Source organism: Zootoca vivipara, chromosome 2 (genome assembly GCF_965207765.1).
Source record: "Zootoca vivipara chromosome 2, rZooViv2.hap1.1, whole genome shotgun sequence".
Classification (NCBI taxonomy): domain Eukaryota; kingdom Metazoa; phylum Chordata; class Lepidosauria; order Squamata; family Lacertidae; genus Zootoca; species Zootoca vivipara.
The window spans coordinates 19451283-19673950 of NC_142584.1; the positions used below are offsets into that span (position 1 = coordinate 19451283).

Sequence of the window (222668 nt, forward strand, 5' to 3'; positions counted from 1 at the left end):
CATTCTCTGGGGACAAGTGAGTCGTCTAAGAACAGAAACTTAGCACAAGGTTGAGTCTGTGCCTCAAATATCAAACCACATCAGTGCAAGATCTGCAAATTTTTGCCCCAGGTTTGTGTGAGCACTTCCTTCCCTCTGCTGCCAACAAGAGAAGAAAAGCCTGTACAGGCAACCTTCTCTTGACAGAGATGGAGGAGTCCTCCAATCAATAGGACCACCAGAAACAAGTCAGGGGCTTGAGCCAGAGCTTAACTCAAAATGTATTATTCAGTAAACAGAAGCATGTACAGAGTTCCCAAAACCAGCTGGAATTAGGTGGGAAGGGTTTGCACATGACAGGACATTGCAACTGTTATAGGAAAAAAATTGAGGTAGGCTTTTCAGCCCAAGTCTCCATCAATAGGGACTCTGTGTGTCCTTATTGGTCAGAGAAGAATGGCGGCAGAATCCAGTGAAAGACAACTGAACAGAGTGCTTAGGTGCCCTATGAATAAACAGAGGAAGGTGACCACCCCAGGCAGCAGATATATGGGGGGGGGCAGATATGTTGCTCCTCCTCAGCCCCCTAAATTAGCCTGCTGCATCTGGTGTGTTGGAGGATGCTGTCGAGTTGTCAGTGTTGCATTAAGATTCAACTACCAGTCCTGTTGGCTTCTGTTCATGGGGATATGGTGTCGTCCTTTTATGTCTCACCTAGCAAAATATATTGGGCTGGCCCTGAGAGTGCTGCAGTTGGGCCTGGGAGACCTTGATTCAAATCCCTGTTTACTCATGGCTATGACACTGGTTGGCCTCAAACAAGTTCCCCATCTGTATAACATAAAATCTGTAAAATTCTGTACAGTATGGTGTAAATCATTATACTGTACATATTTTAAGAAGTGCTGTTGCTGTATGAAGTCACTTATAAAGGAAATAATGAATTTGGGTCAGCTTGGCCTGGTGACCTTCACTCCCTCCATCGAGGCTTGTGGAGAAATTAACGGATCAAATGTAGTTAATTATTGTACTGTCTGAGTCAACCTTGTGGGAAACTGTGATGATCCTGGAACATGAGAAATGAGGACAGTGTGCCTGCCTCTTAAAAGAGGGAAAGACCTTTACGGCTATTAAAGCCACATTGAGGATACAATCCTATGCATGTTTTCTTAGCTATAAACCCCTGAATACACTTACAGATTGAGGTTGAATCCTGACAAGACAGAAGTACTGTTTTGGGGGGACAGGAAGCGGGCGGGTGTGGAGGACCCCCGGGTCCTGAATGGGGTAACCGTGCCCCTGAAGGACCAGGTGTGCAGCCTGGGAGTCATTTTGGACTCGCAGCTGTCCATGGAGGCGCAGGTTAATTCTGTGCCCAGGGCAGCTGTCTATCAGCTCCATCTGGTACGCAGGCTGAGACCCTATCTGCCCGCAGACTGTCTTGCCAGAGTGGTGCATGCTCTGGTTCTCTCTCGCTTGGACTACTGTAATGCGCTCTATGTGGGGCTACCTTTGAAGGCTGGAAACTATAACTAATCCAGAATGCGGCAGCTAGGCTGGCGACTGGGAGCGGCCACCGAGACCACATAACACCCATCTTGAAAGACCTGCATTGGCTCCCGGTACGTTTCCAAGCACGATTCAAAGTGTTGGTGCTGACCTTTAAAGCCCTAAACGGCCTCAGTCCAGTATACCTGAAGAAGCGTTTCCACCCCATCATTCTACCTGGACACTGAGGTCCAGCGCCAAGGGCCTTCTGACAGTTAAGACACATATCTTGACTACATTACAGTCATTTTTGAATGCACCCTGACACTTCGAAAGTATTAACGACCACTCGGTTCAGCTGTAGCAATGCCTTAGCTAAAGTATTGTATTAGATTACAGGCATCTAATTCTGTCAGGTTTAGAACTCATTGAAATCATATTTCGGGAAAAGTTTAAGGGGCAGGGTATTTTAAGACTTTCAGAGAAAACAAGGCATGACAAAGAGTGAACGTTCAAACAGAATGAAGTACGTAGGAGTGGAGACAACAGTTTACACTGAGGACAAAATAAAAAAATTCCTTCCAAAATAAAAAAAGGCTTTCGATCATGTGAGTTGGGAGTATATGAAAGAGGTAGTAAAAGAAATAGGTATAGAAGGAAGCTTTTTCAGAGGTATAAACACAATCTACAAAAAACAGAAAGGAGTATTAATAATAAACGGAGAGCTTACAGAGGAAATCGAAATATCAAGGGGCACCCGGCAGGGCTGTCCGCTTTCACCACTCCTCTTTATCCTAACAATTGAAAGTTTTTTAAAAGAAATAAAAGAGAATAAGATGATTAAAGGAGTGAAGGTGGGGAGAAGCATCTACAAAGCACGCGCCTTTGCAGACGATGTCATTATAATATTAGAAGATCCTGTGGAAACAATTGGACATTTGAAATTGGCCCTAAATAATTATGGAGAAGTATCAGGCTTTAAAATAAATATGAACAAAACAAAAATTATTACAAAAAATTTAAGGGAAAATAAAATAGCAAAATTGAGAGAAAAAGTAGGATGGGAAATTGCAAAAAAAGTAACATATCTAGGAATCGAAATCACAGCCAAAAACGTAAATCTGTTTGAAAATAATTATGGGAAAAAGTGGAAAGAAATAAAGGGAGACTTAGAAAGATGGAGTAATTTACAAATGGCATTGTCTGCAAGGATAGCTGCGATTAAGATGGTAGTATTACCAAAACTGTTATTTTTATTCCAGATGCTTCCGATTATTGGGAAAAAAGAGATATTTGAAAAATGGAGGAAAGATCTGAGCAAGTTCATATGGGAGGGGGAAAAACCAAGGATACAATACAGATTGTTGACAGATGCCAGGGAGAGAGGAGGCTGGGGGAGTCCCAGATTTAAAATTATATTATGCTGCGGCGAGCATATGCTGGCTAAAAGAGTGGATTGAATTAGACAACAATGAAATTCTAGATTTGGAAGGTTTCAATAACACTCAGGGATGGCATAAATATTTATTAGACGAAAAAGGAGGAGGATATAAAGAATTCACGAATCACGTCTTTAAAAAGACTTTATTACAAATTTGGCTAGAACATAAAGACATATTAGAACCAAAAACGCCCTGGTGGGCCTCCCCGATAGAAATGACCACACTGTTTAGTAAATTCAGACTACTCGAACATCCTAGAAAAAGAAGGAGAACAAATAAGATTAAAATCATACGGATGTTAAAACATGAGTGTATGAGCTGGCTTCACTATTCCCAAATCCAGAGCCTCTTTAATAAACACAAAAAAATGGGTTTCTAGAAAACAAATCAAAATTACAAGAAATCTTATTAGAGAACAAAGAAAAACCAATGTCAAAATTATATACATACCTTCTCGAATGGGAGCTGAAGGATGAAATGGTAAAGACCACGATGACACGTTGGGCTCAAGATATAGGGAGACCTATATGCAGTGATAAATGGGAGGGGCTCTGGAAGGAAGGAATAAGATTCACAGCGTGTTCGGGGATTAAGGAGAATATTTTAAAATTAGTGTACAGATGGCACCTAACGCCTGCTAAGATTGCAAAAATGTACAAGAACAGCTCCAACAAATGTTGAAAATGCAAAGAAAAGACTGGCAATTATTACCATTGCTGGTGGCAGTGTGGGAAAATCCAAGAATTCTGGAATGGGGTATATGAGAAACTGAAAAAAATGTTGAAAATGACATTTGGGAAGGCCCCCGAATTATTTTTATTGAGTATGATCCCTCAAAACATCCCTGAAGGAAAAAGAAAGATAATATTATATGCCAGCGCAGCAGCTAGGATGTTGATAGCGAGAAACTGGAAAGGAGAAAATGTGCCAACAATTTACGAATGGCAGGAAAAACTGGTCGAATTCATGAATCTAGACAAAATGACCGCAGCAATTAGAAATATTCCAAAACAAAAATGTATAAATGAGTGGAAACAGGTGGAAGATTATCTATTAAAAGAGAATTTTAACATCAATTTGGTGATATGCTTACATTGAAAATAAAAAAGGGAAAAAGTGAGAAAAACAAAATGAAATAAAGTAAAATAAAATAATAAAAAGGGGGAAATAAGAGAGAGAGAGAAAGCATAATTGGTACTGAGATAGAAGCAAGAACTTAGGGGCAGTGGGGAGTCAATTTTTAACTATAATTTTTAGCTGACAGATTGCAAAACCTGAATATAAAAGCTGATATATTTTAATTGTTATATTATGATGGGTTGAGGTTTGAGTTACATTAATTTGCGTTATTTGTTATACTGTGTATTTAGATATGATTTGGTTGAATATCATTTCAGATTTATGTTTTTGCTTTTGCCTTTTTGTCTTTTTTCTTTTCTAGCTCTTCAATATGGTTTTGTATTATTTTGATTGTGTATATAATCATTGATTAATGTCTTTTGTTCCTTTTTTCTTTCTTTTTTCTTCTTCCTTTTCGTTACTAATACTTTTATTTCTTCTGTATTTGTCTGTATTTGTGTTATGAAATTGAAATAAAGGCTATTTTACTATTTTAAAAAAATTCCTTCCAGCAGCACCTTAGAGACCAACTAAGTTTGTCATTGGTATGAGCTTTCGTGTGTATCTGAAGTGTGCATGCACACGAAAGCTCATACCAATGACAAACTTACCGTAGTTGGTCTTTAAGGTGCTGCTGGAAGGAATTTTTTTATTTTGTTTCGACTACGTCAGACCAACAGGGCTACCTACCTGTAACTCTGAGGACAGTGTGAGAACCAAAAAAGTTTAATCTCAACGACCCAAGGACGGTTCGGATATGCAGCAAAACTGGCTACACGTGCACACCCAAACTACAACTTCCAGGCGGCACTAATACAGTATATGAACAGGAAGACGACCGATAGAACGAACGTCACCTCATGAGCGGCGGGCGAAGGCGCAACAAGCTGCCCGCAATTCCCCCTCTGGCCATTAGGTGACGCCACTTAAAAGATGGGCGCGCGGGGTTCAGCTTTCCCGTCGTACCTCACGCTGCGCCCGAAGCCTGGCTGGGCCTGGACCCTGACGGGAGTTGTAGTCCTCGGAAGCGGACTCGCTTCCCAGCGTGCCGCGCGCAAAGCCCGCGCGCTCGCTCTCTCCCTCTCCTCTTCCAGCCTCTCTCGCAGTCGGTCTTCTTACTGAGGAGGAGGCGGCGGCGGTGGCTTGAACGACAACGACCTGGGCACGCGGCAGCAGGGGGCAGCGGCAGGAAGGGCTCGAGGCCGGGCGGTGTCGTCGTCGGCTGTGAGGAGAAGAAGAAGGCGCGCCGCGGCGGCGGCGACGGCTCAGTCCGACCATGTCGGGCGAGGAGGAGGCGGCCGAGCTGACGATCGCGGAAGATGTGGTCGTGAACAAGTACAAGATGGGGGGAGAAATAGCCAACCGTGAGTATGGCCCGGCGGCGGGAGCCGTGGGGTTGGGTGGGCGGGCCTGGGGCCTGGGCGTCGGGCGCCCGCCAGCCTGTGGAGCCCTCAGGGCGGGGGGTGAGGAGGCGAGCTGTCAGGCAGGGCAGGTTTGCTGGGGCGGCCCTGCTTGGGGGGGGGGGTTGTTGTTATCTGCTATTAGCTCCCGGGTGTAGAGTGTGTGTAATATTGCCTAGTAAAATGAGTGCGTGTGTGTGTGGCTGGTCGGTCGTCAAGGCTTGGGGTGAAATATGACCTGGGGGTGGGGGTGGGTTTTTTTTGTTTTTTGTTTGCTCCCGGCTCGTCTGGGTTGAAGTTGAACTCTTGTTAATGGAGGGAGAGTGGAGGACGGGGGGGGGAGAGAAAAAAACTTGGAGCGACTTGTCTCCCCCTCGCCGCCAAAAAAAAGAGCGATTTTGGGGGACGTGGGATACTTCCACTCCCTCCCCCGAGAGCCGTTGCCCTTGATAGGTAAGCTGGGAGAGCCGCCCGGCACATGGTGTACTTTCCTTTCTCCTTTCTTGCCTCGGTCAACTCGGAATCTCTAGAAAGCGTTTTAAGGGCTAATTTTAGTCCACTGCCCGCCATTGGGGTGTGTGTTTTTCCCCTCGAAGGGGAAAAGCTCGTTAAGAATAAAAGAAAGCATGTGCATTTAAAAAAATAAATAAAGTTATGTGTTTTGGTTATTTTGAGAGAGGGGCAGGGGAAGAATTGGTTGATCCACGATCCCCTGGGGGAATGGAGCCGCCGTCCTCCAGGAACTGTAAGGCACATGGTCTGCGACTTGCCATGTGCTGCTGGCGCTCTCTCCCGTTCACTATCTTCCGACATCCTGGCTTCCTCCCAGGTTTCCCCTTTTGTTTAAGGGAGGTTTTCTGCTTCGGATCGGATCACCTTCTTCGGGGAACTCTAGGAAGTGGATTGTTAGGATTACAACGAACTAGGGAAAAGGGGAAACAGCTTTTGCAACTCAGCTCTCAACTGCCTGTGTTGGAGGGAGTCATTCCCTGTAGCAAACCGCATATATCTGTACCTCACAGTTGACTTTTGTAGGCCTGAGCATTTACAAAGTGTGAGCACGCACACACTCTCATATTGGGTAGAGAAATACCTTTGCCTGCTCCATTAAATTTTAAAATGCTGCGTCAGGCTTCCAGTTTTTTCAATTTATTTTTTGTGCTGTGAAGGAAGAAAGCAGTTTGTTCAAAGATAAGCTTGCCCTATTGACTGCTTAATTGATGGTACGAGTGCATACTGTAATGTGAAGCTTTTGAACTCAGGAATCCCAGTGGTCTATCCTACATTTGGGATTTACCAAAATCTGGAATGGGATACTTTTTCTTAATGTCATTTACAAACTTCTGCAAACTTTCTAGCTAAATTTGAAGGTTAAAAATACTGGCGACTTAACACCAGATCTCAGCTTTACCATAGAGTTGCAGAATGCACATGGGACAAAACTGTCTCAGCTCTTCTTATGAATGGAGTTAACATTCTTTTCCTTGTTCTCTTCAGCCGATAGGTTAAGATAACATGAAGCAGTTCTTGAAACTTCTGTATTAAAAGGATGAGGATTAAATATTTATGCAAACTTAACTTGAAGAATTAAAACACAGTTTTTTGCCAGTTGTTCCGTAACCTCAGTCCATTGGTTTTATAAAGCTCAACACAAAATATGTTGCAGATACAACAACATGGGTAAAAGCAATTATCACAAGAACAAACTATGATATGGCATTTGAAGACTTATAAAATATACATTAAATTAAATTGTTTTAGACCAGTTTAACCATTGCCCACCAAAGCTAGCTCAGGCAAAAATGTATTGTATTGTTTCTGGAATATTTTCTGGCTTTAGAGAAAACATTACCGGTACCATTTTTCTGATGAGGACACCTTAATTAGATGAGACAGAATCCTCAGCCAATGTTTTTCTCTTTGGCTCACATGCTTTCCATAAATGAAACCATGAAAGACTAGGTGTGCTTTAATCTTAGATTCTCATTAAATGTGAGCATTCTATAGTATTTAAAATTCAAAGTTTCTATAGAGGTAAGGTTGATTAGATTAGAATACGTACTTGGATGGAAAGTTTCTTGGGGACAGAAAGATGCAGGTTTGGAAAAACTACTGCAACCTGTTGTGACCTCATGAGGTAGAGTAGACTTTAGGAATCAGAAGACATTATTAGAGATTCTCAGTTCCCTAAATGGTATAGGTAAGAGTATTCTAATTCAATAGGCATGCAACAATGAAATTTAAAGTACATTTTGTAGGCAGTTGATGTGGGAATAGAACCTGGATGCCTTGGAATCTAGCAGTGCAGTGTTAAGAAACTGGAATAGAAATGCTGGGAGCCAAATGGCTTCTGGGACCTTTATTGTTAAACTCCTTAGCATTAAGTCTATCCTTAACATGTATTTGCTTTGAAGCCTCAAAGTATATTTCAGTAATACTTGAGTGTCAGCCAGGTACAAAAAAATGGCACCTTGACTTTTTCAGGCGCTTCAAATGGAGAATCTTTAGGCGCAAAATGTGCCTGGCACCCTGCTAATTTTGAACCCTGCTTCAGTGTGAAAAGTTGAGCTATCAATGTTAAATACACTTTCTGAGCTGCGTAGTGTGGCATAGCTTTATGCAACTGTAAAGTGTATTAAAATATTCAGTATGGAGTTTTATCTTTAATTACAGGAGTCCTGCGGACTGTGGTAGAAGCAGCTAAGCCTGGAGTGTCGGTCCTCAGCTTATGTGAGAGAGGGGATGCCATGATTATGGAAGAGACTGGCAAAATCTTTAAGAAAGAGAAAGATATGAAGAAAGGTAACACAATTTTCCAGCTTTATTTTTGACATACACATCATACTGCCTCATTTAAATTACATTCATCATTGAATAGAATTAATTGTAGAGTGATGTGGATTGTGGAGCGTGAGATGCAGCAGAAGGACCAACTGCCACCGGCAGACCCAGCCCAGATTTCCAGTGTGACTTGCTGCAGGTTGTTCCAGTGCTTATAGGCTTTTAGGCTTCTGTTAGTTTGTATTCCAGATCTGAATTATTTGTTCCCTTTTGGGCAGATAAATTATACTTCTGAACATCAGGCATTCCATTTTTGTCTAGCTGGAAGCAGTGTAAAAATGCTGCTCACATTTCTGGCAGCTCATGAAATCCAGTTAACTGGAAGGGGAGGATTTGAAATTACTTTTGTTCTGCCCCTAATGGGGTTGATTCAATACTTCGACACCCAGCACATAATTTTCTTTCCCTCTTCTTTGTGTACTTTGAAGTCTGGCAAAAAAAACCCACAAATTTTAAATTGATATGAAACCAACCCATGCTAGATTGCTTTGGGATTTCAGAGTGGCAAAAAAGTATAAAATAAATATTAGCCTTGAGGATATAGGGTCAATGCCGTTTTGAGGACTGTAGCATTATATGAATGGGGGTGGCACTGTGGGTTAAACCACAGAGCCTAGGGCTTGCCGATCAGAAGGTCGGCGGTTTGAATCCCTGCAATAGGGTGAGCTCCCGTTGCTTGGTCCCAGCTCCTGCCAACCTAGCAGTTCGAAAGCACATCAAAGTGCAAGTAGATAAATAGGTACCACTCCAGCAGGAAGGTAAACGGCGTAAGCAGCTTTGTCATGCTGACCACATGACCTGGAAGCTGTACGCCGGCTCCCTCGGCCAATAACGCAAGATGAGCGCTGCAACCCCAGAGTCGGTCACGACTGGACCTAATGGTCGGGGGTCCCTTTACCTTTACGAACTGTTTACTTAAAAGTACATTGGCATGAGTTTAAGACATGTTGACTCAGTAGACAAAACCATGAATGGATTTGCCTTGTCATGCATGGTAGTTGGCTAATCTGGATCCATATTGATACCTTGACAAGAAAAATCTGTCTTAATCATGCATAACATCATAAATCTTGGATAACAACATAAATATTAAGCACTATATTGGTGCATATTTCACAAAAGTAAGGGCTGGTAGCAAAGACAAGTGGTCAGGCAGCTTTGCATAGTTGTGGAATTACAGAATTGCAGTATGTCTGAAGTCCCATGAAGCTTTATGCTGGAGGAAGATTTTTCATCTCTTTTCTCCCTCCCCCCCTCCATTTCCTCCCACACAGTTCTTGAGGGTCCAGAGCAGCTTTTTAGGGTCAGTGGGCTGCAAAGGAAAATGGAACTGGTGAAAATCACTCCATCCTACCTCCCTAGGGAGCAAAGTTCCATGCATGGGATCTCTGAATCCAAGCCATTGAATTACTGGCTCTGCAGTAGCATTATGATCTGTTGGAAAAGTAGCACATTACTGTCTGAAAAGGTGTTTCATAAATTATTCCAGGTCACACCTTAAGCCTCTCCCTCTAAGCACTGACCAAGCCCAGCTCATTTTATACTGAGGAAGCTGCCAAAGTTACAAGACAGGTTGGTGCAGCTGCAGCAGCTCTAGTACCACTCACAGTGTCAGCAGAAAAAGGATAACAATCCAACCTAGTCATTATGGGATTGATGTAGTCTTTGAATTACATAGGGCAACTTGTGTCCCAAATCCAAATGTCTGGTTTAGGGACCCATGTTGTGATACTTATTTCTGTCCTGCTTTTTAAAAAAGTTGTCAGAACAATGTCTGATACACAATCTAATCACATTAAAACACTAACACTTATACATACCAGTAACTATTATATTTGTGAGATGGAAAACTGTTACAGGGCTTGTGTAGATTGTATGATCTCATCACTGCTCCCTTTTTTGTGTAGGTATTGCCTTCCCCACAAGTATATCGGTAAATAACTGTGTCTGTCACTTCTCCCCCTTGAAGAGTGACCAGGATTACATTCTCAAAGATGGTGATTTGGTCAAAATGTAAGCAACTCCATTCACTTTCTTGGGTTATCTATTGGCTCACTAACTTTTACCCTCAGCTGTATGTTTTAAGCTGGTCTGCTCAGAATGCAGTATGCTGTATATGGTACCTCTGAGCCAGATCTTTGAGGACCAAAGTTATTGTTGGTGCAGGTATGTGTCTGTTTTTTAGTTTAGTGTGGATTTCCCTTGACAAATGAGACACATTTTAATGGTTCTGCCCTGCTTCCTAAGCAGAGATTGTCACTTTAACGGCTATGGTGCCAACTATTGCATGTACCATAATGGTTTAATAGGGTCAGAATGTGGAAGTAAAGTGCCATGTAAGCAGATTTTTAAAGCCTTTAGTGTTGCAGAAGTTTTCTTATTGTTAACTGTGGTTTAAATCTTTTTCCCTTTTCATGTTGCAGTGACCTGGGAGTCCATGTTGATGGCTTCATAGCAAATGTAGCTCACAGTTTTGTCATTGATGCATCAAAGGTAAATCTCCTGCATGTGGCTTTGAGTAGCATGTGCACGTGCTACTTTCAAGACAGGCTTGGCCCCAGTAGGGGGAAATAATATGAGCAGCATCCTTAAGTAGAACTGGCTTGCTAGTTATTCATTTGCAGCTATAGCTACTAAGAAGTAGGATGGGTCAATGTTCTGAAAGTATGTAATACAAATATCATACTTGTATAAAGTGTTCCATATGTTCTGGGCACAAACAGAATGTGTTTCCTATTTGGGTTTGCTGGATTTTCATATCACTTTTAAGGACATTTCTTTTATGCAACACTTAGTGCTGAGAATGTTTGTCCTGGGTAACTTTGCTCATTGCATTATCTGCAAGGGGTTGCGTTTCTTGATGTATAGTGGCAATCCATCCCATTGCCAAGAATGTGGGACAGCTGTATTGATCAGTCACTCCATCGGGTGCTGTACATTAATGTGTAACTTCTTAAATGGCATGTCCTGTTCAACTTGGCCAAAGTTGCAAGCTAAGTAAAATTCTAAATTATCATAACTGCAGCTCTTCAAAGTATGCAAGGCAAAATAAATTAATAATAATATACTATATTCCTGGAAAGGCTGCATTAAAATAAACTTTTGAATTTCTACACAATTGCTGGAAACGTAGCCAGATTTTTTGGGTCACTTTGGTGTCTCAAGCATTCTGGTGTGGATTGAGAACTCTTGTCAGTTTGGTTTATTTAACTATAGCTCATGCTGATTTAGCATCTAAGGCAAAAGAAAAGAGTGACTTGTAGGGCTGGATAATATTTGAATCCCATTTGTGAATTAAGGGAGTGGCAAAATACTTTCAGCAGCCTTCCAAACACAGGTGCTCTCCATATCTTTAGGACTTCCAACTCCTTTGTTTCCTTGTAAGCATGGCCAGTGTTCAGAGACTGTAGGAGCTGTAGTCCAAAACATGTGCAAGTTATCTGATTGAGAAGGGCACAATTCAATCAGTTAAACACTTTTAAAAGCCCTATTGAATCCAACAGGATGGGATTCAGATAAGACTTAAACCCTTTCACTGGAATCAATGGGACAAGAGTGCTTAATTTTAGCTCGTTTACTCCATTCATATTTTGTGCAGCTGTACTGTGTCTTTAGGATTTGTCAATGAGAAAACTCTTGGCACTTTTCACCCCTTAGGAGTAAATGCTTATATGAATATTAGTTTTCTCCTACCATTTCAGGAAACTCCAGTGTCAGGTCGCAAAGCTGATGTCATCAAAGCTGCTCACCTCTGTGCTGAAGCTGCTCTGCGTTTGGTTAAGCCTGGAAACCAGGTGACAATGGGTGGCTACTTTTTACATGAATTGGTTTCATGTTTCAGGATGGGTGACCAGAGGTTATGACCACAGATCCAAACCTCAACTTACTCTGAACATACAAATAAAAAATCATTGGCTTACTCTGGGAAGAGTTATTAAACTGTTCTAAGGGCAGCTGGCCATAGATAACAGAAATGCTCTCTGGAGTGAGGAGGTCTTTGCTTGTGAAAAGGTAGTAGTTACTGAAGAGTTTGTATTTTCATTAGTCTTTCTGCAAATGGCTGAAGGTTCTTGGGTATTTCCTCCCCCCCCCCCGAACATGATAAGAAGTATTTGGCAGCTGAGCATTTGTTTAGTCTAATGACAATTTTAGGACAGGATGTAGAAAGTTCTGCTTTTCCCTTCCAGTAATGCCCTCCTAGTCTCAGGCAGTATGTTTATGCTGCAGCATTGAAAACAAGAAATTTTAGATTTTATTACATTATTATTGACGATTAATCTCTGCCTCAATTATATAGCATATATAACCATTTCAGTGGTAATTCTATTCAGCTTCTCACCATTAAAAGTTCTGTATGAAAAGATCATTGTCATTTACAGTGCCTTGTACAGTATACTGGAATGTTTAGGCCGCTTCTAATGCTGAACAACTTTCTGTTGAAGGCTTGGAATTTATAGGGTTTTTTTTACTGTGCGGGGAGGGGGGAATACATTTATGATCTGCTTCTCCAAAATAATAGCCAGTGTTGGAGCCATTAAACTGAGTTGATCACAGGTTTCACTGCAGAATATGATCCAATTCAGCTTTAAATGCCAATATTGATCCTTTTCCAATAGAATTCACAAGTGACAGATGCCTGGAACAAGATAGCTCATTCATTTAACTGCACACCCATTGAAGGTAAGGATTAGCTAACTGAACAATGAAATGAGACAGCAGAAATAGAAGAGCATTTAACATAGCAATGATCCTTCTTTAGAGTTTGAAAGTATTGGAAGTGTTAGTAGTTGTTGTGAGGATAGCACATCTGCTTTTGATGTTTGGATTACTTTGGTATAACATGCTTGTAAATAAATATTCTCTTTAGAGCTCCTGGGATGCTTCACTGTACAAATTACTCCTGTGCTTCTAGCCTGCCCATCTGGCTAAAAGAACTGACTGCTTAAATTTGGGGTCACAGTTTAGGGCACAGGGTAATATGCTTTGAGGAACTTTGTTAGAAACTGAAATAGATGATCAGGGTATTAAGCTGAACTATTCATATTGCTTTTATTTTGTTGATTGCACCAAAGTCAAATAAGTCACCTTTGGGAGCAGTTTACAAAATAAGCTCACTGTAGGCAATAGCAAGAGAAAAGAAATGTGCTGTTTTAGTGATGTGTTATGGAAGTGTTCTCGGCCACCAGTCTGTTAAGGTATTAGGCCACCCTGCAAAAAAATGTGGTTCTAAGGTTAGATTTTTTTCACATACAATGTCTTGTAGATCTGTGGTGTGCCTATGTAGGAAAAAAAATGTCAGCACAGTGAGGAGGAGGCTGCTCAAGCTGTCAAGGGAATCTAAGCTACTGTTTTGGAAACATTCAAGTGTTATAATCATCCAGTCACTGGCAGCACTTTATGAAACTAAACAGAGCTCCTTTCTCTCAAGGTCAAGCCTTATTTCTCTCTCCACCAGCCCCCTGCCAATAGAAAGGTGTTATTTCCTTGCTCAAAGCTTGTGGTGTGGAGGGCAGATAAGACATGGCTTTCCCTAGATTGAATCTTAAATATTGAAGATGTGCATCAAAGCAGGAAGGAATGCTTTGGTGTACTGATCCAGATTGTGTCAGAGGGTGGTATGGGGAAGAGAATAAATAGAATGGACAAATTGCTCTGGGCACATCATTTGTCTTTGGATGAGCAGGAACGCTTTGTTTGGTGACCCTGGATGTTAGAAGTCCCTGTAGTACTCTCTGACACAGTGTTTCAGGCTTGAAATGGAAAGGTCTTTTTAAAAGTCCCAGGTTAAATATGTCACCTTTTTTAAGGGCCCATTTAACACTTCTAAGCTTTCTTCCTGCATAGTACAAAATCCATGGGCTTCTAAGTAGTCTTTCCCTTACTAATTGTGCCCCCTGAAGCAATTTCAAACCCCTGTTGTTTGTGACCTGTTCCCACTCCTGAAGAAATCAGTGGGGACTGGGGCAAGAGGATGCTTTTATTGTGTTGTGTGCTGCCTCTCTCCCTGGATTCAGATGCATACAATAGAGTTGGTAGTTTTTGCAGTGTTGCAACTATCCAGCTGTGCCACAGTCTGCTTGTGAATGAGACCGAAATGGAGATAAACATACAATATTTCAGACCTGCATCTAAAGATTTATTTAGATTTTAAACATGCATTATGAATGAGAGAGTTTAGAAACAGACACGTCATACTTGTGAAATTACCAGTGTCAGAATTGGGTGCAGCTGTCTGTCAAGTGCAAACTCGTCTGCAAATCAGACTCTTAGTGTGCGAGGTACTGGGAGAGTGCTGTTAAGTTCAGCAAGGAGCAAGGAAAGATTGAGGAGCACAGAACTGGAGCATAAAAAGATAAATTGGAGGAAAGGGTAAAGAGATTGTGATGCAGAAAATAGAGATGAAGTTCAGTGTGCATGCTATGCAGTAGAAGGCAAAAGAGAGGGTTAAAATAGTACCGTAAGTTGCAGAAAGAGAAAAGAATATGTTGGTGGGCAGAGGGGAGGAGAAGGTTAACAGAGTAGCCTACGGAGTTGACTCTTAGTTATTTTAAAATCTTTAACTCCTTACTGTAAATAGCTTTGAATTTTTTTATATAAATTAAGCCATTTATAAGTTGACTAAATAAAATAATAATAATGTGGCAAAAAGGCTTTTATTTAGTAGAAATGGTGATGTAACTGTCTTATTAATAAAGCAGCCATCAGCTATTGGAATTGTGAATACCTATCCCAGGCTACACTTAGTGTAAATTTGAAACTGTTTTTTAACAAGCACACGCAGACCTTTGGGCATATGACAAGATGTGTCTCTGATCTTTGTTTTAAAAAAAGAAAGAAAGTGCAGTGCCTTGGATTATCAGCAGTGATTCACTGGCTGCTTTGCAACTCCAGTGCTAATAGATACCCTCTCTTGACAGGGATGCTATCACACCAGCTGAAGCAGCATGTGATAGATGGAGAGAAGACTATCATCCAGAACCCCTCAGACCAGCAAAGGTACATGTCTCTTGTCTGGAATTGTTGCCAAGCCATTTTGTGTTTGTGCCTTTTGGGCAGTAGGAGTGCAGATGTGTTGTAAGATGAAACATGACTTAGAATTAGTATCTTGCTTCATATTGACTCCCAAACAATGTTCAAATGGTGGTGGTCTTCTATTTTCATGTGTGTGTGTGCTTCTTTAAATCTAGAAAGGACCATGAAAAAGCAGAATTTGAGGTCCATGAAGTTTATGCCATTGATGTTCTCATCAGCACTGGAGAAGGAAAGGTAAGTGTCCTTGCTTAACACATGTTCTATAATCAGGTGCCATACAAGTTCGGCAACTTTATCTAAAGTGACAAGGATGTTAACTTCCTGGTTTAGATTGTTTGGTGTAGTGTCTTAAAAGCCAGTTAAGTTGGGAAATGCTCTACATAACCACAATCGTACCCCAAAAAACATCCTTTATCCCCTTTTACTCTTTTGCTACCTTCCTTTTCATCATATAAGTAAATATGCTGCTAAAACTGTCTTTAATGACTTGAATGTCTTTAGGCAAAGGATGCTGGGCAGAGAACTACAATTTACAAAAGGGACCCTTCCAAGCAATATGGTTTGAAAATGAAAACTTCCCGTGCCTTTTTCAGTGAGGTGGAAAGACGCTTTGATGCTATGCCATTCACACTCAGGTACTCTTTGTTTTCTGGTGCATAGATTCCACTTGATAGTTCAATGGTTGAATGGTTCCTACCATTGTAGTCATGTCTCTTGCATGTAAAGTGAAGGGGATGTTTTCTGAGTTATATTGCTTTTCCTAGTTTAAGCTGTGTGTAGAATGCTAGCCTCGTACTACAGGTAATAAGCAGAATTGTTAAGTGCTAAAGAAATCAAAATGTTGTACTAAGAGAAATTGAATTCCACAGCCTATATAAGCTGCGCAAGTGTCTTGCTTATTTTGTAACTGTGGTAACTGCTAACTGGGAAGGGGGCATTGAAACCCTGGGCGCAAGATTTTACTCTGCTATCCCTTGTGAGATTGTTCCAGCATCTCCGTACTCTCTCCAAGTTAAGTGGGGTGGGAAGTTGAGATTAGTAGGGACTTGAATTCTGTGTCCAGTAACATGTTCTATATTTTGTGTGCATCTGCACAATATATAAGCATTCTTTGGTACTAGGACACTGCAGTTCTTATAGTAACCAAAGGATACAGAAAAGCCTACACAAACCGTTTTTTGTTTTTATGTTTGTTCCATACAGGGCATTTGAGGATGAAAAGAAGGCAAGGATGGGAGTAGTAGAATGTGCTAAACATGAGCTGCTACAGCCTTTTAATGTCCTCTATGATAAAGAAGGTAAGCACTTGTGTCTGAATGTCAGAGCAATTTTTGTCTTGCTTTGGGGCTAGGTGGTTGGCTGCTCTGACTAATTATTATGCACTATTTTACCTTTAGAAAGATATGCTGAATTGATGCACTCTTTTGTTGCCCCAATATTTTTCTTGTTGAAAGAACTCTTCTGAGAGCACTTAAATTATAGAACGGAATGTACGTTTTGAATACAGATACATGCTTCATAACAGAGATCTTTGCTTTTTGGTTAAATTTGGGGGATCACAGTTAGAGACTAGGACACATATTTTGTGTCATTTGCAAGAGTGCGCAAATATGCTTGCAAGTGGTAAGCACATCTCTTCACCTAGTAAATACATTTGTGATGAAGGCAGACTGAAGGATGGGCAGGGGCTTGTCTCTGGTTTTGGAAACAGAAGCAGTGATACTTTTTTTTTTTTTTGCTTTGGAGTACTTCTGAAGCCCAGTGCAACTGCAGGGGTGAACACTTCAAGCCTAGAAGAAAGGCTTCATTCCTGCAGTTGTTGTGTTTTAGCAGGTGCTCCAAAGCAGCAAAACAACTCAGTGCTCCTGAGCAACTACTTATCCAGTTAGTTACACTCAATTTTAGAGTGTCTTTCAAAGGAGAGGGGCAGGATTGTTGACAACTACACATTTTGGTTGGACCCCTGGACACTTGCAGTAATATCTTAGACCATTGAGAGATGAGTGTGTGGTTTGCTGCTGCTTGAATAAGAACCTCAACAGTAGTGCTTTTAAAAGTTCAGGTGGGCTAAGGTTAGGTAAAAAGGGAAGGAAACCTGCTCTAATTTGGATACTTGAAATGAACATCTCATGGCAAGTTCTCATACCTGTTTTTCCACTATTGTAGCAGATCTGTCTGAACCAAACCAATCTTACCTCTTGGTTCTTTTTTCCCCCTTGTATGCTTGTCAAACCCTTGATGTAGGCAGTTGTCTAATATGGTGCATGGCTCATCTTTCTCTTCTTTCCCCCACTCAGGAGAGTTTGTTGCCCAGTTTAAGTTCACGGTGCTTTTAATGCCCAATGGCCCCATGAGGATAACTAGCGGTCCTTTTGAGCCTGAACTCTACAAATCAGAATTTGAGGTGCAAGATGCAGATCTGAAGGTCAGTGGAATTACAGTGTTCTTTGTATAAGTGGCCAGAGTTCCAGGAACAAATGTTGTCACAGTAGAGAGAACTGCTTGAGTTTCCTTTTCCCAGTGTAAATGTGATGAGATAAAAATTGATAGTTCTTGTTATTCCCAGTACCTATTCATTACTAAAGCTGGGGAAGGCGTTCCAAGAAAGCAGGGACAAATTTGGGGTCCAAAGTAGGTTTTAACATGTTGAGGGTAGCCCATTAGAGAAGAAGGAAAGCATTTAAAAATAAAGTAAGCTTGCAACTTACACATTTAACTTGCATGCATTCAGCTTTACATGCTTGGAAAAAAGGGAGTGGGCAGGGGGGTGGCAATTCCGCATGCCACTACACCCAATCTGTTTTGACTACAGTGGTAACTCAGGTTACAGACGCTTCAGGTTACAGACTCCGCTAACCCAGAAAAAGTACCTCGGGTTAAGAACTTTGCTTCAGGATGAGAACAGAAATTGTGTGGCAGCAGAGGGGAGGCACCATTAGCTAAAGTGGTACCTCAGGTTAAGAACGGACCTCTGGAACGAATTAAGTTCTTAACCTGAGGTACCACTGTATATGCGATTTTGGCTTTGGGGACAATCCCTGGAACATAATACCCACATAAGTTGCAGGCTTACTGTAGTGTTTCTTTAGAACAGAAGTGGAGAACATTTTTTGGTCAAAAGACCATGTTTCCTCTTGGCCAACCTTCTAGGGGTTGCATGCCAGTGGTGAGTCTTGCCCAAACAAAAGTAGATATGGCAAGCCAAGGTATGCCCCCCCCAAAAAAACCCACAGAGATACTACATATACAGCCCATGCTTCTGTTTCCCACTTCCCAAAATCTGCCTTGAAAGAAGCAATTCTATTTGAGCCAATGAAAAGCTTAATTGTGGTGCCACAATGTTCTTCATGGGATCACAGCAGTGAGCATGCACACGAAAGCTCATACCAATGACAAACTTAGTTGGTCTCTAAGGTGCTACCGGAAGAATTTTTTTTGGGGGGGGGAAGGTGAGAGTTAACTCTTCTATCTCCAGCTATGACACCACCACCCTACAATTAGACTTTGGAAGGGAGGAAATATTCTGTTTGCTTCTACCATGCTTTTTCAAGGCTGTGGCAGGGGAATGAGGTGAGGAGAGGACTCTGTGGGCTGGATGTAGAGGCCCCAGGGACTGTTTCGGGTCCATAGTTCCTCACCCTTCTGGGATTACTGTGTGTCACAAATATCGCCCTGTCGTGCACTGAATGGGTACTTGTATTAACTTTCCATTGACCAGGCAAGATAAGTGCTAAGAAGAAAAAGCCTCCCCTCCCCTAGCTTTTGTGCCTTTTTTTAAGTACAAAAATGTTTCAGGTATGTGAGATATCGTGTTTAAGCCATTTGCTTCTTCTTTCTAAAGAGCTAGTAAAGTTTTTTTGTTGTGAATTGTAATGAGGTGTAAGAACAAGATGAGTGAGTTCATAGAAAGCTGTTTTGAATTAAAACCAAAATGATTTTGAAGGCTGTTTTACACAAAGGAAACATGCAACTCCCCTGCCCCTTGCAATTCTTCTTTCCTCTTCTTAGGAAAATTTAAATGACAATTTTATAAGCTTGTAATTTCTAAAGAGGCACTGTGAGGCTCCCAGACTCACTACTGTTGAGTAATTCTCTGCAAGCAGGTGAAACTAGAAGTTGCTGGCTCCAAAGGATGCATAGCTCAGCTTTATGTGAGGCTAATTGTTAGTCCCAATATGTGCCAAGCATTCTAGGACTGGCTGCATTCCTTTATGGCTGGCAGTGATTTTCCCTTCCTTGTTGTCTTAGAAGTAATCGCACTCTAGGTATCTCCTTTTGCTTCTGACATTTTTCCCTCTTCCAGGCACTCCTACAAAGCTCAGCAAGCCGTAAGGCCCAAAAAAAGAAGAAAAAGAAGGTACTTGGTTGTGTTTGTGTGCTAATCTCATTACATTTTTAAAATATTGTAACCTGCTCTGAGGTTTAAAAATCTGTGGACAGATTTTTAAAATATTATTATTATTATTATTATTATTATTATTATTATTATTATTATTATTATTTGTTACTATAAATTGTGTTGTTGCCATCATATGGCTCTTGAAGACGATGAGACCTCAGATTACTATGTTGATGCCTCAGCTCAGAGGTGGGGAACTTCTGGCCTGTTGGCCTATTTAGGCCTGGCCATATGGTCTGCGAAGGTATTTTGGCCAAGCCACACCCACCTACCCAACACCTGGTGTCATGTATGATGTCAGATGAGGGGCAGGTACAGGCAGGACTTGGACAAAAGGGCCTTTGCAGGCACCACTGTTGGTGGTGCCTGCAAACCCCCTCGCTCAGTACTTCCCAAGCACTTGACAATCAGCTGATGAGAAATTTCATGCAAACCTTACAAAGAAAAATCCAACTTCATATGGTTTTGGGCAGACATTCCTTTGAAAGCTGAAGTGTCCTCTTTAAAACTGTTAATAACTGAACTATTTAATGCTGTGTCTGGTTTTTTTTGCAAACTGTTCCTTTCCCCCCTAAGTATTAGCTTCAGTTTCAGTTAATATCTCCCCCTTTGTTCCTCTAGGCCTCCAAGAATGCCGAGAACGCCACAACAGGGGAAACAGCAGAAGAGAATGAGACTGGTGACTGAACAGCTCTGACCGCCTCTGCGTAGCACCTGATTCTTTCTCTCACATGCCCCAACTCAAAACAAGAGAAACAAATATCCATTTACGGCTGTTTGTCTCATAGGACCAAATGACAAATAGCCTGGACTTCCCACAGAGTGTAACCAGTTGTGACTGACTTTGCCACTGAGGGAGGAGTCTCTTGGCCACTTCAGAATACTTTTAAAAGTATGAAATAATAAAATCAGGAGTAAAAACTAGCCTACATCCAGTCTTTATAGCCTTTGATACTACTTATGCTCATTAGAGGTGAACAAATACAGTTCTGAGTTTTCCTCTAGTTCTCCTCTCCCCCGCCCATTCCTTTTTACAAGTACTCTTGATTCCTCTGAAAAATCCTCAAGTTTCTTTTCACAACTGAAGTTAAAAATGCAAAAGCTCTTGGGTTTAGAATTTCATTACATGCAGTTAATGTAACTTGCATGCCTTCTTGCTATAATAATCTTCAGTCATTTTTTTTCTGGCTTAAACCATGTAGGACATTCTTAGGGTTCTTTTGTGTGTGTGTTTCTTTTTAAACTATCAACCTTGTATTTTTAAAGTTGACAGGAAGCTGGTTTAAAGATCATTCTCCGAGTAGATAGCTTGTCTTCGTAAAGATTCTACATTTCTTTTAATTTGTGTGATTTTTTTTAAAAAAAAATAATTACCCCAGTGCAAAAATGTGGTAACTCTCTTACAAATCCTTTGAGACAAAACTAATACCTGCAGCTTCCTCCCTCTAGTTTTCATTTGACATTTTATTCATCTGCACTTGTCTGTTGCTTTTTGTGGACTAAAGATGGTTATCCAGTGGTTATCCATCTGCTAACAGGAAGAACCTGTCAGTGGAATAGAGAAGGCAGGCAATTTTTTCGCTATTTCCCCTCTCCTTTGCAGCCCTCTGTGCTCCTCAGATCTGCTCTGGAAGGTCGCCCAGCCTTCTGGAGCAGATTTAAGGGGTTGCAGGGGTTGTGTGGAAAGAGGGAATAGCCAAAAATTGCCTGTCTTCCCTATTCCACCGACAGATTGCTTCAGTCAGTGCATGGACACTTGGATATTTCCATTCAACTTGCCACTGCTCAGGTTGATAAGTCGTATAAAGTAGGATTTTTCAGAAGAATTCCCTCCAAACATCTTTTTTACATGAATGAATGCAATGCTACGTAAGTGGTTGGACCTGGTATAAGCTCTTTGTGGGAATCACTTTTCTATAGTATGTCTTTTTAAATTGTCCAATTGAATTGTATATGATTGTGGGATTTTTTTTCTATTGTATTCCTAACCAGGTCCCTGTCTAAGACACTTACTGTAGCTGAATTGAAGACCTGTCTTGTTAGGAGGGGGAGCTCTTATGCTCTCTGGCAGGCAAAGTCCTTCTTGACCAATACATCTGGATTTCAAATATATAAAAATTTTTTTTAAAAAATTACAGTTACTACCAAAGTTTTAAGTCCATAAAAGGAAATAAACACATGTCTTTTTTCCCCTGAAAAACCTTTTCCATCACTCTTTGTAAACTTTCTACTTTTGATTTCTACTCTGTTCTCTTGCTCTTTTGTAAGGGTTGCTTTCAGTGCTGCATTTGGGAGGTAAAATTGGGAACATGTTGAGCGGAGGCTGAATCGTATGAAAGTGAGCCTGGAGGATCATGCACAAGACTTGCAATTAACTGCCATTTTAGTTTTGAACTGCTCCCATTTTGTTAACCATGAACAAGGGAGGGGGGAGAACTTGTTCAAACGAGGAATATTTTAGCATTTATAAGTAAATATGTTTTCGTACCGCCTTTCCATAAAGGAAAGGCTTGAGTTCAGCCACATTACCAGTTTATAAACCACTAAGACTTGCTGGCGGTTAATTTAATTTTCTATCTTTATTTTGAAACTTCAAGGCAATTGTATCTCTTGATTTGAAAAAAAAATGCATTTGGAAATTTTGGAAGAAAATTCCCACAAACTGTTCTGTAACTTGATTTTTTTCCAAATAAAATTGATTAGTGACACCTCTGGATAGATGAATGGGTCTACTATGTTGAGGGGGTGGAGGGATCTGGAGTCTTTCGGACCTAAATGTGGAATGCATGAAGAAATGTTCCATCTTTTATACATTTATTAGCCATGATGACAGAGGATGTTAAAATGTTGAATTCTCTTGATGATTCTAAACTGCTGTAGTCTCCAAAGTTCTAAATATCCAGAACATGCTGAAAATCTTTAGGAGTGCAGCTCTCCTGGTTAGTGTGTGTGTAGTGGTTAAGAGCGGTAGACTCGTAATCTGGGGAACCAGGTTCGCGTCTCCGCTCCTCCACATGCCGCTGCTGGGTGACCTTGGGCTAGTCACACTTCTCTGAAGTCTCTCAGCCCCACCCATCTCACAGGGTGTCTGTTGTGGGGGAGGAAGGGAAAGGAGAGCCGCTTTGAGACTCCTTCGGGTAGTGATAAAGCGGGATATCAAATCCAAACTCCTCCGCCTCTTCTTATATCACCTTACTGATTAGCAGCTTTTGGGAGGGTAGATGGTAGTATTATTACATTATCTCTTCATTTTAATGTCCATGAAGGAGACGTAAGCATTATTTAAGTCTCTATTGCAGGAAGCAGGAGTGGGGAACCTGTACCTCTCCAGGTGTGTTTGAGCCCAAACTCCCATCATTCCTAGCCACCATAACCAGTGGCCCCTGATGATGGGATTTGTGGTCCAACCCAATCTGGTGAGCCACAGTTCCCACATTCCTGGCATAGTGAAACTTGCTCTCTCTGCTACCATTTTAGAAGGGTAAAATAATGAGATTCTTAATGCTTGGCCTATGATATGTTATATTTATTCTTTGCTGTTAAGCCAGAGAGAAAGCTCCTTACATTCTGGCATTAATGGGATATGGTTCAGTGTCCTGGTTATTCTAACACAGGCATCGCCAACCTGTGGCTCTCCAGATGTTTTGGCCTACAACTCCCATGATCCCTAGCTAAAAGGACCAGTGGTCAGGGATGATGGGAATTGTAGACCAAAACATCTGGAGGGCCGCAGGTTGAGGATGCCTCTTCTAACAAATCTCATTATCCTGATCCCATGGTGTGCCAGGCCATACAGCAGTAGTTGACTAGGCATGCAGTACATATGCAGCGCAGGTGGAAAACTGCCTCCTGAGTATTCTACATTGGCATTGCAGTAGCTGTTGATAAAGCTGTACCTTGCAAGAGAATGCCATGTGATGACTTGTTCAACCTGACATCTTGTAACATTCTCCAAAGTGTTGAGAAAAAGGTCCTTACAACACAGTTGAGTTGCCCTTTACCACACATTGAATGAAGTGCAAGAACTGCTGTGTTATGATGGATATGTGTAACTGAGAAGGCATAGATCATTGTTAAGGGGGCTTTAACAGGATGCCATTTAGTGAGATGCCTTGTCTTTGGCGACCACTTGTAGCCGAGCAAGATTGTCTTCCATGAACACATTCTTAACAGTGTGTCCATAAGTGACTGTGGAGGCCAATTCTGGATCTGCACATCCACAGTGGGGACATATGTTTCCTGGCGTGATCACAGTGAGGATTTGCCAAACATGCCTTCCTCTTGGGTTCGTGCTTCTTCAAAGTCCAGGACGCCTTTGGTCAAGGCTGTTCTCCAACTGGAGCGATCGCAGGCCCACGATTCCCACTTGTCTGTGTTTATACTACATGAACAGGGAAGTTTTTAATGTGTGACATTTTAATGTATTTTTAATCTTTGTTGGAAGCCGCCCAGATGGGCGGGGTACAAATAATAATAATAATAATAATAATTATTATTATTATTTAAGATTTGCCTTGAGAGCATCATTAAACCACTTTTGTTGTCCACTAGCATTACGGTTACCTTTCTAACATTGGGAATAGTTGCTTTGGAGGACGATAATCAGGCATCTGAACAACGTGACCAGTTAAACGAATTTGATGTTGAATCATTGCTTCGACACTGGTCTTTGCTTTTTCCAGTACACTGACATTTCTTTGCCTCTTTCCCCAAGTGATAGTAGGTAAGACTACTGCAACTTGGGATGGAAGTGCCTTTGAAATATTCCAAAATTAGTTCTGTTCTGAGGTCTCCCATCAACCTTGTCTCCTTTATGTTAGAATTGTGACCATTATAATTGCATAAAGAAAGCTTATACTTAGTTGGTCTTTAAGGTGCTACTGGAATTATTTTTTAAAAAAAATTGAAAGATTATTTTAAAGACTGTCTTAAGACAAAACACTTGATTCTCTTAAGGGAGTTCTTTTTGGATCATCTTTTAATAATAATCTTTCATCTTGTTAATTATTATAATTGTATGTTCTTAATTCTGTGGACTAGAAGTGCACATTGTACAGGCTGGATTAAACACAATAGCTGTGCTAGCAGTAGCCAGTGCATCAAATCCTGCTACTTCAATGGGGGGAGGCTTCCCCCTGTCCTCACCCCACACCCTCCATTGGCTTTGAGGGATGAGAAGAACCCTCAGATCAGCACACAGATGAAGGACAGGGGAGATAGTTCCATCCAACAAACAGAAAGGCCTGTGCTGATGGAAAAGTCTCTTTAACCAGTACCCACCTTGGATTTCTATAAAAACACAATTTTAAATTAAGATAGGCCTGAAGCAGAGTTGCTAATGTAGATTTTTAAAAATACAGAAGACTGGTGATGTGATTTCCTGGCTTGCTTCCATTTTTACAATCTATTGAAGAATAGGTGCAGTAATTTCATTGTGGACATTTTCAGATGGCTCCAAATTTGTAAGACTGCTTTTTATTAGGTATGATTATGCAAAGAGCAGAACTCAGCTTTTTGTTGGTATTGCATACTGCCTGAAACACATCATGTCTTCGTTCTGATGCCTTGAACTAATCTCCATTGCTAATGAATTCCTTGAAGCTGTGTGTTTGCAGAGACGTAAAAGGGTGGGATATATATTTAATAAATAAATCATAGAATCATAAGTTGGAAGACACCACAAGGGCCATCCAGTCCAGCCCCTTGCCAAGCAGGAAACACCATCAAAGCATTCCTGACATGGCCGTCAAGCCTCCGCTTAAAGACCTCCAAAGAAGGAGACTCCACCACACTCCTTGGCAGCAAATTCCACTGTCGAACAGCCCTTACTGTCAGGAAATTCTTCCTAATGTTTAGGTGGAATCTTCTTTCTTGTAGTTTGAATCCATTGCTCTGTGTCCGCTTCTCAAACAACCTTTGTCCCTCCTCTATATGGCATCCTTTTATATATTTGAACATGGCTATCGTATCACCCCCTCAACCTCTTCTCCAGGCTAAACATACCCAGCTCCCTAAGCCGTTCCTCATAAGGCATTGTTTCCAGGCCTTTGACCATTTTGGTTGCCGCCCTCTGGACACGTTCCAGCTTGTCAGTATCCTTCTTGAACTATGGTGCCCAGAACTGGACACAGTACTCAGGTGAGCTCTGACCAGAGCAGAATACAGTGGTACTATTACTTCCCTTGATCTAGATGCTATACTCCTATTGATGCAGCCCAGAATTGCATTGGCTTTTTAAGCTGCTGCATCACACTTGACTCATGTCAAGTTTGTGGTCTAACAAGACTCCTCGATCCTTTTCACATGTACTGCTCTCAAGCCAGGTGTCACCCATCCTGTATTTGTGCCTTTTATTTTTATTTTTGCCCAAGTGTAGTACTTTACATTTCTCCCTGTTAAAATTCATCTTGTTTGCTTTGGCCCAGTTCTCTAATCTGTTAAAGTCATTTTGAAGTGTGTCCCTGTCCTCTGGGGTATTAGCCACCCCTCCCAATTTGGTGTCATTTGCAAACCTGATCAGGATGCCCTCAAGCCCACCATCCAAGTCACTGATAAAGATGTTGAATAAGATGTTGAATAAATGAAATCATTAAAGTGGGCAAAGCAAATGCTCAGACAATAAGCTCCTCAGAATAAAGTAGTCACTTAAATATCAGCAGGTTTACAAATAACCATGGTTTTCATTTGACGAGGGCTGGGTTTGACTTGAAAAGTGCATGTAACTTCACAAAGATATAAACCTGAGGTTTTGAGAAGCCTGCAGTCCTGAAATGTAGTATTTTTCTATGTAGGAGCTGCATGATGGGAGTGCTCTTTCCCTGCCCTCTTCCATTTTAAGGTCTTTTTAAAAAAAGACTTAAACCTTTGTGGGGTGGGCTGGGGGTATATATTAAAATGGCTGTTTGGCTTAACAATTTTTATTTTCTTTTGCAAAGCTAGGCAAGGGGCCATTTACATTAAATATGTTCGCATTAGCATAGAAAAAGCAGGTCACATTGTACTTCACATTGCACCCTTAGTATATCAGGTACAGCGAGTCCAGGTGACAATTGTAGGCAATGAATTTATACATGGGAAAGCCTGCAAATAGCATTTTCACAACATCTTATATACTGTATAGCTAGATCCTAGGAGGGATTGCCGACCTGACCCATGGACACCAGGTTGTTGACCCTCATGTATTTTTGTGGGGGTTTGTTTTGCAAGGAAGATTTATGTGTAATTATGGTCTATGTGCAGTGTATTTGGGGGGGGGGTTAGGGAGTGAGTGGTGTGGGCACTGGACCCTTTATTTAAAGGTAAAGGCGCCCCTGACCATCAGGTCCAGTCGTGTCCGACTCTGGGGTTGCGGCGCTCATCTCGCTCTATAGGCCGAGGGAGCTGGCATTTGTCTGCAGACAGCTTCCGGGTCATGTGGCCAGCATGACAAAGCTGCTTCTGGCGAACCAGAGCAGCGCACGGAAACGCTGTTTACCTTCCCGCCGGAGCGGTCCCTATTTATCTACTTGCACTGTGATGTGCTTTCGAACTGCTAGGTGGGCAGGAGCTGGGACCGAGCAACGGGAGCTCATCCTGTTGCAGGGATTCGAACCGCCGACCTTCTGATCAGCAAGCCCTGATTGCTATAGTCCGTAGGGAAGAGCTGCAGCTTAAAACTACACTTTTGGTAGTCTCCCAGATGCGCAGGCGGACTCCATTTGCGGGTTATTTTGCAAAATGCTCTCTGCACATGGTTAAAGACGGTCTTGACGGCATGTTTCAGCGCTTGAGATTTAATTCCACCGAATAGTTGGGTGTGTTTGTAGCTGTGGGGAAATGTAACTGCTCCTCCGCCGGATTGTCCGGCTAACAGTGCAGTCTATGCCCCGGTGAACTCAGTGGGTCTTATTTCCAGGTGTTAGGAAGGATGGCTGAGGCTCCTACATTCACGCCCAAAATGGCGGCGGAGCAGCCAACTACTGTGTACACTGCGAGAAATGTGTCCCCTCTCCCATGCGCAAACTACAACTCCCACCATGCAATGCGAAGACCGCCGTTCGTGACGCGCCCCTGCAGCCTGCCGCGTGACGTATAAATAGCAACCGACCGCCTCCGTCTGCCTTTCCTCTGCTGCCGTCACCGCCATCTTGTGCCGGACCTGTCTGTGGTGCCCGGCGAGGTCTATCCGTCGCCATCCGGCCACAGCCTTGCTGCCTGTTCTCAGGGACTGAGCCCGGGGGACCCACCCCGACATGAGAGCTAAGGTGAGTGGGGTATCGGGCTTGGATAGCGAGCTGACCCGTCAACGTAGCTGGGCTCGAGGCCTGCGTTGCCGTCTTTTGCTACGGGGCGGGCTATTGTTTCGTTTGGCCGGGTGCGAAATGGGGAAGGTTATTATGACGAGCGGTGAAATGGAAGAGTTGCCAAGAACGCCTCGTGCTCCTCTTCCAGGCGAGCCCTCTTGATATTTTGGGCCTACACGGTGATGGGAGACCCTGCTGGAGGCCTAGGGTGCGCGATGGTGTGTGAATATAGAGAGTTGGGCCTCCCAGCTAGGAGAGGGTGGAGGAATAGCTGGTAAAGCGAGAGTCATGGGGCGATTCTGCATGAGAAGTGAGTCTGTAAACCTGATACTTGATGAAGGCATTTATCGGGGCAGAGCTGAGTTTTGTTAGTGACTATTGTACATGCGCATTTAGCCGTCAATCCCATTGAACTTTGTGGGGCTTGCTGCTAAGTAAGCAGTGCACAAGATCGCACTATCCGTGTTTTTTCTGCGCCCCAGGTTTGTAGAGCTGTTGTTTGAATTTTTAAATTGACATCAGGTTTATACATTTTTCTGCCAGGCTCCAGAGTAGCAATTTTAGGAAATAACACTAATGGATAAAATGCTGTTGGTGCTGGGCCCATTTAAAAAAAACAATGCACCTACAAGTTGAGATCTTGCACCTCTCAAATGTTTAAATACCAGTGTTTTGTTTGTGTTACTCTTAGGGGTTTTGATGCAATCAAAAATGCTGACTTGTGTCTTTCCTTTCTCTCCCCTTTCTCTAGTGGCGAAAGAAGCGAATGCGCAGGTATGTGAGCACATGTTTTTATTTTACTGTGCAACCCACTTGTTTGCTTTGCTTTTAAAGATTCTTGATTAGAGTTATCGAAAGTGCTTTGACTCAAATATAACGACATGGCCATCTAAAATTTTAAATAGTGGCTGTTTAAAATTAAAATCTGAGGACCCCAGTTGTTTCTAAGTTCAAATTTGGTCTGCTGGCTATGCAGACTTCATGCACTCCCAGTATGCTTGCTTAATAAATTGCATTGAGCTCAACGAGGCTTAATGTTAATGTTGCTAGGTTTCTTAACATTGGTGCAACCAAAAGTCCACACCAGTCACTGATGCAAAGAATGTAGGCAAAACAGATGCAGATGAGCCATCCCAGGTGGATGAAGAGATGCTAGCAGTGTGATGGAGCAGTAGCTGTTCTGCAAGACAGTGTTTTAGAAAAATGAGTGGTAATTCAAAGTAGAAGACTGCCCCGTAATATAATGGAAAACATACAGTCAGTATGAATACAGACTGCCACATGTTGCATCCAGAGAGACAGGCCTTCTCTCAATCCCGTTCATCACAAATTCAACCAGTGTGAGACTGCAAGTGAACCTCACTGGGGATGCACAGAAAATAAGCTGAACACAGGTCAATCACTAATGCATGAGGCCAGTGTACAGAGGCAATTTCCTTGCATAGCTGCATGCCTGAATCCAATGATACCTATACTAACCAAAGCAGAATTAGCCTTCTCTTGGACCACAACCCCCTTTTTTGTTTTTGAGGCACTTATTCTTCAGTGCTTCCCATTCGTTCTTCTTTCCTACATAAGCAAGCTTTGCACCCACTAGGGATCATAAATACAGAAACATTAGAATTGTTGCCATATGAAACGCCCCTCCAACTGTTGTATATAGTTATCTGAGACGTTCAGTTTTTACTTTGGAACACCTACTAGCAGATAAACAATTTAGCACAGTGGGGCTTGGATGAAACAAGCCTAGGATTGTATTGCATATATGATAAAAGAGAATTTCATTGAGGGCAGGATCTCAACTTTTGGTAATAAGCTACTGTTACTGTTTGAGATTGTAGATCTTTCATTTTCCCTTCACCTTTGCATACCTTAAGCCAAGGGTCAGCAACCTTTTTCAGCTGTGGGGCCGGTCCACCGTCCCTCAGACCATGTGGTGGGCCGGACTATATTTTGAAAATAATAATAATAAAAATGAACGAATTCCTATGCCCCACAAATAACCCATAGATGCATATTAAAAAAAGCACACATTCTACTAATGTAAAAACACCAGGCAGGCCCCACAAATAACCCAGAGATGCATTTTAAATAAAAGGACACATTCTACTCATGTAAAAACACGCTGATTCCCGAACGGTCCATGGGCCGGATTGAGAAGGTATTTGGGCCGCATCCAGCCCACAGAGAACTTAAGTGTGAATTAAATTCTTTTGCTTTTTTTTTTTTACATAATCCTTTTCTCCCATCCCCCAGTGCCCTCCTCCCCAAAGTAGGTATCAGTACTTCTCCACTGGTGATCATGATCAGTCACCAGTGCTCCTTTCCCTGCTCAGAAAAGTGCAGAGGGAGGCTTCTACGGTGGCTCTTCCACTAATCAGGGCAGGTTGCAATAATGCAGGCAGTAGTGGTGCTTTACTGCAAGAAAAGTGGAAAAGTACCACTGCATGCTTTATAGGCATCTGTTCTCAGTTGACTGGGCAAGACAGCTACAGGCTCTGCCACCATCATTCTCTCCAGTGCCTTTGGGCTCTGTCTGTAACATACATGTTGGTAGTAGGAAATTGTGATGCCAAAGAAATTAAGTATTTATACTGACAACTGCAAAGTTGTTGGCTGCCTGTTTAGTGCTGGGGTTCGCAGTTGGTGGCCCTCTTTAACCTGATTTTTTTTTAACCTCTCACCTGCTTAACAGGAATGGATAGGAGGTAGGAAGAAGAGCTGCTTGAACTGCATCTTCTTTTGCTTTTCTCAATTGCCTTTAGATTTTGCAAGTAAATGGTGGGGGAATGATGAACTAGTGTGGTAGGAAGGACATTGGAGGAAATGACTTACTTTAGGAAAAGTGGACTAAACATTTATTTCTAAAAGTATTTCTGTACTGCCATATCCTAAAGTATTAGGGTGGGGTACAGCATCGAAACCTTAAATGCTATTGAGAACAATACAGATAATCATTAAAGTAGCTGCCTAATCTAAAAATTAAGTGGCTTCAAAGACCTGTTGGCATAAAAGTCTTCAAGAGAAACCAGAAAGGAAAAAACAGCACCTATTGAATCTCTGCTGAAATAGTTTTTCGCTTCATGCGACTGGAAACACTACATTGCCTTATGGTAGAATGTTTCGTTAGTATTGACAATTAAAAGAATGTTATCCCTTACAGGCTGAAGCGCAAAAGGAGAAAGATGAGACAGAGGTCCAAGTAGATGTCTCAAAAGTGCTACTGAAGCTGCAGAACCAGAGCATGGAAGGGCGGAGCTTGAAAAGCTGATTTCCAGATAACACCTTCTATTTGCTGCTGCTAGAAGACTCCTTGCCAGTCTTCAGGAGATTCCATCTTAAACCTTAGGAGCGGTGATCTTTCAAGGGGTCTGTGGGCCCCTGAGCTTTACTCTTCTGGACTGATCTTGTTCTTTGTGGCTTGATGTAGTGACTTGTATACAATAAAATTCCTTTTTGGGGGGAATTCAGCACATTTTTTTCGCGTACCAAATGTTGACATTGTCAGTAAAAAGTTTGAAACAGTTACCCAAAGGTTGTTTATGGGGAACTTTGAGAAATTGGGGAGGGTGTATGTGTCAAGCATCCAGTACACACCTACCTTATTGCAAATCAATTCATGGGTGGGGTAGGATTAAGTCCTCTGGTCTTCAGGCTAAAATGGGTGTTGATATTTTGTAAAGGTTTCTTTAAGTGAAAGCAATCTGGGTTATATCCAGTTTTAATCCCTACTCTGAGTAAAACAGTTTGGTACAACCCTCTGCTTCTAACTTGGTTAACACCTAGCTACTTTGCTCCTTTCTTTGGGCCAGAATCAACAGGTGCATAGCTTTGAACCATACAAGTGTCTCTGCTTGTGAGCTCATTAGGAGGTATTGTATATTGTGCCATCTTCAGATGTGGCAGAGATAAGACTTGCTGGTCTACTTCTTGAAGCAACATGATGCCCATGAATGTGAACTTGGCCAGTGTAAGATGAAGCGAAATGTGTGGTTGGAAAATACATTGGGGTTGTCAGCACCCTGATTAATTTTAGCTAGGTTGGGCTGCTTTGGAAACACAAGACTGGAGTTTTAGTTCAATTACATGAACCTGGCTTGTTTTTTCATCACAAATAAGTTCTAGAAATCAACTGTCTTATCTCACTTCCCATAACAGTTCTGTTCTAATGCAGATGCTATATCCATCCAACCATCCATGGTTCCTTAAACAGTAATCTGGTGCTAGCAAACAAGGACTGCATAAAAAAGAAAGGTATAAGGAGCAATACAAATGGATTGTCAATCACACCACCTATCTAGTGAATCTCTTCTGGCTCATGGTGAGACTTGAGCTTTTGTTAATGTTGAATTCAGAACTCTCTTCATGGTCCAGAAGTGCTTACAAGGCAAATGCTTGACAGACTTCCAGATTTGTAGGTTAGGCACCCAGGCAGGATAGTTTCTGCTCTTGTATGAGAGCAGTACAGTACTGTGTACACTTGAGATCCACACTCTTCTACAGCAGGGGCCCCAAACTAAGGGCTGTGGGCCGGATGCGGCCCAATCGCCTTCTGAATCAGGCCCGCGGACGGTCCGGGAATCAGCATGTTTTCACCTAAGTAGAATGTGTCCTTTTATTAGGAATTTGTTCATTATTATTTTTCAAAATCTAGTCTGGCCCCCCACAAGGTCTGAGGGACAGTGGGCCAGCCCCCTGCTGAAAAGGTTTGCTGACCCCTGCAGTTGGAGACCCTTTATCAAGTTAGCAGCCCAGTGGATATACTCCATGGACCACTTGAAAATTGATGAGTGGGTCACCTGATTATTTTTCTGCCTCTTGTGGCTGCTGTGCTTTACTAGATGCTACCGTATATGATTCTTGAGTTACTGTGGTATAAATGACAGCCTCTTGGGGTTGCCGATCGGGCGAGCTTCCATTGCTCCTTCCCAGCTTCCGCCAACCTAGCAGTTCAAAAGCACACCAGTGCAAGTAGATAAATTGGTACTGCTGCAGAGGGAAGGTAAACTTTTTTCAGTGTGCTTTTGCTTCTGTCACAGTGTCCCTTTGCAATGGAAGCAGTTTATCATGCTGGCCACATGACACGGAAAGCTGTCTTTGGACAAACACTGGCCTGAAAAGAGATGAGCGCTGCACCCCATAGTCTCCTTAGTGTCCCTTACCTTAATTCTTAATTGTATTTTTACGCACTGCATATTGCCTAAAAGTTCGTCGACCATTTCTACCAACCAGTTCAGTAACTCGTAATTTTTGTATACAAGCCACAGAACAAGTTGATTCCTGACCTAGACTATAGAGATTATTTAAAGTGATGAGAGTTGGGAAAGGGCAAGGGTTGCGTAAAAACTCGTTCTAAAGGGCTGGGCTGGCGCGTGTAAGAGTTAGGTTTTTACAATAACTAAATTGTGCCAATTGAAAAGGTACCCTTCCCCCCCCCCCAAGCGATTTATCTCTTGGTTACACGATTTGGTCTCTTGGAAATCGGAACAGGTGAAAAAACGCTTCATAGGTTAAAAGCTGGCCTGTATGAAACGCGGGGCTCCGGGAGACCGCCTTGACTAAGCAGCGGGCACAATGCAGGGGGCCGTGTAACAGTTGTGGGGCAGTGGCGAGAAATCCTATCGGAAAAGGCTTCACGGTGAGGTTATGGCAGCGTGAATGCATCGCACGCCACGTTTCGTTACAAAGCCCAGCAGCGTAAAACGTGTGTGTGTGTGGGGGGGGGGTAATAAAGCGCCTCGTCCCCTCCGATACATGCAGGGAGGCGGGAGAGAATTAGAAAAGGGAGTCCTGTTGCCACGGCAACCGCCGCTGCCGACATCCCTCCCTAGCAGCCCCGCGCGGAGGAAGAACCATAGAGTACTTCCGGTGGCGGCGGCAGTACGGGTGGCGGGGGGGAGGGGGCGTCACGCCGGAAGGGGCTGCGCTTTGTTTGGACCAGAGGAGGTCGGAGTGAGGGTGAGTGGCTGGGAGATTGGAGGGGGGGTGGGGTGACATGCATGGCCTTGCCTTCGCTCCGGCTCGGGGTTCCAGAGTCCCCACCATTTTCCCAAGGGGCGAATGCCTTGAGATCCTGACTTGGCCTCTCGCCGCGGGGTCTCCTTCCTTTTTCAACCGAGCGGACCCTCGCCGAGTGTGAGTTGAGGCCCTGCTTCGGCCCTTTCCGACTCTCGGGAAGTTTTCACTCCGTTTTAGGGTTGCTCTTTCAGGCCGGGCGATGCTGCGATCCTGCGAAGTTCCAGGTGAGCTGTGGATTTCTGGGGCAGAGCTTCGTCACGTTGTCACTGCTCTTGAGCCGAAGACATCCTCGATCCACACCGAGGGCAAAGAGATTTGCTCTTAGTTTTTTGTTTTTTGTTTTTAAAAAAGCAAAACCACACACACACACACACACACACATATGATCAACGTTGCCTGTCATCAAAAGTACCACAGGATGGTACCCAGTTCATGGAAAGCAGCAACTTTTGAAGAAAGATTTGGGGCGGGGGGGGGCATCATATCTAACCTGTCTAATACTTTCCTAATAAAGTTTGCGTCTCCATCTTTGTAACACAACAGCTAAAAGCAGATCATGGTTGTGTCTTAAGAACACATCCTGCATGGAAGCAGCACATAATGATCAGAAGTACAGTAAGGATGTAAGGTTCATTTCAAAGACAAGTGGAATCCCTAGGGTTTCTGAGGAGCTTTTGGGGGGATGCCTCACCAATAAGTTGTGGAGGGGTAGCTATATATAGTCTATGTTAACAAAACAACAAAGTGTTTTGTAGTGCCTTAAAAACTAACAGATTTGTTACAGAATGATAGTAATGGTGACTAAGCCTTCCTCAAAGGCTGTTTTTGCTCTTTGCATTGTGCAGCCATAGGGGGAGAAGCATTTGGCATGCTCTTAAATGCATTATTCTTTTATGTGGTATAATTTACAGCAGACCTGGACAGGACGCCGTATGAACTAAGTGCATTCTGCAATTCTCTTTAGAATTATTGGCATATCAGAAGTGGGTCTATGGCAGATGCATAGGTGCACTTTATAAATTAATGTGAAAAGGTAAAAGCTTGAAGTCCATAGAATAGACAGTTAATATCTATGTTAAAATCCTGGTACTACAATAGGATAGAAAATATTTTTGATCTATTAAGACAAATGCATGTAATTGAAGATTTTAATCATGGCTTTTTATCTTTCTATAGCTCTTGTGGGACAAATCAAGTCTGAATCTTTGCCATAACCCACCCTGGCATGACTTTGGAAATTTTGTGTCATGAAGGTAAAGTTAAGCTTCCTAACAACTAATAGTTTATCTATATGATGATCTGCTGAGGGTCAGAAGTTAAATATTCTTGGCATTTGGAGCTTTAGCTGGCGATCATTTAGAAATGGCATGGTTGTAAATTAATGCAGAGAGTAATATTGTATAGGTCTACCCATAAGAAAATCTCACTGAATTCAGTGGGACTCACTCCCAGGTAAGTGTGCATAGAATTGCAAATGTAGATTTTAAAAAGACCCCATAGGAGTTTCATTAAGCTCTTACTTTGGAGTTTTAAAGCAAAATCAGAAGTATGAGAATGACAAAGTGTGCTATTCTTGTGTGGGGTTTTGTTCACCCTTTCCCTGTTTTAAATTTTGTCACCTCTGCAGACTCCATACACCCCCCCCCACCCCCACTTGCTTGCAAATTGGGTGCCCTCCCATTTCTACAAATCTTTGAGTCCAGCTTTTTAACCATGCTTTTTCTGTGACAGAAGATGGGTAGGAGCTTCTTTTATCTGATGTAGAATTTCACATTTGTGAACTCTTTGAAAGGTCAAGCTGCTAGTTTCAGGGTGATCTGAGTCTTCAAACAATTATTTCTAAGCATTGCTAGGAATAGTCCTCTATACGAAAAAAATCCATCGGTATAGATATCTGTTCTATTCTATGAGTGCATAGAACTCAATCTGGCACATGAATTCAGTGGGTCTGCTTTGATTATGCCTTAATTGGATATCACCCAGTGGTTACTAGGAACAGAGTGTAGCTCCTATTCATATGGCATCATTGAGTGTATCTCTTTATTTACTGTAAGTGAATGGCTGACGTTCATTACTATGGTTAAAAATAAAGCTTTGTGAAGTCGTTAGTGTTTTGCATAGTGAAGTCCTAAGTAGTAGTGCATAACTACAAAATTATGCAAAAACAAAACAAAACCCTCAGTCACTAGATTTAACCCTCTGTTTATTATTTACCTTAATGGCACATTCTGTTTTCATACTTGCTAAACCCTTATTTTACTTCTCAAAGTGTGAACCCTTCGTGGGTAAGATTGTTAAGAGAGAGAAAACTATTATGAGCTGCTTTGAGTCCATGGAATAGAGTAGGTGCTCTGTCCCAGCTTCTGCCAACCTAGCAGTTCAAAAGCATGCCATTGCAAGTAGATAAATAGGTACTGCTGCAGTGGGAAGGTACACGGCATTTCTGTGTGCTCTGGTTTCCGTCATGGTGTCCCGTTGCACCAGAACCGGTTTAGTCATGCTGGTCACATGACCCGGAAAGCTGTCTGGACAAACGCCGGCTCCCTCGGCCTGAAAGTGAAATGAGCGTCGCAACCCCATAGTCTCCTTTGACTGGACTTAACCATCCAGGGGTCTTTTACCTTTACCTTTTTTTACCTTACTTTCAAAAGTTAAAGGGGTATGCAATTCATCTGAGGTTATGTTGCATTTGCATTCTAAACTACCTTGAAATTTAATTGGATCCTATGCAGGCAGCCGCAGACTTAATAAAATCTTTGCTTGATCATCCAACACAGTAAATAGCAGCATCTTTTTCAATTGTTGGATCATATTGCCTTTGTGGTCTTGGGTAAGCGTTTAGAACTCTCATTCAGTTTTGTTCCCCTTCTCTGCAGCAAAAATGTAATGCCCTTATATAGGAAAGTAATATAGTTCCACCCTGAGTTGAGTGCAGTGTTTAGTTCTATTCATCTGTTCTCAAAAGATAGAACTAGGGGAAAGTATGAGAAGGAACTAAAAGGTGTATTGAAGCCCTTCAGTCCAAGCAAATAATTCATTTCTTTCTGATAGTTGAGAGGATATACATGCACATATAGACTATAAAATACTTGGATCTGATACCAAGTGTTGTTTGATGTATCATGCGTTCTCTTCCCAGTCAGAAGTAATAAATTATTATTATTATCATCATCATCATCATTGTCATCTAACTGGACAGGTTTCCCTCTTGCGTTTCTTACTTGTTCTCTTGTACTTGCACAGTAACCTGATTTTGGGCCCCCAGCCTGCACAGGGCCACGAAAAAATGCCTGACCGTGACAACACCTATAACGGCAGTGGGAGCGGCAGCGATGAGGCAAGTGCCAACTCCGATGACATCTGCCGGGATTTCCTACGCAATGTCTGCAAACGGGGCAAGCGCTGCCGTTTCCGACACCCTGACATGACTGAGGTGACCAACCTGGGAGTGAGCAAGAACGAGTTCATCTTCTGCCACGACTTCCAGAACAAGGAGTGCGTCCGCATCAACTGCCGCTTCATCCATGGCACCAAGGAAGACGAAGATTGCTACAAAAAGACAGGGGAGCTACCCCCACGCCTTCGCCAGAAAGTGGCAGCTGGGCTTGGCCTTTCCGCAGCCGACCTCCCCAACAGCAAGGAGGAAGTACCCATTTGTAGGGATTTTCTCAAGGGGGATTGCCAGCGCGGGGCCAAATGTAAATTCCAGCACCTTCAGCGGGATTATGAGTACGATGCCCGGGGGTTGGCCACCCGGGAGCAGGGCATCACCACTCCCGTGCGCCGATATGACCCCTACGACCCCATGTACGACTCAGACCGATGCTTTGATGACCATGACCCTGTGCTGAAGCGGCGGCGGGTAGACGGGCTCCACTTTGAGACTTATGAGTACAACTTCACCAGCCCTCGCACGGTGGAATACCGGCTCCTGGAAGAGGAGAACATCATGCTCCGCAAGCGTGTGGAGGATCTCAAGAAGCAGGTCAACAACCTCCTAGCCACCAACGAGGTCCTGCTGGAACAGAACGCCCAGTTCCGCAACCAAGCCAAGGTGATGACTCTCAGCTCCACGGCCCCGGTTACCGAGCAGACTCTGGCGCCCACCGTGGGCACCGTCACCAACTATAACCACAGCATTGCCCAGACTCACACCACCCTGAGCAGCCAAGCTCTGCAGCCACGGCCTGTGTCCCAGCAGGATTTGGTGGCTCCAGCTGGAGCTCAGGCAGCTCCCCCTACCAACGCAGCGCCTCCCATGAACCCAGAAATCACCCCGCTGTCAGCAGCGCTGGCTCAGACCATTGCCCAGGGGATGGCTCCACCAGTCTCCATGGCTCCTGTGGCCGTATCCGTAGCGCCTGTGGCCGTGTCCATGGCTCAGCCACTGGGGGGCATCACCATGAGCCACGCCACCACCCCCATGGTGACATACCCCATAGCCTCCCAGAGCATGAGGATAACAGCCATGCCCCACTAGCCCACTTCCAAGGGAAGTGTCTTTGCTCGGTCTGTCCTTTCCCTTACCGGGATCTGTTTCTCTCTCGTTGGAGGTGGTGAACGTGCAGAAGAGAGAATGAAACTGATTTCAGGTGCAGATCTGAAAAGTCACCGGAAACCTCATCTCGACACAGAGGCGAGGACCATAGCTTGGGTTCACAATTGTCCTCACACAGGAATATGTGGCGCTTGCCCCCCCCCCCCACCTCGGACGACAGCAGGGCTCAGGGATGCTAACAAAGCAATTTGGAGAGTATTGTAATCTCATAGCCTTTGTGTGTATGTTGTATCTAATTTGCAGCTTGTCCACCCTCATGTAGCCACCCACCAGTCCCTTGTGAGTTTTGCAGCTGAGCAGATTTCCCCACCTTGGAAGCGCTGCTTTTGCATAGCCACACAGAATTCATCCTGTGGTGGTTGGTCCAGAGAGGAAAAAACAGCTAAGCTCCCAGGTGCTTGCCGGTGAAATGAAGAGTGGCTTTGCTTTGCTCAAAGAAAGGGTCAAAGACTAAAACTGTACTAGCTCCACAAAGAGCAGAGACTGTTGTCAGCCTGCATCATGTATCTTTGTACACTGTTTCTTGCTGTAGGAAGCCAGAAATCCAGGCTCCTAGGTGGTTTTATCTGAGCTCTGTTGCTGTAATAAACAGCAAGCTGGAAATGGTTCCAGAGCACAAAATTAAATATTGCCTTTTCTTCTGAGTTGATTAGGAATGGACAGTTGAAATTGTAGCCCTGGAAAGAGGAGGTTCAACATACGTGACTTACTAAAGTTTGAGTTTGCAGGCTAGCGGTGATTGTGGACATATATAAAGATGGCATCTTTTATATGGATTTATGGGTTTCTCAAATGCAGTGGCAGAATAACCCATAGGCTTGAAGCAGCCTAACTTGCCATTGGCACTTGCAGGATTACTTGATGCCTTGCAAGCCCAGAATAGCTCCCACTGTTTTGTTCATTCTTCTGAGCTGTTTCACTGCTTTCTGCCCGCATTTCATGTCTGAATTGCTCCCATGTGCAAGGACTTAGTTGTTGTAGGGACTTACCTGCTCTGCATCACTTCACGTTTTGCTATATGGCATACTTAAACTTCCCTCATTCAGTGTTTCTCTTTCCTTTTTGGAATTTTGTTGTTAATGATAACAACCCTCAGCTCCTCCTTGGCTCCATATTAGCTTTCGTGTTTTTCATGTTCCATTTGGATCGGGTTTTATTTGAATGTTTTTAACAAAAATGAGGAAAATGCTTCATGAACCTGCTGTTTCTACAGTTAACCGTGTAAATGTTTTCAGCTATTAAAACAAATGTACAGTCCTCACAAATATCCAGTGCTGATGTGATTTGTGTGTGTGTGTGTGTGTGTGTGTGTGTGTGTACACACGTATATTCTCCCCTTCTTCAAATATTTATGTGTTTGCAGTTAAGAATCTGTATAGATCTCTGGAACAGAACACAGCAGCTTTCCAAAACACTGGCAGGATTCCAAGAAAGGGTGGGATGGAGGGGGTGAGAGGCAGGAGGGAAACACTCTAGGTGACTTTTTATTGTAGGCAAAATCTGCTGAGCCTGCAAGCTTTTTTCTGCCTTGCGAGCAACTGGGCTGCTGTAAGATAAACTACAAGTAGGTGTGATGATCCATTAACTACTGTAGCTTGCTATCATGAGGTCTGCTGATAAGCAATGGATATAGGGAGATTTGGGAAGAATATTCTCCTATAGGTTAACTTGGGCATTGAAGGTATGCCTTTTCATGATCAGGGTGCCTCTAAAACTTTAGTCTTCTCAAAGCCTGATAGTAGATCTTTCTTTGCTGCCACCTGGGGATCACAGGAGAGAAATCTTAAACCTCTTTGTGGCACATCCGAGCTACACGGATTGTAAATAAAAAAAAGGATGAATTGATGATTGTGACCGAAGCAACATGCTGGGTGGTTTTAGGTATCTGCCAGCCCTTGTTATAGGAATTGACTATATTAATTGTATGCAACATATCTGTGCAATCTGATTTAAATGGATTTTCCATAAGTATGAGCCCTTGAGCATTTTACCTTTCTAGGGACAAAAGTGACTCGACTTTTTGACAAGCAGCAAGGGCCTTAAAGGGCAAAGATGGGAGGCAGTTGCAAAAATTGTACAGCACCTCCTTGCTATAACTCAAGTATACCCATCAAATATGATATAAACTATATATTTCACAAAAGGGACGCGGGTGGCGCTGTGGTCTAAAGCACAAAGCCTAGGGCTTGCCAATCGGAAGGTTGATGGTTCGAATCCCCGCGACGGGGTGAGCTCCCATTGCTCGGTCCCTGCTCCTGCCAACCTAGCAGTTCAAAAACACGTCAAAGTGCAAGTAGATAAATAGGTACCGCTCCAGCGGGAAGGTAAATGGCATTTCTGTGTGCTGCTCTGGTTTCGCCAGAAGCAGCTTAGTCATGCTGGCCACATGACCTGGAAAAACTCTATGGACAAACGTCGGCTCCCTTGGGCAGTAAAGCGAGATGAGCGCCACAACCCCAGAGTCGTTTGTGACTGGACATAACTGTCAGGGGTCCTTTACCTATATATTTCACAGGAAAGTACATGCAAATTACAGCTTCTAGACAAGGGACTTTGTTATCAACTTACAGGCCTCATTCCATTGGAGAACCCACATTTTCTGCAGTGAAGCTAATAGTGGAACCACTGGCCTCTTGGAGGTGACTGCCCAGCTGATGGGGAATGTCAGGCCTAGGGGCAAATGACTCCCCCAGGCCTCTTATCTGACTATTGTAACCTTTTCCTAGGCTGCACCCTTCACTGGTCCATCTTTGGACTCCAGGTGTTTTTCCCCTGACAGGACCATATATTTCAATTATGAATAATGTCTCTTGCTTCTCTAGATAGAGAGGCCTGTATTGTACAATGGCAAAATTTATGTTTATTTCTCCGCCCCACTCTGTCATATAGCCCTTGAAAGGTTGCGTAGTACACAGTACTGCCCTCAAGCTAGTTCCCACCTGTGTTCCACCCCTTACATAGAGCAGAACCATTTGCACTGGAGAACATGTGACTTTATTAATAAAAGCATTGGAGGTTTATGGCTTAATGAAAATGGACAGCCTGAAACTGAAGAGAGAAGTCCATGGATGATCAGAGAGAAATGAAGATGAGGTGGGCAAAGGTTAACTGGCAGAAAAAGGCTGAATAAAATCTAGCCAAATATGGATTGAATTTATACATCAAGAAGGGTGTGGGGCTACCCTTATATCAAAAGTACACTAGGCGTAGGAACAAAACTCTCTTTATTGGGGTCTGCTGCTTTAAGTTGTTTTATCCTAACTACTCCAGTGATTAGAGGGGAATGACAAAAAAGATGTTATGAGCAGCGAAGGAAGGTTATGGGGTATGTTCCCCACCCCCAACAGCATTTTATATATGCACACCAAGTCTGGCCCTATAAATATGAAATGCTGTTAACCATGGCAAAACTGACTGCTGCAAGCATATGGAGCAGAATGGTAAAAGGCCGAAGCAGAACTACATTTCTAGGAAGACGAGAGACACTTCTCTTTTTTAAAAGAAAGCTCAGTTTGGGGCCTCTGTACCTGCCTCTTAGTGGTCCTGAAGTAAGAAGAATGACTGGAAAGATGCGTTGAAAAAGGTAAGGAAGCTAAATCCAGGAAGCCTGGGCAGGTGCCTGATAGAAAAATGTAGAGTTGGCAATTGATCAATAAACGGGGGTCTGTGGGTGTAGGTTGCAGTTGGGCAGGTGGAGAAGAAAGGCAAAGGAGTCAGCAGGTTGAGGAGGGAATATTTGGAGGAGATGGCTTTTGGAAACCCACAAGACAGCAAGGAGTATGTTGATCGGAAGGACAACAGAGAGGCTGGGCCTGTCAGGGTGGTTGAAGGAAGAAAGGAACAGCAGGCAAATGTATCATGCACCTAAAATAAGAGGCCTGAGGAAACAAGGCTGCAAAGTCTCGAAGTTAGGGGAGGAGAAACTAAAGTTTTAACAGGCTTGGGCAAAATCTCGCATAGGAACCAAGGTCACGAGGAGCCCTGAGCTGATGACCAGAAGGAAGTGGGGGAAGCTGAAGGACGCTGAACCAGGAGCTCATAGGCTGGCCAAACCTGAGGTATGTCTGTATCTTTAAGCATTGCCTGAAAATGAAATTCTCCCAGGTGTAGCATATAGAACTTAAATGTGGGAGGAAGCAGGTGACATTCCCCTTTGTAGTCTAGCATTAGGAATGCCGAGGCCTCCTCAAGGACATGAAGGTATGGATGTGGAGAGATTAATTTTGCAGGTTGATTTACGCTATGCAGGTGGGTTTGTTCCAGGCAGAACAGCTACACACACACACACACACACACACACACACACACACACACACACACACACACACACAACAGCATATGGCCAGGGTTGGTGGATAAAGGCTTGTCAGTTATGGTATTATTATTTTTTCCTATACTTCCTCTTGTGTCTAATAGCAGGCCGACACACCAGGAAATGTTCAAGGTGAATCTTCCCTATGCGCCCTTTACGTGTGTCTATGGTGGGGTCTGGTTAAACGTCACAATTCCTTAAAGACGTGAGACAGTGGCAACAACAGCCAGCAAAGCAAAGAATGGCTGGGGAAGGGTTTAGAGCAGGCACCCCAACCTTTGGCCCTCCAGGTGTTTTGGACTACAATTCCCATCATCCCTGACCACTGGTCCTCCTAGCTAGGGATCATGGGAGTTGTAGGCTAAACCATCTGGAGGGCCGCAGGTTGGGGATGCCTGGTTTAGAGCTTTAAAAAAGGAAGGCCAATGAACAACTAGAGCTGGGGCAAAACCTCACATAACAGCCTACAGGCAGGAGGGGCTGTGTGAGCTATTAGTATAGCAGTGGACAGGAAGGGAAGATGGAGATCTGGTGGGTCCAAGATCCAGGTTTTCCACAAGCCAGCTTTACAGGCTCCGGTGGTTTAAGTTAAATAGAAAGGAAATTCTGCCAGAAGTGGCTTCACCTGCCACTATAGCCCTGCACTAGAAAAGGAGCTGAAATGATGAGCATGTAAAATTGAGACGATGAGCAGCTGTTAATGGCTCTGGGCTTCTAGCACAGCAATGGCAGATTTGTCTTTGGAGAGACACAGCTGAAGATGGTGTGGGTGGGTTAGGCAATGCAACAGACCAGGCCTGTTTACAGTAGTCTGTATTTTAATAAGATAAAGAGGTGGGTTTTTTTTGGGGGGGTGGTGGTGGTGGTGGTAGCAATATAGTTTATGGCTCATGTCAGTTGAATGGAGGCGGCATCTCAAATGAGTTCAAACCCCACTGAAGCAGTTTAGGAAGTAGCTCCCTTTGGTCTGAGGCGCTTTGTAGGCCATCAAATTTGGCTCCAGGTTTATCCGAGCCTGCTTCATCGTCACCCCCATTCATGATTGAGAAACAAAAAACAGGTACTGTACAACTTTCCCCCCCCTTTTGTCAGAAGCTGATGAAACATTCAGGCCTTATTAGTCTCTTCGGAGTTGCTAAAGTGTGCCACATTGCAGGCAAATAGGTCCAGGGGCTTTTGTAATAGATACCTTTTTAAAGTTTGGGGGGTTTTATTGTTTTTTTAAAGAAATATAATTATTTTGAGGCAGGTTTGGATGCATTTTGCAAGCAATGCTGCCCCTTGTCATGAACCGTGCCAAATTTCAGAAGGATTTGCTTTCCTGAATCTTCAGCTGTTAAAAGTTTTGGGATGGGTAAACAAAGAATTGGTTAAAGTCCCCATGTGTTTCGTGGACAAATGGATGGAAAACTGCAAACATGAGGAAAGTGCTCCTGGGTAAGGAAGCTGCCAAATTGCAGACAAATACATCTAGGAGTTTTTGTGATGGGCCCTTTCAAAGTTGATTGCACACTCCGCCATCTTCCTACATCTCTGGTGTTTGCTTTCCCCAGTTCCCACCTCACCCTATGCTGGCATTATTGTATGGTAAACTCAGAGACATTTCTCTTGCATTTAGTAGACCTTTCTCTGCAGCATTGTTTTTGATGTTTGGATCACTGAGGTACTAACTAGACAGTACTTCAGGAGTTGGGGTTACCTAACCTACCAACATGTGTCTTCCAGTCTTGTCTCTTTTGTTAGGAAGCAGAGCTGAAAAGCAAAATTAAAAATGTGAGATATATACCAGATTTTTCTCCTGTTATACATTATTATTATTATTATTCACATTTATATACCACCTTTATCTTCTTAGAATCTCAACGTGGTGTACGTGGTTCTCCTCCCCATTTCATCCTCGCAACAGCCCTGTGGGGTAGGTTAGGCTAAGAGATTGCGACTGGCTCGAGGTGACTCAGTGAGCTTCATGGCTGAGTGGGGATTATGAACTCTGCTCTCCCAGGTTTTAGTCCAATATACATTATGCCAGACTGGTTGGGATAGATTTAAAATTTAATAATAATAATAATAATAATAATTTTTATTATTTATACCCAGCCCATCTGGCTGGGTGTCCCCAACCATTCTGGGCAGCTTCCAGCAAAATATTAAAATACAATAATTCATCAAATATCAAAAGCTTCCCTAAACAGAGCTGCCTTCAGATATCTTCTAAAAGTCAGATAGTTGTTTATTTCTTTGACATCTGGTGGGAGGGCATTCCACAGGGCGGGCGCCACTACCAAGAAGGCCCTTTACACTATAGTGTAAAAAAAGCATAATACCACCAACACGCAAATCAACTGTACTGATTTTTTTATATATTATAGAAAATAGTAACGATAGTAAATTTAGCTTGAAACACACTTTTCTGGCTGCTGCTCTTCTCTTAGCACTCTCCAAGGCTCATTCCGATGTGAGGAGGGACGTAGCAGAACCCCCACAACCAAGCTCTCCACATATGCTTTGCTTGGTCTCTGGCACAATGCTGCGCCTCCACTAGGAAGCAAGGTTTGTGGTTCTGTATGGTGGGCTTCCAAAAGTAAAAAGATAACCCACTTTCTAATAAGCTAGCGTGTTGGTCTGTAGAGATGATCTTAGTATTTTGGGCTATACTTTGTGGCTTGCTTCTGAGAAAGAAATGGGCAAGTGTTCTATTGATTGTGTACTCCTCGTGTCTTGTGTAATGTGTCAGATATAAGCTTTTTCCGCCAGAAGTCTTGAAGTACTCTTAGCTGAGTTTGGTAGTGATGTGGAATTCAACCACATGCTGAAACTCAAGGTTTGCACATTTAATTCCCCCCCCCTCACCTGAGAGCATTTTATTTTATTTTATTTTTCAAAATATATTTTTTATTAATTTTCCATTTCTAACAATATTGTAACATATCACCTTTTAGAAATGTTTAGCTCTGTCGAGCTTTTGACTTCCCTCCATTCTGTCATCTGGTTTTTCTAGGAAACATTTTAATTCACACATTTATACCGTCAGAATTCTACATTAAACTTGAATTATTTAAAACTTAAAGCACAAGTAGAAAATTTCTTCTATTAAATGTTGCAAAGTTTATCTCAGTCCAGCTAGTGTCTTTATATGTTTACAGTGATTGTCTATATATTGAATGAATTTATTCCACTCTCTCTGGAACTTTTGGTCACTCTGGTTTCAGACTTCCCCCCCGTCAGCATAGCCAATTCCGCATAGTCCATCATCTTCGTCTGCCGTTGATCTACTGCCAGTAATTCTTGCTGTTTCCACTTTTGGGCTAATAAAGTTCTAACTGCTGTTGTAGCATGCATAAACAGTTTCTGGTCAGTTTTTAATATCTTCACTCCTGTCATCCCCAACAGGAACGCACATTTAAAAGTGAAAGACTTTATTTTGCCCTAACGTAACAATTCCACTTTTAAAACAATGTGGTTTTTTTGTTGTTTAGAAAGTGATGGGAAAATGCATTGGAAAGTTTGGGTAGGTAAATTATTAACAGGAAAACAGACACCCTGCAAGCAAATTGGGATGAATGTTTACTGCCCCCAAACAAATTAGAAATCGGAGAAAGAGAGAGAAAGCCATCTTTTCCCTAATCTCTTTTCAAAAATCCTAAGCTTTTAACTGTACGTGATGAGTAGTCCAGAAGGGGGCAGCAAAGTACAGCGTTTGCAACCCGTAGATCTCATTTGCTGTTAGCAGGATGCTGCAAGATGAGAACAGAATGACTGGTTGGAAGAAAAAAATGTCTTTTGTCCAAACTGTCTAAATAAAACAGCCATAAAGACAGCCTCGTATAACATTCTGCATTTTTGTTTCCCTTGTGAAATCAGATATTGGTCTGCAGCTCTTTCCCCTTTAGCTAGACCCATAGGACTTATTTGCAACAGACATTTTGCTTTCATGTCACAACCTCCCTGGTTCTATACATGTTTAGTTAGAGGCAAAGCCTGCTGTCTTCTAGAGGAATTGGAGGGCTTGATAATAGCAAGCCACAGTCTCTCTTTTGCATGGCTAAATTTACTCAGAAGCAGGGCCGGATTTAGGTTTGATGAGGCCCTAAGCTACTGAAGATAATGGTGCTCTTTGTATGTCCACCTGTCCTTTGTCAACAACAAATTGTCGCTGTTTTTTGTGTTGAATCAATGCTATATGGTAATTTATGGACCTAAGAGGTATCTAAAGCCATTTGCACATAACAAAATATGTATTTTATCAAAGTACATCCAGTTTTGTTTCCTTTAATTTTTGGCCCCCCCCCCCAAGAGAGTGGGGCCCTAAGCTATAGCTTGTTTAGCTTATACGTAAATCCGGCACTGCTCAGAAGTATATGTGGGCAATGAAATAACAGGCTGCCAACAAAGGTTGGAGCACATATTGAAGAGCACACCACCACCTCCTCCTTTGGCGATCACCTGTAGCCAAGTAAGATTGTCTTCCATAAATACGGTCTTAACAGTGAGTCCATAAGTGAATGTGGAGGCCAATTCTGGATCCACGTGTCCTTGCACAGTGGGGACATAGGTTTCCAGGCAGGAATTGATCGTGGTGAGGGTTTGCCAAGCATGCCTTCCTCTTAGCACATTTCTCTCTTTCATCCCAAGTTTGAGCATCTTCAAAGCCCATGACACCTTTGGTAAAGGCCATGGCACGTTTTTTGCTGCCGGGGGATTGGGGGGGGGGGAGATTGAAAGGAGATGAAGTCTCTCCACCTACCAACCTCAAATGGCAGGAAAAGGAAGAGAAATGGTTACTGTTAACATATTTGATGGGTTTTGGAATATGCAGAATATGCCCTCCTCTGCCTGTCTCTCTGTTTTCCAGCAAAAGTTAGAGGAAACGGATTTATTTATATGGAGTTGGGTGTGTGTGTGGGGGGGGAAATAAAGTTTGAATTGTCTGCAACTTGTGCAGAATTTTGTTTCATCTGAAAAGGAGGGGTGAAAAGCAGCGGCGGAGGAAGCTGCTCGGGCACCTGGGGCAGCGTGCCCAGGGGCAGGACGAGCTGCCCATAGCGATGGGGCGCACCGTGGGGTCTCCGGAGTCTGCCTGCCTCCTCCCACTCAGCTGCCCTACAGCTGGGGGGGAGGCAGTGGGCGAACCGTTTGGGCAGTGTGGAGCCTGCGCACGCCCAAGCCACCGTGTCTCTCCCAGGAGAGACGCGTGGCTTGAGTGCGCTGCACGCCCCGCGTTGAGTCACCCGGCATCAGTGGTGACACCCGGGGTGGACTGCACCCACTGCACCCCCTTCCTCTGCCCATGGTGAAAAGGCATCAATTTGGACTATCAGCAAGTGCAAAATGATACAGTCTCAGAACTAGGGGCAGTTTTCTTACCTAAACTTATAAATACAATTCAGTGTAACTGACCTAGCTGTGTCCACACCATACATTTAAAGCACATTATCTCCCCCCCCACCCCGGAACTGTAGTTTGTTAAGGGTGCTGGGAGTTGGACCTCTGTGAGGCTAAACTATAGTTCCCAATATTGTGGGTGGGTGTTGTAAATGTAGGGTGTGTACACAGGGATCAATAGGTTGTATATTCTAGTTTTCTTTTTGTGAGGTAATTGATCTCGTTAACTTGTTGATAACAGTTAGGTCTATAATGTAGTCATTTTGTTTTGTTATGATTGATGGCATTTCTGAGAGCGAGCATCATTTTCCCGTAAGCTTTTTATCAACAGGGTGGGAATGGCTATTTGATGAATGAGTAATTGCTAGGCCTGTTTCAGCCAGTCGTTGAATGGCAGAAGGGAAGGGCTGTGGCTCACAGGCAGGGCACATATTTGGCACATGGAAGGTATGAAGCAAATTGGGGAATTTCCATGTTATCTTAGAGGGCTGTTCTTCTATTTTTATTTTTATTTTCCCCAAAAAATCATATTTATTCATTTTATAAGAATGAAAAAGATATACAAAATACAAAAATACACAAAAAAGAAAATAAAACACAGACAAAAAAGAGAGGAAAAAACCCACAATTCATCTTACTTTCATCTTCTAACTTTCTAAACATAATTAACTGGGCTTCCTCAAATCCCCCCTATCTGATTTTCATTTAAATTCATCTTTGGCAGTTTTCATACATCATACCTTTAACTCATTATTTAAACCTCTCTTTAACATATTATTCTCAAACCTTACCCTATTTGAGGGCTGTTCTTCTACTTGTGCTTTGTCAATGTGCAGTGGCTGAAGCAATCCAGTCAGATGGGGCGAGGTAATAATAATAATAATAATAATAATAATAATAATAATAATAATAATAAATTAATATGTTGGAGGGCATGCATGCTGGGTTTCTGCAAGCCCCTGGGTAACTGATTAATTGGTTTATGGTAGGAAATGCTGCTATTAAGGAGCATGAGGTCATTGGTCCCCCCCCCAAAAAAATCATCTTTATTGAGTTAAAATACAAATATACATACATACATACATAAAAATAAGAAAAAAATGATTAGAACAATAAAAGAAGAAAAGAAAAAGAAGCAAAACATACAAAACCATAAATTACAATCTTATAGAATCGTTCATTAAATTTCTAAATAAAAAGCTTCCAATTCTTCTCATCGTACCTATGTTTTTATTTACGTTTAGCACACAGCCTTCTGTTACCCTAAGTAATTTTCGTGTACTCTTATAAATTAACATTTACAAATTGTATTTTACAAGGATCAGTTTAGTTCCACAAGGAGATTGTTATTTGGACAATATGTTTTTGAATAATCATTGAATATTTTCCATTCTTTATATACTGGTTTATAAAGCCCTCTTACTTTCCCTGACATCTTTGCTGATTCGATATATTTGGTCATAAGTCTCTGCCGTTCTATTATCGTAGGTGCTGTTTCATTTTTCCAATTTCTTGCCACTAACATTCTGGCTGCTGTTGTTCCATACATAAACAATGGTCTTATATCTTTCATGATTTCCACCGACATTATTCCTAGGAGGAAATCTTCTGGTCTTTTTCTGAATGTAAATCTAAATAGCTTTTAAAATTCATTGTATAATTTGTCCCAAAATTCCGGGATGACTGTGCAATTCCACCACATATGTAAGTATGACCCTATCTCTTTTTTGCACCTCCAGCAAGTTGGTGATCTACCTTTATACATTTTTGCAAGTTTTGCTGGAGTATGGTGCCATCTGTAAAGCACTAGGTTTGTAGCATGTCGTGAATTTTATTTCCTTCCTCCATAATCTTTCCCATTGTTCCATATAAATATTATATCCAAGTTCTTGTGCCCATCTCACCATTACAGCTTTAACTTGCTCTTCTTTCACTTCCCATTCTAATAAGTAGTTGTATATTATTGAAATATGTTTTCCTTTATTGTGAGTTCGCTCTTTTTCAAACTTGGATGTTTCTTTTGCCAGACCCTCTCTCTATCTAAGCTTAATCTTTGGCTTATTTGAAAATACTGGAGCCAGTCTGTCAAGTGGCTTTTAATTCCATCATATTTCTTCAGCATTGGCTTATCTTTAACAAATTCTAGCAGTACTCGATAGGTGGGCCATTCCTTCTTCATATTCCTTTTTTTTGACTGCAGGAGAGGTACATAAGGGTATCTTTGGCTCTACCAACCTTTTGTATTTCTCCCAGATCTTGTACAGGGATTTTCTTATCACATGATTCAAGAAACCCTTATGGACCCTCACTTTATTATATATCAAATAGGCATTTTACCCATATGGATTATCGCGGCCTTCAAGATGTAGCACATTGGTGTCCTCTAATGTAATCCATTCATTAAGCCAAACCAGCCCTGTAGAGGTAGAGCTCTAAGTCGGGGAGTGAAAAACCTCATCTCTTCTTTCTATCTATTAACAGTTGATGTTTGATTCATGGTTTCCCCCCATTCCATATAAATATTGCAATTTATTTTTCCCAGGCCATTGATTCAGTTCGCCTTTGTTTTCTAGCTGAGTCTAGCTCCAATTCAATATGGCGGCCCGCTTAATAAACAGCAGTACTGTGGGTACTGAAATGCTAGAAGGTTCTGGCCAGCTGAGCTTCTGATTGACGAAGTTTGGTTGCTATGCTACTTCTTCCAAGTTTGGTTATTTATTTCTTTTGGGGCCGAGGGCCAACTTTCTAACAAGAACTTGACTGTTTTATTCTGTTTGACATTTTAAAACGGGAGCTTCTGATAGCATGTTTTTAGTGCTGTTGCGTATTGCTGTTTAGTGCTATTGTCCATATGGTTTTATGGTTGTTATTGATGATAATGTTTTAAACAGCAGTTTGCTTATTTTTATTTGTTGTTGCTGTTGCAGTTTTTGGGAGGAATTCAATGTATTGAATCTCACTGATTGTTCAGTCGGAGCAGGCATTTTGGTTTGCCAGATGCAACAATCCCCCTCCTCTCTCTCTTCCTCCCAATAAATGTGCTGGGGGTTCTCTCCAATTGCCCTGAGGATTCACTGTGAACCACCACCCTGACACCTGTGGGTATAGGGCTGTATACAAATTTAATAAATAATAATGGACCTTGTGCCACTGAGTGCATGTTTTCAACAGGAAATGGAATGTGCAGCATCCATTGCTTAGAACTGGCCATTGTTGGAGACACAGTACTAGGCTAGATAGACCCTTCATATGTCCCATGTTGTATAGTCTTATATATATATAATGTCTTGGTTTAGCAGAGAGGAAGATAAAAGCAGAGTCATGGCTGTCATAACAGCTTTTCATAACACCTGAATACAGGACTTGATAAAAAAACAGCTGTGCTTCCACTAGCTCCACCCTGACCCGATATCCTTCTCAGTTATGACTCATTGTAGTTTCATATGCAGTTACATAGCAACAGAAACTGCTCCCCAGAGAGCAGAGTAGGGAGTAGCAGAGGGATGAAAAAGGCATGCACTCATCCTTCACTTACGGTACTAGTCTCCCCCATGATTTGGTGAGATGGGGCCTTATCTAAAGCTGCTTGCCCACTGCCAACTGTATGTGCGTGCGTGCCTTCTAAAAAGCCAGCTTTGGTTACTGGGCTCCAGGCAAAGTTTCACAAAGTTTACACAGTGGTAATTGAGCATTCATTCTGACTCATTTGTGGGGACAGATATTGTCGCATGCCACCCAATTCCTGAGTGGTGCCAGATTTCAGGGGTTCCAGACGCTTACCCAGGGTTCCTGTTTCCTTTTGGAAATGAGGCACTGCGGAGACTGTGGTGTCTTCATGATATATGGCTTATTTACACATATATACAACCTGAACCTATGATGGAACTGTTCACAGCATGAACACCCCAAAAGGGTTGTCTTTCTCCCATAGCTGCAGCCTTGGATTCAAACAGAAATCAAACATTTTGCTCTCTGTCCCCCGTCCCCCCCCCCAAGCTTGCTGCATTTCCTGTCTACTCTCTACTCTGGCTTGTATCATTTGCCATGAGCCCCCCCTTACCTCATCAGGAAGCTAGCCCGGCTTAATAGTTTAACACTTGCTGGATCCAGGGGTTCAGGAAGCTAGCCTGTCCTAACACTCGCTGCATCCAGGTTTTAAAGAGGCCTGGCACCCAGCTTAACACTTCAAACTCATAACAATATTCATTTGCATCGGCCACTAGGCTTTGCAGTTTGAATACTTTGAGTTGAAGTGGAGTAACAGTTCTGCTAGAAGCACTTCCCTCTTCTTCCTGCCCTATCCAATGCCTTTATTTCTATTGAAACCATTTATAGTTCTAATTTGAAGTAGAAAAGAACTGTAGATCTGTATTTTGTCAGGCTGTCCCTTGTTACTGCCTCCTTGTGGATGGTAGGGCATTCTGCCTCATGTATAAAGAACTCTTGTGCCATTAACATCGAGACAGCAGTTTCCCATACTGGTTGCGTACATAGGGGACTTTTGAAGCACATACACTGCCAAGAGACCTGGGGATTGTAGCTTACGAAGGGTGCTAGGACTTGTAGGTCTGTGAACTACAGTTCCCAGAATTATTGGGGGAGCAGATATGCTTTGAAAGTCTGGTTGTGTACACAGACAAAGTCGGAGAATACAGTACAGTGAAACTTTTATTTCGGTCCTTCTTTGAACCTGCACTAACACTCTAAAACTGGCCTGCACAGACATATTATGGTCTATCAGCTGCTACACAGACCAGGGGGTGGGGGCTGATGCAGGCTAAAGTTCCCCTGTCCATCTGTACCACGGGGAACGGATACACTGTCATATCTATTCTTCTTGCAGGTTTTTTTTATATATAATGTCCTGATCTCATGGGTCACAGACGATTCTGGCAGCCCTAGGACTTCATCTCAACTCTCCAATGTCCCAGCAACGCACCAGAAAATCATCTGCAGTTATTCTACTTGAACATAAATCAAGCAAAGGTAAGGCCTGCTACATTCCCTGTGTTTGGCCATCTTCATGTGACAAGCAGGGGGTGTTCATAGAATCATAGAGTTGGAAGAGACCACAAGGGCCATCCAGTCCAACCCCCTGCCAAGCAGGAAACACCATCAAAGCATTCCTGACAGATGGCTGTCAAGCCTCTGCTTAAAGACCTGCAAAGAAAGAGACTCCACCACACTCCTTGGCAGCAAATTCCACTGTCGAACAGCTCTTACTGTCAGGACGTTCTTCCTAAGTGTTGTATGTATGCACACGCCAGCATTTATTTTTCATTTAGTTCTGCTTATATTTAAAATGAAGTTAATTAGGGGGAGAAATTTAAAGCTGTAATTGCAGAGTTATATAATCGTAACACTCCACAGAAGGGTAATCAATTGGCACTCTCACCTTCCTGGTGTGTTCTTGCCATAGAACTGTTGTGTGGAACAGTAAGCTGGCACACTTCCGGTTTTCTCTTCAAGCCAGAATCAGACCAGTATCCTGGTTCTTGTAGTGGCCTGGGTGGAAACAAGCGAGCCAGAATCCAAGCACTCTGCTCTCCTGCAGGTTCCAGCCACTGGTATTTAGAGGCATTACTGCCCATAGCTGCCAAGCACCCCATTTCCCCTGGGAAACCTCGGTATTTTCTTACCGTTTTCTGCTGGTCTCCTGAATTGATTTATATCCCGTAAATCCTCCGGAAAGCAGCTCCTGCCGACGGCCATGTTTCTGGTGCTGCTCTGCCCACGCATGGGCACCGGAAATCGCTTCTACGCACTTCCAGACATGCGTAGAAGCGACTTCTGGCGCCACGGACATTTTGGAAATGGGCAGAGCGGCACCAGAAGTTAGTTGCTTCTACGTATGTCCAGAAGTCAATCCGGAACTTGGCAGCTATGTTACTGCCTCTGGTCATAGTCATTGATAGCCTTATTTTCCATGAATTTGCTCAATCCCTATGCACACCATTTTAAAATGAAAGGACACCATACAACTGTTTCAAAATCTGCTTTTAATTTTTGTGTAAATTTCTTATTTAGAAGAAATATAAAAGTACTGTACAGTAGAGCTACAAAAATAGGAAATATGATTTTTCAATTAAGTTAGGTTAAGACTACCATCATTTTCAAGCTTTCACAGCCTGTAACGTCCTTATTTGCATATCTTACCTTAATATCTGCTGCTGCATTATAAAACTAGGAAAAAACCCCATTTCCCTGTAATGTAAGGCCCAAAAATGATGAGGACAAAAGACAAAGCAAAAAAACCAAATACCCATATACAAATGCCCAATCATACAATTAACCATTAATAACTTATTCATTTTAAGACACACAGAGAGTACAGCCACACAGATTAAAAACTTCCTTATGTGAGAGAACATTTTATCCTGATCTAATGAATATGCTTGGTTGAAAAGATGCAGTATACCTTTTCCTTGTCAACCTAATTTTTTAGATTACTTCACCAAAGCTGATTTTACTTTTTTTGTTTATTCACTTACTATTTTTATTATTTTAAAAAAGATTTGGCATGCTTTACACTTGTACCATTTCAAAGTGGTACCACTTTGTAAGTAAAAATTAAATAAATATAAATATGTAAAATAAATATTTTTGGTAAAAGAATACTACAAATATGACATTGAAGCACATCAGTGGGGATTCTTAATGCTTTCTGCACATGCCATGTGCACCACCGTTTTAGGGACACCGAAAAGGGAAACTGCATCCTTTGAGATGGGAAGCAGATGCCTCTCTCTCTCTTTTAGCTTCCCAAGAGACTGAGTTTCTAAAATTTTTAAAAACACTCAGGTTTTCCTGTACCTTTTTAAACTGCCATCTGTTTTCTTAAGGTTTACAAATAAAATTAAGGAGCATTTCTAGCTGTGTCAACTGTTGCATCTAAATCACACTATTAAAGCTAGTCACATTCTTGGAAAGAAACCAGAAATGACATCTGAATGGATTTCTCCAAAGGAATTAGGGATTTACAGCACTATAGCCAAAGCCAAACCTTGGTCCAGAGGTTTCCAGATTTGTCTGCTTTTGCAATACCGTAGCATGCCAATCCTTCTGTATCTGTCAGCTATTAGTATTTGGACTGATGCTTCCAGTTGATTTCAAGGATAATTTTATGTCTACACAAAACTATTTTAAAACTAGTATTTGGAGGGCTAGCCTCTTCGCTGAACCACTGCGTTTGTTTTGCTGAATCTGCCACTTCCCTTTAAAAATCAACGTCCCTGGTTGCTTCAAGTGCACAACATGGCAGTGGAACAACAGTGGCTGGAAATGGTGTGCTACACTTAAAAGGCTCCTTCCTGAGATCCATAGAGGCTTGGCAATGTTACGGTTTCAGTCTGTCTTTTTTTACTGTTCTGTGCAGTAAAGTGGCTTGAATGCCAATATGTAAAGAGCAAACAGTGTAGGCATTGAGAATAATGTTGCTTGTGCCAAGCTGAGCTGTTTTAGATACTCCCCTTCATTTTTCTTCTTAGGAGTTTCCTTCCGACTGCTCCTGACTTCTGTAGGATAAAGCTTTCTGCAAGTTTTGCATCTTCTTTGGAGTCCTACCTGGAGCTCCTTTTTCCTGAGTCAGAGCAGGCAGAGAGTTCAAGGCACGTTTGATAAGTCCGGGTCTCTCAAAGAGGATTTTCAACTCTCTGACGATCCCTCGAGTCACCCTGCTAAGGACGGGCCTGTTTCACAGCCCTGTTTTGTGCAAAGAACAAAGAGTCTCCGGCTCTCAAACACCATCTGCAGAAAGAACGTGGCTGCTTGAGTCCTGCATATAGTAAGGCTGGAACAGTCTTTCCTGGTGGCAGATTTGCATAGCATGGTAGGTGTGCAGAAGGAGGTGAGGGAACCGCAAGGTGAAGTAACGTACAAAGTCATCTGGGACAGAACCAAGGGTTTCCTGCACCTCGGGTGGAAGTTCTCTATAGTGGTGTTTCTGGAAGGAAAAGAGGACTGAATCACAAGGTATTCCATTTTTCAGAGGGGTTGGAGAGGCATGGCCCCAGGCACATTTTTTTTTGAGGGGATGCCACCAGGCACCCTCGAGGCTGGAGCCACAGGACCAGTGTCAGGTTTTCAACATCACAATGTATATCACCAGCCCAAACACTGCAATCTGGCGATATACAGTGGTGCCTTGCTTTACGAATGCCTCACACAACGAAAAACTCGCTAGACGAAAGAGTTTTGCGTTGCGCGAGGCATTCGTAAGACGACAAAATTTTCTATGACCGCCGCTTTGTCTTATGAAGCACGGCCTTAGAAGGCGGCAAAGGAAGATCAGCTGTCAGCGCGGGAAGCTGACAGCTGATCTTCCTTTGTCAGGGGGGGGCGGAGCCAAAATGCAGCGGTGCGGTGGCTGCCACCGCACCATCGGGGAAGACAGGCGGGAGGTGGTGGGGGGAGAAGTGCTTCTCTCCCCCGCCGCCTCGCCGTGCACCAGCGGCATGAGACGGCGCTTCGGAGAAGGTCTCCGAAGCCGTCTCATGTCGGAGAAGGCAGGCGGCGGCGGGAGAAGCTTCCCGCCGCGGAAAGCTGGCATGGGGTGCAGTTTCGGAGGCTTCCAAAGCTGCACCCCACACCGGAGGCGGGAGGCGGCGGCGGGGGAAGCTCTTCCCCCGCCGCCTCTCACCGCACTCAGCCAGCATGGAGCACAACTTTGGAGGTCTCCGAAGCTGCGCTCCATGTCGGGGGAGTCAGGCAAGGTGGTGGCTGGGGGAGAAGAGAGCTTCTCCCCCAGCCGCCTTGCACACAGCCGGCATTGGACAGGGCTTCGGAGACCCTCTCCGAAGCCCCGTCGCCAGTCCCCCAGAGCCTATAGGAACGTATTGATTAAGTTTCAATGCATTCCTATGGGAAACTGGGACTCGCTAGACGAAAAATTAGTTACACGAATTGACCTGTGGAACGAATTAATTTCGTCTAGCGAGGCACCACTGTACCCTGATGTTGAAACGGAGGAAGGAACAAGCTGCATTGGCCCCAGGCCAATGAGGTGCCAGGAATAGGCTGCCTCAAACCGCAGGGACGGTGCAGCTTGTTCCCAGCTGAATGAGCCCCAATTTCCTTCTGGCTCGAGGCATCTGGGCTCACAAGAGCAGGTTAATGAAGTCCCTACCCTGGGCTTCTTTAAACTGCTCTTCTGGGGAACGTGTGGGTGCCTCAGCAGAGCAGTTTGAAGAAGCCTAGGGAGGATCAGCCCGGAGATGCACCTCCCTCTGCAGTATGAGGGACAGAGCACAAAGGCAGCTTCACCCGGTAACATATCACAGGTGAAACCGATGCTGCTCCTAGCAGCCCTGGTAGCAGAGCGACGAAGCAGCAGCATTGGTTTCACCTGCGATATGTTACCGGGTGAAGCCGCCATTGTGTTCTGCCCCTCATACCAGGCCTGGGTCATGTATCCATACATTGCCCAGGCCTAATGGCTGGCAAAGCAGTGGAGACACTGTGGCCAGCTCTTTCCTTCACCGAGCTCCAGCAGATTCCTCACATGATGGCCCAATGCCTTCAGCCAGCCACAGCCTCCACATGAGTGTGCCCAGCATGCTGCTTTGCGAGGCTGGGATCGTTCGGTCCAACCCCCAGCCTCACAGAGCTGCCAGGGCAGTGTGACTGTGCCCTGCAGCAGTGGTGTTGGGGATGAGGGCTGGGCAATGTTAGGTTTTCAACATCACGGTTCGGCAATAATCCACGGGGTAAAACTGCGTCGGCTCCCACCGCAGGAGCTGAAGCGCTTTTGCCCCCCAGCCTGCTGCTCAGCTGGGTGGCAAAAATGCTCCTGCCCCCTAGCTGAGTGAGCACCAATGGCCCTGCTGTTTGAGCAGCAGGGATATTAGGGCTCCTTTGTGAGGCTGCCAGCGCGCTACCTCACCCCCTGAAGACAGACTAGGCACCAGTGGTTTTAAAGCACACAGAGCCTGTTAGGCTCCATGTGTCTGCGTGCTTTCCATGCCTCCCAGGCGAAGGGTGCAAAGCCACTCTGTCCGTGCCACGTGGAGCAGGGCTGCTGGCAAGCGCTGGGCCCGCCAGCAGCACCAGCCCCGCCTGGCTGAGCCCACCCAATCCCTGTGCCAAGGCAAGCATGTGCTGGCCTGCCTTGGGAGGGGGAGTCCAATGGAGGCCGCATTGCCGGGGGCTCCAGAAAACTGTTTAGCTGAGGCAAGGGCATGCTCTTCAACCAAGCAGTTTAAAGAAGCAGAGGGACTCAGGAGGTGGCAATTTCACTTGCGATACACGGCTGAGTGAAGCCATCATTGCAGTCAGCCTCTGATACTGGTCCTGGTCCTGGTCCATCACCCAGGCCTACATCTAGTGGGGGATTCAGCCTTCCCAATGCTTTCAAGGAAGGAACCCTGTGGAGGGCAGAACCTGGCAAGTGGGATTAAGACTACCCTGGTGGGGGGGGGGTGGCACATTCCTCACGACGCTCTGCGAGCCTCTCACCCACCCAGTGGCGTCTCAGCGGCACATCTCCAGGGGTGACAAGGTGGCGCGAGCAGCCACATGTAGAGAGGATCCTCCGTTCGCGGCTGCAGCCGCGAGCAGGGGATCCCGCCCCTCCCAGCCTCCCCAGCTCACCGTAAGCAGCTCCTGCTTTGCTGCTTGCCAGGGAGGGGCAGATGGGAGCTCCCCAGTTTGCTGTAAAGCGGCAGCCGCTTATGGCGAGCCGGGGACCCCCCTCCCAGCCTCCCTGGCTCTCTGTAAGCTACCCCCGCTTTACAGCGAGCCAGGGAGGGAGGGGGGAATGGCTGGGAGCCGTGGCTCCCAAGAGGATGCAGCTTTGCCAGCCCCCGGTTAGCCCTGCAGGATGGTGGGAGGTGGCAGCTCCAGTGGTACAGCGTGCCACCAGCCAACAAGGGCTTCACCTCAGGCACCAAGCCTCCTTGGTCCACCCCGTGGATGCATGAGGAGGTCAAGCAACATGATGGCATGACCCACTTCCTCCACTCCTAAAAAAACATGCTTTCAGTTGGCTTCTCAGAACTTGCGTACCTTGTTTCTCATTGCCCGCAGAAGATCTCTTACTGAGCCACCTTTATAGGATCGGAATCTTCGAAGATCTGCAAGAAGTAAAACTTGGAATGATTAAAAACTCAAGCCAAGCAGCCCATTTCTTTCCTCTTTGTAGCTGGATACCACAAAAGAAAAAGAAATAAAAGAAGTGGGTTTGCTTTTTGCAAGTGCTTTTTTACTCTATAGTGGAAGAGTGACCAGTAAGTCTTAAGAAGCCCCAACAAGTTTTAAATGAAGCTCACCTGTCTGCAAAGGGACCGTGATGTGCTCCCGCCAGTCCATGTTCACCACTGCTCTGCCTCCTTTCTCTAGCTCCTTTACTATTGGACCATCCAAGGATTCTTTTTCTATTCGATCACTCACATCCTGCAATTGATAACACACATTTATGGCCTGTTGACGTTCAGCTCCAGAATTATGTGCCCCCCCCCCTATCTGAAACCCTGGAGAGCTGCCGCCCTAGATGGGCAAATAGGCTGACTTGGTATAAGGCAGATTCCTGTGTTGAGTAAAAGGTGCCAGTAAATGGCAGAAGCCTAGTTCTCCAGCAGCCCCAAGCTTAGTGACTGCAGCTCCCTCAGCACAATCATCACTCCTTAGGCCCACATTTACCTATAAATGCAGTACAGTATAGGGTTCTGAAATCCTATATAATAAAGTCCCTGTGTCTCTGTGTCCAGATTCCCTGTGTCCCTTTGTCCGCGCTAATGCGCATGTGCCCCACGGACACAGGGACTGGACAGAGGCGGGACGTACACACACGTGCGTTCTCCCCCCCCCAACCCTCTGCCTCCCGTTCCCCTGCAGCGGCGGACCAAGATGGCGGCATTGGGCTCGGGGGCCGCGGCGGCGGGAGCCCGGTGCGGCTCCCGCCACGGGCCACGGCCCCGGAACCCGATGCCGCCATCTTGGTCCGCCGCCTCCGCCTCCTGACAACCCTACCTGGCCCATGGGAGGAGTGGCGGGGCCGCGGCCTTCCCTCCCTCTCTGCGCTTGGCTGCGGGACACGACGGGAGAGCGCTTTGTTTAATTGCGTTCCTGGCGCGCCCCGCGGCGGAGCGCAGAAAGGGAGGGAAGGCTGCGGCCCCGCCGCACCTCTAGCGCCCGTTTTCTTAACAGGCTGAATGAGACTAGTGTGTATATAATCCAGATTTAAGCTTGTGAAATTAAAATAGCAGACCACAGGGTTGCGACTCACCTGGAAAAACTGGAGTTGCTTTTCCAAACTCCAGAAAAATGGATGCTTTAGTACACAGTTAGCCGAAGGACGCTTCTGAGCATCTGTACTTATCATTTGCTCTATCAAGTCATGAGCAACTATGTCCTCTGTTGAAAAAAAGAGAAAGACATATGTATACACAAGAGTCTCTGCAACTTTGTGAAGTTCCACAAGCAAAGTTCAGTTTCCATTTGAACTCTGACTCTCCTACTATATCTATCTAACATGACTGTATTTTCTCCAAGTATAAATATACATTTATTTATTTTTTGGAAGCAACAGAAGTACAGAGCTCCACTTCACAATAATGGAAAACTTCTCTGTTTGCTTACCATGCTTCTCTAGATTGAGGAAGTCTAGGCTGTAGGCACCCAGCAAAATGTTGGCTTGCCGCTGCAGGGATTTGCCAAATGGATGGTTGCCTTCAGAGATCACGTAGTAGAAGACACATCCAGCTGAAAAAATATCCACTGTGTGTGTCTGTAAAAAGTATTTTAAAAGAGAGATTGCAAAGTATCAGCAAATGAAAAGTATGCAAGTTATTGGCAGCAACATAAGGGACTTTCTTGCACCCTTGGATGAGACCTGCAGGTATGAGATACATTCCAGACATCGTGATATTGATCAGCATATCACAGTATTTAGCTGCTGATATATTGCCATGTTGAAAACCAGATATGGCCCAGGCTCAAGTCCTAAGACGAAGTCCAGCCAACTTACCGGGTTCTCTTTGCAGTCCTCACTCAGTATCTCTGGAGCAATCCAGCCTTCAGTGCCTGGGACCCCGGACCGACGGCTGAAACTGTGCCTGCCCACTGCAAGCTTCTTGCAGAGGCCGAAGTCGGAAATCATGGCTTTGACCTTTCCGTGGGCATTCGGCATGGAGATGAGGATATTGTGAGGCTTCAGGTCTCTGTGCACTAATATAAAGAAAGTGGAGAGAGAGAGAGATTCTAAATAGTAAAAAGAGCCATTTAATTGCTTAAATACATTTCTCTTAATTAAATAGGCTTATGTTACATACTTTATTAGCACAGATCTTTCCCAGTTTTCCTTTAAATTTGCGTGGGCTGGAGGGCATTACTACCATACTTTGCACCAGAGGGAAACTCAGGTTCCTTACCTGCACTTTCAGATGCTGACCCCAGACCTCATGTGCTTCTAGCGAAGTATGTGATGTCACAACGGGACATAGTAAGGAAAGGTAAAAAGGTAAAGGACCCCTGGATGGTTAAGTCCAGTCAAAGGTGACTATGGGATTGCGGCACTCGATCTCGCTTTCAGGCCGAGGAAGCTGGCATTTGTCCACAGACAGACAGCATGACTAAACCGCTTCTGGCACAACGGGACACCGTGACGGAAACCAGAGCGCACAAAAATGTCATTTACCTTCCTGCTGCAGCAGTACCTATTTATCTACAGTGGAACCTCGGTTTATGAACACCTCGGTTTACGAATTTTTGGTTTACGAACGCCGCGGACCCATCTGGAACGGATTAATTCACTTTCCATTACTTTCAATGGGAAAGTTCGCTTCAGTTTATGAACGCTTCAGTTTATGAACAGACTTCCGGAACCAATTATACCCATGCTTCAGGTTAAGTACGCTTCAGGCTGAGTACTCTGCAGACCCGTCTGGAACGGATTAATCCACTTTCCATTACTTTCAATGGGAAAGTTCGCTTCAGTTTATGAACGTTTCAGTTTATGAACAGACTTCCGGAACCAATTGTGTTCATAAACCGAGGTACCACTGTACTCTCTTTTGAACTACTAGGTTGGCAGGAGCTGGGACAGAGAAACGGGAGCTCACTCCGTCGCCGGGATTTGAACTGCCGACCTTCCGATCGGCAAGCCCAAGTGGCTCAGTGGTTTTAGACCACAGCGCCACCCACGTTCCCAACAGGACTGGGGCCAGCAAACTTTTTCAGCACGGGGCCAGTCCTGTTAGAGATTCATTCCCCGTGTTTGCATTCATGGGATTGTTGTCTATCACATGACTGTATATGTTTTACATTCCACAGAGTGGGAAGTGACAGAAACTGGATGTTCGTGTTACTGTGTTTCCTGAAGTGGGACTATTGTCCTTTGTTCATTCTCTTTGCTGTCTGATGCTAGAGAGAGAGGAAGCCATGTTGCAATGCTCCGAGTATATTATATGCAAATAAAGTAGATTAGCCAAAATGCTGCGCTACTGAGTTCTGTTACGCAATTGCGCAAACTCTGTGGATCAGTAAGTGTGCTGATGTCGGTTTGCATCAGTTGCTGTGATGTTCGGGCTGGAGAAAGCTTTTGAAGCTCCCGAACGATCGCCCAGGAAGGAGAGAACAAGCCAGTCGGGCATGTGTCTCTGCCAGGGTCCTACTTGTGAGTCAGAGATCCTAACAGGATCTCTGTCCCTCAGACCTTGTGGGGGGCCGGACTATATTTTGGGGGAAAAACTGAACGAATTCCTATGTCCCACAAACAATCCAGAAATGCATTTTAAATAAAAGGACACATTCTACTCATGTAAAAACACACTGATTCCCGGACTGTCCACGGGCCGGATTTAGAAGGCAACTGGGCTGGATCTGGCCCCCGGGCCTTAGTTTGCCTACCCATGCAATAGGACATAGTATTTGCTGCTTTCCCTATCAAATTTGTTCTTGCCTTCCAAAACTGTTGAGGCTTCACTGGGGAGCACACACACACACTGTACTGGAGTGAGTTGTCATCTTTCCAAACCCTATTATAACTGAGCCCTTAACTAAGGCCTACTCTACAAAGGGGCACTGATGGCCTTATATCTAGCAATAATACTACTACTGTTGCTCCTTTCCAGCTCTAAGTATCTTAATTTTCTCTGAGAGAAAAAACTGAGCCACTGCAGTGGTTGGATATTAAAATAAAACTGTTCCTTACCAATATGGAGAGAGTGGAGATACGCAAGACCAGACATTGTCTGTTGCAAGAGGGTGATCGGCTGCAAACCATGCTGACTGAAGTCCTTCTGTTCCACATACTAGAATTGCATATAAACAAAGTCAAAATGAGTTTAAGGCTGCAGTCCTGCGCATACTTCCTTGGGAGTAAGCCTCACTCAGCACAGTGGAACTTGCTTCTGAGTGAACATGCAGAAGATTTAGCTGCACAGCTTGGTATTCCCTGTGCTCTGTGTATCATCTTGTATGCTTAGATTAGTGCTAATGGGAGAGAATTAGAAAAGAAGCAGTCCATTCGCCTCTAGTAACTTCCCTGGGTGTGATTCACTGCCATATTATGTACTGAAAATGTAGAATAGAAAAAAAATCTATTCAGATGCAAAGCAATCACCCCATCACACAGAAATAGATACAGTAAGCTTGCAACTTATGCACATTTAACGTGCGCTTGGCAATATGCTTAGGCATCCAGGAAAAGACTGAAAATCCCACCACCATTGAACCCAATATGTTTTGACTATATGCAATTTTGGCCTTAGGCAGGATCCCTGGAATGTAGCCCCTATGTAAGTTGTGGCCTTACTGTAACTTAAAATTTGTAGCTGCAGACGCATTAGGGAAGCTTTTAATGTTTAATAGATTATTGCATTTTAATGTTCTGTTCTGTTGGAAGCCGCCCAGACTGGCTGGGAAACTCAGCTAGATGGGCGGGTTAGAAATAACAATTAATAATAATAATAAATTGTTGTTGCTATTATTTATCATCATCATCATCATCATCATCATCCATAGTTTACCTCTTGTAAAGTCGCGGCACAGAGCTCAAGGGCTATGTATTGGAACTGACGGTCCTTTTCTGTGCAGAAATAGCGGATCACGTTTGGATGCTCATCAGATTCCCGCAACAGCTGCACCTCCCGGTCAGCGAAGCTGAAGCATTCAGGGAGAATTCTCTTCACGGCAACATCTCGATTGTCAAATGTCCCCCTGTAGATAACCAAGATACAGTAGAGAAGCTCCTTAGCATTGAACTGTGCCAGTGCATTTGCCTTACTGCAAAGGGTAAAAGCTAGCTTTGCAAGAACACCAAGTCTACTCTAATGGTGCAACAACCTGAATTTGTCAGTATGCCATCGAGTCCCTCCCACAATATAGCAACAGTCTGGAAGAAGCCTTTGCCTCTGGTGCTTTACCTGTAAACAATGGTTCCCTCAGCTCCGTGTCCAAGCACATCCTTTGGGTTGAACGAAATCTTTCCAACTGCTATAGTGGCCATGTTTTCATCTGGAGAAGGGCGGAGAGGAAAGGGGTGTGTGTGTGAATGAACATACCCATGGCACCTTTTAAGCACATATTCTCACATGGCACTTAAAAGGCTCACCATGAAAGGAAGGGAAGACATTTACGGTACTTTAAGGACTTAACAGGTTTCTTTCAAAACAAAGAAGGATTCAGATTTAGCAACACCAGTTGCAATAATAGAATGGTAGAGCTGGAAGTGACCCCAATCTAGTCCAGCCCCCTGTTAACGCAGGAATCTTTCACCCCATGTGGGTCTCAAACCTACAAACCTGGGATTAAGAATCTCACACTCTACCAACTGAGCTATCCGGCCTCATTTATGTTGTACGCTATTATAACCAAGCTGTGTAATCAGTCTGGAGGAGTAATAGCAAAGACCAACAATTGCATTGCCATAACCATGTTTTTATCCTTCACCCGACCTTCACCTGGCGGGAAGGATGAGCATTGCCTGTGTCTTTCTCCTTGACATTCTGCTGAAATCTCTAACGCCAACTGACGGTACAACTTGTGCACCGCTCTCCGCAATGGAGGCACACGGAGAAAGGTGCTCGGTGTCTGCCCCATCACTCCGGAGTTCTCTTCCAGCTGGTTGCTTGCCAAAAACTAAACCGGGAATGTGCTGTCTGTCCTAGCTTTTGGGCATTGGGATACAATACAAGGATTCCCAAGACTGACACCGCAATTAGGTAAGTCCTCGGTGTCATACAAGGTGAACTGAAACAACTTTATTGAAGAAGGAATAGATGTGTGCCAATTCATGTGTGTCTAACTTTCAAAAGATTCATTGAAAATAATAATCTCTGCACCTGATCCTGAAACAGACTGGAGACAGGGGGCTGTTGACATCTCTCCACCTAGGCTTGCTTAGACCTTGGGAGAAGTGCTGTCTTATAGTCTTAGGCTGTGTACACCCTCCCCATTTAGTTTGGATCCAAACTGCTGGTTTGGGCATTGGTCCACTTGCAGCATTAGCCACAATCCGTATCTATCCTAGGGCTGATTATAAAATACTGTGCCTTGATCCATTTTTTCTATCTGAATTTGGGGTGGGGGGACCGACAACCTAGCTGCGCTTTAAGCTGGCAATGTGCACACAGCCTGAATCTACAAGAAAAGGTTACGTTCGGTTTTATCACCTTCTTCTTGCTCAGTGGAAAGGCAGCTCCCGACATCAGAAGCAGAGACGTTGGAATAGGCAGAGTGGTTTGATGCTTTTGGAGACATGTTTGGTGAGCTGGTGGCCGAGCTCTCTGGCCTGGCGCAGGAGCCATCCAGGAATTCTGCCTCGGGTGGCAAGTCAAGGGGAGGATTGAAAGGTTGCTGCTGCAACAGCTGTATCTTCTCCTCCAGCTGTTTCTGGAATTGCTGATGTTGTCGCTGTTGCTGATTATGCACACTCTTAAGATGGGGGGGGGAGGAATATGGATGGAAATTAAACTTTATTTTGTGAATCTCCAACTGCTGCTTTTCTTGCCTTTAATGTTTACTTGTTTCATGGCTTTTGCCTCCATTCATGGTAGGATTTTCAATCAAGCTGAGGTTTCCATGAACAGAACCTTTGCTGATTCCTCCATCTCTGCGCAGCCCCCCCCCCACTTCCCCAAATCTCCAGAGAATTGGAACAGTGTGGGAGGCTGCAGGAGAAAGGAGAATTTGCAAAAATTGCCCAATCCCCTCCTGCAGAGCAAGGAGCACAGGGACACTTTGGATACAAATCCGCTATCAGGGTTAGCTTCAACATTAACAGCTTTAATTTTCACAGCTTCCAACCATGGAACGCTGGTTTCATACAGTGTCAATAAACGGGAAATTCATAGTGCAATTAATTTTAAATGCATTTCCCAATTTAAAAAAATGCACATTATAATTGTTTTACTTTGAGATCAAAACATGCACTTTTGTGGGAAGCAGCTGACATGGAGCTTCAAGCATTTTCCCAACCCCACACTTAGATGTAGCTACTTATCTTTGTCCCTCCTAATAGCGTGGGGCACTCCCAAACAATCAACTACAGTGGTATCCTCGGTTTTCTAACATTTCGGTTTTTGAATGCGCCTTGGAAGTCAAACAGCTTCTGCTGAGGTTCCCCCCCCCCCAATTTTCTCTACTGAATTTGCAGACTGCCCTTTGCGCCTCGGTTTTCGAAAGTTTCAGAAGTTGAATGGTCTTCTGGAATGGATTACGTTCAAAAACCCATTTCCACTGTATTTGATACAGAACAAAGATATCCCTGACTTAACTAAGGACCAGTTCTTGGAGTGCAGACTTTTAAGAAAGCTGTTTAGAAAATTAATATATAAACGTGCATTACTCTCTTGTACCTCATGGGTTATTTTAAAGATTACTTTGCTAGCTGCCATCAGGACTTGTCAAGGTCATGTTTGGGAGGGCATAAATTTAATAAAAACAACCCCAAAATGTCCATGCTCTTGCTGTTAGTCTGCACCAACAACGCCGGTCCTTCTTATCGATTCACAAGACTACCGTGCTGCAAACTATACTATCATGCTGCAAATTGGCCAATTACCATTGGATATGTGATGACAAAGGCTATCCAGCCAACAAGCAGGAAAGTGCTCAGGATGACGGTAGCCGTGTCCTTGAGAATGGAATCGACCGGAGCCTCTGGTCGAGGTGGCGTCTGGCCGGGGGTCTCTCCAGCATTCTCCGAAATGGGAGGAGGCAAGTCTTTGCTGGAACTGCCACCCATTTTGATTGCCTGAGAGAACCAAAGACGGCATTAGTTCAAGGGGCTTCCATGGAAGGAACGAATTCTATTATGGCTGCCCAGCTGCTTACGAAAAGGGCACTTGTCAACAAGGATAATGCAAAGTTAACAACGTACAATTAGGCAAAGGTCTGTTTTTAATGTTTCCTATGCCACCTTTCAGGGCAAAGCCCTCCCCCCCCAGGCAGCTTACATACCAAAATGAAACACGAAAATGAATACGAAACAAAATTGTCAATGCTTAAAAGATTGGGGGGGGGGGAGAGTGAAAAAAGTGGCTCAAAATTGCAAAGTGGTCAGTGTTTCTAAGCAAATATATCAAGAACTGATTCATGCTTTTCAAAGACATGATTCCGACCCAAGATAGTGAAAATCTTATTTGCGTGGCTATTAAGCAGATAGAAATAAAACAAGGGAACAAGCCTGCCATCCTTTAGAGCAGGCATCCCAAAACTTCGGCCCTCCAGATGTTTCGGACTACAATTCCCATCTTCCCCGACCACTGGTCCTGTTAGCTAGGGATCATGGGAGTTGTAGGCCAAAACATCTGGAGGGCCGCAGTTTGGGGATGCCTGCTTTAGAGCTTATTTCCTATGGACTTCCCTGGTCTTGCCAAACTGCTTTTGAAGCAGTTTGGCCATGTTTCTCAATAAACTCACTGTTGCATTTATTTAAATATAAAAAAATTACATATATATTAATACTCCTTTCTTAAATGGGGCTCCCTGTGTTCTCCCATTTAAGGGGCCGAGATCTTCCACGCCTGCTTAACTTTAGCAATACTGCTGCATCAGATGTTCCTGTTCACAAAGCCCACGAACTCACACTAATGAGTTTGTACCGAGTGGCTTTGGACGTTACCAACCTAGGCAGGAACAGGGTGTACAAGTTCCCCCGCTGCCTCTGAAAGAACATCGCATCTAAAATACAGCCTTCACACTGCTCACCAGCTGGGAGACCCACAAACTTCCTGGTTTGGGGAGAACGTAAAAGTCGTCTTTTGAATGAGATATTGTTGCAGAGCAACAGAAACAGAGGCCGATGTGTGCCTTTGCAGCATGGCAAACATCTCAATCGACTAAGCGAGAAACACACCTGACTGGAAAAATTAATGGATGATCTCCCTCTCCCCCCCCCCGGCCAATCTGTTTAAAAGCATGCACAACAAAAAAGTGCATCGTGTAATTCGCACGCATATGACTGAGGAATCCCATGCAAATCCTGTCTCCACCACCTCATTCACATGCATACATTTTACACAACGTGGAATATATTCTGTGATTACATTATCCTAATAACTCTGTTAAACGAGACCTTGTTTATTCACCAACCTGTTCAAAAGCAGCTTTGTCCGAATCCGCCGGGATCACATTTTCGTGCCTCTTTGGCAAATTGCTTGGGAATTTCTCCAGGATCTTTGTCGGGGCCGATAACGGTGTTTCGTGGTGCCCTGGAAACAAGAACATGCTTTCTGTTATTCCCAAGGGGAAAAGGAGGCCAAGAAAACAAAGATCAGATTGGGGATACATGCAGATGTCTTCTGAGTATGGCAACATGTGGCAACTCCACTGCATTGCAGCCAAGGTCCAACCAGCTCTTTCCAACAGTGTCCAACTTTGGGGAAGTTTGCAAGTACAAAGGCAACAACAGCTCCCCGACCCTTGCTTGTTCCCAGCACCTGTTATTTAGCAATAACTGGAACTGAACTGGCTCTGAACTTATGGAGAAGGGGTGGGGAACCTCAGGTCTAGGGGGTGGGTGGTCAAATGTGGCCCTCCACACCTCTTTCCCTGGCCCTTAGAACTCAGGGCATACCCCCTCATTGGCCCTGCTACACCCCCCCCCCAGCCTGACTTGAATGCATCCCTGCCTCTTGCCAATCTGGGTGGAGGGCAGAGGCAGGCATAAGTATGGCAACTTGGCCCTAGTCAAATGCAGAAACTAGTTCTATGAAATTTTGCCTCTGGCCCTGCCCACTATTGGTATGTGGCCCTTGGGAGGTTTCCCAGAAGGGAAGGTGGTCCTTAGGCTGCAAAAGGTTTCCCAGCTCTGATAGGGGCCCATTTAGCTATCACTAGCCTGCTAGTTGGATAGACACACCCTCTATGAATTTAATAGCTTTTTAAAGCTAATGGCCACCAATCCATAGAATTGTAGGGCTGGAAGCGTCGTCTAGTCCAACCCCCTGCAATGAAGGAATCTTTCCCCCAACACGTGTCTCGAACCCACATCCCTGAGATTAAGACGCTCTGTCGACTGAGCTGCATATTTGTGCGTAATTCATGATGTAGTTGAGAATTTCCTACAGTTAATTATGTACCAGTACATATTAAACTTTGGCATGTATTTTACCTTTACCTAATCCACAAGCATGTCTTGTAGCGATGGGCCTATAAATAAACAACCGCAAGCTTCAAACATCCAAAAACCCTTCCTGTAAAATGGTGTGTTAACTTGTAAATTAAATGATTTGCAAATGCCTGCTCATTAATTTTTTTAGTTCTTAAGTTCTTACTCGTGATATCTTATGAGCAAGGCAGGACTGAATATTTAAAATCATGAATTTGCATTTTGCATATCCCCTGGTAAACTCATGCATACCCTTAAATAATCTGAGGATATAATCTGCATTTTAAAATTTGAATTCTGTCCACCAGAGGGCAGTGCAATAAAGGAAAAAAAAATCCTGATGTTTACTTCCTGATACCTATTAAAAGCCAGTGATTCCTCAAATAGCGTAAACTGTTCTTCCGTTTAAATCCGGATGAAAACTTCAGATCTGTACTGGGGGTGATAACACACTCTTCAATTGTTACGCCGTGTGTTTTGGGACCCTCAATCAGTGGTATGGAACTTCCCCGGGGCTAGAAAGAGAGAGGGAGGGAAATTGTGCAATTACTTACTGTTCTTTGAATACAGTAATGCCACACTTAGAAAGATAACAATTTTTAAATTTTATTGGGTGTTCATTTTATACCACGGATGTTCAAGCCGACTTCTAACATATTAACAGATGTTTCAGGCAAACAATGAGCTCAAAGAACACGGGCCATAAAAAGCGCCTCTGTTGTTGACATACAGTAAGCTGCTCAGAATGCATTTTCTTTGGGTCATTAATTCAAGGGTGGACGTTGCAAAGAAGTACTTTAGCCCTGCTAATTATGGGATAAGACAAAGACAGTTTCTGAGTCTTGTACGGGAAGGGCTTCACTGATGAGATTGCTAAAATACTTTTAATAGATTAAGGTTTGGAGAGCAATTATCAAAGGAAAACGATGCAAATCCATTTACTTTTTTTCATTAAAGTGACACCATGGTTGCCACAGCTACTGCATCTAGAACAAGCTTGTGGAACTCGCTCCCGAATGAGATCTGAACATGACAAAATACTACCTTATTCCAGCAGGCATTTTAAGTCAACGTTTGAGGTTTGAGGATGACTTTGTATTGTTTTATTCTCTGTATGGTTCAATTTTATGTACGCTGCTTAGAATTGCTAATGATTAAACAGTTTATAAATGCCTTAAAATAAATAAGCAATTTCCCAGAGTCTTTTTCTGCTCCCCTTTCCCTATTTAAAATGGCCAGAATTACTATTATCTGCATGCTGAACTCATGTAGCTTGCGTTTTCTTTGGACAAAATAAGCCTTTGATTCTTATTTTCCCACAATTGGGACAAAAGATAAAATAAATAAATAAATAAAATTCACCCTAAGGCATTTATTCATTCATTTCATTTTTTTTAATCACTTCCAATGAAGCACCCCTATGGGACTGATAAATTAAAAACCATTTCACACCCAAGACAGATACCGACAGGCACACTATAGAAATTGAATTATGAATTCATATTGTGAAGAAATGCAGGAAAAGAGCTCAGGTTCCTTCCCCTGTTTTTTGCATCTGAATTCCAGATTCTGGAAATTGTCCTTCCTAAAGATGAGGCCTCTGCCCAGCTTACCATAATAGCCACTCCTTCATGAACCATCGATGGCGATGCATACAAGCCCGTAGAGTATTTCCCTACGTAGAGTGTTGGCCTAGAAGGGAGTCAGGAATAAAATATTACAATGCCTGCTGTTTACTTCTTTATTTAAGACACAGTTGTACTTTGGATCTCGAGCGCCTTGGCTCCCGAAAAAATTGGCTCCCAAACTATCAAAACCTGGAAGTGAGTATTCTGGTTTTCGAATGTTCTTTTGGAAGTCGAACGTCCAATGGAGCTTCCACGGCTTCTGATTGGCTGCAGGAGCTTCCTACAGCCAATCAGAAGCCGTGCTTTGGTTTTCGAATGTTTTGGAAGTTGGACTTCCGGAACGGATTCCATTTGACTTCCAAGGTATGACTGTACTTCTATACTTATTTTCAGGTGAACCCGAAACGGTTGAGAGACAAAGGTGTCGCCATACATATACAACACAACCTCTGGCAATTATCATTATATATTTCGTATGATAACGTCAAGGTGAGCAACTGGAAATATATGTACGAGAAAGACCAGGTCTGTTTTGGATAAGTGAAGCATGAAGTACCGTGTTTCTCCTAAAATAAGACGTGCCTCTAAAATAAGCCATGGCACGATCTTTTAAAGGCAAAAATATATAAGACATCCCCCCAAAATAAGACATGTTGGGGGTGCCGGTACCTACCCGACCCAGCGGGAGCCGGCAAACGCAGCAGCGCGCGCCAAGCCCCAGCCCAGCGGGAGCCCCAGCACAGAGACGCGCCGAGCTCCGACTGAACGGGCCCCAGGACCCGGCAGCGGGCGGCGCACGAAGCCGCAGGACCCGGCAGGAGCCGGCAGCAGCCCCAGCCGCGCCGCGCCGCCCGAAGCCCAGGGACCCGGCAGCGGGCTCAGCGGGCGGTGCGCGAAGTGGCAGGAGCCGGCAGGAGCCGGCAGCAGCCCCAGCCACGACGCGCCGCACCGCCCGAAGCCCAGGGACCCGGCAGCGGGCTCAGCGGGCGGCGTGCGAAGTGGCAGTAGCCGGCAGGAGCCGGCAGCAGCCCCAGCCACGACGCGCCGTACCGCCCGAAGCCCAGGGACCCGGCAGCGGGCTCAGCGGGTAGCACACGAAGTGGCAGGAGCCGGCAGGAGCCAGCAGCAGCCCCAGCCACGACGCGCCGCACCGCCCGAAGCCCAGGGACCCGGCAGCGGGCGGCGCGCGAAGTGGCAGGAGCCGGCAGGAGCCAGCAGCAGCCCCAGCCACGACGCGCCGCACCGCCCGAAGCCCAGGGACCCGGCAGCGGGCTCAGCGGGCGGCGCGCGAAGTGGCAGTAACCGGCAGAAGCCGGCAGCAGCCCCAGCCACGACGCGCCGCACCGCCCGAAGTCCAGGGACCCGGCAGCGGGCTCAGCGAGCGGCGGGCGAAGTGGCAGTAGCCGGCAGGAGCCGGCAGCAGCCCCAGCCACGACGCGCCGCACCGCCCGAAGCCCAGGGACCCGGCAGCGGGCTCAGCGGGCGGCGCGTGAAGTGGCAGGAGCCGGCAGGAGCCGGCAGCAGCCCCAGCCACGACGCGCCGCACCGCCCGAAGCCCAGGGACCCGGCAGCGGGCTCAGCGTGCGGCGTGCGAAGTGGCAGTAGCCGGCAGGAGCCAGCAGCAGCCCCAGCCACGACGCGCCGCACCGCACGAAGCCCAGGGACCCAGCAGCGGGCTCAGCGGGCGGCGCAAGAAAGCCCCGTACCATGCTCAATAAAAAAATAAGACATCCCCCGAAAATAAGCCGCAATGTGTTTTTTTAGAGAAAAAATAAATATAAGACGTGTCTTATTTTGGGAGAAACACGGTATCACAAACAGCTGTAACTAGGCCCAAATGTTCCAAAGGCTAAGTCTATAGCGACAGTCACAAAACCCCTGCTTCCATGCTAGTGCCATTCATCTCAATGGGCTACAACAGCTTCCTGTTTGCACGTCTGCATTCAAATCTGTATCTCCATTTTAAGCATTATGAATTATATATGGAAATACAGTTGCTATTTAAAAAATGTTTATAATGCTAATTACTTGACTTGGAAGGGCTGAACCCAAACTTTGCCTTATTAAATCCCATGGTGTCCTTGTATTTTGAAAATGCATTACAGTCATACCTTGGGAGTCAAACAGAATCTGTTCTGGAAGTCTGTTCAACTTCCAAAACAGTTTAGAAACCAAGGCGTGGCTTCCGAATGGCTGCAGGAAGTTCCTGCAGCCAATCGGAAGCTGCGGAAGTCGCGGCGGATGTTCGGGTTGCAAAGAACGTTCGCAAACCAAAACAATCACTTCAGGGTTTGCGGCGTTCAGGGCCCAAAATGTCCGAGTTCCAAGGTGTTCGACTTCCAAGGTACAACTGTACTTTCACAGAAATATCTTGAAATATCAAGTAAAATCTTTGAGCACGACTGCAGGATAGTAAACTGAATTGTGTAAGTGTTGTGTGTGTTTTTTATGGCGTATTGTAAAAACAAACATACAACTCCAGTCCTCTTAATTTCTTTACTTAAACATTTGTACATCCTCATCTCCTGTCACTCCAGGCCTTCCCAGATGACAAAAAGCCAAACAAACCTATAGCAGTGCTAGTTCCAATCCAAGAATAATAGTGAAATATATTACTTGCTACAGGGGGGGGAAATAGCTATGCTATCGCTAAGTAAGGTCATTGGCTGATTTTAAAAAATTGACCTGGATTCCTGTGGATCTGCCTATCTCATTTCAGCACCCCCAACACCTCCTAGTCACCATGAGATGTTGCACCTGGATGAATGTGGTGAAAATTGGGGGGCCCTCTTGTACAAACGTTAAGTGTCTCCCATGTATGGAAGCATTTTTTGGGGTCACAGTCATTATTGTAAGAACAGGGAAGAAATACACTATGGGCAAAGGAGAACCAAGCGTCTACCAATATATTTAAAGGGCAGGGGAGGGGGAACATTCACAAAAAGCAGGACAGGGTTATGGAGCAGGGATTTTGCTAGAAGATTTTAACATTTTAAGAGGCTACTGATATATGAGATATTCCTCAAACAGAAATCGAATAAATGATTTCAGTTTTAGGAATATCCCATTACATCTATCACATCTTGGATTTCTGTTTGGGTTATATTTTTGGGTTGGTGGGAATTGAGGCTGTCTGGCACTACACACACACACACACACACACACAGTAAAACAATCATTTGGAAAATCCCTCCGTGAACATGTGAATTAATATAGGGTGATTTCGTTACATAATCTGCAGAAGAAGCGAAGTGTACAATAATTATTCTTAAAAAATCATAGGTTACTTGTAGGCAATGGGAGACCAGAGTGAAAGCACATTTTAATTCCATGCTAGATAATAACCAAGTTGACCCGACACAATAAACACCTTTTTTTAATAATACCATTTAGAAGGGGCAGAGATTATACTCACATCAATTTGCTTTTGGCCTCTGTTTCTTTGGGAAAGGGATACTTCCACTTAGTGATGCGTCCAACTTCACCAGACATGAAGGTGAGGTAGCGCAGGGTCTCTATGCCCACATTTGTATGCATCACTTTCCACAACCCTTCCCGCTGCCAGATATAAAAGGCTACAACAGGGGAGCCGTAATTCTGGATCCACAAGACATCGCCGGACTCGCTGTCCACAGTTACCACCAGTCCATCTCCATTAGATGCAAAGTGGGACATTTCTGCAAGGTAAAGAGATGCAAGCAATCGCACGAAGCCTTTGTGAACCCATAGTTACATGAAATGTACAGTATTAGCATTTCAGCCTGAAATTAGAACCCCAGTTCTTACTATATTGGACGTCTTCATCAGGCAAGGTGGCTGCGTAGTCAAAGTAAGTGGCGTTCCATCGTAGCTCCTTACTCTTGGTATCATACATGGTGATGGTGTACTCTGTTAAAAAAAAAACCCCAAAATTTCAATTCATAAGCACCCACCACTCTTGCGGCACCTCCTGTAACCTTCAAAGTGTATTTCCCAGTTTCTGAGACTGCAAGTTGAGGAGTTCCTGGCTTCTGCGCTATGACTAATGATATGGTTACAAGACAGGATCTTGCACTACTGAAAAATGCTATCGAGTTAAAAGACCAAAGGCCACATTCAGACAGGAACGTGCAGGCGTTTTGGTTCCCATGGGTCCTTGGAACACAGGAAGTTGGCTTTACATCAAGTCAGACTATCAGTCCTTCTACTGTCTACTCTGACTGGCAGCAGTTCCCCTGAGATCTCAGGCAGGGACAGAGAATCATAGAATCATAGAGTTGGAAGAGACCACAAGGGCCATCCAGTCCAACCCCCTGCCAAGCAGGAAACACCATCAAAGCATTCTTGACATATGGCTGTCAAGCCTCTGCTTAAAGACCTCCAAAGAAGGAGACTCTACCACACTCCTTGGTAGCAAATTCCACTGCCGAACAGTTCTTACTGTCAGGAAGTTCTTCCTAATGTTTAGGTGGAATCTTCTTTCTTGAAGTTTGAATCCATTGCTCCGTGTCCGCTTCTCTGGAGCAGCAGAAAACAATCTTTCTCCCTCTTCCATATGACATCCTTTCATATATTTGAACATGGCTATCATATCACCCCTTAACCTTCTATTCTCCAGGCTAAACATACCCAGCTCCCTAAGCCGTTCCTCATAAGGCATCGTTTCCAGGCCTTTGACCATTTTGGTTGCCCTCTTCTGGACACGTTCCAGCTTGTCAGTATCCTTCTTGAACTGTGGTGCCCAGAACTGGACACAGTACTCCAGGTGAGGTCTGACCAGAGCAGAATACAGTGGTACTATTACTTCCCTAGATCTAGATGTTATACTCCTATTGATGCAGCCCAGAATTGCATTGGCTTTTTTAGCTGCTGCATCACACTGCTGACTCATGTCAAGTCTGTGGTCTACCAAGACTCCTAGGTCCTTTTCACATGTACTGCTCTCAAGCCAGGTGTCACCCATCCTGTATTTGTGCCTTTCATTTTTTTTGCCCAAGTGTAGTACCTTACATTTATCCTTGTTAAAATTCATCTTGTTTGCTTTGGCCCAGTTGTCTAATCTGTTAAGGTCATTTTGAAGTGTGATCCTGTCCTCTGGGGTATTAGCCACCCCTCCCAATTTGGTGTCGTCTGCAAACTTGCTCAGGATGCCCTCAAGCCCATCATCCAAGTCATTGATAAAGATGTTGAATAAGATGTTGAATAAATGAAATCATTAAAGTGGAATAAGACTGGGCCCAAGACAGAACCCTGTGGCACCCCACTAGTCACTACTCTCCAGGATGAGGAGGAGCCATTGATGAGCACCCTTTGGGTTCGGTCTTGTTTGCTTTGGCCCAGAAGTCTTTGCTATCAAGTCTTTGCTATCATCTGTTACCTGTTTTTTCTTTTTTAAAAAACAGGTGATGCCTGTAGGGATTGAACCTGCAACCAGCATGCAAAATACGTGCCGTTAAGACTAAGCTATGAGCCCGTCTTCCTAGCTCACTCCATTCTTAGCAGATTTCCTGGTAAGTACAAGCCACCAACATTCAGGTGCTCAAGAAAAATTATTGCTGCTCCCTCCCATCCCACACCCCTCGTGGCCAGCCAGACTTGCCTCTTTACTTTTTAGAAATGAAGTGGTGACAAGCTACATGGGACCTGCAGGCTCAGAGGCAGCCCATTAATAAGGTAAAAAAGGTAAAGGTAAAGGACCCCTGGGTGGTTAAGTCCAGTCCAAGGCGACTATGGGGTTGCAGTGCTCATCTTGCTTTTCAGGCTAAGGGAGCCGCCGTTTGTCCGCAGACAGCTTTCCGGGTCATGTGACCAGCATGACTAAACAACTCCTGGTGCAACAGGACACCGGGACGGAAATCAGAGCATGCAGAAATGCCGTTTACCTTCCCGCTGCAGCGGGACCTATTTATCTACTTGCACTGGCGTGCTTTCGAACTGCTAGGTTGGCAGGAGCTGGGACAGAGCAATGGGAGCTCAGCCCGTCATGGGGATTCGAACCGCCGACCTACCGATCAGCAAGCCCAAGAGGCTCAGTGGTTTAGACCACAGCGTCACCTGCATCCCTGCCCATGAACAACACCAGATACAGGTGGAGAGGGGGCCACCACTGCCTTCACAGGTTCCCAGCAGCAGGGGGTGGGCCACTGTGGCCATGAGGAAGCCTCATGGATCCTCCTTGCCCTTGTTCAACAGCCATTTCGACAAGACCCAAATAGTTTCTGGATGACGTGGTATAACTCGTTTCTGCCTGAACAAAATAAAACAACAAACAATCCACCAAAGGGCGAGCAGCCATTGTAAACTCCGTCGAATGCATGCAAACGGCACAGTCCCATTGTTAGGTGAAAGTTAATGATTTTTTAGCATGAAGCCTTCATCTAGATACGTTAAATAAACTTCATTACTATGAGCTTATTCCTTTCAGGTCTGGCTGGCTTGGCTTTCAAAAGTTACCTTTGAAGCAGGGGAGAGGTTTTGTGTGTGTGTGTGTGTTTGTGTGTGTGTTACCTGTTCGACCAAGATACAGGAGAGATGTAGACGGACACAGGCTTTCAGCAAATGAAGAAGTTAAGGTCTGCTGTTTTTCCCCTGTCATGAGGTCTACCACATACCAGCTGTCTTGCTTCTTTCCTAAATGGGAAACACCAGAATTTTAGCACTGCTATAATCAATTCTGAAAACACCCCGTTCCTCAGTTTCTTGCCAACCAGCAACTGGCTACTCAAAACATTGCTTTTACAGCACAGTGTGCTTTATGGTAGAGCTGGAGGTCACGTTCCTTTCTAGGCAACCTTCTAGGGGCAACATCGCTGGTGGTGGGCGGGGCCAGAAGCAAAAGTAGACAGAGCACATATCGCTCTGTAATTCCACCTGGGCAAGCAAGGAGCCCTATCGGAGCTCAATGATGCATGCTAGCCATGCAAAACCACTCAAGGATCTGGCAAGTCTGTGACTCCAGTCAACGTGTCGTCTGCAGAATGTAAAATTAAACCCAGCTATCCGAAACCTACATGGAGGTAGCTCTGGGTGGTGGTCTGGCTAAGACAGGTCTATTTTGAACATGAAAGAGATTATATACACACAAACACAAACACGTTTAAAAAGATCAGGGACAAAACAGTGCGCCACAAAATAGGTCATTTAACTAAAGGCAGGTGGTTTTGTTTGGTCATAAGGAATTAAAAGCTAGGCGTAAATACCAGAAAATGCCGATGGGGATAGAAGAGCTGGAAGAGGGGAAGTATTTCCATGCAACAACTTCTGTGACAGTGTACTAAAACGCACTCAAGTTAACTTTTAGGAAGCAAAAGCAAGCCTTACCCATGTACAGAATTCCATCTGAACTGCGGCACGGAGATGCTTGAACTAGCTCGGGAATGGTGAATGGCAGTTTCTGGAAGAGAAAGATTCACTTTAGCCATCTCAATTTCATATTCAGCATTCACCGAGATGACAAGAAATCAGCAGCAAACGCCATTTCTAAGCGTGCTGTCGTTTTAGGGTTGAAGGAGTTTAGGGGTTTGCCTGCTCCGGCAGATTTAATGGACGTCAGGGCAATTTGGGCTTATCTGCAATCTGCATGTACCCTGCGTCATATGACACGGCAAAAGGCTTGCATCGGTGAGGCTGTGACCTGGATACATTTCCACTGCTACAACAACATATCATCGCTTAAAGTTCAAGGATAAAAATTCAGAGATGGCAATTGCTTCTGAAGGAAGAGCCTGATGATGTTCTTTATTCCCCTTTTGCTCTTCCACTCCCGGTTATTGAAAATGGAAGGTCTGCTCTTTTCTCCCCACACCAGACGTTATTACATATTGCAACACGGCTCACATGCCCTAGATAGAATCTTGGGTCTCCATTTTGAGAAATACCACAGGAAAGAGAAGCAGATGTTATCTCCCCCCCTCTCTCTCCCTCCTAAACGTTCAAATGTGCATTTTTCGCAAGAAGGGGGCAGGGTAACGGTGACAATTTAGGCGCCACTTGCTCCCACGAAGCCCCAACGCATAGTATACTAATATGGAACAATGAGCAGAAAACAGACAGATATAAATGCATTTTAGTACCAAACAGAAACACAGACTGACTTTTAAGTATTTTTTTTTAAAGGATCACGTTCTTCCTCCTCACCATTTTATCCTCACAGTGTATGTTAGACTAAGACCTCCACCTCCATCGTTCTGCCCTGACACTGAGGTCCAGTACCGAGGGCCTTCTGGCGGTTCCCTCGTTGCGAGAAGCCAAGTTACAGAGAACCAGGCAGAGGGCCTTCTCGGTAGTGGCACCCGCCCTGTGGAACGCCCTCCCACCAGATGTCAAAGAGAAAAACAACTACAGTACCAGACTTTTAGAGGACATCTGAAGGCAGCCCTGTTTAGGGAAGCTATTAATGTTTAATAAATTATTGTATTTTAATATTTCTGTTGGAAGCCGCCCAGAGTGGCTGGGGAAACCCAGCCAGGTGGGCAGGGTATAAATTTATTATTATTATTATTATTATTATTATTATTATTATTAATTGGCAGGCTGGCCCAAAGAACCTTGATCTCCTCAGTCCACGTCTGGTGCTTCCTCTACCAAACCGGCCAACCAAATCTGACAGCCTTCTGCGTTGATTTTGATATACTTATTTCATTGCAGAAGTTCACGTCCGACGTGCAGCAAGATCTTGAGAGCACTGATGCTGCACTCACAGAAGGCGTCCTGAGGGTCATCTAGAGCAACCCCCTGCCAAGGCTCCAGCAGATACTCTTAGGATAGGTTTCATGTATCTAGGTGCCTAGGACACATGGCCATCGCTCAAGTCTGTGCAGCACTAAACTGGGCCATATGCAGAGGAATGCCATGTGTTGGGCTCCATGCATGTAAGCCACTATGGAAACATGAAGCCCAACAAAGAGGTGCCAGTCTGTTTGGCACCTCTGCCACAGGCAGTAAGGGCAGAGTAGCACGATCCTGATCAATGTGGGATCTGAATGCCTGCACTGAGCTAAAAAAGAAGAAGAGTTTGGATCTGATATCCCGCTTTATCACTACCTGAAGGAGTCTCAAAGCGGCTAACATTCTCATTTCCCTTCCTCCCCCACAACAAACACTCTGTGAGGTGAGTGAGGCTGAGAGACCTGCAGCTGCATGTGGAGGAGCGGAGACATGAACCTGGTTCCCCAGATTACGAGTCTACCGCTCTTAACCACTACACCACACTGGCTCCTCCAACATTTCGCAGGTGAAAATGAGGTGTTTTGTGGCATCCTTATTCTCACACCAGCCTCACCTCTCCCCAATTTTTAGATGATAATCTTTATTGTCATTGTCCCATACAGAACAACGAAACTGAAAAAACTCTACAGTCAAAACCAACAAGCCTGCTATCCCATCCTGATTCCCCCTCCCCACAGACTCTGATACCCCATAATTAAATAAAATATACTCCCATAAAGAATACCTTACTCAAGAGATTTTATTTCTAATTATAATTGTTGGGGGGGGGAACTAGGGTTGCCATTATTTCAAAAAGTGAAAAATCCAGACAGAAAAGTTGTTAAGCGTTTTGCCCAAAGTTATTGAGTTGAGTTGTGTGTGTGTTTGTTTTGCAAAATCTCAAGAGAGGGAAAATGAACGACACTGCCGACATGGGTTGTCGTTTTCTTGGATGTTTCAGTGATTTCCATCCAGACACTTGTTTCCGATGGCTGATTGCCGGCTGTTTCCGGAAAATTCCGGACGTATGGCAACACTATGAAAACTCAAGAATTTGCAACTCCAACATCTCTGTGTGCGTGCTCACGCACACATACTTTAAAAAAAATGCATCCTCAAAGCATTAAAGGTGCATAGCCACTTCAGTCAACTCCCATGCTTGTGAGAAGGGTAAGAATTCCTTCTTGTGCCTAGCAGTACACATTAACAGCAGATTGCGTATCCTCCTGAAGAAATTGGGGAAAGCTCTAAGATCACAGGTGCATTTTACAGCAGATGGTAGGCAATTTTCCTTTCTTTGTGGGTAGATGTAAAAAAATGTAGCGTAGCAGCTACCCCCAGGACCTTAATGTACTTTCCAAAGTCTAGAAGGGTGTCCTTCCACTATGTAATTTTTATCAACGTTCAAAAGGGCAGAAGAGATCAAAAGACAGAATATTCAGGAAAAGTCTGCCACCTACACAAAAAACAAAGGGTGCACCAGGAACACAAGCCACTGCCATATGCCAGCTCCATTGTTCATGTGTAGCCCATGCAGAGACTCTTGGACAGAGAGAGGTCTTTCTACCTGGTTCTTAAAAACAACAAGCCCTTGAGATACCAGGGATTTGCCTTGTGCATGCAAGGCATTTTGCTCACCCGCTGTGTCTTTTGGGGCGAGAGAAAATATTTATTTGCTGCTGTTATATTGAGGAAGTTGTAACAGATTGAGGAAAAGAAACTCACCCGAAGCCATTATTTATCTCTTTAATTCATCACAAAAAAACTGCAGCTCTGAAGCAACTATGCAACGAGCATCTGTAAGGATGTCTGATCATGGCTGTTTAACACTCCATCTATTTGGAAAGAACTACAGAGGCAGCATGTACTGAAATTAATACTGGAAGCAATACAAAAAAAAGGGACCCAGGTATTCCTGGAATAAGTTGTAGTTCTTGACAAGGTTGCTGAATAGTGTGATTCCTTAAGGCTATAATTAAGTGCCCAAGAACTGGTTAATCTCTTGCAAATTGCTGCATGTGTAGTACAATTGAAAAATTATCCAAAGTGTCTGATAAGACTCCCGTACATTAGACATATTATAAAGTGCCAGAAACATGTTCATGAAGCTCACAATGAACTTCGTAAACGGTTCGTTTCCTTCCTGCTCTTGCAGCAAGTGTCTGGGAAACCAGAAAAGCTGGCACCATGATGTGGGTGTATCCATTCCTGGAAATGGGTTCCCAAAGTTGGCGCCAAAACTTGACAATCTCATTGCCAAAGTAGGACATGATTCTGGTAAGTGCAAGAACTGCCTAAATCTCTGCACAACGTAACTATCGATGGATACGTCTGCTACCTAGAGGAATAGTAAGTAGATTTGTCTGTGGGTCTGTTCCTTATTTGAACGAAGAGCGCCACAATCCCTGGTTATGTTTGCATATGATGCATCTTTCCCCCTTTTGCTACATTGGCTGATTCTCACGTAACATCAAAGGTCAACTAGGCTCACACTCCTTCCTGCCCTTTCTTACCCCCACCCCTGCCTGTTCCAATTTTCCCGTCCAGCTTCCGAGTTCAGGCAAATCTTAAGTTTGCAGTTATGTATGAATTGGTGAACTATGACATCCTTGCCCCCTGAACCAGAACGGGAAAACTTTGGCCACAAGACCAGATTTGTTCACATGCACTGGAATAAAGATAGGATGCTCTTTGAAGGATGGGCATGCTTCTTTCTGCAGACTTACTTTTTTTAAAAAAAAACCAAAGCTGGCAGAAAAGACATGCTCTGAGCAGCAGGGATAACCTTTAGGTGTGCTAAAAGAAAGCATGGCTTGTGTCGCCGTGTGTCTTATTCTATTGAAACAATGCAGCTATTGTCTGATTAGGGTATATACGTACGGTCAAGCCTTCATTATTCTTGCCACCAAGCGTGTACAGACTTCCATCATTCGGATCGGGAAGAAAGGCCGGTCTAGGACTTAAGAAGTTATTAAAACAGCAATTAACGTTGCGCACTGGGGGTGAGCACAACAGTATTCAGTTTTTGCTTCCTGGTGAAGGCAGCTACTTCTCTCTCTCTTTAGGGGGAAAAAGTGAAATGTGATTTATTTATTTATTTTAACTTGGCACAGCACATGAAACCACCAGAGACCCAGTCCCACATGGGATGGGATAAACACAGTCATTTTGCAAGTAACGTGCCACCTTTCCATTGAAGTTAGTTTGATGACTTTGTTCCAGTCTTCAGTGCTCCTTCCTAAAAACATTCCTTTATCTTAAGTACATTGCTGTTTCCATAAATCTTTAGATCTGGTACCATAGAGGGCTGAAATCGGTTAGCTGATAGAAAAATACAAATCAAAATGCACTAATGGCTAAGGATCTTTATTCTCACCCGAATAATTAGAATAGTAGAATTCTAACTACTGATTTAAAAGGGGAGAAAAAGAAAAAGAAAGCCCTAATATCCGCATACAACTAGAGAAAATGATAAAGAGTTCTGGGGTGCAGAGCAGGGCTGCACAACTTCAGACCGAAGGGTGCCATTTTGAATGCTCTCCTGTATGAAAAACACCACCCAAGCAGAACAAAAAGCAAAAATGCTAGAACTTCAGAAGGAAAGGGTGTAGCCCAGCTAGGGGCAGCCCAAGGTGTTTCAGTACCTGCCACACTGCCAGGGCAGAGCGGGGGGAGCTCCACCACTCCCGGCACCAAAGCTGAGAAGCGGGATGCCCCCCCCCCCCCGTAGCTGACCTGGCAGGATGGCCGGCATTCCACAGAGCTTTGCTGCCAGTCCCTCTCTGCGCCTAAAGGCCAGGGGAAACCAGCGACAAAGCTGGCTGGCAAACAAGGGCTGCTGCCCCTTGCAGCTAGTGCCTGATCCTACCTAATGGGCGGGCCGGCTCCAAGTGCATCCCACAATGCTATTGTGCTCGTTTTGTTAATGCACGCAGGCATGAAAAATGGCACCTCTTGCCGTGCACCCTGACGAAGCACAGTCCATTCTATCAGCTACCTATGCTAGACAGGACTCAACTTTGTGCTTCAAAAATAAATATCTTGGACATTCTGTAAAAGACTGCAGTCATACTCCTGAATGCCTTGCGAGTCCAATGTTTTGGCTCCCAAACGCTGCAAACCCGGAAGTGAGTGTTCCAGTTTGCAAACGTTCTTTGGAGCCCGAACAGGAGCTTTTTGCAGCCAATCGGAAGCCACACCTTGGTTTCCAAACGTTTCGGAAGTCAAGTGTACTCCTGGAACGGATTCAGTTTGACTTCCGAGGTACCACTGTATAGGAAGCGGTAACCAAAAGGAAGGGGGGAATTATATCTGCCTCGCCCACTGTGAAAATGTTAAAGGTGCATTCGTTCATTCTGGCTTTGGGGAGAAGGTAATCTGGTGTTTAACCGAATTCGTATTGTCTGCTGTGCTATGTAAATGGTTTAATTATTGCTGCGATGATTAATACAATCAATTTGACGATGCTGTAAGTCACCCTTCTTAAATTGTGGTTTGGGCAATCCCTGCAAACCAGGATATGAAACCAGAATTTGATCCTGTTTCCAGCTGGGTAAAGCCATGGTTTATCGTTCTGAAATTTGTTATATGTGAATAGCTCCATCGACTTCAATTACCAAGTCATGTTACATGAAATAACTTGATGGTGACAGCTTAGTTACGATCACAATTTGGAATTGGTACACACGTTGCTGTGTGCAAAAACCCGATCTTTAAAATGTTAAGTATGTTTGGAAACTAGTTTGTAGGAGGTTGTGCAATTTTGAAAATTAAATCTTAGAATATTTTCCATGGCAATATGGAGCCCTGGTCTTGAGAGACCATATTGCTCTCCACCACAATATTCTTATAAGGGTGACTACATTTTGGACAAGCCAGGTTATATTTTAGTTCTCGGGAATGTTTGCAATAATGCTACTCCTTGCTGACATCAAAACAACCCACACTTACTGTAAGTTAACATGTTTTACTTGTCTTGCGCTTTTGGCTTTAACAGCAGCCTGACGTGCAGAAATTTAACAGGTGAATTTTCTTCCAGCATAGAGTTAAGTCACTAAAAAAACTTCCCGTGTGTTAATTTCTGATTTAGTTAAAAGTATGGCCACAGGCCAAGTAAAAAGCTGGCGAGATCAGCTAGCTATAGGGCATTCATTAAAATAAAATAATATTCTGGAAAGCACAATGTCAGCATAAGGCTTCCTGGCATCTCTGTAATGAAATGTAATTCAAAAATCACTTTTACAGCACAATAACTAAGTGTGCTCACTTAAAAGACAATGAAACTTGCTTCCAAATTAATATGCTCGGAACAAGCTGCCAAACAGGCCCAGGTAACCTACTTAAAATGGAAATATGGCCAAGGATTTTTAGAAGCCTAGGGGTAAGGACTATGAAAGTGCTTGCAGAATGAGGCTTCCCCACATCTCTCTTCTACTTCGGTCTTTTGCCCCTTTTCCCACAAAGCCTGTCCTGGGGGTCAGTGGATCCTCAGAAACAGTGTGGGAAGTATTATAGGGCTGCATCTGCAAAGAGGAGATAAATGGAAATCAGAGACAACTGTGACCCCTTGAAAATCACTCTGCAAGAAGAAACATTTTCTACTTTCTATTGGGAAGACAAAGTAAGTTTTGTTTGGGGGCTAAGTGAGCCGCAGAACTGCACAAGGGCTGAATTTGTCTCCCTTTCCTAGTGTAGATATTCAGCTGGTAATCCAAAAATACCAGATTATGGCAAAAGCAGCCTTCTTCGCCCTTCTAGAGTTCTGGAGTTTCCCCACTTCCTCTGTGGAGTTTGGCATACAGTCATACCTTGGTTTGAGAACGCTGCAGTTTGAGTACTTTCGGTTTAAGTACTCTGCGGACCCGGAAGTGTTTACTTCTGGGTTCCGCGGCGCGCGCATGCACAGAAGCAATCTGCGCTGCGCGCGCATGCATAAAAATGATCCGCTGCGCGTGCATGTGCAGAAGCGCTCCGCGCACGTGCGAAAATGGCACTTGGTTTAAATACTTTTCGGGGAGCGAATGGCTCCCCAGAACGAATTGAATACTTAAACCGAGGTACGACTGTAGAGAGATTTTGAGGATGGAATGGACTGGAGACTTCTTCGCCTGATGCATTCATATACTATCGTTTGCAAGCACGAGATTCATCTTACTGAATTGTGACCTTTGCATCAGCTACCTGGGCTAATTCACTGACTACCCTGTAACTTTAAAGCGCTTGCATGGACGACTTGTCCAGGTTTGTATCTGCAGGAGTCAGGGGAGGGGGGGAGAAAGAAAGAGAGCAGACTTACTCTTCCACATGTAGAGGCACCTGAAGCACAGGATCTGCAGAAACAAAAACAACAGAAAGTCGAGGTGAAAGCAATTCAGCAACCTGACCTGACATCAAGCCTGTACTCTATGCTTCACCTGTTGAGGAGATTACAGGTTTGCAGGAACCAAGTCCCAATAATAACAAGACCCAGGAAGCAAAGGCTGGGCAGCGGCCTGGGTACTAGGGTGGGTCATAAAAAACTTTCTTTGGAAAATGTTTCCTCCCTTGATCTTATATCAGGCGTATGGTATAAACATAGTCAAATTTCAAATTTGGGACAAATCGGTTAATATTTAGACCCTGCTCCTACAGATTGAAATTTTGCCTCACTACGAGTGATGAAAACATAGGAATTTGACTCATTTATTCTCTGTATGTTAAATTGTGAACTAATAAACATAAATTTTAGGTTTTATGTAGAGCAATAATAGTTGCATACTATTATTTTCTGCAATATTTATTTATTTAAGATAAAACATGTTAATAATTTACATGAAAAACCAATGGTTTTGAACAAATTATATGGAACAATTAAGCATCATTATGTTTATTAGTTCACAATTTAACATACAGAGAATAAATGAGTCAAATTCCTATGTTTTCATCACTCGTAGTGAGGCAAAATTTCAATCTGTAGGAGCAGGGTCTAAATATTAACCGATTTGTCCCAAATTTGAAATTTGACTATGTTTATACCATATGCCTGATATAAGATCAAGGGAGGAAACATTTTCCAAAAAAAGTTTTTTATGACCCACCCTACTGGGTACTGTATAATGTGGGCCTTGATATACCACTTGAAGGTTTCTGAGTTTGGAAAGTCCTGTCCAGCTCACTGTTCACACAAATCATTTGTTAGCTTGCCTCATTTCGTCCCACCTACTCAACTATTTTATCACTTTTGCCCCTTCCCCTATTATGTACCATTAAAAAACAGTTGGAAGTTATTTGCAGCAGGAACCTGTCTTTGCTTATCTTATTCTTGCACATTATAATTTATACCAATTGCACTGTATGGCCCTTGACTCCACTAAACTTCCCAGAAACTTAAGGATCTGTTCCCTTGTCACGGAGTAATTGATGCACTGTAATATTCAAGAAGACAGAAAGCTGATGGAAACCTGATAAGTGGGGGGGGGGCAGAATATCGCCTGCATTGAAGATCATTTCAAGAGATAAGACATGGAGAGAGGGATGCTTTGTGAATAGCGCTCAGTTCCTCTCTCTAACGGTAGTGGTTTCCTCCAGAATGGGCAACAGTTTACCTCATCATTGCCAATCTACTTTTTTTTTAATTTTTTAGTGTTTTCCCATGTTTCTCCTCAGCTAAGGGACATAAGCCACTTTAAAAGAAAGTTGCAGGAAGGAAACCACTAATTAAAGAGCCAAGAGCAGAAAGAAGCTGGGTCTTTGCTGAAAAATGAACTTGCTACACATATATTAGGCATAGCTGCCAAGTTATCCCTTTTTTAAAGGGATTTTCCCTTATGCTGAATAGGCTTCCTCGCGAGAAAAGGGAAAACTTGGCAGCTATGATATTAGGATCCTGCCCATGGGGAATGGAATGGGGAATATGGTGTTGTTTTAATTCCGCTATCAGCTGCTCTCAGGAGAGCAACGCCACAGGAACAGTGCAGGATCGGGCCAGAGGCCCATCTAAACCACCATCCGGATCTCTCAATGGCCAACCAAACTGCCTACAAGAAAGCCCACGAGGCAGGATCTGAGCGCGATAGCACTGTCCCCTTCTGTGGTTTCCAGCAACTGCTCCTCAGAAACATTATCGCCTCTGACCTGTGCTTCTGAAAAAGCTCAGGGTGCTAAAAAATTTATTGGTTACGTAAGCTTGAGGGGTAAGGGAAATAAAAGTGTGTGTGTGTGTGTGCGCACACGCGTGCACACACACACAAATTGTTTAAGGATTACATCTAATGCACACTTAATTGGAGTAAGTCCCACTGAAAAGAGAGGACTTACTTCCTTGTAAACAGCCATACATTTCATTCAATAGCTGTACAAGCCTGAACTGTTCTCTCTCTCCTTCTATTGCTTGTTAAGTGGAAAACACACAGGCACACTGCTGCATCCTCACCTGTCTGGAATAATTTTAAGTGTATGGAAAAATTTAGAAATAAGAGATTTTTAACAGACCCCCCCCCCTGGCCTTAGCAGATTAAAGCAGTAAGTACAGTGAATTAAAAAGCAAAACAAAAGCAGGTCTACAAGCAAACAATATCTACTGCTACAAACGTTTTTAGATCAGCTTCCTCCTCAAGCAAACAAAATGATGCAAGAGCAAAGAAATAAGAACAGGCAGGCCTCTTACAAACAGGCTCCTGACTGCTTTGTGCCAGGCAATCCCTTCTGCAAAAACAGGGCTGCCACCTTTTGCTGGCAAAGCTTAGCTGTTCATGTTTCCTCCCATTACTGGATCTCCACACCAGTAGCTAATGCCACCCCTGTTGAATTCCTGCTTGCCAAACAACTTTTATAAAGGCGCATTTAATCTCGGTAGGATACCACAAACATCTGTTTTGCCATGTGCCCAAACAGCAGCAACCTTTAACCTACTGTGTTTGTTTGTTTTTTCCACCATGTGTACACAAGGCAGAACAGGCAACCAGGTCATTGCCAGGCATTATTGTACAGGCACCGTTCTTACATACATGGAAGTGTAGGATATCGCCTTATGCATTAGTGTGTGTGTGTGTTTTACCATTTTCAGATGATGCCAATAAAGGTTTTGATTGATTGATTGATTGATACCATTTTCAGACCCAGCACCTATCTGGACCCCCAATCTGAGGATCCATTTAATTTTTAGCTAGTCACATGCCCGCCTCTTTCTGCAAGCCTTTTTCTTTGCCCCCACCTTTCCTCTTTTTTCTTTTCTTTTTTTAAACACACATCTCAAATGGTGATGGTGTCACTACCCATCCTAAATCAGAGCACAACCCAGCCCAGGGCCCACACATTCAAGCTGACAGTTGTTCCAAAATAGTGTGATAGAGGGACAGTACTTTGTTTTTCGTTGCTGCCTTTAAGGCTCTTCAAATCTCAAGCACGTCCATGGCAGTACAAATTTCACTGATGCATGACAATGAGGAAGGATTACCAAATATTTTTGCTTGTATTATGTTACATCCCCACCGTTCCTTAATAGTGGAACTGAAGATGCAAGTATTGGGACTTGTTTTCAACTGGTAGGATCCAAAAGGCTCAGTCTAGACCAGGGGTCAGCAAACGTTTTCAGCAGGGGGTCGGTTCACTGTCCCTCAGACCTTGTGGGGGGCCGGACTATATTTTGGAAAAATATATGAACGAATTCCTATGCCCCACAAATAACCCCAGAGGTGCATTTTAAATAAAAGGACACATTCTACTCATGTAAAAACACCAGGCAGGCCCCACAAATAATCCAGAGATGCATTTTAAAAGGACACATTCTTCTCATGTAAAAACATGCTGATTCCTGGACCGTCCGCGGGCCGGATTTAGAAGGCGATTGGGCCACATCCAGTCCCCGGGCCTTAGTTTGGGGACCCTTGGTCTAGACAGCAATCTTCCTAAAGAGACCCTGAACACCCTCAACACATCAACTTCCAAAGTACTCATCCTTAGGCAAAACCATTAACTCTTAAAATTCTGAAGATGTCCCCCCTCCTACAAATTGAGGGGTTCTTTTATTTCGTAAGTTATATAAGTCTTGATTGTAACAAACAAACAAGCCTCACAGCAGTTTACAATCAGCCATTTGAATTCTGAACATTTAGGACACATACCGTACTTTTCTGTGTATAAGACGAGCTTTTTTTACTCTAAAATACACGGATAGAGCATAGGGGAGACAGGTGATTGGTTGCAGCCGTGAGCTGCAGCTTGTCAGTGGTGATTTGGTGGGTGATTGGTTGCTGTGGCAAGGGCTGATGTGGATTGGCTGCTGCTGCAGCAATTGGGTGCGCACCCCCACCAAAAAAGCTCAACAACCTTGGGCAAAGCTCAACAACTCTGGGCCATCTCTCTCCCCCCCCCCCCCGTTTTCTTAGAGTCCCCTAAAATAGGGGGCGTGTTATACACGGAAAAATAGGGTAAGTATCCCATGTTTTTGAGTTGCTGTGAGCAAAAATAAGGGTGAGAGAGATGTTTTAGGCTAGAAATAAAGGGGATCTGCAACAGCATGCTGTTGTGTGGAATTCAGGTTCGAACCAGCCAGCCATGCCCTTTCCAGGGTACTCCATTCCACACCCCACCTCCAGAGGAAACTTACCAGGGAGTTTCTCACCTCCCAAGCTTTAAAAAAAACTAAACTTCTGAAACTGTGGGTATTCCCAAGCCTTCCCTCTAGTAGCATTTTGGCCACATAAAGAACAACTTTCAGAGAATTGATATTATTGAACTTACTGGTAGCTAGAAGAGCCAAGCAAAATTCAGCTAGATGTTCTGCACACAGGCCATACATTGCCTGGCATATCATATAATGAAGATTAATCTGAATGTTCAAACAAAGGTGACTGTATGGAACAAGAGAAAGAACCATGGCCTAAAGTATTTGTTTGAAACCAGCTGGTTTAAATAAAAAATTAAGGAAGGAGAGAGAACATGGTGGCTACTCATCAAGTGTTTAAAAGAAGAAGAAAATGGATAGTGGCTTTGTGGAATTCAAGAGCTCAAATAATACTCAAGGCATTGCTCAAGGCAAGTAACCAACTGACTTTGCAAGTTGCCTTGGTGAACAGATTAGGGACAGAAACATCTCATCTGGGAAGGAAAAAGCTGTTCAAGTTAGAAAGACAGCTCAAAACTGAACTTGAGCAATGGCCAGGGCAGTTTTTTCCAGTTTCTTTTCCTGAAAGGGTCACAAAAACTACTTTAACTTGATTTTTTAAAAACAAATAAAATAAAAAATACCCAAAGTTGATTTAAACATCTGCTTTTGAAGCCTCATGGCCATGGCCTGCTTGAATGTGGCAGGTTAGTTTTTGACTGCAACGTTTTAAAAAGGTTTTTGCTCCTTCAATGGCAGCATTCACATGTCACCATAGCTAACCAATTGCACCTACCTTGCACCTCCCTGCTAGCATGCACAGAAAACAAACTCCAAACCCTGGCATAACTATTATGTCCAAACCAGGGATCACCGTTTCACTCAAACAAGCCACAACTGCTAAGCCAAGAACAAACCTTGCCTTATCATCAAGGTTTGTATGAAGCAAAGCAAATAATGTTATCTGGTTCAAATATAATGCCAAGGTTGCTATAGTAGTTTGTATTCTCCATATGCTAGTGGGGGGGCAGCAAAGCAGCCCAGGTCAGTACACACACAGGAACCATAAACTATGGTTTGCTGTGACATGCAAACTGGGCCAACGGATTGAAGCAAAGTTGATTTCCTTTCCAGAGGACATCCAAACCTTTAGCCAGTAAATATTTTAACTGGGAATGTTTGTTAAGTTATTGTTGATAAGTATGGTTCATATGTTCAGGCATGATGGACAGCTTCAAATGCAGAAACTCTCCCTTACAAGTGCTGGATTTTGTTTGTCAAATGCAAGCTGGAAATGAGGCAGAAGTCAGGCAGGAGGGGCTGAGCACACAGCCTCATCTCATGTATGTTGATAAGGAAGCAAGTCCCGCAATGCCCAGTGGGATTTATTTCCAGCTAAGTGTGCATAGGGTTGCAGCCTTTAATCTTCTCTATGAAAATGTCTTATAATCTATCAAGCTTGTTTGTCTGCCAGGTACAACACTGTCTGTCCAAGGTTGTGGGCAAAGACATTTCACAAGCCTGTTACCAAAGATCCTTTTCAGCAGAGATATCAGGTATTGAACCAGGGACCTTATTATGCAGGCCCCTGTTAAATGTCTGCTCCCCATTATAGATAACCTGGCAAATAAATTCCCTTTTGCCTTGTTCATAGTCTAGGTAACCCATTTTTAACAGGAAAAGGCTGTTGTTTTAGCAGCACAGATCCCTAGGATCCCTAGCAGTCTGTATTTAAAACAGGACTCTGCCTGCAAGGTTATGAACATATTCCTGTACTAGGCCCTCTACCAACCTGTTTATTACATGCCTGCTCTACAATTCCCAACATATTGTTGGCGTTGTCTAGACTAACATGTGTGCCCGTCAGAAACTTTCAATTAAGTGTTCTCAGGAAACTATAGCCTCTAAGAGGATATACAAAAACTGCTCGTTTTCAGTTAATAGGACACATATCATAATAGCATAATACTTCTCTGAGCAAGGTCTGAAGCCGGCCTCTTTCTCTATTGATTAGCATTATTTAGGGTAGACTTATATAGCACAATGTTTGCAAGAAGCGATTGCTTTTTAAGTTGCTAGGTAGATGGATCCCAGCTGAACTACATCATTTAAAAAAGCGGATCAATCAACACACAGCAAAGACTGCATAGACCATGTTCTTGTCAAACTACTGGTGTTTGTGACCGGCCTAAAGCAGAGGTGAGGAATCCGTGACTCTTCAGGTGTTGCTAGACTACAGCTCCAATCAGCCCCGGCCAGCATGACCAATGGTCAGGGAGGGTGAGGGATATGCAGCCTAGCCACAATTGGAGGGCCACAGGATTCCCATCATTGGCCTAAAGCATACACAAGTATCTCATTGAGTAGGGGGGAAACTGAGTTGTCCAATTCACACTGCAAAACCTGTTCGACAGTTATTTTTACTGTATAGGCAAATAACTATCACGTTGTGCCCAAAAAGCTTTGCAGGAAAGCTGTTTCGCAGTTTCATATTCTCTAAAGCAGGGAGAAGTGCGTTTTCTTGAGTGATTGCTGCATTTCAGGTTTTTCAAAGGATACCTGAGGGGGAAAACCTTAACGGCTTTGCATTGCTGCAGAAAATGTCAAAAGGCCAGAGCATATTTTTCTTCTACCTGATTTGAGTTAATCAATTGCCAATTACCAAGACCAATTTTTTATTTTAAATGTCTGTGAAGTAAAGAATACTCCTACCAGGGCCATTTCTCTTCCCCACATCCTTCCTGGCTCTGTAAAAATCCTGGATAATATCAATATTTTACATGTCAACAGTCAGGATAAACATTTTGTGACAAAGGCAATGTCTCCTCACCCAACTAAAGCAAAACCCCAAACCCATATCCTGTGTTGTCTTCCCTTTACTCAGCATATAGCTAGGCACTGCAGATTAATACTGTATATTAAAAACAAAATAATGTAAGGAGAAACCTATGATATGAGAGAAATTATTCATCTAGTCCAGGCATCCCCAAACTGCGGCCCTCCAGATGTTTTGGCCTACAACTCCTGATCTAGTCCAGCATGTGCTTTTTCCAACATGTGGAGTGCTAACCTCTGGGAAATCAGTATTTAAAACAAACTGAGAAGTAGGATGAAAACTCAGGTAGGACATCATTTGATACCAGAATAGTCACCGTCTAAGACAGGCATCCCCAAACTGCGGCCCTCCAGATGTTTTGGCCTACAACTCCCATGATCCCTAGCTAAGAGGACAAGTGGTCAGGGATGATGGGAATTGTAGTCCAAAACATCTGGAGGGCCAAAGTTTGGGGATGCCTGGTCTACGATGTCTCAAATGCCACAGCTCTGCATTGAAGAGTTTAACTGGCAAACTCAATTCCCATAGCGTCCCAATCCAAGATATTTCGTAACAGGGTACACAGGAAAGCTTTCCAAAGAGGTCCTGAATGTTACTGATTCTTAATGTTCCTTTCAGCATACAAAACATTTTTTAATTTGTATATGGAACCAAACCAATGAGTATTAAGCACTTTACAATGCATCCACAGATAAGGATCCAAATGAACAGTACAAATGCAGTGAAACTTCCTATAGAACTGGATTATCCAGTCTGACTGTTCTAATGTAGCCGTGGTATTTCGCAATACATTTGCTTTAAAACTAAGGACAGCAACGAAAGTAAATGGAGCGTTTTCCCTATCCCGGCTAGTTAAAAGTTCAGCGGCTCCTTGGAATCTCTTGCCCCTTATTGTTGGTCAGTGCCTAAGTCAAAGTCATATGCAAGCTATATCCTTCCATGTATCGTATAGTATTTAAACAAGAAAGTAAACAACCTGATGTTATATTCTCAAGCCAATTACATTATTTCCAAAACAAAATCAGATTACACAATTATTAATGTGGGCCTTCGAAAGAGAAGAGCTCCAATAAGAGTTAGGTAATCGGCTTGGAAGCTAGTCACGAACGCTCATCCTAACATGTGTCTGTCTTGGATTATCAACATAGACGACTGGTGGCAGCAGTTAAGAGATGGCCCTTGCAAGCATCATTATATTCCCCACTACAGATACAGATCATCAGGCAGCCCTAATAGCAAAGTCAAAGCTTAGCAGGCCCCTAGATACAGAGCCTTTATTGTAGGTTTCTGCTGACAAAGCCTTCACAAATCATGACTGCTGGTCCTAAAGAGGCCAAACATGGATGTATATTTTTGCAACACAAGTGGTTCAACTTTGTGCTGCCATTAACCCATCCCCCATATAGATATAATATCTTAGAAGCTACACCCACAATGGCAATACTTTGCTTAATGTTTCAAGGAGTTAAAGGCAGACGTTAAAAACCGCAGAGCTTCCTACGATTCTTGCAGATGAGCCGCCACGATAAGGAGATAGTCTTGAGCTGCCATCCTTAAAGCACACTTGCTTGGTAATGAATCCCATTGAACTCATTAGGACTTGCAATCCCCTCCAAACTCACTTGGAGGTCAGCCATCTGAAGCCAGGACTTTCCTCCAGGTAAACATGCAGAAGGGGTCAGGCTGTTCAGAATGCGGCCAGGTTTCTCCAACGTCTGGAACCATTTCCAACATTATGTTGACTTTGCCCTTATCAAAGTTAGTGAAATGAAGGCAAGATGACATCTTTCATACCCACCTTCTTTTAAAGTCCACTTGATTGACCCCGTCCTTTTGCTAACGGCATGCAAACTCCCATCCAGAGTTGAAACAAACAGCAATGTTTCTGGCAGGGTCACTGAATTGGCGTTACTACAGTTCTGGGGGAGGGAAAAATAAGAAAGCATAAACGTTATTTACTCGGGGAAATTTAAGAATTGTAGGAAAGACAATTATTGTAACCACCAGCATCCCCCATGCAGCTACTCGTCCGCATTCCCCCAAATATGTTTTGGCTAACACAAAGCCACTTGGACACATTGACCGGGACCTTTGTCCTGCAAGCCACCAGCCCTGATTTGAACTGTCTCTCTAAATCATGGGTAGGCAAACTAAGGCCCAGGGGCTGGATCTGGCCCAATCACCTTCTAAATCCGGCCTGTAGACGGTCCAGGAATCAGCGTGTTTTTACATGAGTAGAATGTGTGCTTTTATTTAAAATGCATCTCTCGGTTATTTGTGGGGCATAGGAATTCATTCATATATATTTTTCAAAATATAGTCCGGCCCCCCCACAAGGTCTGAGGGACATTGGACCGGCCCCCTGCTGAAAAAGTTTGCTGACCCCTGCTCTAAATGCTACAACCATATTCTGGTTTTCCCCAAAGGCTCTCAGTTTCTTTTTCTTTTTTTAAAATTGTGGCAATCGTGTAATGTATTGTAGGGTTGCTGACGAGGCTCCACGATTCTTCCACTTCTCTCCAATAAAGGAAAGGTAGAAAAGAGGTTTGTTTGGAGATAGGCACCATGAAAACGAGGGCACCCAGCATAGCAGTGAGATGAGGAGAGCAAAGTGAATTACAAGGTTCAATAGTCAAGGCTGGATAACAATTCCAGCACTGATCCTCCTGCTAGTACAGGTCCCCTAGCCTAAGATGGGAGAGGTGCCATTACATTTCTACCATCTATAACAGGGGTCAGCAACTTATTCAACCGTGGGCTGGTCCACTGTCCCTCAGGCCATGTGGTGGGCCGAACTATATTTTGAAAACAAAATATGAACAAATTTCTATGCCCCACAAATAACCCAGAGATGCATTTAAATAAAAGCACACATTCTACTCATGTAAAAACACCAGGCAGGCCCCACAAATTACTCAGACATGCACTTTAAATAAAATGACACATTCTACTCATGAAAAAACACGCTGATTCCCGGACCGTCTGTGGGCCGGATTGAGAAGACGATTGGGCTGCATCCGGCCCATGGGCCTTAGGTTGCCTACCCCTTATCTGTAACCACACACACACACACAACGCAGAATAAGACAGGTTAAATCCTTAGGGAGTCACATATAAGTGAGGAATAAATATTATTCAGGGAAAGAATGCAAACCAAATGACAAGATTCAAGTAGGTAGCCGTGTTGGTCTGCCGTAGTCAAAATAAATTAAAACAATTCTTTAAAAAGATAGTTAAAAAGACTCTTCTTAAAAAGAAGAAGAGTCTTTTTAACTATCTTTTTAAAGAATTGTTTTAATTTATTTCAAATGACAAGATGAAAGGACACGGCCAGAAAGGAAACTCAATGGAATGGTGATGCCAATTGTTGAAAGGAATAACCAAATCTGGAACAACTAAGCTCGGAACAAAAGTAAAAAAGCCCCACTGGGCATTTCAACTTCCTGCGACTCAAGCCTGTCAAGTATTTTGAAAACCATGGGCTCCTTGCCCTCATGTCACGCTGAGCACCAACTACAGAAAAAAGAGGGAAATGAGCAATGAGAGGCACGTGCATCAGGCTGGTTTCAAGGTGCCATTAAGGGTGGCAGAAATAGGCAGATCTGGTGAACAGAGCACAATCCAAAGGCAAGTTCTCCTGCACAGGAGTTGTAAAAGAGTAGTGCAATGTACCCAATTAGTGGAAGGGAGAGGGCAAGGTTTTCTCAGGCATCGAAATGGTTTTGGACTACTGTATTCACTGCTCCAAGTGGCAATGCCAGTCAACACCATGTAAATTATGTTTTCAGCAGCAGCTCCAACTATGGAATTTCTTTTTACTCTAAGCATACCAAGTTTCCTCACACACCCCAATTCCACCAGAAAAAGACGTGCAAAGCAAAAACATTTTGCAATGTGCCTTTAGCTACCTTTAAAACAACTGTTTAATAACTGTGCCTTGTTGCTTAGCCACCTGTCATATCTGGGAACTTTCAGAAGTCTATTTAAAACTGAAGTTACTATTGCAGGCAACGTGAAACTAGTTGCCTCTCTCAGAATCTCTAAAGACTGCAGCACGGCCAAAGACTGAAATTCTGGCTGTATCTTCTGTGCCACCACAACAGAATTTGTTTCAGGACAACCTATAAGGTCACCTCAATCAACAAGCACCTCCTCACTGCATTCTGTTATTGAAAAGCTTCATATTTTCAACTCTGTTAGTATTGCAGAACAATGCTTTAAAACAAAATCAAGCAGCAAATGTTAGAACATTCTAACCAAACAACATACACGGTACACATTCCATTATTTTGGAATGAAGCAATCCGATTTCATATTATGCCTTGAATTCATGATTTATATAAATAAAGTCAAGTTAACAAGTTTAGGAAACCGACCATAAAAAAGCCTTAAGATGGCTTGCTGACTACAATTAGCAGAATCAATTTGGTGATTTCATTGCTCAGGTCAGAAGGCCACATTTCACATCTGAACACCTAAGCATTTTATATGAATCTGCGGCTTGTTGACTACCATTTAAAACCCATGTACAGTGGTACCTTGGTTCTCGAATGGCTTAGTTGTTGAACAAATCGGTTCCCGAATGCCGCAAACCAGAAGTAAGTGTTCTGGTTTGTGAACACTTTTTGGAAGCTGAACATCCAACGAGGCTTCCGATTGAGTGCAGAAAGCTTCTGCAGCCCATCGGAAGCCGCGCCTTGGTTTTCAAACAGTTTCGGGAGCCAAACAGACTCCTGGAACAGATTAAGTTTGAGAACCAAGGTACCACTGTATACTTTTTATGACATTAGGGCCTTAGACTTACTATCATTTGTAATTAAGCTATTTTTAGTACAACCCCGCCACCCACCTCAAATTATGTAGGCATATTCTGGACAATGAAACCATCAGCACAGCATCAGCATACAGCAATAAGTATATCCCAGCAGAGAACAGGACTCAACAGCATAAAGATCTGGGACCAGTGGCGATTATGAAATAAGTTAAAAAGAAGAGGGGCTAAATTACATCCCTGTCTTGACACCCTAAATCACGCATCCCCAAACTGCGGCCCTCCAGATGTTTTGGCCTACAACTCCCATGATCCCTAGCTAAGAGGACAAGTGGTCAGGGATGATGGGAATTGTAGCCCAAAACATCTGGAGGGCCGAAGTTTGGGGATGCCTGCCCTAAATGGTAAAAATAGGGTTTGAAAGCTACCCCTGCTGCAAGGAAACAGAACTCGAATGAGTAAATTATATCAGAATCCTACAATGTGTATACGAATGACATCAGCAATGAAACAGTGCAGGAGAATGATAAATTTACTCCGGTACAGTAAGAAAATTTGGAAGAATCTAAATTTTTTTTTAAAAACCAACAGGACACCAGTAAGAAATCTGTGCTGAAAATTGGCTTCCCACTTAAGTATGGAAAAAAGAAGGTCTTTCTCCTGCCTGCTTTCCAACTTTCACCGTTCTAATCTCTCTTCTCTTTCCCCGGACACTGAAGCATCACCTCAGAGCCTCCTTTTGTACCTCTCACTCCCCCTCCAGCTTCCCTTCTCAGGGACAATCTTCAGTAGGTAACCTGTAAATTGCCTTTTGTTTTGCTTCCTCAATAAGACCCCTGTTGATCCCTTCCAAGTGCCTTCCAAGGACACTGCAACCTGGATGGTATCCCAAGCTACGCATATTGTGCTTTCATGCACCTTTGCAAGCCAGTTCCACAACAGTCTGTACTTTGGCAGAATTTGGCCAAGGCCACAGCAGAGAGGGAGAGAGAGAGAGAGGAGAGAGGTTCTCCTCAGGCACTTAAACTAAATTTCCCCCAGGTCATTCACGTTCGGGAGAGCTTATTCCCTGAACATGGAGAAATAGTTTTCGGACATGTATAGGAAGGTGTCCCGAAAGCAAGGATGGGACTAAGTGTGTTAAACCTTATCTTTCCTGTAATGTTTGATGGGATGACAGGTGCATTTAACCACACGGGAAAGAAGCATTCGGTAGCCTTGGCCAACCCAGTGGAGGAGTCCAAAACAATAAAGGCTCTGTTATCAATACTATGCATCTGTAAAGCTAAATGATTTAAAACGATGGGGAGCCTGATCCTATGAAAGTGGGAGCAAATCCCACTGAGCTGAATGGGACTTCCCCTTAGTAAGTGTGACCAAGACTGCAGCCTTAAACGTAAGCCCAACTATTCTCAAGGTGAAAATAATTGTTTTTTAGCCTAACATGGCTTAGATGGCATATATACAGTGGTACCTCGGTGTAAGAACAGTCCGGTTTAAGAACGATTTGGTTTACAAACTCCGCAAAAACGGAAATAGTGTCCTGGTTTGAGAACTTTACCGTGGTCCAAGAATGGAATCTGAGCGGTGGAAGGGCACTGGTGGCCTCATCAGGGAAAGTGTGCCTTTGTTTAAGAACGGTTTCGGTTTAAGAACAGACTTCCGGAACGGATTAAGTTCGTAAACCGAGGTACCACTGTATCTGGAAGAAGCATTCAGAACGAGATTCAATATATGGTTGTTGTTTTTTTTGGCAAATGACAGCATCAATGGTATCAGCAATGTGACTTCCTTCAAACACAAGCTCTTTGGGATCAGCAATGCATGTGAATGTTCAGCTGAAAATTCAATAATAATGGGATTAAGTAGAGAGGAGGGCTTCCCTGCTCTGCAGCTTTTAGAGTTTTTGCCTCTCCATTTGTTGTACATGTTTTGAATAATGGCTCCCTCCTTGTTGTTCTTCTGTTCCAACAGGCTTTTGGGAATTGACTGCTTTTAATGAAAGGACTGGTGCAGTTTTTATTGTACTTATTTGTATGTTTTAAATAGATTTTGTATATGTATATAGCTTTAATTCAATTAAGATTTAATTGTTTTAATGATTCCCCCCCCTATGCATTTAGCTATTCTTGTTTTTAATCCAAAGGCCACTTTTAGTCTTGTCAGGAGAAAAGGCATGGTATAAATAAATATATTATCATAACAGCACAGGACAGGGGAGTTCACACTACCTCCAACTAATAAAATAGATAAATAAAATAATCTACCAGAGGAATGGAGTTGTGGGATGAGCTTTACCCAAATGATGCAGTATGTTGAAACGCTTTGAACACTTGCATCGTATCATATAAACTCCAAAGGGAAGAGCCAAAATTCAAAATTTGTTTCTCTACTTTTATAACACCACACCATGCCTTCCACGGTAACGTGTTATGTTATATATATATATATATATATATATATATATATATATATATATATCACCAGAACCCTGCCTCCCCAAGGAGATTATGATCAAGTAGGGAAGACAAGAGAGAGAAAATGAAACAGCAATAAATATTTAACTGCTTGTAGACTTATGCAATTCTCTCACACATTCTTCTCCAGCTAAAAGTTAGGAAATCTGACATGCACACCAAATATAGGGGAGTAGCAGTGGTGCAATAAGAACTGAACTCCATGTGACACTTTCAAAAGATGAACGTTGTAGATTTGTTTAGTGTGTGATCCTTGAGTTCTATCCAATGTTAGTCATATTCAGAGTAGACCCATTTAAGATAATGCACACAACTAACTTCAGTCTGGTAGTATCAATGCATTAACCATGAGCAAAATGTAGTTGAAACCAAACCCTTTCTATTGATCTTTGAGAACAGTTTGCTCAGATGGTATATTTTATTGGGTCAGCATTTTCTTGGCAGAATGCGGTTTACAGATCAAAACATTTGTGATGTTGACATAAAACACAAACACACACACACACCATACCATGAAATTAAATAGTGCATGAGTCTGAAAGTTTGGAGAAAATATCAAAACATTTAATCAACCACACTATATGCTTTAAATTAGTCACGTTGAAGATCCCGTACAACACCATTGCCAGGTATCACCACAAAGACAACTTATTTGTCACAGAATCGATTTATCCACGTGTCTGATCCTGTTTTTCAAAGAGATACAAAGTGATGGCACAGCTTTTCATCCTCCATGCAATGTTTCCTGTTTCAAATGAAAAATACACTACATAAACAGGACAACTCTAAAGCACAACTCTTTTGTTGTTGTTGTTGTTCAGTTTGAATTCTCATTCATTCTCAAGACTAAAGGATCCAGTCTACCTTTGCTAACAAAGTTTTGCCACACTCTACTCTCTCTCCTGTTGGAAGATGGGAACAGGATTTTTACATGCTGGTAAATGAAATGAGCAAACCAAGACACAGACTTGCACCTGAGTTTGAAAGAGTGAAACTAAGTCAGGAACAGGATGCACAGATCCTGGTTATTAACTGTTCATCTACTAGAACAGACTAACGTTTGTTTGTATAGGTTACATCTGCCAATCCCAAGGTAACATCTAAAAGGCATTATTAAATGCGAGCAGGTCCTCATAATAGCTATAGCAAATATTCTCTTCATTTGGTTAACCATTGCTTCTCAATACTGTACTGAATGCTATTCTGCACCAACTGCTTTCATTTTGAGCTTCAAACATATTCTTGGAGCATTAAAACCTAAATGGAAGTCCTCTCTTGATCTATAGTAACTTTGAAACTACTGTAACTACCGGTAGTAATTTTAGACACAAAACGTCCTCCTTGGTACGGACTATCAGTAAATAAACAAACAATGAACCATATGGGTAGTTCACACTCCTATGAAATGTCACCCCTTCACCCAAGAAATTAAAACTTCGCTTATCCAACGGTGTTTGTTTTGGATAGTTGCCTCTGCCTGAGATCTAGCCGACAATATTTGCTGCCAGAACACAAGAACAGAAGTGGATTATTTTCCAAGAAATAGCCTTGAAATCAAGCAGCCGCTTAACTGTTCCAATGCTGGTTAATAACACATGAAATCTCACACATGTTGTGCACCTGCTACATCACTAAGAAAATAGGGTTTCGTTTCTTTTAACAAGAGTTTCTATTTGACAAGGGAAGTTTATTAAACGGAGTTCAGAAAATGTAAACACGGTATTTAGAATAGGTGTTAACTGTTGCATAAATGTATCCCACTTTGGAGTTTTTAAAAAAGGAAGCAAGCAGAAAAGAATTGACAGGCTTCCTCAATATTCTGTAGCAAAATATTCTCCCACTATTTTATGTTCAGCGACCCAAACAGGCCTTTGCATGGCTGGATTCCCTTCTGAGTTTTAATAAGATTATCCTGGGTGATATTTTAAATATAACTTCAACATATGCCTTTTTTCTCTTTTTGAAGTTAAATGTTTTGTGTTTTAAAAGGGATTGGGGTTGTAGGGTTTTGAGCAAGACAATGCCAAAAATTATTTGTTCACTTCACTAGAACCAAACCACATACCTCTTGCTCAAGAAATGAGGTGCAATTGTGATTATCCTCAATTTTTAAAACACCAAAAGGATGTGAGTGGTTTTGCGTTCCTTGTTTTTTCTTCTCTAAAAACTAAATGAGTGACAAGATCTGGCCAGCAGAGAACTGTCTCCACAGAGCCGAAGAAAAAAAATGGTCTTCCGTGTTCTGGGCTGACAACAGCTTATCCCAACTATGAACAAGATAATTTCCTCTTTTAAAAAATAAAAATAAAATGCTATTTTCCCATTACAAAATTTCACATTCCATTCAATTTACTCATACAATCATAGTCGTCGGCTCCCCCCCCCTCCATGGTTCTGTATATTACCAATTATAAAGCCTTCAACAGCTATATATATATATATATATATATATATATATATATATATATATATATATTCTTAAACTGCACAGTGCATTGCAGGTATTTTGAAGCAATCCAATTTTGCCCAGGAATGCTTCAAAATGAATCCCTGCCCTTCTACTGGTAATTATATTCAGAAGTGAACATTCTTCTTTTAAACTACTCCTTCAAGTCTCCATAAGCAATGTCACCCAGTATCGTATCGGCAACCTGAATTCTTTGAAGAAGAGACTTCAGAATGAAAAAGCTTTTCGTAGGAGGGAAGGGAGAGGGCAAACCCTTCATGCGCAAGAACGAAGACCCTGTATTGCTCAAACCTTGCCCTTCCTCCTACATAACTGATTTTAGAGTTACAACATTTTTAGAGGACGGGCAGAAAGGAGAACCTGAAATTTGATCCTTAACAAGAAGCACAACTTCTGTTATCAAGAGAAAGAATATGAAAGGTTTGTCTTTTAGCACATGTCTTGAGATGGAGACAGAAATCATAGAATTCTAGAATCCCTGAGGAGCATCTAGTCCAACCCTCTGCAATGCAGGAATACACAGCTATCCCATGCAGGCATAGCCAAACTTGGCCCTCCTGCTGTTTTGGGACTACAACTCCCACCATCCCTAGCTAACAGGACCAGTGGGCAGGGATGATGGGAACTGTAGTCCCAAAACAGCTGGAGGGTCAAGTTTGGCCATGCCTGCACGGGAATCAAAGTCGCAACCTTGGCATTATCAGCACCCTGCTCTAACCAAATGAGCTTATCCAGGCTGATATGAAAGTGCTTTCAGCCTTGGCCAAGACCTGCAGAGCTACAAAGCAACAGAGGCAGTCAGTTTTTACTTCTCATATCTCACAGGGTCTTCTCGTGCCTCAGAGAAGGCATTAAGAGTTAATTGAAGGGACATTGGGAAGTGGGCTGCTGGCAGAAGGGAAACTAAAAGGCCCTTGTCCCAGAGCGCAGAACCCCTGATCTGCTCATGTGGCTCTGGGATTGAGGGACAGGCAGGAACTATGTTATATATGTAAACCCCCAAATGATCCTTATGTAGCAAGGAGGCTTCAGAGTGAATGGAGGCCTGATGGCAGGACAGGGAGGAGAGAATAGTATTTTCTTATATTGTATTTTATTTTACTACAAGGAATACAGGTTGCTGCAGTGACCAGAAGTGACATTCACCAATTCCATCTCATTAAAAAATAACACCTTAAAGACCAACTTAGTTGGTCTTTAAGGTGCTGCTGGAAGGAATATTTTTATTTTGTTTCAACTGAAAACAGGCCTTTTCCAGCAACAAGGCCCAACATTGCCAAGTGGAGGTAGGGGCCTGCCTGGGGGGGGATGGGGGGCCGAATAGGGAGCAGGGATACGTAATGGGTCAGAACAGGGTGGGGGGAGACACAGGGATGAAACCTGCCCTCTCCACAGTATCTCGCCTCGACTCAGGGGGACTCTGAGGCTCAGGGGGATCTGAAGGGGGGCTATTACCCTCCATTTCACAGACTAAAGCACAGCAACGCGTGCAGGGCCAGCTAGTTAAAAAATAAAAAAGAATTCCAACCTTTAACATAAGAAACCTACCTAGCAGCACATCGTTCATGTGTTGAAACACTAAGCTGAGACTAATGTATTATTACACATCGGCATGAGGCTGCCTATGACAGCTGTTTGCAAGCTACACTTTAGCAATGCTGTTTTGTGGGCATCAAAGCCGGTTCTGGGCTTCAAAACTTGAACCCGTTGCCTTTACATCCGTTCATGATGTCTCAGATAACAATAGGATGCCCTCAAAGATCGTCGGTGGCCTAGGTTATAACATCACACTCACATGGAGAGCTGTTCTTGGGGACAGCACCAAAACCCTTAGACTTAACTAAACCCCAAATGTATTTCAGAAGCGTTCTGAGACCTTCTTGGTGGGCTGACATTTGGCGACAAGGGTTAGTGCTGGTGAGAACTGCAGTTTTAACGTTTTATAAGCCCGAAATCCTATGCTCACTTACTTGGGGGCCAGCGCCACTGAAGGTAGTGGACCTTACTTCGGAGTAAACAGGCATGGGGTTCACAGCTAAAAAACAAACAAGTGTAGATCACAGATTGCAATTTTAACACACACACATCCTGAAGTGTCATTGAATTCAATGAGACTTACTACAAACATCTCAGTCACAATGCCATCCTATCCCTGCTTACCCAAGAGTAAGCACCAGTCATTTAGGCTGCAATTCCATGGACGCTTATGTGAGCGGAAGCCCCATTGGACCCTTACTCCTTCTGAGTAAGAATGCATAGGATTGTACTGTAAAAATACTTACTGGTAAGTATTCTGAATAATGTCATGTATTTTCCGACAAACACAACCACAGCACCTGGGATTGAGTAGGATAAACACTGAAATGAATATAAGAAATAATCAAAGAGGCTTGCCAAATGCTGGCACTTAAGTAAGGATGTAATGAGCTAACCTTTGCCTAATGAGAGTTCATAGTGCTCCTTTTCTACAACATTACTAAAGACCCTGGAAGCAAATGTTCCATCTGTTCTGCAACTTGGCCATGCCACAGCCACTGTTCTACTGGGAATAAAGAGTCCTATTTGACATTTAGATAAAGTAGGGTCTAATTTTTATAGTAGCACGTTGAGGAAGTTATTTATCGAAGGGGCATTCATAACCTTTAAATGAAACCCAAGGGTAGGTGGTTTTTCAGAACTTTACCAAGTTTCATCATGTTCCTTGGAACATTTTTTTGTTTGTTTAAAATGTAAAACTTTGCATTTCCTTATTCCTTCCATCTGCAAATAAGCTACAAATCTGCGGACATCCATAGCTTCTTCTATATACATATTTTCCAACTAATATCATGAGCTCAGTCTTCAAGTCATGGGCTTTTAGTGAGACAATTCACTGGTGATGAAAGCCTAAAACCCAGATTTTAGAAACCTAGAAGCCTCCATCCAGTGACCAAACTTTCACTTTTACAGGCGTCACATAATACAGTCATACCATGGAAGTCGAATGGAATCCATTCCAGGAGTCCGTTCGACTTCCAAAAAGTTCAGAATCCAAAGTGCGACTTCTGATTGGCTGCAGGAAGGTCGTGCAACCAATCAGAAGCCGCAGAAGCCCTGTCAGACGTTTCGGCTTCCAAAAATAGTTCACAAACTGGAACTGTCACTTCTGTGTTTGCGGTGTTCGGGAGCCAAAACATTGGAGAACTAAGCTGTTCGATGACCAAGGTACAGCTGTACTTGCTTGGCAGTTTTAAGAAATCAATCTTTTAGTGCTGCCGCAGCATCTACACATTGACTGATGTCCCTGCCCGTTGACATCAATGGAATTAAAACCTGGTTGTTGCAGCTGTTCCATTTAGCTTACTGTTGATTTTTATTAGATTTTTTTAAAAAAAAATACAAGTGCAACAAGACGGGACCATAGAGTATCCCCAAAACAAAACAACCCCATAGATGTCTACAAGTAAAGTTTTGGCTAGGAAATTCCTATGGGGCTTATTATTATTATTTCCTATTCTACTTGGCATTGCTGGGGATCGTACCTGGAATCTTTTACATGCATAGCAAGTGCTCTAATCATTGAGCTACAGCTATTATTCTCCCCTATTTTGAGGACCAGAGGAGGAGATTGGAAGCATCTGCTTGTGATTCTAAAGTACCAATGGGTCCCTGACATGTCTGAATTCAGGAAACTGTGGTTTATTAAAACACTGGTTTGAGAACAAGACAGGATCTGAAACGATGGTTTGATCTTGGCTTCATCTCACTAACCAAAGTCTCCTGAATTCTGACATCATGAAGAACTGTGGTTAGTTCTACTTCAGAAGCATTCTATGGGGTGCGAAAGAAGTTTGGGAGTGGGGTAACCTACAAACCCAAGACTTATCTGCCCGGACACTGAGGTCCAGCTCCGAGGGCCTTCTGGCGGTTCCCTCACTACGAGAAGCCAAGTTACAGGGAACCAGGCAGAGGGCCTTCTCGGTAGTGGCACCCACCCTGTGGAATGCCCTCCCACTAGAGGTCAAAGAGAACAACAATTACCAGACCTTTAGAAGGCATCTCAAGGCAGCCCTGTTTAGGGAAGCTTTTAATGTGTGATGGATTTCTGTATTTTAATGTTTGATGGATTTCTGTATTTTAGAATTTCTGTTTTGTTGGAAGCCGCCCAGATGGGCGGGGTATAAATAATAAATTATTATTATTATTATTATTATTATTATTATTATTATTATTATTATTATCATGGCTCATTCACACAGTAGAAAACCATCTGGTCCATGTCTATACAGTGGTACCTTCATCCCCTCCAGGAGTCCGTTCAACTCCCGAAACCTTTCGAAAACCAAGGTGCGGCTTCTGATTGGCTGCAGGAGCTTCCTGCACTCAATCGGAAGCTGCATCGGACATTCAACTTCCGAAAAACGTTCGCAAACCAGAACACTCACTTCCAGGTTTGCGGCATTTGGGAACCGATTTGTTCAGAAACCAAGGTACCACCGTATATCTATTTTATCATTTCACTAAATTGTAATGCTTAGATCTTGAACATTTAAAAGTTTACATTTTGTTAAAGCATGAAAATGATAGGATTTTATGAAGACTTCTAAACAGTTCTCATCAGTTTTAATAATGATGTCGAAATGCAGAAATGAAGCTTAGCATACCAGGCTTCCTCTTATGCTAGCCACAAACATAGCAAGAGGCGCAGAAAACCAAACCCTAACCAATTTCCTGGGATTGAAATAAAGCAAACTGTGTAAAGCATGTCAGGCATGTGCTGGCATAGGTTTTTTTTTTTACTTCCCTGTGTTGGTTACAAGATCACATGCCATAGTTCTACTTCCAACACGTCTATGATATGAGAAATAAAGTGTAAAGCAACATACATGACTTGCAACATACCAAGTAGAATGCATCTGATCAATTCTACATGATGGCTTATTGAGGGATCAATACACCTCTTGTTTTTGCTAACTGCCTCCCTATTTTTTTATTTATTAATGTGTGTCATGGCCTTCATACAGAAATCAAGGCAATTTACACTCATACAATACAAAAACAACTAAAGCTACACTAAAAGCAATACCAATAAAAATCCAAAGAACCATGGAGTGCTTGGAGAGCTACATTTATCACAATGTGCAGTTGTTGTGGTGCAGAACACTTGTGGGGAACCTTTATCCCTCCAGATGTTGCTGAACTACTACTCCCAACATGCCTGGGCATTGGCCATGCTCGCTGAGGCTGATGGGAATTGTAGTTCAGCCGCATCTGGAGAAACAAAGGTTCCGCATTGCAGTATAGAATAATTTGAAGACAAGGTTCTCATAAGATGCGGTAACTTAGCATTCTTTGAAGATTGATACGGCATTGCTTTCAGAGATAAATGGTACAGTACAATCTCATCTTGCATGGTAGTTACTTTTTGCGGGTGGCACGTATATGCAAAAATGTTCATACTTGAACCGCCCCCTTGGAACCACCCCTATGCAAATATCCTTAGCTTCTGGAGCTTGTGCACTGAGTGGGCCTTGCCTGGTAAGCAAGGTGGAGAGCTTAAAAGTGCTTTCTGCGCTGGAAAAACACAGTGCAAAAAAAGGAGCTGTTAAGCTCTCCACCTTGTGCACAATTCATCTGCACAATTTTAACTGGCCAGCTTTCAACTGCGCAAGGTTGAAATCACGCAAATTAACTGCACATCAGATGCGACCGTCCTGTACTTGTTTGTTCCTAAGTTTATTGTTCTAGCCAAAGGCCATGACAAACCAGCAGAAAAAGTATCGACAAAATAACACGGAACATGCAACCATAATACAAGCCAACATCCACGATCCAAGAACGAGAAGACACCAGAGACACTAACGAGCTCAAATCCAGCTTGATTTCAGATTCACCAAAATAATTTACTGCAATTTCATCCAACTCCTTTTTCCTGATTGATTGATTGATTGATTTGGCAGCCACTGCATCGAGGGGCCACTCTGTGTGTTCTGAAGCTATTATTGTATCGCAGAAGAAACTGAACCATTTCTGGCCAGGGTGAAACCTGCTTTGATGTGCAAACAAGGGTTCAGAAAGTGATCTCTTGGGTCTCTATATAAGGGGCAGGCTAACAGATAACAAGTGGTCTTCCACCTGAGGTTGACCACAAGTATCAAATCTGTGTGTGTATGGGATCTTGTTATAGCAGCCATCCATTCTGTACTTGATAGTCCCTAATCAAGAGGCCATTAACCTTGATCTACACATGCAGTAGGAGGTGAAAGAACTCATAGGTGATAGAGTGGACTGTACCACTACAGACAGTTTATGCAAGGGTGCATTCAAAAATGTTATTTTCCCCACTTGGAGTGGTACAGTCCATTCTAGCTCTTCAGAACTCTACCATCTTACTTTGCTGAACGTTTACAAAAGGCCTAAGTCTTACCTGAATCCTCTTAAAACCAACGACAAATCATGACTAACGTACCATATTGGTTTCAACAGGTGTAACTAGCTTGCTGTTGGTCACTGAAACAAGTTCTACTAGCACAAGTGAAAGCAGAAGCTTTAAAGGTTATTTTTAAAGGCTATAGCAAATTTGAGGCAGCTTTGGTACCTGTTCTGCAATTTAGAATACACTGGCAGCTGTAATGAACTATTCAACAATGCACTGCTTACTACACAACAGCCATCTCAAAATCTGGCATGTTAAAAAAATTTTTTTTGAAATAGTTCCTACCTCTTATCCTTCAGAATACAATGCTTACAAACCAGAAGGCAATATATAAAAAGTAGTATTTCAGACTACGATTTCAATACAAGAATTGACAGATATTCTATCAGCTTGTCTACTTAATGTGACCTCCTATTAATGAGATGAAAATGTTGTTAATTACATGCAGAATCAAGTTTCCCCACTTCCCAGAGAGAACTGAATGACCAAACCGAGAGATCCAGGATTTATTTTCGCATGGGATCTCCCTGACCCTGAGTGATGAAATCTGTTTTCTTAGTGCCTCCTTCCAGCAACTCCTGCAGTCAAGTTGGTGCCAAATGTATTGCTCCAATTTCCTTTGGACCACATCAGCGAGGCCAGGGGTGGGGTGGGGTCTTGTCATCTGGGCAACCCAGGACCTCCATACACACTGCCCAGGCTTGCGCCCCAGGGAGATCACTGCGACGCTAACACAGCAGTTTGGCTACATCCCCGTAGGCTCACTCCATTGTCTCTTGAGACAGACGGAGACCTACAACATATTAATCTAACAAAATCCGTGGAAGCCTATGTTCGAATCCACTTTGGACATCCAAATTCACTTCTCCAGTGAGCAAGCGAAGAAGAAAAAAGGATGGGCAGACGAGGGAGGCATAACAGCACAAGACCCCCTCCCAGGGTGCTGTTCTGAGGAGGAAATATTGCCTGAATCAGTCCTGTAATTAAATGCAATGAAGAAAGTAAAATGCTAAATGTATTAACTCCTAATCTAAATCTTCATCTGGCTTTCTTTGTGTGCCCCGACGTCTTATTATCTGGAACAGAATGTAGGGTCAGACTGTACAAGTCACATTTTACTGCCTCCTGCCTCTTTTAACTTTGATGAGACCAGAGCAATACATGTTTCAATGGGCAGATGAAACATAAATCATGTTCCTGGCAACTGATCGCAGGACATATGGGCAAGGCAAAAACATTTGAGAGAGCTTCCGCACAATAACACTAGCATGATCATCATATATGCCCTATGATTCATTGAGCTTATTTTGTCAGCAAGTGCTCTAATTACATTGCTAGGTTACAGCCGGATAGCATGCATAGGTTTTAAAAAACAAGTCACTAAAGCATGTTTAATGGAGTACAGGGAGCTGTTATTTCTGCATTATTATTTCTATTTAAAAGGAAGCAGGGCGGGAAAGGACACTTTTCAAGTAGAAGCAAAAATAAAGCTGAAGTTACTTTTAGTCTACAATAAATCTAACAATTCTAATACATTACCTGTATTTTCAGCCCCATTGAATATTAGTTGCACTTATTTATTCCATTTGTATTCTGCTATTTTACATGGAGTTCAGCATGGGGTTTGCCCCATTTATCCTTGTGCTAAGAAACAGTTTGCACTCAGTGAGCTTCCAGGTTGGACAAGGATTTGAAGTCAGGTCTTCCCAGTTCAGACCCACTACACCAGGAACCATTTTTTAACCCAAACATCCATATAGGGTCAAATAAATACCATATATCTGTAGAGTGGTAGCACTTCTGCGGAGCCTACCTTAGATCGGGCCATGACCTGGTAGTGCGCCCATTCCAACCCACCGGTTGAAGACCAGCGCACAACACCACCTGCCTTAACCATGCTGGCTGCCTGCGCGTGAATTTCATCCTTTAATAATGTATACTTTTTTTACCTTAAGCTTTATCCCCCAAATTAATATTTTTTATTATGCATACCGGTACTGCGAAAGTGAACCAGGTGGGTTCTAGAATATCTCAAGTTTGGCCCTTTCAGAGGGTGCACACTGCACATTCTGGCATTATTCACTGCACAAATTCAGTGAAAATATAGAAGATAAATAGCACCCTGGGCAAAGAGTGTATTTGGCATAATACATTGCTGGGTGCTGTAGCAAAGCATAGCACTCTAACATACTCTACTGCTCCTAGGCCTTCTCAACATGAAAAGGGCCCAGGGCTAACTCTCAATAATTCCTGTCTCAAGAGACAACAGTATGATTTTTAAGACAAGATAGGATAATCTGATTCTGCTACTTACTTTTTTTTACTTCAAGAAAGCACAACTAGCTCTTATTTTTCCTCTCTGTAGTGCTAAAAATGCATCAAGTTTGATCAATGTTTATTTAATTCATTGTCCGCAATACACAAAAAAATCCCTTATATTTGGGATTTAATAGTTGGTTTTAATATTGTGTTTTTAATGCTGTAGCTCTTCGGGTTAAGGGTAGGTGATTATTTTACAACAACAATTCAATGCAAGGCTTTTAATAAGGAGAAAAGGTGAAACGCAAATATGATTTTAAATATTTTTTCCCCATTTGAAGTCCTTGTTTTGAAAATGCTTGGTATTACAAATATTATGGCAACACTTTATTAAGCATGATTATTTTGAAAGAGGAAGGGGGTGAATAAGAAATATAATAATTTAGCCTCTGTTACCTCACTGCATGTATACCTTATCATGCATGTATACCAGTACAAAAGAATGCTGCATTTTTTTTAAAAAAAGAAACTAACCTTAAAAGTTCCTCTCCTGGATGTGAATATAACCCACATTCCAAGACTGGGTTTCCTAATTATGTTGTCATTATGAGCAGGAAGACTGAAAACGAGAATCTGATACAACTAGTTGCTACCATACCAGCCTGAAAAAGATGCACATACTGTAACTTCTTTTTAGTACACTTCTGTATTTAAAAAATGGTCTAATGAAATACACCACTATGCTTCTTAGTTTGAATATCATAAAACAGTGTCATTTTATTAACATACTTTAAATATATGAACGTGCTATCTCTAGACATGTGCAGAGCAGTAATGGAGGGGGGGAACCCCTATAATAATTTGAAATAATCTTACACTAGGTATACATTAGCGGCTTAAAAGGCAGCAAGGTCATTTCTCTCCCCCACAGACCACTGCCTTGCAAGTCGCATTCATATGCTGTTATAAGGTAAAGAACCCCTGGACAGTTAATTCCAGTCAAAGGCAACTATGGGGTTGCAGCTCTGATCTCGCTTTCAGGCCAAGTGAGCCGGCGTTTGTCCACAGGCAGTTTTCTGGGACATGTGGACCGCATGACTAAACCGCTACTGGCGCACAGAGGACCGTGACGAGTGCCAGAGCGCACAGAAATGCCGTTTACCTTCCCGCTGCAGAGGTACCTATTTATCTACTTGCACTGGTGTGCTTTCGAACTGCTAGGTTGGCAGGAGCTGGGACAGAGCAACGAGATCTCACCCTGTCGTGGGGATTCGAAACGCCGACCTTCCGATCAGCAAGCCCAAGAGGCTCAGTGGTTTGACCACAGCACCACCTACGTCCCCATGCTGCTATACACACTAGAGAGGGATGCAGCGAGGTCTTCACTCAATGCATGTTACCTGTTTGGATTCCCCACCACTGTAAAAGGTAAAGGGACCCCTGACCATTAGGTCAAGTCGTGGACGACTCTGGGGTTGTGGCGCTCATCTCACTCTATAGGCCGAGGGAGCCGGCGTACAGCTTCCAGGTCATGTGGCCAGCATGACTAAGCCGCTTCTAGCGAACCAAAGCAGCGCACGGAAATGCAGTTTACCTTCCCGCTGGAGCGGTACCTATTTATCTACTTGCACTTTGACGTGCTTTCGAACTGCTAGGTTTGCAGGAGCAGGGACCGAGCAACAGGAGCTCACCCCGTTGCAGGGATTAAAACCCCAACCTTCTGATTGGTAAGCCCTAGGCTCTGTGGTTTAGACCACAGCGCCACCCGCGTCCCTTCCCCACCACTGTAACTCCCCCCAAAACTCCTAATTTAGCTGCCACCCACACATGTGCAATGGCTGTCTCCAAAGTACACACTTCCACTTCCAGCTTCATTGCGAAGTGATCGTGGCTTAAATTTTCCTTTTGGATTGAAGCGGAGTTAAAGGGGAAATGCATCAAACGGCAGTATTTCTCAAGAAACTACAGGATAGTTCGGCATTGTTGTGAGGAATGTTGCGTCACGTATAAACGGATTCAAAAGCCAGCGGTGGGAGCACGCTGGAGCTGGATTAAGAGTTGGCATAGTGGTTAAAGTGTCAGACTAGAACCTGGGAGACCCAGGTTCAAATTCCCACTCAGCCATACAGCTCACTGGGGGCAACCTTAAGCCAGTCACTGTCTTCTCTCAGTGCAACAGAGATGTTGTGTGGATTAAGTGAGGAAGAGAACCACGTACACTACCTTGAGCTCCTTGGAGGAAAAAAGGTGGAACATAAATGCAGTAAATAAATAAAAAACGGTAATTTGAATGCACAGCCTTAGTCTGCATTACTAGTCAACAAAACCAAGCTCAACTGGAAACCAGATCCTCTTTCCAACTTCCCACATCATCTTCTATAGAATATCCTCAGCTATATAAAACAACCCTGGAGTAAGCCAGATAGTTCAAGGAGAGGTTATTGAGTAATAACCCTTTCACTGCAACATGTGCTGGCTACAGTGCAATAATGGCTGAATACACACGTGAGGACGAAGGCCTAACAAGCTTCAAGAGAGACTTTGGAAACAGTTTCAGTGTTAGTTCCCCCCCCCCCCCCGACTGCAGTATGGACAGTTAGGTGGGACAACCCCACAAGGGAGGAATGTTGCATGCTTGTTGATTCTATGGAGCAGTAAAGACCAAGTGGAAATTAGCAAACAGCTGTATTTAAAAAAAAAAAGATAATGGAAAAATAGCCACTTAATAACTTGTCACCTTTTTTGACAGTTCTTTGATCAGAACCAGTCATTTCTGTTACTATTCTGTCACTACAGATGAAAAAGATGTGTCCTTATTACAGTACTTCTATGCCTAAATATTCATATAGTGCTGGAGTTATTGTTCACACAGCCGGTACTCCAGTTAAGACTGAAAAGCAACTTATGCTGGAAAAAATATTATACTTCGGTTCAGTTATTGGTCAACCAAAAATAGTTTGTAACCGTAGAAAATAAAATGCAGAAAAAATATGTAACATCTCTACAGTCAGAGGTGTGTGACAACTACTGAAACCAGCAATTACTCGAGTGCATTCGACTGAGCAGTCTTCTACAACAATGAAAACACTGGTAGTGTTTTCTGTTTTGATGCAAATATGCACCTTCATCTGAATTCACCAAAAGGAGTTTTGCCCACATGTTTCTAGAATTGAGAAAAACAGCAGCACAAGTCACTCATAAGTTTTCAGTTTCCTATGTTAATTTGAGAAGTTGGGCTTCAGAAGCGTGGCAAAATCCAGTTCCCCATGTCAAATAATCCAACAAGCAACTTTCTACGGAGCTCAGTCACTACTGCACAGCAAATCCAGAGAGCGCCAGGTGAAAGTTATCTGACTTCACCTCTAAACAGAGACAGACCCCCTAGGCTTGAAAGGAACCCCTACAAAAAGCATACCAGCATACCGTGAGCAGGGCAACACTCCCAAGCAATCACAGTCTTCCAGCAATACTGCCTCCAATGCCAAAAGTGGCGAGATGTCTGGGGCATCTCTTACACACCTGAGACCTCAGATCCTCCGTGTGGAGCGGCAGGTAGAGGAGTTCGGCCTCCTGAGCAGGCCTTGGGATGTAAGGGGTCCCTCATGCCCCCCCCTGGGGAGGCTCTGGAGAAAGGGAGTTCCATGTGGCATACAGGTGCTCACTAGAAAAGGCAGAGGAACAGGCCACAGGATGCCACCATATTTCAAAGCCAAACGCCCAGGTGCTGCTCTGCTTCCAACAGGTGCCCACCCTTAAAGAATTGGTTCCGAGGCAATCGATCACACCCCCTCCCCACGACCTCTCTCACCTCCCAGGAAACATAACAAGCGGATAGAAAGAGGACCTATCCAAGTGACGCCAACACAAAAACCCCACACATATACTAAGTAAAAGTACATCAGCTTTGCCACACACACCCGTCTCCCCCCCCCCCCCAATTCTTTTCTTCCCAACCCGATAACACCAATGTCTCACGGAACTGATCTGCAAAAAAAACGCTAGCCGGAGAAAGAGGCAAATTTGCCTGTGCTTTTGTTAAACGAGGAAAATATCCAATCGTCATCATCATAATAATAAAGAGTCGGTTTCAAAACAGTAACCCCGAAGGGCAATTCCCACATCCTCTGCCCACCTGTAACGAGGGCGAACTCTGGGAGCGCAGGTGGGGCAAATATCCCCATAATTTGCCCTCCCTTCTGCGCGCCAGGGGGTGCCAGCAGCGGCAAGGGGGTCTGAGCGCCCGAGTTTCCCCGAATCTCTCCCCGACGGAGAAAGTGCCCGAACCCCAAATCCCGCTTTGCGCCCCCCTGGAACATGTTTGTGTCCCGTTCTCCCCCTTGCCCGGAAAAGGGCGAGAAGAAGCTAGGAAGCCTTTTCGGAACGCCCCTCTCTGCCTCCCCCCCCCAACCCAACCCACCACCGCGCAGCTTCGCCCCCTCGCCTCCGGGAAAGCGGAGAGCCCCAGCCATGCGCCCTTACCCGGGGCCCCAGCCAGAGCAGCAGCCACAGAGCGCCCAGGCGGAGGAGAAGCCCACTGGACGCCGCCACACGCTCCCGACGCGCCATGGCTCTCGACGCCGCTCCCGGGCCCCGGCGCAGCGCCCGCCCGGCTCGGCAGCCTCTCGGGCCGCCCCTGACTGCGGCGTGTCCGGCCTTCCTCCTCCGGAGGCGGAGTCTCGCCTCGCTCTGCCTTCCGCGTCAAAGGAGGAAGGGATGGAGAGGCGCACGGAGGGCCGGGCCGAGGCCGTCGGGGGTTGCCGGGGGACTGGAACCGGCTGGCACTCAGGAGGCGCCTCCAATCCAAAGCCGCGTGGATCTGCCCTGCGTGAGGAAACCCTCGGCTTTATGAAACGGGAGAGACCAGGAAAAGGAGGGCTGTCCTTCATTGGATTCCCCGCCTTTTCCCTGCTGGCAACATGCCTGGCAGGGTTGGAGACACACAGTGCGCGTGTGTGTTTCGCATAGATCATGCCCTTCGACTTGTTTCCCCGAGGGAAGTAAGAACGTCCCTAAGAACGTCCCATTCCATAATGTAATTTGGCTGTTTATACACCGATCAGCGGACTGGGTGGACCCTCCGGGAGCTTCCAACATATATAAAAAACATAATCAAAGATTAAACATGAACTTCCGTATACAGGATTGCCTTCAGACGGCTCCGGGGTCGGATAACTCCAGATTGGAAAGAGAAGTTGCTGAATTGCAACTCATTACCAAGCTTAAAACCATGGAGAGACCTGGTCTGAATAAAGACATTGGATTCTTATCTCATTATACATGATAAAGCTTTCTTTAGCCATCTCACCCCTTGCTTTTTCCTGCAAGACCAATTGCAGTCATTAACAGTCGTCAACAGGGTTACCACTCCTATCAGCCAATCACCCATTCCCACCACCCTTCTGAGTAGTACCCCTCCCCACCCTCTGACTATACATAAGGGTCTGGTGACTTCTGTTTCAGTGTATCTGAAGAAGTGTGCATGCACACGAAAGCTCATACCTATGACAAACTTAGTTGGTCTCTAAGGTGCTATTGGAAGGATTTTTAAATATTTTTTTAATCTGACATTTCTCCCATGAATATAGGGACGTCCTAAGGAAAAGCGAGACATTCCAGGATCAAATCAGAAACCGGGACGGCTTCTCTAAATCAGTGGCATCCCTGGAAAATAGGGACACTTGGAGGGTCTGATATATGTTTGAATGTGTGTAGATGTAGACCCGGGGTAAGCAACCTAAGGCCCTGGGGCTGGATGCAGCCCAATCGCTTTCTCAATTTGGCCTGCAGACGGCTGGGAATCAGCATGTTTTTACATGGGTAGAATGTGTGCTTTTATTCAAAATGCATCTGGGTTATTTGTGGAGCACAGGAATTAGTTCATTATATTTTTTTTTCAAAATGTAGCCTGGCCCACCACATGGTCTGAGGGATGGTGGACCAGTCCACGGCTGAAAAAGGTTGCTGACCCCTGATGTAGACATTTACACCTATTTTAATATGGTTTTCCCATTCTGGAACCAAATGATTTTCAAGGTCTCGTGCCATAGGCAGCCTTGCCATTTAGATGTGTTGCAGGGATGCCAACTTAAATATTAGGGACCCCCCCCCCCCAGGTAAGCCCTGCCCTGTATCATCAATCACATGATGCACGCACACCATTTGAATGGCAATATCTATTAACTTGGGGGGTCCGCCCCCTCAAATATTTTATTGGGGTGCCAAATGAGACCTTGGCCCATAGGAGTTGGCTCCCATGGATGTGTGCAAGAAATCCAAGCCACAAAGCGCCACCCCTCTAGTCCCACATACTGGATGTACCACCAGCCAGGTCCTCATTGCACACATTTCTTGGGTACCTGGGCAGGTTTGGAGTCACAAGATTTTTAGGCCTTCCTGAAATCAAAAGAAGTGGTGACGGATATAAACTGAACAAATAAGTAAATAAACCTGTGTCAGAGCTGTTCTACTTCAGCTTGCTGGGTTCCTACAAAACTAGGTTTTGGTTAAGTGTTCTGCAGCCTAGGCTTTTTCCTGACCACCTCATTTTCAGGAGACAGACCTGTCAAAAGTGGTTGGGTCAAGACATGTTAACCATCTCAGTGAGAAATAGGCCACAGGTTGGCAGGGCTGTTGTGCAGGACAAAATATCTACGTACAGTATTGTGGAATATGTTGGGGGGGGGGGGTATTTGACGTTATTGATGTCTCAGGGCTGCCAAAAATCTTGAATACAGTGTCAAAGACCCCTTAAGCATTTGATGATAATGATGCCTAATGGGAAATAATGGTACCCTAGCACATGCTGTTTGTGAATATGCAGGGACAGAGTAGGCTAAAAAGACCACCAGCTTTCCTGCTTGGAATATTTATGTTGGAACTGTTAATCACTTACCATATGGATCTTTCAGACTTTATATGATTTTACAGAAAGGTAAATGAACAGCAATAGAAGCAAAAGTGTGTAGCATTAAAACTCAACAGGACAGCAATCCTGCAAGTTCCAGAAAGAACCGTGCTTGACAAAATGGAAGGCCCAGTCCATGCTGCTAAAATGTCTAAAGGTCAGTGAGAGCAGGACAAAAGCTTGTCTTACTTCCCTGGCAATTTTAACCTGCAGACAAGTTAGTCCAATGAGAGATGTGTTTGTTTTGCATCTTGGCAGGCGGGTTTAGAGAGAAAAAGTCATCATGACCCCTCCGGTCCCTGGGTGAATTTCAGTTGTAATAAGAGGGAGAAACCATGGATTTCGATTAACTCTCCATCAGTTCTAAAGGTTCTTGTACAAACATAATGGAGATTAAAGGAGAGATTTGAGCTCTGTGAATGAATGAATGAATGAATGAATGCTGCTCAGCAAATGATTTTCCTGAGGGCTCCTAACTTGTATCTATATTTTTATGCTGTACTCATTAGCTCTTGTTAGATATTATTTGCTGATGTTATAATTAATAGGAGTTGCAGGGCAAATGGTGCTCTGTTCAAAATCAAATCTAATTCTGATTCAATTTTATGAGTGCCATGCCATCGCTTATATAGCCAGAAGAGAGACATCAACAGATGCGGATGCGGGGTCTTGGGATAACCCTCAGGTTTGCAGAAACACCAAAAATTTCTAGAAGAAAATGCCAAAGGGTGGAAGAGGAGCCCCTAAAATCCCCTCAACTCCCACCAGCCAACTTAGGGCCCCGTAAGTCTCTTTGTTCATTTTGGGCCCCTCAAGTCCCCTCAGCCCCTCCAGGCCCTTCAAGTCCTTTCAAAACTCCTCAACCCACCTTGTCCAATTTCAGTTCCTTTAGCCCACTTTAGCACAAAACGAGCACTAAACTTTGACACCTGTTTGAAGTCAATTGGACAAGGTTGGATTTGGGGGGGCATTTGTTGTGTCAGTTGGTTGGGGGGCAGCACAAAATGCAGGGTTCACAGCACAAAACAGCACTAAAACTTTGGCATCAGTTTTGGGGGGATCCAGAATTTTGGGGCCAGATGATAATGAAGCTTAAACAATCTGCAGTTGGGAGACTAGCACTGTGATTGCGATGGAAATCAAGTGAGGGAAGAACAGTGGTACATTGGTTTAAGAACAGCTTAGTTTATGAACAACTTGGGTTAAGAACGCTGCAAACCCGTAAGTAGGTGTTTTGGTTTGTGAACTTTGCCTTGGAAGCAGAATATGTTCCGCTTCCTGATGAGTGGTAAATTGAGTCCCCTGCTGCTATGGGAAAGCACGCCTTAGTTTAAGAACACTTTGGCTTAAGAACGGACTTCCGGAACAGATGAAGTTCGTAAACCAAGGTAGCACTGTAACCACAAACCAGGTTTTAAAGGAGGAAACCACTGGAAAGCAAGGGTTTGAATGTGACATTAGCAAATTGCTTGCTGTGGAACCACTCCAAGTCATTACAGCAAGTGAAAGCAATTGCTCCGGTTCCACTGAAATTTAGCAAAACTGCCTAAAATGTGATCAGGACAAAAACATGTTGAGGGTTGTGTCCAAGGGCCAGTAAACAATAAAAATGAAACTGCACAAGCAGAGCCAAACAGAGTTCCTGAAGCAATCTCAGCCTCTTATTTCCTTGCCATTATTTTTTATATTTTAAATGTTAATGGAACTCTTGATTTAGCAAGTTCCCTGTACCTTGATGGAATACTACTTTGGTGTTGTCTTCCCAAAAGGATCTGCAATAAAGATTAAATAAATAAAGCATCTTGTACTCGTTTGATTATTATTTTTCTAGTGGACTTAAACATACAGTACTTATTTCCCTTAGAAGCTCAACTCCCGCAAGGGATGTTTTTTTAGGTGGAAACGAGGAATACTCTCTTCCTAACTCCACCTACCCGTTTTTAAAACGAGCAATTAGTGTCCTCTAGCGGGTAGAAGCATTTGCTGGAGGCAAGTGAAATAAAATAAAACTGGAGCCGCGATCAAAAAGCAGCCATGGCAACAACGCCTTTCAAAACTTGCGCAAATTACCCCAACTCCACTCCATGTTTAGTTAACGGCTTCGGAGAACCACAGCAATGTAGTTTCTCTATTAAAAACAACAACAAAACAAATGGGGTGCAAATAAATAAAAAGCCATTTAAAAAAATTTAAAAAACCAAGCAGGAAATGACGGACGTGGGAAAACGGAAAGATATACTGCTTATTTCTTTGGGTCGTGCGCCTAACTCGGCAGCGTCCTGATCCATTACTCAAGAGTAAATTACAGGGTTTACAGGTAAGCGTGCACAGCACCGCCTGCAGTCGATCTGTTTTAGGCTGCAAGGCTTCAAGCGGCCGTAAGCAATAAGCGGCCCCAATCCCGGCGCCCCCAAGAGGCAGAACAAAACGCTTTGCGCATTAGCGATGTACTTCAACCTCGCCACATCCTAGTACATCCCACGCGGCTTCTGACGGAAAGGGGCGGGTTTCGATACGTCACAATGGGCATAAATAGAGCTGGAGAAAGCGGCTCCGGCCTTTTCGCTGCAAGGACGGGAAGCTGGTGAAGGTGAGTGCGGCTTATCCTTATTCTGAGAAGGGGTTAACGCGGGGAGGGGAAAGAAACGAGAACCCTGCGTGGTTGGAGGAAGCAAAGAGCGGTCTCGGGAAGCCTCATTTCCTCTGGGCCGGTTGCTGCTTTATGGCGATCCGCGGGGCTTTACTCCCCGGTAAAATGAAAATGAAAAATTGCGGAGCATCAGCACCGCGCGTCACCCGCAGGACCACGAAAGCAGGACGGAATAATGTCCGATACAGTGCGGATTACAGGGTTTTAGCGCACGCAAAAAGTCCGTATATTTAATTGGGAATAACGATTGCTGTGGATTTTCTCCTGCTCGCAGCCGCCAGTGCGTTTTGGAACTTTGTTCCAAAAGAGCACGTGGTATCACGGCGAAAAAGGGCAGGGAAATGTTTTGCGTACGTTTGAGCAGGGCCTAGTGGCTAAAAGTGGAAGGACATCCAACGTGCAGGGGGACCTTAAGAATATATGATACCGAGTTATACAACTCTGCGCCCCCGTTTGGCTGGTGTATAGACCACGTTAGTGTACATTTTGCAAAATGATTCCACACTTTAACCAAGTGCTTAACATGGTGGCTTAAAAGTATATCTCCCCCCATGCTCTCAGTTTCCTTTATATAGTCGATGCTCAGCTCAGACTGGCCGAGTATAGCTGGAGGGGGTTATACTCATAGCAGAACATCTACTGTCAAGGGTGGAACTGGTAGTGGACTTTTGACTTTTCCAAAAATAAACGTGTGTGTGCTTTTGGAGTCTAGGCCAGGCACCCCCAAACTTCGGCCCTCCAGATGTTTTGGACTACAATTCCCATCATCCCTGACCACTGGTTCTCTTAGCTAGGGATCATGGGAGTTGTAGGCCAAAAATCTGGAGGGCCGCAGCTTGGGGATGCCTGCTCTAGGCAGTCCTAAATCCTCTGAAATGCAGCTGGGTTTCTTCTTCTTATCTTTAACTGGAGCAAGTAGCCATTTAGAAAGGGAACACTCCTGACTGGCTAATGCTGGCTGCTGTGATGATTCATTTTTGGCGTGTTAGACTGCTGATGCAGATGACGAGATGTAGAATCTGAGCCTCCAGCATAAAATTACAGAAGGCACCTGGCCCCATTAAGATGCATTCACAAGTGGGGGACAGAACAATGCTCCACAGCTTTATTATTTTTGCTTATTCCCACAAGCAAATATATTCATTAGTGCTTACCAGTTGTAACTGCTAAGAGAATGGCAATGGCAGTGACTGGACTTTTATCTTTGCTCTTGTTTGTTTATGCTTGCAGTATTACGAAAAACCATTCTTGTTTTAAAAGAAGTTATGATCAAAGATTAAATCTCCTTTCAGCCATAGTTAAGAGAAATACATTCCTTACGGAATGACTGGCTTGGCTGTGATAATTATCTTGCAGCAATCTGGCTGGTACTATTTGCTCCATACCTGTGCGCTGTTGCAAAAGGAGAGCAGGCATGCAAGCTGTGTGTGCTGCACAGGAACAAAATTGCTCCCTGTTGTCATTCCTCGGTTTAAACTCTGTGCCTTTCTTCTTTGCAGGCTAGTGTCTTCCTAACCACATGAAGAAGCCGTTGCTCTTCGACTAAAGCTGCTGTGGGGATGCACTATATTAAAATAAAATAATAAAATAAAAAACTATTGTGTGCCTTTTTTGTCTGTTGACTTTGAAGCACTGCCTTTGAACTGGTGCATGGCCCATTCCATGGCCTCACTGGCTACGCTACAGTGCAAAAGTAAAGGACTTGCTTATAACTGGTGCTGCTCAGCTGAAATCTGAGTGATTCTTTTAAGGGCAAGTTACATTTCATCTGATGATTAAATGCTACAATCCGGAACTGCATCAAGGGTTGCAAATACCGTAGACGGTTGGCATTGTACACCAGAACTTACCGGGTTTCAGCTTGCCTTTGGTTTATTTGACCTGAATATTATACCCCTGGAGTCCACTGCTGCCTCTTTTGAATAGTGTCATTTTTGTTTTATGTGACACAAACCCCAACAAAAATGTTTCTGGGAAGGTTAGAGGCTTCCGTTTGGGCAGAGGCTTAGGACAATACCTGTCCAGACTAACAACACATAATTTGTGTAATAAGTTCTCATACTATCGCTTTCAGGAGCCTACAGCGGAGGTTTAAAAATTAACTACGTTTCCTGAAAGATGCAGTTTGTTTGGCATGAATAACATTTTTTTTAAAATGCCTAAAGCTAGCTGAAAGTACCCAAAGGCCAAGTTTGCCTACTGGATTTTTACTAGATCTGCCAACCACGCAAACGGAGGCTGTACTTTGTATAGTGCAGTGGTGGCAAACCTTTTAGAGCCCAAACTGCAACCCAAAAGTTGCAACACTGGAATTTAACCCATGTATCTCATATTTTCCTGTGTGCTTCACATTTCTTCTTTATGACTGCTGTTGTAATAAATAATCCTTCATGAAAGTTATTGTGTTACAATCTTCATTAAATTATGTTTCCATTGATATATAATTTTAGGGTATAACTCGGTGCTTTTTTCCTTAGAAAATGTTTAGGGGTACTCGTTTTGACTTGAGAAAATCACCGGGGGGGGGGGGGAATAAATAAATACAGTTAAAATTGGGGAAATTGCAGTCATATCTCAGTTTTTGAACAGCTTAGTTCTTGAATTACTTGGAACCTCAACACTTCAAACCCAGAAATGAGTGTTCTGGTTTTGGAACACTTTTTGGAAGCCAAATTTCTGAGTATAACTTCCGTTTTGAGTGCCACACTTCCCTTTTCCTAGTGAGGAAATGCAGGCCAGACAGCACAACAGTAACCACCCCCTCCTCCAGCACTGAGTGAGGGAAGGCTGGGCCAGGGCAGCAAGCAAGCAGGCAAGACTGCTCCTGCTTGCAGGCAAGTAGTAAGATCAGGCTGCTCTGCTAGGCAAAGTTTCTGCTTGCACAGGAACAGGAGCTAGATCAAGGCCGCTCAGCTGGGGAGGTACAGGCTCCGTCACACTTTCCATTGGGGTTCCATTGCAATCCCCTCAAGGGAGAGGTTTAAAGCAGCCCCCACCACTGCATCAGATCCCCTGCAACCCCGTGAAGGCAGCCAGGCTGCATAGTTGCTGAGGTCCTGGAAGGCGGAGGCAGCCCGGAAGCTGCATCTGAGAGCCCCTGCACCAACTAACTGAAGGCAGCCAGGCGCTCCTCAGTTGAGCTGCCCGCTCCTACTTGCGTGCGGGGTCTCTCAGCCCGAAGCCTCCACTCCACTTCTGAGAGATCCCTGCCTCCATTCCTGCTTGGCATGCAAGCCCTCCACCCCCAGCACGGAAGCAGGCTGACTGTACGCATGCTCTGAGCCTCTGGCACGCGTGCCATAGGTTTGCCACCACTGGTATAGTATGTCAACTGTGTTGAGTCACAGGTGACAGTGCTGCTACAGAACAAATATCCATGAGGATTCCTCACTGCCCTACAGTAGTAGGCTGTAACTATTACTGCTATGTCAAGGGTTGGCAGTGCTATTCGAAGTGATCCTTCAGCAAGCATCTTTGATCCCCAGGCCTCTGGGCTGAGTTGCTCAGGGGGCACCTACTGCTATAGTGCAATGCCAGACACATCTTACTAGAACTGCCAAACTAACTGTTGCTTCCTGGGGAAAATGCCATTGCAAATATATTACATTTGGAGGCTGTTAAGTGCCTGCACTGCTGCCAACAATAGTAGCACTGATCAGTAGATTCTAGGGACAACCAACCGCTTGGCATGAAGCTTTTTTTTTCCTTTTTCTTTTTTACTTCCAAAGTACACATACCTCTGTACACACTGCAGGTTGGAGAGTGCTCTGTACGTAGGGGAGTATGGCATATAAATACAAAAAATCTGGAAAAATCCCTGGATGCAGCTCTTCCATAATATGCTAGGACCGAGGACTGTAGACTAGAACGCAGGACTGAACGGGATGGTATCCTAGAAGAGGGTAAGAACAAGGGCACGTATTCTCAGAATGAATTAAGTATTAAGGAATTACATAGGCATACACGGGGGGACGCGGGTGGCGCTGTGGTCTAAACCACAGAGCCTAGGGCTTGCCGATCAGGAGGTCGGTGGTTCAAATCCCTGCGACAGGGTGAGCTCCTGTTGCTCAGTCCCGGCTCCTGCCCACCTAGCAGTTTGAAAGCACATCAAGTGCAAGTAGATAAATAGGTACCGCTCTGGTGGGAAGGTAAACGGCGTTTCCGTGCACTGCTCTGGTTCGCCAGAAGCAGCTTAGTCATGCTGGCCACATGACCCGGAAGCTGTCTGCGGACAAATGCTGGCTCCCTTGGCCTGTAGAGCGAGATGAGCGGCGCAACCCCAGAGTCGTCCGCAACTGGACCTAACGGTTACCTTTACACATGCGTAAATACGCTATTGAAAAATCTAAGCAAATGACATTTTAAAATATCTCCAGAGATTGAAGACTGCCAGTAGAAACCTATGGAGGTATCCAGGAGATAAATGCCAAGGACTGCTGACAAACCGGGGGGGGGGGGAGTGGCATGTGTGTCTTAAGTGGCTAGAATCCCAAACAGAAGCATTCAACACTGCAACACTGTCTTGCAAGTCCCACTTGGACTTCACTGTATTCACAGCTGCTGTTTTCAAGATGGTAAATAATTTAGAATTCATAAATTAATAGAACAGTGTGGATTACTTTGCTTGGGAGAAATAGCAATGGGAATGTGTCTACGACCTGGCATCTCCTGCAGTTGACAAGCTTATAATTGGTTGAGGCTGTTCTGATACCATGATCTCTGGGTCCAGGAACAGGGGAGAGAAGTTGCAGACTGAATCCATAGCTGAACTAGCTGGCTGTTGTTTCCACCAGGGGTGGAAAACCAGTCTTCCATATGTTGCTATATCACAACTCCCATCATCTCTAACCAATGCCCATGCTGGTTCGGGCTGATGGGAGTCGGAGGTGCAACAAAATCTGGAGAGCCAGCAGGTTTTGGACAGGACCTCCCATGTCCCGTCCCGTCGGCCTTTCACGACTTCAGAAATGACACTCAATCAGTACTTTGACATGGGATAAATTTATTTCAGAGAACAAAGCAAACCCATTGTAACCACATAGTCCAATTAATGAAGTGCAATGAAGTCACTTGTGTCAAATCTCGGTATCTGTTTACATATTAATTAGTGCATCTAGTCTTTAGACTTTTGTTATTGCACATGGGCAGGGTGGGGGGGAATAACTGTGAAGAAGACATGCAGACTTCATAAAGGGAAATGTTTCCATACGGAGAACAAGAGTTGGGTCTGTACACAAAATGGAATGGTCACAGGTGTTTACATAACAAAAATAAAGGTGTCCAAATAATATGAAAACTTAAATATATTAAATGCTTTTTTATCTTTAAATATGTTTCAGGCAAGTTGCTTAAAAAAAACTCCACTCAATTAGTTTTCATTTAGAGATGACAAATCATGAAACGTTTTATACACAGTAACTGAACACAACATACAAAAAGTTTAAAAATCACTTAAAGCATAGCACACTATTAAAAGGTGAGCTGAATAACTCACCTGCTTTGTAAACTAAATTTAACATTCTCTTGACATAAGTAGTTGGCAATATTGAATATCAAGAAACACTCCGTTACTGGTGTCGATCATTTATGATGTAGTGTTAATAGTTACCAATTTAATGTGCATGTATGGTCTAAAGACAAGAAAGAAAGAAAGAAAGAAAAAGAGCAAGGCAATTTGTTGTTAAATGTTGGCCATTATCAGTTGTAATGCTTTGGAGTCCTGTTGAGCTCTCATTTTCACGAGATGGGCTAAAAAGGTGCCCACAATGATTTGATGGCAAATGAGTTACAATCAGGATTTGACCTCTCTTTAAAAAAGGTGGCTCCACCATACTATATCCATGGACATCATATGCACGAGGAAACGCAGTAACAGGAATGTGAGACAAATTTAATCAATTTGAATGACTTCATACAGGCTAACAGCAATCATTTTCAGTACACACATGCATGTACTGACAGCATTAGACATTTCCACGTGTGTTCATGTCTAACAACAGGTATTGAATCACAAGCCATGGTGATTGTACCTCACTTAAATAAAAGGCTTACTATGGTTTGGTCTCATGGCTTTGCCTTATTTTTAATTCGTTTCTGGATCGCTAGATCCCCTCCCTAATCACTTCTGTATGCATGTGTTATATGGCTACTTGTTTCCAAAAGAAGCACAATTTTCTATGAAAAAATAAGCTACTATGTCTAATCCACATGAAGTGATTTCACAATTATCACCTATACAGTATATCCAATTTACATTCTTAACTCCAGAAAACAGTTCAAAATTTGCTTGACACAAGCTATTGGACTGCAGAAGTGAAAGAACATACCTGTTCATTTTACACCTCCAACTGCCTGAGAGAAAGAGAAAGAGGGAGGGAGGGGGGAGGTATTCCAGTTATGCAAATTTGTTCCTTATAGAGGACAGGTTCGTGCGGCTGCGTAAGATGAGCCATCGATGCTCGGTGTGCACTGCCAATATTGCACGCTCACGAACAACTACTGTTTGCATCAAAGCTCCTGGTTCAATTGCAGTTGGTGGGGATTTTCCAAATCCTTTACAGCAAAACGGTGCTGCATGTTAACTGCTAGCGTTGGAAGCCCAACAGCAGCTGCTGCAAAGACACAGACTGGTTTTAGAAATGGAATTTATGTTCAGAAGAGGAGATAGGAGCAACACTTGGACAAACTGGAGCAACGATGGGCATACAGCCATCCTCCTCGGAAAGCAAAATAAAATGTGGCACAAGGACAAAATCTACTAAACAGTTCGGTGTTGTTTTTTTAAAAAACCCAACCACATGAAAACATAATATGTTAATACTGTAAACTGCAGTCTTCACATTTCATGGCTGATCAGTAGCTTCTGTGACGGATTCTTTCGGGGGGGACACAGATGAACGGGGATCCATGGCTGAGTGCATTAGTGGGATATAAACATCGTCCATGTTTGGCATGACAAAAATTTTCTGCAAAGTGTAAAAAAACCAATCAGAAAATTCAAACGACACAGGCAAGTGATATGCTTCAAAAATAAGCTTAATTTCCCTTCATTTTGGTCCGTCTCCTGTTTCCCAGTAACTGCATTAATGCACGAAGGGGGTTTAAGCAACCACAACATAGGCTTGCTGCTTTTTTACCTAGAAATTGTGAATATTTCAGAGCATCCTATCGGTGGGTCTAACAAGTATGATACTAAACAAGTATGATACAGCAACCAAACATAACCCCCAGTAATTTTTTTATTTTAATTTATGAAACAGAGTTGAAACACCAGTCATTTATGACAAAGCTACTTCAGTTTTCAGATGACAAGATATCATTCGAACCATATAATTTTGATGAAGCAACTTACCTTTTGTTTTGTGTGTGTGTGTGTGGTGTTGTTGTTGTTGTTTGTTTGTTTTAAAGTGTTCCCTCTGCTGCCTGCAGAAGCCCCTTATGCCCCCTACCCAGATTTCCAAAGGCAGCACTGATCTGAAGTTTGGACAGAGGGTTGTGTCCAACTAAGTTGTATACTCTGAGCTGACAAATTTAAATTAATGGACCTAAGTGAATTATGTCATCCATTTCAGTGGGTCTACTCTGAGTAGGACTAATGTAGGCCCCATAATTTCTGCTTCACCAAAAATATTACAGGTGGAATTTTTTTCCTACAGATTTACTCCAGGAGCTGGTTTTGAGCGGCTGGCAGCAAGTCAATGTGCAATAATTTAAAGCAGGTTTTCTTCATTATATTTTCAGTTGGATATTTATAGTCCTTAAAAAACAAAAACAAACAAACCCATGCTTCCTCACCTTGTGAATTAGACAAAATTATCTAAGGACACACTTAAAACACCAGTGACAATGAAAAGAGCTTTGAAGAAATATACCTGGAATTCTTGTTCCAATTTTTTCTCTATCCATTCAGTCACATGAACCAAAGTCACCTCTCTCTCACCAAGCTTTGGCCTAGCTTTGAGCTCTAGGTAGGGTGGTCTTCGGAAGCCGTACCTGAACAGAAAACACAGAATGTATGACTGCATTTACTTGTTTATCGCATTCTTCTTCTCATTCCTCCTTCAGCTTTTATCATAAACTACCAACCTGGGAGGTAAGTCCAAAACAGATACTTGCTAAAGGACATCTTGAGACATCCACAGTTGAGCTGGGATTTAAATGCATGTCTCCCTGGTCCAAGTCCAACAATATAGCTAGCACACTAGTTATCTTGTGTATTCGCTTCATATTACAACACGACAAAGATGTGGATCTTCCTTGGTATGACTCATTAACAATTTGTATTGCTTCTGAATTCCAGTACCAAGTAAAACAGTCTTTGCTGCTAGTAATAACAGTAATTTACAGACATAACAATAGAGGTTGCTCTAATTCAGGGACAAAGGTTCCCCACACCTGTCTTGATCCTCATCTTGTGCAATACTTTGTTTTTCCCAGCAATGGGCCTCATCCTAAACTGGGAAAAGCTAATTCTGCTTGATTTCTGGAGAATCTTGCACTGGTGCTTCTCTGCCCTAATAGAACTGCTAGCTTTTGCCAGCTTTTCAAATATTATAAATCTACAAAAAGCTTTAAAAATGGATTTAGACATTTGTTTATTTTTACAACAGCACCTGTCTCAGCTGCAGTCTGAAGCGGAATGTGGGTACAGTCAAACCTCGGCTCCCAAACGGCTCCATTTTCGAACATTTCGGCTCCTGAATGCTGAAAACTTGGAAGTAAACGCTCCGGTTTTCGAAAGCCGGACGTCCAACGTGCAGGAAGCTCTTGCAACCAACCGTAAGCCGTGCCTCGGTTGCCGAATGTTTTGGAAGCCGAACAGGCTTCCAGAACGGATTACATTCGACAACCAAGGTTTGACTGTGTATCGTAACAAACTGTTTCATACAATCACAGAATTGTAGAGTTGGAAAGGGCTACATTGTGGCTCTCCAAATGTTGCTAGACTACAGCTGCCATCATTCCCAAATGCTGGCTCTGCTGTCTGGGGCCAATGGGGACTGTCTGGCGTCCTACAATATGTGGAAGGCTGCAGGTTAGCAGCTCCCAGTTTGTAGGAAAAGCAAATGCCATACATACCCACTCTGAAGCAAGCACCATTGCGTGCAATTAAACTTGGTCCCAGGTGAGCTGGAAACAACCAAAGGGTTGCATCCAACTAAGGTAGAGTAGACCCACTGCAATTAATGGACCTTAGCCATGGCCCCTTAGGTGGGTCTGCTCTGAGTAGGACTCAGTTGCTGGGCACAATGCACATTTGGGATTTGCAAAATGCTTCCTAAAAATGCTTGCCAGTCCTTAAGATGGGACATCCTATGGCATACCAACCCTTCAGCTGCACACATATGCAGCCCTCTTTGCTTTCATATGAGAGAAACAAAAAGGGGGCAGCGGGGGGGGGGACACAAATGGCAAAATAGGAGCTCTTTCCACAGCACACACAGAAATAATCAAACCACTGTCCTGGTAGCTTCATAGGAACAAATGATGAATTGCACAGGTCTTGAAAAGGCTTCAAGTCAAGTCTCGACTCCCGCTTACCATATTCGATCGCTGGGAGGTGGAGGAATGTTAACTGCTAATGTTCCTTTACATTCTTGTACCTCAACGGTTAGCAAAAGTGGAGTGTTTGAGACCTCTTCAATCTTTTTTTTGATGAACTCAGTCTCTGTTGCTTTCTGGAAGTATTTTGACTTGGTGATTTTATCCACAAACCTCATTATTTTACTGGTTCGGTGCCCCCCAACATATCTTTAAGAGAGAGAAGAAGAAAGCATCAAAGTGGGTTCCTGGAAAAGAAGGTTTTTTTTTCAAATTTAAAAAACAAAACAACGTTTCATCTTATTCTGTAGCTGTAGATAGAATATTCACACAGAGCTCTCTGCAGGTTTCCAGACATCAACTCCCATCATCCCTGGCCATTAGCTAGGTTAGCTGTGGCTTATCATAGAATCTTAGAGTTGGAAAGGGCCCGAGGGTCATCTAGTCCAACCCCCTGCAATGCAGGAATCTCTGCTAAAGCATCCAGGACAAATGGCCATCCAACCTCTGCTTAAAAACCTCCAAGGAAGGAGAGTCCACCACTTCTTGTGGGAGTCTGTTCCACCGCCGAACAGCTCTTACCATCAGAAAGTTTTTAGTTCAGAAAGGTTTAGTTGGAGTCAGAAAGGTTTAGTTGGAATCTACTTTCTTGCAACTTGAAGCCCTTGGTTCGAGTCCTACCCTCCAGAGCAGGAGAAAACAAGCATGCTCCCTCCTCCATGTGACAGTCCTTCTGATATTTGAAGATGGCTATCCTATCTCCTCTCAGGCTCCTCTTTTCCAGGCTAAGCATATCCAGCTCTTTCAAGTGCTCCTCATAAGGCTTAGCTTCCAGACCCTTGATCATCTTAGTCGCCCTCCTCTGCACACGGTTCCAGCTTGTGAACATCCTTCTTAAATTGTGGTGCCCGGAATTGGGAACTGTGAGAGTTGGGAATCCAACAACATCTGGAAGTCACCATGTTGGCTTTCTATGCTTTAGTGCTAGGGATGACTAATTTGCTGCTGCAGGGCTGTAAGCGGCCCAAACAACACAGGCTGCTGGAACTCCTCAACAGCAGTTGAAAAACTTGTGATACTGGCTTTGCTATGGGCAGAGAGAGAGAGAAGGAGAGTTGCATGCCTGCCTTTCTTGCATCCCCTTTTAGTAGAATAGAAGCAAAATGCACGACAAAGCTTGGATAGTTTATTATTTATTAAATTGATAATACTGCCCTTCATCCGAAGATCACAGGGCTGCTTACAGGGTATGTATGCCCTTTAATGCACAAATGCAGACTTTCATTGTAGCATTACAGTTGAATTGCTACAGGCCCAGAGGTTGCTGCTAGGTACCTAAGAGGGCCAGGGCACACAAATCCTCATAGCATTTGCACCCGCAGAGGACCTTAAGGCCCATAAATAACACTTTGGAGGTCCCGAGCCTCAAGGAGGTTAGATTGGTCTCAACTAGGGCCAGGGCCTTTTTAGCACTGGCCCCGACTTAGTGGAATGCTCTGTCACAGGAGACCAGGGCCCTGCGGGATTTGACGTCTTTCCACAGGGCCTGCAAGATGGAGCTGTTCTGCCTGGCCTTCGGCTTAGACTCACTCTGACCCCTTATATGGGATTTGGTATATAAATTTTCCCTTGGCTTTTTTGCTGGCCCATGTAGGACCAGCATGGACAGCTGGCTTGGGTGAATATCTGATGTTTCCGCCCTTTATGGTCTTGATTTATGGGCTCCTACTAAACTCCAACCTAGCAGTTCGAAAGCACGTCAAAATGCAAGTAGATAAATAGGAACCGCTACAGCGGGAAGGTAAACGGCGTTTCCATGTGCTGCTCTGGTTCACCAGAAGCGGCTTTGTCATGCTGGCCACATGGCCTGGAAGCTATACGCCGGCTCCCTCGGCCAATAATGCAAGATGAGTGCGCAACCCCAGAGTCGGTCACGACTGGACCTAATGGTCAAGGGTCCCTTTACCATTTACCTTTACTAAATTGAGGCTGCATTTTAAGCTGTATTTTAAGATGTATTTTAAGCTGTATTTTAATTAACTGTTTTTTTTCCTACTACATTTTATTGTAATTTATATTTGGTGTTAGCCACCCTGAGCCCGGCCCTGGCCGGGGAGGGGGGGGTATAAATAAAATTATTGTTGTTGTTGTTGTTGTTGTTATTATTATAATATACAGAGATGCCTTTTGGCAAATCGACATGATAGAGGACTTGAGGACAAAGTGACCCAAGTAGGTTTTTAAATTTTTTTTAAGTACAAAAAACAGAGAGAAAGGGAGAAAGGACAAAGCCTCACGATGCTACCCAAAGATTCTGACTGTGAATCATGGGTGCTTACATTCTCACCAAATTGTTTGTTATTAACATTATTTATTAAATTTATATACCACCCTCCACCCAAATAGCTTTGGCCTGAAGGGCTGCTCACGTTAGTCCTTTCAATCTCAAGGAGTATTTTGGTGGATTTTGCAAGAGAACATCTTTTAAAACTCCTGCGTACTATTTCCTCCCCCTCCCCCAATTCCCCCTTTACAACAGTTTTCAATGCATTGTCACAACTACTTTCAAACCTCAGGAGAGTAAGAGGGACATTTTAGGGATTTAGGGAGGCAGCTGTTTAAGGACTGCTAAATGGCTTTGCTTTAAGAGAGCTTTACGATGGCTGCTTTCTGGTCCATCTTTGTCAATGTTATGGATTTCTGTTTGTTGTGCTACTGTTCTTAACTGGATATTGATTCTTTAGTGTTTTGTTGTTATGTTTGAGTCTTAGCTGCTTTGAGATTGCAGAGAGTTAAAAAAAAGGGATACACATTTTAGAAATGAAATAAAAATTAAATCACAGTGGTACCTCAGGTTACAGACGCTCCAGGTTACGCATTTTCAGGTTATGGACTGCAGGAAACCCAGAAGTACCAGAAAGGGTTACTTCCAGGTGTCGCCGCTCGCGCATGCGCAGAAGCACCAAATTGCGCCACACACGTGCACAGACGCAGCGCTGCAGGTTACGAACGCTGCGGACGTGCCTCTGTCACGGATTATGTCCGCAACCCGAGGTTCCGCTGTAAAACGTGGGTGCAAATGGGATTAAAAAGAGGTCCTGATGTTTTTTAAGAAGATGGAAGCCCCATGCCTCTGTGGTGTGAAAACAGTGCTAATAAATGACCTACATGTATGAGATTGTTCTCAAGTAGCATGAAAATATAGATGTTGTTATTCAGAAAGTTTTTTTAGCCAAGAACATGCAGCGAAGGTGGCAGAGGCAGAGCCTAAGCAAGGAGCAATTCATTAGCCTAAGCAAGCAGCAACACAAATTTACTGTTCCTATAGCTCAGGCATGGCCAAACTTGGCCCTCCAAATGTTTTGGGACTACAATTCCCATCATCCCTAACCACTGGTCCTGTTAGCTAGGGATGATGGGAGTTGTAGTCCCAAAACACCTGGAGGGCCAAGTTTGGCCATGCCTGCAGAGCTAATGACGACCTGCATGTGGCACAGCAATATAGGCAGCAATTTCTGGAATTTCCATCATCTGGAAAATTTACTACATTCTACTACATTATTTATGATTGACTTGAGATGCTGCATAAATCTACATGCTAGTCGTCGTCAGCAACAACAACAACAACAACAAGATTTCTTCAGTACGCACCCAGAGACATCACCACAAAGCCTGCAAAAACACCTTCCTAGTCACAAAAGTTTAGCAAGTATCTTTCATTCACCCAAAATGTTTCTCCCTTCCAGATGGCACTGGATGCATGGCAGTCGGCTATTTTTAACCGCTAAATGTGTTCATTGTAACATGAACTAGCATAATGAATGGCAATTTATTCGTCACCTTCTTAACATGCGTGGGCGCGCAAACACACACACACAGGGAGACAGAAGTGTCTGGAGAGATGCTCAAAGCATATGGAGTTCTTTCCCAAGCCTGCAGATATTATTACCTTTCCCAGCGACAGCACTCAACTGACAAGACCAATGGCCTGACTTCCTATGATTGTAAAATAGGACTTTTCTATGCAAAAAAGGGACAATGAGAATCTTACTGCTGCCCAGAACCTGCGACAGTGCAATTTTTGGCATATCAGGCAAATTGCGCTTATATCCCCAGATGTACAGAATTGTGGCTCGCAGCAAAGGTGGCTCTCAGAACCCATTAATAGCCCGATGATGCTACCCATTCACTTCATCTTCTATGGATATGCATATGGACCAGATTTAGTACGTGTGATGTACATAATTTATTTGCACCAGCCAAGGATCTTATTCCACATGAGAAGACTGATACAGTTTGGTGGGAAGAAGCACACACCAGTTGCCTCCAGGGTCTCTGCGGCTTTGAGAGCAGGTTTCTTTTAGGTTCGCTAGATCAAACGTTATACTTCTAGTGGGGCTAATCCCATATTCAGCCTCTGTGTCAAAACACAACCTCTGGCGTTCTGATGGCAACTTTAGGTTGTGGGGAAATGCAGCAACTTTCCTTTTACATGAGCAACTCATAGTCCGGGGGGGGGGGGATTCAATGTCATACTAAAGTGATCGCCCCCCTCAGGGTAAGCATTTCAGCTTACCAGCTGGAACAATCTCTACTCCCCTCCCCACCCAAGCTGTGCCAGAGGTCCTTTTTAACCTCCCTCCCTTCACCACAAATTACTTTCCAAAGCTTCCATTGACAGGAGGCATTCGCATCCCACCCAAGATCAGCCATTCCTTCCACCAGCAGAGGAATTAAGATGTCCTGGAGTCACTGTAGGCCCTCTCAATTCACACCATGAGAGATGCTTGGGCGATAATTGAGTGCGTTACACAAGAACCGAGGGAAGAGGAAAAATGGGAGTCACTTCTACATTCCACTGCCATTACTGGGAATGCTCAAGGCCACCTTCACTTGCTCAAGAGGGGGGGAAGCTATGGAAGCTATCATTACATTCAGTTGCATCACTATTGCCTAGACAGTAAGGACCTTTCAAGTGACTTCTTGTGTATACAAACCAGTTGAATAGTTTGAAAGCTTTTCAATGGCAACAGATATTGGCTGAACATAAAAAAGCAGCCTCGCCGGATCAGACCAAAAGCCAATGTAGCCCAGCATCCTGTTTTCCACAGTCGGAGGATGCGGGTGGCACTGTGATCTAAAAACCACTGAGCCTCTTGGGCTTGCCAATCAGAATGTTGGTGGTTCGAATTCCTGCGACGGGGTGAGCTCCTGTTGCTCTGTCCCAGCTCCTGCCAACCTATAAGTTTGAAAGCACGCCAGTACAAGTAGATAAATAAGAACAGCTGCGGCGGGAAGATCAACAGCGTTTCTGTGCGCTCTGGTTTCTGTCACAGTGTTCCGTTGCGCCAGAAGTGGTTAGTCATGCTGGCCACATGATCCGGAAAGCTGTCTGTGGACAAACGCCGGCTCACCTTTGACTGGACTTAACCATCCAGGGGTCCTTTACCTTTCTCTTTTAGCTTTCCACAGTGGCCTACCAGATGCCCATGCAAAGCCCGCAAGCTGGACATGAAAGCAACAGCAATCTCCTTCACTCTCCAACCATTCAGCCTCAGTGGATGACTCTTATTTTAAAAAGGAGGAAAGGAGGACCTCTCTCATGTCCCCCTTTTGCTTCCCTTTACCTACCTAATCTATGTACTGTAAGTTCCCAGACATTATAATATTTTCTCTCAAGTCCCCTGATGATGATGATAACAATAACAATAACAACAACAATAATAATAATTTATTATGTATATGCTGCCTACCTGGCTGGGGTTTCCCTGCCACTTTGGGTGGCTTCCAAGACATTAAAACATAATAAGACATCCAACATTAAAAACTTCTCTATAAAGGCCTGCCTTCAGATGTCTTCCAAAGGTTATATAGTTACTCATCTCCTTGACATCTGATGGGAGGGCGTTCCACCAGGCGGGTGCCACTACCGAGAAGGCCCTCGGCCTGGTTCCCTGTAACCTTACTTCTCCCAGTGAGGGAACAGCCCAAAGGCCCTCGGAGCTGTATCTCAGGCTGAAAGATGTGGGTGGACATGCTCCTTCAGGTATGATCACTTTGTTTTGAGATCCAGATCTGAGGGCCTTCTGGTGGTGAAACCCGCCTACAGTATCTCTCCCTCCCCCCAATTTCTGCATGTCTGAAGTGTCCCAATTATTTCAGAGGTCCCTGTTTTGGTTCTGGGTGCTTCAGAGAGAGCCGCTTTTGTTTCAGACAAGCCCCGTATCATTTCAAAGTGACCCAATTCAGCTGGAGATTTGAGATTGTCCAAATCCAATGAACACAACCTAGTCTGGCTGTAACACTTGTTGATGCGCACTCTTAACCTAGGGAATACTAGTAATATGCTCAACACAAAAACAGAACGAACCATCTCCTTGTGGTCCAAGCCACAGACTAACTCACCCTTCTCCTCCTGGCACTAGAGGTTTCTCGCTCCCTGTTGCTTCTGCAGCATCATCTTCATCTGAGGAGCCAGCACTAGAAGATTCTTCATCGCTGTCTGCAAGGCAATATGCCCTTGGCCTGAAACTGAAAAGGAGGACACATTTCAGTTTTGAAGTGACACCTTATTAACATAGGTTGGAAACAGGATTTTTGCTCCTTGCATGTCTAGACTATACATCTTCCTGTTTCCCTAGTTAAAAATGTGCGCCGCACCATGCTTTATTTATACAATAATTATTTACTCCAACACAGCTGTGCAGAGCCTAGCTTAAAATGAACAGAAGCGTGTGTGAGCTGCTCCCATGCAGTCAAATGGAAGGTGAAGATACATTTCTGCAAAAGTGTCTCTCATGACAATTAAATGCAATGCAAACAATTATAATACGAAACTAGGATGAGCACTTTGACTAAGCACAATTTTTTGACCGGATGAGACATGCTTGGGAAGTGAAATGGGTTTCTGTATGAAACTTGAGGGTTGCTTTTGTGAGCACCATGCGCTTCCAGGAGTGATTGTCTTGCCACCGTATCATATAATTTTCCTCTTATTGCCTCCTGCACACATAGCTGAGCCGCATCTACCTATCATAATAGTTGCCGGTAGCAACAGAGTTAGAAGTGTTTTAGACAAGACATTTGGCAAGTAGCAGTACAGGCAGTGATGGTCTTAGAGTCAAAGTAAAGCTGGCACACAGGTGAAACTCGGAAAATTAGAATATCATCGAAAAGTGCATTTATTTCAGTAATGCAACTTATTATTTTTTATTTTAATTTTAATTTTTACAAATGCTTTCTTTTGGAAATTCCACAGTAATAAAACAAATAGTTACAATAATACAAAAATAAACATCGCTATTACATTTCATTAATTACATTCCATTTATAATTGACCCGCCTAACGACAAATAATTACAATTACAACAAATAAAGGCTTGACATATCTTGGTTTGCATGTCATGCATCTATCTCATATATTGGTTTCATCTTTTAAGTTGCATTACTGAAATTAATGCACTTTTCGACGATACTCTAATTTTCCGAGTTTCACCTGTATTAAGAAGGCCTGAAACAATATAGGGTAAAGTCTAGGCAATGCATCTTGTTAAAAGTCTCTATAAGTATTCAAATGCAGTATGTCTTGCGGGGTTCCCAGCAGGAGAGAAGACCCAGGCCCTAATGCAGGCATCCCCAAACTGCGGCCCTCCAGATGTTTTGGCCTACAACTCCCATGATCCCTAGCTAACAGGACCAGTGGTCGGGGAAGATGGGAACTGTAGTCCAAAACATCTGGAGGGCCGAAGTTTGGGGATGCCTGCTCTAATGTTATGATTGCAGAACTGCCAACTAACCCAGAATTACTAAAAACAATACGTATATGGAACAAAACCTAGATGGTAATCCAAAGAGCCCTAACCGGCAATTTCTCCGTAATCGGTGTAATAATCTGCTATGGCCATTTCACATGCAAGTTGCATGTTCTCAAGTGGACATTCCTTTCCAAAGCCCTGTCCTAACAGTAAACTCAGATTTTTCTTAGTCACCAGCTACCAGACAAAAACAGAATACAAGAGGGCTATCTGCAAGAAGAAACTTAGTGTTCAGGAAGTAACATGGAGAAGCTGGCCATCAGTACCATCCTGTCAATTTTTCTAGATAGCCATTACAGTGGTATCTCTACTTACGAATTTAATGCATTCCGAATGCACATTCGTAAGTCGAAAAAAATTGTAAGTCGAACCCCATAGGAATGCATTGGGAGAAAGAATTCGTAAGTAGAAGCAACCCTATCTAAAAATTCGTAAGTAGAAAAAATCCTATCTAAACCACATCCAAGATGGCGGACGGAGCTCCATTCGTAAGTAGAGTTATTCGTAAGTAGAGGTACCACTGTACCTTGAGCTCCTTGGGAAAACCGGTGAGACAAAAATGAATGTGTGTTCATGGTAATTTGAATGCACAGCCTTAGTCTGCAATACTTAGTCAACAAAACCAAGCTCAGCTGGAAACCAGATCCTCTTTTCAACTTCCCACATCATCTTCTATAGAATATCTGCAGCTATATAAAACAATCCTGGAGTAAGCCAGATAGTTAAAGGATAAGTTCTCGAGTAATTACCCTTTCACTGCAACATGTGCTGGCTATAGTGCAATAACGGCTGAATATACACGTGAGGATGAAGGCCTATCAAGCTTCAAGAGGGAGACTTTGAAAACAGTTTTTACTGTTAGTTTCCCCCCGACTGCAGGATGGGCAGAGTTAGGTGGGACAACCCCACAATGGAGGAATGTTGCAGTTTATTGATTCTATGGAGCTGTAAAGACCAAATGGAAATTAGCAAACAGCTGTATTTAAAAAAATGGAAGTTGTGCTACTCCTGCTGGAGAGATGCTTGCCTCCAAATGCAAAGAGGGCACACACATCCTTCCCTAAGCCCAGCTTTAAACATTCCAAGGCAACTGGGGAAGCACAAGAGAGTGTTTCCTCTCGCTCAACTAGCCCAGAAGTCATTCCAGTGATTCCAGCTAGAATCACTTAAGGAGCAAACACAGAAGAAAAGTTAGAGAGCACCTTCAAGCAAATTTAAAGAGTAGAAAGAATTCAGCCTTGATAGGTAGCTAGGGTAGGGGGTTAAAGACAGATATTAACTTCAATGAAACTCCATGCCAAGGTTTTGTTAAGATAAAAGCAAAAACCTTAAAGAGCCAGGTGGCTTCAGTTACCGAAGGGGGCTAACAACTTGCAATAGCATTGCCCCGTATTTCCAGCCAAAAAAAGCCCTTTGGATGGTCTCAGCACAAACAGAATGAGCACTCCACAAGGGATGAGATGATGTGACAAATACCACTCACCAGATCAAAACAAATCCACAGATTGACGAATCCAAATATTACCAAAAAAAGGAAAAGAAATGAAAGGGGGAAGAAAACCAAAAATAAACAAATACAAGTTAGAGAAGATACAGTATGGAGAAAATGCAAGCTACCTTTACCTAGGAGGGGCTCTGTTTGGCCAACATAAAGCAAACAGTACCAGCCAGCTGACATTTAAGCAAAGCCCTTTTTAATGCAGGTTAGACCATGCAGCAACACTTGAACATTTGACGCAGTATCGGATACTTGGGTTTCCAAAACTGCATCAATGTACACGAGTAAAACTATTAATATTAGACAAAATATTGATAGGTATAAGGGGATTTAACCAATACCTGGGAGAGAACCACTGGGGTCTTGTATCTGTGCAGAGAGGAGATGCCCGCCAGCCACAATATAATGATGTGAAATCAACGGGGAAGAATAATGCAAGCCGAAAAGCTGGGAATTTAGACCCGGTTCTAGCATAGATATGACCTCTCTTCCTTTGGTCTTACTAAAAACATACATATGCCCACCGATTATAATTTTTTACTTATATAATAGGTGTTTCTGTGCTCTTGGCATATAATGACTGCTGTTTCTCTATTCTCCTGCACTGTGCACAGAGACACAGCTGTTTTAAACAGAAGTAGCCAAAGTGGTGCCCTTTGGATGTTGGACCACCGACTATGCTGCCTGATGCTGGCAGGAGTTGTAGTCTCTGGAGAGCATTACATTAGCTACCTCTGGTTTAAAAGGTTTACAAAAGTTATGATTTTTCTCTCAGTTCATTTATTGCTTGCAACCAGCTTTTTATTTAGCACTGATACATAAAATTTGTATTGTTCCCCTTCTGCCCCCCTCCATTCCTACTTGGGATCAGTGCCGGATTTATGTATAAGCTTGGGGCCCCGCTCTCTTGGGGCCCCTCAAAAAAATTAAAGGAAAAAACCCTGGATGTACATTTCCAAAATACAAGATAAAAAACAAATAAAATAAAGCCAATGTGATAAAATACATATTTTGTTATGTGCAAATGGCTTTAGAGACCTATTAGGTCCATAAATTACCATATAGTATATACAGTATTCAACACAAAAAACAGTGACAATTTGTTGTTGACAAAGGACAGCTGGACATATAAAAGGCCCCATTACCTTCAGTAGCTTAGGGCCTCATCAAACCTAAACCCGGCCCTGCTTGGGATAGAGAAGCTAGAAATTAAAGAAAAAATCTATTTCCAGAATAATCTCTGTCCAGTACATTGCTATTACGTGGGTGGACCGGGGACACGGGTGGTGCTGTGGTCTAAACCACAGAGCCTAGGGCTTGCTGATCAGAAGGTTGGCAGTTCGAATCCCTGCGATGGGGTGAGCTCTTATTGCTCGGTCCCAGCTCCTCCCAACCTAGCAGTTCGAAAGCACGCCAAAGTGCAAGTAGATTAATAGGTACCGCTCCAGCAGGAAGGTAAACGGCGTTTCCGTGTGCTGCTCTGGTTTCTCCAGAAGCAGCTTAGTCATGCTGGTCCCATGACCCAGAAGCTGTCTGAGGACAAACTCCGGGCTCCTCGGCCTGTAGAGCAAGATGAGCGCCGCAACCCCAGAGTTGTCCACGACTAGACCTAATGGTCAGGGGTACCTTTACCTTTACAGCTAACTTTGAAGTTGTTATTCATAGCCACCTGATCATCAGTCTGCAGGTGGTTCCTAGACTGGCTGACTAATCCCCCCCTTACTTTTGAGATCAGTTTTAGCATAGTGCGACAGCTTCCCCCAAACTGTAATCAGTTATGCATTATAAAGAAATAACTCCAGACTTATCAGTTCTTTCAAACACTATCTAGTTTCTATTACAGAGTTTTATGAAGAGCTTTCTGCACTTAAAAAAACCACCAAAATAGTAGAAAAAAATTCCTTACCCTTCTTTGCCAATTTCTCCAACTTTCAGTGCTTCACCTAAAGGTTCCTTTCCAAGTTTGGTCAAATTCATTTTGGTCTCCAGGGTCATTAGAAAAGATCCACTGTAAGATATTTCCAAGTCAATCCAAAGCCCTAGAATTGTTGGGGGAAAGCAACATTTTAGGTATGACTGAAACTACCACACGCTGCCACACACAGAGAGAGATTGATCCCTGCCTCTTTTTTCAAACCTCTAGCTTTACGGCAGGCCAACAGTATCACGACTAGTCAAGCAGCAACTTAAGCTTAAGCAACTAGTCAAAGAGCAACTTACCAACATGATACAGGGGCAGTACTCTGCAAGTCACAGAATCTAGAAATGTTAAGGGCTTTTAATAGTATTCCACATGCTGGTGCCAGCAAACCACAACTGTGTTTTTAATTGGACTAACTTCGGTCGGGAAGAGAAGGCAGTTCCCCTCTTGCAACACAGAAGGTGGCCCAGTAAAGAGGAACCAGCTTTCCTCGGCATCTTAGGAAAGTCTACCGCTGCTGCAAGTTGCACAGGCATAATTTAGGGGTGGGGACTCCTAAAACAGGGGTGGGGAACCAGCAGCCCTCCGGATGTTGCCGCACTCTCAACTTCTGCCAGCCCCAGCCAGCATGACCAACAGCATAGGATGATGGGGAGGCCATAGTCCGAAAAAGGGTTCCCCGTCCCTGTCCTAAAGATTAACAAAAGGTCCTGTGAGGTCTTCATATGTGTACCTGCGCAGCTCAATCTCTGCACATCAGCTGATTAAGAAGGAACACCCCACAAAGGCATGTGATCTGCAGCTGTATTGTGCTGTGAACCGAAGTGACAACCTACATTCCACTGGACTTTATATGGACTGCCTTTGCAGAAATAAACAATTAAGAATACTGCCACTGAAAGTAGTTCTATAGATACTGGCTAAGAATAAAAAAGGCACCCAGCTCTCGGCTACCACTTGTGCCCTCGGCTCCAGCTGCTTGCACTCCACTGGAGAGACTGCTCTGATCAAGGCCCCCTGGGCTTGGAGCAGCTTGCCAGGAAGTGCAATGGGGAAGGGGGCAGCGACAGAAGCAGAAAACTCTGAAGACCAGCTGCATGTGCAGAGCTACCGACTGACCGACCTTTGGATCCAGGTCATAAAACGTGGAAGCATCGGCAATGGTCTTAATTGCCATTCCCTTCACGTGGGCATTTGTTTGTTCGCGACATATGAGTAATGGGAAATGATCTGCAGAACGGCTTGCACGTGAAGCGCTCTGTTCCTCCGCGCAACATCCCGCAATTATGAAAGGAGGAAGTTTGAGAGAACATCTGCGAGGCAGAGAGATAAACGGCCGTTTAACAGGCTTGGAACTTTGTTCCTGCCTTGCTAATGAAGGAAGATGAAAAGGAGGAGCATCTCAGAGCTTATGCAACGTTGATGTTTACGATGAAGTGGGAGGAAGTGTGTTCTTGGCCTTGAAGAGTATACAAGCTGATGATGAAGGCCAAAGGTTAAAAAGCATCCACATCTCTGACTGCAAGAGGATAGCTTTCCATGAATTTCAGGTCCAGATCTGTCTGCACAATGGCACCCACATTCAAATGCAGAGACTGTTCCAATTTCAGTAGGTTGTGCTAGCTGGCACAATGTTTTGCACACCCAGCCAAAAGTAATTATTTTCCCACTCAATTTGTTTCAAATCTAAACCTGCTCCAAGTAGCTCAGGCTGGTGAACATCATCCTGTGTCCTTTTTATCACCACAAAAACCCTTAGTGGTAGGCTGAACAAGGGATAAGTGTGGGATATGAACCCATGTCTTTCTAGTCTATGCCTTTCACGCTAACCTATAGGCTATGCTCCCATTAGTCCCAGCCAGCATTGCTGATGGTCAGGGATGGTGGGAGTTGTTGGTTCAGTCACATAGGGAGGACATCAAGCTGTTCTAACCACTACATCACACTGTCTCTGTTTGGATAAAGACGGCAGACGAGTTCAGAATCATCAGCAACATCAGAAGAACTGCAAAACAAGTGCTAGAAATCAAACTTGCCAGATCACCATAGCATCTTTAATCTTCAGTATGCTGCAATTTTACAGTTTAAAATTATCCTGCAGAGACTTCTGCAAGTTGGGCAAATGTCTTCTCCTTTTCCGTCTAAATTGAATACCTAAGAAGAGACAATAAGCTCTCTAACAAGTAGCGGCCTACCAAGGAATAGCAGCCTTCCTCCTGCAATTCAGGAGAAGGAGGCATCTCTTTCATTTGCTGAAACAAGCTTTCTAAATAATCAATAAACACGAAAAAAATAGAACAAACATTTAAGGGGGCACGGATGAACAGGCTGAAAGAGATTTAGCATCCACTCAGAATTTCTAAGAATCAAAGTATTTCCCTTCGGCACATTATATTTGAAATTAAGTTTCTTAAAGATTTTTCAACATTCCACTTCTTCAAAGGACTTGATAGGCAGTGACAGGCATATTCTGCAATGCCAACTCTAGGTAATCACCTAAGCAGTTCAAGAGGAGTCAGAGAATTCCTCTGCAAGATGGAACAGTTTATTCCCAATGCAAAAACCAGTTTAATCTTAACAATGAACACACTGAATCATAAGCACAATACAGTATTTCCCCTGCATGGAAAAATGAGGTTTGTCTTTGAAAAACCCAATTTTCTTCCAATAAGCCCCAGCAAACAGCATCTTGCAAAAACAGTGTGGGAACAGTTAAGAGCCCATGAAAACAATAAGCTACGTTTTCTTTGTCATTGTGCGTTCATGCCTGTTATTTCAGATGTAGAAACTTAGCAGTCTGAAAAGAGCAGCATGGGAAGAGGAAGTGGCTTTCCAAACAGCCAGTCTTACTAATTACTTATAAAAAGCTTGGAATTTGAAATAGGAGAGTATGAATAATTCCCATTTATCTTCCCGCAAATGGACAGAACTTTCCCCTTTGGTTTCAACTGGTGAAATGAAAGGGCACCAGAAACAGTCAGATTCCACATGTATCTGTAGCCTTAAGCTCCCACTTATGTAATCAGTGAGTCAGCATGCTCCAAATACCAACAATTCTTTTTAAAAACAACAATATAATGAATCAACAAATTCAGCGGATACTATGGATATTTCCCTCTGCAAAGCACAAATCCAAAGTTTTCAAATATCAGAAACACCAGAGGGGATAAAAAAAAAACCCAGATGTGCTGTGCAACATAGCCCCACCCCCGCATGTTATATTCTTTTACAAAAACGCAACCTTAGAAATCACTGGCTGGTGACAGACAACTGTCTGAGAGCTAAAGCATGACAGTGCCACTGCTTTCCATACTTTAGACATGGTTTTTGTTTGTTTTGTCCTATACTATTGGGTCGGATTACATTTTATTTTGTTTAGCTTTTTTCTTGATTTGGAAAGGTTTTAGCATACATAACTAGAGAGCACACAAGACAAAACAAACACATTTCTTTAAGCACTAAAATTCAGGCAAAGACATACTATCTAGAAGTTAAATACGTATTATTGTTAGCGTTCTACTTCATTGCTAACAAAAAGAGATTGAAATCATTCCAAGCAGACTCCTATGATATCATCTTCATCTACAGGCCTTCCCTGCAAGGGTCATGTTCAGCTGGAAGAGCACGAGATTCTTAACCTCAGGGTCATGGGTGAAATAATAACAGTAATAGCAACTTTATTATTTATACCCTGCCCATCTTGCTGGGTTTCCCCAGCCACTCTGGGCAGCTTAAAGGTAAAGGTAAAAGACCCCTGACAGTTAAGTGCACTCGCGAACGACTCTGGGGTTGCCGCGCTCATCTCACTTTATTGGCCGAGGGAGCCGGCGTTTGTCCGCAGACAATTTTTCTGGGTCATGTGGCCAGCATGACTAAGCCGCTTCTGGCGAAACCAGAGCAGCACACGGAAACACCGTTTACCCTCCTGCCGGAGCGGTACCTATTAATCTACTTGCACTTTTGGCATGCTTTCGAACTGCTAGGTTGGCAGGAGCTGGGACTGAGGAACGGGAGCTAACCCCGTTGCGAAGATTCGAACCGCTGACCTTCCGATCGGCAAGCCCAAGTGGCTCAGTGGTTTAGACCACAGCACCACCCGCGTCGCATTTGGGTGGCTTACAGCACATCAAAAATGGTAAAACATCAGACATAAAAAAATTCCCAATACAGGGCTGCCTTCAGATGTCTTCTAAAAGTCAGATAGTTGTTTACAGTGGTACCTCGAGTTACAAATGCCTCAGGTTACAAACGCTTCAGGTTACAAACTCCGCTAACCTGGAAGAGTTACGGTACCTTGAGTTGAGAACTTTGCCCCAGGATGAGAACGGAAATCATGCGCCGGCGGCACAGCGGCAGCAAGAGGCCCCATTAGCGAAAGCATGCCTCTAGCTAAGAACAGTTTCAGGTTAAGAACGGAACAAATTAAGTTCGTAACTAGAGGTACCACTGTTTTTTCTTGAAAGATTCCTGAACTGCAGGGGATTGGACTACATCAGGCATCCCCAAACTTCGGCCCTCCAGAAGTTTTGGACTACAATTCCCATCATCCCTGACCACTGGTCCTGTTAGCTAGGGATTATGGGAGTTGTAGGCCAAAACATCTGGAGGGCTGCAGTTTGGGGGGTGCCTGGACTACATGATCCTCGTGGGCCCTTCCAACTCTACATTTCTGTGATCTTGGAACTTATTTCTCCAGAACCGTTAAGAATCATCTTTTCTGGGAAGAATTCCCCATTCTGAATGCATGTGTGTATAAACTTTAAGATTCAAAAGCACAAATCTTTCCATTCAATGATAAATGGTAAAAAGGCTATAAAAACAAGTAAAACGAATTGCCATACAAATGTTATTACATAAAAAACAGAAAGTAAAGTAGCATTTACTAGCATGGCTATCCCTATGCAATCCCTCTGCACCCCATCAATTGTTTGGTGGGAACATCATAGGATAGTTGTGCTATCAAAACAATCTACAAGGTTAAAAATCTGATAGGTTACCTTTATAATCAATGGCAGGTTTGCAGGCTTGAAGGATTTTCGGCATGGCAATTCCCATGTCCAGTTCAGTTAGTGTTAGTTCATTCATGAAATACGGCAACTGAATAAATGAAAAAGAGAGTCTCTTTAAAGCATTAAAGTACATGCCGTATCCAGAAATTAAGTCCTATTGTGTTCAATAGGGTTTACTAATCTGACTTCCTTGTTAAGTGTAACTGGAGCTGAAGTATTGGGAAGATATGGAGAAGGTTTCTTAAAAGCAGGGGTAGGCTGAAGACTGGTGCCGGGGGCCACATTGGGCACCATTGTGTGGAACAACAGAATATAAATTTTAATATAATCATATTATTTCTGGTAGCCACACACTGCCTGTATAGAACGCTTCACTAGATAGACTTTTATCCCTTATAGGAATTCACTTCTTGCTTACATTCTTAAGAATGCAAACTCAGGATAATCACTATGGGGATTCTGTCGTTGTTGTTGTTTAAGTAGTAACCTATACAATACTGAAATTCCACCATATATATATATTCAAAAGGTGATGTTTCAAAGACCTTGGGCTGGATCTAGGCTTAGTAGTCATTTGTGTTTAGGTTCCATAAAAGGCATTATAACCGACATAGGTTATTGCTCTTTGCAAGATAACGGAGGGGAATAAAATGTTATTACAATGCTATTTGCACTATCAGTTAAAAGAACTGAATACTTTGGTCTCTTGTTTGCCCTCGGGAACAGACAGGAAGACTGAAGCAAAGCCCTTCTGGAGACAGATTTCTGAGGGTTTTACACTTCCCAAAAGGGTCAGAAAAGCTGGCAAGCCTTGCTTTATCCTTCATTGTAAAGAGCGACATTGTTAAATCGCCCCTCACCGGCCAGTCCCAGGGCAGATTAATACCATTTAACAGTTCACAATTAAAACAGATCAAAGCCACAGGAATTGGGTGGGTACTGAAAGCATGTGTCTCAGGTGTGCAACGCCAGGAAAAAGAAGTGGCAGGAGTGAGTAAGTGCAGGGGTCGAGAAAAAAAAATTCAATTTGTGGGAGGGGAATCAACATACAGACTGAACAATCCAAGCCCCGCTTTGAACCAGACTAGGGTGGGGATGGGCCAGATTAGGCAGAGATGTTCCTCTTCGTGGCCCTGCAGGCCTACCTCAGCTTCCCACTGCCTACTGCCAGTGGGACAGTATGCCATGACAATGACAGGATCTCCAATGGATTCACCAGCAGAACCCCCCCCCCCCGGAACTTCCCAAGATGGGGTGAGGTTGAGTCATCTGAATGCAGCAGGGCTGTGGATGTAGCCCTTGTTACTGAGCTAGCCTGGAGCCACACAGTACGTTCCGTATTCTAGAATAAAGAGAGCCAAGTCTTGGGGGAAAAGCCCATACCTTTATTTTGCTGAGCTTCATTTGTATCTTCTTGGACACCATGTCAGACCAGTACTTTTCTCCCAAGAAATCCCAAAATATTCTTCCCAGCAAGGCGTTCACCCATGCTTCCTGCTTCTCGTCTTCACAATGGGCATCGGATGGCAACTGGTAAGAGAGAGAGAGAGAGAGAATTTCCCTACTTTCAGCAACTCTGGCATTGCTATCGAAAATGTACCACACTGACCCTGGGCTGCTAGCTACACAGCAGGCTTCACGGGCTAACAATAACCTCTCCCGACGACGAGTTAAGCTTATTCCACAGGCATAATTCAAAGGCATTTCCCAATGTGGACAATCCTTTGAAAACAAGGGGTCATTTTAGCAACGCTGAAGAGCTGGTGCCAACAGAGTTTATTTTCTTTTTGAAGAAAGCCAACACTAAGAAGGTAGCCTGAAACCAGGCTGGAGACAGAAAATAAGGGGGTGGAGAGAAGCTGTGCCTCTTATATTGTGCAAACATTCCTTTTGTTCCCCCATCCCCTCTAGTCAAACACAGCAGAATTGCACAATAACCCAAGATGCTAATAGAACTAGTCTATAAAATACTAGTAACCCTGTCTGTACAAGACTGTCCTAAGCAGACTTAGGCGTGATGTGGGGAGCAGAATCCCTTTTCTCCCGTCTTAGTACTAACGGCACTTCTTTCTCATGCTTCTTTGGTAACCGCAGGGAGCACACATCTAATGGTGGAGAAAATGTAGGGTGTGGCGCATTACTGGGGAAAGAAAGGAAGCACAAGCAACTCACACTTCCTGAGGAATGGCTGAAGTCACACAGATAATAGTAGTAGATTGTTAGTGGGGGCATGTATTATTATTATTATTATTATTATTATTATTATTATTATTATTTTATGCCCCACCCATCTGGCTGGGTTTCTCCAGCCACTCTGGGCAGCTTCCTGCACATATAAAAACGTAAGACATCTAACATTAAAAACTTCCCAAAACAGGGCTGCCTTCAGGTGTCTTCCGAAAGTTGTGCAATTCTTTATCTCCTTGATGTTTAAAGCTATGGCTGGCCACATACATGAAGCTGTATGGCTTTTTTTTTCCAGCTGGAACTCTGTTCTAGCACCTCTCAGGTGGACACCATTGCCATTACAGTGGTACCTCTGGTTACGAACTTAATTCATTCCGGAGGTCCGTTCTTAACCTGAGGTACCACTTTAGCTAATGGGGTTTACCCCCGCTGCCGTGTGATTTCTGTTCTCATCCTGAGGTAAAGTTCTTAACCCACGATACTACTTCCGGGTTAGCAGAGTCTGTAACCCGAGGTGTTTTTAACCCGAGGTGTTTGTAACCCGAGGTACCACTGTATAAGAGAACAAGGGAGGCGTTCATGGTGAGTTCCGGCACCTCTTTTTCTGGAAGAAACAGAACTGGTGTAGACATCATGGGCAAGGGCAGTGGCGGAGCTTCATGGTCCGGCACTGGGGGGCAGAGAGCAGGAGGGGGCGTGACAGGCACCCTATCGAGATCACGCTGCCAGGGGCAGTGCGCTCCCCCCCGCACTCCTCTTCCTCCGCCACTGGGCAAGGGTGCTGCAGCACTACAGAGACACTAGGGAAAGGCACAGCACGATTCAAACTAGACAGAAACTGATGGCGCTAAACGTGGGTTGAGCCCTTGCCAAGCTCACCCTGCCCAACACCAGCATGCAGAGAAACCTCTTGGAAACAACAGAAGTTGAAGGGTGACCATAATATTTCAGTGCAGATCAGTTAATCCTTGTACACCTCACCTTCTTCACAGCTGAAGGGCTGCTGTCGGCACTCTGGACTGGGCTGGCTACAGGGCTCGTCTGTTCTTGTGGAATGCACCTGGCCATATACACGTTGTAATCCAGAAGCATTTTTTGTCTCACGCTGGCCGCCAGTTCCTTCTGCTTTGGCTGGGAGAGAATTTCATCGATGCTCCCTTTGCTGCTGCTGCGGCTGCGGGTCAGAGCTCCAGACTGGCTGTCGGATCGACTGTGTGCTGGCAAGAATCCTAAAGGCCGGGAAGGGAAAAGGCCTCCGTCATTAATAAGTAATCAAATAAGAAACTCAAAGACCATGAAAGTCAGGAGTTTAAGATGCTAAGATTCTAGTGAGAGGCGATGGCTGCAAGGCAAGTCTTAGAAGAGCAGGATGAAAAGCATCGGGTTTTTTGGTTTTTGGTTTTTTTTTACACTAGCAGCCATGAAAGTGGATGCAATAAAAATATCTGCCAAATTTCTGTACATTAAAAATGGGCTTTCATTTAACCATGGGCGCAGTTTGCAGACACCCCCCTCTCACTTCATCTCCTCATATTAAGTCGTCAGTGAAACATTTTTTGAATTTTCACACTGCTGTGCCAGACGGTGCTCCAAGGCAAACGTCAAGCAAAGGGGTTACTTGCAAGTCTTTTCCAGAAGCTTTCATGCATATTATCTTAAAATCAGCAAGGTGGGTTACAGCAATTGCAGGAAGCAACTGCCATGTGGAAGGGAACCACAAGGAAGGAAGACATAAATAGAGGAATTTCCAGGGGAAAGGTAGTCAAGCTGCAGCTGCAACATGGCTGCTTACAGTCCACCCAATTTTGGCTGCATACACACCAAACATTTAAAGCGTGTCTCTTCCCCCAAAGAACACTGGGAACTGTAGTTTGTTAAACATACTAGGAACTGTAGCTCTGTGCGGGATAAACTACAGTTCCCAGGATTCTTGGCCCGGGGGGGGGGATAACATACATTTAAGTGTATGCTGTGTAAGCAGGGCTTTTTTTTCAGGCGGAACTTTCCGAAACTCAGGTGGGCGCCATTGCCATTATAAGAGAACAAGGGAGGTGTTCATGGTGAGTTCCGGCACCTCTTTTTCTAGAAAAATAGCACTGATGCTAAAGAACTTAACCATACAATGGGAAAAAGGTTCCCGTCAGGTTTATATAATGAGCAGAAAGCTATACCTATCCCCATGGATTTTTAGCAAAAATTCTCCTCCTCTGCTTAATACACCTGGGTGAGTGAAGCTATAAGAAAGGAAAAGCCCCTTGATAGAGGCAGCAGTGTGGATACGCCTTCATAGGCTATGAGAAAAGGAAAAAACTCTGAATGACATTGCAAACAGAGTAATTACCAAAGAAATCCTGATTTGGGCCAAGCAGAGCAGAGGAACAGATCTACCACCACATGCAAGAAAACCCCCTAGCAATAGCGCTCTCTCTGCTCGCATGGCTGTAGCTTGGACTTCTGCCAAAGCAAAGCCCATCCCAGCTGGCAGGATTCTTCTATGGTGGCAGAGGCTGGTGGAAAGGCAACTATACCCAGTCCTAACCTGCTCCATCATTCATGTTGGAAGCAAGAGGGTATAGGATTGCACTGTTAATTTCAAATCAATAGAAGGAGCAGATAAAATGCCTCTAAATAAAAATTCTGTAAATTCAGCAGGTTATGCAAACCTGACAAATCTGCATGAATTGAATTTGTATATTTGTACTAGCTGGCCCTGCACGCGTTGCTGTGCGTTAGTCTGTGAAATGGAGGGTAATAGCCCCGCTTCAGATCCCCCTGAGCCTCAGAGTCCCCCTGAGTCGAGGCGAGACACTGTGGAGAGGGCAGGTTTCATCCCTGTGTCCCCCCCCTGTTCTGACCCATTACGTATCCCTGCCCTCTATTGCCCCTCCCCCTTACCTCCACTTGGCCTAGTCTGGAAAGCGGCCTAGTCTGCAAAGCCGAGGTGAGATATTGTGGAGAGGGCAGGTTTCATCCCTAATGGCCGCCTGTGTGGTTTAAGTTGCTTGGTTGATGATGATGTCATTTGGTTTGTGGGTGTGGCTTAGATTTCTCAGGAAGGGAGGGGGTGTACTGTGGGAGGAATTCCACTTGAGGGCGCTGTTTGACTTGGTGGAAAAGCGGGTCAAATCCTGCCGAGGTGTGTGATTTGAGGTTTTTCATGTCCCCTACAACCCTCGGGGAGTGGCCTGGATCGCTGTGTCAAAATTTCAGGACGATCGGTCAAGCAGTTACGGAGAACATAGCGGCCGTCAATTTCAAGATTTTTACATTTATATATATATATATATAGATTAATTTCATAAAACAGGCAAGGACTACCCATCACAGGTAATAGAAATGTTGATTTTGAACAATGGCAGGGAATGTGCTAACCCAGGGGAAGGATTTTGTCCTGCATTTGGTGAATTGACATCACCTAATGCTTAGCAGAACTGCCTAAACTTCCCTTGGTTCCTATTTTATTTTATTGATGCATTATGCACTCTAAGGTTCAAATTATGGCCAAATTTCTAGATTCTACATCTATATTGCTAAATGACATCAGAGCTAACTTAGGCACGCTGTAAGCTGCCAACATTTTGTTCTGCAAATATTTTAAAAGAGGGAAGAAAGATTTGTGATGGGAGAGGAAGGGTGAAATAAAAAAAGGCCTGATTAAAAATTAATGTCTGCTTGCCGCATTCGATTTTAAAATTACACATCTTAAGCAGTGTGTCTGATGTTTCTTGCTAATGTAACTTTAGAACATTTAGATTCATGCAAGCTTCAGTCTGTGTTATGGCCTCAACATTTTTCCTAAATATTTTTCTCTGAATAGTGACTGATACACACCTGATCATTCTAAAGAAACAGCAGCGTGTTTTACAAAATGACACCAATTAAATAAAATAAGGTCAGAAGCGCTCTAGAAGAGTATACCTACAAACACACACACCCCCAAGACACTTGAAAACAGAACGTCCAAACATTTTACAAGGCCCTTTTAAAGAGAAAACCCAACCTTTTAAAGAGAAATTGTCGAGCCGATAGAAGGGCAAATTCATTTGCCCTACAAAGTTCACACAAATTTGCTGACGGTCAGACACTACTTTATATTTTTCCTTTAGGAAAGATTTTTTTTTAATAGCAGTGAACGTGCTAGCAGATACCCTAAGCTCTATTTCCACTCAAAAGGCTCATTTTGACTCCGTGCAGCAAAGTACATATGGTAGGATATTAAAATGCAGATAGTTAAAAATGGATTACTAAATGCACGACTCTGGGAGGAGTTAAATTGCCCCCAGACTGCAGTCTAGACATGTTCTGTTTAACACACTGAATGCCCAAATGTTCCTTCTGGAATATATGCCACTTCCAATGAATCTTTTATAAGCTGGTATTTTGAGCTCGCTACAAGAAGAATCTTAATAATATGAGAGAACAGGGTCCTACCAGGCTTTTGTCCACACACAGCAATTGGCTTTTTCCCTTCAGATTTCAATTTGGAAGCCAGGAGGAACCTCCGAAACCATTCCTCCTTCTCCCTACCAGTCCTCCCAAAGAGATAAAGCACTTGGTCCTTCTGAGTAATGGACTTTGATCCATCCTGAGGTTGCCTCTTGGGTTCTTCACTGCTCGCTTCCACTTTTTCTACGGTGGGCTTCTCTTCCGAGGTCTCTTTGTCAGCCTGGGCTTTAGCCATGAAGTCATCTTGTCTCCCAAGCTCAATGCAAATAGGATATTTTTTGTTCCAGATTCTTTTCCGGGCCAAACTTTTGGGTACCAGGTGAATCTGGAAAACAAGTTGTGAATTCATTTCATTGGCCCACCACACCGGGCAGGGAAATTCAGAACAGTAGGCATTCATTGAATACGTAATCAATTGCAAACAATGGTGGACAGGGACCCTCATTTCCCATTTGGTCTTCCTGAGCTCTAGGATTCTTTCCTAGAGTTCACAGAAAGCCTGGGAAGGCTTGGCCCAGAGGAGCCTGGGAAGGCTTGGCCCATCAGTCCCTCTGCTACTTTAACACAAGTAGACAATGTGAGTCTCAACATATTCAAGGCCCTACATGGTAAATTCAACTGAACGACATAGGCAATGGCATGTCTGCATGGACCCCTAAAAATATCAGTTACATTACCGTATGTCAGTATACTTAGGCACCATCACCAAATAACCCATTTTTAGCTGATTACTTTGGTCTATTGATCCCATTATTGTGTAATAATTCTCAAGAAAACTCCACAGCTGATTCCAAAGGGATGTAGCCAATGGTGGTTTTGTGGTAGAAGAAAGCACTGATACGCATACAAGGCAAGGCACCCAGTTTTCCCTAGTTCCCCTTGCTGTCTTTGAAGATGGAGGCAGCAACATTGTGAAAATTCAGCATTGGTATTTAGAAAGGGGGAAATTAGATATTTAGGCAGACACGGGGATAACACTGAAGACAGAATCTCTATGTTCTCAACACACACACCTTTACCAATATACATAGCTCTCACACCAACACACATAAATATTAAACACATGACATCATGCTACGAGTTTTCCTACCCCGCTGTTTCCTACCCATAGACTTTCATTGGAGCTCACCTTGCTTTCTGTAAGATCAAAAATTTTCTGGCTAATGTATGTGACTTCCGGCTTGGCTTCATTGTAAATAGCCCTTCTGGAAATATTTTTGTTGGGGTTCGAAAGTCTCAAGGTGCTTCCTTCAAGTCTCACGAAGACAGAGTGAGTCAGTGTAGCGTGGTATGTCTCTGGATCGTAGTTATGGATCTCATTCATCCAGCCCTGGAGAAGACACAGGCATTTTATTAAAAGGCGATTCAGAACAGTTTCCAAGGCTAATTTAAAATATCAGCCACTGAAAGCCTAAATCCAACAGAACAAGGTCAAACTACAGACGAGACAAAATTAAGGTTCTGTACGGCAGCCACCTAGAGCGCTGCAGGGAGGAACCAATTCCTGCCTTTCCATAGTGTGTCAACCTCATCTGTGCCATAATCCTCGAAGAGTAAATACATTTTGACACAGAGCCAGAGCAGGTTGGAGCAGGTTAATGGCAAGCTCAAGAACCTAGAAAGAAACCCTGGAAAGCTCCTTATCTCTAGGACCTTCTAAGTGTAGAATTAAACGATTTGCAGCAGGGCAGAAAGGACTGAAGGCGGTTAACCTGCCCACGCTTAAAAGTGAATGGAGGATGTGGTAAAAGTGGTACAAAAGGACTCACTGAGACTCTTGCTTGCTAGCCCTGCAGGTAAGTCAGAGTGTGCGGTTGAATGTTGCTCTGAAGCAAGGCCTCCATCAATGATATCTTAGAATGGCAATGACATCCACCTGAGAGGTGCCGGAACCCACCTGACAAGTTCTGGCTGGGGGGAAAGCCAAGGCCTTCACCATCCCCACTCACTCACTCACCTCCCCCAAATCCTGGGGATTCCTGGCAAGCAAAACACCCAGGAGCAAAGCACCCAGGATACTTAATGGACCTGCTTCCTCTTGTCTCCTCTCCCAAGTGCTACAAAAACATGTGATCTGTATACTATCGGAACAAAGGGGTCAGTAATTCTGATATGTCCAATAGCTCCTGGCAACGGCGTGGAGCTCAGGAGGCCTCTGCTATGCAAACTGAAGTTTAGGCATGGCCCATAGTCTCCAAAGAAGGGGGATCCCCCAACACACACAAACGCTTGGCACCATTTCCCTAGCTACAGAAGAGAACAAAACAGCCTCTGTACGCCTGAAGCTCTTGGCTACATGGCTAGTGTCCCGTAAGAGCATCATGAATCCATTGCACAAGACAGATGCAACATTAAGGCAAAATATGCTCACTGAGAGCAACAGAAAAGATCCCCCAGCAGAATACCACTCTATAGCAGGAAATGAAAGTCTTACCAAAGAGCTATGCTTCTCTAGAATCAGATTACCTTTGCGACAGGAACACATGGTTACAAAAATGTAATTCAGACCAGTTTCCCCATTGCTTCCCCCAACAACCCGGTAGTCCTGTCTTCATTTCAATTTAACTGGGTAATGGAATTAGATTAACCACATGCTGCTCGACTGATTTATTACACCTGTTGGCTCAGGTTTTATAGTTAGAATAAGTGGATTAAGCTCTGCCAGTCTAACCACATTAGAAATCCATCCCACTCCTTTAATCAGTTTGTGAACAGAAAAACAGCACACCTTCATTTCTTCGACACTCTGAGTGTTATTGGTTAGACCTGGGGTGGGGTGGGGTGGGGCGACAATGACAAGGCAACCTTTTCCAGCTACAAATCTTTCAGATCTCCCATATCCATGCCCAGTTCTCGAGTCATCTTGCAGCCACTTTTCTCAAACTACAGGTGAACAGTATTTATAAAGCAGCAGGTTCCCCTACATTATTCATGCCAAAAGCTGTCAACCACCGCTGGTCTGTATCAAGCAAGCAGTGCTCGGACTGTCAATACGAAAACGGTACTTAACGTTCTCAGAAGTAATTGCATAAATTGATTCCAGAAGGAATTGTATGAAGATGTACAAAAATATCACAAACATTCAAAATACGGAAAAATGACATTTGAAAGGCAGAACGAGTAAAAACGAATCAGTCTCTTACTCAATAGAACAAGTAGAGTCCCTGGAGGTGCAGATCAGAAGCAAATGTTTCCATAACTCACCACCGTTTTGTAATCAAAACATTTATTACTATTAACATCCTGGTCATATTCAGAAGCATGTCTTGCTGCTTCACATCCCTGAATGCTGCTTCTCCCCTGGGCCTACCCAAAATGCTCTCTGAACATAGGAACGAGGATGTGAGGGGAAAAGCTACCGTATCATACAGGTGAAACTCAGAAAATCAGAATATTGTTGAAAAGTGCAATTTATTTCAGTAATGCAACTTAAAAGGTGAAACCAATATATGAGATAGATGCATGACATGCAAAGCAAGATATGTCAAGCCTTTATTCGTTGTAACTGTAATTATTTGTCGTTAGGCGGGTCAATTATAAATGGAATGTAATTAATGAAATTTAATAGCGATGTTTATTTTTGTTTAATCTTGTATTATTGTAACTGTTTTATTACTGTGGAATTTCCAACAGAAAGCATTTGTAAAAATTAAAAGAAAAAGAAAAACTTTTCGACGGTATTCTAATTTTACCGAGTTTCACCTGTAGAACCACTCTTTCTTGTGTTCTTGATTTCCACAGCAAGGGACTTTTCATCTGTGAAAGTTTTCAAAGGTGCTACCCTATCCAGTTTTCTGCAGCCATTCTCCAGGCAAACTGTACCAGGTACAGGTCCAAGATATGATCTTGGGCTGCCCTTGCTAGCTAAGCTAAACCTTGTCGGTTGCCAACTTCTTCTGTTCCTCCCCTTTCCCTGCCAAGGAATCGCCACTCCAGTCTTTCCTAGGATAAAGACAGGATGAGAACATGTAGACTAAGCCAGCTAATGCCCTTTCAATGGTGCTTTATGAGGTATTTTGAGAACAACACTTTGAAACCCACTGCTTTTTAACACAGCATTTCTGCAGCAGCTACTTTCTGCATTAGAATGGCGAGTGCAGATTTACATAGTTGCCTTAGTTCTAGGTACTTGACATCCATCAAATTTCTGCTTTCGTTAAATTCAATGGAACATTAAAAGTGGTATTTTGTGCATAACTGCAATGCCGGATTAAACCCTATGGAGGCCCCTTGGAAGTCAAAATCTTGGGGGGCCCCTTGCAAGAGTGACAACAATCAAGATCAAATCGATATTATTTTGACCCCTTGTCAGGGGGGCCACAAAATGCATGGGGCTCATAGGCCAGTGTCTACTGTACCTATTCAGTAATCCGGCCTAAATAATTTCTGGCACAAAGTTTCATGAGCCAGAGCTCACTTCACCAAATGCTACAGTCCAGGGAAGCTTATGTGACAAATCTATTAGCCTTTCTAGTGCCACAGAGTCCTTTTCTATGTTTGCTGTAATAGGGTCGGGCCTATTTCAAAAAGTGAAAAAACCCGGACACAAAAGTTGTTGAGCTTCCAACACGGGCTGCCATACTTTCAGCTACTTCCGCCTGAATACCAGCCGTGTCCAGGAAATTCCGGATGTACAGCAACCCTAGCTGTAACACAGTTAACCCTCTGGAATTAAAATCAACACAATTCATGAACACCCGCCGAATTATATTTTGAATTAGCATTATTTATTAATTACACTTATATACCGCCCTATATACCGCAGGTCTTGGGGAGGTTCAATCTCAGATTTCTGCATTTCACTCTGGACTAGAAAGGCACAGAAATAATTCTCTTATCACTTACTTACACTAAAAGTGTCAAGGTAACAATTGTGTAGTGCCTGGCAGTGGGTAGGTACACTTTCCTGGTGTGGGTGGATTACTCCCTATGGATATTTGAACATTATGAATCATACTGGGTGACGCATATATCTCCAATAAGCCTGCTCACAGAGACGCTGAGGAAAAACATATCATGCAAATCCGAGCAGGATAATACGCAACACAGATCTGACAAAGGATGCCTAGCAGGAAGTGCAACCTAAGCTGCCGCAAGCAGGGCAGGAGCAGAATAGAACTCTTCTCCCGATTCTAGAGGCAATATCCTCCCTGAATTTGTCTAATTTGCCTTCAAAGCCACCCATGGCCATCACCACATCTTGTGCCGGCAAATGCCACAGTTAGCTGTGCCTTGTGTGAATAAGTAACTTGATTTTGTCTGTTCCTTATCCTCTCACCTTTCAGCTTTGTTTAGTGGGGTAGGAGAGCTGCCGGGGGGGGGGGATCACATCTGGCAACCAATGCGCCCCTTTGGTTTCAGACAGTACACATGGGCAGGCGAGCCTGGAAAGCCCGGAACACAAATTTTCATGGCCGTCTAGCACAGGCATCCCCAAACTGTGGCCCTCCAGATGTTTTGGCCTACAACTCCCATGATCCCTAGCTAACAGGACCAGTGGTTGGGGAATTTGGAAACTGTAGTCCAAAACATCTGGAGGGCCGAAGTTTGGGGATGCCTGGTCTAGCAGCTATGGTGCCACATTTACCAGAAGTCATGTATTTAGCGTTAACTCTGGAAGTGTATACTTGATTCTGACCAAACGAAGCCTCCTGATATACCGCATACCGTATTTTTTGCTCCATAAGACACACTTTCCCCTCCCAAAAAGGAAGGGGGGAAAGTCCGTGCATCCTATGGAGCGAATGCCAGAGCCAGAACACAGCGGGAAAGCAGCTCTTGGGCTGCTTCCATGACATCCTTCCTTCCATCCTCCCTTCTCCCTCCCTCCCTCCCTCCCTCCCTCCCTCCCTCCCTCCCTCCCTCCCTCCCTCCCTCCCTCTCTTTCTCTTTCTTTCTTTCTTTCTTTCTTTCTTTCTTTCTTTCTTTCTTTCTTTCTTTCTTTCTTTCTTTCTTTCTTTCTTTCTTTCTCTCTCTCCCCCCTTCCTTCCTTCTCTTTCTCTTCCCTCCCTCCCTCCCCTTCTCTCTCTCTCTCATCCCTTCCTTCCTTCCAACCTTCCCTCTCTCTTTCACCCCTTCCTTCCTTGTCTCTCTTTCTTTCTCTCTCTCACCCCTTCCTTCCCTCCCTCTTCCAACTTGAATAAAACATGGGGGGCAAGTAAGCCCCACCTCACATACTGTATCAGCCTTTCTCAACCTGTGGGTCCCCAGATGTTGTTGAACTACAACTCCCATCGCCCCTAGCTAGCAAGGCCAGAGCTCAGGGATGATGGGAGTTGAAGGATGATGGGAGTTGTAGTCCAACAACATGTGGGGACCCACAAGTTGAGAACCGCTGCAAGTGATCTCAAGACAAAGTGCATGCACACTATATGAATGACAGTGCCCATCAACATGGGGGGGGACAACTTCCTCAAATATTTAATGGGGGGAGGCAAAGGCACCTTGGCCTCTAGGAGTTGGCTGCTATGCCTAGGGCAATTCAAGAAAGCAATTTTTTTTCTTGTTTTCCTCCTCTAAAAACTAGGTGCGTCCTATGCTCAAGTGCATCTTATGGAACGAAAAATATGGTGTATAGTGCTCTAGGAGGCTTAATATACAAAATATAGTGATTTTACGCACCTGTATATAGCTACCCTTAACTGCCTTTTTTCTCGCTTTTATAAATGATCTTTATTGAGATTTTATATGAAGCAAATATGAAACAAAATTAACAGACCAAAGAACACTAGACAATGTCTGGTAGAGTAGTTCAAAATGTCACAGTGTATATCAATAGAAGAAAAGGGGGAAAAAACATAAGAAATAACAGTCAAACTCGGGGAGGAGCCAGAGTTGACTAAAAATTAGGGTTGCCATATTTCAATCAGTGAACATCTGGGCACAAAAGTTGCTGAGGTTTTTTTGGGGGGGGCACAGGTTTTTTGGGGGGAGTTGTTGAGCATAATCATCTCGGAAACTAGAAAGCCCCACTTTCCACCATACTGATCTGTGGAGGTGTGAGCTGGAACGAGAGGTACAGTGGCAACACAGCCACCTTTATAAAATTAAGAGAGTTTTTGTACATTAAACCCGACCCAACGTCCCCTTTTGGAACAGTGAGATCTTAATCAAATGTGGACCAAGCACAAAAATGAGGTCATTTGCTCGAACATTTTCATACCCCAATAGCATTAAAAAATTGGGATGCCTCAACAGGACATGGAAGTTTAGGGTGGCCTCCAACTAAAGTTTGCTCAAAGAAGACATACTGAAAATAAACACGACTCGGTTAGGTCCACTAATTTCATGGGGTCTACTCTGAGCAAAACGGGTTGAATATTGCCCTGTTGTTGTTGTTGTTTAGTCGTTTAGTCGTGTCCGACTCTTCGTGACCCCATGGACCATAGCACACCAGGCACTCCTGTCTTGCACTGCCTCCCACAGTTTGGTCAAACTCATGTTCGTAGCTTCGAGAACACTGTCCAACCATCTTGTCCTCTGTCGTCCCCTTCTCCTTGTGCCCTCCATCTTTCCCAGCATCAAGGTCTTTTCCAAGGATTCTTCTCTTCTCATGAGGTGGCCAAAGTATTGGAGCCTCAGCTTCACGATCTGTCCTTCCAGGGAGCACTCAGGGCTGATTTCCTTAAGAATGGATAGGTTTGATCTTCTTGCAGTCCATGGGACTCTCAAGAGTCTCCTCCAGCACCATAATTCAAAAGCATCAACTCTTCGGCGATCAGCCTTCTTTATGGTCCAGCTCTCACTTCCATATATCACTACTGGGAAAACCATAGCTTTAACTATACGGACCTTTGTCGGCAAGGTGATGTCTCTGCTTTTTAAGATGCTGTCTAGGTTTGTCATTGCTTTTCTCCCAAGAAGCAGGCGTCTTTTAATTTCGTGACTGCTGTCACCATCTGCAGTGATCAAGGAGCCCAAGAAAGTAAAATCTCTCACTGCCTCCATTTCTTCCCCTTCTATTTGCCAGGAGGTGATGGGACCAGTGGCCATGATCTTGGTTTTTTTGATGTTGAGCTTCAGACCATATTTTGCGCTCTCCTCTTTCACCCTCATTAAAAGGTTCTTTAATTCCTCCTCACTTTCTGCCATCAAGGTTGTGTCATCTGCATATCTGAGGTTGTTGATATTTCTTCCGGCAATCTTAATTCCGGCTTGGGATTCATCTAGTCCAGCCTTTCGCATGATGAATTCTGCATATAAGTTAAATAAGCAGGGAGACAATATACAACCTTGTCGTACTCCTTTCCCAATTTTGAACCAATCAGTTGTTCCATATCCAGTTCTAACTGTAGCTTCTTGTCCCACATAGAGATTTCTCAGGAGACAGATGAGGTGATCAGGCACTCCCATTTCTTTAAGAACTTGCCATAGTTTGCTGTGGTCGACACAGTCAAAGGCTTTTGCATAGTCAATGAAGCAGAAGTAGACGTTTTTCTGGAACTCTCTAGCTTTCTCCATAATCCAGCGCATGTTTGCTATTTGGTCTCTGGTTCCTCTGCCCTTTCGAAATCCAGCTTGCACTTCTGGGAGTTCTCGATCCACATACTGCCTAAGCCTGCCTTGTAGAATTTTAAGCATAACCTTGCTAGCGTGTGAAATGAGCGCAATTGTGCGGTAGTTGGAGCATTCTTTGGCACTGCCCTTCTTTGGAATTGGGATGTAGACTGATCTTCTCCAATCCTCTGGCCATTGCTGAGTTTTCCAAACTTGCTGGCATATTGGGTGTAGCACCTTAACAGCATCATCTTTTAAGATTTTAAATAGTTCAGCTGGAATATCATCACTTCCACTGGCCTTGTTATTAGCAGTGCTTTCTAAGGCCCATTTGACTTCACTCTCCAAGATGTCTGGCTCAAGGTCAGCAACCACACTACCTGGGGTGTACGAGACCTCCATATCTTTCTGGTATAATTCCTCTGTGTATTCTTGCCACCTCTTCTTGATGTCTTCTGCTTCTGTTAGGTCCTTACCACTTTTGTCCTTGATTATGGTAATCTTTGTACGAAATGCTCCTTTCATATCTCCAATTTTCTTGAACAGATCTCTGGTTTTCCCCATTCTATTGTTTTCCTCTATTTCTTTGCATTGCTCATTTAAGAAGACCCTCTTGTCTCTCCTTGCTGTTTTTTGGAAATCTGCATTCAGTTTCCTGTATCTTTCCCTATCTCCCTTGCATTTTGCTTGCCTCCTCTCCTCCGCTATTTGTAAGGCCTCGTTGGATAGCCATTTTGCTTTCTTGCATTTCCTTTTCCTTGGGATGGTTTTCGTTGCTGCCTCCTGTATAATGTTACGAGCCTCCATCCATAGTTCTTCAGGCACTCTGTCCACCAAATCTAAATCCTTAAACCTGTTCCTCACTTCCACTGTGTATTCATAAGGGATTTGATTTAGATTGTATCTTACTGGCCCAGTGGTTTTTCCTACTTTCTTCAGTTTAAGCTGGAATTTTGCTATAAGAAGCTGATGATCTGAGTTACAGTCAGCTCCAGGTCTTGTTTTTGCTGACTGTATAGAGCTTCTCCATCTTTGGCTGCAGAGAATATAATCAATCTGATTTCGATGCTGCCCATTTGGTGATATCCATGTGTAGAGTCTTCTCTTGTGTTGTTGGAAGAGAGTGTTTGTGATTACCAGCTTGTTCTCTTGACAGAACTCTATTAGCCTTTGCCCTGCTTCATTTTGAACTCCAAGGCCAAACTTGCCAGTTGTTCCTTTTATCTCTTGATTCCCTACTTTAGCATTCCAATCCCCTGTAATGAGAAGAACATCCTTCTTTGGTGTCATTTCTAGAAGGTGTTGTAGGTCTTCATAGAATTGGTCAATTTCACTTTCTTCAGCACCGGTAGTTGGTGCATAAACTTGGATTACTGTGATGTTAAAAGGTCTGCCTTGGATTCGTATCGAGATCATTCTGTCATTTTTGAGATTGCATCCCATTACAGCTTTTGCTACTCTTTTGTTGACTATGAGGGCCACTCCATTTCTACTACAGGATTCTTGCCCACAGTAGTAGATATGATAGTCACCCGAACTGAATTCGCCCATTCCCTTCCATTTTAGTTCACTGATGCCCAGGATGTCGATATTTATTCTTGTCATCTCATTTTTGACCACATCCAGCTTACCTCCACTCATGGTTCTTACATTCCAGGTTCCTATGCAATATTTTTCTTTACAGCATCGGACTTTCCTTTCGCTTCCAGGCATATCCGCAACTGAGCGTCCTTTCGGCTTTGGCCCAGCCGCTTCATCAGCTCTGAATCTACTTGTACTTGTCCTCCGCTCTTCCTCAGTAGCATGTTGGACGCCTTCCGACCTGAGGGGCTCATCTTCCAGCGTCATAACTTTTATATGCCTGTTGTCTTTGTCCATGGAGTTTTCTTGGCAGGGATACTGGAGTGGCTTGCCAGTTCCTTCTCCAGGTGGATCACGTTTAGTCAAAACTCTCCACTATGACCTGTCCATCTTGGGTGGCCCTGCATGGCATAGCTCATAGCTTCTCTGAGTTATTCAAGCCCCTTCGCCACAACAAGGCATTGATCCATGAAGGGGGAATATTGCCCTAAGCTTCCTCAAACACTCTACTGCCAGAAGAACTTGCCAGGCAACAGCAGGAAAATTAAGCCACAGCCCTTATCACATAAACATACAGAAAACTGAACAATGGGCTACATTGTGTGATTGCCACATGTGCTATTGCGGCAACCCTCTTAAAAAGCAAATCCTTTGCAGTACTGGAAAATTCTTCTGAAAGAAAAAAAAAAGAAGACACTGTGAAGCCTCTTCAGAAATTAAGAACACCAACATATCACTTCAGTAAACAGACTTATGCTCATTCCTTTGCTTGCAAGATCCTTCAACGAACAGCAATGCCGAAGAAAGCTTTAACAATCTTTTGCCACAAGAAATTCAGTCTAGCACTGTGAAAGTGTGGTCACAACCTTCCCGGCTCCGCAAATTTGCCTCTAATCTGTACCTGTCATGGCAGCAGCTCAATGGAACGAATAAAAAGTCCATTTCCCCTATGGGCACCATCCTCTTTCCAAAGCAGAGATAATTTGAAAGTCCGTTCCAAGTCCATGACACCTAGAGCTTCCCAAAACAGACGTCTGCTGCAATCCATGCCATTAAAAACAACAGCACCCTGGGCTCAGCACATACAAAAGGGCACAGCTTAACTGTGAAGGGCAGAAACAACAACGACAACATAAACGTCCCTGGACAGTCTCTTTTCGCAAACCAGCCGAAACCATTGAGCATGAGTTGGAAAAGTACAATCTGCAGTTTCTGTTATGGTTCAGCCTTGCAGTGTGCAGGCAGGAGAAAGGATGAGACCCCCAAATTCAGATGGGTGGGGCATAAATAATGAAATTATTATTATTATTATTATTACTATTACTATTATTATGTAGCGAGTGAGAGAAGAACAATTTCTGCTCCCTTATCTATTTTTGCTGGAATTCTCTGAATTTACCCCCTGCCCCTCTACTTTGCGAGGAAGGCCCCAAGGCTCCCAACACATGGCCTGTATCATGTGCTGATTTCTCTCACACGTGTGACTCAAACCCTCACAATTTAAAAAAATTTCTTCAGTAGCACCTTAAAGACCAACTAAGTTTATATTTTGGTATGAGCTTTCGTGTGCATGCACACTTCTTCAGATACACCTGAAGAAGTGTGCATGCACACGAAAGCTCATACCAAAATATAAACTTAGTTGGTCTTTAAGGTGCTACTGAAGGAATTTTTTTATTTTGCTTCGACTCAGACCAACACGGCTACCTACCTGTAACCTCACAATTTAATTACCATTTTACACATAAATGTATAAATGGACTGGAGTACCATACCTTGGATCTCGAACGCCTTGGTGCTCAGGAGTTTTGGCTCCCGAACACCGCAAACCTGGAAGTGAGCTTTCCGGTTTGTGAACATTCTTTGGAACCTGAACATTCGACGGGCCTTCCATGGCTTCTGATTGGCTGCAGGAGCTTCCTGCAGCCAATCGGAAACCACGCTTTGGTTTCTGAACATTTTGGAAGTCAAATGGACTTCCAGAACGGATTCCATTTGACTTCCAAGGTACGACTGTACTTCACTTTAAATAGGCACCATCTTTTCTTTCAGCCTCTTAAGACTGTTTCCTGTCTTTTCCACTTGGGCCCTTCCTATAGCCTTTTGAGAACAAAGCCTGGGCTGGCAGTGCTCCTGCTAATTCTTCCAACCACTTTTCCACATCCCAAGGGCTTTTGAAGAGGACACTGGATACAGTAAACTGAGCCCTCGAGGCAAGATGCTGAAAATGCACTCCACTCCAGTTTGGCCCTACCTTGCCCCATGAAAAAAGGGGGCACAGGAAGGCTTCAGCTCCCTTTCCTGCTCTGGATTCTATAGGAATTCAACATGAATCACATTCTAACAAGTGGGTTTCACTGCCATCATGCATATTAGGAGCCTCATAAGCTGCAGAGCGTGTATGAAAGCCACTATTGCCCAAGCGAACAGCGAAGCCAAGTTTACACTGCCAGAACAATTGGCTCTCAGACGCATGTTCCTGTTGTGCTCCAAATGAATTATATAACTCTGTAACAATTTAGGCTCCCAATTCAGGCTCCCATGGCCTGATCTGTGTGGCCAGAGACACACAGGGCAGCAGCCATTAGACCACCCTATTAATCTTCCAGTTACACAGCCATCCCATGGTAAACATATACAAATTGCACTAGAAAAGAACTATTACATCCTGCATCACTTCCAAGAACCACATTAATCCCCACACCCCTCAGTATGGCTTGAAGTAAATTTGTTATGATACAGCATGGGTAGCCAAACTAAGGCCCAGGAGCTGGATCCGGCCCAATCGCCTTCTCAACCTGGCCCGCGGACGGTCCGGGAATCAGCGTGTTTTTACATGAGTAGAATGTGTCCTTTTATTTAAAATGCATCTCTGGGTTATTTGTGGGGCATAGGAATTCGTTCATTCCCCCCCCCCCAATATATATAGCCCGGCCCCCCACAAGGTCTGAGGGACAGTGGACCGGCCCCCAGCTGAAAAACTTTGCTGACCCCTGTGATACAGGATCAAGTGCATCTCTAAAAGTTAGAAGCAGTTGCTCACCTTCAATATCTCAGGTTCCTGGATGTCCAGAGGCTGCATATTCAATTGCTTGTTCCAATACCTATGTGGCCTGTTACCTCCAGAACTTGGTGTAAAAAGCCAAATGACACAGATAGCAATCATAAATCCCACGGCAACTCCCAAAAAGAGTCCGCTGAAGTAACTGGGAAGAGGGAGAATAAGGTAGGCATAGATCAACATTGTGAGAAAGTACAATGTTTTCATGGGAAGTTTAGGCTGTCGCACATGTAGTTCAGGGCCACCTTCACCTCTGAAAGGTGAGACAGATGTTTCCTCAGGCCTCCCCGTCGCCTTCAGGGAGCTTTCGAAAGGTTTCTCAGGTTTACCCTCATCCTCTATCAAACAGAAGTCTTCGGAATACAGTTCACAGAACTCCTCGTCCTCTTTGCTCGCCAGAGCAGACAGAGAACATCTTTCAAGTACCAGTGAAGTCTTCAAACTGGGGTCCTTTGTGCTTAACAATGGGGAGCTTCTTCTGTCGGCCTCTTTTGCAGGCTCCTCCACTGCGTTCTGCGACTGCTTAGCACTCTTACATATACTGGAGTCGCTGCCGTAGAAGTCCCCTTCGGAATCGCATTCCTCCTCCTTAATGCTATAGTTGTTATTGCTTTCCAGATGGCCATTCATGCTGGAGAGATTGGACAGTTCTGAAGCACTTGAAGATAAGGCTTTGGGCCTGTGGCTACTACTCTCGTCACCCATGATTTTGCTGAGGAGCTGAAAAGGCTCGTAGATCACCTCCGAGAAGCGTCTCTTTGTGTCCTCGATTTTGGCCTCCATTTCGGGCACTTTAAAAAAAGAACGAGTATCCGACGGAGACGTCAAGGGGGACGAGGGAGCAGTTTTGGAGTCGCCACCTGTACTCCGAGGATGGGTGAACTGCTTGAACAGGTGCAAGTTGAGTTTGGAGTCCGGCGGTTTGTAGGAAACCGCTTCGGGCTCCTGCTTAGAAGTGTCTGTGGAGAGAGACTTCACCAGGGTTTTCATTAACTGCCTGTGCCTCGTGGGTGGAGTGGCCTCTTTTGGTTCGATGTCTGTCGAGAGGGACTTAACTAAACTCATGAAAGGCTTTGAGCCGGCAACAGCGGATGGCATGTTGGTCTTGGAAGGGGAGGGCAATGGAGATGGCGACAGGCTGGTTTTCAGTTCTGAAGGCAACGCCACCCCCGATGAGATGGCGGCATGACTCAAATGCAAGGAGGGCGAAAGAGCTGGTGGCACCACACTGAATACTTGGGTTTCTAAGGGCTTTGCAGTTGGCGAGACGGTGGGGGACGAGACGAGTGGAGGTGCAGCCACATTAAGCGAGGTAGTGGGACCTGAAAAGTCATGGTCACCGTGATCAAAGCACAGGTCTTCCTTAGCTTCAAGTGCAGTTACAATGCTTTGGTTATCCAGTGCCTCGGAGGGGGACTCCATGAACTCTTCTTCCTCCTCCTCTTCCTCCTTCCCAAACGCCGAGAAATGAATGGTGATGGTTTCTCGGGAAACAGACCGCTGAACCTGCACTTTGGGCGCGGGCTGCTTTGAAGACATCTCACCGGTTTTCTCTGCATGGCTACTGTTCAGACTTGTCATTGCAGGTCCCAGAGATGCAACAGGGTCTGTGAAGAGGAAGCCAAATGCAGATCAGGTAGATGAAGATCACAGTTGTAATTAACAAGCTTTTGAATACCACACATGAAAACAAGTTTATTGGCCAAGGGATGGGTGCAAGTTATCATCGCTCACACTTCAGCATATACTTTTTTAGGGGGGGGGGAATCATACCATAAAACCAAAATATGGTTAAGTGGAGAAAAAGCGGTAAATTGTTTACTACCAAGAACTGAGGCCGATTCTCCTAGCCTTTGGGGACCAGTCTGAATGTTTTATTGCTACTGCTGGGAATGGGGTAGGAATGGGAAGAGGGGAGGAGAGAGAAAAAGAACACACCAAACCATAGGTACCATAGGTAACCATGACACAGAAGCAGGATGCTAAAATGCACAGTCTCAAGGAGCATGTCTGATTGAGCCAACTTTGAAGGGGTATTTCTCCCAAAGTAAAATTCCATGTGTTGATCTTTATGTATGAATCATTACCTGTGCACATGCAATGCAAAGGGATGGAAAGGGGGGTGGGGTTAGGCCAAGTTTTAAGAACTGGTCTGTACTTTTACAGGGATACTAAAAGAGTCACTTGGTGTCACTTCAACACAAGCAAAAAAAATTCTACCCGCTTCCAATCAGCACATTGTAAGCAATGACAGAATTGTGTGAGATGATGGATATAGCATTGTTATTTGCCTCTTCAACTGATTTGTCAAATTACAGCCAGTCAAGGTAATTACTGTGATGGTAAAGTACACTCCAGTGATTATAATGGCAAGCAATTAAGATTATTGATGGACAGGATAGGATTTCATAAATCAAAGACGCTCAGTCCTTTTGATTGCATATTAATCTCTTAAAGAACTAACCATATACAGACACATGCTGCATTTGTAGACACACAGCTAAGACCACAATGCAAGGAAATTATAAACACACACACACACACACACACACACACACACACCACTTGTCAGAGCCCCAGTACATAGCAGAAGAGAGTGCTTTGCATTCCAAGATAATTGATCATCTTAGGATGTTTATCACCTTTAATAAAGTGAACCTCAAAATCACATTGCAGAACTGAACACTTTTCAGTCCATAAGTGTTTCTGTGCCACCCACACAGCACTAGTACCAGAAACTCTAATTTCCAGTTCAAAACAGCCCGCTAATAGAGCAAGGCGTGGGGAAGAGGCTTGTATTGCTGGAAATGATTGTGCTAGAACATGCTTTAGCTCAGAGAACAAAAATTGTGCTTATTTAGAATGATCGACTATTAACGAGGAGGTGCGTTAAAAGCCTGCTCCATGGGCTCTAAATTGCAGTCATTTAGTCGTGCATTAACCATGGACCGTTGCGTACTGAACTTAAATCTAACTATGCTTTAGACTGAGGCCATGTGTATGACAGAACACCAAGACCCCAAACTGGAACTGGCTCCAGAGGCCCAGCACAGAATCGCCACAGCCTGAATCGTAAAACAGGGAGACTCTTTGTCTTCACTGTTGTGCAATTAAGTGGATGCAGATTTATATTTTCACAGGCTGGCTGAGAATTCAGGTTTCTTTTGAGAATCTATAAGCCATTTTCAGAAGCAGCCAAAAACGTAACAAAATTTTGGTTTGGGGAAATGGGTGGTTGGTGGGGAGATGAGCAAAGTAGAGACTGCCTCAATTGTCAAGACAACAGGTTTGTCACCTTAGTAACTAATTATTATTTTTTACCGACGGGAGCTGTGAAAGGTGCCATAATCAAACTGTCAAGCAGAACTCATCAAGTGTAACATCAATCTGAAAAGCACTTTTATGGGAGGGAGGGAGGGAGGGAGGGAGGGAGGGAGGGAGGGAGGGAGGGAGGGAGGGAGGGAGAGTCCACATGGAACATTCTCTCCTTTTTTACAACATAATGGCAAAAGAACCAAACCTTTATCATTCTGAAATACTGTATAGCAATTTTGCATACTCCACAACTTCATATAATTAACAAATCTGTACAAATTAGGTAATCTAAAAGAGGCACATTGGCACTGGGAGAACTATTATGGGACTAATGCCTATTTTCTTTAAATCTCTTGAAGAGATCTAATTATTTGAAATGCTGGTGCTTTTTTAAAAGAGAGTATCTACTTTTAAAATGTTGTTGTTGTTGTTAAAATTTATAGACCGCTGTATACCCAGAGGTCTCAGGGCAGTTCAAAATCAAAACAAAACCCCACAAAATACATTATCAAAATAAAAACAGCAACCCAGTAACCCTCTCCCAAAAGCCAACATTTTAAAAGGGCATAGGATGTCAATCAGGTCAATCAAGCCCTGGTTAAAAAGGAACGTTTTTGCCTGGCACCTAAAGGTGTATAATGAAGGCGCCAGGCGAACTTCCCTGGGGAGAGCATGCCACAGACAGGGGGCCACCGCAGAGAAGGCCCGTTCTTGTGTTGCCACCCTCTGGACCTCACATGGGTGAGGCACACGAAGAAGCGCCTCAGAAGATGATCTCAGGGTCCAGGTAGGTTCATAAGGAAAGAGGCGGGCCTTGAGATATTGTGGTCTTGAGCCATTTAAGGCTTTATAGGTCAAAACCAGCACTTTGAACTGGGCCCGGAAACTAATTGGTAGCTAGTGCAGTCGGTCCAGGATCGGTGCGATATGCTCAAACCGTCTCACTCTGGTGAGTAACCTGTCCGCTGAATTCTGCACCAGCTGAGGTTTCCGAACCATCTTCAGAGGCAGCCCTACATATAATGCATTGCAGTAATCTAACCTTGAGGTTACCAGAGCACAGGCAGCAGCAGTTAGGCTATCCCTGTTCAGATAAGGGGCATAGCTAGGCCACCAGCCGAGGCTGATGGAAGGCACTCTGGGCCACTGAGGCCACCTGAGCCTCGAGCAGCAGCAAAGGAGTACCCCCAAGCTACGAACCTGCTCTTTCAGAGGAAGTGTAACCCCATCAAGAGCAGGCGATCTCCCACACATCCAGTCTAGGGTGTGCCTCACTAACAGTGCCTCCGTGGTCTCATCTGGACTGAGTTTCAGTTTGTTAGCTCTCATCCAGTCAATTACTGAGGCAAGACACTAGTCCAGCACTTCCACTGCCTCACCTGCAGATGTAAAGGAGAAATAGAGCTGCGGGTCATCAGCATACTGCTGACAATGTCCTCCAAACCTACAGATAACTCTACCCAGGGGTTTCATGTAGATGTTAAGCAGTGTAGGGGATAGGATTGAGCCATGCGGAACCCCACACTGGAGCTTAACCCCAAGTAACACCCTCTGGGAGCGATCATCCAAGTAGGACTGGAACCACTCCAAAGCTGTGCCATCTACCCCTAGTTCGGAGAGTCACTCCAGAAGGATACCATGGTTGACGGTATCGAAAGCCGCTGAGAAGTCAAGAAGAATTAACAGGGACATGTTTCCCCCCCCCCTCTCTCTCTCTCACACACACAGTCCTCATACAGGGCGACCAAAATAGTTTCTGTGCCAAAACCTGTGCTAAACCCCGACTGAAATGGATCCAGAAGATCAGTTTCTTCCAAAAGGTCTTCAGAAATCAGAGTAAGCATGTCACTGTACTCTGCCTTCCCCTCAAGTTAAACACAGGATGTAATTATAGCAAGTTAACATTAACTAAAACAAAGAGGACATCCTGGAACGCAGTATGAATGCATCTGACATGTTTAATTGAATATGTTGCATGCACACACAGGGCCAAGTGCTAGGTTGAAAACAGTCGCAGAAGTTCAAGCCAGCTCCAAGATCACACGCCAATTCTTAAAATTGTTTATTTGTAATGCAACAGACCCATTATTCACTACGAATAAAGAATATAAGTATATGTCGGGACATTAGCACATATGCAATGGCTAATCTGCTCAAAGCAATGATAGGAACCAACTTGGATGCATTGCAATCCTAGACTGCAATCCTAGAAAGAGTTGGCTGGGAGGAAGTCCCACGGACCTCCGCAGCGCTTACTTCTGTGTAGGCATGCGTAAGATTCCACTGCAAAGTAGAAAACATCACTGCACATCCCACGATCAATTAGAATTTAAGGAACCCAATGCAACTGAGCAGCTAGAGAAGTCAAGCCATCAGGTACAATGCTGGAACTCTTGAATACACAACTAATAATTGTGGGAGTCATTTTCCCCAATTAATATTAAAGAGAGGGCCCCACCTTTGATGGAAGTTCACGCTAGCAAGACAACATTTTACGACACGGCGTGCTGCCCTAATTAACTCAAAAACTCTAATCTACATCTACAGCTGTTGAGTTCAACCTTAAATCAAGATATTCTCCATTCACATGCCAGTTGGCTGAGATTTCACATACATTCATCAATGCAACAGCAACTCTTTTTTTTTTGGTCCTTCCTCCCACCTTTCAGAATGACAAGCAACAGAACATTCTGCCCCTCCTCTGCTAAATATATCACTTTGCCTGATTTCTGAGTGCATTGAGGGTGCCCATGCATGATCTGATTGCACGATCTCAAAAGCATATGCTGCGCAAACTGAGATGACAGCAATGTATTTCGCCCCGGAAAGTTTATAGGAGCGGGAAGGGGGGGAATGGGGTTAGAATGCTTGCTGTGCCAGCTGCTTCCCTTTTCTCAGTCGTCCCTCAATTTCAGCACACAGTACCTTAAATCTGTCATCCCAATCATTTTACCAACAATTGAGTTTAGAACAATTGAAGGCTGGGTGCATGGGGACAGCATGTGGCTCGGGGAGACACACAAGCTGCCTGCAAAGCAGTTCCACTCAATCCAACAGCCATATAATGCAGTTTGCAGCCCAAGCAGAAAATCCAGCGCCAAAGTGTGCAGCTTTGCAACCCGGGGCAGGCAGTTTCACAATGGAGCTCACTCGAGGAGGAGGAGATTTGATCCTGCTCCTTAACAAAGGAAGACTCGCACAGATCAATTGATCCATGCCAGCTTCTAGACCATGGATAGGCAAACTTAGGCCCAGGGGCCGAATCCGGCCCGATCACCTTCTAAATCCGGCCCATGGATGGTCCGGGAATCAGCATGTTTTTACATGAGTAGAATGTGTGCTTTTATTTAAAATGCATCTCTGGGTTATTTGTGGGGCATAGGAATTTGTTTATCCCCCCCCAAAAAAATATAGCCCAGCCCCCCACAAGGTCTGAGGGACAGTGGACCGGTCCCCTGCTGAAAAGGTTTCCTGACCCCTGTTCTAGACTGACAGAATTTGGGGAGAGAAAAACCCCACCACCCAGCTTTACAGCCCTCTTTTGACAGAAAGGAGAGGTACACTGTAAGGTTTTGATTTGTTCCGCCTTGATTGCAACTACCAGTGTACATTCACACAAGCAGAACCTGTTACTCACCGTCACAACTTGGGACCAGTTTACCCTATGAGATAGCCTTACCCAAAATGTGCCCACCCAGCCGCTTTGATCGGTGGACTTTGAAACTGCTAAGGGTCCCACAGAATGCCCATTTCGCATTTGTGAGAACTTGATCGTTCAAGTGTGGAACTTTGGAACTCCCTGCCTATTGAGACCGAGCAGGCGCCTACCCTGTTTTTATTTCGTCGTCTGCTAAAGACATTCTCTTTTAGGCAAGCTTACCCAGATGCTTAGAAATCCAAGGTAATTTAAACCTGTTTTAGCATTTCAACTTTTGTTATGTTTTAAAGTACAGTTGCGAATTTCTTCGATTTTATTTTGTTATTTTGAATTGAAAATCAGCTCAGCTGACTCCACCATCACCAATTAGTGTTGCAATATTTTATTGTCCAAACAGCCATTGTTATTTATAGTACCTATTAAAAAATGGAAGGACAGGCTAGGCAAGTACTGTAAATCAGGACTTGGAAGTTTGACCAGAGAATCACTGCTGAAGACTTTGTTAGAAAAAGAAAAGTGGCAACTATGATTGATTGAGAGATAGACTATATATTTTGAAAAGTTGTCAATTCTCTGTGCATTTGGAGATGTCTTAAGACATTGTAGCCACATTCCTGAGATCAAGCAGCAGGTTTTCATCTATGGCTGGTTATAAGAGGACACAATTTTGAATCAAGATGGCAAACTAAACCTTTCAAAACTGCACTTAGTTTTTCATTCCTTAGAATTCCCAAGCAATGCCGAATTCAAGGCTGCTAGTAAAAGGGTACTGTATTTACAAAACACAATTGAGTATACACAACCGAGCACTATAAATACTGAGCATGATAAAGCCTCTTTCAAATGTGACCAATTTTGATCCACTTGTGGAACCAAAATGAGCGCTGCAACAATAACACATTTTGTACTATTCTTCAGCACTTTAGTTCCCCAACAACCACTTAGATAGTCTTAAGTATTTGAGAATTCAAACTATTTCAGTCCTTGGATTTCTGCCCCATCGTTTTTTAAATTCATACAATATTTTAATTAGCACAAAGTCTACTGTCTAGACACATCCTTTGCACCACATCTTTCCAAAAGTATACTATGGTTGTTGTTTTGTTAACAGTTTAACATGGTTTCACTTATTACTTGCTAATATAGTGTTAATTACCTGATAATAAATGAATTTCCCATTAATATACTAAATAGAAAAAATATTGATGCATACTGAATTAGTGAAATTCAGCAAAAAAATTATTATTACTGTTATTATTGTTGTTATTATTAGTAGTAGTATTAGGGGGACGACAGAGGATGAGATGGTTGGACCGTGTTCTCGAAGCTACCAACGTGAGTCTGACCAAACTGCAGGAGGCAGTGGAAGACAGGAGTGCCTGGCATGCTCTGGTCCATGGGGTCACGAAGAGTCGGACACGACTATAAACACTAAACAACGATTAGTAGTATTATACATTGCCCTTCTTCAAAAGATCTCAAGGCAGTTCACAAGATAAAATCTACAAATGTGCATGACAGTAGCACCTCTGTAAAACATCACTGCTGCAATACAAATAATTGAGATTGTGGGATCAATTCTGTACACAGAAGAATTCCTTGCCAATAGAACATTTAGTGGACCATCTTTGGGCTTACACAAAGAAATGTGGAAGCATTCCTAATTCAAAAGAAAACATTTTAGAGAACACATTGTGCTACTGGGAAATAATTGCTGGTTTCATAGTTTTACAACCTAAATAGTCAGCTTGTGGTTCTGCTAGTCAAATGAAGACTTACCATATCTATTTAGCTGGGGTGGGGGAGATACAACTAAAACACCAAGTCTTCTTACAGATAATTTTCCATAAGCGTTTTTTTGGGGTTTTTTTTTAAGAATCACGAATTGCTGCAGAAATGTGGAAAACTGAATTTAAGCTGCAGAAAACAGAATATCATACTTGCGCTATAGGTTAACAATTTACCATACGAGCTTTTCTTTCATTGTTGTTTGTTTGTTTAATGTCCCACCTTGTTCTTCCATAGGCGCTCAAGCATCTTCTCCCTCTCCTCAGTTAAATCCCTACAACAACCCTATGAGGTAGATTAGACTGAGATGTAGTGAGGGGTCCAAGGTCACCCAATGAACTTCATGGCCGAGAAGAGATTCAAACCCTGGTCTCCTAGGTACTAGTCCAACACTCTAACCACAACATCACACTGGGATCACTATTCTGGTCTGTACTCTTACTAATTATGCCAGAATTAATCACTCAGCTTCTGAAGTTGATGGCAAATCCAAGACACCTACAATCCTGTTTAGAGAAAGGTTCTCTGCAAGCCATCTGGCTCAGAACCTTATCACAACCCTTTCGAGGGAAGCAGTGGACCCATTAATTCTTGTCCCCACCAACCCAGATGTCGGCTTCCCTTACTTACATTCATCCCCTGCTATATATCCACAGCTCTTCATATCCTTCAGCTGCAAAACTCCTTCAAGCACCTTGGTGAGTTGTTTGTTCAATGCCTGGCACAAATTCCACTGAGTCCACAACTTGGACCACTAATCTGTCTGTTTGATCTGCTTTCCTTCATAACTCCTTAAAAAACAAAGCAAAGCAATTCACTGCCCGGGCAAAAATACAACTTTAGCAGCAAGGCTTTTGTGTGTGAAGGCTTCTGTGTCCTTCCAGAGGCTGCCCTGCAAAGTTACTGAGATCTCTCTCTCCCCCCCTATTTCCAGATTATTTTTGCTCGTATATTGGCTCCCTGGTTCTCCACTCCTCTGTGCCCAGCTAACAAGAGAAAGAAAACAAACTGCCACTCTCAAGCTTTAAAAGGAACTTTCACAGCACCAACATTCTCTTCCCCACCTTTCTTTTTAAAGAAATATCACCTTAAAAATCAATACAGTGCTCCAAAGGGACAGGAATGTGGTTGAATTTCAGCGTAAGTTACTTCAGGTTCTCATTCTCAAAACCCATGTAGAGAGATCAGGGGTGTGGGTGTGTGGTCGATACTGCCCTAAGAATCCATCCTTTACAAATCTGCTATTTGGAACAGCTATTCAGTGATCAAAACTCCCATTGTTCTAGGCGCATTTAGCGACAGGGAATTTCATTAGTGTGAGCCATTTCTGAGCTCTGGGCGCAGTATTGCATCTAAGATTTTCAGATTAAAACTGCAGAGTGGAAGGAAAGGAGGACCTTTTTCTGCCTCCCTGCTTCCAGCTAAGACTAAGGAAGAGACCCTCTTCAGAATGTTAGGGGGGTGGACAGGGGAAGGAATAGACCATGTGAAAAATGAACATGAATTTTAGCTACAGTTCATTCGTTTTCAGCTTTGTATTGTTATAAAAAACCGTGCCGAGACAGTCCATTGTTGTGCCCATAACTTAGGTCTAAGGTGCCATTGGCTCCTAGCTTTCCTATCTGTTTCTAACACTGCTGCCATTGTTACACGACGAATTGCTTTGCGCTGTATTCTCTGTTTTATTGAATTTGTATGTAACCATTTCACTGCATTTTTAATTAAAATTTATTTTTTAAAAAAACACCCAAAAGCAATATGCCACTGAAGGCAAAAGTCCTAATAATATCTGACTACTCGGAGGGACGCGGGTGGTGCTATGGTCTAAACCACTGAGCCTAGGGCTTGCCGATCGGAAGGTCAGCGGTTCCAATCCCTGCGACGGGGTGAGCTCCCATTGCTCGGTCCCAGCTCCTGCCAACCTAGCAGTTTGAAAGCACGTCAAAGTGCAAGTAGATAAATAGGTACCGCTCCGGCGGGAAGGTAAACAGCGTTTCCGTGTGCTGCTCTGGTTTCGCCAGAAGTGGCTTAGTCATGCTGGCCACATGACCCGGAAAAACTGTCTGCAGACAAACGTCGGCTCCCTCAGCCAGTAAAGCGAGATGAGCGCCGCAACCCCAGAGTCATTTGTGACTGCACTTAACTGTCAGGGGTCCTTTTTTACTCACGAGAGACAAGAGGTCGAGGGTTTTTGGGTTAGGGAGTGAAGTTGCAGCAACATCTTCGGACCACTATAGATTGCCAAAGAGATAACACTTCAAAAAGAACATAGGGCTAGCATCGGGGTTGACATGTTTTGGCTCTGCGGGCAAGGCCCCAACTCCCTGGGTCCATTACTGACCCTGACCCACCATGAAGCAGCAGCTGCAGCCATCTGCCCTTTCCTCCAAGTGACAATGTACAGTGGTACCTCGGTTTAAGTACAGTCCGGTTGAAGAATGATTCGGTTTACAAACTCCGCAAAACCAGAAATAGTGTCTCGGTTTGAGAACTCTACCTCGGTCTAAGAACGGAATCCGAATGGTGGAAGGGCATCGGCGGCGGGAGGCCTCATTAGGGAAAGCACGCCTCGGTTTAAGAATGGTTTTGGTTTAAGAACGGACTTCCGGAACGAATTAAGTTCGTAAACCGAGGTATCACTGTAATTGGGTTCACTTAGAGGAACTGGGTATCCCTTCCCAACAGCCTCTGTCCTCATGGGGAAGGCTTTCCCATCTTCCCCAGAAATAAGGCAAGTTGTACAACTCTGGGCCGTGGCATAGGCTTCTGGTTACTGATAATAACTGTTTGCCCATCTGATAGTAACAATTGGGAAGCACCCAGAGGGCATTTTTGGGTCAGGGACACGCAAGACCTGAAGCCACCGTTGGATAAATGCATTTTGAAAAAGGATGAGCTACCGTCTCCTCCGTGTGACATACGACATATGGCCTACAAGTCACCCTATTGCAACACAGACGCAGTGTGAAGTTGAATGCTGCTCAAGAGGGTGGAGGAGGACCAGTCACCAGCAGAATGACTCAGCTTCAGCAGGTTTGCAAGCCTTTAATACTTAGGCCTTCTTATGATTCATTTGTGTTAAATCAGTCACAAGCATAAGCGCCACTCTTAGTGAGCTGTGTTTTGCAAGCCCGTATGCTTTGTTGTTTTTTAAATTAAAAGTCAGCTGCTGGAAGCTGGCAAGGCTTCAACAAGAACACTTCTACTCAAGGAACACTCTACCCCACACAAGCCGAGTACAGATCAGCATAGAAGTGGGGGAAATTCCCAGGGCCAAAGAATCCAACCGCAAGTGATTTCGCAAGCGTCATGTCACAATCACTCTGTAAGGTAGGCTGGACAGGGAAATGCGATTTGGCCGGACTGGTGCACAACCAACCACAACCTTGCAACAATATGCTAAGCACCGGTTTTCTCTGCAGGTTCCCTCTGCAATGATAATAATAGACACCTTCATCACTTCCTCAAATGAGCACACCTATTCCCCCCCTACCCCCTTCATCCAGGGGGCCACAAAGCAGAGTATGAAGGGCCGCTGAGATAGGCTGCAGTACCAACAGGCAGTCCCTTCCAGAGCCAGATGAACCAACAGCCCTGTACTGTTTGCTTCACAAGGATCCTTTGATGACTTGCTTTGAAAATACGTTTACTTTCTCTTCTAAGGGATCGCGACAAAGGACCTACGAGAACAACACGCGCCTTGCTCAATGACAAAGGCGGCAGCTGCAGTAGCTGTGACCTCCTCGAGACAGACCAAATGCAAGGACCCGGTTGGCTTTATTACCGTATATGTCAGGGAAACATTATGTTTGCCTATTCCTCACATGCTGTAGTTGTTATTGTTGTTTTTAAAAAATGATCTAGGCAACAAGTTGATGCCTACATGTTAGTCTGCTGTTATTGTCGTCATCCTCATCAATGCACCCACTTCAGCAAGAGAACAAACACATTCTCAAATCCTAGGAGGAGGAGAACAAATATCTTGCTTTAAGGCCCTGAAAGGATGGCTAGGTACCAACAGTTTTCCCTTTGTTTGTTTGTTTGTTTGTTTGTTTCAATTGTTTTTATTAAATATTTTCTTGGGTTACAAAAGTACATACATTCCCTCTCTTTTCAGCTCATCAAGTCCTTTTTACAGATCAGTTATATCCTTCATTATTTGAGGGAAGAGAGGGGACTGGGAGAAGGGAAAGGAAATAGATGGGAAGCACAACATTCAGATTCTGTTAAGGTCAATTTGAATTCTGATTCTGTCTTCTGCAGCATTAGCCAACCCTCCCAGTTTAGTGTCATCTGCAAATTCGATGAGCATCCCCTCAATTCCCTCATCCAAGGCTTAAACAACATAAAGACTTAAACAACAACAGGCCCAGGACAGAACCCTGCTGCAAATGACCTCACAAGCAAAAAGCAAAAAGGGGCTTTGCACAACTACTTGAAGCAGAATGTTGCATTACTTTTCCCTGCAGGCCAGCTTTCAAAATAGCAACAACTTTTGCGAGTCAAACCCTCACTTCATGCAGTGATGACTCTTTCGGCATGAAGCAGAGCTCAGATAGGGGCACACATTTTCCGCGGGAATCTGGCCATGACTCAGCACAAAGAAGTGAGGAAGCGAGGTATTTGGACACGGTCAACAAAATTAGGTATCTTGAGCAAGATGTGCTATCGAGAGAGCGCTGACTATGTGAAGGAAGAAAAAAAGGAGAGTGAAAGGGAAATTCTCCTTGCCAAAACATGTCAGTCACCGGGGGGGGGGGGGATCTTTGACATTTGTTCTCAACGTCATAAATGTCTATGCTAGTTTGCAAACATTTCCAAGGGGCACATGTGCCGTGTTTTCTTGCAGAGAATCTTGTGGCACCTTAAAGGCTTGCCAATTGTTCTGCTTGCTGTAACCCTCCAAATGTTGCTAGACTGCCAACTCCCATAATATGCGACCATTCGCCATGCCGACTGGAGCAAATGTCTGGCGGTAGTCTGACAACCTTTGCCTTGAGATATCTGGATTTCTCTCTCACACACACTCACATTCCCTACAAGCTTGCTGGTATCAGAAATGCAAAGTCATTTCTGCAACATTAATTTCAAATTGATTTTCTCCCATACGTGCTAGGCTAAATTAGTTATTAGTGTGTTCATTCTGCTCTATTTTTTTTTAAAAAAAACCATAGTAGAGGTGTATAAATGTTAACAACCCATTCTTCAGTTTGGTTATAATTCTTAACTACGTACAAACTCAAAATTTACTATGTAGCAGTGTTACCTTCAGAAGCCAAAGAATTCAAGTGTTCTGCCCTCCTCTCTTTGTCTCTTATGTGGCCTTGAAGAGATCAGAAGATTCCCCTTCTGTTTTCAAATAACTGTGGTTACTCTTTATGTTGGATCCCAACCAAACTATGGTTTGGAGTGGAGTCGTCAAACTATGGTTTAGGGTAGGGGTGGGACAACCTGCAACACAGGGACCACATGCTACTTTCATGCAGGTGGAAAGAAGGGGGAAAGTGGTGGCAGAAAGAGAGAAGAGGGGATGCCCCTCCCCACATTTAGCTGTGAGTTAGACCACCATTGGCTCCAGCCCAGCCCAAAGCCAGCATGTGACCTCTGACAGATTGTCTCCAGGGCTATGGCTGATAGGAATTGCAGTTCAGAAACATCTAGGAAGTCAAAGGTTCTCCACTCCTGGTTCAGGGAAACAAGCCCATTTCAACTAGGGTTCCTGTCCTGACTTTCCCCCCTAAACAAGAGCAAGGAATTTGTGGCCCATTATCCATGTTAGAAACTCAGATATATAATCTAATTGCCAAATGGCAGCCACAATGGAATGTCTATGCATCGTTTTCCCACCCCCCAGTGGAATTTGTTGCTGTTGTTGAATTTGTTGTTGTTGTTCGTTCCATTTCCATACCACTTTGCATTTTAAAGAACAAATTTCAAAGCAGTTTACGACACATCAAAACATCAAATAAAACAATCCAGACTAAAACCAATTCAAGCTACAAGGGAAATATTTGAGATCCTTCTCTAAGTGACATTCTGCTATCCCCAGTAACCAACCTGGAATTCAGAGGTCTCAACAAGGTCGCAATTGGACCTGCACCAATCACAAAACGCGCCTGGCCCCTGGCTAATTTCAAACACTGATTGGACTGCAATTCCCATCAGCCCCCTGGCGGCATGGCCATGGTCAGGGGTGAAGGGAGTTATTGCCCAAAAACATCTAGAATGTCACAGGTCTAACCCATAGATAGCATTAACCACAATCTGGATGAAATAACCTCCCAGTAGCCTCCTTGTGGTCACACTGGAGGGGATTGGGGAACACTGGAGCCCAAAGCTTGCCAAGGCTCGTTCCCACAGTGTGGTTTAGCATTATGTCTGAAAGCAACCAATCTAAAAAACAGTGGCAGACCAAGAGAAGAAACGGTTAGTATAAGGTTACCAGATTTTATTCAAAGAATCCGGGGACACTTTTCAACTTCAATGGCTTTTGTATGGGGGCTGATTGGTAAATCCAGGGACTGTCCCCGGGAAATGGGGACGTCTGGCAACCTTAGGTTAGCTGCAATAAACACTAAAGCAGGGGGGGGGAGATGAGCTTGGTGTGCTTATCTGGGAAGACGGAGCTCTGCTACGGGGGGGGGGGGCACTTTCCCCTAGGTTGCGATCCATCTCCCCTTAGACAACTGGAGATTCCCAAAAAGGTCTCCACACTATCTCAATACTCAGGCAGATATGGGAGTAAGCGGTCCTTTTAGATATTTCAGACTCTTAAGCTTTTAAAAGTCTTGCATGGCATAACAGAAGCGCTTTGATTTGTGCCTGGAAATCAATCCGAGCTGTTTAAGAACAGCCAAGTTGGGTCCTTATCAGTCTAGCAGCTGCATTCTGGAACCAACAAAAGCTTCCAGGTGGTCTTCAAAGGTCACCCCCGCGTACAAAGTATTGCAACTATAGTTAACTAAAGATCTGGAGAGAGGGCATATCATGGGCTTCCTGTTGTGGATCAACAGAGCATTTTATTTTCAAAGTGAGGAGAAATCATAGGAGTTCCCACAGGCTGCCATGGGAAATCAAAGAGAAAAATAAGATTTTCCCTTAATCTCTGCCTCTTTGCGAGCAAATCTGCTACACGGTGCACAATCTTAACTGATTAATGCCAGCATGCAGAAGGGACCTCAGTCAAAAAGTAAATCCACGAGGCTGTACTAGATATGCCAGCTGCCTTCTGAAAAGGCCATGTAAGCTTTGAAAAGTGGAACAGATAAAAACGGGGAGCTTTATAAAACACAGGAAATTGCTCCTTTCGCCCTGGCGAGCACAATTTAACAAGCAGAACGGTCAGGGTTAGAACAGCTTCATATCCCCATCATTCCATCCAGTAACAAAAAGAGAAAGGTTGTAGGGTACAAACGAAATGCAGCCTGCAGAGTGGCTCAGAGAAATAAGCAGTCAAGTACAGTCGTACCTCGGAAGTCAAACGGGATCCGTTCTGGAAGTCCGTTCGACTTCCAAAACATTTGGAAACCAAAGTGCAGCTTCTGATTGGCTGCAGGAAGCTTCGGAAGCCCGTCAGATGTTCGGCTTCCAAAAGTAGTTCGCAAACCGGAACAGTCACTTCCGGGTTTGCTGCACTCGGGAGCCAAAACGTTCGAGAACTAAGCTGTTCAAAAACCAAGGTACAACTCTATATGTTGTTATTGTTTTTTAACTCCATCCAATTTACATTTGCTCAACAGAGAGAGATTTGGAACATATAGGTGTGTTTTGGAGGCCGGCTTTTGGGAACAAGCTCCTGACGCAAGAATTTAAGGGATCAGCCTTCATGAAAGCAGCCATATTCCAGGCAAGGAAAGATCCCTCGCAAGGAGCGTTCAAGTACACATACATTGTTTGAATATAGCAATCAAACCTTCCTGGAGGGATGATGCACAAAGTTACAGCACCAAACGGATACTGCTGTTACCGGATTTTAATAAGAGGGATTTCCCTTCAGAATTACAACTCTGCTCTATGCAGTAAGATGTGAGGCCTCATTTCCACTTCTACGAGAAAAATGAACTATATCCTTATAAGATCCAAGAAAACTATGTTACAAAGCAATGTATGCAACTTGCAATTAACTGAAATTTAGGTTGTTCACTGTGGTACAGCGTTAATTGAAAAGTTGATGAATGCCTAGAATTGTTTTTCTGTAAATAGTCCATTTTTTCTTGAAACCTCAATTTTTTTTAGTAATGTTCAAGTCCTTTCAGCTATGACACTTTTGATACTGAGGTTCTACTATGGATACCCTCACTGACTAAAGGTCCACAATGACCAAGGCCTCTTCAGTGGTGGCCCCAATTTTAATGAAAGCCCTTCCCAGGGAGGTCTGGTCTGCCTTGCCTTGCCACTATATGCGTTCAAGTGCCTGGTGAAAACACAGCTTTTTCTAAAGGCTCCTGGGACTGGTTGAGACTGTTTCTGGATGTGAAAAGGGGTTTTTGGTTCATCTTGCTAAGTATATTTAGTCTTTCTACTGTTTTTGGTTCTGTATTGCTTTCATTTTATTTCGTGTAACTAATGATCTGTTTTGTTTAGTTTCAAATTTGTCTGTAAGCCACCCTGAATTCGTATTTATAGATACAAAATTAATGTGACAAAACTGTATTAATCCTGTTCCACACTTGCTAACAATTATGCAACGAGTCTTTATATGCAAAATGAATGAATCAGTACTCATTTTGTCAGCACCAAGAGAGCTGCTAGAGTGCTTTTCTTAAAAAAAACAACACCCACGTAAGTCTGTTTCAGTTTCAGGTAAGAGAAGAGACCCTTACCTGTATCAGCTCAACACCCACATTTACACTGTTTTAATTCTGTGAACTTGTCCAAGATGTTTGTAGTCTGTACCTCAGATTAATGCAATGATAGTCGACCTTTCCTGAAAGCACTGGGCGCTTGTCTCACTACTGGTATCAACAACTAACATGCAGCATGTTCTATAAATACATGCATTGGGCCTGAACTCACTTGTGGGTGGAGAAGAGGCAAGCAAACAGTGAAATTATTGTAATAGCAAATCAGTTACATCAGACTATTTCCCCCCAAACCAACAGGGCCAGAAGAGTCACAAGCCTGTGAAAGACTTGGCAGGGATTGAAATAATACCATAGAAACAGGAGGCAAATAAATCACACGCTTATACCCAAGCATGGGATTTGGGGGTTGGGGGTGGGAGAGATCTTATGGCCAACGTGAGACTCCTGATTAAAGTAGTAACTGTTCATTTGTCTCTCACTAAGAAACCACACACAAAGGCCTTACCTTACACTGTTCCCCCCCCCCTAGCTGCACAATGATGATCATTCTGAATAAATCTTGCAATAATGAGTAGGCAACTCTGCATGGAAAATAATTTACCATGTACACTATTAAGGTATTAGCACATTTTAGTTACAGTAGACGGAGCCCATACTTCAAACTCTCTATATTGGATTAAAACTATGGGTCTGAGTATACGATGAGTTTGTGATCAACAGGTTGCCGTTACTACTACTACTACTACTACTAATAATAATAATAATAATAATAAATTTATTTATACCCCGCCCATCTGGCTGGGTTTTCCCAGCCACTCTGAGCGGCTCCCAACAGAATATTAAAGGCACGATAAAACATCAAACATAAAAATCTTCCCTAAACAGGACTGCCTTCAGATGTCTTCTAAAAGTCAGATAGTTATTTCCTTGACATCTGATGGTGCCATGCTGAGAAGGTAAAAAGCACTCTTCTTCTCTCCCTGCAAGTTTCAGCATCCCATAAAATGACAGGGGAAGCTGTGACCCACCCCTGGCCAAGTGTTGGACTCCTGACTCCCACCAACCAAGTTGGCTTGGGCTGATAGGGGTGAGAGAGCAACAACCTCTGCAGAGCCACAGGCTCTCCACCCCTTGGTTACAGGGCTGTAGAGTGTGAAGAGCAAACATGCATCCTTAGGAACCAAGGTCCAAACCAGGCCTCTGGAAACTTCTTGTAGTTTTTAGGAAACAGAGCCCAATGTCTGTGCAGTATTTTTAATAATGAAATTATGCTAGAGTACACCCTCCAGATGTTTTTAAGTTCCCAAGGGAGATGCCATAGCTCATTGGGAGAGCACAAGGCTCAGAAGGTTCTAGTTCCATCTCTGCAGAAGCCACCTCAAACCCAGGTTTCATATCTTGGTTAAGTATGAATGCTGGTTAAGCACGGCAGGCGACATCTGAGCCAAAGGAAGGAAGCAGCATGCTTTTTAAAAAAACTGCTGCATAAACTACTGTTATTATTATTTTGTTGTTGTTGTACTTAGTTTTAGGACAGCATCTGATCATTTTCTTTCACTCATTACTGTTTTTAAGCGAATTCCTTAAAAATACTGCAAAAAAGGATGGAATGGCTGGCTTTGCGCTTGACACGAGCTAAACAGTCAAGGCTGTGCGAATTTGGCTTCTCCTGCAAGACAAACAGGTTTCTCTTGAGCTTTATCCAGGGGGGAAAAAGTTCCTAAAAAGTTGGGAGTGCACTTCAGCAACAAGCTCACCGCTAAAATTATACATCTGTATGCAGCCTTAGGAAGGGCTCTGCATTTGTCCCACTTGCCCTGCCTGCTATCCCAAAATCCCCATGCCTTGACTGGTGAAACCTGCCAATGCTGGAGAGGCATATAGCCAATCCCAGTACCTTTGACTAGTTATGCTTCCTTCTGCACAGGTACATGGCAAAGCCTCTTGTATATCCAGAAGCTGCTGAATTTATGCAGCGGGTGAAGTCTAGTCCCAGTGCCAAAACAAGGGAACAAGTTGTCCCTTTGCCAGATCCGGCATGCCATTGTCTCATGGCACATCTTAGTCTTGGAATGGAAAATAAAGACTGCAGTTTCACTGCCTTCTCACCATGGAGTAAAACCTAGTCAAAACCAGCCTCAACCTGAGAGCATTTGAAGTACAGATCAGCCACTCTTTCCCCCTCCCACACAAATTACAGGGCTAAGTCTCCAGCAATTTGTATTTAACATAGAATTATTTAATGCCCTTTCCTCCTAGTCTCATCTCCCTTTTGACTTAACTGCCTCCAGACTATTTGCTGAACATTTATCCAAGACCTGTAGATTAACATTAATCTGGGAGATAGAAGACAGCAATTGCACTGTGTCCTCTTATTCCCGTTGCTGCACTGCTTAATATTTATCTGGCCAGAATTTAGAAGCATGAAAATGGGTTTGAAGTATCCAGCAGCAAGTTGGAAAATTAATATCTACGTTTTAACTTTGTGGTTGTGGTACAAGTCTCTCTCTTCTTCTGTATTTACGTTGCTTTTGGTTTTACGGTTCAGGGTCTGACTTTGCATTTGAATTGTTGAGACATATTTATTGTGAGCTGACCAGATTTTCTTATGGGCCAGCATACAAGTGCCATTAATAAGTGAAGATGCTCAAACCGTCCCAGTTCGGGAACAATTCACATTACGTAAACATTAGAAGCCTTTTGTTTCATCAAGAGCTACCCAACTAGCTTACTTTAGTGCAGGCATGTCAAACCTGCGGCCCTCCAGATGTTTTGGACTACAATTCCCATCTTCCCCGACCACTGGTCCTGCTAGCTAGGGATCATGGGAGTTGTAGGCCAAAACATCTGGAGGGCCGCAGGTTTGACATGCCTGCTTTAGTGCATGCCTATCTACACTTTAATTGAGGAGTCAGCAACCTACGGTCCATGGGCCGGAAGTGGCCTGGCAGAGGTCGTTTGACTGGCCCACGAGCCGCCCCCAAACCCAGGTGCCTCCCTGCGTGCTGTGCTAAACTGGTGCGGCATGGGAAGTCGCTTCTGCGGTGCCTGAAATCGCGTCTGTGCACGCGCCGAAAATCTCGGGCGTACACGCGCAATCTGACCCACGGAGGGATCTCCGCAGGACCGATCCGGCCCAGGCAAGATAAACCTTGCCGACCCCTGCTTTAATTCAAACCAAGTCATCATGCTCTAACAGCTTATATTCACAAAATTATTCTGGACGGACATTATAGACACAAGCTGATTATGAATCTGACTTTCGAAATATATTGTAAGATCCATCCAAAGCCATCACTAAGGTCAAAGACTACCCATAAGGATTTTCCATGGGGCTCCAGGTTATTTGAAACAGTTCTCAACATTATTTAAGCCCAGCTGCTGCCTTTTGTTTGTTACTGCCCTTCTAAAAAGCACTTTCCAGTCCTTTGAGGTGTGCTCAAACACCGAAAGGGCTAATGTGATCAACCAGTAGATAAAACACATTTAGGTCAATAGTGTGTATGAATGAGTACAGCCTCCACCAACACAGTGGGAAAGATAGGAGGGCTACATAATTTTATTAGCCTTAAATCCTTTGATCGACAATGCTTGTCTTTTTTCTTTATATATATAAGTACTGTATAACAGTTATAATTAAAACGCAGCTCTGTAGATCTAACTCTGGCACGTTGCAGTTCTTGAGATTACAAAGTACAAATGGCTGTGCTTTTATTTCCTTAAGTTTAGAACTGTTTCATATATCAGCCTTATGAGAATGTCAAGGTGTTCTTGAACTTTAATGATGCCGTATAACGCCAACTTTCACTTAAACACCAAGAGGCCTAAAAAAATGCTAACCATTGTCTCTCGAGACAGACAGATGACAACAAACGTTTTTTAAAACCCTCATACCGCAGAAGCTGTCTTATTGCACATCTAATTGGGTCAGCTTGACATCAATGCTTTAGTAGCTCTGCTTTCTCATGGCTAACACAAGGACGTTAGCGGACTGTTTGCAATTTCCTCCAGATGGTTTCCAGCCTCAACTCACACTCCTCGATTGGCAGGCAAATTGTTTGATTAGAACAGGATGCTATGGGGTGTCCAGTGTTTTCTGGCCACAGTATGACAAAATGATTTACTCTTTTCTAATTTCAACTAAATTGGTTCCCCAATGCATGGCATTGCCATACCCTCCAACATTTCTCCGATGAAAACAAGGATGTCCCGTAATAATAATACTTTTATTATTTATGCCTCGCTCATCTGACTGGGTTGCCCCAGCCACTCTAGGCAGCTTCCAACATATACAAAAACATAATAAAACTTTAAACAATAAAAAAATTCCCTATACAGAGCTACCTTCAGATGCCTTCTGAAGGTTGTATAGTTATCTCCTTGGCTCAGGGGTCTCATAATAACTCCATACCCTCCAACATTTATACGATGAAAATAGGGACGTCCCAAGGAAAAGCGGGACATTCTGGGATCAAATCAGAAACCAGGATGGCTTCTGTAAATCTGAGACTATCCCTGGAGAATAGGGGCACTTGGAAAGTCTGCATTGCTGGTAGACTAAAAGTGAAACAGAAAGAGTGCCACTGTAAATATACAGTGGTACCTCGTTTTAAGTACACAATTGGTTCCGTAAGTCTGTACTTAACCTGAAGCGTTCTTAACCTGAAGCAAACTTTCCCATTGAAAGTAATGGAAAGTGGATTAATCCGTTCCAGACGGTCCGCGGAGTACTTAAACTGAAGCGTACTTAACCTGAAGCGAACTTTCCCATTGAAAGTAATGGAAAGTGGATTAATCCGTTCCAGACGGGTCTGCGGAGTACTCAACCTGAAGCGTACTTAACCCGAAGTATGAGTGTAATTGGTTCTGGAAGTCCGTACTTAACCTGAAGTGAACTTTCCCATTGAAAGTAATGGAAAGTGGATTAATCCGTTCCAGACGGTCCGCGGAGTACTTAAACTGAAGCGTACTTAACCTGAAGCGAACTTTCCCATTGAAAGTAATGGAAAGTGGATTAATCCGTTCCAGACGGGTCTGCGGAGTACTCAACCTGAAGCGTACTTAACCCGAAGTATGAGTGTAATTGGTTCTGGAAGTCCGTACTTAACCTGAAGTGAACTTTCCCATTGAAAGTAATGGAAAGTGGATTAATCCTTTCCAGACAGGTCCGCAGAGTACTTAAACTGAAAGTACTCAAACCGAAGCATACTTAAACCGAGGTATGACTCTATAGGCCTCTGTCCGGTTTGCTACCCATGAAGGGACTTGGTGATTTTGGGGTTAGGCAGGTTTTCAGCTTCTGCTGCTCAACTGTGAAAATGGGAATGCTGATAGAAGACTGAAACATCACTATGCTATTCCCCAAGGCCTCAAGCGGTGAGCCACAAACACAGCATATACATATATATATGCAGCTGGAAAGTAGAAAATACAAGATTCCTCCAACTATCTCCTCGAGCTCCAAGTGCCTAGCACTTTGTTGCATTCAATACTGAATCACCCGTAATCACCACAAAGGCCCGACTTGAATGACGGGTCCATGACAAAGTCTACGGCAGCCCAGAATTTCTTTGACTTTGTGGGTGACAGCAGTTTTATCAGCAACGTCACACTGCACTGAACAGGGATGGTGGCACACTTGCTCAGATGAGAAAAGCACCATTATCCGTTGTGTGGTGCAGGGAACAGGGGCTGCTTGAAACTTATTTAAAACCTAATCACATATTAATAATGGCTCGAGAAGTGAGTGTGCAGGCGTCAACCAACTAACCGCTTTAGTAGACTTCTGCTACCGCAATGGGGATCTCCCTCTTCTCCTCTGGACACAAAAGTTGTTGAGCCTTTTTGGCATATACCCCGAGTTTCGCTTGTGGGAGGATGGGGACCATGAGAAGCAGGTGGGGCAAGGAGAGAGAGGATCGTTGTCTGGCAAGCTGAAAACTTTGAGATGACAGAATGATTGCTCCATCCTCTCTGTGCCTCCTGTAAGCTAGTTAAAAGAAAGAAGGCCCCAGTCTCTGCATCTCAGCCACAGCTTAATTTTAGGAGCCAATGATCCCACCCAATGACAAGGATTGTCACCTTTAGGGAACTGTATTCTGTAGTTAACATCTTCTGTAACTGTTACACTACAGGTCATTACTTTTAGATGAGCCGGGTATCAAGTGTCTTAACAGATGCTTACATGGCAGAGATTGCAATCTTTGCATTATCAAGGTGAATGCTCATTATTTCAGGTTCATCTTTCCTTCTCATTAACATTGAAAAACAAACAAACCAGGGGCACAGACAAGGTTCATACTGATGCTAACTGAACAGGTAAATCAAGTAACGTTAAAATATGCCGAGAATTAAATGAATACTAAAAGAATGAGTGTGAAACAATCAGTTTCTGTGGCGGACAAGACAGCTGTTCCAAAAAGCTCAACAATAAGAACATGAAATATTGATGGAACACTCAGGTAGAGCTTTTATCATGAAATACACTTGTGCACATCAACTGTTCTCAGATACACAGCATATAATCTTAGCGGTTACCACTCGTGTCAAAAATGTGTTCATCTGCCACTTCTCTGCTTGCATTGTTTCATGCTTTCATTTTTTTATAAAAAATATTCTATTTTCTGTTTTGATGTTTTTGTTAATCCATATTTCATTTTTGAAATTTCGTTGTTAAGTGTTGAAAGCCACCTAGAAAATTTTAGCTATGTGATACAGAAATATATTTAATATATTAAAGAAAAATACACCAGAGAAAAATAGTTATTAGTTCTCTCCCAATAGCTTGTACACTAGTTACATGTAGGGAGAACCTAAAAGCATCTGATTCAGAAAACCATTTTTTTATCTGGCTCCCAGTGGCCCGTTCAAATTTTAAGTTGTGGGAAAGTTCTCGAACAAGGAAGACAACTTTACCAGAATGTGTGGTGGGCAGAGGTATATTGTTCTCTAAAGCATGGGTGGGGGACCTGTGCGCTCCATCAGCTCAAGACTGTATCACCAACAGGGAGGATGGAAATCACAATATGACAACCTCTGGAGGCCACACGGATTCCCCATCTTTGCTTTAAGGTAACATCCTTTTAGACATTGTAGAGTAACCTGGTGATACACATGCTCCATAATTAGTATACCCTTACTGTTAGTTAGCACTACAGCAGAACCTGACTCATATTATGTCACCTGGCTGTAGTGGCAATATAAATTTACAGTCTACAGAACACTGTTTGAAGAACAAAAGCAGCACCCCCTGGGAGTGCTGAAGCTGGCCATCCTTGGTGTATTGTTCCAAATCAGTGGCTTGTCAGGTTGCGGTGAACTTGACACTTCCCATAGCAGACCTGCTTTGGATCAGTGAGCCTGAAGCCTAAACCCAGCAAATGAGGCGAAAACCCTCCTACGCCACCATTAAGAGGCAGAGGTTCTCCCTTCAATTGGCTTTAAAGTACCTGCGTGTGATGGGAAAGGGTTGCAACAGCATACTCCCGAATAAACCAGCTACATGGATCAAAGGTTTGAATTGAGATAAGATTTTCTTCGGCGTGAGAGTCTATGGCAGGGGGGGGGGGAGTCCACGGTTAGTTTAATCTAAGCTTCTTTTATATACAGTGGTATTCAAAACGGCTTGGCTCCTGGACAAATAGGCTCCTGAATGCCGCAAACCCATAGCTGCCAAGTTTTCCCTTTTCTCGCGAGGAAGCCTATTCAGCATAAGGGAAAATCCCTTTAAAAAGGGATAACTTGGCAGCTATGCGCAAACCTGGAAGTAAATGTTCCAGTGTGCGAATGTTTTTTGGAAGCCAAACATCTGATGCGGCTTTCCCCTGACTGCAGGAAGCTCCTGCAGCCAATCGGAAGCCACGCCTTGGTTTTCGAAAGGTTTCAGGAGTCAGACGGGAGTTGAGTGGATTAAATTTGAGAACCAAGGTACCACTGTATTTATGATTCGGCAACCCTCTCTGGAATAAGATGATAAGATATTTACAAGTGAGGAAGGGGCATTGGAATGATATTGATATTAACAAGCAAAAATGGAAACTGCTTGTGATCTGAAATGAAGAAAGGAGGGTGAGGGGAAGTTCAAGTATTACTGTGCTGGAAAGACAGAGTAATTCCCCTCACCTCCATTTTAAAACAACAGACAAGGAAAAAGAGTCCAAGATTTGTGTGTGCTACTACTGACGGAATGTAATCTAAGATAAAATTTAATTGAACCATAAATCTCTAGCTGGAAGGAAAAGAATTTGGAGGCTGTGGTAAGAACGCTGCAGAGATTCTGGGAGTAGGAAAGGAGTATGAAATCTTCAGCGCATTCAAAAGCTGCTCACTTTCCCTCGGCTGAAGGAAAAAGTAGTGGAGATCTGCGGCATGTTTTACTAGTGAGACAGAATGGTTTCTAGCAGACTGTCGCTTTTTCTAAGACATGAAAGGAAGGGACAGAGAGATAAGACCTCTGAGAAACTTTCGAGATTCAGTTCCGCCCTAAGCCACGATGGGAGAAACCAACAGCTGGGAAGTGAGAGAGACAACATCATACAGTCATATCTTGTTACGAATGCTGCAGGTTGCGTACGACATGGGATACGTATGCGCAGAACCCGGAAGTACCGGAACGGGTTACTTCCGGGTTTGGCGGTTCGCACATACGCAGACACGACGAATGATGTCACGCGCATGCACAGAAGCACCGAATCACACCGCACAGACCAAGCGCTTCACATTGCGTACTGCTCATGTTGCATACAGGGCTCCGGAACGGATCCCGTGCGCAACACGAGGTACCACTGTATATGGACAGAACTGTATATAACAGTTTTCACACACAGGGCAGAATAAAGGTAATAGTTCAAGTTCCTCACATGAAGCTTTATAAATTTATATATTATAACATCACGAATGGAAATCACTAATTATGTAGCTGTTGACTAAGGGATTATTATTATCACTGAAATGGAACTGACATTAATTAAAATGTATTAATTGGAAGTTGATTGGCATTTTGATAATTGTATAATTTGAGGATTTATTGTTACAATTTGGCTATTATTGGGGGCATATTGGAAAACTAATAATTATATACACACACACCTGCAAATGAGACAACTTCTATAGTAGTTGCCTTCAAATTTCAAGTCCTTGTAAGAGGTCTTTACCCTGTCCCATGACACATGTGTTCTTGCAAAGATGGAAAGAGCCAGCATTTACCATACTAGATAAGAAGTGCAGAGAACCAAGGCAGTCCACGCCCACTGCCCCACTGTAGGGAACTATAGTTTATTACAGTAACTGCCCCATGTCAAAAAAGGCATAAAACTTGGTTTTATATCTACAGATATGGGTCAGATAGGAAATGGATGTGTCTAGGGGAGAAGTGGGCAATCTCAGGCTGGGGTTGGGGAACAAATGCAACCCTCAGATTCTCCCCAGGTCACAGCCTTCAAAGATCCTGCTCCATACCCTCCTTGAGTGTTTTTGCCTGGCTGGAATATATCATTGAACTGTGATAATACCTGTTGCTTGCTTGGATGCAGGACGGAAAGAGAAAGTGTGTCTGCTTAAGAGTGTGAGAAAGTGTGCATTTGTGTGTGAGGGGGGGGAGGGAGGGAGAGAATGAGAATCTATCAAGATAAGGAAACACTGACTTGACTTAACAAAATGTTAAAGCTAAAATTGAATTTTCCACACTGTCTTGAGGAGAGAAAAGAAAGGGCAGGCAGTACAAACGGTGCAGCAATAATGTAAAACATATTCCCTTGTGGACAAACAGAACCAATTCACCTTTAATCTAATATACAATACTGTATTCCAAAATTAGTATGGAATGACAAGACGGATGCCTCAACGATTCAACATTTATCTGAATGCTTGTTTACTTCAAGAGAGACTTTATTGCTAGATTACTTGGACAAATGGGCTTTAAGAGACTAATTTATCTGCCTCGAACACATTCTCAGCTGTATTAAAACAGAGCTCAATTTAATCCAGCTTTGATGCTTGATCAATGCAATGCAGTTGCCTCAGAGTAATTCAACAGCGCTAAACTAAGTTTATAAACCTCTGTTCCCCTAGACATTAAACTATGCTAAAGATTAGATGCCCAGCGTTGACCGATAGAGATAAGCTTCCAAGAATATAAGCAAATCAAGGTTTAAAGTTGCTTGTCTGCTAAGCAGATTATTTATTTATTTAAAAATGCCATCTCATTTCTACGAAGCTGCCTCTAGAAGTGGAGTGACCATGATTTGGCGGTTTAGAGATTGTGACATGTCATAGTTAGGTTTCCTTAACCATACTTTGGGCGTAATATCTTACGGACTTTGAGCCAGTAAGAAATGGCCAAATCCAAAGACGAAAATCCACCTACCCTGTAAGGTTTCGTATTGCTGAGGATATCACGATATTTTACCAATATTGCACTAGAAAATATGATTCTCCTTCTTGGGGCAGATTCATATAGAAACAGTGTGAAAAGGTTGGGGTAGACAGGGGAGCGGCCTTTCAGCTGAACGGCAATCTGCTGTTCTAGCAAACAAGATGACTCATTCTTCTAGGTAGCAGTCCTCCCGTCATATGCTATTCACAGACACCCTGTCAATAAAAACAGTCTTGGCACTATGGCCAGGAGGAGTACGGTAGTCACAGGAAATCATCCCTAATCAACAAAAGCAGACTTCAATGGGTACATTAATATGTATACATACATACAGTTTACTTCCAAGTACAATGTTGGGAGCGGAAATGCCCTCCAGCATTCACAGGTAAACACACAAAATAGTTCCAACAAGTTACTGTCACCAGCTACTTCTGAATCGTGGTTTGTGGTTGATATGTTTTAAATTTTGTATTTATGATTTTCAGTTATATGCATTTCAATAGTTTTACGATCATTCTAACATTTCAAAACTCAACTTCCTTCCTCCTCTTCCTTCTGCGGTTCCTTAAATTTATTTTTTACATTTCCTGCATATGCTCAATTAACTCAACTTATTCCTCTACTTTAAATATATGCTCTTACGAAACGGCAGGTTACAGCAACAATCCCGCCAATGTCCTTATCTGTTTACAGTTTGCTTGTAAATCTTCAATAAGCCATTTCCATTCTTTTACAGCCATACCTCGGGTTGCGAATGCGATCTGTGCGGGAGGCATTTTCGCAACCCGCAGCATTCACAACCCGCAGTGCTGCGTCTGCGCACGCACGTGATACCATTTGGAGCTTCTGCGCATGCGCGAGCGCCAAAACCAGGCATCCCCAAACTTCGGCCCTCCAGATGTTTTGGACTACAATTCTCATCATCCCTGACCACTGGTCCTCTTAGGTAGGGATCATGGGAGTTGTAGGCCAAAACATCTGGAGGGCCGCAGTTTGGGGATGCCTGGCCAAAACCCAGAAGTAACCTGTTCCGGTACTTCTGGGTTCAGCGCGGAGCGCAACCCGAAAACACGTAACCCACAGCGTTCACAACCCGAGGTATGACTGTATTTAAAAAGTTTGTTATCTTGATTTCTTATTTTTCCTGGTAAGTTTCACCATTTCTGCATATTCCTTAAGTTTTTGTGTCCATTCATCGGAACTTATGCCAATCGTGGTTTGTTTTGCTTAGTTTATGGCTTACTGTGGCATGTAAACGCGGCCAAGCAATGGTTTGTGTCATCTAATGTTGGCTTGCTGTGCCCTCACCTCCTGTGTGAATATACGGAAGCACTGTGCATTGCTGCCATGACCAGCAAAGCATTCTCATATCAGCTTGCTGCAGAAAAAGGGTGGGGAACATGAACCTTATCTGTGAAACAAAATAAAAATAAAATAGAAAAATTCCTTCCAGTAGCACCTTAGAGACCTGCTATTTGCAAGATTCTTGGGCAGCAGGGTGGTGGGACCTGGTCCAGATTCCCCCTCCCCCCAAAAATTCTCCTATTCACAGGCGCCCCCAGCCCATGAAATCTCATATACCTTTTCTGCTAACTCTTTCTGCCCGCTGCGCAACTGCATCTGTTACAACTGTTGACATGGTTTACCAACAGCAAAAGCAATGCTTTCAGTATATAGGCATTGTTAGATATGGGTAAATGGCACTTGCGTTCCATAAATTTTTTTATAAAAAATCTGCTGCAAAGCTGATGCACAGCCAGGCTAGAGAGGGAGAGCTTGGAAGTGGATGGATAAAGAAATCTGTTGCTGACAAGAACGAGGAAAGAGGAAGAGATCATCAACTCTAAGCAGTGTGTGTGGTGTCATTTGAGTCATTCTCCCCTTGTCTCTCTGACCCAGGCAGGCAGCTGGGGGGAGGAGGCAGCCTGAAGCAATTGAACAAACTTAAAATTGAGTCAGGATGCCAAGCTTAGGCATAACAAAACACAGCACAAGCAGTGATTAACACAAGTCATCTTCAAATTATGTTCTCAGATTTGCTGGCCCCAAACAACCTTTGTTTGTGTGACCGTCATGAGCACACATTGAATTTGACAATTTGTAGAGTTTTGCATTCAATGCAATCGTAAAAGAGTCAACAGTTATCCTGGTAAACTGAATGGATGCTGTTCTGTCTGAACATAGATCACCATCCAGAGAATCGAATGAAGGTGCTTGGTGCATTAGTTTAGCTTTGCAGGCCTGGGCTTAGTGAATAAGTGAGACAGATGCATCCAAGTATAAAGCAAATCCATTGAGGGAGAACATTCTACCTCAAGGGTGTTGTTCCACATCTTTTCAATAACCTTCACTTGCTCTTCCCCCAAAACGATGAAGATTTCTGGGATTGTAACTCAAAAACATATTGGGAAATGATATTTCTAAGGATTTCTTCTCCACTCATCATGTTTTGCTCCCAGGAGGTGTAAATATAGAGGGAGCAGTTTGCTCTCTTTTCTGTTTTGTTTATGTTTGAAAGCTCCAGACTGTTCTTCTAGAATCTAGGCCATCTTAAAAATATTGTAGAAAACAGACTTGGAAAATATCCGTAAAATAAATAGAAGCAGTCAAAACAATAAGCCTGTCTCCCCAATCCCCACCCAAGAATGTTCCCATGTCTAATATCCGAGGAGATCTGCTAGATAAGGAACACAGTACAGTAGTTCTATATTTAAAATGTTTGTATCTCATCCTTAATCCAAAAGTCTCAGGACCGGGAACAGCAACATCCATTTAAAAGCATCCTCACAGAAGAAAATAAATATATAGTCTATCAAAATCTATCGCACCCAAACACTACTATCTATCTTCATAGCATAGAAAGCCACATTCTAAGCTCACATCTACATGACGCTAACTATAGACACCAGCCAAATTTCAATGGGCAGGGGTGTCACAACAGAGAGGGCCTGCCTATGCGCCAATGACAGATCTTAACTCCCAGGCATGATTATACAGTGAGATGTGATCCTTCAAGTAAGGAGATCCCAGCTCATACAGTTATGTCATCGTTAGGCCATCAATTATGTCACAGACCAAACAGATACAGACCTCAATTGCAGATATCCATGTCAATCAAAGTATCTGCCTAGTAAATAATCTCGACTTATCTGAATAACAGTGTTAAATTAAGCCACAGCACAAGTAACAGCAAGTTGAACCTATTGGGAATAGGTGTTCAATACCAATCCATCCAATAAAAATAATGAACACTAAAATCTACAAATCCTACAGAGCAGAATCAAATAACTATCTTAAAATATACAAGCTGGACAAATATAGTACTGTAGTACACATTTGTATGTATAACTTGCCTTAAAAGTTTAATCCAATGGTTCTGCGGCACAAAATTATGAGCATGTAGTTAGATGCACTGTAAAAACCTATCCATGCATTTCTGTGTACAAAAAGTGTTGAAATTTTTTATTTTAATATTGAATAGTGGAACCTATTTAAAACAAGGCAGGTGCATAAGAAACAGCAACTGCCTTGGAAGTACACTTAGTCCTAGAAAGGAATTCCAACCAGATCTGAAGCAGCTAGACAGGTTTCATATTGTTGCTTCTGCAGGATTAATTTCCTTTAAGTAGCAGGAGGTGATAATGGTCAAAAGTCATAGGTCCACACAGTACTCAAACGCCTGAATGGCAGAGAAACTCATCACATTACCCAGGACGTCCTTTCTCATACTGCTTGATAACAATCCAATGACCTTCTAATACAGACACAGAGTTCTACACCAAGAAGTACAGCCTAAAGTGTACTGAAACAGCAGCTTCAATAGCTACTATCTCTTCAGTAAAGGACAAAAGAAACCTAGAAAAGAAACCCTATTAGGGTTTTATACTTCCTAATAATAATAATATTCTTATTTATACCCTACCCATCTGGCTGGGTTTTCCCAGCCACTCTGGGCGGCTCCCAACAGAGGACTAAAAACAGAATAAAACCTCAAACATTAAAAACTTCCCTAAACAAGGCTGCCTTCAGATGTCTTCTAATAGTCGGGTACAGTAGTTGTTTATTTCCTTGGCATCTGATGGGAGGGCGTTCCACAGGATGGGCGCCACCACCAAGAAGACCCTCTGCCTGGTTCCCTGTAACCTCATTTCTCACAGGGAGGGAACTGCCAGAAGGCCCTCGGAGCTGGATCTCAGTGTCTGGGCTGAACGATGGGGGTGGAGACACTATTGGTTATCCCAGGATAAACCTCAATATACGTCAGCGCAAGGGTAACAGGACGCCTTTATCAAATTTAGAAATCACCTCCCTCCCTTGGAGTTCACACTTGAAAATGGGGCTTTCCATGGAAATTTTGCACCAAGGAAAAATACAATGCAATACTTTATAACGTAGCAAGACCCGTTCTGCAGACAAGGCTACCAATTCTTGATGAGTTCTATCCACAGCTACACACCTCTAGAGCAAGCAAGACACAAGATACCAGGCAAGAGGTGGAAAAGAAGAAATAGCTAGCAGTGCCCAACAACAGAAGTACTGTACTCCGTAACACTAACAAAAAAAATAAAAGCACAGCTCAGTATGTTTGGTATTTCTGTTGGCAGCCTCTTTTCCCCCAATGATGCAAACTGCAGTTATTTAAAAATACACCCCAGGCAAAAAATCCCCATCAACATCATCATATGATCTCCACAAGGAAGTCACATTATTAAGTGTTAATATTTAAAAGTTAAGTTTGCTCTGAATATTTTTGGCATCTGCATTGCAACAAGGTTGAGCTTAGAGTCAGCCACCTTTTTAAGAGATGCACGTCTTTTAATAGATATTACATATGCGCGCACACTTTTTATTTTTCATTTTGTAAAGTTACAATAAGGAAAAATAAATGACCAAAGGCGACCCAATAAGGAGAGAAATTATAAAGACATGGTCATACAATCATAAGTGGGGAGGGAGAGGGAGCAGCCTCCATCTTGGTCTGCTGGCTGCATGCATTAGGCAAACTGTTCCATATATGAAGTACTAATGTCTGAGTGTCTAGTCTGTTACTGCCTGTGAAAGGCTCATTTTTCATACACTGCAACAACTGATAGGTTTTCCATCCATTGAACCACTGGGTTAAAAAGAAACACATACTGCAGAATCAAGCCTAGGTTTTTTTCCCATTTTAGAAAAGCAGCTACATCACATGTACAATCATCTGCCATCGGCTTTGTTATGCTCAAACGTAAAACGTGAAGCACAATTCTCCTGTGCAATGTATGGTACTACGACACATCAAAACAAATGACATTGGCTCGAGTCAGCGGTAGCCAACTAAGGGCTGGACTACAAGTCCCATCATCCCTGACCATCAATTCTGCTGGTTGAGGCCAGTGAGCAAAAACATATTGTGGTCCACAGGTTCCCCATCGCTGGCTTAAGGTATCTTGGACCACAGATGCAAGATTTCCATACATTTTAAATCCAAAGGTGGGTAGGTGGTGGAGAGAACATTTCATCCAGCTTTTTGGGAAATGGAAGTTTGAGGTAAGGGTGTATAGGCAACACGGACTTGCCAATTAAAAAAAACACCAAAACACAGCTTAACAACATTCAATGCATTCACTATTCATTAAATAGCATTAAGCCCATAAAGTAGTAATGTTTGATATACATAAAGTAGTAGTAGTAGTAGTAGTAGTAGTAGTAGTTTAGTCGTGTCTGACTCTTCGTGACCCCATGAACCAGAGCACGTCAGGCACTCCTGTCTTCCACTGCCTCCCACAGTTTGGTCAAACTCATGTTGGTAGGTAGCTTCGAGAATACTGTCCAACCATCTCGTCCTCTGTCATCCCCTTCTCCTTGTGCCCTCAATCTTTCCCAACATCAGGGTCTTTTCCAGGGAGTCTTCTCTTCTCATGAGGTGGCCAAAGTATTGGAGCCTCAGCTTCACAATCTGTCCTTCCAGTGAGCACCCAGGGCTGATTTCCTTCAGAATGGATAGGTTTGATCTTCTTGCAGTCCATGCAACTCTCAAGAGTCTCCTCCAGCACCATAAAGTAGTAGCAATAATTAAAAGGTAGCTATGCATCTCTTTTTAGCCAGTCATAAACACACTACAGCCACCTGAGTTATCAAGCTTCTTAGGATCCCTGCAGTGGCATCCCAACATCTCTGCAGATGTTTAGGTGTCAAACCTTGCACCAGTGCATCACAGGAACCTTTCAGAAACTCCATGTGGATTCCCCCATTATTTAGTCAGGCCTGGATTGCACATGCAGATTGACGCAACTGGGTTCTGACACGGTATGATACCACTTCAATTTGCAGATGTGAGCTCACAGTTTTGAATGCCCCCTTAACATAAAGGACTCCAGAGCAAGCAGAAAACTAGTAGACCAGATAAGGGCTGGGGCTACAGACTCTTTCGCACTATTTTTTTGTTTTGCTTGCAGGGAGTTCCTCTGGTGGGCGAGTTCCTCAACATGCAGCCAGAAATCGTACAGTCCATTCTACCACCTCATTCTGCTGCTTGCATAAAACAGACCTCCATAAATCTAGCATATCTACAGGAGTAAACGCTGATATCTTCATCCATCAATATAATGCTTTTGCTTCCTGCTGTGCAGCATGCTGTTTTCATTCTACTGCAGAGATGAATAACACCATAGACTTCAGGCTTATAGGACCTACTTCATTTTTCTTATTAGAATGGTGACCAGTTCATGGAGAATAAAGCTATCTGCAGCTACTTGTCATGACGGCTGTGTACCACATCAGAGGTGGTATGGCGATGAATTCCAGTTGCTGGGAATTCCAAGCAGGGAAAGGGCTATTGTGCTAATGTCCTGCTTGCAGGCTTCCCAAGGTTTTTTGGTTGGCCACTTTGAGAACAGAATTCTGGAACTTCAGTGTGATCCAGCAGGGCCTTCTCAGTAGTGGCGCCCATCCTGTGAAAGACCCTCCCATCAGGATGTCAAGGAGGTAAGTAACTACCGTATACAACCTTTAGAAGACATTTGAAGGCAGACCTGTATAGGGAAGTTTTTAATGTTTTATTATGTTTTTGTATATGTTGGAAGCCGATCCCAGAGCAGCTGGGGCAACCCAGTCAGATGCAAGGGATACAATTAATAAAATTATTATTATTTGCTTAAGAGCTATCAATCAGTGCCTGATGCAAAACTACACACATGAAGAATTACAGAATTCCAGTTCCAGATATGAACAGAGCTCATACAAAAATCTTCATTCATTTCTGCAGTTTAGTGTAGGCAGTGAGGGGAGTTAACTTTGCTGCTGATATGGCTAAAACAATCAGGAGTCAGGAATCTGTGCCGATTTACTACAAATCACGCCAGCAGATCCAAACCTACCTTCTTCTGCCAGCCCCTGCCTCATAAGACAAAGCACAGAGAGCAGCATAATGTAATTGAAAGTGGCCTGACTTGAACAGGATCAAAGCACATGGCCTTTAAAAACCAACAGTATTAATGACTCACGGAGGCAAATCCTCATTTTTAGATCAAGCCGAAGGTTAAGTCATAGATTTCGTTTTCGTTTTTTTTTTAATATAAAAAACCTCATATACCCTTTTTGTCCTCAGCTTACAGAAGAAAAGGCAATTGTGTGAGAAGAGATGGCAAAAGTTTCCAGAGTAGCAGTTTGTACTTTTATCAGGTTTCAGGATTACCTATTAAGTATCACCTACATGAACTGGCACCACCCCAAGAAGATATAAACAGCTTTCCCAGAAACACACCGCTTCCATTCTAGCAGCCTACAGGAGCAGACATTTGCATTTTCAGGTGATCTGTTCTCATCTCGGAATTTCCAAGAGCTCAAGGAATCCTGGCCACAGCTTCCGACCTAGACTACAATTTAAATGCACAGCAGGATTACCTATCAACACTCTTGGGTACCCAAAGCGGGCATTGAAGCTGCATTTTGCAGGGAGCTGGCAACCACCTCTGCCTCCCACGGAAAGCGGTGTTCTGAAACTGAAGGGAGCTTCAGGAAAAAAAAATCATGATTATGATACAGAAACCAACTGATCAGAATCCCACTGGTTGAGCCCAAGCCTTTAAACATATCTTAAGTAATTCTTTGGAATTCCACCCAAGGTGTTCGAAAGGTGGCCTCTGCCCTTTAAAATAAGGATTGCAGTGTTTGCCTGCAGCCCAGGGTGCCAGTGCCAAAACATCCACATGACTTCTCTGCAAGACTTTATAAACACTGGCAACTATTTCTGTGCGAAGAAGCTGTCTTCCAAGAGTTGGGTGCTTTAGAAAGAAAGAGACAGGTTCCTTTTTTTACAGTTCCATTCTGTGCTTGACCCAAACCCAGTCTTGAAACAGTCCCAAAAGGTACAACTGCTCCTCAAGCATGATGATATACTCTTATCATTCAGTACTGAAGTGGCTAAGATCAAATTGCACAAACGTCAAGCTGGGAATGAGCTCTGGAACTGATAGTCCTTAATTTAACATCTTTGATCACATTCCCTCTCTGCTGTGCCTTCGCAGTGGCCTAAGACAAGAGGTTGGGAATTTCTGTCTACAGCTACATCCCATATTCTAGTCAGTTGTTGTTGTTGTTTAGCCGTTTAGTCGTGTCCGACCCCATGGACCAGAGCACGCCAGGCACTCCTGTCTTCCACTGCCTCCCACAGTTTGGTCAGCCTCATGTTGGTGGCTTCGAGAACATTGTCCAACCATCTCGTCCTCTGTCGCCCCCTTCTCCTTGTGCCCTCCATCAGGGTCATTTCCAAGGAGTCTGTTTCCAGGGAGTCTAGTCAGTTAATGAGTACCAACACAACTGAGCAATAAGCATGGCTTATCAATTAATTTATATGAAAGTGAGGGCGTGGGGAGCCTGCTCCCTGTAGAATAAAAGGAAAATACCCTTGGAATAGCTCTAAAAGCACAATACGTTAACCTTGGGATATTTTCCTCTTGCTTCTGCCATAAATTTATATGACTACAGAACAAAGTAAAACTGTTGACGTCTGGATCCCACAGATATTTGGACGGGGCGGGGGGGGGGAGCTAGTAAGAATGTTCATATCGCTACAGTTCTACATCAACATTTACCAGGTTCTGCCATAAAGTCACCCAATTCCGAAATCATTGATTTTAAGAACTGCTGTCAATTTCCACAGCTTTCTGCAACAAGACGAACGCGATGTAAAGCGCCATATTGGGCTTGGGCCAGCCCAAGACATTTTGCCACCCAAGGCAAAGGACACGGCCCCCCACCCCGCCCTTTTCACATACAGAAGCTGGTGGAACAGCCTCCTCCACAGCACCCAAGGGCAGCAAGCTAGCTTACGAGATGCAGAGGGGAACAGGTGAGAGAGCTTTGAAGAAAATACTTGGGCCCAGCCAGTGCCGTCTCCATCACCCCCAGCACCTGCCATCATGACCTGAGGTGGCCGCCTCGTTCTCCCTAATGGGCAGCCTTAGCTAGCACCTGTTTCCATAGCCAGTTCTGCATGTGGCAGGCATACAGAAACATTTATTTTATCTGTGTTCGTGCCAAGCTCTGGCCGCCCACAGTGAAAGAGCTGCTTGCATTCAGCCACCTGCAGAGGCTTAGGAACATCACCTGGAAGTGGTCTGCAGCAGCATGCTGGAAGCCAAGTTGTGGGCTGGCAAACAGATAGACATAACCATCTCACCACAAGCAAAGAAGAAAACATGTATTTTCTGCAGCTGACATGTGCTAGATAGACCTAATTGTGTCTGAAATACACATTTGCCGGTAAGAACCTTGGCTTCTATGGAAGCCAGAGAATCAAAGAAGTATCTTATTTGTTCACTAAATGTCTAGTGACTTCAATAAAAGGAGAGAGGCTGCGTTCAACTAGAATCACCAGATACCAATATGCTCCAGAAGGCCAGCATCACCTGGCACATGTATTTGTTTGTTATTTCATAAATTTTATATACCACTCAGTTGTAAAACAAAACAAAAAACCCTCAGTGCAGTTTCTAAGTTCACTCACTCCACCCAGTGAAGAAGCATCAGCTGGTCAAAGTTCTGCAGTAGTTTTAATGCTCAGCATGTGTCAGAAATTTCAGGTAACAGCCAAGAGGGACTGCAGCCTTGCCTGGTGAACTCTTGGACCCGAGAGCCACATACCAAGACTGAGTCCCAGTTTGTTGGCCTAGTTTATTTTAAACTGCACTGCAAAACAGCCACAGCCGTAAATGGGATACTTAATACCAGAGACTTCGATCAAAATGTCAATAAAAACACTTGGGGGATGAAGTGCTATACAAATTGTAAAATCAGTGGGATTTGACTAGCACAGGGATGGCCAAGCAGAACATTTTAAAAGCTCAGGTGTAATTTGAATATTCATAACCCCTCCAAGCACCTGGAATTCCCTCCTTCCCCCCCCAAAAAAACCAACAGATTCAATGACACATAATATAGAGCTTGTCCACGCTTACGCTTCTCCCATGCATAGAAATCATGGGGGAAATCATTTCAGAATCATACTTAATAGTAAAACATTACTGTGTTGACAAAACAATCATAATTACTCAGTGAGATTTGTTTAGGTAAGATGAATTCACTTGGAAACAAATCTGCAGCACTTTTTCTTTCTTCCCTTGCAGGGAAGCAATTGTGCAAGGGAGATTTTCCATTAATTAATCTGGGAGGCAGCGAGAGTAGGCATCTATATTTGCAGGTACAAAGACAGAATGCAATCGTATTGATGTAAGCAAGCTAACTAGCCCTATAATCAAATTAAGGGAAATCAAGGGTCAGTCAGTGGGTGAGCATTTGCAGCCTGTACACACTTAAAAGTTAGTTGCTTGCTGGTGCCTTGTGATCCATGTTCTCCATTTAACATGTTCCACGGGGAATAAAGATCACGGAAACCAGATTGTGAAGCCGTGTTACTCAGCAAAGGCAGGGCCAGCTCTTAAGAGATGCTGCACATCTGCCAAGTCAGAAGGTAGGGTATCCAGGGTGGTGCTCTCAGGATTCCACAATGGGATTCAAACTCCCATTGTTTCTGATCACTGGCCGTGCTGGCTGGAGCTCATGGGAACTGGGGTCCAGCAACATTTGGGGAACACCACCTTGGGTGTCCCTGGTTCAGGAGTATACCGTACCAAGTTCCGCCACCTCCCAGCGGTTTATCCCTATTCTACCATTCTCTTGGTACCTTTCACGTGACATATTGTAAATACACAACAGAATCCTTGGAAGCAAGTCTCATTTCATTCAACAAGTCAGCAAATATAAGGTGACTTCCACCATACTATTTTTTTCCGGGGTCTCCCGCTGACTACAACTCCCTTCATCCCTAGCTAGCAGATCTAGTGGTCAGAGATGATGGGAACTGTAGTCCAAAAACAGCTGGACACCCAAGTTTACTGTATGGCAGAACAATTGTAATCGCACAACTCGGAATTCCACCATAACCCTAAGAGAAAAAACTTTTGAGTGAACAGGACGGTATTCAATATTTATAGATTGAGCAGAAGGGATTACAATGGTGCTTAGAATTCAAGTTTGAAATGCCTAGATCAGCTTTGCAAATACATGCACAGGAGATGCTATGTTAGTCATTTGTAGGCCTAAAAGCAAAACAGAACTGGTTTACAGAATCATGCTGCCGGATCACTCAGGCAATTACTCACCACTAGCGATGAGGCAATTGGCTGTTTAGATGCTTGACCTAGTTGCTGTTTTGACAAGCCAACAAAAGGTCAATGACCTTAGCTGAAAGTGAGCGGCAGAGGGCATTCCTCGCCTCATAAGCGTCTATTCATCATGGTGTGTATCACCCTTCTCCACTCTGGAATCCTCCAAATGTTGCTGGGCTACAATCCCCATCATCTCCAGCCAGCACAAACTACAATCAGGCACTATGGGAGCTGTAGTCCAAGAAAAAACTGGAGACACCAGAGCAGGGGAAACTAGCCTACATACTGGTGGACCAATTTAAGAATGCTACCGTGCGCCATCTATCTTCACATCTTACACAGAAGCTAATATTAATAATAATTTTATTCTTTATACCCTATCCATCTGGCTGGGTTGACTTGCACTTACTCCTTTCCACACTCCTGTGTCATGTTCCAATGCCACAACTGTGCTGTTTTTATGGCAATTATCTGCATGATTCTTGCCTCTGTACAGCAGGCCACATTGCAGCCACAGAAAAGCAAGGTTTTTTCCCTACACAAACACATGCACAATCTCTCTATCCCTCCGTCTAAGCAGGCAAGAGGCAATATCAGAGTTCAATTACACATTCCAGCCTGGCAAAGGCACCCTAAGAGAGCAGAGTTGGAGAGGGACGTGGTCTGGGGACAGACAGAAAGGGCTGCCACAGGTCAATCCCTTTGAAGGGTGGGGTGGAAGGCATTAGATTAGTGCATTAAACCTGTATCTCCCATGCAAAATGTTGCCAGGCTTGAGAACAGCTGCCTGCTTTGACAAATAAGAACTGTATCAAGGCAAGCAGATGCAAAGACTTCTGAAAAATATGAACAGCGCATTATTATTTTGAAGTCACTGGCGGGCCACAAATTACCTACCTTAATATGGGAATACAATGTGGACTAAATCTGCAAGGCTGCATTAGTCAACGTCACAATAATGAACTTCCTCTACTACACTCTTTGTAATAAAACACACCAGCACTTTAATCCATGACAGATCCCCAGTCTTACACAAATTTATACCCGCAGCCGGCTTTCTCCTGGCAATTTTCACCATGGCTGCAATCTCCACCAAGGAGCAAGACCTCACTGTACTAAGTACATTTCCAATAAATCATCCTTAGGGTTGTACTGCAACTAGAATCGAGATTATGCCCAGTAAATACGATATAATCCAGAGTTGCTGGCCGGTCTCCTGTGTGTTGCAATGCCTCACTTATTAAAGTTTTGAGCCAAAGATCAAATTGGGGACAATTGATATGTGCCTTAACAGAACTCAGTCTTCACTGATATATCTGAGATTGCATGGAAATGAACACAGACAACCTTGTTATATTTCTATCCACCGTGTGCTATTTTACAGCAAATTAACACAGCCAAGCAAGGAAATTTCTACCCTAATAAGCAGCACGGCAGTCCACAAAAATCATGTGGCATAGGACTTTCCAGTAAATGTCTTCACCACCCAGTAACCCTTTGCAAAGGCAAGGAAACTTTACCTCTTTCTCTTTTTAAGCCCATTTCTATTAGGGATGTCAACTTTTTATATATTAATAAAAAAAGAGTTTCAGTCTTCACTTGCGCAACTTCAGCCTTTTTTTAGAATTCTGAATGAAGAGGGAACGCCTCCTCTCAAGGGTGATATAACCGGCTTACAATCTTTAGCACATTGTTAGAAGGGAAAGCTATCTTTAACGTTTTCTTGGGAACGTTCTCAAATTCCGTATTACATAACACAGCTAATATGCCACGGCCAAAATGAATTCCACGCAGACAAGTGAAAAGGCTTGTCAGTGCCATGGACAATACAGGTCAGGTACCTGTGACTGAAAGCAAAACCACAGTAATTTGATGAAAGGCAAACTCATCTAGTACAGTAAGAATAGGGATGGCGAGTGGCCTTCAGGAACCCTATCATTTTGCTCATTCTCATTTCAAATTATTGGTGGTTTTTTATTCATCTACAGCCCTTGATATCTCTCTTCAGTGCTTCACATGCCCAGCAATCGACAACAAAGTTTACTGCATCATTTCTTGCCCTTTCCTTAGTTCTTCCAGAATGATTCTAACTAAAACTCCCTATTTCTCTTTCCGTAATCTTAGGAAGCCACTTAGCAGCATCCGCCCCCCCCTCCATTTAGAACAGGAAGCATTTTCTCTCTCTCTCTCTCTCTCTCTCTCTCTCTCACACACACACACACACACACACACACACGAACAAAACAGCATCATCATTTCAAACTTTAAAAAGAACACAAGCCTTATAACAGGTCAGACCGTTGGTCCAACTAGCTCAGTTATCGTCTGCACACTGACAGGTAGCAGCTCCCCGTAGTCTGTCCCAGCCAGCCCTACCTGAAAATGCTGAGGATTTGAGCCTAGCTGCTTTCTGCATGCAGGACAGCTCTGTTTTGTGAACACAGTTAATTCAGTGAGTCAAACACTTAGCCATTTTTAATTCAGGTGGTAGTCCCTGGAAATATGGCTACCAAATTTGAATAATCTTGCGAATACATATTAGCTTACTCCTACAAAAGTTGAACATGCAACCTGAAAATATGCAATGGTAGCAGATTGTCCTCCAAGATAGGGCATGTCTGTGGCTCCTAAAAAATAGTGTGTGGTATTTCAAACAACTCAGTGCTATGCAGAGTTAGACACGGTTAGACCCACTCAAATCAGTGGTCTAATTCAACTCTGTATAGCAATGAGTTAGAAGTATGCACAAATGTTAAGATTAGAACAAATGAAAACTAGATTGAATATACAAATGGGGGATTCTAAAACTGACTAAAGCATCTCTTGTGGAAAGTAGCCCTACAAGTGGAAAGTGAAGTGACAGTATTTGGGGAACCATTCAAGAACACATGGAATATATAGCTTTACTGATGTCATGGTTGCAGAAAGGATAATGAAAGGGACTTGGTTTGATTTATTATTAAGAAAATTTTGAAGTATTACAAAGCAATAGGTAATAGTATCCATGTGAGAGGTTCAGCAAGGATTTGACATAAAATGCCTTTCTGCATCTTTAAAATCAGAAGTTACAAGTGGCACTTTTGTGAGATGGTGCCGCCAGAAATGGGTTGAAGTGATTTATCTGGTATACATATTTGTTTATGACATTAAAAGTTACTTGGTATTCTGCTTCTCTCATGGAACTTTAAAAGCCACTTTTTAGCCGGGGGGGGGAGCGGGGGGAGTTAAAGTTGTGGTAACTAAAAGCTGAAGTTTTACTAAAGTGACTGCAAATTTGATTTATTTATTTTACTTCACGTTACCAATTTGAAGTGTTTTAGAAACACAGAGATAGCTGTGCAGGAGGCAGGATTGTCTGAACAACGTCCCTCCTACTTCTGCAGCCTTAAAGCTTTAGAAGGCCAAATCTTAATCTTTGTACCAGAGCAAATAGAAAACGGCTCCACAAGCTATACAGTCTAAGCAGATCAAAATCCAATTCAGCTCTAACAACTGAACACGACAGAGTCCATATTTGTGATGAGCCTAGGCCAGTCCCCCCTCCCTTCCTGTGCTGGTGCTCCGGCATTGCTCACTGCCTGAACTCAGATGTATGTACTGTAGTATGCAGACACACACCAAAATAGTCGGGGACAGCACAGACCAATCCAACACACAGCAAAAGAGAGAGAGAGAGAGAATATCAGGTGTTCTTCTGCCATCCCTGTGGCTGAACACAGCAGGCCTATAAACTTCACCCACAAGAGAAATAAATCAAAGCCCTCCCATTAAACCCACTTCTCAATACAGCAAGGCTGCAGGTCACTGACACCCCAAAAAGTTGTGACTTTTGGAGTCGATCTATCTACATGGAACATCAGAGGAAGCTTTGCTCCTTTGCTATATCCATCCAAAATCTGCCCCATCACTGTGAGGCAGTGTTAGAAACAGAGATAGGAAAGCTAGGAGCTAAACCGAGGTTACGGGCACAACAATGGAATGTCTAGGTGCGCTGTTTTAGAGCAAGAATACAAAGCTGAAAATAAATGAACTACAGCTAAAATCTTAAGTTCATTTCCCACATGGTCTAGTGCTTCCCCTGCCCACCCCCTAATATCCTTGAGAGGGTCTCTTCTCCAGTATTTAGAGAGTAGCTGGAAGTGGGGAGGCAGATAAAGGTCCTCCTTTCCTTCAACTCCGCAGTTTGATTCAATTTCAGGCACAATATATTGTGCCCGGAACTGAGAAGTGGTTTGTGCTGATGAAATTCTGGGTTGCAAAATGCGCCTAGAAGAATGGGAGTTTCGAAGGAGAGGAAACTTGTTGCCAGATCAAATTGCCTACTAACCCCATGAGGGCACTCTCAAGAAACTCAGCTATCCAAAGTTCTAGGTACAGGTAGGTAGCCGTGTTGGTCTGCCGTAGTTGAAACAAAATAAAAAAATTCCTTCTAGTAGCACCTTAGAGACGAACTAAGTTTGTCATTGGCATGCACACTTCCGCGCTTCGCAGTTGTTTTGTTTAAAGGGGCCTCTTTAAGACCTCTTTCTAAGGCATCCCTCCCTACCAGAACCGAAGGCGCAAACCGAGGTTCCCAAACCCCCTCTTTGCAGCGATTCTTAAGGGGGTGGCGGAATTGAGAGCAGCTCCAACCTTTCTGAGAAGGTCGCACTCTCGGGCCCAACACCTGACTCGTGGTCTTCAGAAACACAATGCTGCTTCTTCCTCAGGCGCTCCAAATATCTCAGAACCGACGGAAGAAAAGTTCCGGGAGAACTGAGCCACGGTCCCAATTAAGCCTCACAGTCCCCAATTCCAGCAGCGCCTCACACACTTCCCCCGGGGTGTGTGGGAGGGGCGGGGAAAGTGAAAAAAAGAAGACGAAAAGGCCACCCCTTCGCCACGGGAACGTCAACAAACAAGCCGCCCGCGCAGGCCAAGTGAAAGGTTCAACACCTCCTTCCGAGGTGCAGCCCTGAACTCTCTGTCGCGGTGAGGGAGAGAGAGCACCACCGCACTCTTGCTAGGCTCAGAGGCGCTCTCTCCGTTTCCCACCAGAGCCCCCCAGCGTGACAAAACAGGTGCCGGAGCCCAGCCCCGCCGTCTCGAAGTCGCTTTCGCCCTACCCCACCGACCCCACCGACGGTCATTGCATCCCCTAACCAGCCCCACGCCTCTGCTCCCCCGGGCAGCCTCGGTGGGCTCGCCTACCCGCGGCGGCGGCGCCACGTGCAATCCCCGGGGACGCGCGGCGCCCTCGCTTCCCTCGTACCCCAGCGGCAAGCCTTAGGCCCAGCCCGGCTCTGCTACCTCGGAGGCCGGAGCACTCGCGCTGTCATCGGCCGCAGAGTGGAGAGAGAGCGAGGCGAGCAGGCGGGCTGCTGCAGGAGCGCCTCTCTGCCCGGGCTCCTCGGCTGCTGCTGCTGCTGCTGCTGCTGCTGCCCCTTGAGCTACCCTACGGTAGCAGGAAGGCGGCTCCAGCTCCGTCCCGTTTACCTTATCTGCGGCAGCTCATGGCATCGCATGGCGCAACACTGCCCGGAGGAGGCAGGCAGGAGGGCGGCTACGATTCCCTCCCTTCTTCCCCGCGCCGGTTCAGCTCGCCGCTGCCAGCCCAAGTCAGGCGGCCGCGCTATGGGAAGAGAAGAGCGACGAAGGCGGGCGGGCGGCCGGGGCAGCCCCGCCCGGCGATGGGCTGGGTCTGCCGGGGAGGCCGGCTTCCCGGTTAAAGGCATACGTACAAGGCCAGGAAGAGATGGGAACAAAACCGGCTGCACTCTCTCAGCCAACGGGGTCCCCGCTGCTGTCAATGGCCATAAAAGCGGGCCATTTATTTCACATCTAAATGTGATTGTTACATTCTATATTGATTATGCATAAACTGATAATTTGTAGTTACAAGTTCGTATCGCAGGGCTATTGCCGTAAGACATCCATACTCAGAAGTCCCTGCTAAAGATGCGCTTGTGAGATTCAGAGGAGATTGGAACTTGAACCTTGTGGCAGAGAGGCCTATTCAAGTTTGTGCAAAGACGTCTCGCTGTGTTCAGAGTGGGACTTGTTCCTGAACAAGTGTGTTGAAAAAAACTGAGTGGCTAGGAATGTTGTTGATGATGGTGGTATTATTATGGGCTTGCATCCACTTAAAAGAAATTGTTACATGAAAATATTTAAAACAAGTTAAAGGTAACTAAAACAATACAGTAGTTATGAAGGGGGGGAAAGCATTAATGTATAGTTTTTTTAGATGAACATAAGGGCATTAGAGGAGCCTTGCTGGTTCAGTTTAAAGGCCCATCTAGTCCAGCATTATTTTCTCAGGTGCGTTTAGGAATCCCATAGGTGGGATGAGTGCAGTGGTCCTCTCCTACTCATGAACCCCAAACCCCAAGAACTGCTATTCAGAAATTCAGGAGCCTACTGTCTGTGTTTACCCATCATAATTGGTAGCCACTTACCATTAGTAAGTCCAACTGTTAGGGGCTCCAGATAACAGGTTCTCAGCAATCCACATCCTCTTATTTAAGGCAGCTACCTCATTTTGAGCCCCTTCACCTCCACCAGCTGCAGGCAATTTAACCTATGCTGAGTCAAAAGCATGTGTCAGCTTATGTACCGGTAAATAGATAAGGGACAAATAAAGGGGCAGCTTTCAGGGCTGCTGAGTTACACCATAAAGTAAAGGTAAAGGGACAGTTAAGTCCAGTCAAAGGCGGCTATGGGGTTGGGGCGCTCATCTCACTTTTCAGGCAGAGGGAGCCGTGTTTGTCCACAGACAGCTTTCCGGGTCATGCGACCAGCATGACTAAACCACTTCTGGCCGAACACCGTGATGGAAGCCAGAGCGCACAGAAATGCCGTTTACCTTCCCGCTGCAGCGGTACCTATTTATCTACTTGCACTGGTGTGCTTTTGAACTGCTAGGTTGGCAGGAGCTGGGAGAGAGCAATGGGAGCTCACCCTGTCGTGAGGATTCAAACCACCGACCTTCTGATCGGCAAGCCCAAGAGGCTCAGTAGTTTAGACCACAGCGCCACCTGCGCCCCAGAGTTACACCATATCCTGTGCTCTGTCATGGTGAAATGGCAACCGATGCAGAGCTGACTACTTTTTAATTCTCCTCCTTCCCATTCAAGCTAATGGGAGAGGAATTATTTCCTCTCGGTCATAAAGTTGCACCATGGATAGGCTGTGGACTGGAGGAGTATAGAATCTCCGGTGCCTTGAGCCATATTCCGCCAACTGAAGTATCACAGTTGGTTGCAGGGAGTTCGACTGGGTGACCCTCAGGGTCCCTTCCATCTCTGCAATTCCTTGGTGGAAGAACTTCCACAAACTGAGTGCTCCACCTGCCGATTGGGATAATTCCCCGGTATATCTCTCATCCTTGTGTGTATCTGGTGTTCTACCTGCGTACTGGGGCTTCTGCCCGATCCTAGAACCTACCCCCCCCCAAGCTGGCGATCTTCAGTATAGGATTGTGCCCTTAATTAATTCAGAAATGCTGTTTAATACCACCAGCCCGCTTAAGGGTAAAACCTTAGGCTTCCCACATGATTGCGTCATTGGACTGTGTGGAATCTAATAGATAAGAGATACATCCCCCTTGGTTTTTATACCAATGACGGTCCGCAGTGTGGTTTATTTGAGTTACACATAATACAAAAACAGAGCTAATACAATAAAGAAAAATGTAGATTATTATGCAAATCCCTCGCCTTTTGTCTTGGACTTTGCGCACACATAGAGATATGGGTGAGGGATTTGCATATTTTTGTTGAGCTGCTAGTTTTAATAGGCAGATAAAATTGACACGTTTAGATCTAATTCCTTCCAACCTTGTAGTCATTGAATTGCCAGCATGAGGTGGAAAATCACTCACAGAGCCAAATTCAAAAGCTGGTGTTAAAACCAGAGGTTCCCACTGAAAAGAAAGGATTTTCTTTGTGAGGTATATCAGATAGGAACATAGGAAGCTGCTTCATACGGAGACAGTTCATTTGGTCCATCCATCTACCACTGAGCTGTGGTCCTTTCCTTAAATTACCTTCCACATGTTCAGCTGAATATGCATAAATATCCCCCAAGACTGTGCCTACTCATGGCTGCAGGCCTTGGCCTCATCCCTGTTTCCGCAAGGGATTTGTCCACACAATCACAGGCGCTGCCTCTTCACAGGTACACAATTGTGCAGTCAAAGCCCGCACATGTACATTTTGTAGGCATGCACAACCCCACTCCCCTTTAAATGTGCGTCCAGTTGAACATATGGAAGGTGCCAAGGTTACAGGCACAATCTGAAATGCTGAATAGAACCCATGGAAATTTGAATAAAATCTATGAGGTTTTTCCACGGGTTTGGTTGCAAAGGATTGCAACCAAAAACAACAAGTTGTCCTACTGCACTTTATGGTCACAATCAAAAAGAGGGCAAAGCTCCACGAAAGAGGTTTAAACATACTTAACTGTCTTGAGCAGAATCCAGTGCTGGGCAGAATGGGCAGAATGAAGCAACCATCTTAGGCAGCGGATACTCAGAGGCAGCAGAAGTGTCCCGTAGCTATTTATCCTGAACCTCCATCCATTCCCAGTCCACTTGATTTCTGGCAGTAGAATTGGGGAGGAGTCACCATTTTGCCCTTTCCCGTAGGTAGCAAAATGTATTCGGATGGTCCTGGCGGAATCATATGGCTACCAGCTGTCCATAGTCAGTTGCCCATGTCTTTTCGACAGGGACCAATTGTTAGATTCCCTTATAAGTGGGGGATCTTTCTGTTTAAGTGTTATGCCTATTGAAGATAGGAAAATTACACATACTCTCTAGTTATGCTCCACTTGTATATTTGTAAGTAAGGCAACTATTACAGTAATATAATATCTCCGGTGTTTCCCCTTCAAAGGAGCAAAGAACAACAAGAAGATGTACAAGCCACAAGTTCCGAGTTGCTTCTTACAAGAAAAAGGTTATCTGAAGAACCACCAATGCTGAGGAGATGTAAAGTCCAGCGTTTGTGTCATTTGCAAGGCAAATAGACTCTCGGGTATGCTGTTGTGTTGTAGAGTGGATCTGTCAAATGCATTCCAAAGTCTGAAGATAAGATAATCACATATGGGCCTTTGACCTGGGGCTCAAACAAAGGGGTTGGGCACTCTTCCACAGCAGACCTGCTCTGCCCCACCACCACCACCACAAATTGAACTTTTAGTGGTAAGGAAAATGGACAGGGTGGAAATGCCCTGGAAATGTGGGATAACAATTGAATGACGCAACGTCATGCAAGAACTGCTCCACAAACGAATCAGAATGAACACTTAGTAAACAGTGGACACTGTACGACCTCCCCACTAACTTTGTGCAAGCAAATCAGGATGATTCCCTATGGTCCTGTTTGTTAAGCAACAAACAGGTCCACAGGGAAGCAACCTTAGATACACACAGCCGGTGTTTTACTTGTGCTGGACTTGTGTTTCTCAAAATGCAAAATGGCTGTTGGCATGGAAACATCAATTTATTCAAAGCCTATGGGGCTTGCAGAGCTATCCAGCCCTCCTTTGTGTCGGGCTGGGGGGTAAGGATTAGGCAGGTGTTTTTCTGGGCTACCTCTGCTGGCTCCCACCAGCTTCTGGAATGACATCAGTGTTGCTCTGCTAGCAATGGCGCTTCCCCCGCCACCTGCAGGATCCCTGCCCACAGCCAGGGGAAAGCCCTAGTGGTGTGGAGGGGCATGGCTGAGCACAGCAATTTATCTGGCGGATGGAAATTGGGTCTGCTGTTCTGTAAAGCCCTGTTGGCCTGGCAGGTTGGACTGGGGGTGCTAGTGTTGCTCACTTTGGGTCTAACTATATGTGGTGGCATATGCCGGCAAGTTTGGAAAACTCAGCAGTGGCCAGAGGATTGGAGAAGATCAGTCTACACCCCAGTCCTAAAGAAGGGCAGTGCCAAAGAATGCTCCAACTACCGCATAATTGCCCTCATTTCACACGCTAGCCAAGAACTCCCAGAAGTGCAAGCTGGATTTTGAAGGGGCAGAGGAACCAGAGACCTACAGTGGTACCTTGGGTTATAGACACTTCAGGTTACAGGTGCTTCAGGTTACAGAGTCCGCTAACCCAGAAATAGTACCTTGGGTTAAGAACTTTGCTTCAGGATGAGAACAGAAATTGTGCGGTGGCAGTGTGGCAGCAGCGGAAGGCCCCATTAGCTAAAGTGGTACCTCAGGTTAAGAACAGTTTCCGGTTAAGAACAGACCTCCAGAACAAATTAAGTTCTTAACCCAAGGCACCACTGTAATTGCAAACATGCACTGGATTATGGAGAAAGCTAGAGAGTTCCAGAAAAAATCTACTTCTGCTTTATTGACTACGCAAAAGCCTTTGACTGTGTCAACCACAGCAATTGCAAGTTCTTAAAGAAATAGGAGTGCCTGGTCACCTCATCTGTCTCCTGAGAAATCTCTATGTGGGACAAGAAGCTACAGTTAGAACTGGATACGGAACAACTGATTGGTTCAAAATTGGGAAAGGAGTACAACAAGACTGCATATTGTCTCCCTGCTTATTTAACTTATATACAGAATTCATCATGCGAAAGGCTGGACTGGATTAATCCCAAAACGGAATTAAGATTGCCGGAATAAATATCAACAACCTCAGATATGCAGGTGACACAACTTTGATGGGAGAAAGTGAGGAGAAATTAAAGAACCTCTTAATGAGGGTGAAAGAGGAGAGCACAAAATATGGTCTGAAGCTCAACATAAAAAAAACTAAGATCATGGCCACTGGTCCCATCACCTTCTGAAGGGGATGAAATGGAGGCAGTGAGAGATTTTACTTTCTTGGGCTCCATGATCACTGCAGATAGTGACAACAGTCACGAAATTAAAGGACACCTGCTACTTGGGAGAAAAGTGATGACAAACCTAGACAGCATCTTAAAAAGCAGAGACATCACCTTGCCAACAAAGGTCCGTATAGTTAAAGCTATGGTTTTCCCAGTAGTGATGTATGGAAGTGAGAGCTGGACCATAAAGAAGGCTGATCGCCGAAGAATTGATGCTTTTGAATTATGGTGCTGGAGGAGACTCTTGAGAGTCCCATGGACTGCAAGAAGATCAAACCTATCCATTCTGAAGGAAATCAGCCCTGAGTGGTCACTGGAAGGACAGATCCTGAAGCTGAGGCTCCAATACTTTGGCCACCTCATGAGAAGAGAAGACTGATGTTGGGAAAAGACCCTGGTGTTGGGAAAGATTGAGGGCACAAGGAGAAGGGGACAACAGAGGACAAGATGGTTGGACAGTGTTCTCGAAGCTACGAACATGAATTTGACCAAACTGCGGGAGGCAGTAGAAGAAAGTAGTGCCTTGCATTGGACATGACTAAACAACTAAACAACAATAACAACATGTGGTGGCGGCCAGACCATAGTCTCTGCCAAACAGAAAAACAGCGGGTGGGAAGGCATGACAAATCCACTGGCCATTTCTGATTTCTGTGTTTAAACCATCTTCCTGCTCCTGCTCCTCCAGGGTTTTCATGTACCTTTCCTCCTGGCAGGGCTTATTTCTGACCTGGGCCTAGACAGTTGAAAAGCAGCTAGATTGTTGTCGGAAGGCATTTTGTACAACTGCAAAGCAGTTTTCTACTAAGCCGTTAAGGAATCCTGCAGCAAATAATGTTTACTCAAAGAGGAGCAAAGTATGCAGCAAAGAAGGCTTCTGATCCCTTTGCCTTCTTGGTTCATTTAAGTCAAGATTAACATGAACACAGCAGCAATAGGATCTGATGTATTGCGCAAAGGAATGCTCAATAATTTCTTTTCTGCTTTGTGTTTTTACTCTTTTGATGGGAGCCACCCAGAGTGGCTGGGGAAACCCAACCAGATGGGTGGAGTATTATTATTATTATTATTATTATTATTATTATTATTATTATTATTATTATTAGTGGATTTATACCCATGTCCTTGCTGCAGTTTCTTCCTTACAGGGTAAAGCTTATTGGTGCTTATTTTTAAATCCATGTCATGTGATTTCCCTCTTGACTACATTATGAAGCTGCTTCTGAAATCAATAGATTTGTTCCTAAACTTCATAGATTAACTAGTCCAGAGACAAGAGACATTGATGATTATGTGGGTCTGGTTTGCCATGGAAAAGCAGCATTCAGATACCCACCATATGCATTCAGAGTGTGTCGTTTTAGTGGGTGAAACTTAATTTTAGCAAATTTCTTCAGTGAAGGGATCATATTTTTGTTTTGGGGTGTGAAGAATTCAGTTTTGTGATTGAATATAACATTTAGCTTGGTAGGTCTACCAAGCAGATAAACTACTTTAAGAAAACCAAATAATTTTTAATTTTACCTTCTGAAAAGGTCTGGTAATGCTTAATAATAATAATAATAATAATAATAATAATAATGCACAATATAGTTGCAGGTACTTGGCAATCATTTTTAATTATTTCTATGCAATTTTAAATGCATTTAACTTAATAAGCTAAACTAAGTTATACAGTATTAATATAACAAAAATATATTTTAAATTCCCAACTCATGTTACGACTTTTTACCGCTCCTCATTTTTGGAATTTGGAAGCTGGAAATTTCAGCACGCTCTACTATGCATGCCATACTGATGGGGCTGGTGGGGGTTGGACTCCATCAGCATCTGCAGGGCCAAAAGTACCCCATCCTGGCCTGATGTGCTGCAGGTTCAGCAACTGGTGCTTTTCAAGTTTTGGTTGCAAACAACTACATCTACAGGCTATCCTGCAAACAGCCAAACCAGCTAACAACAGAATCAATCAATACATTTAAATAATTTTGTAAGGAATGCTTTAAGGGACTAGGCATGCCCCACCAAAGAATGTTTCAACCATTATTTTGAAACTATGGATTTTCCTCCAATATATATTTTACTGTTGCAATCCATTGCTTCCCCACTTCCCCATTATTAGTTTTCACTATCTGGAAATTCAGTGAATTTGCAAGTAGTGGTGTAAGATTGTTACTCTGTAAAATGTATTATCTGTCAATGTTGCCATATACGTTTATAATAATATTTTACACTGCCATTCAATACAAGTCTCTCTTATGTATAATGTTATGTGAGAAATGTATTTTCCTTTTACGTGGAGTTGAAATGTATTTTATTTTGTTCTCTTTTGATATGGTCTAATTTGATAGATTCTGTTCTACATGTCTACTCCAAAGTAAGCCTATTTGAATTTGATGGGACTCCTAAGAAAGTGTGCATAGGATTGCAGCCGGGTAGCAGTGGATCTGAAAACACCTGCTGAAAACTTTGCTATTCCATCAAGCTTATGCAAGCAGTCAAGGTTACATCTTTCCATAGTAATTGGTTGATTCCAACTTTTTATATAGTTATCATTTATATAGTTATCGTTTATAGTTATCACTTTTTATATGGTTATCATGTTTAGATTCCACCTAAACATTAGGAAGAACTTCCTGACAGTAAGAGCTGTTCGATAGTGGGATTTGCTGCCAAGGAACACTCCTTCTCCTTCTTTGGAGGTCTTTAAGCAGAGGCTTGACAGTCATATGTCAGGAATGCTTTGATGGTGTTTCCTGCTTGGCAGGGGGTTGGCCTGGATGGCCCTTGTGGTCTCTTCCAACTCTATGATTGTATGGTTTTATGAATAATTGTTGTCGACCCGCTCCGGGTTTTTTTGTTTGAATAGTGGTATAGAAATGTATAGCAATATATATACCTTCTGCTGTATCCAAAGCCCTTCCATTTTGGTCAGTTTCTTGCAGCAAAGCCTGTGGCACTCTGCCCCTACTCCAAAATGCCTTGCTGGTTCCCGGTTTCCTGGTGGCTACCACAGAGGGAGAACTGCCAGAGGTAAAAAAAAAGGTACAGGTAAAGGACCCCTGGACGGTTAAGTCCAGTCAATGGTGATTATGGGGTTGCAGTGCTCATCTCGCTTTGAGGCCGAGGGAGCCAGCGTTTGTCCACAGACAGCTACCTGGGTCATGTACCTGGGTCATGTGGCCAGCCCACCCCAACACTGGTGCACAATATGAAGTATATATTCAGCACATGAAACTTGTACATATAAGGGGAAGGGGAGCAGGCAATGTGTAACTAAAGCAATGTAACTTGATAACAGGTTGCTCACCCATTTGCAAAGAGAAGCTCAAAGAGTGTTTGGCTTGCTTGTGTTGGCAGCCTTCACATCTTCGCTTCTTAATTGTATTATTTGCCCAAGTGCTTGGTGTTTGATATTATTTCTTTTAAGAGCCCTGGGGATTGTTTGCGTTACCCTGGAAACCACCGTAATGTGCCTCCACTCAGGTACCTCCATGTCTGTTGGATATGTACCCAAATGTGTCTGGGGGTGTTTTGCCGCACCCGTGTGTCTCTTCTCTTCCACTGCGCCATTTTATTTTCTGTGGGGCAACGGGCTATTAAAAGTGCCCAGACAGTTTGAAGACCTGTGTGCGCCTTTGTTACTTAGGTCATCCTCACAATACTGGCAAGCTTCTGCACACGCCCAGACACGTTTGAGCAGCAGGTGGTGATGGTGGAGGGAGTTTAGGTGGATGCTGAATGACTCTGCCTCTCCCCTTTCCGCCTTTGAACAAGCCTCACGTCTACCTGTCATTTAAACGCTTCAGAGGAATAGAAGTGCTTCCTTTGTATATAAGCATATATGACAGTACTGCTCCAATTCCTTTTCCTTACTTTTCCTGCCAGTAATCTGCTTCTCACTCTGAAACTGAGCTTCCTCTCTCCCACTTAACTGACCAGGCCACGCTCGCTGCTGTCTCCTTGTCACACGCCCTGTTACGTTTGTCACATGCCCTGCGGTGCCCAGTTCTATCATTTCCGACTTCATGGATGTTGCATCAAACAATTCTTTTCCCACACTTTCCAGAGCATTTCCTCAATCATATGTATGTATGTATGTATGTATGTATGTATGTATGTATGTATGTATGTATGTGCGTGTATATCTCTATTCCACTGTATTATAAGTTACATAAGCTTTGAAAGAAAGATACAATAAGCCTGCAACTTATGCGGGCGTTACGTTCTGGGGATCATACCTAAAGCCAAAATCACGTATATATAGGTTCAACGGTGGGCTGGATTGCCAAAGTCATTTTTCCTGGAAAACCACCCACTTTCTGCCCCTTTAATTTAATTTAATTTTTATTTTTTGCCATGTGCGTAAAGCTGAATGTGCACAAGTTAAATGTTTGTAACTTGCGGGCTTACTGTATAATTGAAAGGTAAACTATACAATTGCCCTTGTTGATATCACTCTTATGGCCTTTCATAGTACAAATTTCCTTCTGTCATAAATTTTATTCCATCAGAACATTGTAAAACCATTACATACGTTTGGTAGTAGCCCATATCCACAATGATCCCTAAAATCAATCCACCTTAACCTAAAATTATCCTTCCTTTGTTTTTGTGCTCTGAATCTAATAAAGTGAATTAGTTTAGCCACTGAGACGTAATCTCATATTCTTTGATAGATGGTGTCGTTGCTCATCTTCACTCTCCCTCCTATAAAATTCTGGCTGCTCCTAACTAATGCAAAATCAGTTCTCTGTGTTCTTGCCTCAGTGAACCTTCCAGATAGGTTAACAAGACAAAAACTGGGTGCCATGGGACATAATATCCCAATTTCCTGTCACTTTCCTTATCACACAAAGTCCAATTTTGGGAAGGTGCTTTGTTGCAAGAGACTGCCAAATCCACTTTAATTGTTCAACCTGAAATTGCTGGTACATTACTGAATTCCATCTGAAAATAATGCCAGTTTCAAAGAGTAAACAGAGACAATAAAGAAATATAAAATAAACCTTTTGCTTGGGAGATTATTTCCCTGTATTCCACCTCCTGGCTGCACAGCAGAATATTGTTGCTTTCTCCGAACGCAAGGGAGCCTTCAGTGCCTTTGTGACATCCGAAGCTTTTATAGCAATATTTACACACCTCTTAGCATTATTTGCATGCCTAGCAACCAACACATTTCACGCCAAGGAAAAGCAGTGAAGACACATATGCTTAAGGAAGCCTGGTAGCCAAGCA

General features: G+C 43.7%; 4 protein-coding genes, 3 long non-coding RNA genes, 2 other non-coding genes and 1 pseudogene across 15 annotated transcripts; 7 read left to right on the top strand and 3 right to left on the bottom strand.

Moving 5' to 3' along the window:
- The first annotated feature begins 5130 nt into the window (after positions 1-5130).
- Positions 5131-22414, top strand: PA2G4 (proliferation-associated 2G4). Its single transcript, XM_035103954.3, has 13 exons — positions 5131-5392; positions 8102-8230; positions 10177-10282; positions 10693-10762; positions 11971-12063; positions 12886-12949; positions 15187-15265; positions 15457-15535; positions 15803-15936; positions 16505-16599; positions 17599-17726; positions 19605-19658; positions 20322-22414. The coding sequence occupies exons 1-13, from the start codon at positions 5305-5307 to the stop codon at positions 20385-20387; spliced, it is 1185 nt and encodes a 394-aa protein (XP_034959845.1). The 5' UTR covers positions 5131-5304; the 3' UTR covers positions 20388-22414.
- A 5399-nt stretch (positions 22415-27813) lies between these two features.
- LOC118079617 (uncharacterized) lies at positions 27814-31448 on the top strand. The gene is made up of 3 exons (XR_004691853.3): positions 27814-27943; positions 28734-28756; positions 31146-31448. It is a non-coding gene; the product is annotated as an uncharacterized LOC118079617 (long non-coding RNA).
- A 2395-nt stretch (positions 31449-33843) lies between these two features.
- On the top strand, positions 33844-39823 carry ZC3H10 (zinc finger CCCH-type containing 10). Of its 3 annotated transcripts, none has more exons than XM_035103960.3 (3): positions 33844-33940; positions 35177-35253; positions 37244-39823. In XM_035103960.3, the coding sequence occupies exon 3, from the start codon at positions 37287-37289 to the stop codon at positions 38478-38480; it is 1194 nt and encodes a 397-aa protein (XP_034959851.2). In that variant the 5' UTR covers positions 33844-33940; positions 35177-35253; positions 37244-37286; the 3' UTR covers positions 38481-39823. The 3 variants fall into 3 exon arrangements, with proteins under 3 accessions (XP_034959851.2, XP_088519090.1, XP_034959850.2); XM_088662964.1 differs by having other exon boundaries at positions 33862-34117; XM_035103959.3 differs by having other exon boundaries at positions 33914-34224.
- Positions 39824-54232: 14409 nt separating this feature from the next.
- Positions 54233-116741, bottom strand: ERN1 (endoplasmic reticulum to nucleus signaling 1). Its single transcript, XM_035103961.3, has 22 exons — positions 116399-116741; positions 95329-95449; positions 86408-86441; positions 82993-83071; positions 78727-78799; positions 77914-78036; positions 75214-75315; positions 74843-75104; positions 71413-71491; positions 70158-70314; positions 68782-68900; positions 67250-67441; positions 65859-66120; positions 64611-64701; positions 64215-64404; positions 63398-63497; positions 61214-61413; positions 60826-60973; positions 60473-60600; positions 59517-59640; positions 59254-59321; positions 54233-56194 (listed from the first exon to the last, which is right to left on the bottom strand). The coding sequence occupies exons 1-22, from the start codon at positions 116483-116485 to the stop codon at positions 55988-55990; spliced, it is 2946 nt and encodes a 981-aa protein (XP_034959852.2). The 5' UTR covers positions 116486-116741; the 3' UTR covers positions 54233-55987.
- A 4640-nt stretch (positions 116742-121381) lies between these two features.
- On the top strand, positions 121382-123917 carry LOC148686756 (uncharacterized). The gene is made up of 2 exons (XR_015948368.1): positions 121382-121413; positions 122973-123917. It is a non-coding gene; the product is annotated as an uncharacterized LOC148686756 (long non-coding RNA).
- On the top strand, positions 122434-122498 carry LOC118081639 (small nucleolar RNA SNORD104). The gene has a single exon (XR_004692106.1). It is a non-coding gene; the product is annotated as a small nucleolar RNA SNORD104 (small nucleolar RNA).
- LOC118081640 (small nucleolar RNA SNORA50) lies at positions 123101-123238 on the top strand. The gene has a single exon (XR_004692107.1). It is a non-coding gene; the product is annotated as a small nucleolar RNA SNORA50 (small nucleolar RNA).
- A 2538-nt stretch (positions 123918-126455) lies between the features above and the next one.
- On the bottom strand, positions 126456-212277 carry TEX2 (testis expressed 2). 4 transcript variants are annotated; one of them, XM_035103963.3, is made up of 12 exons: positions 212087-212277; positions 167009-168633; positions 155018-155218; positions 153874-154213; positions 150424-150671; positions 148639-148785; positions 147244-147343; positions 142232-142364; positions 137419-137544; positions 131014-131223; positions 129345-129465; positions 126456-128438 (listed from the first exon to the last, which is right to left on the bottom strand). In XM_035103963.3, the coding sequence occupies exons 2-12, from the start codon at positions 168605-168607 to the stop codon at positions 128316-128318; spliced, it is 3348 nt and encodes a 1115-aa protein (XP_034959854.3). In that variant the 5' UTR covers positions 168608-168633; positions 212087-212277; the 3' UTR covers positions 126456-128315. The 4 variants fall into 4 exon arrangements, with proteins under 4 accessions (XP_034959854.3, XP_034959857.3, XP_034959855.3 ...); XM_035103966.3 differs by having other exon boundaries at positions 211901-212223; XM_035103964.3 differs by lacking the exon at positions 212087-212277 and adding an exon at positions 211244-211591.
- On the bottom strand, positions 170477-176407 carry LOC148686757 (uncharacterized; annotated as a pseudogene). The gene has a single exon (XR_015948367.1). The product of XR_015948367.1 is annotated as an uncharacterized LOC148686757 (transcript).
- LOC148686758 (uncharacterized) lies at positions 176778-179594 on the top strand. Its single transcript, XR_015948369.1, has 3 exons — positions 176778-176927; positions 178590-178820; positions 179451-179594. It is a non-coding gene; the product is annotated as an uncharacterized LOC148686758 (long non-coding RNA).
- Positions 212278-222668: the final 10391 nt, after the last annotated feature.

Bases quoted from the DNA above. Each gene is read 5' to 3' on its own strand.
- ZC3H10 (XM_035103960.3), top strand. From the start codon at position 37,287: ATGCCTGACCGTGACAACACCTATAACGGCAGTGGGAGCGGCAGCGAT.
- PA2G4 (XM_035103954.3), top strand. From the start codon at position 5,305: ATGTCGGGCGAGGAGGAGGCGGCCGAGCTGACGATCGCGGAAGATGTG. The intron at 10,763-11,970 runs GTAAATCTCCTG...CTACCATTTCAG, and splicing joins TTGTCATTGATGCATCAAAG to GAAACTCCAGTGTCAGGTCG. The intron at 16,600-17,598 runs GTAAGCACTTGT...TCCCCCACTCAG, and splicing joins TGTCCTCTATGATAAAGAAG to GAGAGTTTGTTGCCCAGTTT.
- ERN1 (XM_035103961.3), bottom strand. From the start codon at position 116,485: ATGGCGCGTCGGGAGCGTGTGGCGGCGTCCAGTGGGCTTCTCCTCCGC. The intron at 86,442-95,328 runs GTGGGTATGAAA...TTGTTTCTGCAG, and splicing joins CAAGTGGACTTTAAAAGAAG to ATCCTGTGCTTCAGGTGCCT. The intron at 59,641-60,472 runs GTGAGTCGCAAC...TATCAATTGCAG, and splicing joins AGCAACTCCAGTTTTTCCAG to GATGTGAGTGATCGAATAGA.
- TEX2 (XM_088662966.1), bottom strand. From the start codon at position 176,451: ATGAAGAGCTGTGGATATATAGCAGGGGATGAAT. The intron at 150,672-153,873 runs GTAGGACCCTGT...CCCGGCCTTTAG, and splicing joins TGTGTGTGGACAAAAGCCTG to GATTCTTGCCAGCACACAGT. The intron at 129,466-131,013 runs GTAAGCGGGAGT...TTTTCTGTTCAG, and splicing joins CCTCCCAGCGATCGAATATG to GTACGGCTTCCGAAGACCAC.